The 288,358-nt window shown below is 47.7% G+C and overlaps 1 protein-coding gene across 29 annotated transcripts; it reads right to left on the minus strand.

The window, feature by feature from the left end:
• Nucleotides 1–59,784: 59,784 nt before the first annotated feature.
• Nucleotides 59,785–241,418, minus strand: Tcf7l2 (transcription factor 7 like 2). Of its 29 annotated transcripts, XM_051200057.1 has the most exons (16): nucleotides 240,696–241,415; nucleotides 240,383–240,449; nucleotides 240,028–240,152; nucleotides 228,482–228,550; nucleotides 171,318–171,419; nucleotides 83,782–83,914; nucleotides 81,744–81,846; nucleotides 79,691–79,777; nucleotides 74,446–74,586; nucleotides 73,835–73,994; nucleotides 73,326–73,433; nucleotides 69,300–69,348; nucleotides 68,673–68,723; nucleotides 67,278–67,350; nucleotides 66,568–66,640; nucleotides 61,890–61,995 (listed from the first exon to the last, which is right to left on the minus strand). In XM_051200057.1, the coding sequence occupies exons 1-15, from the start codon at nucleotides 240,882–240,884 to the stop codon at nucleotides 66,598–66,600; spliced, it is 1,500 nt and encodes a 499-aa protein (XP_051056014.1). In that variant the 5' UTR covers nucleotides 240,885–241,415; the 3' UTR covers nucleotides 61,890–61,995; nucleotides 66,568–66,597. The 29 variants fall into 29 exon arrangements, with proteins under 29 accessions (XP_051056000.1, XP_051056002.1, XP_051055999.1 ...); XM_051200043.1 differs by lacking the exon at nucleotides 66,568–66,640 and having other exon boundaries at nucleotides 59,785–61,995; nucleotides 81,756–81,846; nucleotides 240,696–241,418; XM_051200045.1 differs by lacking the exon at nucleotides 66,568–66,640 and having other exon boundaries at nucleotides 59,785–61,995; nucleotides 74,446–74,571; nucleotides 81,756–81,846; nucleotides 240,696–241,417.
• Between the last annotated feature and the right edge of the window lie 46,940 nt (nucleotides 241,419–288,358).

Consider the following 288,358-nt stretch of genomic DNA (forward strand, 5'->3'; position numbering starts at 1 on the left):
CAGTCCTGGGTATGGGCATGATTCATCTGAGGTGGCAACTGTCTTAGTAGGGCCCATGAGCAGCCATAGGTCATGATGAACTGGGTATCTTTAGTAATTTAACATACTATACCTGAACTTTCTGTGTAGGGGGAGTGTGTATAAGTATGGGGTGCTCAGATGTACCAGTGGCATGCATGTATGTGCACATGTGTGTGGAGACCAGAGGTCATCCTCAGATGCCCTTCAGGAGCTCAGGAGCCTTCCACCGCTGGCTGGCCAGCAAGGGCTAAACATCTGCCTCTCTGTGCCTCCCAGGCACTGGACAAGCTCCCACCTTCCCTGGTTTTTTATGCTGTGTTTTGAATTCAGGGCCTCATGCTTGTGGTCCAAGCACTTAACTTACTGAGCTGTTTCCCATCCGGGACTCTGTGTTTTGCTTGAACAAATATTCACTGCTCACTATGAGATACTGACAAATCTTCCCACACCATCAGAGTGTAGGCTTAGAGAGCAGTTGTTCTCAACTCCAGCTCTTGCTAGAATCATCTGAGAAAGTTTAAACATATCAGTGCCTGCGTCCTAACCCAGTCTGGTTTCCCTGATGTGGGGTATAGCCTGAGCACTGGGATTTTTACCGCCATTGCTATTCCCAGGTGATTTTAGCAGTCCCTCAAGATTGAGAAGTCTATTCTAGAAGCATGCTTCCCTATCTTGAGTGTGGTCTGATTTAAAAAAACAAAACAAAACAAACCAGATTCTGCTGAAGGCAGTGTAGGCTAGAGCTCAGGACTCTGCATCTCTGGCACTCTCCCAAATGATGTTGATTCTGCTGGTCTGAAGAGCAGAAAGGCTCTAAACTGGGCTTCCCAACCTCAGGACACTATTGCACAAATGAATGTGCACACATACATGTAGGAATGCGCGCACGCACACACACACACACACATACACACAGAGGCAGGCATACACACATATATACACACACACATTGGTATGGAGGACAGATGTTGAGTCCAGCATCTCAAAGTCCTCTATCTAACAACCTAAAGCACTAACAGACTCCCCTTTTAGCTATCTTCCCACACTTAACTTAGTTACCGATTTGTAAGTGACTTAAAAGATACCATCCCATTCCTTAATGAGCAGTCCCACAAATGCTTAGTGCCAAGCAATAAACATTCCATCCCATTCCTCCCTGCTCAGCCCCAAGGGATGCTTAAACTCAAATATGAGAAGGAAATTAGTGGTAACTGCAGATACACACTCCCTTCAATTTTCAGTCCTTAATACAACCTTTTAGGGTAGGTCATGCACCATAGGACACCTGAGAATAGAGAGATGAAGTCACATGGCCCGAACCACACAGCTAGTAAGCAATAGAAACAAATGCAAAGATTAACAGCATCTCTTTTCAGATCGTTTCCCACTGGAGCTCATGCGCCAGAGGATGTCCATCCTCCTGACTCTCTCAGTATGATGAGCACTGCGCCGACATCTGGGGAAGAAGAACCATACAAAGAGAGTGGTCAGTTCTGCTGGACCAGAAGGAAGGAAGAAAGAGGCCTCCTGAAGCAGGTGGCAGGTGACCTGAGTGTTGACTGAGAAGAGGAATTCATGAAGATCAATTCACTTGTGGATTCCCTACCCCCACTTGACTGAGCTCCTTAGGGGGATAAATAGTCTGTTGTTTCTATTTCTCGACTTAGTTCCTGGCATGGTGCAGGGCACACAGCAGGTGTCTGGTAAATATTTGGTGAATAAACGAACAAGCTGAGCAGAGAACAGCAAGAATAAGAATACGGAGACATGTGAGCATGCTGGAGCATGTGAGTGCTGGAGGAAGGACAGAGGGACATGGGGTGAGCGGGGCAGACGGCTCTCTGCCCTTCTGATCCCTGCACAGAGCAATTGGATCAGCTCCCGTTGTGCTCTGGGGTTTAGATGCTGCAGGGCAAGGTCTTCAAGACCTGCGCTCATCTCTCAAGTTCAAGACTGTTTCAAGATAGGACAAGTTTCTAATGAGTTCGGAAAAGTGAGAGGAAGAAGCTTAGCTCCAATTTGTGTGGGGAGAGACTCATACACATTCTTTTTGCTTTTTAAATGCTCTACTCTCCTAATGCATCACAGATCCAAACCCTGGGGATTACAAGCAGCTAAAACCTCAGAGAGAAAACTCAGGAGCTCTTCCTCTGATGGAAAGGCTGAGCTATCAACTGACAACAGACACTGGGGACAGAGGAACACATTAAACCGTGCAACTGGATATTATCTGCACACTCCTGACTGTGGGACACTGTCTGAGACAAAGGGCTTAGTTTCTTAAATACCTTAGATCATTTTCAAAGGAGAGGGATGGGAGAGCTATGGCTTAAAACACTAGGGAAAGTTCAACCTTTTCAGTATGTATTCTGGAATGGTTAGTGTGATGGTTAGTGTTCACTCCCGATGGAACACAGAACCACCTGGGAGCTAAGCCTCTCTGCATGCTAGAGAAGTTATCTTGAGTACATTGTTTGATGTGGGAAGATACACTATAACTGTGGACAGGACCATTTTCTTGAAGAGATCCTGGACTGTAAAAGGGGAAAGCAGGTAAGCATGGCTCTCCTCTGACTGCAGACACAATGTTACTGGCTGTGGGCTTCTTGTCAATGAACTTGTAACGGTGGCCACGCCTCCTTGGGCGTGGCCTCAGGAAGAGGAAAGAGAGGAGCTTGAGGCATGGTTTTACTTGGAGTATTCTTTCTGGTAGGTCAGCAGATCTGGTAGGAAGGGCAGTGAAAAGCTCCCGCAGTTCTTTGTATTTTTCTGTGTAATTGCCCTCTAATAAACACCCATTTATCGTTTATCTTGAGTCTAGTGATATAATTACAATCCTCGCCTTCAACTGGCTGCTTCAAGCTCTTGCTTCTGTGACTTCCTGCGATGAACCTTCGACTGTGAGCTGAAAACCCTTTCTCCCATAATTTGATTCTGTCAGAATATTTTGCCATAGCAACAAGAAAAGAAACTAAGACATGCACCTAATTTGAATCCTGATTCAAACAACTATAAGCATGTGAGACAGATGACAATGTGGACAATGTATGTTCAGTGACATTGGCAAATGATTGTTACATGGTTAGGTGCATTAATGATCTTCTTTCTCTCTCTAGAGAGTCCTTGCTTTTTCAGAAATTTGTATTAAAATACAGATGGAGTGGTATTGACTGAAGGGAAAGCAGGATAATATGGGGGTGGTCCACACTTGTGAAGCTGTGTGCTTGGAATCCAGGCTTCCCAGAGTTGCCAGGCATTGTACAGCATCCTAACAGTCTTACTGAGGTGAAGTTTGGAACCACACAGCTTGCCCAGTTAAAGTATGCCACTTGGTGACCTTGCTATTTTTGAGAGTTCAGCATCCCTCTTCACAGCCCAGTTTTAACCAACCCTCCCACAGACCCCACGTCTCTTAGCCACGATTCCCCAATTCTACCCTACTCCCTTCCCCAGCACTAAAATTACTAATGTTTTCTGCCTCTGCAGTTCTGGGCATTTCACCTAAGTGGAATTACATAACATGTCTGGCCTCTTTCACTGAGCAACATTTCTTTCAAGGTTCAGCCGGGCTGCAGCATATATCAATACTTGGCCTCTTTTTGTGGTAAAATGTCCTCTTTTGTGGGTATGAATTCATCAGCTGTGGGCATTTAGGTTGTTTCTACTTTGGGGTATTTTGACTGGTGCTGGTATGAGCAGTAGTGAAAGCTTTTGTGTACAACCGCCTAGAAATGACTGAACGGGCAACTCTCTGTTTACACGGTTAAGAAACTAAACTAGCAATCTGCTGTTCCGAAGGAGCTGTTCCATATCCCCACCAGCAACATCCTGTCTGTTTTCAGACATGCGGAATGTTTCATAATAAATCTTTAAAATGTAAACACCTGCCTGCACAGGCTAAAAGCCACCCACGCATGATCACAACACTGGTAACTGTGATTTCTTTTCCGTGTCCCGTTTACTGGCATGGCACTCTGAGATAAGGTCACAGCACACTGTTATTTGATGTCCCTTCCCCTTTGTTGGATTTTAGGTGCATACCTTCTCCATTTCATTTGCGAGGGCAGAACCCTTGAGAAAACCCAAATGAGTCAAGTCAGTAAGTGGTCCCCACCGGTTCCCAGGGCAGAAGGAATGGGAGCTCATTCTGCCCTGCCGCTCAGCTGAATGCTTGTGCAATGACTGTCCATCATAATTACATGAAATGAAAGCCACAAAGGGAATAATTGCTGTGGTAAGAAGGAGGAAGGGGAGAGAGTGTTCAGAGCCCAAGGTTAAATGCTGGGGCGTAAAGAGATGTAAACAAGTGAATTCTTACAGCAGGACAATTTGGGAAGTAATGGCACACAGAGTCACATTCTGCCGGGGGACAGCAAGCACTTGGCCCCATTATTCTGTCCTAGGTCCGCATTTTCTCCTGTCAAGAGGGCTTTGACTGAGGCCACAATTGTCTTCCAGTGAAAGGCTGAAATGCCATGTGGATGACTTGAGTGATGGGCCCTAACATCTTGGCTGCTCAAGAAAAAGCCATGCTAATGGATTTATGCACTGAGTAAGACAAAGGGGAGAGGCCTGGCCCAGCCGGTCCAGCAGCCCAGCAGGGTTGCCTTCTGGGGTATTACTGGAGAACCAAGCCTCTGGCAAAAATAAATTAATAAATACCTGCTCCACTCCCTGTGTGCCTGGTGAGGAGGAACATCCTGGCTTTCTGGCCTGCGCAAGTAGTCTAGGCTGAGCTCTGGTTCTCAAGTTTTTTTTCCTAAGCCCGAACAGATTCGCCTCTAATGATCTCAAGAGAGATGAGTTTCCAGCCAGCCAGCCCTGTCCAGCTACATCCATCTCTCACCTGAATCTCCCCGCAGCCTGCCCTCTCAGATACTCAAAGCATTTGGGAGCTCGCCAAGCCTCCAGATAAACTAGCTCACTAGATACCTGCTAGAGAGCTGGGAACTCACATGTGCCTTGTCAGGCAAGGGGTAGCAGGGCAGAAGGAACCATAGGGTGAGGGACTGGGGACAGCTCCCCCACCCCCCACCCCTGTCTTCCTGATCCTTGACTTGACTCACTCATGTGGCAGTAAGGGCTGAAGATGGTGACATCGCCCCAAAGCTCACACGCTCAGCTGACACAGACTGCAGAGACCTGAGATTTTATGTTTTAGTGTTTTAGGGGATCAGGACCTAGAAATCACAGCTTGGGAGTTTTTTTTTTTGAAAGGTGACAAGAGCCTACAGTATGGGTGAAATTGCTATTGTCTGTGACTGGGCGGTAGGATTGTGGCTCCTGAGGATAACATCCCCATTCCCCCCTTTATACCAATGAGGAAATCAGGGCCCACAAAGGAGATGAGACCTCCTACAGTCAAGAGAGCTAATGTTACTCCCATGACCCAGGCAACAGAAAAGCCTCACGCAGGAGAGTTAAAGGAAATGGAACTGGAATCCTTCCCTTGAATTACGAAACATCATCTCCACCAATCCCCATCCAATTTCTCCCTAATCCATCCTTTGTCATGACCCTACATCCTTGGTCACTACCTCGAGTAGGCTGCCATTCTTAGCTACCATTGCCCCTGCCTTGACCATTCCAAAACTTCAGCTATGGTGATGATTAACTACCTGTTTAAAACCCATCACTAGTTTCTGGGTGGTGGTGGCACACACCTTTAATCCCAGCACCAGGGAGGCAGAGGCTCTGTGAGTTTGAGGACAACCTGGTCTACAACACTAGTTTTCCAGGACAGCCAGAACTACACAAAGAAAACCTCTCAAAAAAAAAAAAAAAAAAAATCAACAACAGCAACAAAAATCAGTAGCCCTAGCCCTAGAACTCTAAATCCCAATATTTGTGAGTCCATCTTTTCGGATATGCTGTATTCTCTCTCTCCTGCTCCTGGACCTCCCCTTTGTGAAAAGGGCTAGGCCCCTCCCACTTCTTTTGCTGGTGCTGTGATTTCTCCTCCAGGGAGAGAGCTGTGACCTGGCACAGGGTGAAGCTCCCGCGGTTCATGCTCTCACGGCCAAGTTTCTTTCCTTGTGAACATCCATCTTGGTTTATAATCATATGCTCATTAGTGGGATGAAGTGAAGACAGTCTACATCCCTAGACAATAAGATGAAGTCTGTTCTGCTTCTCTGTTGCTTCCCAACACCTAGCAAGGTGCCAGATACCAGCTAGCTTGCACTCAGTCATTATGCAGCTGTGTGATGGGACAGTTGTTAAAATATTGAAATGATTCTGCATCCCCCAATGACTAACTCCTGTTGCAAACCTCCCAGGCACCCCCGGGCCACAGTAGCCAACATGTCCACTCCCCTTTCAGACCACTCAGTAATCCGTTAATTGTAGTAATATTTCTACACCACAGGATAACCATAGTTAAATGTTCTTACTGGGGTTCAACCTGCATATAGTAGGCACTTAATAATCAGGAAAAATAGTAGAGCCATGATTTCAAACTAGGACGTTTCTTCCTTTTGGCTTTGTGCCTTTGTCCCATATTGGCATAACCTATTCTCCGGAAGTTCTAGAAGGTGACATGGTCAGGTTCATTCCTGAGTCCTGGGGAGCGCCCTACCCCCACACCTACGTAGGACCACCATGCCCCATGCCTGCTTACCTGAGTCCTAAATGCACACATTATAGCCAGCTCTCAGGCCACGAGCATGTTGGTAAACTTATCTCACCATCAGCCAAACTCTCTAGGGACCCTAACTTCCACTGAAGTCCCTTTGTCCTTTAAAGGGAGGAGACAACTCGTCAACTGTTCCCTACCAGCCCATCTTCCCTAAGAGAAGCAAGAAGATACAAGGCATCCTTCTGAGGATCTTCATGAGATTTGTATACAGAGTGCAGAATAGTACCTGTGGCAGCATCCAGTGTCTTACCGGGATGTGCTCTTAAGGCCAGGAAGGAAGCTTCATGGGATGCAGCATGGTACACTATGATGGCTTGGGCTTGAGTCTGAAGGCTTTGACTTGGATGTCCATCGGCTCAGCCAATGGCTACTTGAGTAAATTCGCTTCTCTAGACTTGATTTTTCACTTGTAATGTTTATATCGGAGTTTAAGTTAAGTGCTATATAGAGAAATTGGTTGACACAGTGCTGGGGACAAAATTGATCACAATCAACAGGTTAGCAATTACTGTCTGGAGTAGATCTCTTGCTCTCGGGCTTCTCTTGATCTGGAAGGCTTACCAGACTGAAGGTGAGGAAGGCAAATGCCTGCTCTTTGTAACTGTGGGGTAGACAGAATTGAACCTTGCCTCTCAGGCATTCAACTGTTCAGTCAGCAAGCACATTTTGAAACATCATCTACACAACCCGGTCAGCAGTGGTCATTTGAATGAGAATGCCACTATAGGTTCATATGTTTGAGTGCTTGGCCCCCAGTTAGGGAGGACTGGGAGGTGTGGCCTTGTTGGAGGCAAGCTTCAGGTTTCAAAGGCCCATTGTCCCCCCCCCACCCCAGTTAGTCTTTCTCTGACTGGTGCTTGTGAATAAAGTTGTGAGCTCTCAATCACTACCCCAGCCCCATGCCTGCCTGCCACGATGGCCATGGGCGCTGGCCCTCTGGATCCGTGAGCCCTAAATTAAATGCTTTCTTTTGTAAGTTGCTTTGGTCATGGTGTAACTTCGGTCATTGTGTGATATATTGTGTATGATTTATTAAAGCCGCTGGAGATCAAAATACCAAAGCAGCCTTACTAGTTAGCTATAGAAGCCAGGCGTTGGTGGCACACACCTTTAATTCCAGAAGTCGGGATTAAGAGGCAGACAGATCTCTGTTAGTTCAAGGCCTTATTGACTACATAAAATCAATCCATTCCTAAAAGAAACAGCTCATACAACGGTGATCTCAGCACCTGGGATCACACCCCTTTAATCCCAGCACTAGGGAGGTGGAGACAGGAATGATATGGCTGGGCAGGGAAAGGAATATAAGGAGAGGAGACAGGAACTGGGAGCTTTTTTGCCTCTGCGGATTTGTGAACACAGGACTGCCATTTCAGCCAGGTAGAGGGAGGATCTACTAGCCCGGCTGCTTTGCTTCTCTGATCTTTCAGCTTGAAGCTTGACCCCAATATCTGTCTCTGGGTATCTTTTTTTTTTTTTTTTTTTTTTTTTTTTTTGTGTGTGTGTGTGTGTGTGTGTGTGTTACAGGTCATGGTAACTAAGACACCAGCAAAAGGGGAGCTATGATAATTATAATTATTGAGTGCCATGTAGCCTTAACCTTCTTTTGACCTTCAGCTGCTCTCTGATGGCTAACTTACTATAATGAGAACTCTGCTTAAACACTGGATCTCTTGTCCAGTAGCTACATAACCTTGCATATGTTTCCTAACCTTTCCGTATTTCCTCACCTATAAGGTGGGCAAACAAACACGCACCTTATAGGGTTGCTACAAAATGACTCTCTTACAGTATGAGACAGGCAATTAGAATTCAACCCTGTTAGTTCCTGTCACCCTCTCTAGGGCACGTGGGGTATTAAGAAGACAGATGTTGCCAATCTGTACAAAACAAGGTAATGTAACAGGACACAGGTGAAGCTAAGTTTCTCAGCAGCACATGCCGGGATAGTGTAGACTCCCAAGACAGCCTAATTTAGTCGCTTATTCCAAGATCACATTAGGACATCTTAGGGACTTTCTCAGTGTTCTAGCTAAACGCCATGACCAATAGCAACTCAGGAAGGAAGGATCTGCTTCGCACACAGATGATGTGGTCCACACGGAGGGAAGCCAAGGCAGGACCTAAAGACAGGAACTGAAGCTGAGATCATGAAGGATGCTGCTCATCGGCTCACTTCAGGATTTCTCAACTAGTTTCTTTTAAAAGCCAAGCCCACCTGCCCAGCGGATGGTACAAACACAGTGTGCTGGACCCTCCCGCGTCAACCGGAAATGAACAAAAATGCCCCCCATGTGCCCAAACTGAAGCAAATTATAACAATATTCAATAAATAAATAAATGGGACAAGTCTAGCCTCCTCTTTGATCTGAATAACAGTACGACGAACACATACCCCAGAAAAGACAACACAAAGCAGACTAAGATTTTAGATGAACTGAGTGCTGGTGTCTCTTCATATCCAAGGACAAGCCAGCTGAGCAGGATGTGCTCCCAGTGTGTTCTAGCTAAACAGAATAAAACGTCTCCCAAGACCAGGATCAGCCTGCACTCTAAACACAGATCATCAGGCTAATAGCTCTGCTCCAGGAGAAGAGATCCACTTTAGTTCCTACCCATGTAATGAGTATAATCAGCCCTCTCCATCTTTGGGTTCCTGATCTTCAGGTTTGGTGGCCTTGGAGTCACTCAGGAAAGCTGCAGAATCTTTCTTGTCCTGTCATTCCCCACGGCCAATCAAGTCTGGCGACTGTTTTCAGTATATTGAGTATTATAAGAAGCCATCTAGCAGTGGTTTGCAGTCTGTAGAAGGGCTTGCATAGATTACATGCAAAGAAAGTTTGTACCATTTTATGTAAGAGATCTGAACAACTGCGAGTTAGAGGACCCTAAAATCGGTGTCTTTCTACCTGTCTCTTTGTCGTCCCACCCCCCCCCCAGTGGGCACCAAGAGTGATGATTACTTAGTGTAAGAATCAGAAATAAAGGAAGCACATGCATTCATCTCTTCAGTCAGCAGATACTTATAGAGACAGCGTCTCTACTGTTACCTGGTCAGCTGTGGTGGCTTGAACGAAAAATACCCCCATGGGTTCATATTTGAAAATTTGATCCCCAGGTGGTGGAACTGTGTGGGCAGGGTTAGAATGTATAGCGTTATTGGAGGATGTATAACAAAGTCTGTCATATTCTGAGCAGTCGGTCTTACTACTGAAGTATCACCCACTGTGTAATTCCGGCAGCTTGTTAGAAGGGCAGGGTCTCAGGCTGGGTTGGGATGGGGGAATGAAATCCGTGTTTCACAAGCCTTCAGGCGGTTATCCTCTAAATCATGCTGATGCTGGTGTTCTACCATAAGTGCACACCATCCCGGGAGTGTGCGGTCTTGTTTGTTTTTAATTAAATGTCTGAGTTCTAACTTTTGAGACACTCGGGCAGTGATTGTGGAATGCTGTTTTAGGGGAACAATGGGAAGGGGAAGCGGGTGGGAAGGGAATGTGGGGAGGGAAGAGGAAGAAGAGGGTCTGCTTCTCCGGGAGAGGATACTGACTTGTGGTCTAGTAGAGACCCCCGCCCAGACCACCACCACACAGACCATTTCCCACTGGAGAAACACCTCCCTGAACTCTCTGTAGTGTTTCATATCTGTGAGGACAGCTTCGACGATATCATGAGTGCCAGTCTCTGTCTACTGAGGGAAGAGCCTGAGCCTCAGATCCAGCCTGCTCCTGCCCCCTTCCTGCATCCCATCTGCCTGTAGCTTGTACATCTGGTTCCGCTCCTTGGAAACGTCTTTCCTTCTCTCTGCTTCTCTTTCCTTGGGGACCACTTTCCTGATTCCTGCCCAGAAGAATGACCTGGGGCCAGCAGGATCTAGCTCGGCATGTCCCCATTGCCTGCTCCCAAGTCCAGACTTCCAGGTGGGACTTTGAAGTGATTACATCAGCCTGTTCATCAGAAATGTTCCAGCCCTCCCAGGAATCTCTCTGGGACAAGCACAAGGTTCTGGCTAATTTTAAATGTAATTAAAAGATTTTCTTCCTCTCTTTCTTGCCAGCCATGCTCCGTTTTCACGCCGCCCCCTCCCCCTGGAGGAACACATTTCCTATTCCCTCTGTGGTCTTCATTCTGTTTTTATTTTTTTTTTTAACATTCCAGACCCCACCCCAAAATCAGAACACTTACAAAAGAGGTAAACCCTTTCCTTATTGAGGGTAGTTTATCAGAAGACAGCATTTTTATAATGCAGAAAGATTTTTAATAGGATGTGGAAAATGTCTTTCTCCCCATAACACTAATGATAAAGAAAAAAAAAGGAATTAAAATAATTTTTCTCTAAATTGCTTTTTATAACCCGTTCAGCAATTTCAGGGACATAATTAAAACATCAAACAGTTTTCCTGCTGGCTATGCAAAATTGTGAAGACTTAAGCAGCCACTATTATTAGATATTAAAATGGACTTGAGTATTTATTTAAAAGATCCACTTAAGGAACCATTCATTTGGGTTTGCTCTGCTTAGTATAAAGATGAGAAAATACCTGTTCCTAATAAAGGCTGTAATTGGTAACAGGAGGATTTTTACAAATATATATAAAATATGTATTTTGTTCACTATTTTTCTAGCTTAATGTGACTAATTTTACCCTTCAACTTTATCCCTAAGGAAAAACCTAGAAAGGAAGGCTATTACCAATACATGAAGCTCAGTAGTCTGCTTCCTTTGGATATAATTGCGATCAAGAAGGCTAGTAGCTGGGCAATTTTGGTTTAAATGAGTACATAGCCTGAAAAGGATAAATTAACCTTTGAAGGACCAAAATTAGATCTCAGTAAGTGACTGTCCTTGCTGAAGGCACACAGGGCTCAGGGCAGGAGAGGCGTGCCCAGCAGGAAGAAAGGGAAGGCCGTTCCGGGAGGAAGGGTGAAGCAGAAACGCTAGAAGCCGTTTGTTACACTTGATTATCGGGCTTTATAAACACCATCTAAGGAGGTTGGGGTTTTTATTTCTTTTTCACAAAGTCCCTGCAGGGTTCTCAGGTAAAGCAGGATCAGGTCAACTTGCTGGGCTCTCTTCTAGCCAGCACCTGACATGGAAACACCAGAGGGACACACGGAGTAGTCACAGAGCAGATCAGATGCGTGGACCCCACGTGGGAGTCGGCCCTGTCTCTAGGGAGCTATCGAAGGGAACAAGACATGTGCGCAAACCTGCATGATGGTGTGGGCCAGGTGTCCTCTGAATGGCACAGGAAACATCGAAAGAACACATTGTTTTCAACTCAGGACATAGCATAAATCTTCTCGAGGTGACAGCACGAAGGCAAAAAATATGTCAGGTTTCAGGGCGTCAGAATCCTACCAGCTACAGAAACCACGGTCCACACATCTCCAGCAATTCCGGCAGCAACGGGCAGGTCAAGATTTGTGGAAGCAATTCATATCTTCAACTCACACCCTTAAGTCCAGCCTTTGCTCTGTGTGGGAGTGCAAGCATGTACATGTTCATGCATGCAAGTAAGCACAGTGTGTGAGTACATATGACTGCAGGGATGGAGGCCAACCTCATGTGCTGTTTCCCCAGGCATCATCTACCCTATTGCTTTGAGAGACAGGGTCTCTCACTGGCCCGGGACTCAGCAGGTAGGCTAAGCTAGATAGATAGCCAGTGAGCTCCAGAGCGCTGCTTATCTCTACCTCCCCTGGGGTTGCAAACAGGTGCCATCACTGGCTCAGGGAGCTGAACTCAGATCTTCAAACTCATCTCCCAGGCCCAGGGCTTTGCTTTCTTTGTGAAATGGAGGAAGAGTGAACAATGAATCTGCAAACATGTTCTCTCCATGCCAAGTACCTGCGTGCAATGGGGCGGGGGTGGGGGGGAGGATGAATGAAGGAGAAGAGGACAAGGAGATGGTAGTGGCGAAGGTAATATCTGCAACCGCAGTCAAACACTGGTTTGTAAATCCCCCCCATGGCCAGCCCCTCCAGCTAAGGCAAACAACTCTAGGAAGAACAAAGTTGCTGATAACTGAATGTTGATGCCGCCGTGGGAAAGGAAGATGGAGTGGCCTGTGAGGAAGGATCCCAGCTGGGAAGCCTGACTTAAGGACTCGCACTTGAAGCTGGTAGCTCTACTGAAAAACCTGCTGTAGGAGAATGCTCACAGAGAGGCGCAGTGGAGACGATGAGGGAAGAGGATGCTTTCCTTGGCAGAGACATTGCTGGCACCTGTAAAGTAGAGAACACAGTTCCAAGAAGCAGTAAGAGGTTCGCCAGAGGGAATAATTCTCTCTACCCTCTCTGCACCTCTGCCCTCTCAAAGAACACCCCAGTCCCTGTCATCATTTGATGAGGCTGGCCGGCCTTACTCTGGGAGATCGATCCTCCTGCCAAATTCTTGAAGAAACCCTTCTCCTCAGCCTGTAGCACCCACCTACACCATAAAGGCTAGCCCTGACCTCTGACGGCAAAGTCAAACCCCTTGTGCCACAGGTCAGGGACACACCCGAGCATGCTCAGCCTCCCAATCAGAGCCTTGATAGATGGTAAACATAGAAGATGTAGAGCTAGGTGGAGCTGGCAACAAACACATCTCTGAAGCCAGGGAATCTTGTTTCATTGGCTTGTGTTGAAGTCAAAACAGTTCCCAGAGTATCCCCTGGAGAACAAGATGCTCTCTCATTACTCGAGGTTCAAAGACACCGAGAGGCAATGGCATAGCTCAAAGTGTCTGTATGTAATAATGCCTTCCCGGTGTTGTTTTGTTTTGGCTTGCCTTTACCTGAATTATCTGAAGACATTGTTTGAGGGTATGAAAAGCATGAATAATATTAGGCCTTGACATCAAAAATCATTTTTAAAACATCTCTGTAGTTGTTAGCTGCCAATATCCCATGCGCAATTCTCAAAGCGAAGGAAGTGTTGCAGAGACCAGATGAGGCCTATTCCTTCTTTTCTTGTTTTTCCCCCCATAACTTATTATTATTTACTTATTTTTATTTCATATTATCATATTTGGGTTTTGATTTTTGAAATTGATGGAAACTATTTGATGTCATAAAACCAATCCATGCCTGGAACCCACCAATTCAAAGTCCGATGAAAAAGAACTGTGTGCACATGTGTAACCACGTGGGCACCCAACAGAATGGATTTCCTGTTGCTTTGCAGGTTGTCCGTGTGTGCTGTGGTAAACCAGTATCCCTGAACAAGGACCCCGCACCAGCTGAGGCCAGGGAGTCGGAGTTTCCCCTTTGAAGACAGACAAATCTTCCGCCTGCCCTCTGAAACAGCAACAAGAGAGGGTTGCCTCTTTATTCTCAATCTGGCCCAGTAGGAGCAAAGTTTGAGGACCTAAATTAGGAGTCCGACTGTTTTGCTTTGCCCCTGAAATCAATTCATGGGCAGTGACAAACCACCGTGTCAGTCAACAGACAGGAGCTTACCTCACGAAGAGCTACCACTCTCCGACAAGGGCCCTGGGACACGCTACGTCTGACTCTAAGATCTAGCGTGTTAGTAGTCTCCTGGTCACGACAGAACATCTGGCTTCTGGCTTGACTTATCCCTCCAGCCAGGTCGCAAACCCAGCCCTGCTTTACCTCATTTTCCCACTCATTCCGGATCCCTCAGCCTCGCCCACCGTGGTCCCTTCTAGCTCCTGAGGTAGAGTCAACCTCCCCTCTCCTTGATTCCAACTTCCTGACTCCACAGCAAGTGCTCATTGACATTGCAGATCCTACCTCACTGGGGTCTTGTTTCAACTCTTACAACAGGCTCCCAAATCCTCTGCAGGCGCCTTGTTTCTTTTCCTTCTATCATTCTACTCAGGATGCTGTCAAACATCTCTCTCTCTCTCTCTCTTACACACACACACACACACACAAACCAACCAACCAAACAAACACAAAACACTTCTCTAGCGTGTCTGTAACCTGTTCGAACCCTGTCAGTCCTATCATCTCCTCATCCTGTTTTCCTCTCAGATAGCAGCCTGTACCCACCTACCTTTCCATCCTCATTGCCCTCAAAATACAGCTTCTGTCCAGCCCAACGGTGCCCCCTAATCATCATGCATGCTTCCTCCACAGGCATGCTCACACAGATGGCTCCTTCTGCAGTGAGTGCCCACTGGCTCTTCCGTCTCAAGCCTTCATTCCATGTGTGCACAGCAAAACCCTTTCCACGTCATAGATGTACAAAACTGTCACCAATCATTATTCTTAATACTGAGAAAACAGAGACAAATAGCTGCACACATCATTGGACAAGCATACAAGGCTTGGAACGTAAGTGTGGAAGGGACTATGGGAAAGACTTGATATTGCCTCATGGACCCAAGTTTGGTGGATCCATGTGGTGGCAGCTGAAACTTTAAAGGATATAATCAAAATCAACGTAGGAAGGCCAGTCCAGATGGGGATGGGGGGTTTCTATCTCAAGTCCATTTCTGATTTTATGTATCTTGAGCGATGCTGGTGTCGCCAAGTTCCATGCTGGCTAATCTCATTGTCGAGGTTTTGGAGTGAGATGCCGGGAGATCAGTGAAGCACACTTCTGGGTGTGTCTGTGAGGTTCCTCCGGGATCATGAGGCTGGATGGAGAGGGCTCTGGTCTAATGATCGGGTCGGCGATGACTCTAAACCAATGGATTCATACTCTGGCAGCATCAGTAAGCCATGGTAGAGCCTGGCTGCATCTTGAGTCCCCTCTGCTTCCCGGTAGAACAGTGCCTGCCATATTCTCACGGTCACAATCCTCAGCCTCACCTAAGGCACATAGCAATGGACCCAGCCATCTTCTAAAACTGTCAGAATAAGTCTTTTTCACTTTTAGGGTGTCTATGTTAGGTTTTTGTCAAGTGCTGAAGAACTATCTCGCAAGCAATGACTTTATAAACCATATCTTTGGTAACTACCTAATGATTTGTGAAACTCCTAGCTAAGTGAGAAGTCCTCTAGAGTAGTTGTTAAATATAAGCCTGCTTTTGTGAGAAACACATGTGAATAGATAGATGTACAAACATTGACAAAAAAAAAACTAAAAAGGAATATATCCAAATGTCTCTCATCATTTGTTTCTGGGCACCATTTTAGTGCCTTCTTTATGCATTGTAATATTTTCCATAGCGAATGTATATTGGTTTTATACTTTTTACAATGTATACATATTATAAATCACCACCACATATAAAGCGATAGACAAATGCTACCGTTGCTCAAAGGTCATTTCAAAGCTTACTCTTTCTTGAAGTCTTTCTTGATGGGGTGCCTATTCTCCTCCACAGATGTCTGTCAATTGGATGTAAATCCTCTTCACTAAGCCTCTGCCATGGAACATGACCAACACGGCTTCGCCCAGCATCCTTGGTCCTGGGTATCAAAGCCAAGGCTGCACATGCTCGGCTAACCCTCGACCACTGAGGTGCATTCAGGTCCTTTTTATTTTGAGAGAGGGTCTCACTAAGTTGCCCAAGCTTCTTACTCTGCAGCCCAAGCAGGACCTGAAGTTGCAATCCTCCTGCCTCAGCTTCCTGATTAGCTGGGATTGCAGGCTTGTGTCACAACAGAGCCTCAGCTTTCTCTTTGTGCTATTGAGCACATCCTCCAGTCTTAATAACGAAAACTCTGAGTCAGATACAGGGGTAAATGCTGAGAGATGAGAGAAGCAGAGCAGCATCCATTAGTTCTCACCTCTACCCTATCCTCAGACCGAATGGGTGACGCTCTCGCTAGGAATAAGAGGACGGGAGCCGCTGAGCTCCTGTCTCTTCCCACCTTATGTTCTCTCTCCTCCCAGCTCATGTCTCCCCCTCCCTAGTGCTGGGGGTTAAAGGTACGCTGGAATCATGAGCTCTGATTCTCTTTGAGACTGCATCAGTTTCGTGTAGCTCAGGGTGGCCTTGAACTCGCAGAGATCCATCAGCCTCTGCCTCCCAAGAGCTGGGATTAAAGTGTGAGCCACTGCCTGGCCTCTATGGCTAACTAGTGGCTACCTCAGCACTCTGATTTGCAGACAAGCTTTATTTGTTACAGCACAGAATATCACCACAGATGGGTTTACAACTTAAAAAGTCCCCAGATACTCTAAAGCATTGCTTTTTTAATCCTTTTCCACCTGCAAATGCTTTTCACCTGGGAAATTTTTACACAACTCAGGGAATGCATATATAATACACATATATACATATATATGTATATATATTTGTGTGTATATATATATATATATTAGGTATACATATCAAACATCTGTGATAACAATCATAAAAGTATTTAAATGATTCTTTGGCATACATATAATCATATTTATTCAAGAAGATTGCTGATTTGCTTACTAATGAGCTGCATATCTTTATATAAAGATTTCAATCCTGGCTAATGTTAGATACTGCAGGACACAGACCATCCTCCCCGCTTTTCATAGCTGAATGATATTTTGGTTTTGCAATCACTGACACTGTGCACACCTTTCATGAACGAACCCTACAAAATGGCAGAAGAATGTTTAGGGTCATTTCAGAACTTGCTGGAAATCCTTTCCTAATCCTAAGTCAAGACTCACGGAGTTTTTAAAATAAAACTTTACTATAAATTCAAGCAGTGATTTTTAAAATTGAATCTCGAAGTACAGCACAGCGCCCAGATGCACTGGTTTAATGCATACTGAGGAGTGACTAGGATGTTAACTCAATTGCTGTATTTCCATACGGGCGGAAATGGTGCCATTCGCAGGGTGCAACCATCTCACAGGTGTCTCGGGCAACGCCTGCTGGTGTGGAATGACGCATGAGCAATGCCCAGTGAGGGCAGTGTGTGCTCAGGACTGAGGCTGCAGCGCTGGCACACTCTGCAGCCTGAGCGAGCGCTGCAGAGAATCTTGGCTTTGCTACACATTTGCCTTGGGATTAGTTTTTAGCGGTTGCACATCTAGAAACCTTTACCACTGCCAAATTTTTCATAACCACCTCTCCTCCCATTCTGCTTTGCAACCTCACATGGATGCCATGATACACTGTTCAGAAAATCATGGTGTCAGGGTTGGAGCAATGGCTCGGTGATGAAGATCTCTTACTTGCCTTTCAGAGGCCCTGTGTTCCATGGCTCACAATCACCTGTAGCTAAAGCTCCAGGGGACCTGACAGCCTCTCCTGGACTCTGAAGGCACTATAGTCACATGCTCATACCCTCCCCCCATATATACAAAAATAAAAAATAACAATAAAACCTGAAACAATAAACTAAGGTCTAAACATCTACGTCAGCTATGCTGGATGTCTTGGTATTTGTCTATTTATTTATTTATTGTTTTAACAGTTTCACAGGAAACCTTCTTGAAAAGAGTACCTCCAAGAAAACTTTTACATACTCATTTCTTAAGGCGTGGTGAAGGAGACGGGCCCAACTCACCTTCAGCTCTCCCTTGTTAGCAACTTCAAGAGACACTTGGCAGCATTGACCCCGAACTACAAAGACTATATTCGGGGTCTCCTTGGGATGCCTGTCCCAAGGAGGAAGGATATCCCAGTCTTCAAAACCCTAAGGAATAGGTTAAAAACCATACACAATCTCCGCCCCATTGAGCGCCTGGCCTAGGACAGGTGCCGCAGACTAAAATCAACATGGTGAGTGGCCCACGGCTGACGTCGCCTTTCTCCTAACAGTTGTCTTAGCTTGGAGCACAGCCCACAGGCTTGGAGTTGAAAAGCTCACACACACACACACACACACACACACACACACACGACGGACGGTTTTTCCTTTTGGCTTCCTGAAGCCTTGCCAATAGGAATGTGTCAGCAGCCCTCATTATTTCTGTGTAAAAGAAATACAGACTGGAGGAGGAGCTGAGAGGAGCCGCCCAGTAGGGAAGTAGCTCAAGCAAATGGGGAGGGGAACATGGCCCCCACTTCTCTGGAGAAACAATATGCAGGTGCAAGAATGGATTAAGAGTTCCCATGAGTCAACCTTTCTGCACCCCACTCCCACCCTCCATGGTTAGCATCGGTTGTCAGCCTGAGAGACAAGCTGCCAGGCATGTCTGTAAGGGAGTCTCGAGCTTGAGTTAATTAAGATGGGAAGACACACCCTACAATGTGGGTGGCATCGTTCCCTGAGTAAGGGTCAGAGACCAAACCCAGAGGCAAAGTGGGCAGAGTGAGCACTAGGGCCTCTCTGCGTCCTCACTGGGGCTGAGATGTCACCAGGTACTTCAGGCTCCTGCTGCCCGACTCCTCTGCCATGACCGACTTCACCCTCCAACTGCGACATAAAATAAACCTCCCGTCTTCAAGGTTTCTTTTCCCAAAGTATTCTTGTTAACACAGCAATGAGAAAGGAAAGGAAGAAACCACACTATTCTTAACCCTGGAGATAACAGCCCACCCTAGGCACTGGGAGATGACCCTGTTGGAGCATCTGGGAGCGAGCATCCTGGCTCTCCCTCCCTGCATCTTCTGGTGAGCATCACTTATGTCTTTGTTTCCGAGGAACCCTACTGCTTTCTTTACATCCTTGCTGGTGACCATCCTGGAAGGGGATAGGGACTCCAAGACAAGAGAGCTTTTGTTCTTCTCAGAGAACCCACCTACCCTGGCCAGTAGACTCAGAGGAGCAGTTACTGACTGCGAAATTTAGAGCTCTGGACCACTTAGCCTCAGCTTACAAAGGACGAGTGTGATTTTCACAAGTTTCCCTAAGCCACACAAGGCTGTGCTAACAGGGTTTTGAAGTGAATACAAAGTTTCAGGTAAGCCGGTGTGGTTTTGTAATTTCATGAAGGGAATACAAAGTTTCAGGTAAGCCAGTGTGGTTTTTATAATCTCATAAAGACATTTGACATCAGAAGCTTCCAACGTCGGGGTCTCTGGCCTGACCCAGCATGAGGCGAGATGCCAAGAGAAGAGGCTCTTGCTTGGAAGCCCTCTGCAGATAATTAGCACCGTTAAGGCACAAACAAATTCCTACCTACTGCTCATCTTCGTGGCTCTTGTGGAGGTCTGGGAGATGGGGACTTTTTCCTCCTCAACCAAGGCACCTGGAGGTGACTGGGTAGAGACGCAGGAAGATGAAACCTGAGACCAAGGTGCACTCTCTGAACTCCTTCTGATTTGCAAATGAAATTTCTCCCACAGACAATGCAGGCAGCATCGGGAGCCCCAATTGAAGACACAACTCGTGGAAGTCTTGAGTCCAAGCTGGGGGAGAAAAAATCGCAGCCACCGAAGGCGGTGCTGGAAATAATGAACCGCATTAGCCAAGAAATCGCAAAAGCCATCTCTATTAGACAGCTGCGCAGGTCAAAAGGAACCAGACAGCAGAGGAAACTCGGGCTCCTCTGGATAATTGCAGCACAATTAATACAGGGTGAGTCACTGCCCCGGAGGAAGTGGCTCCTGCTGTGGCTGCCAGGGAGAGCACCTCAGATCAGTTCCTTCCTTTGCCCACAACCGTTCCCTTCCTTGCCATCTGTGGACCCTAAAGAAGTGTCCTCAGGAAAGAGGTCAATCACACACACACACACACACACACACACACACACACACACACACACACACTCGTGCCAGAATCCACAGGTACCAACACAAAGACAGGCACGGCCTAGAAACCAGGTAAAGTGGCCTCTGCCGGTGCCCGGGGCTCACAGTAAAAGTTAGGCATCAAGAGAAGGCCAGAAAGAAAAGAGAGGGTCACCTGGGTATAAAGTATTGGGCACCTGGGTGTGTGTGTGTGTGTGTGTATGTGTGTGTGGAGGGGGTGTCCAGGTGCTTGGTGTTGGGTGCTGGGTGCTTAGATGGAGGTGCTAGATGCTGTGTACTGGGTTCTAGGACATGCTTTCCTCCCCGAATCCTATGGGCTGAGGGGTAGAAAGTGAGTCTCAGAGATGCAAAGAAAATAAGCCGGCAAGCACCCCCAAAGCAGCAAAAGTAGAAGCTGGGGGAGGGGATGAGAAGGGGGAGCCTATGAACCCCCACATTCTTCTCCCATGGTCCTTGCCCCCCTTTTCCCCGATAAGGCAGAGCTCGCTGAACCATGGGGGATCCCATGAGTGCTGGAGTCATACCTGGGGTGGAGTAGAGCCCGAGCTTACCAGACACACAGCACCAGACCCATGCACAGGAAGAAAGACTCTGGGGCTCATCTGCCACCCAGGAGGATGTGACACATACACAGTCATGACACATGCACACATTCTAGATCAGAAGGTGTCTCTGAAGAGAGAGGGGCCCACAACTCACTGGTAGATCATTTGCCCATCATGTTCAAGGAAGGCCCTGGGTTCTATCTCCAGGGGGAAGGGGGGAGGGAGGGAGGGAGGGAGGGAGGGGGAAGGGACAGAGGGAGGGGCAGACAGATTTTAATTCCCTGCACTAAGTTTGGTTGTTATAATCCCATCTTTGCACTCCACCTTCCTCCCTGTTAGTCTGAGTCTACAGACAGACACGGCCTCCACAGCAGCTGGTAACTGCTAAGGTTCAAAGCCTTTCCATTCCTCGAGAAGTTCACGGTGGAGTTTGGTCCCAGGACAGCAGTGTTGGGAGGTGAGGCCGAGAGACATGTAACCCGTGTGGCTTCTGTCCTCACAAGCTGAGTGCCTTCCTGTGTGAGTTCTCACTCTTCCGGAACAGGAGTGAGCTACTGTAAAGCAAGCTTACGCCTCGGTTTGCTTCTTTCCACCCTCCTTCAGAAAGTCCTTCTGGAAACCAGACAGGTGCTAGCACCAAGCTCCTGGACCTCCAGACTCTAGCTACGAGGAGAAACAAACCTCCTTCCTTTAGTGTTCTTCTGTTGGAGGGACAGTAAATACACAGAGAGCAGTTGCCTGGCCCATATTTACTCAAGGTGTTCAACCTAAGAGAAAAAGATTAAGCCCTTGCTGTATGCACTGGAGACCAAAGCGAAGATTCTGAGCGTCTAGGACTCTGCTCCACCCTGACATAGCCAAGAAGGTAGGGAAGCTCATCTCACCAGCAAGCCAGCAAGGGTTGCACACCCACCCTGAGAGGAGGCAGTAGCCACGGCGCTTGGTGTGAGGGTTTTGGTTTGTTTTTTAACGTGGGGACTGTAACTGCATGGTGAAGTATCTGCCGCATGCGCACAAGGTCCGGAGTCCCATCACCAACATTAGAGGGTTAAACTCCTGGAACTGGAGACTAATAAGTGGCCACCTCCTCTGATTTAGGGGAGCCAGTGGGCAATGAAATGGAAGGTTTTACTCAGCCTGTCAGAGCAGTGGAGAACAGAGGAGGTACAGAAAGTCACTGGGGATCAAGTAATGAAGAAAGCCCACCAAAGCCCACTTGAAAGACTTGGTTATCAAAATAATCACAATAAAATAACAGATGACCCCAGGTAATCCCAGCTGTCGCCCAGGGAGAACTAGGTGAGCATTGCCTGAATGGGAGGACACATGTGGCAAGCACGTTGTGGATGCCCAGAAAATACAGTTCCACAGATCTGAATTTCGCATCCACCTATTTGTCCTCAGATCCCTCACCTACCTCAAAACTAAAGCGACAGTATTAAGAGTCCCCTGCAGGGTTGTTGACTTGGTATGATGTGATCCAGCCTGGGCTCTGGTGCCCGCTTTTTAACGATGACCAGCCCTACTGGGTAGGCACGCCGCTTCCTTGAGGCGCCGTCCTCCTCCCCCAGCTCTGTCTTTTGAATTATCCAAATGCACACTTTCCATCCTCTCATCGGTGCATTAAGCAATAGCCAAGGGAATAAGACAACTATTTTGTCTCCAAAACGAGCCTTCTGTAAATGTGTTTCTCTGGGCACTCTTCAGAGCAGGAGGGTTTGGTTGAAGAGCAGTCGGATGTTAGCAAAATATTTTCCCTCCTGCTGATCTCCTGAAAAATGTGTGTAACTTCCTGAAAGGTTAGAAAATAACCTCCCATGTCCCTCGCTCCAGAAAAGACATTGAAGGGGGTAGACCGCGGTACACAAGATCTTTAGTGTCATGCATAATATCAATGCATGCTACTACTTTTGATATTGCCTCGATGACAGGAGTGGGGGCAGAGGGAAGTTCAAAAAAGAAAAAAAAATCAGAACAGACAGATGGGCAGAGCTTTGTCATTCAAAGAATAATAAATGTTTGCAATGGCCTACTGGGCAGGGCTGTCGAGGTAAAGGCAGTGGACTTGCTCAAGTAGCAATTAGATGCTATCCTGGGGGGAACATGGTATTACGAGAGAAGCATCAATGTGCTAAATTCCATGCTTCCAACACTGCCTATGTTCCTTTTGCGCTCTTAAAGGTCTGCAGTCCCCGCAGAATGAGCATGCACAGAAATTAGGCCCAGCAGTACTCCCTGGGAAACTGGGCCAAGAGAAATAATGCCGCTCAGGCAGAACCACGGTGTGTGACGCTCAGCTGTAACATTCGCTTCATTTCCATTGTTTCTCGGGTCTTGAGAGACACAGATGGTGCCAGCCAGGGAATAGGAGACAATCGCATCCTCCGGGTACCCACGAGCTCCACTCAGCTAGGCCCAATTATGCCTCCTGAAGCCTGCTATATTCCTAGGCTGGGGAATACAATGTTATATACAAAGAGTGTAGTGAAGTTGTCATTGATTCTACGTAAAATGGCCGTTGCTGGGGTTAGAACCTTTCTCCTGGAAGTCCACCCTGTTTTTTGCCCTGTCCTGGAACGACGTGTCTTCGTTCTGTTCTCATTTGCCTGACATAGGTCACAGGCATGGATTTTGGAGACTTTCTACATTTGTTTATGCAGCAGTCCCTCACAGCCTGCTCAAGAGACCTTTAAGTTTTACCCCAAAGACACAATCCAAGTTAGCATCTTCACTAACTCCAACATAAGGCACTGGTGTCCGCCCCCCCCCAACCCCTGTCTTTCTCCCAGTAAATCCCCATTAAAATGGTTATGCACTCACGCAGAGAATCTGAGATGCAGAGGACAATAAATGATCAAGTGTGTGAGAGGTGCCACCAGTGTAACACTGGTTCTAAAACCAAAGTAACCAACGGACACACTCGGGCAGCAGCAGTGATTTTGAAATTAGTACAATTAAGATCAGAAAAAACAAAAGAAGTACAGCAATAAGGATGTTGTCTGGCATGTGTAAGACTCTGAGACAGACACAGAGAGACTGGGAGACAGAGATACAGAGTCAGAGAGGGAAAGGAGAGGGGAGATTTGGGGAAGTGAACATGAGTCGACTGAGGACAAGAACGAAGCAAGCAAGGGACAATTTCACCATTTAGAAAACAGAGATGTGATGGAGGAAACCCTTCTGTATATGTTTCTCTTATTGGTTGATGAATAAAACATTGCTGGCCAATGAGGCAGGGAGAAAGGCGGGACTAACATGAGGAGAATTCTGGGAAAGGTAGTCAGAGAGGGCCTGCCAGAACAGTGGCCATTTAGGCCGCCAAAGGAGTAACAGGTCCAGACCCTTCTCTGGTAAGATGAGACCACATGGAAATACGTAAATTAATAGAAACGGGTTAATAATCAAGACAGAGCTAGCCAATAAGAAACCCAAGCCACCGGCCAACAGTTTATAACTAATATAGCATCTGTGTATTTATTTGGGGCTCAAGGGACCAGCCAGAATAGAAAGCTACAGCAACAGAGATGTTCAAAGAGAATAGGTACAAATCAACAATCTCAAACTGACCCCAAAGCAGGCTGTGGCCGTTATTGATTAACTTGTGGTAGAAGAGAGGAAATAGGTCAGAGGGGATAAAATATTTTAATAAGAGAAAATATATAGAGCTGATTCTCCACTACATCCCTCTTTGATACTATTTAAATACATCATGTAAAGCTGCATAAAATCACTGATAGAGTGAAAAGAAATTTAATTTTTTTCAAGCAGAAAAAAAATACATCCACAAAAGAACAACACAAAATGGGAGCTTGGAGGCACTCTGAGAGAAAAAGGAACACATTCAAACCTAAGGGGAAAGATTTTCATCTACAATCTCATATCCACTCAATTTGTATTCCAGTGTAAAATAAATATTGTATGTATAGTAATTTAAATGAATAATGAGCTAGAAAGATGATTTTTATCTAACGTTTATTGATGTTACCACACTTAAACTCTCTGGAAGACTTCAGCAGAAACAAAATGAATCAAGCAAGGAACAGATGAAGAATTCTAGACACAAGATCTTTTTTTTTTTTTTTTTTTTTTTTTTTTTTTGATGTGCAAGTATTTGGGAAAATATTAAATGCTGTCAATAGCAGAGCATAAGGAGACTGGAAGGGGTAAACACCAAGCTAAGATTCACAGAGCATGAGAGCTTATGCCTGCGTGTGTGTGTGTGTGTGTGTGTGTGTGTGTGTGTGTCTGTGTGTGTGTGTGTGTGTGATTTTAAAGGCGTGTAGGGGAAGGAGCTGAAGAGCTGGCTCAGCTTTAAGAGCCCTTGCTCTTTATTCAGAGGCCTGGGGCTTGCTTCCCAGCACCTACACTGGGGACTCACAATGGAGTCTCAAGTAATTGTCATCATGGCCCATCCTCAGAAGGAGGTGATTCTGCACTTAGTCGTCTATGAACGAGCAGGAAGCACTAAGTCTGGATCTTCTGGAGCTGTAGTGGAGCCTGCTTGTCTGGCAGCTCTCAGTGCATCCTAGGGTTGAAAAGTTTTGGGAAATTTGCTCTGTGAATGAGCCCACATGTGGAAAATGAATGTCGCAAGGCCCAGAACCCACATTACATAAGACTCTGTGACCTGAGCCTCTAAGACGACGCCTTCGAGCAGTGGGTGATACTAGACACTAGACTGCCCTGGAACTCAGCTAATGAGCAACACTGGGGTGTGGTTAGAAAGATAAAACCACTGTTGTACACCAAATAGGCACAGCATCCATCTTTGCTTTTTGCCTACACAGACTTCCAGCTTCTGCAGAATCTAAAACAAGTCTGTCTCACTTTCACAACTTTGATTCTTATTATGAAATGAGGATTGTTGTTTGTGACACAGGCCTTCTGAAGCCCTCTTCTGGCCACCTCAGACACACATATGTACATACCTAAAGAGAAACACACCTATGCACACACACACACACAACAATCTGTCTAGCCTAGCCAGGCAGTGGTGGCACACACTTTTAATCTCAGCACTTGGGAGGTAGACCTCTGTGAGTTCAACCCCAGCCTGGTCAACTGAGTGAGTTCCAGGACAGCCAGGACTGCACAGATAAACCCTGTCTTGAAAAAACAAATCTGTCTAAGAAAAAGGTGCATGGAAATTTTCTGATAATGGCTTTGAGAGTTTATAGCCTTCCTCTACTTTCATTTCTCTGTCTCTCTTCCTACCTCCCTCTCCAAATAATTAAATTAAATATTTTTAAATAAATAGAATAAGATAAAATTCTATTTATTTTAGTCAGGTATTGTAACAAACACCTTTAATCCCACTATTCAGGAGGCAAAGGCAGGCAAGTCTCTGCAATTTCAAAGCTATATTGTTCTATCATGATTTCCATGCTATGCAGGGCTATACAATAAAACCCTGTTTCAAAACAAATAGAATTCTGAAAATAATCAATAAATACAAAATAAAGGCCAAAAAAGGGAATAGAGAAACCAAAAACAGATGAGAAAGGAAAACGATAACATAAAATTCAGTCATGTGATGAACTACAATAAATGTAAATGGACTAAAAACCAATATCTAAAATCAAGAAATGATAGCAAAATGAGACTCATCTATGTACTGTCAGTAAGAGGCTTGTTTCAAACATAAAATATAAATAATTGCTAAAGAAAACATATTTTCATACAAATTACAGTCATAAGAAAACAAGTTACAATTTTGTCTCATACTAAGTAGACTTCAAGAACAAAGAGCTTTATGTGAGAAAGGGAAGAATGTTAAAAGTATGAATTCATCAGGAAGTCATAACAATTGTAAATGTGTGTTTGATAACAATGCTTCAAAGTATATAAGTTGAACAGTTTCTCAGAGAGAAACAGTCTAATTTATAATCATGGTTCATACTGTTCCTGTACTGTTTCATCTATCACACAATAGGAATGCTCTATAAAATATACTGTAAACAAGCACAGCAATCTAACTGAGTTGCTAGAGTTCTGTGCCCGGCAACAAAGGAGGCAGCTAGTGCCAAGGACATAGGACAAATTCACCAACATAGAACATATGCTGCAGTCAAAATATGTGTCAGTACAAATAAAGGATTAAAGTCATACTGAGTATGTTATCTGACCACAATTAAAATACAAATTAAAGAACAACATATCCAGTAAAATTATATATATGTATATAAAATTATATGTATATAACTTTATTATATATTTATATAAGTTAGGAAATTAAATAACTGCTTCCAACATCTTGATGAAACTAGATATGGTGATAAACTTCAAGGTTCCCAGAACCTGGAGGCAGAAGCAGGAGGATTACAAATTTCAGACCATCTTAAACTGCATAACAAACATCTGCTTTGGAAGGAAAGAAAAACAGGAAAGAAGGAGGAAAAGAGGAAGGAAGGAAGGAAGGAAAGAAGGAAGAAAGAAAGGAAAGAAGGAAGGATGGAAACTTGACCTGTGAAAGACACATCCTAAAGACAAAAACATGGTGATCTCATCAGGTCTCAACAGATGCTTAAGACACTTGTCGCTTACTCTTTGGCTAATGAGAGGCCTTCAGGAAAGGGCAGGGCAGCCTGATCAGCATCTGAAGAGGAAAATGGATGGACAAGACGAAAGGGATGAACTCCAAATTGTAATACCTTGCAAAGGGAAGCATTAGAGTTTTTGTTGGTTTTGTTTGATTTTTGTTTTTGTTTTTTGTAATCCATTCTTAAATATTAGTAGAAATTAATGGGGAAAAGACAAACGCAAATAACAGGAAAATCATCCTAAATAGTGAGAGTTTGGGAAACAGAAGTTTCGTTCACTAGTATTTTAAGAAGCTGCTGTGGGAGGAGAAAGCTGACTCCTTTAAGTCATCCTCTGACCTCCAAACATGCACAGAGGAGGCATGCTCATGCATGTGTGAATGTGTGTGCATGCAAGAACATACACACATGCACATGCCCAGTTATAATAATGATGATAACTAAAAATATAAGAACATATGATTTGTTGAAATTAAAACATCATCAGAATATATATGAGATGACACAAGAGAGTTAAATTAGAAAAAAAAAGTCTCTTTTCAGCATTAACCTGTAAAAACATTACTAAAGAGCAGAAGGGGAAACCTGAAGGAAAAAAATGGACAAACTTCCCCCAAATTCAAGTATACAATATTCACACACTATACTGATAGAATGAATTTTAAAAATATACATAATGTCAAATGAGTGCAACATTTCAGAATACCAAAAGTAAAGATCCTTAAGGTAATCTGGGAAAATAAAAGATTGTTTATGTAGGGAGCAGAATCAGATTGCCATCACACTTGTCATCAGTCTTTGTGTCGGTTATTTGGGGACCAAAGGAAAGTGCCTGTACACATACTCAGAATTCTCAGCTTTGTTGAGTCCCTTCTTCGGAAGTTATTTGAAGCCGTGCAGTCAAAAGGGGAGATGACTAATTAGAAAGGGGGCAATAGGGAACCCAGAAAAGAGTGGAATCAATCAGGGGGCAATGAGTGAAGATATCAGACCAACAGTTGCCCTTCCGTCGTAAGAGCAATAGGCTGTCGTTTATAGATCCACTGGGGATTTTTGGAAGGTTAAGTATAAGGAAAATGGGGAAGGAGGAATTTGAAGGTGCTAAGAATGTGACTTTTCAAAGACAACGTAAGAAGAAAAGGGCAATGTCACTAGAAATGCTTGACCAAGGGGTGGGACAGGTGAGGCGGAACGTCTTTTTATAAAGGCGCTCAACTCTACCTGCAAAATGATAGAACTATTGCTGTATCGGTCTCACCCAGCAGTCTGATAAAAGAGCAGATTCCACCGATGCCTATGCGAATGAAGTGGGCACGCCTAGGTCCACCAGCATCTTTTTGAAAAGCCATTTGGCAATAGTCACAAAAGAAATTGCAACTCACATATTTTTTTTGGTTTAGACAGATGCTTCAGGAAGCCTCAGATGAGGCAACCTTGTCTCTATTCCAGGACTACACTTGTAACATGCTCTATAGTGTTAGAAGTAAAGGCTCTCCCAGTGTGGCGAAGACCTGCAAGAGCGTAGTTACTGAGAACAAACGTTCAAGTCATGGCAACACTTAGCTATAAAAAAAAAACGCAATTTACGAGGTTGTGACTTGTGCATGTGTGTATGCTCACATATGGTCCATGTGTACAGGCATACAGAGGCTGGAGGTTGACACTGTGAACTCCTACATTGCTCTCCATCTCTTATTTAAGACAGTATCCCACTGAACCAGAAGTTCATGGATTCCAACAGACTATGCAGTAAGCCCCAGGCGTCCTCCTTCCTCCTCCTTTCTCCACCTCTAACTAGGTTCTGGGTCATCAAACTCAGGTACTACTTTACCAACTGAGCTACCTGTCATCGCCTCCCCCATCCCCCACCCCCATCCCTCAGCACAAAAGACATGATTTTCAAAGGGGGAATAGAGACATGGTTGCTCACTTGAACCTCATGGAATGTATTTTATGTGAAATTGGATCGTTAATTGGAAGATATGAAAATAAAAATTTAAGTTCATCTGGAAAAAATAAAATTTTGTTTTAATATGGGCATATTTAAATGTCTATGTTATTGACTAACAAATTGTTAACAGCTTTGTAACTTAAAATAATACCTATTATTTAGGGGAGACAGACATTCCTATCTATGGCTTTTTCTTTTTTTTAATTGAAAGACCCTTTCTATAAAACAATTTGCAGAGTGTGAGAAAAACCTTGTAAAAGTGAAGGTGGGTTAAAGGAAGGCCGCACATAAGCATCATTTCAGTGTTTGATAGCAGGGCCTCCTAAAAGAGCCTTGCAGGTTGCTGCCACTGACATTAAGGGGAAGTCCCTCTTAAAGGAGTGGAGCCTCTGCTTGCCCGTCTCAAAAAGAGCCCGCCCGAGAAAACGTCGCCACCAAGAAGCCGAGCTCGATTATTTGTGTGTGGGTTTAGAATCTCTTTTTAAGCTCTTGTCAGGTTTTATGTGGAAATTCTTGCCCCAAGTTGGGCACCGCAGGTAACGAGAGACTTTTTCCATCTATCTTGGTCCCACTGGGCCAGTTTCTCTCCACCCACTGCGTCCCGGCAGCCATTTGTGAAATTACCACTCAGAGACTTATTTGTAATTGTTTGGCCATTGACTTAGGCTTCTGACTGGCTAGCTCTCTCTTAATTATCAACCCATTACTATTAATCTATGTATCACTATGTGGCCTTGGCTTACTGGTGGCTACATGGTTTCTTTCTTTTATCTTTTCTCTTTGTTCAGAATTCCTGCCTAGCTAAATCCTGCCTGTCCACTGGCCAAAAGAGCTTTACTCATCAACCAACAAAACTACACATATTTACAGCACCCGGTCATCATGAAACTGCCCATTCTCCTTCAGTGAATGAGGTCAATTCCAGGAATTGATCTCAACAAAATAATTTGAAAATGCACCCAGGATATTTCCACTTTTTTCCAGGATATTTTTTTTTCCAGGATATTTTTCTTTCTTGCCTTAATTCGCATTTTAATTTTTTAATTATATGTTTTGTTTTCTTTTGTGAGGAGGTTACAAGGGTGGAGGGCTGATACAGAGGGACAGGGAGATGAGTAGGCTTAGGGTGTATGATATGAATTCACAAAGAATTGATAAAATGTACCCATGGGTTTAAATAAAAGAATGTTTGTCAGTAATGCTGAAAACACCAGAAACAATTTAAGAGTCCACAAGATATGAACTTCACTACTTTGGAGATTGCAAGGATCTTTGCAAGAATGTAAAGCAGAAAACAGAGTGGAGTGTTCTTGGGGCTCACTAGTGTGTGTGTGTGTGTGTGTGTGTGTGTGTGTGTATACGCGTGTGCGCACGTGCACGTGCGTGTACACACATGCACAGGCATGTTCATTTGAGCATACATGGGTGCGTGTGTATTTAGGTTCACATACACATATGTGTGCCTTCATGTAAAACCAAGAGGTCACCTTGGATGTTTGTCCCTCAGAAGCCATTCGTTTAGTTTTTTGGGGACTGGTCTCTCACTGGTCTGGAACTCAACAAGTAGGCTACCCCAGTGCTGAGTTTCTAAGTGTGCCACCATGCCTGGCTTTTTTGTGTGGTTCTGGAGTCAAGCTCAGGTCATCAGACTGTCATGGCCAGCGCTTTACTGACTAGCCACACCTAGCTGCCGTTGTGTGTTATGAGTAGGTTTTCCCACCAAAAAGAGGAGATGGTGGGAGATATCTTTCTGAAAAAATGTTTCTCTTATTGGTTAATGAATAAAGCACTGTTGGCCAATAGGAAAGCAAGATAGGTGGGAATAGGAGACAAGGAGGAAAGAGGAAGTAGTAGGAAGATCCAAGATGGAGGGCGGAGAGAGAACGCCAGCCCATCGATCCGGTAAGATGAAACCACATGGAAGTACTTAGATTAATAGAAATGGGTTAATATTTAAGACAGAGCTAGCTGATAAGAAACTAGGAACTGGCCAACAGCATTATATTTAATACAGCGCCTCAGTGTGTTATTTGGGGCTGGCGTGGTGGTGGGAAAAACATCTCATAGCCTGTCGCAAAAGAACTGTTTCTTCTGGAGCTGAGAAAGAGAGCTGGGACCTTACACCGGCTAGGTAAGCACTGTATCACTGAGATAAATCCTCAGCTACCCAAAGTAACTTTCAAGTAGTAATTCCTATGTGTTGTCTCCTTCATCCCTAAAAGATGCAAAAAGAAAATAAGAATTTCATCAACAAACCCAGAGGCTCAGTGCGGTCATCTACTGTAACCAGCATTAAACCTCCTAGATCTGCTTTTCTGAGACGGAATCTCTAGCCCAGGCTATCCTCCAACTCATGAAAATCTTTCTGCATGATAGCATTGCAGGCATGAACGGCCACTACCAGCTCCCCAGTAATTTTAAGTACAGATTCCTGGCAGCTGCCCTTAGGTACTGCTCACACCGTTCTCTAACAGAGAAAGTGGAGAGTGGTCAAGGAAGACACTCACTCTCAACCCCAGGCCTCCACAGGCGTGTGCACATAGTGTACCCACTTAAACATGTGTGAACATGGGACGGGCATGCATGCACACCACACACACATAACAGCAAGTTTTGGGTTAAGTCTACGATAAGGTCATGCATCAGTTGGATGTGGTAGAATTGCAGTGAGGCAACCTTGCATGTCCTCAGCTGTCACCTTCAGACACAGTGGACAATAAGCAAGAGGCTAGGTACGTCCGAGCACCAGGACAAGAGGAGGATTCGAACAGCATAGGGTCTGTCTCTGCTCCTCACACTTCCCAAACAAAAGCGTCCTGAACACGAGCATAAACTTTTCTCTATCGTCTTTCCCTTTTCACCCCTTCCCTCCCTCCACTCCTTTCTCCCTCCATTATCCCCCCCCACTTCTTACCTCCTCTCCTTCCTCCTCTCCCTCCTCTCCCTCCTCTCCTTCCTCTTCTCCCTCCTCTCCTTCCTCCTCTCCTCCCTCCTCTCCTCCCTCCTCTCCTCCCTCCTCTCCTTCCTCCTCTCCTTCCTCCTCTCCTCCCTCCTCTCCTCCCTCCTCTCCTTCCTCCTCTCCTCCCTCCTCTCCTCCCTCCTCTCCTTCCTCCTCTCCCTCCCTCCTCTCCTCCCTCCTCTCCTCCCTCCTCTCCTTCCTCCTCTCCCTCCTCTCCTTCCTCCTTTCCTTCCTCCTCTCCTTCCTCCTCTTCCTCCTCTCCTCCCTCCTCTCCTCCCTCCTCTCCTCCCTCCTCTCCTTCCTCCTCTCCTCCCTCCTCTCCTTCCTCCTCTCCTCCCTCCTCTCCTCCCTCCTCTCCTTCCTCCTCTCCCTCCTCTCCTTCCTCCTCTCCCTCCTCTCCTTCCTCCCTCTTCCTCCTCTCCTCCCTCCTCTCCTCCCTCCTCTCCTTCCTCCTCTCCTCCCTCCTCTCCTCCCTCCCTCTCCTCCCTCCTCTCCTTCCTCCTCTCCCTCCTCTCCTTCCTCCTTTCCTTCCTCCTCTCCTTCCTCCTCTTCCTCCTCTCCTCCCTCCTCTCCTCCCTCCTCTCCTCCCTCCTCTCCTTCCTCCTCTCCCTCCTCTCCTTCCTCCTCTCCCTCCTCTCCTCCCTCCTCTCCTCCCTCCTCTCCTCCCTCCTCTCCTCCCTCCTCTCCTTCCTCCTCTCCTCCCTCCTCTCCTTCCTCCTCTCCTCCCTCCTCTCCTTCCTCCTCTCCTCCCTCCTCTCCTTCCTCCTCTCCTTCCCCCTCTCCTCCCTCCTCTCCTCCCTCCTCTCCTTCCTCCTCTCCTTCCTCCTCTCCCTCCTCTCCTTCCTCCTCTCCCTCCTCTCCTTCCTCCTCTCCCTCCTCTCCTTCCTCCTTTCCTTCCTCCTCTCCTTCCTCCTCTTCCTCCTCTCCTCCCTCCTCTCCTTCCTCCTCTCCTCCCTCCTCTCCTCCCTCCTCTCCTTCCTCCTCTCCTTCCTCCTTTCCTTCCTCCTCTCCTTCCTCCTCTCCCTCCTCTCCTTCCTCCTCTCCCTCCTCTCCTTCCTCCTCTCCTCCCTCCTCTCCTCCCTCCCTCTCCTCCCTCCTCTCCTCCCTCCTCTCCTTCCTCCTCTCCTCCCTCCTCTCCTCCCTCCCTCTCCTTCCTCCTCTCCCTCCTCTCCTTCCTCCTCTCCTTCCTCCTCTCCTTCCTCCTCTCCTCCCTCCTCTCCTCCCTCCTCTCCTTCCTCCTCTCCTTCCTCCTCTCCTTCCTCCTCTCCTTCCTCCTCTCCCTCCTCTCCTTCCTCCTTTCCTTCCTCCTCTCCTTCCTCCTCTTCCTCCTCTCCTCCCTCCTCTCCCTCCTCTCCTCCCTCCCTCTCCTCCCTCCTCTCCTCCCTCCTCTCCTCCCTCCTCTCCTCTCCTCCCCCTCTTCCTCACTCCCTTTCCTCTCTTCCACTCTTCTTCCCCTCATCCCCCACATTCCCCTCGCCTTCCTCCCTGCCTTCTATCTCTGCTCGGTGCCTTTAGGCAGTGCTACGTTCCTCCGCACGCTGCCTGCTTTCTCTCTGCCATCTTGGGGTCTTCTGTGGTACTCTCTGGCCCACTCTCGCCATAGTTGCTCATCTTTGAGGTATCAATTAGTTACCCCTTTCTCTAAGCTGAGGGAGTGGTCCCCTGTTGGCTTCTTCTGGTGCCCAATATCCATGGTTGACTGTTTTCCATCTTCTCTGGGGGTAGAGACCACTTCTTAATACCCGGCAGACCTTAGAGTACTCAGAAAATAATCATGGATTGAACAAATAACTAGCAATTTCCAGGGGACATGGAGCTAAAGGACAAGGCCTCAGGTCTCCATTGATGAGTCCAGGATTCTTTCTTCTTTTATTCGCATACCTACTCATATAACAAACGTCTACTGAGAACCTTCAGCAACTCAGGTCCTCTGCCAAGGGCATGCAATGGGGGAAAAGGCAAGTTACATACTTTCATGGAGTTCTACCTCTACAGGAAAAGACAGAAAATGCTACTTGAGGATGATTGACAGGGATGGCGATGGCAGCGATAAGACCATTGGAGACCAGCATCATCAAGCTTGAGCTAGAACTATTGGGCGCCTTAGGTCAGGCAAGGGATGGAAGGTCTCTCTTGGGACAAAACAGAGGGAAAATGGCAAACACTAGAAGAGCTGCCTTTGTGAAGTGTGGCTGACAAGTAGTATTCTAGGAAAGTGACAGCTGGTGACAAAGTCATAAAATGGTGAGATTAGAACAGGAAAAACAATCAGTCTGATAAAATACAGCGGGCCAAGAGCAGCATGTCTTAGACGAGACAGAAAAACGGGGTCCAGATTCTGTAATAGAGCTGTTTGCTATGAAGTATTTTATTATACTGTGTAAAAAAATGCCACTGTGCTTGGTTTAATAAAAAGCTAAATGGCTAATAGCTAGGCAGGACCTCCGCACAGGGAGCTCTGGGAAGAAGAAAGAGGAAGTCGTCAGCCAGAAGCAAAGGAAACAGGCCATGCTGGAGGAGGTAAAAGCCATGAGCCACATGGCAGCATGTAATTAATAGAAACGGGATAACTTAAGTTATAAGAGCTAGTTAGAAACAAGCCTAAGCTAAAACCAAGGTTTCATAATTAATATGAAGTCTCTCTGTCCTTATTTGGGATCTGGCTGGCAGGACAGAGAAAGACTTGATACATATGTCATCCAATGTGGAGGCTCAAATATCTAAATATGGGGCCTGAGAAAGCTAAGAAAAGTTCTGGAAGAGGAGCCAGATGTGGATTCCTAGTCCTGCAGTCTCTCAGGCACACTGGTGCTCAGTAGCATAGAGATGTGGTTCCTGGCTGCTGCCTGTGGGCTGAAGTCAGCCCCCAGCACCATGCATCACCATCATAAGGTAAACTGAGCCACGTAGAGGCTGACATCGCAGATTAAGCTTTGTCTCACACAGTCAGAAAGCACTTGTCTTTACTGGTATCTGGCCCTTTTTTCCCACTGAAAACACACGAACATGTAAAGGTAACACACATGTCTGCATTAACACCATGTGGAATGGGAAGTGTGCACAAGTCAGTTAAAGGTTTTGTTGTTGTTGTTATCTATTTGAACAGGTAAAAAAAGGCATTTATTAACTTTATAAATTTGTTTGTGATTGGTTTAATAAAAAGTTAAATGACCAACAGCTAGACAGGAGGTGTAGGCAGGACTTCTAGACAGAGAGAGAACTCTAGGAAGTGGGAAGGAGGAGTAGCTAGAGGACATGGAGAGGAAATAGGAGGTGCAAGACAGAAAAGAGATAAAAGCCATGAGGCAAATATAAATGTAATTGGGTTAGTTTAGGTTATAAGAACTGATGGGACAAACATAACCTATAGGCTAAGCTTTCATAATTAATAATAACTCTGTGTCATTTTTTTTTTTTTTTTTTTTTTTTTTTTTTTTGTGAGCTGCCAGCTCACAGAAAAATCCATCTATGGGGATTCTGTTTGGGTCAATCAGGAGGGTGTGATAGTTAATGTTGTCAGACTGACAGGGTGTGTGATGGTTAATGTCATACGGACAGGGTGTGTGATGGTTAATGTTGTCGGGCAGACAGGAGGGTGTGATGGTTAATGTCAGGCAGACAGGAAGATTGTGATGGTTAATGTCAGACGGACAGGGAGTGTGATGGTTAATGTTGTCAGGCAGACAGAAAGGAAGGTATGATGGTTAATGTCAGGCTGATGGGGATGTAATGGTTAATGATGTTGTCAAGGATGATGGGGGTGTGATGTGAGAAGTCATTCTGTAAATATGTTTCTCTTATTGGTTAATGAATAAAGCACAGTTGGCCAATAGGAAAGCAAGATAGGCGGGACTAGAAGATGAGGAGGAGAGAGGAAGAAATAAGGGGAGATTCAAGATGGAGGATGGAGAGAGAAGAATGCTGGACCCTCTCTCCAGTAAGATGAGACCATGTGGAAATACTTAGGTCAATAAAAATGGGTCAATATTTAAGACAAAGCTAGCCAATAAGAAGAACTAGAAAGGCTAACAGCTTTATATCTGATTCAGAGTCTCTGTGTGTTATTTGGGGCTGGCACGGCAGTGGGACCAGACAGGCAGGGAAAACTACTCATAACAGGGGTGTGATGGTTAATCTTGTCAGGCTGACAGGATCTGGAATATCCCAGGAGTGAAGCCTCTTGGCACACCTAGGAGGATTGTCCCCAAGAAGGTTAGCCTCTGGGATTATCTGTAAGGGATTGTCTTGCTTGTATTAATTAATGTTGGAGATGCCTCTTAATTATGGATGTAACCATTCCCTAGGTTGGGGATCTTAGGATTTATGCAATGGATAAAGCCTACCATGCATTAGTAAGCATGCATGCATGCATGCATTTCCATTTCTTGACTGCTGATGCAGTATGGAAAACTCCCTCAAGCCCTTGGGGCATTAATTTTCCCAGCATAATGGGATGTCACCTGGAACTGTGAGCCAAAGAGAACCCTCTCTCCATTGCATTGTTTTGGTCAATGTATTTCATCACAGCAACAAGAAAAGAAGAAGCCAAGACAGGGCTATAGGCTGGCAAGGATATGATATGCTTCATGTTCTCATGAGATTAACTATGTAGTATCCCATGTTGAGGGGCAACTGTAGGGTCCAGCTAACCTCTCCAGTTCATAACTGGGAAGTAGAGTGTGGGTTGAAGAAATAAACATACAAGAGTCAGAGATAGAGTTGGGAGGGCATCTAGTGAGTACTAAGATCAGACCCAAGTTTATTTTTCAAAGTTCTTATATACCTCAACCAAAAGGAGGAGAAGGCAAAAGACTTCCTTACCAAGATACAAAGAACAAGCAAGCATAATTAGCTTCTCAATAGCCAAAACATCTGATATCCACATCCTAAACCAAACATCCTATTGTTAAGGCAAGACATCCATTAGTTACACTTTAGGCCATATAACCTGTTGTCAAGGCAAGACAGTCAATAGCCACACCTTAGGTCAAACATTGATGGGAGATGCCATTATGTATATATGTTTCTCATACTGGTTAATGAATAAAGCACTGTTGGCCAATAGGAAAGGAAGATAGGAGGGACTAGGAGACGAGGAGGAAAGAGGAAGTAGGAAGGAGGGTCAAGATGGAGAGACCAGAGAGACCAGACGCCTGCCCCACTCTCCGGTAAGGAAACCATGTGAAAATACATAGAAATGGGTTAATAATTAAGACAGAGCTAAATGATAAGAAACTAGTAACGGGCCAACAGAATTATATCTAATACAGAGTCTCTGTGTGTTAATTGGGGCTGGCGCGGCGGCGGGACAAGACTGGCAACAGGAGGAAAAACCCTAACCCATTACAAATGGCGCCCACGTGGCTAGTAAGAACTTCCACTTAAAATTTAACAAAAGCTTAAAAAGGGTTTTAAAAACAAAAGAACAGAGACAAGCAAGGTTTCTTGGTAGCAGCATTTTTCTCGGTTGGACTCTGCTTTGCGAGAGACAAGCAGATATTTGCGCGGCTCCTTTAAGGAAAGGTTCCTGACTCAGCATAAGCGGCAAAAAAAAAATTGTACGGCTTTTAAATAACTCTGCTAACAATTTATTGGTATGTATGAGAGCTGGCAATGGCAGGGACCACATCTCCAAGCCAGCAGCATGGGGCTTGGATGGCAGCGCAGACCAAGGCAGTAAAAGCACAGCTCTCACTGCTGGCGGTAAAATAGCTGCCACCATCTTGGATAGACCGCGGCTAACACAGCTATGATTTTCATTTCAGCAATGTTGTTGTTTATCAAATAAAAGACTCGTGGCCAAAAAAAAAAAAAAAAAAGATAAAGATTTACAGTAAAGACAGATTCACATTAAGAAAAAGCGCTAAAGGTTTATAGTATGTTCTAAAATATACGTAGGCTTGGGAGAGAAAAGAAATAAAATGGTTTTAAAAAGACAGAGAACAGCTGGGTGTGGTGGCTCATGCCTTTAATCCCAGCACTTGGGAGACAGAGGCAAGCAGATCTCTGTGATTCCAAGTAAACCTGATATGCAGAGTGAATTCCAGGACAGATAAGAATTACACAGTGAACCCTGTCTCAAAAAACGAAAAAAATAGAAGAAACAGAGTAATAATAAAGCCACTTAAAGATGGAAAGCTCTGAGAGAATCTGGATACTGTATGGTATTATATTGTCTTTGTATCTTTTGACTGCTGAGGAAACAATAACTGTTGAAGGAAATGCTGCTGGATTAATTCAATTTATATATTTAAAAAATGCTTTGACTCCAAAATTTAAGTTCAAGGACAAGTTACTGGGGAAAAGGATTTCTATTTTTGTTTCCACAGAAAATAAAATGCTGTGGATTCCTTCCAGACTAATGTGGTTTGATCAAGCCAGAGCCCCTGAAGCAGAGGAACAGGTGATCCTACATTCAAAACAGCTGAACAAAGCAGCCTTGCAGACTACAGCCAGGATTTCTGTGTCTTCTTAGGATCCCCCATAACAGTGCCCCCACCAGCAGGAAGTAATTTGGAAAGAACGACGCCCAAATTCCCAAATACTGTTTATAAATGTTTGTTTTCATTTAAATGGACTTGGTTATAAATGGTTAATGATCACAGCCAATTCTTTTTAAAGGTAAAAAGGGGATTATGGTACAGATAAGAATACTTTGTTTTGGAATGGATTTTCATTTATTGATTACTTTGTTTTGGAATGGATTTTCATTTATTGATACAATTTAAGGTCAATTTTGTGATTAAGTATATTTCTCCTCTTGTTTAGATGCTGTGTTTATATAACTCAGAAATGTAATGTATAATTTAGTACAGATTTTAGATAGCTACCCATAATAGTCAAAACATAGTTAAGTTAGTTAGGATTTCTAGATACACAGACATATATTTAAGATGAATAGGCATTCTTCAAATCTTTCAAAGACCTACAGAATATGGCATTTAAAATGGTTTAGGGTTTTTCTTGACAGTGAGGCACAATTGCTCCTGGCAATACCACCTGCATCAGAAAGGAAGATGAAGTTGAACACTGAAGAAACTCATTATGGAGTTTTCTTCTAATATGGCAAGACTAGCCATTTGGATAAGATACTGCTCTTGTCTGGACTGTTTGACTTTATGCTGTATAAACTGGACATGCAGGACCCTCAGAAAAGCGACTGCTGATTCAAGATGGACATTGCTACAGAGTTCTTGCTTCATGGAAGAGTCTGCCAGACAGTTTGCAGGACACAGAGAAAAGTGACTGACAAACTGCCAATACAAGAATACAGTTTAAAGTTTCCTGCTTTGCTGAAGAGTCTGCTAGACACACTATGGCCTATGGGCTGAAGATGGTAGATTACAGAAGAACTTCAGGTGACTGACAAAGGCAAGATGTCTCTGTCATTTGTAGAGTTTATATACTATCTTTCTGTGGTCTTTGAAGGCTTTGAAGACAGATAGTTATGGTTATACTTTTCCTTAGTTAGGCTTAAAGATAAGTTACATATAGGACTTCAGACTCACAAAGATAGGGTAGATGATGGAATATTGTCTTTAAATCTTACTAAATGTTAATGAACTAAATATTGTTAACTGTGATTCTTATTTGATAACTGTTATGTGATATATTTTGCTATGTTAAGGTTAAAACCCTTCTTTTTATTTAGACAGAAAAGAGGAGATGATGGGAGATGTCATTCTGTATATGCTTCTCATACTGGTTAATGAATAAAGTACTGTTGGCCAATAGGAAAGGAAGACAGGAGGGACTAGGAGACAAGGAGGAAAGAGGAAGTAGGAAGGAGGAGTCAAGATGGAGATACTGGAGAAAATAGAACCGTTGGCCTCCTGCTCTCTGGTAAGACCACGTGGAAATACATAGAAATGGGTTAATAATTAAGACAGAGCTAGCTGATAAGAAACTAGTAACCGGCCAACAGAATTATATCAAATACGGAGTCTCTTTGTTTTAATTGGGGCTGGCGTGGCGGCGGGACCAGACCAGCGGTGGGAGGAAAAACCTTACTCCTTACAAAACATTCTGTTGTTTAACCTTGAAAGAGGAATGATAGGCTTGAAGTCTCTGACCTTACGTCAAGATGAAATGGAGTCACTTCTCCAGGCCCCGGCACGTGTAGAAATGGAACAGAGGGGCAGAAGTAGAAAAGACCAGCTAGGAAGCTAGTCTGCCAGCCAGTCCAAGCAGACAATAATGTTTGTTTAAGCTAAGATAGGCATTGTAATGACATAGAGAAGTGGGTGGACCCAGATTGGAAGGGATAGTTGTTTTGATTTGTTAGTTTTTCAGAGAGTAGAACTAATGGAAAATATTTCTGAGTTAGACATGGAGAGGTGCCTTAGTTAGAGTGTCTATGTTGTGAGAGACACCATGATCACAGCAGCTCTTACAAAGGAAGACATTTCATTGGGGAGGCTCACAGTTAAGAGGTTCAGTCCATTATTGACATAGTGTAACATGGCGGCACGCAGGCAGACATGGCGCTGGAGAAGAAGCTGAAAGAGTCACATCTTGATCTACAGGCAACAGGAAGTGAACTGTCACACTGAGTGAAGCTTGAACGAAGGACACCTCAAAGCCCGCCCCCGCCGCAGTGACACACTCGCTCCAATAAGGCCACACCTACTACAACAAAGCTATACCTCCTAATAGAGCAACTCCCTTTGGGGGCTGTTTTTCTTTCAAACCACCACAGGAGGTATGCGAAGAAAAGGAAATGCAGAAACTGGGTGTCATGGAATGCCCTTTATCCTGAAAGGGGAATGGAGAACAGAAGAGAAATCCTGAGACAGGTCGCCATAATTTACGCCAATTTCTAGGTGCCTGTCTAGGAGCATCAAGTCTGTAAAGGAAATGTCTTGTCAGGGTTGGCCACACCGATTGAGATTCTATGGGAGAGCAAGGTAGGACATATAGATTTGAGGAGCATCTGTCTTAGGAAATATTAACATTATAGATCTAAGTCAGTTTACCCAGGGAGGGAATGTATTGGTAGGATGTTACCAATTGCTAAGTCTTCCTTTCCACTCTCTCCCTCCAAATTCCTATGTTGAAGCCCCGCCCCCTCGGACGAGGGTTTGAAGAGGCCGACTGGAACCTCAAGAACAGGATGGACATGCTCATAAAGGACACAAGACGCTGCTTCCCCTCTCTTCCTGCTGTGTGATGATGTAAGAACACCGACGGCTACAAACCAGGACTGGGCTCTGGCTGCACACCAAATGCTGCCAGGGTTCTGATTGTGGATTTAGTTGTTTAAGACCTCCTCCTACTTATAGTAGGGTGTTACAGCACCCTAAACTAAACAGTGATATTTCATATGGTGGTTCTATGTGAGGATAGCTGGAGAGGGAACCCAGCTAAGTTCCAAAAGCTGATCAAGGGAGGGTCAAGATAATTTCCTTTTATAATTTTATGTCCCTGACACCCTGTCCCCAGATCCTCCCGATTCCACCATGCAAACTGCAAAGTTCCCTTCCTGGCCCCTGGCCCCCGTGCCCTTCAGTGGCACCACACCCACCAGCTAGCCACTGGCAGAGGAGAGCAGTCCCTTTGGTCACCTCAGAACCCTGGCACACAGTACCCAACCAGCTCTTGCCAGAGCTTCGCCCTGCTGGGTTTTCACCTCTTCTGGGAACAAATGAGGATGCTCTAGGTGGCAATCTCTTGTTGGCAGCTCTCCCTGTGCCAACGTGACTTCCAGCTCAGCCTCTCCCTGCCCACAGCAAAAGCTCTTCAACTCCGGCCACTACATGGGTATAGCTCCCAGAGAGCGGCCCATCCTCATGATGAGCAGTGGTGGCCAGTGACAGCAACCCCAGTGACCCACAGCGGGATGCTCAGAGCAGCGTCCGTAGGTGAAAGGGACTGTACAGGTCCAGGATTGGAGGCGAACTGTCCACATTGTCATAACAAGGCACCCGCAGAGCTATGCTTGCCCAGAAAAAGCAATAGCATGAGACATGGTTTAGGCCTGTTTCCCCTATGTCTTGTTCCTGTCAATACGTTTGAACTCACTTCTCATTTCCTTGTGTGCATGTAGTGGGGTTCATGTTCATGTGGGTACCAAAGATCAACCTCAGGCATCCTTCCGCAGGAGCTGTCCACTTTCTTTTTGAGACAGGGCCTTTCGACAGTTTTCCTGGAGCCCATCACTGCAGCCAGGCTGGCCGGCCAGAGCTGCAGGTCCATCTCCTCCCTCCCCTCGGGCACCGGGATTGCAAACCAGCACTCGGTTCTTGTGCACAGGGTTCCTGGGGACTGAACTTGGGTCCTCACACTTGCTCGGTGTGACAAACTAAGCCACCCCTGCAGTCCCCCTGCCTGTTTTTTTTGGGCCTGCTGCCTGACACCTTCGAGCCTGCCACTCATTACCCCCAAGCCTCTCACTTGCATGATTTAGGGATGTGGCCCAGTGGCTCATCCCAACTACCTCCTGATGGCTGTGGGTTCACCCCATACTTTTCTGGCTTTGCATTCTGGATTATTTAAATTGGGTGTGTCATATCGTTGGGTTCTGCTGTCAATCTACCCAAAGCCCAGGAGCTTGGGCTGCTGTTGAATATCAGGCTACTGGGAACATGAACCCCAGAGCCTGCCATCAGGGAGGGGCTGAATGCTCCTATGCCAGACCTCCACTGGTGACCATTGTGACTAGACCAAGGGCTCCTGCTTTGAAAGGGTGTCTGTATGGCTTGTTTCACTCCGTGAGACCAGCAAGGCCACATCCCCCCAAGACAGACCCCTTTGCCCACGGGACTTTTTTTTTCCACTTTCTTTTCGTTAATCCATGTTTAAGGGGGTTTGCTGAGTAAGGGCCCTGTGCCTCCGTGCAGAAGCTCAAAGCTGGCAGGCTGGGCCAGCAAGGAAGCCCAGCAGCAGGGTGGGAACAGGCCAAGAAAAACCAGCTGGGCCTCAGGCTACGCAGAAGGACTCATGCATGCCCATGGCCCACTCACCAAGGCCTGGCCTGAGTTCTCTGGGGCCAGCCTGGATGGCTGCCAGCAGCCACTGCTCAGTTCCCTTTGCGGAGCCAAGGAGACAAAACAGAGCCTGATTTAAAACAGAGACACAAAGCGGTCTCTTCTCTGCACTCGGCCACGATAGGGAGCAACAGAGAATGATGACTGCACACAGGGACGGACGGGGCCTTGGGAGGCAGAGTGTACAATAATCATCACATGCAAGAGAGCCAGGCTGGGACAGGGTAATAAATAAAGCCACTCATGTTTAGCAAACTCTCTTGGGAGCCAGGCACCACGCTAAGTGTTCTGTGCGGGCCTCATCAGCTCGCTGTAGCAGACCGCCGCCAAGACCCAAGAAGGAGCCAAAGTCCATTCACCTATGAGAACAGCTCAGCTGTTTAAAGCAGGCATCAAATGCCAGGAGAACCCGAAGCAACCAGAGAACCCGGAGTGGTGCGGTTGGTGCTGCAAACTGGCACAGCCACCTGGAAAGCAAGACGACACTTCCTTTCCGTGTGTGTGTGTGTGTGTGTGTGTGTGTGTGTGTGTGCACGCGTGTGTGCGTGTGGGGGGGGTGGAGGGTGAGGGGGACGGGCGTTGTTGTAATTTAGCTACACTGTTTTTCCATTTCTTCCCTCCATACCCTCCCTTCAACCCCTCCCCACGCTCCTTCAAATCGATGGCCTCGATTTTTATTAACTGTTATTGCATGCATACATGTGTATACTTATATAGTCCTAAATATAATCTGTCGAGTCCATTTAATGTGACCCGTGTGTATGTTTTCAGGGCTGGATTTGTCACTGGACAAACCAATTGGTGTGCTCTTCCCTGGAGAAGACCAGTTCCTCACTCCCCGCTTTACACCTTGTGTGTGTGTGTGTGTGTGTGTGTGTGTGTGTGTGTGTGTGAGAGAGAGAGAGAGAGAGAGAGAGAGAGGTTGAGGCCTGGTGGCTTTACCCCATTCAGTTTGGCATTCACTGGTGTTGGCCTTGTTCTGCTCAAGTTTGGGTGGCCATGTTGGTGAGACTTTATGGGCATAGCTTCTGATGTTACCAGGAGACACAATCTCACAGCAAACTAGCCCCATCCCTTCTGCGCTCGGCAGTTTCTTACATAGATGTACACTGACCATACAACCCAGGCAGCACTCCTGGACATTTATCCATCAAAATAAAACCTGTCCCAACACAGTCCATGATTACCCCAAACTGGAAATAGCCCAATGTCTCTCTCCTGATCAACAAATAAGCAATATGACCAAATCTCAAATGCATTATGTTAAATGGAAGTTTTTCATAATTAAAAGGCCACACATTGGTAGGAAGCCTTCATGATAAGGAAACCATAGAGAGGTAAAGGGTTGATGGCTTTCAGGGGCTACAGGGTGTGATTGAGCATAGAGCTATATAATTGGGCTTGGGAAGGTTCTACATATGTTTTTGTTGAGGGTGTTATTTCACACTCTATACATTTGCCAAACTTACAGAAGGGAACCCTCCTCAAAGGTTAAATATTACTATGTACAAATTAAGCCTTAATCGTTTTTAAACTGGAAGGAGGAAGAAGAGGAGGAGGAGAAAGAGGAGGAAGAGGAGAAGGAGGAGGAGGAGGTGGAGTAAGAGGGAATGAGTAAGAGGAGGAGGAGAAGCAGCCGCCAAGAGATTCAGAGCCAGCCAGCCAGGAAGTGGCCCAGGCAAGCCCAGCTGTTTTACCACTGAGCTAAACTGGAACTGCTCTGGACACCATCTGCCCAAAGCCTCATTTGCCAAGAGACGCGGCCTTGCCAGGATACTTTGGGAATGGTAGATTATGGAATAGCTCTTTTTTAAATTAACTGAAAGGTCATTGTCTTTCAACCTCCCTTGCTTAAGTATCTGGAGGTTGTCTGAAAATATTGCCATGCCTTACCTCGAGTTATAATACATGTCTGTTATTGTTCCAAGAGTCATATTCCCTGCATGTGTGGAAGGGGACTTAGTCACATTCTTCCAACTGACACCTAGAATATGTCATCTACTCTTTCCCAACCTGCTACTCACACATATAGAGAATCAGCCACTATATGAAGTACTCAAATGAGATTATGGGGGTTGACAAGATGGCTTAGCGGGCAAAGACGCTTGCTGCAAGGCCTCACAACGGGAGTTTAATCCTTGGGACTTGCATGGTGGAAGAAGAAAATTGTCCCCTGACCTCCGTATATATGTCATTCCATGCAAACCACACAGACACTGATACACACACACACACACACACACACACACACACGGAAATAGATTTTTTTTTCCAATGGAACCTACAGCTTTAGCTTCACAGGCTAACTGTCCTCTCTAGTCTTGGGACTGGAGCACAAGCCCAAAGATTGTAGTAACAGCAAAAAGCAATGATCTCAAGTGTTCACCATGAGCTATGCGGTTGAGAGAAACTTCACCTTGCTGTGGAGCTTGCCTGGCGGAACTTCGTGACCCGGCAGAAGGGAGGAGTAAAGCATATGGAAGTTTGCCTCAGTCTCACAACTCAGAGGAGGGGTGTGGGGACTCAAGCAGAGGCTCCCTCTGCTTCCAGAACTTGGGCCCTTCTACTTACCAGTCACCCCTCCAGCCACCTGCTGAGACTGTGCCCTGCCCACTGTCCCCAGGCAAGGGTGTGGAGGACAGAGGTAAGCAGCTGGAGTTGCAGAGGGCCTGGGAAGGCATGAGAGAAGAATCCACTTTTACAGGAGAGAGCAAGTCTCAAGGCTCTTCCTCCCCAGTCCGGAGGCTTCATCCCGCCGCATTGTCCCTCATTATCAGAGCTAACTATGTTCAGGCGAAGGGCGAACATGATCCTAAATTTATGTCTCTGTGTGCAACCACGACAATGTGTGTTTTGTGCTCTTCTCCTGAAAAACTCCTCTTGTGACACGGCGACCCAGCTTGGACTTGGTCTTTCATGTGTGCTACCCACTCCGCCTGGCACCCGCTGGCAGATTTTTCTTAAAGTCTGAAATGAGGGGCTAACCTTCTCTTCTCGGCTTTTTCTTCTCTGCTACCTATAATCTTGATGTGAGTCACACAAAAGCAACTCAGTGGGAAACCCACTCAAGAAGGCTTTGACGAGGAACAATGGACGGGCACCTCTCAGAGGCCGGCCCGCCGCGTCGAGAGGAGGAGAATGGATTAAAGTTTAAAGATGTCATGTATGTTAACCGGTCAGTATTGGTTTTGTGTGTTTTGTCAAACAGCAGCGGTGAGGCTGGGCCCATGAGGGCGATGGGGAGCAAGGAGGGAGAGGCAGCCCCCACACACTTTGGCCAAAAGGCCTCACCAGCAATAACAAGCCCAAGGAGCTGGCGTGTTTGAAGCACAATCACAGCAATCATAAAGAAGAAAGGTCCAAGAGAAGGTTGTCATGGGATTGTATGTATGTCGGCTTTGTCCTCTCCACAATGGGGCAGGCCCGGGAGCCAGGCGGTCATGGGGCAACAGAGTTCTCCTTCAGAAAACAGACGCTGCCCATTCAGCCTGGGTGCCTTTCTTCCAGGATAATGCACCAACCCATCCCTGGGGTGAGCAGAAACCCAGGGGAGTCGTGGGGGACACAGGGAGACAGGCGGCTAAAAGCAACTGGCTCCCTGCAGCTCACATCTCACGTCCAGTCCCAACACAGTGTCCAGGAGCAAGAATGGTCACCAGATTGCATGCGGCTTCGGTTCCAACCTTGCTCCTTCTGGTGCAGGTTACCCACAATGCCCTACTCTTCTGACAAGATGTCAGAGAATACACACACACACACACACACACACACAGACACACACAGACACACACACACACAGACACACACACACAGACACACACACACACAGACACAGACACACACACACACACACACACATACACACAGACACAGACACACACACACACAGACACACACACACACACACACACACACACACACACACACAGACCTTTCCCCAAAAGAAAGTGGAATTCCCCATTCTGGCTTCCACAAACCTCTCAGTACTTTTCCCTTAACAGGAAACTCCCTATATGAAATTTGCTAGAATGTCCTCAAGCAGTAAATACACTTCTTTCTGAAGTTGCCCAGACTTAGGTGGGACAAACACGGGCCTCTTTGGATGACGGCGGACATGGCAAAGAATGCTCATACAGGTTAATCTGTGCCCATTCACACACCGGCAGCCACAGAAGCGCCAGCGCTAGTGACAGGGCATACAGGGCAGAGTCTCTCCCCGGGGAATGCTCCAGAGGCCAGCAAAGGGAAGGCTCCAATTGGGTGGGAGAGTTTGGGTTAATGGTACAGAGATGCTGGTGGTTCTGAGTCATGGTGGATGGTTCAATTTGCAGTCATCACAGGACTCAGAATCAAGCAATTCCTGGTTGAGAAACAAGAGGGAAAACCACCCCAATTCTCCCCCCCTAGAATTTGGATAAAAACAGGTAACAACTGTCAGAGAAGCCGCTGGAGTAGGCCCTTGCTGGGTCATTAAGAATTCACTTACGATGGCCTCCTGGACTCGGCTGAGTCAGAGCCGTCCAGCAGACCAAGCAGATGGAGCTTGAAGTTCTTAACCTCTGGAGATTTTGGCCATGTTTAAATTGGGAATCTAGTTTGCTTTTGATCTGCTCTGCAGGAGAGAACCGGTTGGCTCAGTAATAAATTATGTGGAGCCTCTTGAACAAAAACAAAAATGTTCAGTCATCTCACAATCCAGTTTTAAAAATTAAATAATACAAACTTACCAGCAAACAAATACAGCAAAGGTAAAAAAACAGCCCAAGTTCACTGCTTCCTCCCTATTTATTGTTATTCTAAGACAGTGGTTCTCAACCTATGGGTTGTGACCCCTTTAGGGTCAAATGACCCCTCACAGGGGTCACCTGAGACTATCCAAAAGCATAGATATTTACATTATGATTCATACCAATAGCAAAATTACAGTTATGAACTAGCAACAAAAATAAATTTATGGTTGGGGGGTCACCACAACAGGTGAAACTATATTAGAGGGTCCTGGCATTAGGAAGGCTGAGAACAGGCTTAAGGTCTTGGAGTTAGATCTTCTCATTGTATTTATATGGTGGGAATATTGTATAACGGTATACTTTTTAACAATGTACAGTGATAGCTGGTCACGGGCCACAGTTGAGTAATCCATGTCTTTTCTCCCCAAGTGCTAGGTGTCAGGTATTTACCAGTTCACCATCTAGGGAGTAGTCTGGCCCGGACACTCGGTCACCAAAACCAGGGTCAATCTCTGACAGAAGTCAGAAGAAAGGAAAGAGATGGAACGAGAAGTCATCTTGTAGAAAAACAACATGAAGTTATGAAGCACGAACAACTTCTGAACCCTCCCTACCCATTCACCTTTGATTGTGTTGACTTCACACAGCAGAGGGAGGATTAACCCAAGACTCCTCTGGGATGAAGGCCGCTTACTCAGCCCAGCCCCTCCAAGCATGGGCACAGGGCTCTTTTTAGTTCAGCATTCCACACAATGCCACTTGGTGAGGAGCCGTGGCCTTAGTAGCAGATGAAATCAATTGAACCCTGGAAAGGTGTCAACTTCTGACCCGAGTGCCAAGGGAAAGGAATACTTGAGATTCCTACGAAGGAGCAATGTTCGGTTTGCCATGAAGAATAACAGTAGAGAAGCAAAGAATGCTAGACCTTGCATAATCCATGGGGACATAGGTGGAAGAGGGCCGGGGCCCAGTAAAGCAAATTTCAAAGGGGGCACTTACCCCTGGGAGTAGCAGGGGAGCCACGGAGCACCTGAGGCAGATAGGGTCGCAGAGACCCTCCACGGCAACACAAGGAATGTGTGACCTGAAGAAGAGGAAACCGAGAGAGAAACTAAAGATAGTGCTTCAAGGGTGTGTCTGTGTCTGCTGGGACTATACACAGTTGAAAAGCAACAACACTACTTATCTAAACGTCAACATGGGCACACCTCAAAAATATTCTCAACTACCACGACCTAACCCCTGAGGAGAGAGATATTCTGTCCTGGACACACACACACACACACACACACACACACACACACACACACACACACACGCTTGGACCCTCCAAAGCTCATCCCTACTCAACAGAGCTGTGACCACTTCCTTTAACTTATATGTTTAAGGAGAAGCCAGACTAAAAGTCTCTCCTTGGGAGAGGCATGGATGATAGAGAAGGGTTGAGAAAGAAGCCAGGCCAGAGGCCACACATATGAAGAGGTCTAAGGTGTCAGATGGGCAAAGACGGCAGAGGAGGGACTAGAATGGGCAACAGGAAGTGAGAGAGGTCGCCAGGGTGATGGGGACAGCTGGGCAATTCTGACATCTTCCTAAAATCACAGTCTGTTCTTAAAATAAGTAAGTTTTCTTGTGTCTAAGCAATACCACAATACATGTGTTTATTTGCTTGTTTGTTTCTAAGGAAGAGAGCAGGCCTGTGGATCTGAGAGCTCCAGCTCCGGACCCTCAATCTCATGTTCCAGACAAGTTGATCCAGTCCTTGGAGTCACCATCGATAAGGTGGCCTTTAATCAAACCTTTAGGAGGCGGTAAGGGTCCATATGAGATATAATATTGTTACATCAGAATGTCTGCTACTAGAAACCGGATAAGGAAATGGAGGGGGCTGAAGAGGAGGGGGTAGATCCAGGAGGAATCTGGGAGTGGGAGTGAAGGTTGTGTATGCTCAAGTATGGTGTAGGTGTTTGAAATTCTCAGAGAAATAATTAAAATGTCACAGGAAAAGCGGAGGGTTACTTAGTGATGGAGGCAGCTGGAAAGTCTGAACACAGATCACGGGGTCTGGCGAGGGAGTCTTGACTGCATTACATGGCAGGAAGGTGATTCAGAAATGGAGAAGTTCCCAAGCACATGAGACAGCCTGACTGTTAACAACACACTTCTGAGAGGGCTGACTCATCCCTGAAAGACGTAATAATAAACCAGTGAAGTGAGCATTAATGTTAAGGGTGGCACCTAATGACCTGACGATGACGATCTTCTATGGCCACCTCCTAAGAGTCTACCTCCTCATTTCCAGTCCACGTGGGGGCAGCCTATGGCACATGGACCCTTTGGGACACTTCAGACCTTAACATTTAGAGCTATGTTTTAAAAAGCCCTTAGCACTGGAATGTGAGGGTGTGAGTGTGGATAATGGCCTCAGGACACTCGATCTGAGCAGATATGGATCACCTTTATCTTCAGCCTCGAAGTAAGTTACCATCTCCTTGAGGGGCTGTCTTTAACCCATGGTAGTTGTTACCCAGTGTGTGCATGGCTCTGTGGGCTTGCTAAAATCCCAAGTGCTCTTTGAACTGGCTTGCAGTTTGTCTGCCTCTCCAGTCAGGAGGCAACCTCATCATCTATGCTCATCTTTGCTGTAAGGGTACTCCCCACTGGCACAAAAGGACAGACAAATAACCGTCACTAATGTCATTGTTCAAATAACAAATGAGTTCGGAAATATGAGGTGTTCGTGTACTATACACTTGCAGATAACTGGGGACTTCTTCACCTCAGAAAGGCTTCTGTGTCAGGTGTTCAGAAGCCCCCCCCCCCCAATGCTGGTCCTGGCTGCGGAAGTAGAAGAGAGACTGGAGAAAGCCACATCAAGATTAACAGGTAAGAGCAGCAAGCTGTCAAAGACAGACTCAAAGCCCTTCTTCCCCTGGGCTTCCCAAAATAAACTGAGCATGTTCGAGAATACTTCCCAGTGTGCAAGTGTGAGAGAGAATATTCTATGCAAGGTTTGTGGCCCAACATTTTTGTTTCCAGATTTTCCCTCAGAAGTGTTTTCTCCCTTTAAATAAACTGTCCCTATTCCCAATTCTAACCATGTGTCCCTCATCCTGTGCTTGACCTTCAGGCACAAGCCCCCAAGAACTTGGGTAGATGGCCATGGTCTCAGAGACACACCTCTAGTACCAACCACCCTCCCTCCACTTGGCCTCAAGGGCTGGCTCTCGGTTGTTACAACCAGAACTGGCCTGAGGGGTGGTGTTAACCCACAGGCTACCTTAGGTGGGCTGCTGGTTAAGGCTTCCAGAACCAAAGGCAGAGGCAGAAGTTGCTGGAGTACAGAGAGACAGAGACAGCAGCCCCTGCGAGCAAAGAAAGCTGCAGAGAGACCCAGAGAGGCAAATCCACCCATCCCATCGGCTATCTACCCAGAGCAAGAAGAAGGAAGAAAAGTCCAGAAGGGTGGGGCTGGCCAAGTGAGAGCAGGGCATTCTGGGTAGAATGCCGAGACTATGAGTTACTGGGGTGGGTGTGTCGTGGGTGCACACCTGTGTGACAAGGTGGGGTGGGGTCATCCACTTAGCTCAGTCATCCATCATCGGCAGCGCTCTGCTCTACCACTAAACTACGGACAGGAGTCCTAACCACTCTTAACACAAGGTGCTGGCCAGCCTGGGATCCAGAAACGCATTTCTAATTCTCTGAACACAGTGGCCCTTAAAGAGTAAAATCAAGAAGGGGAGAGGCCAGGGAATGGGCTAATTACACCTACCAAGTGACAAATCACTCGGAAAACATAAATACGTTTTCAAGGACACTCGTCCACTAACGATGCTAAAGTGTTTTTCTTTCAAACCCCAGCAAGAAAATCCAAGGGATGAAACAAACTTCGCTTATTTTAGTTTCTACTCAATTACCTGTTAATGGAAAAAACCTGGCACCAGCCATAATGAGGCCAGCATGATCTCACTGTCGCGGGGTCGGGGCTGTCAGGGAGGGTTGCAACAAGCCCAGCCTTTATCAGCCTCTCTATAACCCTTTTCAAGCTGCTGTCACAGAGCCCACCCGGAGCAGGAGGGAAAGAGGGGACTTGGAGCCCGCTCCAGGCCTCCAAGGCCCTCTGGGAAAAGGAAAATTGTTGTTGGCAAGTCAGCCTGGCTCCAGAAATTGATCCAGCGCCCCTCACTTGTCCATGCAGCAGCAGACAGAGCTAAGAATTTTGTTATAATTAAATAACAGGGTGCTGATTGGTTGCTGGAGGTGGTCTAGAAACTGGTGTTTAAAGAGAGAGAACAAGGGTTGCTATTCATAGGAAAATCCCAGCGTCTTAAAAATCCATCTGTTTCATTCCCAAATTTAGGCCAAAAAAATGCTCACTTGCTGTCTTTAAAAATACCACCTGCTTGGCGATGTTGTATAATGTGCCATTATGTAAGGGGCAAGGGAGACACAGGCTGGACAGGAGGGTGCTGTATGGTTGGGCAAGGTCCCCTTCCTCAGAAAACAGACACAGCCTTGCTCAGGTCCAACCAAAGACTGAGCCCTAGGCACAGAGAGGCCCGCCAGGCCCACCTGGGTGAACTGCAGCCATCAGCCCAGGTAGGTCTCTACAGTGGCCTATCTTGCCCTCATCTGGCCTCATCTGGCCTAAACTCACAGCTACCAGCTATGACAATCTGAATGTAGGCGAGGAAGTAGGCAGCACGTAGGTTGTTTCATTACTTAAGGAGTAACCAACACTAACACTAGAATCCAGAGGGATTCACCCGATGGTTCCATTCCTAGCAGACAGGCCATAATTGGGGAGAAGAGTTTGCCATGCCTGATCCCTGGCAACCCTCACGCTGCAGACCACAGGGCAAACACAGCCCAGCATTCTCCGACTTCTCACTCATCCAAACCACCATGAGCTTTGTAGTGGGGTGGAGCATGGATGATCTAAGAGAAGCAATCTTTGGGCACTGCATGAGAACTCCGCATCAGTTTCCTGTTAACTGTAATTTACTTGTCTACGCTATGGTGGATGGACACTGGCTGGTATCAGTTTGGGGTCATTTATGAATGAAGCTACTATGGTCATGTATTATCGTGAACCATATGCCACTTGGATTGAACCTTTTTGTGAATTACTGAGTCTCAGTTTTGAGGTTTTGCTTTTCTTTCGAGTTTATTTCTGCACTTATGTCCTCTGTGGTGTTCTTTTGCGACAGACACCTGCTACGCTGTGGCATGTCTTTTGTTTCTCTAAATGACTTTGTGATGAATGCCTTTAGCAACTTAACGACACATATCTACAAAAACATACAGCTGCCACAGTATGTGCGGTGTGAAATAGGGGTCATTGTTCCATGAGTTCAGAAGAAAGATGAGAAAGATAGCATTCCCAAGCCTGTTATTCAATGCTGTGCTGGAGACGTACTTGCCAGAACAGCACTTAAATCTAAACCTCAGTTTACTTGTGTATAAAACAGGGACAGTACTTACAGATACCTCAAAGGACTCTCAGAAGGCTTGTCTGAGGTGTGAAAAGTGATTGATTCAATGCTTAGATTATAGCTTTCATGTCAAGTCATCCCTCCTTTATAGAATTATACAGCCATGTCTTGTGCTATTTGACCTTTCTTTCATTCAGGGCAGAATACACTTTGCACCCCGGTGGTGTGTGAGGAACCTTAGGTTTTGACAAAGGAGTATGGTCGGAATGAACAATGTTACCATTTCAACCAGCCTGAAGACTTTAGGGAAATGAGTTGGATAGCCACAACCTTGGATAAACAATACATTGAACACATCCACGTTCAACTCATCCTAGAGCCAAGGTCAGCCATCAGAGCCGCAGCCCACACAGACCACAGCAAGAAAAGGAAATGCTTGTTCTAGTAGACTCCTGATTTGGGGGATAGTGTGCTATGTAGCATTGTTACAGAACTAACAGACAAATACACTTGACACAAACGTGGGACTTGATACATAGTCTCTATTTAATGTAACCCTGTTTCTTCACTGGAGAATGCTACACACTACTTTGACACAGAACTGCTAAGAGGTGAGATGGCTAATAGGCACCTGAAAGGTTATATATGAAGACATATTTCAAGTAATATTAATTTATAAAGAAGTTACCAAGCATTTTCCTTTACAAAAGTATTCTATGGTCAATTATAGTTGGCAGATGTAGGCAAAGTGAAAGAGGAATATAAAGCAGGCACACACACACACACACACACACACACACAGAGAGAGAGAGAGAGAGAGAGAGAGAGAGAGAGAGAGAGAGAGAGAGAGAGAGAGAGGTATATCAGGATGCCAGCTATCTTTCTGTTAAAGAAATCTTCCCCAGGATCCCTTGAGACAGGACCTCCCACTGAACCTAACACCATCTGAATGAGGGTGGCTGGTGTCATCAAGCTCCTGAGATTCACCAAGCTCCACAGTGTTGGAGTTGCAGATGGATGCCCAGACCTTAATATGGGTCCTTGGAATTCAAACCCGATCTTCATGCGTATAGACTGGGAGTTCTTACCCACTAAGCCACCTTCCCAGCCCAGGCATAATTAATTAGCCAACACTATGATGCTTCAAAAGAAAGCATAGTATGAAACAGTTTGACCAAGTAGACTCCATTGTACCAGAGTGCCAAAAACCCATTTGAGAGAATACTGTATAATAAGTTAATAATCTGTCCACCAATGAACTTCTATTAACTGCATTTCCTACACATGGATATTGCGTTTTATATATTAAAACTATTTTTGAATGTATTGCAGCTATTTCTATTGTTCAGACTTGGCTTTTGCACTTTTTTTTTTTACCTCTCACCACAGTAAGGAAGACTTTAGATAATGCAGGAAACACATAAGACAAGAATCTATTTTCTATTTCATTCTCTCTTGCTTTTTATAATGCTAACCTTGATGCATTACACTGATCTCCTGACTTCCAATGGCTTACAACCCCTCATGTGGGGAACACTATATGATGTGAATAGACAATACTGAAAAACACATGTAGGGGCGTACACTTGATTTTTCTCCCAGTCTTTCTAAGATTCTTTACCTTCTAGTGCTGAGTCCACAAGTGGCTCGGTCCATGAAATTGTCAACTGTCATCGTCGTCATCTTCCTCCCTCCTCCACTCCCTCTTCCTCCTTCCTCTTCTTCACTCAAAAACCACAAAAAGGACGAGAAAAGAGAAGATGCTCTTGTGTACACACCGGTGTACATCCCTGCTGGGCTTAGCAAAATCCTCTCTCAAGGGTGTGTGTGGCTCTAGTCAGCCCTTCAGCCTGTCTCCACTCAGTCACTAACTAAGCCGTCTATGCTTTTATCACAAGGAATCCTATGCCGTGTTTAGCTTCTAGGCTCAGGTCAAACTTCAGACTTATTATTTCCACAGAGGCACTTTCGAGCCTAAATGTCACTTTCTGCCTTTATAAAATGAAGTCAGGCAACTGCTCTGCTAGGGAAGATTAAATGAGAAATTCCAGTGGAGATTTTAGACCATCCTCTTGTATCACCAAAGTCTGTGCTGAAAGATGACACAAGAGGAAACTTAGGAAGAAAGAGGAGCAAGCTGTTTTAATTCATACGCATACCATTGCCTAGAGCCACCCTGATGCAGATAAGTGCCCGAGATACAGTCATTGGAGACAGGAAAGCGTGAATGAATGATCAGCACACGCGCAGCGCTGGGAAGTATACTCACAAGAGGCCAGCTCTGAAAAGCCCCAGATGGACACACTAGCCCCACCTGTCAGACACGCACCAACCCGAGTCCAGCCTCTATCGCTATTCTGAGCCTGGAGATGCTCACATAGCCCTTGGATGGGAGATGAAGAGGGTAACCTCAGCTGGGAATGCTTCAGAAATCCAGTCTCTACCCAGTTCCATAGTGATCCTAGCTCTGGTCTGTAGCCCTCGCCTCAGGTGACACCTGCAAGAGTCTTCAGGCTACCCAACAGTCTTTCCAACACCCTTTAATAATGATACTAGTAAAACTCATTTTAGCCAGGCAGTGATGGTGCACACCTTTAATCGCAGCGCTGGGGAGGCAGAGGCAGGCATACCCACATGAGTTTGAGGCCAGCCTGGTCTATAAAGTGAGTTCCACGATAGGTTTCAAAGCTACACAGAGAAACCCTGTCTCCAAAAACAAATAATCAAACAAAAATTCATTTCACACTGCAAAAAGCACACCATCCAGGGATGAGGCCTTCTAAAGAGGGAGTGTTGCTCTTGAAGGCCACTGAGTTTCAGGCTGCATGACTGCTAAGAGTGAGGCTGGTATACCTGGCCACATGCATGCACCTTCCATATCCATGTCTCTGAGGCTCTCTAATTGCTGGGCTCACAGAATCCCAAAAAGGGACAAAGAAGGCACAGAAAGACTGGCTGTTTGGCTTCTGCGATCACAGTACATTGACTTGCCAGCCCTAGCTGACTGTGGAAATGAACGTGGCCGTCAACACTGGGCTGAAGAAACTTGAAAAGAAGGATGGATGAGGGAGTATCTAAAGCCAGGTGCAGGGTGCTGGCTTGGAGTTCAGATTCACTCCTCTGCCTCCTTTCTTGAAGCCCCAACTTTGGAGGAAAGGCCCTCTAATCTACATTGATCTGAGTCTGAGTCATTAGATGCGAAAGTGAACCTTCTAGCATCTGCAATAGGAAAGCATCCACTGCAGCCATCCAAGACTACACTAGCAGAGGCAGGGCATCTACAACCAGAAGTTACCTCAGTATCAGCAAAGCTGGCTGACTGATGGTAGCTCCCAACATATGCCCACATGGCCACCATTGCGGTGCACTTTATAACCTAGTACTGGGGAGGCTGAATAAGGCATGCTACATGGGGCATACTCGAATGGGTGCAGTCACACAGCCAAGGCCTTGTATCAATCAATCCAAACAGCACCAACAACATTCCCCACACACAGACACACATTTTCATACACACATATGCACACACACATGCACAACACACAAGAACACACAACAAAGTTAGAGCTTGTATTATTATACTTTTACACAGCAAATGATATAGTTAGGCATCTAAAGATAGCATATCAAGAACTATCCAAATGGGCCTGGAAATAAAATCATGTGTATCCTTACAAGAGAGATGAGAGGCAACTCTGGGGACAGATACACAACAGAAGGTGACATGATGTTGCAAGTAGAGTCATGGAAATACACTTGAGGTAGGCAGGACTTCAGGTTGCTGCAGTAGGAACTATGGAAGACCAGAACTAGGACCCATATTTGGGAGACGAGACTGCTGATGACCCATAGAGATGCCTGGGAAAGCTCCTAATGCAGCTCAACACAGTAGGGGAAACAAGCAAGTAGCTAGGTGACCCCACTCTGAAATTAATGCGAGATCTGCCTTGGGATGGCTAACAACAAAGAGACTGCCCTTCTCCTGACATCTGTAAGGGACACACACTCCAGTCCAGCACGCCAAGGGCTAAGGTCATCATCAACACTCTGGGCATTGTGAGAGTACAAAACAGAGAAGCATTAATCAGTCTCCAGGACAACCTTTCCTTCCTTCTTTCCTTTATCAAAGAAACATCTCCACCTATTAGGTGCCCAGGACCCTTGTACACAACATTGAACATGAAAGCCATGCTCTTGTCCATTTGGAGGGCTCTTCAGAGAAAAAAATTTCAGTGGAGTGGCTTCAGGCTCAAGGAGGATATTGAGAAATATCTGGAGACAGTTTTGGTTGTCCTGATTGTCAGGGGGCTGGGGTACAGGGCAGGATGGGTACTGTTTCCATCTATGGGGTAGAAGTCAGTATGATAAACTGCTTTTGCAAGAATGAATGCACTACTCCAAAATGTCAGCATTGCCTTACATGGGGAGCACTGTCTATTGCATAGTGTGAAGCAGAATTTGAGTCTAGACAATGTGATTTAGTTCACCCAGTGTAGACTTAAGCCTCTACTGGAGGCTACGGAGCTGAAGTGAGGAAGAGACTGGGCGGGGTTTTACGAGCACAGAGAAAAGGCCATATCATCACAGGATCGGTGTACCTGGAATTTTTCTGTCCCACTGTACCGATATATTTCCCCCTGCCAGTCCCTGCAGCAGTTTATTAAGTAATCATTCTTGGCTTAATATTAATTATAATTGTTTGGCAAATGGCTCAGGAATATCATTTACTAACTCTCACAATGAAATCAACCCATTTTTATTCATCTGTGTATCACCACATGGCTGTGGCTTACCAGTAATGTTCTGGCATCTTACTTCTATGGCAGCTGCATGGCGTCTCTCTTAACTTCACCTTCTTTCTCTCTGTAACTCTGGACTTCCTGACTAGCTATATTCTGCCTGGTCACTGGCCAAAAAAAACTTTATCATCAACCAATAAAAGCAACACATATTCACAGCATAGGGAAGGACCTCCCATATCAATGGGGACCATGAGGAAGTGCTGTCTGCAGATGGGCAGGAGGCTTGAGGGGGAGCCCCCAGCCAGAGCAGCAATGGTTCAGGGAAGCATCACTCTTGTGAGCTGGATTTCCTGAGAGCGAGCAGGTGACTGAGGTAACAGTGAATTCAGGCAAAGCAAGGAAGGCTTGTCCTATTACATTCACCAAGGAGAAGGGACATCTATCTCTAGCATGTGCAGGTTTAACTTGGTGTTGAGAACATGGCTAGAAGCCAGGTCTCCACTTAAGTCCCTCCAGTCCCCCCCCTCTACCAACTGTGGCCTCGGGCTTTGTATTTCTCAAGCCATTGTTAGAATTGAGGCAGAGGCCAGAGGGCGGGGTGGGGGGGAATCTTCCACTGGTGATGGTGGTAGGATTAATGAGAAAATGCTCAGGGACATAGGGACAGCTTGGCACATTGTCACCAGTGGCATGGTGTCCTTATTTATGCTCTCAAAGATCAATCTGGGCCCTGTATACAGAATACAGTAGGGAAGAGTGACCAGAAAGTCCCTTATCAGAGTACAAAGCAGGACAAAACCAAAACACAGAAAATTCCCAGACCCACAGCTGGCTCAAGCAGCATATAGTTAGTTCCTCATAGATCTTGACCCAATATCATGGTGCTGTTAAGTGACAGCTGGCTGCATGAGGGGCTTCTTGGACAGCTGAAATGGCCATTCTAGAGCGCGAACAATAGATATTCCATCCATCTGTCTGCGAAAAGAGGCACCAGTGATCCTCACTTCAATCCTCCTCGGTGACGGGGATGAACTTGAAGTCATTCCGGGAGATAACCCGGTACATGGGTGCCCTGAACAGCAAGACCCTTTCCATGCACAACTGTGGAAATCTCCTCCCCTCCGTGCACAGCTACGTGAATGGGGTGCTGACTTTCTAAGAAGATGCTCGCTCAATAACTGCTAGGTAAACCAGAACCCTGTATCCTTGCCTTCCTCCCTCAGGTAGGGAGGGCTCATTCACTGAGTTCGCCACCCTCAAGTGGTACCCAGTCAGTTCCTTAAGTCTACACTGGGTGAACTAAATCACATCATCTAGAATCAAATTCTGTTTCACACTATGCAATGGACAAGGGTGTGAGTAAATGATGGCCAAACTAGTGTTATTTGTTCCTTTATTGTGACACAATGAGATGAAAAACAACAGCAACAAAAAAAGCCACCCGAAGGTCCCATTGTGTACAGGAGTCTTCGCTGAAAACAAGAAGCAGCTAGCTGGCTGCAGAAAGTACACTGGACATTCACCAAGGGCGGGGGGAGGGAGTAGAGAAGGCCTTTTAAGACCATCTCAGGCACTCAGTCACCACACACTACCACATACTACCTACGGCATCTCAAGCCCTAGCCTGGCCAGTCTCTTCAGAGGGAAGCCCAGTGTCCAAAAGAGAAAACCCGGCGCCGAATCACAGAGTCGAGTGGCCAGCCTTTCTCTGCACATACTACGTCGCTTTATTCATCCAGAACGGCATGCTACAGATACTGTACAGCATGGACATTTATTCATTACAAAAATGGCTTCCAAACCATTCAAAATGAACTTGGGATAAGCATAAAACAGAACAGTAACATCACAACTGTTAGGAAACATTCAGAGTATTCACAGAAAAATGTTATAGTTAGCATTTTAAGAAACCAGAGAAAACCAGAGACAGTTTTACAATCGCCTCATGTCAACTACGATGGCACTGAAGGGACAGATCTCAGCTTTATACAGCATTTTACAACATCAGCATGCCTGGGTTTTCTTGTTTGTAAAGTTCACCGCCTACTTGTATGTAACATGTATACATAAAAGCGGCAGCTGGGTTTTTTTTTTTTTTCTTTTTTCTTTTTTCATTTAAGAGTAATCTAATATACAGAATTTTTGGCCCTTAAGGGTTTAGACCTCTTCGTTTAAAATGCTTTCTGGACGGTCTGCTACCAAACACATTTTGTTATAGGTGACATTAAAACTACACACAAGTCTATCTATGTAACATCACAGCAAAACATGGCGAACAGAAAGTACAGCATCAAAAAAGAGGGAGGAAGCTAAAGCCACTGAGAATTTTGGCACATAAAAGCTTTGCACACGGTCAGTCCATGTTCTAAGAGCACAGGGCAATTGACTAGGAGGTCGGGGAAACAGGGCGGTTCCCAGAGCTGCTCAGACAGCTGCGAAGATTCTCTCACTAATGTTCAAGTCTTGTTTTACATAATGGCTTTTAAAGCAACCCTTGTTAATGCTACTGACCCTTAATGTAACTATTAATGTCCTTTTGGTGGTGTCCGGGTTTTATACAGAAACAAACAAACAAACAAAAGTCAAAAAAAAAAAAAAAAAAAAAAGGAAACAAAAAAAATATATACACATTTTATATATAAACTTAAAAACCTTGTACAAATGAGTTGTTATATATAAGATGCTTATGCTAAGGGGAGGGGGGACTTTATACAGTTTTGAAAGAAAAGGAAAACATATTTAAAAAGGGACGGACGTACAGGTACAACAAGCAACCTCTAAAGCAATAAATACTACTGGTCCAACAGGGTTGATTCCATTCATTGTTGAGTAGCGTCCCCCTCCCCCCCCCAGAAGAACAACACCATGGAACAAGGTATATTAACACATTTTAACCCTCTGTTTCTGTACATTTAAACAATAACAAGTAACGTCACAATAAAAGTTGTTTCACACGGGAAAAAAAAAAAAAAACAAAGAGAAAGAAAGAAAAAGAAAGGAAGAAATGGCACGCATTCATTGTGCCCTCATGGTTGAAAAACCAGGGTGTAGAGTGATTGGTTCGCAAGCTCGTATTTAATACAAATAATACAGAACCAACTCCTTCTTGCAGGATGCTTCAAAACTGCTTCTCTCTCTCTCTCTTCTTTCCTTCTTCATCAGTCTTTTTAAACTAAGCTATCCAAACTACATAACAGTTATGTATATATATATATATTTTTAAACCCTACAAAGACTTTAAACAGCTGTTGATAAAAATTTTGGTAGAATCATGAGGTTTCTCTCATCTACATATTTAAAAGGAGAAGTTGAAATAAGGATGGGTCAAATATTGACCAATGAACTCGATAAACATCAACTCACGTAGCCACAGTGGCACAAAATTAAGGGCACTAACAAACGCTTTCCAAGGGGGTGGGGGGGGGAGAACAAATCAAGAACCGGAAGGGAACACTTCCATCAAGCAGGTGCGATGGTGGACGAGGTGTAGCTACTCTAAAGACTTGGTCACCAGAGACAGAGGTTGGGGCTGGCTCCCAGCCAAAGAGTTGTGGGAATGTAAGGAAGATGTTGACGGCTGTGCGAGAGACGAGGACGGGGCCACGGGTGGCTGCAGGGCGGCAGGTGGCAGGTCCAGGGCCCCATTGGGACAGAGGGTGGAGGCCTTGCCGTGGGCAGCTTCAGCCAACAGGAGTGCAGATGGCGGTGGCATCATGGACAGGTGGGCCAGAGGGTCAGGCTTCAGGGACAGCGAGAGTGGCTGTGTCTGCTCAGTCTGTGACTTGGCGTCTCGGGGAGGGGAGCCTAGCAAATGTGGGGACGGGGGCGGCGACTCTAGTAAGCTTCCGTCTGAAGAGGGTGGGCTGAGGCAGCTGCCTTCACCTTGTATGTAGCGAACGCACTTTTTTTTTCTCCTAGAAACAGGGGAAAGAGTTATCTGTGAATAAAGGGCAAAGACGCCAAGGTAGAGCCTTATCTAATGCTCAGGAGAAGTTGATGTCACCTAGGGGTTGCCCCCTACAGGTCGAGCCACGTGGGCACAGAGCAATTAAAGCCCTGACTTCAGGGGGCTGTGTGGCTCCCAAGTCTAAGTCTGCTCTGGCACAGCAAGTACCCTTCCTCACATCCTACCCTCACCAGACAGCCGGGGCTCTGCTCCTTCCAGAATGGATCTGAGCAGACAAATGGGAGTCACCTGCAGAAGGTGGCACAGATTTATTAGGAAGGGTTTTAGCTGCACGAAGGCTAACTAGCGGGGTTTACTTCTCCTTGGGCTTAGCTTTGCCTTCTCTTTCCCACCACATCTCCTTGCCTGCCTTCCCGGTTCTTTCCCACCCTCTCCATCCCCAGTCTCCGATGATGTCTGAGTGCGTTTAAAAGAGAAAGCAAGCTCCTTCCCCCGTGGCCTCTTATCAATATGAAACTCTCGGAATGCTGACTGTTGAGCCCATGTAGCTGAAGGCAGTGCTGGCAAGGGGCTTAAAGGTTTTAACACACCACCACCGGTTCCCAGAGAGCTTTTGGGCTTGTCTGTTACGAACCACACCAAATCGAGAGGTCAGAATCAGGTGAGAGGGGAGGAGGGTGGGGGGGGAGGAGAACAAAACCAAAACAAAACAAACTAAAAAACAAAACCAACCAAGAAAAGAAAAAAAAAAAAGGAAAAAAAAAGGATAAGAAGAATCACCAAAAAACAGGCAGAAGAGGGTGAACAAAGGCGGGGTAGGAGAGAATAAGAAAAACAGAAAATGATTCAAAAGTACAAGAATAACTGGTTGACATGGCCTGCAGGTTGTGGATAAAATTAAGATTCAAAATTTATTTAATTTTTTTTGTTTGTTTTGTATTTTTTCCCCCTTAAAGACTTGGGACTTCTCCACTCCCTGGTGAGAAGGCTGTAAGGAGTAAGAGCGGTCCACGTGGGCGCCTTGCCCTGGTCATATGCTAAAGTCAGGAAGCCAGTCACTGAGAAGTGACAGGGAAGAAGGTCCAGGAGGGACCTTAGGATCAGGGTCTGAACCAGAAAGACTAAATCTGCCCTGTGCCAGAACCGTCGTCTCCCCTCTCTGCCACCCATCTGTATAGAAAGCAGGGATGAGAACCTGAGAGCGTTTCTGACTTATCAAAGGTTACGGTGGGGAAACCAACTCAAGAAACCAGGCACGTGACTCCAAAGTTTTGTCCGCCATTAATTGCTCAGTGATGGGGACCTACTTAGTAGGAAAAATGACCCTGGGGATTGACCCACTAATGCCATAAAAAACAGTTCAGACTTGGGAATGTGCCCATCCAAAGACTCTTCAATAGAGCATCAGAACCATGGCGTGTGGGTACCACTCCATCCAAAACCAAGTGTGTGAGCACCGGCCAGTAGCCGGTCACTGAAGAACCTCCGAGACACTGCCTATTTGAAGGTAACACCATGGGACAGTGTCTCTGGTGTCTGCAAGGATGGGGCTGCACTATATGAGCTCTTCTTTAGTCTAGGCTGGCAGCATGGGGCACAGGGCATGGACTCTGTAGAGAGGCAGGAGGGGAGGAGAGGGGGTGAGGGAAGAGGACATGCCACTACCCACCCCCCGGCTTCCCAGAGGCTGAGGCTGTCTAGGCCAGAAGGAACTCTAGGGGAGCAAGGACGGTCCCCTCCTTAGCCTGTTAAGCAGGGCTCCTTTTTCTCCCTGGATAGACTAGTACAGACTATGGGTTCTGCTCCCACTCCAGGAATGAAATAAACAATGTAACCTCTCCATTTTAAACCACCTTAGCCTGCAGATCAGAGCATGCTCACACACTAGGATCTCCATGCAGTTTGAAAACAGGAAGAAGAGAAGAAGGTGAGGACGGGGAGGGCGTAAGCAAAACAGAGGAGGCGCCAGGGGAAGAGAGGAGGGGAGGAGGAGGGCGGGCAGCCAGAGGGGAGCATGAAGCGGGGTTCCAGGCTCTGTTAGGCTGGAGCAAGAAGAAGATGGGGAGCAACTTGGTGGGCTCAAAACAGAGTGTGGTTAAAGTGTCCTCAAGTGCCAAATAGAATTAGAAGCTAAGAGTCTTGATTGCTAGGAGCACAGCTGATGTTCCCCTCACCCCTCCCGCCACCCTTCCCGAAATGCCGAAATGCTGTGTGGGGAGCATTTGAACACAGGACAGGGAGACTATGGTGGTGGGCTGATGTTATGTTCCCCATTAGGGCTGGCTGAGCCAAAGGCAGTTGGAACACAGACGTCTGGATGGGTCAGGAAATGCCTCCGTTCACAAGCATATGCGTGCGTGTGTGCATGCATGGGTGTCTTCTGAATGTCCAGCTCAGTGCAGTCATGGCAGTATATAAAGAAAGAGCTGGGGAATGGCTAACTCCTTGTTCAAGCTCCAACCTGTGGCCCACCCCAGTTTAGGGTTATCTATCTCATAAGCACCTATGTGTAGCTTCTCTTGTACACGTTCTAAGGGCACTTCCTGGACCTGTTTTAGAAGGTCCTCTTCAAACAGAAATAAGCTTGATAACACATTTACAGCTCTTTAAAAAAAAAAAAATCCCCCAAAAGCTTAAAAAGAAACATGGCAGCTAGAACTTTCTAGGGGTTGAGGCCAGAAAGAAGGCTGGGGAATGACAGGGGCCTGCTGGACTCCATGCCCTCTGCCCAAGGACATCTCAGCCTCTTTGATAACAGTCAACCCCAACGCGTGTCTGAAGAGACCAAGTGCCTGAAGGACAAAGAGACTACAAAGGTTTCAATCTGGTAAAAGCAATAAAAACCCAGTTAAAAAGTTGGTGGGTGCTGGAGGTGGTGGTAAAACGTATCAAGAAATTTCTGGTTGGAGGAAGATAACCCACCACGGATTTAAGCAAAGATGGGTCATGTCTGAGGTTGGTGGGTCTGGGAGGACCGTGGGGGATGGTCTATCCCCGTTAACCACAGTAATAGCCAAGGGAGAGTTTGTAGCAATTGATCTGAAACCAAAAAGAAGGTTCATAAATCACCATTCAGGGATAAAATTGTGAGGTGAGCACCTGCACCAGCCTCACTGCGGGGCACAGGAAGTGTCTATTGCGACTTGCTATGGTGGGGTACTACGCTATATTACCCTGGGCATTCCTTCCTAATGTGTTAACCAACCGATTACCTACAGACTAAGCAGGTCCCTGACCTACCTGGCTCACCCTAGTTTAATACCTAACACCCTTATGCAGCTTTACCCTGGCCTGCCCGGGCCGCTCTGTCTGCTCATAGTTAGTTGCTCCCTTCTGGGTGCCTGTCGAAGGCCCGATTCCCTTATTCCAGACCACAGAGCCATCTGTAGCTTCCTGTCAGAGGCGATTCCCTGGCCTCTCTCCCTGGGGATCTTATGTGGTCAGCAATCTCTCATACAGAGAACCAGAGACACGGCGGACTCGTGGGCATGCACGTGATGGGATGGACGTCTGATCTAACGTCTACACACGGAGCACGGCGAGGGGAATGGAGAAGAGGGACAAGTGACTGACGCGGGAGGCACTACAAACAGGGGTGCGTGTTTGGGGTGTTGAGATACCTACCATCATAATATTCCAAATTCAAAGACTGCTTGTATCAGAACAAAGAAACAACAAATTTAACCAAAGGTGGTCATTAGAAGGAAAGGAAAGGAGATGAGTACTAGAGCACATCCCTCCACCAAGAAGGAAGTACCTATGCCTTGTCTGCCATCACCCTGAGGTGGGAATCCTGCAGGCAGATCATGGGGCTCAGCTTGGACTCTTCTGATGCATGTGGGGACCCACGCTATGCCTGCATGTGGTCTCACGTGACTGCTCTGCAGGAATGACAATGCTGCAGTGTCTAGCTGCAGCTGCAGTGTCTGGCTGCAGCCCTCACTACCCACAGGCTATTAGCTGGTGCACACCATTCAATGCCACACTTAGTTATCAGCGCTGTAAAACAATGTCAGCTAACGAGCTCCTCCACACAGATACGTGTTTTAAACATAACACAACCAAAGAGGGGGGGGAGGGGGAAAGAGACAGACAGAGAGAGAGAGCGAGAGAGAAATAAAAAAGACTTTTAAAAAAAGTGCCCCAATGCACGTGTATCAGCATCTTTAAGGAAAGTGCATGGGAGAGCTACCACTGCCAAATTCAAGTTCTGACTTGCACACCAGGGAGAGGGGTAGGGGGGACGGCCGGGTGTCCCTCTGCTCGGAACACAGGGCACCGAGTGATTCACCAGGCTGACCACCTGCAAGACAAGCCTCAGTGCCTGTCTTCATGTGTTAGGTCATGGCTGTCAGCCCTTGCCACCAGGGACATGCTCTTCACAAGAACAAGGGGGGAGGCGGGAAGGGGAGGAAACGGTATGGAGTTAGCGAGGAAAATCTGAAGGATGAGAGTTTATTAGTCATTGATGCCAGTGGGGGAAAGTAGATGTGAATGAGGGCAAAATAAATCGACCCACTAAGTAGCGGAAGGACAGAAGGCTCTGATTGTCCCCAAGGCCTCGGAATTGGTCATGTACCTGCAGGGTTTGCACCATAAAGTCATTCGGTCAAGCCCGAACAGTGCCCGACACTTCTTTGGAGTATTTGCATCTGTTAGCATAAGGTAAACACAAGAAAATACAACACAATGGTGGGTCGTGTTCAGTTGGACGTGAGACCTCCACTAATTGTTTTCTGCATCATCTTGGATCTATACTTGACAATCGTCCCTCATGGGTTTGAAAGGAAGGGGCTTCTGTGAGCCAAAACAAATCAAATAAAAACAATAAAACACACACACACACTACACACACACACAAAGGAAAACAACCAGAAACAAACAAACAAAAACAAAAACAAAAAAAAACCAATGAAAAATAAAAGAGAGAGAGAGAGAGAGAGAGAGAGAGAAGAGGGGAGAAGGTGACGTCATTGGCTTCTACCTATGCCAGGGTGAGCACATCCTGGGCTGTCTGTCACAAGGGGTTTGGCAGGCAACATTCCCTGGTCCAGGGCACACTGGAATCTGAGTCTCAGCCCTGAGGAGGCACACACACTGTTTTACAGTGGCATTCTGGCTAGCAGCAGCTGGCAGACAAGCATCCCTCGTGGAGCCCACACACGGTAGTGTCCCCGCTCCCTGGCATTTCCTATGATCCACACACAAAGCTACAAAGCAACAGGCCAGAGGAGGAGGAATGGGAGAGAGCTGCAAACCAGCACAGCGAATCTGGGAGACTATACACACCTGCAGGGGCCGCACCAGTTACTCTGTTGATCAAGGCCAAAGCGCGCTCGGCATTTCTTAGGAGCGCTCAGGTCTGAATGAGTTCAAGAGAGGAGCGAGAGAAGGAGGACGTGGGAAGCAGGGAGAGAGAGAGAGAGAGGGAGAGAGAGAGAGACAGAGAGAGAGAAGGGGAAGGGAGGGGGAGAGAGATACAAACAAAAAAATAAAAATAAAAAAGGGAATAAATCAATGACCGGGTTACTAATAGCAAAATATTGACTTTTCTTTTTTTTAAACTTTCTTTAATTAAAAAAAAAGGTAAAAATCACACTTATTCAACTTGTGAAATTAGCTGTTGCAAATAAAGCTGCAGTATCCCTTATGAAGGACGGTCAGATCTGGTTCCAGTCGCCCAAAGGGCGGCAATAGCCAAGAACTTGCTCTTTCTATGATTTTTTTCCTCTGTTTGTTTAGTTCTGTTTTTTTTTTTTTTTTTGTTTTGTTTTGTTTGTTTTAATTCTCTCAATTTTCTTTTTCTCAAAGAAGAAAATAAAGCAAAGGAAGGAGTTGAGTTTGTAACATGCTTTTTCCTTCTGAGTACTACAGTTTTTAAAAAGAAAGAAACAAACAAACAAAAAATAAAACAATACAAATAAACACAGAACAAAATGAAACGAAACGGAAAGAAATAAAGAAAGAAAAAGGTTGTGGGTATTGGGATATTGCAGCTTTTGGGATGTTCTCTTTTTTAAAAAAAAATATATTTTCATTAATATTAAGAGGGAAGAAAGGTGAACAGGCCATGGGATGAGTTGTTTGTTAAGTGTTAGAAGCTCCTAGCAGCATGGAAGCAGGCATGGAAGCAGGCATGGAAGCAGGCATGGTCAGTAAATGGCTAGCACATTTGCAAATGATAAAAGCAAAAAAGCGAAAGGAAGAGCTAACAAACAAACGAAAAATAAATAAACAAAAAGCAAAGGAAAAAAATAATCATACTGCGATTGCATGCTAGCATGAGAAAATTTAGTGGGGCAACAGAAAAAGCCATTAGATTAAGGAGGTTTTATTACTAATTCTTTTTTCGTTTTTTTTTTTTTTTTTCTTTACCAGTCTCTTTTAAAGAAATACTGCATATTCAATTTGCACAGTTAGTTCAGCTCTAAACCACTGTTGTCATTGCTTAAACAACTGTTATGGGGACAATAAGTAAATGAAACAGAAGTTAAAATAAAAAATAAATAAAACCAACAAAAGCAACTGGAAAAAAAATCTACTGAACATAATGAAACGCGTAGATGATCGCTTTAAAGGATGTTCAAATGTCATACGTGTTCAATGTTAATAAAACTATAAATGGCAAGAAAAATGAAAAACCAGTTCATCAACTATTTTAATGACTCAAAAGGACATTAGCACCTGTGATCGGAGGAAGTGAAAGGCAAGGATTTAGGAAACATTCGCTGTGTTCTGAAAAAAAAGAACAAATTACACAAAGTCTTCAAAATTTTTGTTTGTCTGTAAAAGCCTGGCCTTCTCCAAGGGACCTTGATTGCCTATGCAGTATTTCTAGTTTCTTCTACTGAGTGACAAACCTCCTTAATTTAAAATGGGTGCAATTTACCACTGTAAAGGCATGCATTGGAACATTCAGGAACAGCCAGTTAACCCAACACTCACACAGGCCCCTCCTGGTCCCCTAGGACCCTCCTCATCCCTTCTCACACACACACACACAAAAGCAGGCTGTCCAAAACCCGGCAGAGGCATGCCTACTGCTGGCTCTCTAGTTACAGGCTTGGCAGTTATTTAAAAACACATTCCGCCAGAATTACAACGGGCTTTTCATGCAACAATGGATGTTACTAGCTTTAAAAGGGCAGTCATGAAGCAATTAATTAAAACGCATAAACCCAAAGGGCTCCCTAAGACAGGTTCCCCACAACACTCTGGCCTTGCATTTCTCCTGTCTCCCCAGATAGAAGCCTGACATAAGACTGGCCCTCCAGCTAGTGTCTCCTCCGTCACCCTGACTGCGTCACTCACCATTGGTCTCACCGGGCTGCTTGTCCCTTTTCCTCTTCTTCTTCTTCCCCTATATGAACAGACGAAATACAGGAAATTAGGTGGAGAAATGGACAACCAGCAAGATGTCTAGACTCACATGGCAGGAGAACCAGGACGAACCAGTTTGCTACCTCCACTATTTCTGAGTCTACCCAGTCTGCTGCCCACAAATCTAACCCTTGAACTCTGCCTACTTGGAGGGATACATAGCGAGCGGATATGGAAAGACCTCATGGCTTTCACCCATCTTCAACCTGACCCAGGACACCTGACCCCATAAAAGGGAAGAGAAAGAGGCCAGGAAGATTCAGGAGGGATAGGGAGCCAGAGTGAGAGCCAGATGAACGCATTTCCCAGGGGCCACAGAGAAACCTGGGAGGCTTCGGTGGTTCACAGCCGCCCTACCTGCCCTGTCCTGCACTGAGAGAGAAAACCACCCCAGATTTTCTGTAGTGGTGGTTTCTTTCAGAAACATAGTGTGATCCTTCCTTCTAAAAGACGGAAAGTAAGGAGGGGGTGGAGATACGAGATAACCAAGTTACCTGGGCTTCTTTCAAAATTGCAGGGAGCATCTGCATTGGCAAAGGGAAGTGTTCCCCCATTCTGTTATGTTGGATATAGGTATTCTTCTGATTGCACCCCAGCCAACACATCACTGGTCGCAGAGATCACAATTCACAAACACATGCATTATGGCCATGGACATCCCATGTCTCAGGACATCACAGCTTAGTGTAACTCAAACCATGCCACACCAGGAGCTATCTCTATAGTGCATATTATCATGCTGTTAGAATGGCTAGCTCCTAACCAGTATTAAAATTATGCACTATTATAAGGTTAGTTCCTCGTTATAACAGCCACTCCTAACACTAACAATGACCAGCATTTGTGAACTACACATCAGGATCCAGGCAGGACCCAAACAGCAACTACTCCACATAGCACATAGATCATCATCCTCCAGTGTCGCAAATGAGGACACAGGTTCACATAGGCTAGGCAGGGTTCCTGAGTTGAGTAAAAACCCCTGTGGTCTCGAAGCCCTGCCCTCAGCCACGGGCAGTGCCTTCTGCTGAGTACTCCTGTAACCCTGCAGGGAACACTTCTTGGATACCTCAGGGGCGAGGAGACTGCCTTAAGTCATTGCCATCTACCAGCCTGACCCTACCAAGTGAGAGAGCCAGGCCCCGGCCTGCACGAGGCAGCTGTGGTCCTACAAATCCGTGTGCTTCAAAATGCGTGAATGTTGCCACCCTTGCTTAAAGGTTTTTATGGGACAGTGGCATCAACACTACAAAGGGAAGGACAGGGATGTGTGTGTAGCAACACAAGGCAGTTTCAGGCTTGGACGAGTCCGAGTCTTTCGGAGAGGGCTTCTCTACCGTCTGAGGGTCTGGGGTCTGGGTCACTAGGAACATGTGCTGCAGCCAGTTACGCAGCTACACACCAGATCCTTTTGCTTGTTGGCTAAGAAAAAGGAGGGAATATGCCAGGTGGCTATCTCAGGGTGGGCAGGAGGAGCCAGAAGGAAAACTCAGGTGGTCTAGCCTGAGGCTGCTTGTATGTGCCTCCCCAACACAAACACACACACACACACACACACACACACACACACACACACACACACCCCAGGGCTATCTCACGGTCCCCTACAGAATTCTCTGCTGTGCACTGGAGTTCAAGTCATGTCCATGACTGAGCAGAAGGCTATGCACACTAGCTCCCGGTGGGCAGGGATGGTGTTTTAATGGGAAGAAGAAGACATGAAGACAGGACAGGAGATTACTTCCTTTTTCAATACAAGAAGGAAAGGGAAAAAGCACAAGAAATCAGAGCAGGAGAAAAAAAAAATCAAGTGGACATATAGAGCCTTCAATATAGGAAAGAAGGAATACTTTACTATGATTCCTACTCAACCAGCTGTTACTATGGTACCGAGCTAGTGTCTCCTGGGTCCTAAAGAACAGGCCAAACCTGAGCAGCCAAATGGGGTTTCATTCCAATATACTTCCCTAAGGCAATGACAGAAAGGCTCCAAGCCCCCCTTGGCGGGAAGGGCAAGGAGGGCTGGTTCAGATCACATCTCCCAGGAGAACCTTCTGGGCTTCACAGTAGCCCCAGCTGTCTGCAGAACCTCCAGTTGGTTAAAAAGGGATTGCTCACAAGTTCCCACCATACTCAACCTCACAAAAGCTTCTGGTGTGAAACCCCTGACTCCAGTGTGTTTCTGGAGCAGGGAAGGAAAGAGTAAGCATGTTTTCTCACACGTGTGTGACGGGACATTGAAACAGGAACCTGACCGCCTGTGTCCAAGAGGCTTACGTTCCTGGAGCCCTACATCCAACCCACCTCTAAAGCACGCCCATCACCTGCCCAGTGGCTCTTTGCTGTCCACGCTGCCTTCCAGTGCAGAGTGGGAGGCAGGGTAAGTGGCACGTGGACCTTCTTTAAGAATCTAGAAAGCACATCGCAGAATGCTTGGACTGTGCCTAGCTGACTCCCTGCAAGTCAAACGGAATGGCTCTGAAACTGTCACCCAGTCTGCCCGTGCCTTTGTGTCCATCCTGTGCAACCCCAGAGGGCACCATCTACCCAACTCCCAGTGTAAACAGCACATGGTCCACAAACCCGGCAGTTGTGACGTGAGGGCCCTGTGAAGACACCGATGTCTAGGGTGTCTTGGGATACGGTAGCTGTAGAGAAGCCAAATCCTGCTCTAGGGTACCCTTCCCACTGACTCCAGGATTGGATGTGTAACGAACCAGAGCTGAATTAGAGTCGAACTCTATGAGCTCTGAGAAGTCAGGGGGACAGGAGGGTGCCTGATGCTGAAGTGTCACCTGGGATTGCGTGGGGTACACGTTAAGAGCTCATGATGCTTGTCTGCAAGTGAAACATGCCACTCTCTCAAGAACAGAAGTGCTGATTGGGCAGGGAGGGCTGGAAGCACATGGGCACTGCAGTGAAGCAGGTCCGGTCTCCTTGGCTACATGGGTAGGAGGTAGTGGGTGAGCCAGCTCCAGCCTTTCAGGGCTGAGGAAAATGAGTGAAGGAAATTCGAAGAGCTATGATACCTCTGTCTTCCCCGCTGGCACCACCTGGCAAGCACCTTCCCGGCCCCCATGGCTTTCCCAAGAGGGAAGAGAAAAGGAAGGCTGTGATGGCAGCAAGACAGGCTTGGTTTTGGTGTCCGAGTGGGTGGAGGCGACATCTCGTGAGATCTGACATGATGCAATAAAGAGAGAAAGCAGGAGACATTCCACCCATCCAGAGAGGAAAGGAGCCCAGAACTCAAGGCTGCTGGGTAAAATGCAGGACCAGGACTAACGGTGACAAATGATAGGGGGATCCAGAACTGTGGGTTTGTTCTGTGCCATCAATGACAGAAGTAAAAACAATAGTTCTATTAAGATGATGTTTAAGAAGCAAGACAGGAAATCCAGCCAATCTTGACCTACCAACAGAGCCCGGAAGCGCACACACCACGTGACAGGTATGTCATGTGACCCACACCCTTCTCTACCTCTGTGGAACCCGAGTCATTTCATCTTCCCCTACCCAAAGATGAGTTCTGCTGGCTGCTTTCAGGGATATTCCCATCATGCCTTTCTCAGGATGAAACAGGCTTCCAGCTCCTGTGACAACCTGGCCTGAGATGCTTTTTCGGTTGTCTTCCCGAGGCTACAGGCCCTGCCGGAAAGCCTGTGACAAGTCAAACATGCCCACCCCTCTATCTAGTGCAGTCTCTATAAGCTACACCACTGATGGCAGGTGGGCAAAGAGGCACAGACACCCCAAATCAGTCTCCGGGTTCCATGTGAGAACACGGATGCCAGCATTCCCCCTGCTTCCTGAGGAATGACCATGTGCTAACATACAACAGAGTCACATTGGAAGCCAAGCTCCTTGACTGGGGGTAAGGGACAGAACCCATCCTCTGGGTCCTTGCAGACACACAATATACCCACAAAGAGCGAATTCTCCAGAAAGTGGTGCACGTACATAGTTGTCCCGCGCAGACCAGCCAGGGTACAGCTGCATGTGAAGCTGTCGTTCCTTCCGGGCCAGCTCATAGTACTTGGCCTGCTCTTCCCTGGACAGGGCATGCCACTGCAGAGAACACAGGGCAGGGAGAGAAAGACACGCAGAGACATCACAGACTACACTGTGGCGGTAAAGGAGACGCGATGCTTGGGGTGCATGAGTCTATCCCGACACGGCAGAGTGTGCAGGTACCGGCAGCTCTGCCAGGTCCTGGCCCTAACAATGCTGCCCAGAGAAAACACGTCTGCCCTCTATGCCCTTTTGTCCTTCGCCATGTCCGCAGCAGGGAGGTGAGGGATGTGGCTCTCCTAAATGCTATTCAAAAGCACAATGGTCTGGACCAGTGCAAGCCGTGCAAGGACTCAAAGTGGCAGTGTTGGGGGCAATGCTCTAAGAGGCAAGTGTAAAGAGACACCTGTCACTGCTACTGGCGCACTCTGCGGTTCTCTCCGCGGAGGGCCACCTACCCTGCGGCCAAGGATCTGGTTAATGGCGGCACTCTCCTTCAGGGTGCACTCAGCCACCACCTTCGCTCTCATCTCCTTCATATACAACATGAATGCGTTAAGGGGCTTCTTTATATGAGGCTTTTTCTTTTCCTCTTCCTTTTTGGAGTCCTGATGTTTTCTGGATAGAGACAAAAGGAGAGGGACACACACCATCCAATAAGCAACAATGCAGCCAACGTCCCCCAAAGCAGAGCCCACGTTAGGTCACTCCGGCTTTCACACCCTCCCACCCCGGAGCAGGGGCCAGGGGAGTTGCAGGAGGCGGCTGGGCTCGTGCGAAATTCTGAAACCACTTCCTAGCGATTTGCAAACATACATTTTCCCAGGGCAGAGTAAAAGTACAGGGTGGTGGCCCCCACTTCCGGGAGTTCTGAGCAGCAGTGTGACGATCAGTGGGACTGGCTAGGGAGCATGTCCTCCTTTACATGGAAGCCAGGGGCCATATGGACCGGGTACTCACTAGGGTCAGGCAAGACACGCTGACCTCGGCCAGAAAGCCACCAAGCAGCGGCCACAGTGATAGTGCACCGCACAGGGCCACAAAGCGTGAAGACGACAGTGATACTTACGAGCTATGGAGTGAGCCGACGTCACTCTGGGAGGATTCCTGCTTGACTGTTGGTGTGACGATGGCCGGATGGGGGATGCCGGTCGTGTGGAGAGTATGATGGGGAGGGACCATGTGGGGAGGGAACCTAGAAGACAGAAAGCTGTGTAAATCGTCAGAATCAAAATGAAGGAATGAGGAGGGATGTGCACATACAATTTAAAAACCAAAGAGTGCAGTAACACCCACATGAAAGCAACCAAGGCATATGAAGCCTGTCAGCATTAATTAGTGATAAATTAAACATAATGATTCTCATAATTGTCACTAAAGCCCATCTCCCCCTTCATTATTGCTACCGACGTGAGACATTACGATTTTTAACATCTACAGCAAAAGACAAATTCACAACCAATGTACGTGGGTGGAAAAGTGGGCCTGGACCACCAGCCAGAAATCGCATGTCCACTTGGTTTCTGAGGCATGAGCTGCAGCCTCTCAGAAGACAATTTCCTAAGTCCTGGTCAGCTCTAGGAGGACAGGTGATAGTGTCTGTTGTGTACTGACAGCTAGATAAAATATTAATGTGGTTGAAGCATATACGCATGTTTTGACAATGCTCTGTATGTCTCATTAGACCTCATCTCATTCTAGCAATGGAGAGCAATCAAATCTTCATTTTTTTTTTTTTTTTCTTTTCCCTTTTGTTGCTGTGCCCACCATTGGGGAGTAACAGGAGAGAGAAAAATCCTGATGGCTCCTGAGTGACTCTCATCTCAAATCATGGGCATTTTCAATAAATTTGTATCTCTAGTTTTAGTTTTTAGGAAGATGAGGAAACACACACACACTGAAGTACCGGATTCTGATTTATATGCTCTTTTGCCTCTAAGACTCTTTCTTTGACTTAATACGCTACCTGTGCATCATTCCAAAGCCTTGTCAATGATTAAAAAAAAAAAAAAAATCGCGATCACAGAAAAGACAAAGTTAACAGCATTTGCTTCTGGGAAAGTCTCCAGAACACACTCAAGTTCTTGAAATGGCATTTCCTGACATACAAATTTGCCAGGACAGATGGCTGTCAAATTTCATGTTTTGTTTGTACTGGTGAGAAAGCACCTCCTCAAATGAAGCAACACACAGTGTTTATAAAAACAGGGTAAAGGAGGGAAGGACAGATTGCCAAATGGGGTGAAGAAAAACCAAACTGAAGCAATGGCTGCCCTCCTAATAAAGCCAAACCAGAAAAGGACAGCCGCCACCCAGAGACCAGCACGGAGCAGCATCCTGCTCTTGAGAAAGCTAGTTCTGGGAGGGAGGCATCATCATAGTGATGGTTATTTCAAAGGGATCTTGTATTTATTTAACAAGTTCTTTCCATAAGTTAACAAATGTTAAACTGAAAAGGGATTTTAAAAAATTAGAGAATGGACAGGCTCAGTACATCTTAACAGAGGCAAAACACCCATGAAGAATGTTGACCTTTTCAGGGTTCCCAGAGCCATTGTAGACACCTGCCTTAGAAATTCCAACCACTACTGCAATAGGCTTTGCAAACTTAAGGCAGTACAGGAGACTGGAAGCAATGACATACTTCAATAGTAGTCAGAGAGAGAGAGAGAGAGAGAGAGAGAGAGAGAGAGAGAGTATAGGAGTAACAAGCAACCCACTGCTGCCCCCTGTAAAATCGAGAGAGAGAGAGAGAGAGAGAGAGAGAGAGAGAGAGAGGAAGAAAGAAAGAAAGAAAAGCAGACTTGGAGCTCTGCAGTTACACTCTGCCCCTGCCCCTGCTCTGCCCAATGCTCCCAGGGCACAGAGCAGAAACAAGTTAAGATGTGCTCTTGGAAGCCCTTTGGTGAAGGGCGGGTGGAGTGGCAATTCTTACTATGACTGTCTCAAATATGAATGCTCCTTTTCTGCTGTGTGAGAGGACGTGTACATGCACACAGGAGAGAGAAAGACATAACAGTGTGGGAATGTGTGCTTGCCTGTGTGCAGAGGCACATACCGATACCGGGCGAAGGCACATTTTAGGGACGGGGATCTGGGTGCCACTACGAAGAACACTTTTGAGTCCCCTGACCTCTACATGCGTGGGTACATACAAAAAAAAAAAAAAAAACAACAGCAGAAAGACTGCATGTGAGCGTGTGGCCCATTCAGTACATACACCTTCACCCCTTTCTGCAGACAACTGTTTCATGAAACGCAATAAACACCCTCAAAAAATTCTAAGCAGCTCATTATATACCCCCGTCTGCCTTTATGGCTCCAAGCCAGAATATAATGATGAACCTTAACTTGTTAAGGACAACTAATTTTTGTTTCTGGCTGTCTCTGGGGCCTCCCTCATGCTCATGCTCACTTTGCTTCGCTGCTGACACATTTCTGTTAGCTGCATGTCATCTGCCGGCCTTGATTTTATGCACAAGCGGTAGGATGCATTTTCCCGTGCAACAATCCTGCTTTGAGTTACATTAGGATTGTCATTATTCTCTCATTTTCCCCTTGCACTTGTAACATTTCATCTCTCCCTGCCTTATTTTTCGTGAGCCACGGTGCACCCACATTATGGTTTATACATGATCTCGCTCCCTTTGAAGCCGGCGGATTTCAGGGCCTGCTCTCGTCATGAGAAGAGCCTTGCCCAATTTAGCAGGCTGAGGGCCCGGAGCTCCAACATCTCAATCTAAAGGGGGTCACAGGGTGGCACAAGTGAGTGTCAGCAAGCGCTGTTTAATTGCCAATCTAGGCTTCTCCATGGTGTTTAAAGTATAATGACCCATCACTTAATTCTGAGAAGTCCTGGCCCTGCTGCTGAATAGAATAAATATCAAAGGGTGCTCTGGAGCAGGGCAAGCTGCCTACATTTGCTGTAACTGCCATACATATAATAGACCTATACTTCTGTCGCCCCCATTACCCCAATAATGTATTTAATTTGCTGTATACGCTTTTTCACTAGCTACCTTTCATTTGGCCTACCTGGGGAATTTGCCACCCACCTCCCCCCCCCCCAGTACCACCAGGCCCTAACCTTTCTTCCCACCACCCCCTTCCTTTCCTCCACCCTCTGTGACCTATAAATCATCAGCTAGCCTCCTAATGATAATTCAATCAATAAGCTTAACCCCCAATCCCTATCCTACGATGACTTCGTAGCTTTCAGCCTCCGGATGCACCGAACAAACAAGCGGGAGGAACAATCAGGAGCAGCATGCGAATGCTTGGATGGAATTAGGATCATAAGCAGCCCCTCCCCTCCCCTCCCAGGAGGTTTCCCATTCGCTCCCACGCTGTACAGGGACAGTGATGACATCATCTAATGAGTATAACCTTTCTACTTTCTCCAGCAGAGAAGATGCAGAAAATCATTCTCCTGCCTAGCTCAGAAAGGCATGGATTCTGAGATTTCAGTGATACACCACACGTGGGGAATGGCTCTTTCAAGCTGAGCGTATTCATGGAGTTAACTACAAACTATAGCCACACTCCAGCCTTCTTCTCTCAGGGGTGTGAGTCTCGCTCCATCCGAGACAAAAGTTGCTGTCCTGAAAGCAGGAAAAGAGGCATTCCAGGCAACCTCCAGCCCCTGCCTTCCGTCATTTTGGCTCCCAGTGGTTGGCCACAGAGCATCAGAGGCTGGGAGACAGCATCCTTGCAGTGTACTGCATGCTAATCCAATCCCGTGGCATCATCAGAATAGATTGGTTGCTTCAGCCCATCAGGAAAGTCTAAACCTCCACCGATTTAATTAACTCAACCAAAAATCAGATGAACATAAAATAAAACTATCATTAGAGGCAATTAGTGACTACTTAAGCATACCGCTGCCAACCAGTTTGTAAATAAACTAGCAGTCACTGAAAAATTAGCCGGGATTAATTAGAGAGAGGAAAATGAGTGCTGGGGATACATATGTACAAAGTATATATGCTTAAATCTGAATCTATAGGACTGGGTGCACCCATAATTCCGTTACAGCTGTTGACGATTTGGCAGCATTGTGCGGGTCAGTTGCACGGCCACGAAGCATGTGTCCTTAAGTCCAACTTGAGATGTGCTGTAAAGTGTAAGTGCATGTCACATGGAAAGGCTAAATAAGAGAGAGAGAGGTAGCTGTGGCATGATCACATTGTGTGGGGCCACACAGCATGGCTGGTGAATATAATATAACGTGTCACTGAAAACTATTTCACCACGGGACAGTAGGGGCGACCTTCTTAAGGTGATATCGGCATGAAAAGGGGCGGGGGAGGAAAAGAAAAAATGTAAACATAATGTTACATGTAAAATACAACACGGGTCCCATGAAAGAAATTTCTACTGGACACCGGTACTCTGAGGGGCCAGGATACAGCTTATTACAGACCCGGAACCGGAATCTCTGAACACTAATCATAAAGTTACCACCCAGCAGAGGACAACAGAGAAAGGACAACTTCAGAAGCCCCGCCCACTCCCCCGCTCCCCCCGAAGCCCCGCCCACTGTAACTGCTTTCCCTCCGAAGCCCCGCCCACCCCACCTGCGGTCCCCTCGAAGCCCCCGCCCACCCCACCTGCGGTCCCCTCGAAGCCCCGCCCACTCCAACCGCTTTCCCTTTGAAGCTCCACCCACTCTATAGACTTTGCCTTTGAATCCCCGCCCACTCTAACCGCTTTCCCCTGAAGCTCCGCCCACACCCTCTGCTTTCCCTCTGAAGCCCCACCCACTCCATCTGCTTTTCCCAGAAGCCCCGCCCACTCCCCGAAGCCCCTGCCCACTCCATCTGCTTTCCCTCTGAAGCCCCGCCCCCTCCAGCCACACCCCCCCAAGCACCGCCCATTCCAGCCGCTTTCCCTCTGCCTTGGTAGCTGTCTTTCAGATTTATTTATCTGTGTGTGTGAGTGTGTGCGCCTGCATGTATGGGCACCGCATGCATGTCTGGTGCTAGTGGGGGCCGGAAGAGGGCACAGGAGTTACAGATGGTTGTGAACTGCCACACGATGGTGCTGGGAACCGAACCCAAGCAGCAAATGCTCTTGACCGCCAGCTCCTCCCAGCTCCACTCCCGCGGCCTCTATCTGTGACACTACCTTGTTCCCTGGATGGACTCCTAAACCCTTAGGCAGGCGCTCGCTTACCTGGAAAGGTCAAGGCAACCTTTGGGGGTTTTCTAGGAGGGAAGTCAAATTTACAGTGGTCTATGCTATGATACCCACACTTGTGCACGGCCCTGGCGGCCTGGCGGCACCCGGCTTTCTGAGAAGTGACCGCAACTCACCTAGACATAGAAGCGTTGACGGTCAGGGCTGTGGGGTAGGGGTGTCTGAATCCTCCTGTCGTGATTGGGTACACGGGCTGACCTTGCCTACAAAGAAGGGGCACAAACAGTGAGAGACTGGAATTAAGGCTGGGGTGGGAACAAGGAAAGGAAGAAGAGGGGAGTTCGCTCTGTACAGTAAGCTTTATTCTCATTTGATCAGAACAAAAATCTTGGGGATTGTACAGGCAGGATCAAAGGGAAGAAACACAGAACAATTTGAATGCCATAAATCTGATAGGAATGGCTAATTAAATTTTATAACCTCGGCTTGTGTCAATAGAGACCCTCTCCCCAAGCTGAGACTAGGTGTTTTGTTGTAATAATTAAAGGCGAAGTCTCGCTTGCTTTAATGGAGCCATCACACTAATTGAGGGCTACACATCCAAAGGAAAACAATAATGAATGTAAATTTATACCAAAATAAAGAACAGCGAATCAAAGGACTTCAGTTGCGCTTTGGGCCTCTTTCGGTATTTAGATCTCGGTGAGAAAACATTAAATTAACAGAGCTTAATTTGTAGCCTTTTGTCAAATTAACAAGTGTTGACAAGAGTTACCAGGGGGGGAGAGTCCCCAAGAAGAATTGTGGGTAACCAATAGACAATCACACCTCATTACAATAATTAAAAAATACAGCAACATGCAGAATTGCACCCTCATGAAAGACACACAACTTTTCCTGACGGAGGGTTGTCTGAGTTGGTTATTCCTTTTTATCTAGCCTTCAGTCTCTCCCCATCCAATGGCTGAACCATCAAGGCTCAGCCCCATCCACTGGAGGAGACGAAGATCCAACCCTCCAGTCTGCCTCACCAAACAAAAATAAGACAAACAAACAGGGACAGTACCCACTTAGCATAGCTACTGAGAAACACAACCTGTTGTTTTTAGGTGGACAAACAGCCCAGGATCTGTCCACCTGGAGACAAGAGGTTACATGGGGATACTACTCCAAAATCTTTATTGCTACAAAACTGTCTTCCGAAAGACCCAGACTTGACAGTTTTAGCAGGATGTGCATCTTCCAGCACTCAACATTGCCCTGTTTTCTAAAGCTAGAGGTCGCTGACAAAATGGAGAAAGACATGTATAAACACACACAATCTCAAACATTATATGCACGCTCTCACATGCGCTACACTGTAAGGTTCCTTAAGCACAAAAGGCCTTTCTGCTCTGGTTTCTAAACACACCACCCTTTAAAGTTGTAAGTGGCAGTCAAATTATTTGGGCACTGCCAGAGACTGGGGTCAACATTCACACCGCCCAGCCCCTGGATGCTAATGGGAGGGCTCTACTTGTTCCTCTGGGGCCCCATAGTTGGCTAAAGCATTAGCCATGCACAGGATCTTAGAAGCTAGATAGATGACAAGAGGTCCCTTCCCCTATTGCTATCTGCCTTCACGGTGAAGGTTTGAATGGTAGCTGGGATCCGTGGGCTGAGGGAAAAAACCTTCACTCCCACTCCAAGATCTCACCAGGTCCAACCCGAGCTCCCGCCACTAGCTTGCTCCTGTCCCTTGCTGCCACAAAGGCAATACCTAAAAGAGAGAGGTGAACCCAGCAGCACAAGTCCAGTTCGGGTTGCCACTGGCAGAGTAGCCCAAATCAGCTTCACTGGTCTGGTGCAGTTCCCAGAGCAGAGTCGCTCCAGGACATCTTTGGGGACCCTGAGTTTGGAGTGCCAATTACCACAGACCCTTTTCAACACAGCTCACTGAAATAGTGTAATCTTTCTGCAAATCTACGGGGCACCTCAACAGCACCTTCCCTGTGATATTCTATCAGCTGTCCCTCTGTAAACAGGCACTCATCCATGCTTACACACAAGGGAACACACACAGGTACATAGAGACAGACACGCAGACATACACACGGAGACAGACACACACACTGACACATGTACACACAGAGAGACACGCACAAACACAATAATAACAATAGTAATAATAATAGTAATAAGCATGCTCATGCAAGAAACAAAAAGGGAATTAAAAACTGGAGTGCTTACTGTGGTACTAACCATCCTAGCGGATGGGGGATTTGTCCTACGGTGCCGGGCGACAACGGGTAGTATGGAGAGATATCTGGAGGGTGCGGAGGCCGTGGGATTCCTGAGAGAAAGAGCAGTGTGTTTCAGGTATGAAGGGTGAGTGTACAGACGAGAGGGATTGTGGAGGGAGGGAGGGGGCACGGAGTGAACACAGAAAGAGGCTGTCTCTCTTCAAATCCCAGCTGGAGGTCCTTCCCGACTCTGAGACTGAGGGCTGTCTGAAGCTTTCTTCTCCTTCTCCTACAGCATCAGTTTGCACAGTGAGTTAGCTTCTTCTGGAGGGACTGATGTGATTGAGTGAATGAGACCAAGAAGATGCCATCTTGGCTATTTTTGCTTTGTGTGACTAAAGAGGTTACTTCAACTTAAAAAAAAAAAAAAAAAAAAAAAAAGTCTAAAAAGCTTGGCACACTGAAGGTGAGCAGCCACGGTTATTAACTCCTTTTGCTTTGGAACTTGGTCCATTACCCTTTATTTCCAATGTGGAAGTTATGCTGCTAATTTGTAAGGCTTAATTAACTAATTGATTTCAGTGTTTTGAGACAGGGTCTAACTACACAGCTCACATTGACTTTGAACTCACAGCCTCTTGCCTCAACCTCCTAAGTGCTATGATTATAGGCATGACTTATAATTCATTTTAAGTTATGACTCAGAGAGGTGGGCCTGATTTCTTTCAAAAGACTCAGCTCCTATATCTGGCCAATTCCTCCATGAAGAGAAAGCAGCTGATGTTTCCCCGAGACAGATATGGAGAAGGTGGCCTGGTGTGCTCAACTCTGGACTATGACCCCGAGGGCAGACTCATCAGAGGGCACCAGCCCTAATGCTGACTGGGTATGGATGGATCAGGGACTGCGAGCCTACCCAAGGCCCACAGGAGTGTATGCTGAAAGTGAACACCACGGCTCACTTTCTAACTGCACAGGCTGCACATCTGGTCATCCATCCTCAGGATGTAGAGTCCTGAGAGCAATTTGGCTTCAGAGGAAGCTGGCCCTGCCCAGCTTCCCAGTCCAAGTGGAGGCAACATGTGCAGAATGTACCAGAATCAACCCAGAATTGCAGGGACAGGACAGCAATATTCATGAACAAAAACTATCTCATTTTTCAAGAAATTCATTCAGGAAGCTTTTAATCTGTAAATTAAGTCTCCCTGGGTGACATTTTAACGCAGACATTGCTTTCTCTCCATTACAAAAAGCAAACAGATTAGCCAGGCTTGGACCCTACACTGAGCCATTTGTACACTTGAAAGAATGTTCGCAGAGGAAAAATAAACAGTCCTTAGACGTTAATCATATGGTTTACGATAACCATTTAAAAGCTATTCCCTGGCCTACCATTATTCAAATGAGACGCTGCCTGCTGTAAGTGGAACCTTGTCCTCTGCAGGGCCTGGGGCGGGCTGGTCGCCTCCTCCAGCCAAGCTGCCAGGCTCTGTGTGGCACCCAGGCCTGTCTGTGAGAAGTGGCTCCCTGCAGTACAGAATCTTCCTGTAGGGGGAGCTGTAAGCAGCCCTGACTCCCACCATTTTCCTTTTGGGGAAGCATAAAATAGGGACAGGGGCTGAGGACAGTGTGGCAGCCTCTGCCCAAGAGAGTGCTGGATGAAATGGAGAAAGCTTCCTAGGGTTCAGTTTCTACATCTGCAAAATGGGTTCAACAGAAAACACCCAAGACCCTGGGGTGGAAGAAGAAATTGCAAGGAATCTGCGAGGAATATGGGGCCCTGGGTGACATGGGTACTCCAACAAGTCACTCTTAAGCGACTGGATCCCTTGGAAACCACGCTGTTGATCCTTGGTCTCAGGAGACACTGCCGGCCAGTCGTTACTACTTGGAGTGATTAGGGAAGTCCCCAGTGCCAGGTCCCCCAAGCGGCCCTCTCTAAAAGCCATGGCACAAACTCTACCCCGTAAGTGGATGTCTCCAAAGAGGAGGGAGCAACTGTCCCACGCCCCCTAGAACCCGCCCCCTTGAGGGCCCCATCTTACCTGTTTTGGGGTCCACGTCAGCTGGTAAGTGTGGGGGTGGGTTTCCCGGGGTGAAGTGTTCGTTGCTGTAGGTGATGAGAGGCGTGAGTGGGTGGACATGGTGAGGGTGCTGCACCACCGGCACTTTGTTCGACTGTGGGGGGAGGGAGGCAGAGGAAGACGCGGTGAGCTGGGGGAGGCACAGCCTGTACAACCTCAGAGCAGGGCCCCTGGCCCCTGACACCCTCCCGGCCGGCCTGACTCTGCCCAACCCCACCTCCTTAATCCACTTTAATGTAGGGGAGGGCTAGCTCTCCACACCGGCTGGCCTGCTGCAGGGTTACCTGGGAGCACCCTCTACATCACCACCAGAACCCGAGGGTTTGCACCCTTCCCATCCCATCAGCAAGTGAGGCTTAGCAGGGTAAAGCACATGGTGGGGTGGAGTCTACTACCCCAAGGACCTCCAGGAGGCAAGCTGGCCTCATAGGTTAAGCCAGGAAAAAGGAATCTTCATTTACAAGAATCCCTGTAAGGCTGGAACCCCAGCCTTGCAGCCTCCCTACCCATCACACCCTGGTCCCATAGGCTCTTACACAGCCGGGTCCCACCCTTCACACTCAGCCTGGAGGGCTGAACTTAACCAGAGGCTCTGGCCCGGCCAGCACCTGCATATTTTATGCAGATTACCTCGGCCCTGATTCATTAGGAAGCCATCAGGGACCACTAATAAATTAACTGGATGAAGATGAATTGGGCTAATAAACAGCATGCATTTGAGAAATGGGCAGTTCTAACCAATAAAATACAAGTGTTTGTTGTACTGGGGCAGAGGGGATGGTTAAGAGAAGCAGAAAACAAAGAAAATAAGTGTGTCTCAAACACTCCTCATTGCCTTCTCCCCAGGACTTCTCCAGCAGACCCCTCTCTCCGCCCCTTGCTCTGGCCCCTCCCCCTCCATGTTGGGCTATAACTCAGCCCAGCAAGATCACAAAGGAGAAAAAAAAAATTAAGCTGAAACAAGTGAACTACTGGGCCATTTACTGAGAGTAATCCAATTGCAAAAAACCCTATTCCCAATAGGGGATTTTCACTAAAATCCTACAACAGGGACATTTAACCAGATTAGGTACCAGAGAAGATAAAGAGGCTAGTATTAGATGATGAATGGATTAGAGTCAAGTTTCATTTCAGAATGTGTCTTCATTTCCTTTTATTACTTCTAGGAAGGGCACAAGATGCATTAACATCAAGGAAAAGGAATTGCATTAAAAAAGAAGAAGTCAGGTCCCAGCACTGCCCACCAGCGCCTCTTGAGTTCAGGGACCACTGAGCAGCTTCCTCTCTTTCCCTGTTTCCTCCTGGCTCCCTTTTTAGCTTTTTAAATAGGGAAAGGCATAAAACGCAGGAAGAGTAGCTTCCTACCACAGTTAAGGATGGCAAAGGCATCATCAAGCGTTACTTTCCCGAGGCATGTTAGGGAAGGAAAACATGGTCTTCCTAGATGATCCCAAAAGAGCATCCCCAGTCACCCCGTTTACAGCTTCCTGTAAAATCATACTTCTTCCAGAGAAAAGGGCTGGTCAGTTGCTCAGGCGACCTAGCTACCATTTTGCAAATGAAAATGATTGAGGTAAAAGTTATCAAAGGTTTGAAAGGCGTGGCCCCCACAGTCAGCAACCAGGATGGTGGCCAGGCTGGGTGTATGGAAGCAAAGAGCTGCTGTGCCCAAGCCCACGGCCACACCTCAAGAAAGCACACCCAGGGCCTTCAAGAGAAGACTCCTAGGGAAGTCTTTTGTCAAGAATGGCTGAGGAGGAGTAAGGGATGGGCTGCCGCTGCAGTAGTAGGAAAGGAAGCGTGAGGAAAAGAAACAGATGGACAGGGATGGGATGAGACTACATAAGGGAAAAAATGACTTTGGCTGCCTTCTAGAAGTTTCCAACTTGGTTGGAAAGATAAACCCCTGGTGACATGGCTGTCAAGCCAGGCCACAATCCCACAATCCCACAAAGAGGGATGGATGGCTGTGGTCCAGGAGTCATGGCTGAGCCTGCTTTAGGGCCCACTGTGAGCAGCGGTTAGGTGTGACAGCCACCATGGCGGTAGACAGTGCCAGAAGTGGGCAGGTAAACCGGCAGCTGCCATGTGTGTGGGTTAGGCAGCCCTGTTGGCGCACCTCTCGTCTCAGTAGAAACAGAACCTGGCACGGATGTGGAGTAACAGGAATGGTCCTTCCATTGGCCACAGCTGAGGATACCTAGGCCCGAGAGCCACACGGGCACAGGGAAGCCTAGATGTGAGTTCCACTCTGGAAACCAGCCCTTGTTCTCAGAGAACACACGGGGAAGGCTTGCACGGGCCTAACAGCGCTGTGTGTTTATTAACTGTGGTTCATTACCATTGTCATGATTAGCAAAGGGTTAGCAGGAGACATGGTGGGTCTGTCACCAATCACAATCTATCTCCCAAGCGGGACTAATGGGGACCCTCTTTCTCTCCAGCTACAGTGAAGCATTGGGAACAGTAAGATGGGCGAGGGACTTAATTCTCCGGATAATTTTAACTAAAGTCTGAGCTCAGCGACTGCTGCCGATACTCTTGTGTCATCCTTGAGCCTAGCCAGTTCTCTCTTTCTGCCCAGACTACACTCTGCAGTAGCGTTGTGCAGTGTGGAAAACAAATAGGAGCTTTAGGTGCTCCCCCACTTTAGCAACGGAACGCGGTGACCTTAACCGCAGGTCCCCAGAAACTGCGTGGCCAACTGTCTATCCAGGCTGGCCTGTTCTTAAGTGAGGAGGAACACCGTGGGCAAATTCACGCAGAAGACAGGCGCTACCTGCTGCCCCACACAACCTGCCAATGAATCCCTTACAACCAAGGGTTTTCTTCTAGTAAACACCTGTGTCTCTCTAGCCTTGGACCCCAAGGTCCTTTCTCTCCACATCACATTCTTTCCATCGCTGGCCTGCAGTACGCACCTCTCCTGGTGCACACTATACTTATCCTGAGATACAAGGGCTGTGTCTTCTGGAACTTTGAACCTGCGAGGCCCAGACTGTTACTGCAAGTAGGTACCGTCTGAAGTACCGTGAGAAAGCCACCAAACTGAAGTACATGTGGTAGGACACGACAGAGCCAATCAACCCCAGGACCCCGTTTCTGGAAGGGCTGGGCTCCATCAACGCTGTCCACTCAGCATCAGAGATGCATGCTGGGTGGTCCTCTGCCCAAAGCTCTCGCACACACCATATCAGTCACAATAGTGTCTCTAAGACGGTTTGTTTCTACGCTGGCTTCTCAGAGCCCGAGAGTGGGAACCATGAGTTTCAGGAGGACCGGGATGGAGTGGCCTGGCCCAGGGCTGTCTCCCCTCCCTCCTCCCTCCCTCCCTCCACCTCACCCCCAGCCTCCTTCATGTCTGCCTCCAGGTCAGTACTGTGCCTGCCCTGCTGGGTTATGAGGATTGACGGAGATTGTGCCCCACACGGAGGCAGACACACATGCAATAAATGCTAAGGAACTTGGTAAAATGCAACCTAGACAACATAAATGACGCTTGTTAACCACTAGCTGGGCCAGTAGCTTCCAGTTCAACTCACAGAAGGGAAAATACAGCCTCAGAACGTGCCCTTTGTGCACGGGAAGGAAATCATCACCCAGACATGGGAGTTGGATGGTCTGCCACCACCCCACCCGAGTCACACACCCTTCTTCAAAGCGGTATTTAATAAATGTATCTGAATAGCTCATGGGGGAAAGTCACTTTACTGTGACGATGATAAGACTACCATGGTGGCTGTCATGGTAAAAAAAAAAAAAAACATAAAACAAACAAACAAAACCCTGGAGATAAAGGCATCCTCTAGAATGAGGATGAGGACCTTTAAAGTAGGCTAGCATAAGTGAAAATTCAAATGGCCAGGGCCCACTCCCTTCCCCTTCTTTCTGAGCAGCTATCACTTCTTAAGCATCGTGTTCTCTCTAGACCTTGGGAGAATAGTAACTTCCCTGGGGAGAGTCCTAGTCACACTCCCAGAAATGCATCGTGGGGTCTAAATTAAAGCAACAGTCAGGGCTGAGAGGGAAGGGGTTAAACTGCCCGCTATGTTCCTACCCCCACCCCTTACCTTTCTTTTCATAGACAAGAGTACAAATTCCAAGGCAACCAACTGTAATGTAAAACATGAGGTCTTTATGTAGCCGCTCCCCCACCCAAGGTATATGTGTAAAAGGACCTGGGTTACAAAACATTTGGCAGCTAACTAATGCTTAAGGTCACGGTCAGGAATGAATCAGCGAGAAGTCTATTACGCGTATAACCCCTTCAGAACACGACAAAGCCATGCATGTGTGTGCCACCAAAAACCAGTAACTAGAACCCAAACATCCACAAGATGACGCCTCAGCTGCTCACATGTGCTGCACACTGCTACCAGAAACACACCCGTGCAGAGCAAGAATGGGACCAGCCAACGGCTATGCCAAGGCCTTGTCAGCATGCCCAGAGCAGCGCAGACCTGCCCCTGCTTCTTAGAGCACAGATGTGCACTACTCAGCCACAGTCATATCCATCTGGCGTAGCCACGCAGCACACGTGTGAGTGAGTGGTGAGGCTCCGTGATGTGTTCCACACGGTAGGTGAACAAGTATCTTTTGGTAGAGTGGTTGCTAACCTTTCTGCATCCCCAGTCCCTCTGCCCACTCTAATGCACAGCTACCACACAAATGCCTACAAATCAGAATGCCCCCCCCCCCCGTTGATGGAGTGAGGGGCAGCCTGTGAAATCAGGCTGCGTCAACCTTCCCTACACACAGATGCTCCATGACCGACCGAGAGGAAATCAGTCACCAACTGCATAATCAGGACTGTCTTCAGTCCCCGGATTGGGCCAGGCCCCCGACACTGCCAGCCCCCCCCCAGACTCCGGCAGGACCCCCACCCCACCAGCCCCCCCCCATCCCGACCCTGCCAGGCAAGCTCTTGCACTGGCTTCGTTCAAAGGGGCTTTTCCAGTTGAGGTTGCATAGGGGAGGTGGGAACCAGGGCTTTGAATAGGGCTGTCTCTGCTTCCCAAATACAGCCAGGTCCCAGCAAAGTTTTGGTGACAAATGCTGTGATTCTGAGCTGACAAGAAAACAAAGCAAACAAACAATCCATATGAAACCCTGAAGCCATCAAAGGTGGCAAACTGCATATACAAAGGGGCCACAACTCATGGGGCCCCCAGTTACTGGTGCCTTATGCTTTCTACCTGGACAGACTCACAACCCCCAGGCCAGCCGCCCCCCCTGCATTAGACTCCATGGGTGAGAGCACTGAGTAGTTAAATGATAAAGAAAAGAGTCTTCAATGGCTCTCAGAACACACAAAGCCTTTCCACCCACAGGAGCATTCATCCAGCTGTAGTGGGAGGGGGGTGCTGACCTGGTGGATGACCTTTGACCTCTCAAGAACCCTTAGGTTTAGTGTTCAGGACTTGACCACTGCCAGGCACCCATACACGCTCCAAACCCTGCTCAGAAATTGCAACCTTCTGGGTCCCTCCACCAACCACCCTCTAACCCCAACCCTTCAACTTCCTAGAACTGGGAGTAAGCCTAGAGGGACTGGGAGCTCACCATTGCATCGGGAAGGGAAGAGACAGGGCCTGCTCTTCAATCCTCCCCATCGCCCCCTCTCCTGCAGGAGAAAGATGGGACCAGAAAGCACCTTTAAGGGGCCCAGTACAGCGCAACAAAAGAACACAGGATCATTTGGTGCAGGTTCACAAGCAAATAGGGTTCATTAGTGTAGGTACCCATTTTTTCTGTCTACTGTGGCTGTGTGGAGCCCAGCAGAGACTAGTTAAGCCTTTCTAAGAGCCTCACAGGAAGGAAGAAGCAACCTTGGGCCGGCAAGGGGAGGGGAGGGGAGAGGTGGGGTGAGCAGTTTCTGGTCATCAACAAGTCTTTGGCAGGCTTTCTTCTGCACTAGATCCCGTTTTTCTCAGGCCTTGAACCAGAAGGGGGTAGGGTAGGACAGTCAGCCACTGTGACCCTGCTACCCCAACAACTGGCACCCTGAACACCAAGCAACGCCGTCTGTAAGACATCCTGCTGTAAGAAACTGGGAAATTTGCCTGCTGCCTCAGCCCAGCTCAGCTGGCTAGCATCCTGTATCCTTCTGGGGTGGCCCAGCACTGTGGCCAGGGTCTTTTCACAAGCTCGGTGTTTCTCTTTTTCCGTTGAGGGGCTTTGCTCCTGGAGGATCGTGCTGTATACAAGATGACTGCCAGTGGCTACAACACCGCAGTCAAGAGCAGTAAGTGAAAGAGGGGGAAGGTTTCTCTGAGTTTGAGTTTTCCATGGAAAAGCAAGGCAGAAACAGGTCTGCTTGTCAGATAAAGAAGAGACCTCGCCGCCAGCATGGACCTGGCCTGGTGCTCTGCCAAGAGCATGCCCAGCAGGAGGCCGAGTCTCATGGATCACTGAGAGCCCAGGTGATGGCTGGTGTTGCTTATGTGCTCTGAAAACCATCAACCTCTCTTCTCCTCTCTCACTCTCAAGTCTGTTTAGTCAGCAAGAAGAGAAACCATGAAGGAACACCCTCTCCCCCACTTTATAAAATCCTGCTGACTCATAGTTTCTCTCCTTACAAGGAAATGAGTGGGCAGGAGAGGCAGAGAGAGGACAGAGGTGCAGTCTGCTTCTGTGAAAGGGTCACATAGATGCACATACACAGTGCTAGCTCAAACCATCCTCAGACCCCGCCTTCCTATACCATAACCACCCAACTGCTAACACACCCAACAGGCAGCCAAGCCAGTCTCTGCAGCTCAGAGGCTAGAGAGTCAAATTCAGCAGTCTCTGGTGACCTCTTGGAATGCCTGAAGTGGAGATGGGGAGAAGTAGTGTTGGGGTGCACAGGCAAAGCGGGGCTTCAAACCTAGAAAATGGACCTGTGTACCTACCAGGTGTTTGGCTTTGTGCAAACTGCGGCTGGTCCAGGCGGCAAGGCTGGGCCTTCACAGGCCCTTGAACAATCCCTCCCAATCAAGTTCATTAAAGAGAATTTATTGCCACTCATTCTCACTTATTTTCCAATAAAAAAGAAACTATATCCCTGTGTCTCCCCCAGCCAACCCTTAAAACATTTGCACACTTAAGTTCTAGCCCACTGGTCCAGGTTAGGTTTCCAGGATTTTTTTCCTACTGCCTGCATCTCTGCAGCACCGTAGCTTCTTAACAGGGCCTGTGTGTGGACTGTTCCAATCCTTCACCGGTCTCAGAGCTGAAGGAGCAGCCACTTCACCCCTAAGTAATTTCCCAGGAATTTGCGACCTCCACCCTCCGGCCAAATATTTCTCCACTACTTGGGTATTAAATGATTAGCGTTAGCATAATCAATCTTGCTGGGCGCCTGGGTGTGTGGAGAATGTTTGGGAACTGGGTAAGAGGATACAGCTGTTTCTAGAAGAGCCAGGAATAAATCTAACCTGCTCCAAGTGCAGTCCTCCAAATGCACCAATGTGAAACAACTTTAAAACACAATAACGACTTCCAGGCCACCATCCCCTACCCCACCCCCACAACAATCCAAAGAGCTGGGGTCCCTGAACACAATGGAAAGGAAATCACCCTTTTTGATTGAGAGTAAATTTTAAGTGCATAATGATCATTATATCCTGGAAGTTTAAGGAAAGTAAGGAGCAAATCTGACACCACCTTCTGAGTTTACTCACAAGGGACAGCTGCCTGAAAATGCCTTAGCTTCCTACAGCTCCCACACCAGGGCCTAACAGGGGTTCAGATCTGTGTTTAAAGAAAAACATGCTTGCTCTGTAGAGCTCAAGAAGCAGTCATTTTCCTCAGAAAGAAGTACATTTTCTCCCTGGAAGACAGCAAGAGGTTAAGCCTAGAAGAGGAAGACCTCATCTTGTGGCCCAGCAAACACAGACCCAGACTCACAAGAGTCTGCGCATGCACACAGAGAAAAGGCAAATGGAGGTGTTGGCTGCCCCATTTTGTCCTGCTAATGTTCCGAACTTCAGCATCCTTTCTTTTAAAGGCCATGTGACATGAATAACCATAGGAATGACCCTGAGCCAGTAAGAACCAAGCAGAAACAAAGTGGTGGCTGTTCCCTGTGATTCTAGACTGTTTGGGGGAAGTCTGGGTGGATGAGCAATGTTCAATTTTTTGAGTCCTCCAATGTGGGCACAAGCACGCAACGGGAAAGTATAACAAGATTGCACCACATTCCACAGCATTACAGAAAGGATCCCAGAACACAGCTCAGTTGGGTTCCCCACCAACAGCACCAAAGGGAGGTATCTCTGGGAAGGCAAGGGTACCACCTCGGCTGCTTCCAGAAAATGCCAGTGGAGCAGCCTGCTAAGACCACACAATCGCTACAATGTCTGGATCACTGGAGTTGAAAACGTGCCTCTGAAAAGCAAGCCCCTTCTCTCAGAATGGACGATAACCCTCCCCTGAGCCACAGGACAACAGAGTTCTAAGTCACTTCAGCAAACAAGGGACAGAGGGGTCTGGGTGGGAAATATGAAACTCCTCACACCCCTGTCCCTACAACTCTTGGCAGTTTTCACAAGGCTGAAATGGCAGCAGCAGAAAGAAGGCTTGCACATGGGCTAATGCCTCGAGTTTCACTTCAGGGAACCATCTACCGAGTTGGTCTTTATATGACAATCAGGGATTTTTTTTTTTTTTAAAAAAATTTTAACAGCCATCCTCATAGTCTACATAATGCTTCATTTCTCTCTGGAAAAAAAAAATTTTTTTTTTTTTCTTTCTACCCGACCTGGTGAATCACTCAAACATTTTTATTTGGCCATTCAACAACAAAAGAAATTGGAGTAATTATAAAGAGAATGCAAAAACTGCCTGCAGATTCAAGGAATATCCATGTGCATTGCTTATGGCAATGTACAGCAGAGCTGGAGTGGCTCACAGTGCGTCCTAGCCCCCAGGCACTTCCTGCAGATGATCTAGTTATCATCATCAGTAAGAGCTGTCTTTGGTGCCACCATCAGCTTTCCAAAAACATTTTTTTTCTATTAAATTTGCAAAATACAAACGCCAACAGCAACACCAGGGCCTGGAAAGACCAACATCTAAATTTGGAGAGTGTCAATAAAAACAACCAAAACCAGATTTATCATTATCGTTAAATATGAAACCCAAACAGTCCACATGCAGTAGCTGGGCTCCTGGAAAGGCATGGTCCCTGCAGGGCCCAGGCTGTTCCTTCTCCTCTCTGCTTATGGTAGCAACCCTCTGTGCTGGGTGAAGCTACAGTGCACTGGCTATGAGCTCTTCGAGCTGGGATGAAAGTCAGACTTTCTCTCCTCCCATCTTCTTTTAACCCTTTCTCCTCTCCCCCCAAAAGGATGCTGCAAAATCCCTCACGGACAGGGCACAGCCTGTGCTGACTGTCCATCCTTGTTTGCCCCCCACTGTCTAAGATATTTTGGGTTTTGTTTGTTTGTCTGTTTGAAATCTTTCAAAGAAAAAAGGAAGTACTGGTCTCATGGCCAGGACCATGAGTGTGGACACACACACACACACACACACACACACACACACACACACACACACCACACCACTACTCACCCAGCAATTCAAATTGAGGTGCCAAGCGCCCAACTGCTGCAAGACAGAGACCCCAGGGGCCACGGCTCCTGCCTTCCCACTCAGCTCTCCCATCCCCGCTAACCCCGCATCCCTGGGGTACATAATAGATCTGTCTTGCCCTCTCTCTCCACTCTAAAAAGAAAAGGAAAAAAAAAAAAAAAAACTTTCTCTGTACCTTAGAGATGGGCCTGGACCAGCTTCTCTCTTCCTCCCTCCCAGCTCCCCTCACCTTTCCTCCCAGCGCCCCCTCCCCTTTAGCTCACTTGAAGAGCTAAAAAACTGCATCCGAAAAGCCGGAGAACGCCTCAAGATCTCTGGCTGGACACACTCACTTGTTCTGCATATGATCGCTTTGTGGGTCCTTCCCCCTGAAAAAAAATGCTTAGAAATCTTAAAAGCACTTAGCTATTTAATTCAGCCGGCTGCAACTTCTATTTAATATATATTTTAAGATGTAAACCTGGCTCTACTTCCTAATCTTTACTACTCCAGGGTCCATGAAGGAAGGAGGGAGGCCTGTTCTCCCCAACCAGCTCAGGACACCTAAGAAAAGTCCCCCTCCCTCACCTTGGGTGTTAGGGACAGAGCTAAGAGCAGCAAAGAAATTACGGCCAGCCATGAGGGAAGATGATGGATCAGTGAGTGCAGCAGGCGGGCGGGCACTTTATCTGTAAGATTGTCAAATCCCTCAAAACAAATTTCTTAGGGAGAGGGCTGCAGTGGGAGAGGGAGGGAGAAAGTATATTTTCTTGTCACCGTGACAGGAAACTGACACCTTGTAAGGCCCAGCCTGCCGCTTGTGCACATCCTCTCTTCTTCCCAGAGCACGAGGCTGCCTGATTTTCAGGTGATCTCGTTGCAAGCCACGAAAGTGGACGGCCAGTACCGTGACATTGAAAGCCAGACCTCTGGCTCACACACTGCTTTAGCTCCTGGCTATGTGAGCTTTTTCCCAGGAAGAGGGAAGAGAAAGAGAAGGCAAGCAGTGAAGGAAAGGAATGTGCCTAACTTACTTTCAAAGGATCCAGGGTCAGGTACATCGGTGTGATTTTAACTTGAGTTGAGGCCCTCAAACAGAACAGGCCTAGAATGGTCGGACCCCTCTGCATGGGTGTGTGTGCGTGTGCACACCCGTGCGCCTGTGCCTGCACACACTCGCATGTATACACACACACACACACACACACACACACACACACGTTGGTTGGCCAGGGTGGTGGTGTTAAGTCACACAGCAGATTGTCTAAAGGACTGAATTCCAGTATTGATGCATGCTCTTCAAAAGCAAACACACAGCTCTAGTCAGTAAGCAGGCAGGAACATCCTAGGTGTGTCTTGCTAAAAGCAAGGCTAGTGGGCCAAGATTTGGTTTCCTGGACTCGGGGGCACCTGACTTTAATGAAGGAGATGGTTTCCCTCTATTGTACAGACTGCCCGACTGGCCAGCTGTTTATCTTCAAGGCCACAGAACTGTAGGTCTTTAAGGGATCTGTTAATGCATGGAGCAAGTTAATCCCCTTTTACCCACTCTCCCCCATCCAAAGGGATCAGCCAAAACAAGGGCTGGAAGGGCTTAAGGCTAACAAAAAAGTAGGACTTCTTCATTTTTCTGTTTAATAAAAAAAAACTAAAACAACAACAACAAAAATCCTACTACTCTGTGGCCTCTTTCTGGACTTATCTAGCCTTCTTGTGTAAGTGTGGAGCAGCAATCTTTAAGGCCCTTAATACCAAAACAAAACCCTGCCATTTCCCTTTACATGGCAGTAACAAAAGCAATGAGCTTCCAGTTTGACAAGTAAAAGGCCCCAACCACACAGTCCCCTAATTGCCTCCCCTCCCTCTATTCACCAAGACCACCACACCCCCTGCAGCTGCCTCTGTGGCTCCCGAAATTTCTTAAGTAAACTGAAAGTTCTCTATCTGTGATGGACAGGCCCTGATCACCCCACAACACTCACTTCACAAGTGCTGCAAACATCCGGAAACTTGGGCTAGGAATTTACTTCCAGGATTTCTCAAAGGACAACGGAGAAGGAAACGGGAAAGAGACAACCTGATTCCAGCGGCACTGTCCAGAACTCATCCCCAGAGCACCTAGACTTGTTAGATACACGGCCACGCTTAGCATTCTCCATTAAAAAAAAAAAAATGAAAATGAAAACCCCAGCACCTGCCGTAAAGTTGGGGTGGGTTGGGCGGTGGGATAAAAGAACAAATAAAACTTTCTCAAACCGAAAGCGGAGAGCAGTCCCTTTCAGCATGGTACTTAGGTAAAGCCCTGTGTGTGTGTGTGTGTGTGGGGGGGGGGGGGTGAAGTAGGGCCCTGGGACTGTCCCTTCTCACCCCGCAATCCCGGCTTCAGGCAAAGTTCCTTCTGTTGTTTTGGATAAAGAGGTTTAAGATGCCAGAACAGGGAAATTACAAGGCCAGGAAACCAACTTTTAGAGGATTAGACAGACAGGTCTACATAGTAAACATTTATTTATAGGAACGATGTGTCTGTCTATTACTTTAAAATCTGCATATTCACACAGGAAAGGTGGAAGTGCATGCACTCTATGAGAATACTTACGGCTGGGGGGGGGCTGAGGAGGGCGGAGGCTGTAGCTTTAACTTGGTGAGTGAAGGGAATGAATGCCTTCTAAGTGCAGTTATTTCCAAATTAAACAATAATAATGTGAAACGAAAAGGCCTGCTTCCTTCCTTCCTTTCTTCTTTCCTTCCTTCCTTCCTCCCTCCCTCCCTTCCTTCCTTTCTTCTTTCTTTCCTTCCTTCCTTCCTCCCTCCCTTCCTTCCTTTCTCCCCTCCCCTTTGTTGTTGTTTTAAAGGAGACTAAAACACATCTACTCCATCCACCTGGACCTGACCAGTCAAAGTGAACCAATCTTAAAGTTAGTGCGCAGTGACAGCCGGTATGTCCTGGACTGGGCACAGAGCATGCAGGGCTGGGCACTTGGGGCACATGGCTTACCATCTAGGGGTCGCCGCACTGTCCTTGCCACCACCGGCTCGCGGGCATGCTTCCGCGCGGATGGCCCGGGCCCGCTGGAGGGCAGCACCCGCCCTGCAGCCCGCACAGTGCCCGCAGCTCCCAGGAGCAGCCCGCAGCAGCCGTGTGGCGCGGGCTGCTGAGGCTCAGTTCCATTCACGGAGAAGCGCACAATAACCCTGATCTCCCCCGGTTCCACAACAATCCACCCCCAAAAGAGGGAGGGGGCGTTATTTAAAAAAAAAAAAGGCAGGGCTTTTCAGTCTTCCCTTTCCCCCCCCTCAACCCAGCATTCAATCAAAAGAACAAAGCCTGATATTTTGTTTGCCGACTTGGCAAGCATAAAAGCAATTTCAATAATCCCAGCGAGTTCACCTAAGTTAGTGAAAGTAACGCTCTGTAGATCTCCGGTGAAATTAAGCTTTAATAGCTATCTGATGCCATTCAGAAAAGGAAGGAGAGGAAGTTAGCTGAATTTAGATAAAGTTGGAGTACCACTTTACTCCCCAGGTCTCCCCCCACCACCTGAAAGAATGCCATAAAATTCTTGACAACATTCAGATCTTAATTAACTCACTGAATTCTACTTTTTGTGGGGGAGGGAATACAAAAACCAAATAGATTACTAAAAAACAGTCCCGTGTAAGAGATCTCACATGGATACACTGTATAACAGTTTTTATGACTAACTAACTTTAAAAAAAAAGAAAGAAAAAAAAAACAAAAGAAAAACAACAACAACAACAAAAAAAAAACCACTACTAAAACTTGTGGATGTGTTTCTTTAAAGCAAATGGTCCTAACACATATTAAACCACGGCTGCGCATCTTCTAAGCATAGTAGGAAAAAATGACTATTGATCTTCAAATAGCGATAATTGAAAAGATCAAAAAGATTAAACAAAATCAAGAATGTGCTGACTTACCATGCTATGCTTTTTTTGTTGCAACTTTGTAGAAATTTCACTCAAAGAAACTGCATCAGAGGTGTCAAATTTTTTAGCGGACTGTGATCGTATTATTTCCGCAGCCCTGCCTTCCAATGCTTCAGAACTTTTCCCCTTTCTCTTTTTTGTTTGTGGTACCTAGCTTTTTGCTATAGACTTTAAAAGCCTTCAGCTCAGCAAACCAGCACAAATTATCTTGCCACCTTGCGCAGCTCTGATGCTTTGGCCGCTAACTTTGGAAGGCCCTTTACTACTGCATCAAAATTAGCATTGTCAAAGCAGTTAATGAATATTAATACTGTATTTGTCATTGGAGCCGGTCCGTTGCTGAACTCCAAGTCACCCATCAGGGACAAGATTAAGAACACAATTATTTCTGACTGACAGGGACCAAATCTGCTAGAATTTTTTTTTTAAACAATTCGGGGGGAAAAAACCCACAATATCATCGTCTTAAGGTGTCTCCCAAGAGACCGGGAACCAGATTAATACGCTTTTAATGAAGTAGAGATCATTATGTATGAAGGGGAAAAAAGAGAAAAGATGTACTGTTCAAGCTATTTAGTTATGGTGGAAGCTAAATTTAAAAAAAAAAAAATGCAGACGGCGTATCTTTCTCGACAGCTGTCCAGATTTTATTCATACTGTTCTAAAGAAAAAGAAGACTTCCCCCCCCACCCAAAATCTTTTCCTTTTTTTTTTTTTTAATTTTTTTATTTTTTTTAAAGAACAGAGAATGAGCAGTTCGTCCCATCTGGGATAATTTTCCATGTCTTCACTTTTACTGTGCGGCTCAGGGAAGACAGCACAGTAAATAATTCTACACAAATCTGACAAGAGACACCTTCATCAGTGCGGCTCCTTCGCCCCTTATTCCCCAGGTCCCGAGTCCTGTCTTTCCCACTTTATTCAGGATGAACCATTACATTTATAGAAACTCTGAACCTTCCCTTTCACAGTGACATCTTCCTACCGCCAGCACCCAGGAAACAATCCAAGTCAGAGGAAGTCCCCCGGTACCCACCACACATCCCGAAACGCCTTTAGAGACAGTTCTGTCGGGCACTGCTTAGGAGCTGTGCCTGCCTGATTTGGGGGTACGCTTGCAAGATGGAGATGAAAGTTTTGTCAGGAATAACTAACAGAAAGTTAATGAAGTACACAGTCAGCTCAACAGCAAACGATGCAGGAGACATAAACACACAGCACCTTTCTCTACAAACAGGAGAAAAAGAGCCATTTAAAGGAATTAAGGGCAAAAACTTGTAGCTTACCTGGTATAGCCAATTTATTTGAATTCACCCAAATCATTTCAACATCTACGTCTTTCTGCCATACGGACTGATGGGGCGCACAAAGAAATCATACATATAGGCAGACACATATGTAATAATTTCTTAGTGTGCCTGACTGGTTTGCTCCACATAAATTGTCTTCGAGATGATATTTCCACCCCCCACCCCTTTTCTTTTTTAAATGTGGTAAAAGGGATAAAATGACAGATGTGACGGCTAATCTACCCAGTGAATCACGGGGGTCTAGGTAAAGCCACCCTGGCCACAGAGCTAATCTTCAACACCCACTGACCACCCCACCGGCCTGCTAATGCCATTACCAACCCTTAGATGAACATTCTAAATTAGGGTTTTGTTCGAAAAGGGTGTGAATCTGACCTTAGATGCTGGGAGGCCTGTGCTGAACATCAGATGGCAAAGTTCTTATTGCACAATGTTTTTTTAAAAAAAGGTTTTGCTTTCTTATGATTCACGTCTTTGAACTCTGTGTCTTTATAGCCTTCCCTTTCACCAAAAAAGAAAAAAAAAAAAAAAAAGCACCCTTGCACCCCAACTCCTGCAGTGGCCACCAATGCCATCTCTACCGCATACTCCACAATTGTTTATGCTTATCCCCATTAGAAGGACCCAAGCAAAATCGACAAAAACAAAGAGAACTGTCCAACACACATACAAACATGCCACTTTGCCCCAACTCCTCTCTTCCAATCTACCAGAGCTTTAGCTACTGGTTCTTCATGTCTGACAACTCTTTAGAATGGGTCATCAACATGTACCACCTTCCTAAGTGGGGGGACTGGGACAAATGTGTGTGGGGGTGGGTGGGGGAGTCTCGGTTCTGCAAAGAACCCACAGTTTGAACAAGCATGGAGCCAGGCTATAACGAAGGAGCGGGACTGGAGGTTCCCACTTACTCTGAATAATTTTTTTTTGAGGGGGGGATAAATTTGATCTTGTATCAAATCATGAACAGATGTCTATTATTTACTCAAGAGATATTTCCAATGCTATTTTAAAAAAACAGATAAATATCATTCCTGTGATGCAAGCATACTTTCAAAAACCACAACTAGATTGTCCCTTTTTCTTCTCCGTACTGCCTCATAAAATCTCAGTAAAATGCGGGGCCCAGAAACCCCTACTTAGAAAGGCCTGTGTGTGCATCGCCCACCATCTGTACGAAACGGACACCTTTGCAAACATGTTCACATGAGAATCTTACTACAGATTTTTTTTTTTAACCAGTACAGACTAGCTTTCCAAACAATCTGAGATGTCTAAATTAAGGACCCCTTGCTTTATCAATAGTCAGCCTCCCCATTTGCAAGCCAAGCCTGCCTTTTCACGGGCATGCACATACCCTTAATCTGCATCTTTGTGTGCTCTGTACCGGAGCTGCTAATAGGCAGCCTTCTCTGTCTCTGCCGGTTCCCCCAGCACGACCGCATCAGCACTAGTATCAAATTAACTCTCCGACTTTGAAACTTATTGATCTGCTATTAAGACACCAGTGAACTTGATGAAATGAGTGCTGTAGGTGCAGTCATGACTTCAAAGTGTAGCACAGCCACATAAAGCAAGCGCCTTTGATCCTAACTCCGATCTACTGAGGGTTTAAAACCCAGTTCTCCCTAAGCTGCCCTTCACTCTCATGTCTGGTGTCTCACCAACCAGTGACTTGATAACGTTAATAATGCAAATTTTACAAATGATTTTTTACAATGGCAAAACTAATTATATGAACTGCTGCTTTTTGCAATAGGGCTCTCTGCCACCCCCTCTCCTATAACATAACAACTGGGTGATTATGGTCACCCAGGGAGTCCCAGGCCTGGGTAATTCTAAAGAAGTCACTATGTCCCCTTACCTTTCCTTTCTGCACATGAAACTAATTTACTGAAAATGTCTCTAACAATCCTAGTGACACCTTTTCCTATTGCTGCCATCAACTTGTTAATAACTGCCTTAGAACAGCAGCAGCCTTCTTCTGAATTGGTCGCAGTGTACCTATAATAGTCAATAAAAAAAAAATCTCTTATTTTTATGTAGGATTTTTGATGTGTGTATTGGGGGGAGGGTGTCACAAATCCACAAATTTGTGGGATTTCACATTCTCCAATACTGTTTTCCGATTAGGAATTACTTGACGTGATAACACAGGCAAGACCAGGGATTGCAGCACCAGACTCTGTGAAACGGCTCTTTCAAATACGCCTCCTCGTGCGAGCTGTCTCGACAGCTTTACATCTAAAAGCGATTTGTTTTCCATCGCCAAGGAATATGTACTTAAGCACAGATTGTTTTTGCAAGTTCCTAGCAAATATCTTGAACCACAGAAAACAAAAACAAGGCACACACTCAAAGTTTAGTTAATATTAATCCTGTTTCAATGTGATTTATAAAACATAAAGTAGGTTATTATATTGCCGATTTCAAAAAAAAAAAAAAAGAAAGAAAAGAAAAAATAACCTGATACAGAACCAGGTCAGAAAGTGTAAGCTTCATGATATGAGTAAAGAATCAATACTAAAGAACAAACCTTTACAAGAGAGTCTTTGTGTGCAGACTCTGGACAGAAGAACACGGGTAGTTTCTAGTGAGACAAAACTCTACAACCAGGAGTCATATGTGACCCTTTGATTGATAGCACGTTATATAGCATTTGGGTTCTGGTTGTTCTGAATCTATCAATTATAGGAAGAAAGTAACGGATGTACTTTCCTCAATCAATACGGCAACATAAGCTCCCCATTTTCAAACAGCAGGACTGTCCCCACCCCATGGCAAAGATAATAGGAGTTTAAAAGGGCCATCATCTTAATACTTGCCTTCAGTCATGCGTGCACACATGCACACGCATGTTGGGGGTGTAAATCCAATTAATTGGTTTTGCAATGTAACTCAAATCACAAAATGTTGATGGTGGAAGAGACTGAATCGGTGCCCCCCCCATGTTGATAGTCACTTAATCTACTTGCAATTCTAAAGAAGTCAACACTTGATTGTGACAACGTTCAAAAGACTTTCCTCTGCCACAGCACAGTAAAAAACTTTCACCAATTAGTGCAGGAAAAAAGGAGGGAAAACCACAGCGCTGGTGCTCAAAGACCCAGGCCTTGCGGCAAACCTGTCATGTCGAGAGGATTGATCAACGGGACGGCAATTTCTAATGGCATGTTGTCATGAAAAGTCAGCCACAGGGAGCCACCTGCTTTGCTCCTCACAGACAGCCAGGAGAGGAAGGAAGAAGGGAGGAAGGAAGGAAGGGAGGAAGAGAGGAGAGACACTCTGTCCTGATCCCTGCCAGCTCCCTTTTGCTAACGATTTAGGTAAAGGTATCATGATTTTCGTCCAGTGGAAACCTGTCAGGTCTCCAGAAACGCTACCAGGCCTGGGAGATGACAATGGTCTGGAGGCTCATCCGTTACTTCAGCCCTCCCACCCCACCCCTAGCCTACACACTTTGCAAAGACACGGAGACTCCTTTATTTTACCGCCACCGCCATCGTCAAACAGTACTGCTGAGGCCGGAAGACATCTACGATAGTTTTAAATCAGCGAGGCGGCCCTAACTTTACAAATCCTGATTTGGAAGATTCAGGATGAAAAAGCTACCATGGAAGACATAGTCTATTGTCAATGAACACTACGGTTGGCTCCATAATTCCCAGGGCTTTGTGTAGTACAGAAACATTCCTGAAGCGGGGCCCTGTTAGTAATGGTCTCATCCATCATGTGCCATTAGCATCCTCCAGTGTACATGTGCTGAGTTTGTTGGGTATCTTCAATATCCACAACATCCTCCATATACCCTTGAAAACAGGACATCCTGCCTCTGAGGGGCCTCTAGAAATAGTAGGCTGGTATTCAAGACTGCTTACCAACCACTCCAAAGCAAAGGACATCTCTTCTCAATGTCTCCCTAGTCATTCCAAACGCCATTGTATGTGCTACAAGGTAATTTTTCCAACACCACCCCAAAACGTCAACCTACTGAAGGGGTATAGGGGGACTCAATGCTGGCTTGTGACATTCGTAAAACTTCTTTCTGTTGACTTGATCTTGAAGTTGCTCTGCTTGTTTTCCATGAAATGACACAAAGGCCACCTTCTCTCCCACATTATGGTCCATGGTATGGCTGTGGCCTACGGTCCTGGTAGTTTTCATACTTTCGATACAAATACACTACCCCCTCCATCGACTTTGAACAAAAGAAAAAAAAAGTCCAATAAAAGTTAAAGAACTTCTAAGTTCATGAAACCAAACCCCACTTGGCATGCAAATCACGTACTGTAACCTTTTATTGGCGGAGCCTCTGGTCTCATCAGTCGATGAAATTCTCAGCCCGCGGCAACAGCTTAGCCGAGGGACATAGACCAATGAGAAAATATTCATTGTGTTAGCATTTCAAATGGCGAGAAAGGAGGACGAAGCGCTAACTGATGACTGCCCGTGGAATTAATTGGATATTCCAAGAATAATGTCTCTCACTGAAGATCCTTGGAGGCTGAGCGCTGGTCGAGACCACATTTTGTGCGGCGCCTTCAAAAGGAGACCGCTGGGGGGTACTGGACATATTAGGGTTTTAGCGCATTTCCCCGAAGGCCAGAAGATAATCAGATGCACTGAACCAAACTCAACTAATCCAATCCATAATTATACATACAGCTCCAATAAACTTTGTCACTCTCCAAGAAAAATGAAACTATTATATCGAAACCTCGATAAATAATAATAAAATTAAAAACCTTAAGGGGCACCATGGCCAAAATGCTCCCCCACCGCCCCGGAGCAGAGACACATGTGGCTGAGAACTTTATTCCCTTTCTGCCTTCTGTTATGTTTGAGGACTGATCTTACTACCAACAGGATCTTTTTATTCAGGGGAGGATTTGCGTTTGGGCTTTTCTTACACATAACCCGAGCATCTACAATGACCCTGACCGATATTAGTATATCCTTCCCTAAGACACATCTTAATCTAACCTTTCTAAGACTCCTTTGCTTTCAAACTCAAAACAGCATAAGAAATAAGCATTGTTGGGGGCACCAGGAGCCTGAACTAAGGGCCTGGCGTGGTCAGCAGCGACAGCCCCCTGGAAAAGCAGCTGCTGGAGAAACTAAAAAAAAAAAAAAAAAAAAAAAACCATCGGAGACCAAAAGGTAAGGGGGGAAAAATGAGATTAGGAACTTTCCCAAATGTTCCATCTCTCCTATCGACCACTGGCCTAGCGTGAGGTGTCAATTTGGACTCCAAAGAGAGCACACGAATTCGCAGTGGTCCCATTATGCGGTCTCTGCTCTCATTGTAAATTCTGTCAACGAAGTCAATCTTATTAACTTCCGCACTGGTTCACACATGACATTTTCTTCAATTTTCTTGCTGACATCAAAAACATCAATTAGCAGCCCGAAAATAGGAAGGAACGAATGACAGAACCTGATAACGTCGACTATTTGAAGCCAAGGGTAAATCTATTCTCCAGTTCTGAATGCGTTCATTACAATTGCGTTTTCAAAGAAGACCTCCAAATAGCAAAGAAAATTAAATTTATCATCTAGAAATGCCTAGAAATTGTTTTTTTTTAATCCTGTGTCTATCTCTCCATCCCAGAGCGTAATACAAAGTATCGCAATTGAGTTTTATGATAACATGCCACAACTCTAATAGAAAGTTTATAAAAATATGTAGCCTGGGCCACCCTTAACTGTCAAATAGCAACTACAAGGCTTAGCAACAAACTTCCCCGGCAGAGTGCAATCTCCCCTGGAACAGTTGACCCCTTGTCTCGTCTTGGTCTGTCATTGTGCTTAAAGCAAATGTGTCAATGAACACACACACACCACCCCAGATGACCAACTGATTGAAAAGTTTTTAAAAATTAAAATGGTAACTATTGCCTATAGTCACAAATTCAAGAGAGTTTTTGTGGAATTAACTGGCACTGCATCTTCCGTATAACACTAACGAGGCCCCTCTACCTGCCTGACTATTTCCCTAAGAAACAGATATTCAAATAAAATCTCAACTGTCTTCACTGGTTCAACTTGTAACAAGTCCAAACTGGCCAAGGTAGAGACAAAACATTTTTCATCCCTTACACACAGTCTTCCAAACGATCACCAAGTTCATTACCAGTGACTTCCTCCTTCCAAGATCAAATAAATAAACGTCAGAAGTTCTCCCCTGACCAGAAAAATAAAACACTATTAGTTAATCTCTTAACATGTCTGCTGGGCAGAGCTAAAGACTAAAACATTATAGCAAAAACCAAAACAACTAAGCAAATAAACAAACAAAACCCCATGTTTTGTAGATAGAGACGCAGGAGACAAGCCTATATTTATTTTATTATTTATGGAGAGGTGGGGCAGGTGGTGTGTGAGCCGGCTAATGTGCCCACTTAGTGTGCAGTGTGGCATCTCCCAGGGAGGGAGCTGGCTGGACTTGCTGCCCCGGACACCGCCTCAGACGGGACTTGTGGCAGAAGAAAGATCAGCTACGCCCTGGTAAACAGATCGCATTCCTGCAGCCCGTTGATTTTTTGATCTTTTGACATTTTTTTAGTTGTTTCTATTCCCATCCTTCAGTGTCACAAAAGACAAAAATGCCTGAACAATGGAGGGTATCTATTAGCTGTCACAACGACGTTTTCCCGGCATTGACTAAGCGCGTACCACAAAGAATGCCGAGAGCTGGTAAGACGAAAAATTATATCATTTTTTTCCTGAAATAGGGATAATCATATTCCAATACCCTGGCACTCCTTTAGCCAACCAAAATGTACTATGAGAGAAAGGAGAAAATTTCATTGTATCCATTTCTATAATTTCTGTTACATTAGCTGCATTTGTTGCCAGGACAGAGACTGAGGAGAGAGACTGAGGATGGGGAGATGGGGAGAGAGGAAGACAGAGGGGGAGAGGGAGGGAGAGAATACGAATACCTTCCAGGAATGTGCTAATGTTTTTTCAGGCTATAGCATCTGACATATGAAGTACATCCCCTCAGAGCTGTGCCATAGTGTAAGGACTGAATTAATAAAAGAAAGTAAAAGAAACAATTTGCTTTACTTAGGGATGAAAGATTGCAAAAGAAGGAACTGATGTCCCCCAAGTTCTGTGTTTCACCTTCAAGACAAACATGTCTCCATGTAAAACAGTTACAGTATCCCCGATCTGACCTTCTGTAAAAACTAAAACCTAAGTCATTCCACTAAGCAATGCCCTGACAGGAATGCTTTAGACACCGTCTCAGAGGGGCTGTCTATGCTTCTGGTCGGATTGCATGAACTCCTCACACACCCAGAACTACAGGGTTAAAACTCAAAACACACCCATTCTGCACAATTTCCTTTAAAATTAACAATCAATGATTTGGGGAACAAGAAGGATAAACTGGACCAACTTTGCACTTATGTCTGAGAAGCTCAACACTTTTCTTCTAAATGGTTGGGAGCACTAAGCACCTGTACACAGTTTTGTAGGTAATAAAAACATTTGGCTTAAAAATCTGTTTATCTAGATTTCTAGTTTCTAGGAAACCTATTTTAGGAAATTACTTTTTACCCTTTAATAAAGGTGGGGTGGGACACTGGAATGAATTTTCACTTAGAAAAGAGATGTCTAAAAAGAGTAGACTCGATTTAGATTAACTGACAGCTTCCTAAGGAACCATTTGAAGTCTGCTGTTACTTCCATTTTCCTTACACAGGTACTCACTCAACAGCCAATATTTCATGCTTAGTTTTCTATCATGCTCTGGACCGACCAAACATTTAAGATACCAGAATGCGTGTGCACTCACGTGTATGGGAAATATTAATTATGCAAGAAAGCCTGTCTTGTAATCAAGGGCCACATAGCCCTATGATGCTTTTAGCAGTTATGTGCAGTAGCCCACTGACAGAGAATTAAATAGGCAATTTCCAAACACAGGGATCAAAGTAGCAAACAAGAGGAAATCTGTGAACTCAAAAAAAAAAAAAAAAAAAAAACCAGGGAAGGAATAAGACTTAAAATGCCCATTGAATTGTCAAGATACAGAATGCTGGAGAATATAAACCAACCCATTTTTTCTGCCCCTTTGCCAAAGTGATTTGTGCGTTCATTTCAGTTCCCTTCAGCTACCCTTTCTTGGTGAAGCATGCCACAGCCAAACAGACCCTTTTAAGCATCTCGGTGAGGCAGAGCTGACTCCTATAAACCATTTCACAATTTCAGAAGCCAGTTGACAGCAAGGAGCTGGATAAATATATAGAAGTGACTTTACCACACAAGGTTTTTTTTTTGTTTGTTTGTTTGTTTATAAAATATGACATCTGAACAAACCATTTACGGGGAAAGATACTGGAGGGTTACAAGGCTCACATACACACACACACACACACACACACACACACACACACACACACAAAACTGACCACAGGTTGCAGACTGGATGGCCGGTAGTTGCAGTTTTTAGAAGCGCGCACTGTCCTTGAAACCGAGGCCGCACACAGCTCCATTAGATCCACATCCAGTGTTCTTGATCTATTATTTACAAAGAAAAACCCTCCACTGCTTAAGTACCCCTTCTACTTCAGCCTTCCATTTAAACAGCATCAAACAACTTCGCAGGGGGACACACAAGACAACAACTTGTGTTCATCCTGGCGTTCTGGGCCAGTCAAAATTCTACTTGGATGGAGAAAAAAATGGAGAACAACCTGAATGGAGATGTCGTATAATTGACAGAGATTTTCACTGAAAACCTGATTTGTCAGTTTTTAAGAAGCAGCACAAGGGGCTTTGTTGTTTTGTTTTGTTTTCTAATCCCCTGTAAGAGAAAATTTATGTTTGTGATAAATGGGAGAGATTTTTTTTTTTTAACCTAAAGGATGAGGAAAGGCACATTCTACTCGGAATTCTTTAATTATGGAGTCTGCTCCTTAAGTCAAAATGCATTCGATCTAATTAGTAAGCTTAGATCTCACCTTCGTACTGAACTTTAAACTCGCTGAAGCCAATTAAGAACTATTTAAATGAATATTAAAAGGATTCCTGTGATCATTTCTGACATGAGAGAAAACATGTTTTTCGGCAAAAAAAAAAAAAAAAAAAAAAAAAAAAAAAAGGGTTTACACAGCATGCCTACATCTCACAAAATATTTGAATTGAGCCACGACTCTGCCATCTAGCACAGTTCCTAAAACTCCTCCACCAGTCCCTTGTCCTGTCTGCCGTGAGCACTGTTTAAGCTGCACTCGGAGGTGTCATTCAGTCCTCTCTGATTTTCAATAACCTATTAAGATTTACTAGATGGCACCTACCCTTGCTTCCATTTTGATATATTACTGATTTAAGCCCCTGTAGCTACAAATCCATGCAACCTGGAATTAAGAAGGGGAAATTCTTAGCAATTTCCATCTTGATAAGCCAAAGCAAACTGAGCCAGTTAAATGTGTATTCTTTCTAAGTTAATGCTTTGACATAGGTTTTTTGGTTTTGTTTTGTTGTTGTTGTCGTCGTCATTTTTTGTTTGTTTTTGTTTTTGAGAATTAATAACTTACTCTGTTTGCTTATAAAATCAAATGTCCCCGTGAAATGCTGTTACAATTAACACCCCTAAACGTGTGAGGGTTACACTCAAGAAATTGTCACAGCTTAATCATACCAATGAGTCATTTAACTCACGTTTACTAATTCAATTTATCTTCATTTTGAGCTGTGTGGACTGATGGATTGTCATCATTAGAAATGACAAAACTCAATGCTGGAGAAGAACATGGGCACTAATACTGTGGCTTCTCCCAAGACCACACACCATTTCCCTTCACTGGGAAAGCCTGCAAGACACCAAGTAAAGGACTCCCTGCTCCAAGGACCAGAGTCAAGGCCTCTGGTGCAAAAGAGGTCAAGCAGACAAGCCAGGATCTACAAAGAAACATTTTCTATAGAAATCGCAACACTAAAGACAAGAAACATTTTCTATAGAAATCGCAACACTAAGGACCAGTAAACTAGGCCATTCTACGAGATTGTCCAGATACATTTTGGAAAATATAAAACCAAAGTGTATGCATGTTCTCCAAATGTGCAACTCATTTACATGTGTTTCTGATAAAGATACAGATAGACAGACAGATGATAGATAGATGATAGCAATGTCAGAACAAACATATTAACCAAGAGAACTTAGACAATCACACTGCCAATATATAAGATATTAACAACAGTCATTCCTGACTGTTCATCAGGGGTTCCTTTGCAAACCTTTGCATTGGAGATGGCATTACAAAGATTTTAGCAAGCATAAGACTGCACTCGACCTGTAACAGCTGATAGTCACACTAAACCTACATGATGGGCTCTGAAAAGCTGAATCACGCTTGGAAACTTTAAAGATGAGTGACTGCCTGTGCATGCAAAGTTTAAAGGGACCATTTTTGCATTTGTATCTGACTAGAGGATTTAACTACCTACCTCAGTCTTTACTTAAAAAAAAAAAATTGTGGTCATCTAACAGAAATGCTTGGGTTTAATTATGTTTCTTTAAATGATGGTGGGTAAGAAGAGAAGCCACAGATTTTTCTGAGACCAGGAGGAGCAAAGACTGATAGGAACAAAGGATCACACTTGCTCAAAAGGACAAATGGCTGTCCTCGAAGAACCCCCTTAAGAGACCCCACCCAACAGCAGTGTGCCCCGACAGCCAGCTCTCCTCTCCTAGGTAATAACATATCCACTTGTGAGACTCATCTCTTCATAGCCACTGCCCACTTAATGAAGTACGGGTAGGGGAGAGTTAAATAATGACACCAAGTTGCTTTAATGAGTTAGACATTATGCTTGTAGGGATTTCTGCACAAATTTTGCTTGATCAGAGTAATTTTGTGCATACCGATAGATGCTTAAAACCTTCCATGGCCAGGGCTTGGGTTTTGATTATTAAGCCAAAAGACTTCAGTCATTCATGGGGACCTCCAATTAATACTACCATAGAAACATGACAAAAACTGGAGAATGGGACTTACAGCCAAGTGTCACTTGCCAAGAGAAGCAGGGGTCAAAACTAACAAGTTATTTGGAGGACAGGGCATTGTTAACACCAGCAATGACAGAAACCCATCTGCAATGCTTTACGGTGGAAAGGCTGCATTCTTCTTTTTTTTTTTTTTTTTTTTTTTTTTTGTTAATAAGAAGGGGATCTAAATGTGCAGTCCCAAGACAAATTCACCTCCCTGCATTGACTCAGATGCTGAAAATATAACGCTGCTCATCTCTGTAGAAAGACCACACATCACCATCACAACAGGGGCCAAGGACAGTGGGAAGACATGATGCTATCCTGAAAGTACCCAGTTCTCATTAAGTGGAAAATGACGCCACGCCCCCCACCCCCTGTCTATGAATGCTTGTGTGTCTTATGCAGTTTAGGAAGGCTTCCAAAGTGAGTCCCCAAGTCCAGCATGTTGATTTATACTCTACTTAAGGTTCAGAGCACCTGTGTTATTTGAGAAATTAGGAGCACACCTGCCTAAGCCCAAGCTGTCTCAGGGGAATTCTCACGGCTGAAGGATGGGGACTTATGAAGGCAGGTCCTTCTGAACCTTGCCAGTCCCTAGCTAGAGCGGGAAGTCTCCCCAGCCCCAAAAGGGGTGTGCATGTGCTTGCAAGAACATGTGTGAACTCACCCACCGTACAGTGTCAAAGCAGACAACAGATGTGACAGCCACTGCTTTCCTAAGCCACTTGTAAACACACCCAGAGGGTGACACACAATGGGCACATCCAGTGAATAATAAAGTAAAATTAAATTATGGCATGCCTCCACCATAGCAACAACGCCCATTGGCTCTCACAGGTGAAACCCTGCCAGGGTCCCTGCCAGAGCGTGGAGTTGGGAACACACTCGCATCAGGCCCAGATGGAAAGCATGTTGCAATAGCCTGCCTGAAGCAGACTGGAGAACTGGTTCTGAATGCAACCAAGCATCTTGGAACAGTCTGGACTGTGGGTTGTTTTTTACAAACCCATATTGTTTTTGTCTAGCACATCCCTTCAAGGAAGCTTGGAAGAGACTATTTCTCATACCCAAATAAAGCCACATGACAGCAACCCCATTTCACAGACCCCCCAAAAAAAAACAAAAAACAAAAAACAAACAAACAAACAAAAAAAGCAAACAAGCTCAGAGAATATGGAAGAACTGATCTAAAGAAAGCTGGCTAGCAGTTTTAGTAAATGAAGAAGAGGAAAGGGAGAGGGAAGAGGAGGAGGAAGGAGAGGGAGATGATGAAGGAGAAGAAGTCGGGGGTGGGGTGGGGTGGGGAAGAAGATATGTCTGCTGCTGTTGTAGTTCACAGGCTGCCTCATGCATCTTTCCTTAAGGCATCGGGTTTGTTCATGCATTCAGTAAATATCATCCACCCAGGCTCCCATACTAACGCTAAATCAATAAATCAACTGAGGGCAAGTCCTGGCCTCAGTGGCCTGAGGAGCTCAGAGGTTAGCGATGCCACACAGTCAAGTAATGTCAGACGGAAAACTAATGCCAAACAGACTAGAAGTCAAAGCTGGGTTCTCCTCCATTCTGTTTTCCTGGTAAAACATCAACGAAAAGTTTGCTTTACCTGCACATTGGGTTAGTAACACAGATTTAAATGGCTTTTTAAAAGAAAAAAAGCCTACATGGTACACCATACTCTCAAATTGTCTAACCATGGGCTGCTGTGGAGATTAGAAAACACTACAGACAGGAACTCAGCGTCAACAAGCAGACTGCATCTGTTCTCAAACTCTACCCAGCGCTCAGAGAGCTTTTTTGTTTGGTCCACTCACTTGGCAAAATTAATCTGCAATTGGGACAGAAACATTACGAGCACTTAGGCAGTATTCGTAATTTGTCTCTTTTAAAAATTTATCGTAGATTTTTAAAAACTTTATGTGTATAAGTGTTCTCCGAGCATGTCTGGTACTTGCGGAGGTAAGCTGTGAGCCCCGTGTGGGGCTCTGTAAGAGCAATAGTGCCCATAACCACTGAGCCACCTGCCCAACCTCTTGGACTCTGTCTCTTTGACCCGGGACGTAGACTGGCCCATGTGGCCCTTGGGTCCCAGGCTTTATAAACTACAACAACTTAAATGACTGGCATAGACACACAACCTTTTTAGCTGTTTTCCCAACTATAAATTAGGTAAAATATACACATGTTCAGGGGTCAAGAAACAGCGATTAGAATCTACTCTGCCTTCCCTGTAATTTTGAGGCAGCCAAGCCTGTCAGGAAAAGCACTTGAGAAAACAATGATGTATGTGCGTTCCAAACATGCTTCCGGCCACGGCAAGCATAAATTCACAGAGCCAACTAAACATGGGTTGGATGCCTGATGCGTGCAAGACACAAGAACTGTACCTAAAAACAGCACTACCGAAATACAGGGTCTTAAAAGAAGAAAGGGACGAGGGGAGGGATCGGAGCCGGATGGACAACAAAAAGCAATGCCTCAGAACTGAAATGATAAATTCTTTAAATACAGCTCCTCAAACCCACTTCCTTAAGAGCAATTATTCCAGTGGTGCTGGGCTCGTGGAGAAGGCATGAGAACCTAGAGCAACCGAAAGGCCATTAGTATCTGAAGATGTCTCTACTCGGACACTACAGAGATCCACAAGAATGGATTCTTCTCACAGAAGGGCTTCTTAAACCACAAGAAGAAGCCAAGAATTACCATGCTTGTTAAAGGCAAGGGCAAAGCAAATGTGTTTAGTGTCCCTGACGAGTCTTCACTGGCTTCAGGAGCTGGCCTTTTAAACACAAAGCCAATTTCTATGCAGGTTTATCAACACCTTCAAGCCAGAACCATTTGAAAAGAACCTTCTCTATTACATTCGGTCGGAACCATGGTTTAGTTAGAATGCTAAAATTATCAGTGAATCGGGCAGAACAATACTATGAGTGACCCTGCATTAAGTTTCTTACTTGTGAGATGAATGGGAATTTCAACGTACAGGCCTCTCTCTTCGAGGAAGCCGAATACAGGATTGCCTTTTATAAGCATGTAGCTTAAAGCTTGTGTCATTACCAGGGTGTTAACCCTCCTACTGTTCCTCCTTTACAGAAGGCAAATCCAACATTGCCAAGAATATACCCCCAAGCCTCTAAACTAACACAATAACACTCAGAGTTTGAATTCAAGTACTTCCTGGCTGCTTGCTCTCCCTAACCTCCTGCCTAGCTCCCTGTAATACAGTCAACACTATGTGACAGAGAGTAGAAGTGGGAAATGCCCACATGGCAATTCTAAATCTACAAAATATTCCTACCTCTATTGAACACACCGTGGTAAGCGATGTGAGCACACACGTAAACCGTGGGCGGGGTTTGTAGCGGTTTCCTTTACTAACTGAATGGACAGTTGGTAGGTATGGTGTTGCAATTAATACAGATAAACCATCAATAGCCTGTCCGCCTTTTGATTTTTGAACAAACAAAGGCGGAATGCTGCAGTTAAGATCAGAAGTCCCCCAGAAGGCCATATGGCCAAAGGTAAGCCACGAAAACACCACCAGCAAGAACAGGGACTTCTGTTATTCCTAAGGTGGAAGGGTGATTTTTAACAAATGTTTTTTCCCCCTGATGCCTGAAGAGGATAAGTGATCTCCCTGCAGAAATGATGGCTAGGAATCAAAGGGGGTAAAAAAAAAAAAAAAAAAAAAAAAAAAAAAAGGAGAAGCTAGGACCCACCCAGGATCAGGAGCAGCCTGAGATGCCAATGTCTGTAAGAAATACCACATGAATCCTGTAGGGGGCACCCCGTGGCATGCCCTGTCCAAGAGGACCTTGTCCAGCCTTTCTGATGCTGGGGGATTTTAGGGGACAATTCAAACCGACAAACTCCGCTGTGCAGTCCGCATAGTGGCTGGAACAGCGGCTGGACACACTGATGCCTGGGGGTCCCCAGAGTCCACTCCTTAATACGTGGGAAACAATGACATCTCTATGCCCACAATGGCTTCAGTGTGAGCCCCTCTGCCCACAATGGCCCCATTCAATCCCCCACCATGAGCAATTGCCCCAAGTTTAACAGCCTGTGTTAGGGGGGCACCAGGCACAAAAGGAGGTGTTTCCAGGTTCAGTGAACATTTTACATCCATTCATCAGGGAAGGGACAAAAGCGAGCCCCCACTTCACCTCAGGCAGGGCGTCTACCCCGCCAAAGAGCAACCTTCTCATGGTGGGGGCAGGGAGCGCGCTGTTTAAGGGTGGTGGGTTGTGCAAACATGCTTCTGGATTATTTTTTGCCTCCAACTAAAGACATCTGCATGAAAATGGGGATCTTTTGTCCCATAAGAGGGACCAAGAGGGACCTTTTGGGGGAAGGAGAGAGCAAAAGGGGTAAAAGGCGCCCAAATAAAGGTGGAGGAGGTCGGAGACGGGAGTCTGAATTACATCTGGATCTTTATTAGGAAAGTGGGCCACGTTTTTCTTTACTTTACATTTTTATTGGGGTTCGCTGCGACTTTTATTATGGAATCTGGTGTTGGCTTTGCATACCGGCTTTAATTACTGAGTACCCTGGCAGCCACACTTGACCAGCACAGGCTGCTATAGGAAGAATTTCCCAGGACCCGAGAGCCTGGCTCTCCGATCGCAAGCAGAATACCTTGGTGTCTTGACCCCAGCAGTCAACAGTCAGTGTTGTACTAGTTGATCACTTAACGAGGCCTCAACTTAGTTGGCTACTTACATCACTTCGGGAGCAGCTAAAGTGCAGGCAAAGTGATAATATTTGAAATAGCATAAGTCATCCCTCACTCTCAGAGCGACACCCACCCACCCCTTTACCCCCGCCAAGCTGGATTAGTCATACTAAACATAGTCTGCTCCCAGCTCTTCAAGCTTTGGCAAGCAGGGCCCAGCTGACATTCCCAGCCCAGTTAACATTACATAATCAGGGCTTCACTCTCTTCATGGGCCACAAGTCAAAACAAACTTGCTGAACTCAACCCAGGGCTTCAGCCTGCTTCCTGGTTACAAGACGCAGGGCTCTAACAGCAGGATGGAGCTCTTAGCAAAGCTGTAAACATCTAACTTGGTCTATAGCATCTCTAACCTTGCCAATAGCATCATGGTTGCCCTGTGGACTCTACCCTTCCTCCTGTACATAATGTTTTCGGAGAGTCTTCCCCCCCCCCCCACATTTCTGAGCTGTTAACAAAATCCAAGAAAGCAACCCCCTAAAAAAATTCCCAAGCACCAGTCCTTGGGGAAATAAGGTAGCAAAAACACACAGATATTCATCTCTCGTATAAATGGCTGGGGTATGGTTCGCAGCCTCAACTCACAGCATTGCTCCTGCCTCAGCCTCCTGAATGCTGGGCTTACTGGTGTGACTCACCCTGTGTTATCCACTTTGCTAGGTGTTGCGGATTTCTGTCCTGGGCTCCTATATCACCTGGTAATGTGGCCTCAGAGCCTTATAGCCAGCCACCTTCTGTACCTACGTTTAGAGAGAGGCTTCACAGAGTAGGTGGGGTACTGTTAGTCACCTCAACAATTTCCAGATTCTGCAGCAGACTTCTTGCAACCCACCAATTACTGCAAAACATTAAAATTACTCCAGCTGGGGTTAGCTTCTCAAGAGCCTGTGCTGTGTGCTTTTGTATTTTTAGGTCGCTCTGATAAGTCCATTTCCTTGTCTGAGTTATTTTATTGCCTTTCCCTAGGAGGCCAGGCCCAACAAACCTCGAAGTCCACTTGCACACAAACCTAACCTGTTAGGTAATGTTCAGTTTATCAGCATCTCTCTGACTCGCTGCTATCTGTGTATGTGCAGGACAGGCCCATCATCTCTCTGAACAATCTCTTCTTTTTTAATCCTAGAGAAAATCTTTTTCACCCTAAATCTCAGAGAGGCTCGCCCTCATCTGAACAGGTCCCTTCTTACGTCACTGCAGCTTTCTAAGAGTGTCTTAGGCCAGAATGCTTGGAAGCTCTGGCCACTCACCCACCCACCACCCAGTGGGTCTGCTTCTGACAGGCAGGTACACACCCTGGGTCAATGCGGGCTAAGGGAAGAGGAGCAAAGGCTTGGTGTTAAAGAGGCAAGGATGGAGATGAACTACTAGATGGAGGACGTGGTTCAGCAAGATTTGGGGGGGGGCACAGTAGCTGCAGAAGTGTAGAGTTGGAGAGGCAGAAAAACAGGCCTCACGGTGTCCAGGCGCGGGTCAGAAGCACAGCTCTGAGGACTCCCAAAACTCTGAAGGTGAACTTGCAGCTTTCCCTGACAACTTCACGACACAGGCCTTTTACACTGAGCCCATTCACACTGAGCCTGTTCACACAGGTAGAGCGTCTGATTGCCGACAGAGCTCAGACCCCCTAGAAGCTGACCTTGGGATTCCTTCTGGTGGTAACCTCAGAGAGGAACAGGTCTCAGATTGGGCTGAGGTTCCAGGGAGACGACGAGGAACTAAACTCAGCCCATGACTTCTGACTAGACGCAGAAGGGTCCCTTCTAATCTCAACCCTTGTCTTCAGGGTAGACTGGCACCAGCACTGGAGTACTAGATGACATCCAATGAGTTGGAGTCCAGTCCCCCTGGGGCTGCAATCCTTGTCACATACAATGTGGGCTTTTCACATTTCCAGGTTCATGCCCACACAGGGAAGGTCTAGCCTAGACGAGCAGGATTTGAAGACCCATAGTTGTCACCATGTACCCTGTACCTTCCATGTGTCTTCATTCCTCATCTGCCAAGCTCACACAGTCCTGTTCTGTGTGCCTAAGACTGCTCAGGGGACCAGGCTCCCAGCCAGCCAGAAGGGTAGAACAAAGTCACCCAACGTTACAAACCATATAGGTGGATGGACAAACTTTGGCAGTAGCCAGGAAAGAAGCCAAGTGTTGCCAAGACACTCCAGATCAAGTGTGATGGGGACTTTGGCATGTGTGCTTGTAACCCATCTGAAAGACCATTGGGGCACTATGTCCTTTGACCTACAATTGTGGGGTCAGCATGCAATGCCATGGGACGCGACTCCCTCTGAAGGAGGGGGAATCACTCGTATACAGTGGCCCGAAAGCAAACAGTAAGACATGAAGGTCTGGGAGGTGGACCGAGTGCTAAGACTCCCCACCCCCGCCCCGCCCCGCCCCGCCCCTGTTTCTTGATACCCTCCCTAGTATCCAGATGAAAACTATTAAGTTCAGGCATTGCTCCACAAGGGCTCTTGGCCTCTGGCTATGAGAAGAATAGCATCAAAACATTGCTTGCCAACAAAGCATAAACTTAAACAAGTCAGGATGGCAAGAGGAGGCCACCCCACAGCAGCCGTCACAGATCGGAATCAAAGCAACGTGGCTCAGGGTGCCACAGGGAGCCAGCGCCCTCCTGTGGGATGTCCCTCCACGCCCAGCCGCAAGCCCTCCATCTACCTCCCAGGAGGATGAGGAAGCCCGTCATCCCTCTGCCCATGTGACTACTTAGAGACAAGGAGGAGGCGCGGGCAGTATCCAGCGGGTGGCACATCTGTCTTGCCTGAGAGATTGCACTGAGACTCTGCCACTGTCAGCCCTAAGGAGGGCGGGTAAATAGAGCCACGACATACACAGACCCATGAACAATGGCGGTGAGTGATCATAAACGCACACCCCTAAGGAACCTGCCTCAGTGATTTGGTCCATACAGTGGGACAAGCTGTGGGCTGTGCCAAGACCTCCTCCTCCTGGGCCACCAGCATGGGGACCGAAGCACAGCCCTATAAGGACCACACACTGTGCAAATATGGGCTTTAGGGCCTCAGTGCTCACACCCACACAGAAGACATACCATTAACAAGCACAGAAACATGTGGGTTTCCTCCCAGAGTCATCTTGGGCATTAGGTTCCCTTCCCTCATGAGCAACAACCATGAACCTGAACCAGGCCAAAAAAAAAAAGTAGAGACTGAGGCCCCCAACCCCCACCCAGGCAGTCACATGTCCAATGCCCTCTCTCGGAAATACTTTTGGCCTCAAACCCCGTTTTAATCATTCCACCAAGTGGCCTTATTTTTCCCCCTTCTCTCTTAATTTGTGGGAGCTAAGCAATTTTTTTTTTCTTACCGTGGGTGGTAACAAGAGTTGAACTGTTTCTAATTATTTAAAAAACAAAACCACACACACAAAACAAAACAAAACTCTATGTTGCCAGTTGCTGAGAGACCCGGATGTTCCAGCTGGGCTTGGAGACAGGTCTCTCATTCTCCTGTCCCAACCATCATCAGCCAGAGTCTGGAGAGCATGTGCACCTCTGCTTACAGCTGCCATTTCACAGGAAAGAAGGGATCTGGGCATTGGGGAGGTGGGCACCCTGTCGTGGAAAACCTCTGAAGCCCCAGGCTTTAACTACCCAGGTCCCAATAATTACCCTCAGCAGAACTGGGGACAAATCATTTAAAAAAATAAAATAAAATAAAAAGTGTGTGAGTTTCCTTCTTGTTAAAATAAGCAGTTGCTACTGACTGGGAGGGCTGAATGAGAATTGTACAGAAAGGAACTTCAAAACAAAGCCTGGGATCTAGAATAAGCATGCAGTAAATGTCAGCCATCGCTTTATTTACACTCGAAGTTATAACGGGACATTTGTTTCCTGGGGGAGCTGTGAAGGGAGAGCAGGAATCTGTGTAAAAAGAGCAGAGACTACAGGGCCTCAGTCTGCGGAGTTCCGTGAGGTGGGGTCTCTTGTTGTGTTCCCAAGGCCGGCCTTGAACTCTGAGTTCAAGTGGCCCTTCCAGTCCAAGCCTCCCAGTGACCGGGACTACAGTTACAGGCCACCCATCTCAAGATGGCAGGTGTCCATAGAGAATAGGGAGTATTAATATCAAATAAACCCTGCCAGGCCTACAAGGGATGGGGACCAGCGAAAAGACAGAGAATTATGCCATTTCCACATACATCACCGCTTGCTCTGCTGTCTTGACAAATGAAGATAGGAACGGGAAATCTCTCAGGTTCTGTACACTTGATCACTCTGCCAGTCCCTGGCAAGGTTAACTCAGAGTGCTGACCGGTGCTGGCAATTACCCGCAAACTAGACCACGCCCAGGGACCAACACCGCATGCTCTCTTATCAAGTGTGCCCTTTCACGAAAGCCTGCATGAATTTTAACTTTTGGAGCAGGAGAGGCGCCACACACCTCTGTTCCCGGCGTTCGGGAGCTGAGGCAGGGGGATCTTCAATGTGAAGCTGACTTAACCAGTACGACCTGCATTAAACGCCGGGCCCTTATTATTAAATTCAGGTAACATATGGTTGCCACCGAGAAAACATCCAACTGAAAGAGTTAAAAGGAAGAAACGGGGGAAGAGAGGCTCTCTTACTTGGCTATGGCTGAGCTGGAGCTGGGATTGATTCCACACCCCCCCCCAAAGATCCAGCATCACCCACTGACCAACTCCCACTTGTTACTCTCCGGTCAGCCATGCCCAGAGGGTGGCCCCGGTTTTAACTGCAGCCAACCATCTTTGTTAATGGGATTCGAAGCCCATTCACTGCCTTTCATCTGGGAGGAGGAGAGCATCTTCTGCTATGTTTTCCTGAAGTGAATATTTAGTGCTTTTGTCTTCCCTGGGCCCCATCATGTAATCTGTCACCCAAATTGGGTGGGGGCACTTCTCGTGTGGGTGTTCATAGAAATGACATCACATTTCCAAAACCCTAATGTCAACCGGACAGATGGCAACCTCACTCAGAGCACAGCAGGTCATTTTGTGCATCACGCACTTCCCATAGATAGGTGAGCATCGAGACACAATAGAACACCACGCCTGGTTCCTCAGTGCACACTCCAACCCAGGGCTTGCTAGGCACCCATTCGGTTTTCAGTTCATGATTTATTTTTTTAAGTGCTGCCCATTGTCCCGCCTGAAAGATCGTCCTCCCCCATGGAGACCTGCTGCCTTCCTTCGCTCATCAGCACCCATCCTTCCCTTTAACCAGACTCGTGAGGGCTGTGAGTCCTTCACACTCTCCAAGAGACTGCACACTGGGACGGGAAAGTTGAATGGCGAGTCTGGAAGACTACTGTGCCTTTCCCTGCTTCTAAAAGGATTTTCAGAGACAGAAAAGCTACATCGTGTTCCTGGTGCCCTCCTCCTCCCCTGCAATTTCTGCTTCCTGCCTGGGTCACTGCTCATACTTCTTCTCAGCTGGCTGCAATGGATGGTCTCCAAGTAATTACAAAGACAGGAATTAGATTGCACAAGCATTTACATGTGTGCGATTGCTGTTACCTTCCCTAGCCAAATGCATCATCTTCGATTCACTGAGTGTGACACTCTGAGCCGAGGACTTTTCAGGTCACCTGCCATCATTTCCCAAGAGGACAGGAGCACAGATAAGCTCCACCCCCTTCCTTCCACATCTCCCTTAGAAAGCATAACCTCAAAACAGCTGGGGAAGCAACAGCTAAGTCTCCCCAGGCACTTATCGGCTTGTTGGAGAACCTAGGTAGAGACAGACAAACACTGCAAGCAACTCCAGACCCTCCCGCCTCCCGTCTTGGGCTTGAGACAGCCCAAGAGAACCAGGCTTAGGTCGACAAGTCTACAGATCATGCTCTATCTTCACTTAAGACGCCATGACCAAATCTTGCTCATCTACCCTGGCATTTGCAAAGAAACAGGTAATTCAACATAGAAGGTTCCAAAGACCATTTCATTCCACCCTGCTGCCTCTGTAGATAGTAACAACATGCCACTCTCACCAACAGCATTAGCCTGAATTCTCATAAGCCCATAAGGCTGGCCCAAAGCACCCTGGTGTACAGCCTATGGCATCTCATGAAGAAGAGCAATCAAGGCTGGTGGAGATGCACTGACAACTGAGAAGCCAACCGGCAAAGCAGGGATTCCCTCTGTGTGTCCAAGAAGGGCCTAAGAGATGGGGCAGGGGAAGAAACAGGCATCCGTCCTTAAAAATTAGCTTTAGGAGGGAAAACTACATCAAACCAATACCCCTTCAAAATAAAAGAATGGGGTGGGGGACAGTTCAGCAGGCAAAGCCCGCAAGCATTAAGACCTGAACTTGGTCCCCAGAACCTACATAAAAAGCCAAGCATGGAGATGCACGTTTGTGATCCCAGGGGAGGTAAGCACAGGAGTGTCCCCGGGAATGGCAGTCTCACCTAGTAGTTCCAGAAAGTGACCATGTCTTACAAAGATGATGGGGGGGGGAATAACACCCAATATTATCCTGTGAACTCCACTGGTATAAAAACACATGTACACACATACAGACACACAGACAGACACACACACACAGACACAGACACACACACAGACATACAATCATACACACAGACACACACACACACTCAATCATACACACACACACACACACACACACACATCTCAGGGAAAGGCTTTGCTCTCTTGTGGCAGGGGTCATGGACGATGACAGTGATCACATCCTGTGTAACACCACAGAGGGACAGACAGACATGTGCTCAGACAAGCACACACCCAAGGTTTTTAACAGTTATTAACTTTGCTGTACAAAAGTCACCTTGTTCCTCATTCTCAGCCTGAGCAGAGGTGAGCAACCCTGGGTCCAGACAGGGCAACCAAAACTTGATCCTGACTTCATCAAGAGTCATGTGGCTTCTACCACACGGCCCCCAAACTAGAAACAGAGTGAGGGCATATGGAGAGGTGGTAGAAACGGCTCAGCAAACTGTCTTGAGCCCAGCCTGAGGACTTGAATTCAGAACCTCAGCAGGCATGTAAAAATCCATCACTCCAGGTTCAGGGAGAAACCCTGAAAACCCAGGCAGGCAAGAAGCCGAAAGGGTACCGGTGGATGATTTCTAGCCTCTCCACACACATGTACAGAGTGCCCACGTGTACCGACGGTATACACACCCCTCACACATGCATATACTCCCCCTCCACACACACACACACACACACACACACACACACACACACCTTTTGTTTTTGCTTTTATTCAAACGGGCTTGAAATGGCCTTTCTGGGCAGAGGCAGGAATGTGTGCGTGAAGGACAGAGAATGAACTAACTTCTTTTACAGGCTCTTGCTAAACTAGTGGCTGGGACAATGAATGCCTTTCAAATGAGGTTCACAGGACAAGGGAGGAGGAGGAGTATGAGCTTCACTCTGCTTACACCACAGTGGTGCCCTTAATAGAAAAGAAAGCCTCGTTCGTTCCAGAATAGGGATGCTTCCCCTCTGCGCCCAAGTCCAAAAATCTATACTTCTCTGACATCCTAAAGAGACTGTTAACAGGAGGAGATACAGCACGAGACGGGGGAGGAGAGGGAGAGAGACTGGTAGGTGATGTTAGAGCCCAGATGCTATTTCTATTGGGGGGCTCACAAGAATGGAGGGGCTTGGTGCTGGTTTATACTTTCTCTTGATTCACTCTAGCCCATGAAGAACTAATCTTTCACCTTAAAGAGTTAGCAAGCCCGAGTCTTCTACATTAACACCTGTGTCAGGGATGTGGAGAAGACATGTGACTAACACGGAAGGGAAACAGAGGCAGACACCAAGTTAAGGGGTCTCACAAGGTAGAAGAGCCAGCCATCTTCCACAGGTGAATTCCCGAGGTGACTGTCCCACACAACAGGGACTTCTTATCCCACGTACCAGCTCACAGGGGAGGAGACAAGTGTTCAAAGCAGCGATAATGTCCGTAGTGACACAGCTTTCTCTCGGTCCAAGGAATGATAAACACGGGAGTGAGGACATGGGCTAGTCCCCTTCTTGTAGTCAGCGAGTGGGATGGAACCATGCACCCATTTCGCCTAGAAAACCACAGTGACAAGAATGCACTCTGTCAAAGAGGTGCAGATTGGAGGAGGGGATTGCGTGAATTTTTATACAGAAGGGTTCTATGCTGTACAAGGAAACCACGGTTCAAGCATTTAGGGCATCACAAACTATTTCAGAATCTGCCTCTCCAGTATTTCCAACACACACCCTCTGCCAAGTGCTCTGTAGCAGTGAAAGCTAGGGAAGAGTCGCCCTTTGCTTGGGAGCGGTGGCAAGGGGTTCTCACCTCTCGAAGGGACAGCTTGGAGGAGTTAGAAGCCCTCCCTGTGCGCAAAGGAGAGCATTTCACATTGAAGAGTCACAATACAAGGGGGGAGCATGCATAACACGAGCCCACCTATGACTGCTGAGGCTCATCCAAATTCAGACTTTACCTTTAGGGGGTGCATTTGACGTTGTTGCTTAGGCTGCTAAATACATTTTTATTGAGGGGGGTAGCTGGATGCTTGCTAACATGGAGTTATAACAAAGATTTACAAATCAGGGCATACACACACACACACACACACACACAGAGAGAGAGAGAGAGAGAGAGAGAGAGAGAGAGAGAGAGAGAGGAACATCCCTTCTAATGAATATACTCATTTTCCATATATAGCTGAAAAGTAAAGAACTGGGAACATGAAGTAATATCTTTATCTGTTTTAAGTGACGAATAAGCAAAAATAAAACCAGCTGTGCTACCACGCTTTTCATAAATCAGACACACAAGAAGCCACAGACTTACAGGCTGTGGTCTAATAAACCTAGGGAGAGTTTCATTTCCCCTGTCCAACTGGTCAACCTCCCCATCTCCAACACTGGCTTTGCAGACTGAGCACAACTGCCCTTCCCCCTTACGCTTGTAGGTTTCCAGGCTAAGGAGTGAGGAACATTCCCAGTTCGGCCCTCTCTGAAAACAGACACCTAAAAGTGAAGTCAAAACAGGCTCAATGCTAGCCAGAGGGTAAGTCAACCAAAAATAAAAATAAAAGCTGAGGAGACAGAGTGAGTGTACCATCTTGCTAGTTCCCCAGCCACTGACTGGGGAAAGTTCACAGAGCCCCCAAAGAGGAAGGAAATGGGGAGTGAGAGAAGGTTCCTGACAAAGAACTATTTAAGAAGTTTGTTTGCAAGTATTTCAATGGCAGTGGTGGTGACTAAGCAATTACCGCAAGCCCTCTCTTATCTGCAGGCAGTTATGCTGTGTCACACCCTATTATTGTCACTATTCACAGCCCCAGTGCAGTGAGTTTGTGTGGCCAGCTCTACAATGTACGTGAATAACTAACTAGAAAGAAGTGAGTCACGCCTGTCCAGGTGGGTGTTGACTTTCTTAGTCATATTTACTCAACCAGTCTATCTACTGAATTCCCTAGAGGAAGAGATGGCAAAGGTCAGGGCCTAAGCCCAGTAACAAGGAAGGACAATGGGTGTTACTTGGAGATGATATGGAAGATCCCCTGACTGAGACTCTTAACTCCAGTTCTCAAGAATGCAAGGCGGCCAACAGGATCAAATGCATCCTCTTTCTGGAAAGCAGAGGAAATGCTCATCCACGAATGACAACAGCACGCCTGTCATTAGCGGCGTTTTATGGCAGCCACTCTCTAGCTGTGTGATCTTGAGCTGCTCTATGGCTCTGGCTCAGTCCCCTCTATTTGCAGAATGGGCGTGTGCAGTGCTGACTCTTGAGGCTGCTGTCAGGGTCCAAGGAGTTAATGCGGCAGTACACTCCTTTACAGTAGTGCCCAGACCTCAGGAAGTCTCTGCGAAATGTCAACGGATCTCCCTGGGTACCCAGAGGAGCAAGCCTGGCCGGTATTCCATTACCAGGCTTTTTACACATCCAGGCATCGCATCAAGGAGGAGCGAGAGTCTTGCCAATAGAGGTGACAGACTGGGGACTTGCTGCTTGGAGACTGCCAATCATCTAGCTCCCTAGAGCCATTTCTGGAATGCTCACACCACAGGTTGGGATTTTCACACTCCACCCAAATTCCTGAAGTAGAGAGTACTAACAATGTTAAACGTGATTCTCCACGCAGGATGGAAAGCACAGAAAGAGAGAGTTGCGGCGCAGGCTTGTGGGGCCTCCTGCGTGCGCTTGCTCTGCTGTGCACGCTTGCTCTCTCATACACAGCCTATCTATGGACTAGGGGACCTGAGGCAGAGGGCGGTTTGGGAACTTGCTCTTGCTTGGCACCTTTGTGCCTAGCTGATTCACATTCCGTGAGTTTATCCTGCATCTGGAAACATGGCTCTTTTTTTTTTTTATTTTTATTATTGCCATCCTAAGGACAAGCAGAAGAAATGCTGAAGGCCCCTGGCGCCAGGGTTCTTCTAATCGGCTCCTGCAAATCTTGAGCTACAAGGAAGCTTGTCTTTCTGTTTCCATTTCCTCATATCAAAATAGGCACCTGGTTCTCTTTTATCCATGTCCCAACTCTAGCCAAAGTTTAATGAATTACCCTTTGCCAGACCTAGTGGGCTAGCCTTATCTGCCAGGCCTGGTAGGCTAGTCTTACTCCCAAGAGTCAGAATGAGCTGCTATGCTTAGGAAAAGCTGACCAGGCAGGATCTGCTAAGGAAAGCTTCAATAAGGTCACAGTCACTGCAAAGTGTGGGCCTCGGTGCCCTGCTATGCTGAACCAGCTAAACACTCACATACTTGCACACATGCTGGTACCAGGCAAGGGAGTGTAAGTCCAGTCCAATCGCAGGCATGTCAGAGACAGAGGAGGAGGAGAGGCTCAACGTCCCCAGAACACGTGGATGAAGAGTAATGGTTAGAGCATAGGGATTCCAAGGACACCGATGACAGTCTACCCAACAAATACCATAACAAAGGACAGCATCCCTTGCCCTTACACTGGGTAAGAGAGCACAAAACTGTGTCAGTACGACCGCAACTGCTTCTGAAATTTGTGAACACGAATGACTAAAGACACTCATCAAAAGCTAGATGAGCAACAGCCAGTACAGGGTCTGGGTGTGACATGCCATCTACATGTTTTCCTACATGTGACTGGTTCTTCTAAATGGCTGTTTACTGTTTCTTAAGTAGAACAAGGGTTTTAATGTGATTTTGTCGACGATTTCCCTCTCTAGACGCAAGACATATACGTGCATGCTCCATATCTCTCCAGATGTTTATCCCGCCCAGGAGAGAAGCTCTGTTTTCTAACTCAGTACCCTTCAGCACATAGCATACACTCAGCACCTAGTAGGGACACAATCACCAGTTTTAAAAGGACTCCGCTAATTGGCTTCTGAATATTCATGAAAACCAAAACATCATCTTCTATCTAAATCTAAGAGTTACTTTAATTTTTTTTTTTGAAAGTCTGCATTGATGTTTGCTTTCCTGAAGATAAAAGAATGTTCTGCAAGTTCTTTATTCTTGGGACTACTAATTTGAAGAGAGCTGTCACTCCAGAGCACGGAGTCGTGTGGGGTATTGACATTGCATTGAATTATTTAAAGGAAATTAACAATGCTTCCTGTCCTTGGAGAACAACATCTGTGAGCAGTCATTGGGCTGTGCCTGCCTCTGCTAGCCAGGGATCTTGTGGGGTGGGAGGCATTTCTCAGCACCCTGAATTTGAAAAAAAGAAGAAAAATCTATACTATAGACTGCTAATTGCTAGTAGCAATGGCAACGTTGAGGTGGTCGCTTCCCTTCCAGTGGGAGCCATAAAGAGCCCCAGGAAATTACTTTCTACGTTCAATACTTATGGGATAACATTCATTCTTGCGTGTGACGCTGGGTCATGTGGCCTTTATGAGCCAGCTGGGCATCACGCATGCAGCCTAGAACCACCTCCACCCTCCTCTTGTAAAGTGGTGGTTTTATGGCTATGATTTCCCTATCAGCGGTCAGCATGGCCAGACATCATGGCACCTGAAATGAAAGTGACCCAAGGAGAATCCAGGGAAGGAGGTGGCTGCATGGGTTCTGCCCTCCTGGGAGGTAAACTTTGGATGGGTGGCTTCATTTCGGGGCTGGCTCATCTCATACCGTCCGTCATTCTGCTCCGAGACCTACCTCCAGACACCAGGGCTCCCCAACCTTGTGTAAGGAGTGGCTGCTTTTCATGTCCCTGAAGACTTGCGGGCTGACAGTGAAGTCTGAGAGGGGGTAGAAGTGCTGGCAGGCATGTCCCTGAGTGCAGCAAGGGAGGGGACTCTGCTGCCAGGAAGAAAGGGGAACAGAGTGAGGCTTAGCAGGGAGAGAGGGGGCCGAGTCAGCAAGGCATACAGCCCCCAGCCTGACTCTCCACCTAACCCATGCTTCCCTGGGTGCCCCACAACCAAAGGAGCCCAGAACGCTCCTGGCCTCCCTGCCATGCAGCCGGAAGTCCCTGAGAGACACCTCAGACACAACCTCCTCCTCATGCAGTCTTCCTACTATGTCCCTTCCCACCAGGCCCAGCCCTAAGCACATCATCCCCTAATGCTCACGGTTGCTCCTTCCTCTAAGCAATCAGCCTGGCTATGTCTTCTCTCTCAACTTACCTTACCGAAGCCTCTACTAGGATGCACCTTGTGGGTCTGCTGTTGTATGCACCTTGTAATCATTTGTATGAATACCGAACAGTCATACATACTCAAGTATGACCACATTCACTACTTGAGCTGTTGGGGCTCCTGTCTTAAAACCCCTTTGTTCCCCGGACTACAGAATTCTAAGAGAAGCCACAATAGCACCACAGAGACCCCTGTATGGATCAGGGCTGCACACCCCACGTGTTCTGGAAGTGTGATGAAGGAACGCCTACTCAGTAGGTGTCAGCTCCCAAAAGCTGCCTTCTCCATCCAGGCCCCTAGAGACGGTTGTGCTGACTACTCCATTGTCTCTCACAACCACCGCGTGGGGTAAGAGAGTGCTCTGCCTGTTTCCCTGAGGAGGAAACTGACTCAGAGATGTTAAGGAGCATGCCCAAGGTCACACAGCTAGAGGGACAGGATGGGCTGTGTTTAGTCAACTCCAGCAAATGGCCACTGTGTAGACCCACATGCCTGGTCAGAAATTTGTTACAGCTCCATTTACAAGGTAGAGAGCTGAGAGGTAGAATTTAGGGGTGTGAAGAAGGGCTACTCCAAAATAACAAATGCCATTCCCCATTTTTCAAGTTTGTCTGTTGGTTTTTCTGGTGCTCCCGGGAGTTGAACCCAGGGTCTTGCACATGCTATGCAAGAGCTACATCTCCATCACGGGAGGGAGGGAAGGAAAAGCAGGAAACTATATCTTTTTATGTTCATTGCAAAGTATGTACTAGTAAACTCACCCAGCCCAGATGCCTACAGATGATTCTGGAAGACTAATCAATAGAAGTAAAGATTGGGAGCCACACCCCTGAGGCAGCCTACAAGGCCACCAATCACAACACCACCTTTCCATATGTCCTGGGTTGCTTTGGGGTATTACACCCATCCACGGGCAAACTGAGTTCCCCAGGTGACAAAGGACAACCACGTGCTGGAAGCTGGGGGCCTGTCCAGGGGCAGCAGCTGAGGGTCAGTAAGAGCGCTGGCTTCCTATCATGGAGCTGACTTGTGTCCATCTGGGATACAGGGCCTTCACAGTACTCACTGGTAAATAAGATGAGTCACAAGATGTGTGAGCCCATTGAAAGATCAGCTCAGATTCACAATTGAGGTGACGGCATCTGGCTATGTCTACAGCCCTGGCTCACCTGAGTGCTGCCTTCAAGGGCAGCACAAGGAACTCTCCAGTTGTTTCTGGAAGGAGGCCAGCAAGGTAAAGGCTTAATGCTTATCTCCTTGCTTTGCTGGCTAACAAAGCAACGACCACAAAAGCAAGTCTCCCAGGGGCAAGTGGCTGGAGAAGGGAGCTTGGGAAAGAAATACTAGAGCTATACAATGAGCAAGGGTCGTCTTCAAGTACATTGTCTCTGTCCTTTCATGCTTAGGAGCCAGAGAATCTCAGAGCCACATTTGGTGGTCATATTCCCTCTGTTTGAGGAGCCAACAGTTTTGAATGTGAAGGATTGATTCATCTATCCCCACTTCCGTTTCTAATACTTTCACAGAACAGAACGAGTTATAAAGTCCTTAAAAGTTTAGGGCATAGAAGCCTTAGAAAGCCCCAGACATACACTTGTGTCCAGGGAGGGAAGAGCTGAGGCTGAGGGTCGCAAAGCTCAGGCGGTGTTGGAAGGATGAATCCGCACTTGCTGGGTTTTTGTGCTCCGTGGACTTCCCTAAATTATTTAGGAGACACTAACCTGACCATGCCATGAAGCTATTAGCTCAGGTAGAGTGTGTTGCTCCCCAGCCTGAGGCGTGGACAGGGTTACTCGGGATGCACCCAGCCTGCCCTGACCAAACTGGGAGTGTGGCTCTGGGAGTGGGAATCACACGTCCTTGGCAGTGGCCCCAGCTTGGGGAAACACTGCTTCGATGTGGGTGGGCGTCTGTAGGGGGTGTCCTCCCAAGAAGGAAGGTAAAAAGAAGGGTTACAGCACATGACACACTATCATGGCAGGCTGGGGGGGCACCTAACATGGCGTGTTAGGCAGGTCTGTACTCAGCTGCTGGAAACACCCACAAAGTCCAGCAGTGTTTGCCTATTCCTCTATCATACTTCCTTGTGGCCTTACTGCCTCCTTCCGTAAGATGCCGGTGATAGTCAAAGTCATGTGACAAAATGGAGGCCAGAAAGTTAAAATACACAGACTGCTTTACTGGGAAACACCCACATGCTCACACAGGCAAGCACACACGCACGCACGCACACGCACGCACACACAGAGGAAGTACAGAAATTTTTTTAAAAAAACAAAACAGAACAATAAGCTCTAAAAACACTAAAACATTCATAAACATTTTGCATAAAACAATATCAGAGTGAAATTGGCCAACAGCTGTTCGCTTTTGGAAGAATCTGAATCAATGTACTAGGCTGGCAGAAGAAAAGAAAAAGCATAATCTTTACGTTTGACTCCAGAAAGTCCTAGCCTTCATAACTGTGTAAGTAATTCTTTACACGGGGACTTTTTTATTATATGTACAACATGTACCTTCTGTTGGTTCTGTGTCTTTAATCCATTTTACATGTTTGTTGAACTGGACTGTGCACAGGATGTCCAGATATTTGTTTAAACATTATTCTTGGCTTGGATGTAGCTCAGTGTATGCCTAACGTGTTCCAGGCCCTCAGCTCCATCCCTGATGCAAGAAAAAATAAAAATAAAAAATAAAATGAGGACAGTTGTGGTGCACGCCTTTAATCCCAGCACTCAGGAGGCAGAGGCAGGAGGATCTCTGAGTTTGAGGTCAGCCTGATCCCAGGACAGCCAGAGAAACCCTGTCTTTGGGGACAGAGGCAAGAAAAAATAAATAAAGTAAATAAAATAAAAACAAAAAACCAAATTCTGATGTGCCTTGGATGAGATTAACGTTTGCATGGATGGACTAGGTAAAGCACGGTCTTCCCTGGTAGAGGAAAGGAAGGTCCCTTCCGGCCACAGATGAAGGCCTACAGAAACCAGAAAACGAACCCCTGGACAGGAGAAAGAATTCTGACTGCCTGATTGTCTTTGAGCATGGCTAAGCACTTCTCCCTAAGTATAGAGACATCAGCTTTCGGGAGGACATTGCACCCTCCGCTGCCAGCCCTTGGTTCTTGGACTAAGCTACAATGCTTCCCTTAGTCCCCCTGAGGGTCCTATGTGCCAATCGCAGACACTCAGACCTGTCAGCCTAAGTGTGTGGGCCAGTTCCTGATGCCAAATCACTTTCCCTGTCCCTACACAACGTTCATTTGGTTCTGTCTCTGCATACGGTTGAGTTCGGAGCCAGTTTTCTCCTCCATTGAAGTGTAGAAAGACCACCATGACCGTGGAACGAGCCTTGCAGGCCCTCTGCAGATCCGTTAGGCTGTCCAGGTCCCTCTGCAGATCCATTAGCCTGTCCAGGTCCCTCTGCAGATCCGTTAGCCTGTCCAGGTCCCTCTGCAGATCCATTAGCCTGTCCAGGTCCCTCTGCAGATCCGTTAGCCTGTCCAGGGCCCTCTGCAGATCCGTTAGCCTGTCCAGGGCCCTCTGCAGATCCGTTAGCCTGTCCAGGTCCCTCTGCAGATCCGTTAGCCTGTCCAGGTCCAACAGCTTCAGTGTGGAGGTATGGAAGAGAAACTTAAGCTGAAGCCCAGATTTAAAAACAAACAGTAGTTCAGGGTTCTCTGAGAAAACGTTATGTCTTCATAGGAGTAAAGAATCCGTTGGACAGAGACGCCAACAACAGCAGCCAGTTTACAAAAACAAGTGAAGTGTATAAGTTACTGGGAGGGATCCTCATCTCTCTCTCTCTCTCTCTCTCTCTCTCACACACACACACACACACACACACACACACACACACACACACACACACACGTATCATCAAGGCCGACAGAGGACAATAGCAGCCATACAACCAAGCAAACAACCTACACACACGACCATCTCCTTGGGGAGAAACAAGGTGTTCAGGACATGCTGACCTGACTTTAAGCGCTACCAACAATCCTCACCTCAGAGGGTGAGGTAACTTCCCTGAGAAGTAAAGCAACTGTAATCGGGCCTCCAGAAAGCTACCATTTTTTACCATTAAAAACAAGTCCAGTCCCTCCCCAAACCTAGGTAGTATCATTAACATACAAACGCATGCAACATTTTTCTACCAGTAATTTTCCAAAACTGTGAGTTTGTGTAAGTGGGTACACGTCCACACATGTGCATGACTGTGTATGTGGTCGGGCAGGACAGAGTCTTGGAGAAGGAATTCTCAGAGCCAGGACAGACAAATGCCCAGGCCGTATACATAGCCTCTCCATCCTTAAGTGCACAAGTCCCTGCCACTCAAGCACCCTACCCAGAATTGTCATTACCTGACCATCTCCAAGGACATGGGAACAGTGTCCGCCCGGGACCTTCACATACTCCAACTTACAGAGGAGGCAAGGGTCCAAACGGAACATGTGTACTCCCACGGAAGTGCGGGAGCCCCTGTCTTCACACTTAACAATTCAAGCACTCTGTAACCCTGCAGGCTCACACTGGCACAGACGAGGACCTCCAGGGCTCAGTGCATCCCGCCAATGAGGCTGCCAGCTCACAAGTCCAAACCCCTCTCTCTCCTCCGGTCACTGTCATTACAGAAGAGGTATGTACATGGGGACAGACAGACAGCCATGTTCAGGGAGAAAAGGCAACATGGGATGAAGATCAACTTTGCTACACATATGTTCTATATGGCCATGGAAGAGACAGGAATGTGAACCGATGGCGTCCTCCCAAGGGCCTCTCCTGAAGAAACATCACCTCTAAGCCTGGAGGTCAAAGCCTTCGCGGTATGAAAGGTGGCATGCCGAAGGGGGAGCCATAGCTTCACCCAGACTTGAGAAGGCAGCCAGAACAAGGGACATCAACAAATAAAGTTCTAAGTGGCCCAGGCCCAGCTGGAATACCAGATCTCACACCCCAGGTCCTAGCTGGCACCCACACGATCTTTCTTTCTGCTCTCGGTGATAGTGTGGGGCGCCACAAGACCTCAAGCAGACAAGAAGTGAAGCCTCGATCACTTTCACAGCCCTCGCCCCCATATGGAACCCAGAGCCCTGGTTTTTAGCAATGTCACCTCTCTAGCTAAGCAAATAGTGCCTTGAAGACGATGCTCAAGGAGGGCACACTCAAACCTAAACCCCCTGGCTGAAGTCCTTCCTCAGCAGAGACCCACTGTGGAGGAACTTGAGACGGCAGCTCAGCCCTAAAGAATGACAGGCTGCAGAGAGCTTGGAGAGTGGAGCGATGCTGCAAACACCATTCTCCGTGGGAGCTCTCCCTACCAGGTCAGCTCTGTGGAACAATGCCTACATGTGTCCAAGCTTTTGACATCACAACAGCACTCATCCGAGGCACCCGCGCGGAGAACTGTGCAGTTGGGTTTTTAAAATTGCAGTTTAAGTAGGTTCAGGTTTGTGTTGGGCCACATTAACAGCTATTCTGGGGTGTGTGCTTCCATGAGATGCAAGTTGAATACCTCCAAATAGTCTTGAGAGAGAGTCATGGACCACGGGGCAAGAAGCCCTGCTCGGGATCTGTGCTGTCTGCTGGGAAATCTTCTCTTTAAAAACTAAATTGTTCCTTACAAAAGGAGAGTAATCTGCCTAACGTGGGACTGAGAAGTGGAACACAGAATGGACATACTAGGAATCTCATTTACCACGAGGACATTTAGACGGCCTCGCTAAGTAAGTTGGCATTGGTGAACGACCCCTTTCTCCTCTATCAATAGGAATCAAATGTTTTTAAATGCAAATGGAAGACATCTAGAAGAATCCTGGAGTTCATCCTGGAAATGCTTGAACAGCTCACATACTGTTAGCGGTAGGAACCCCCAAATATGGGTCCTCCTTCCCCATTGCACTAACCAGTTATTAGCATTAGGTAATAATGTACTGCTTTCCGCCAAATGCTTCCCGACTACACCATCCCCAGCGGGTCTTTGTGGCCTAATGACCGAACGGCGGTGAGAACAAGGGCCTATTTCTGAGAGAATGATATTTAAAGTCTCTAGGTGCTTATGAAAACAAACCATGGCGGTTGAGGCACACCACAGACATTAAGTTAATTTCATGAAACACATCAAACTGAAAAACTTTAAAGTTAGCTCAAGAGACTATAAAGGAGGAATTTAACAGGAGAGTCTGAAAAGAGATATATTCAGAAGACAATGATTCCTACCAACAGGATTGATCTTGAATGACAATACCTTGTACAAAAATGGGGACATACAAAAGCCTCGCCAACTCCATTAGTTAGCTTCCCTGGCTACAAAATGGTACCTGCCACCAAAAAAGTACCTTCAGGAAAAAACTGGCAATGGGGGAGGGGAGGGTAGATTGCCATTATTACCCAGGAGCCTGTTCCAGGGGGGTGGGGGCTCCAGAGTGGACCCAGCCAGGATGCTAGTTGTAAGGACTCAGGCATCACGCTGGCCTGCCCCTGTCACCTGGCAGAATACACTCAGGCAGCGCCCTGGTCAGCCCAGGGTTCCATGAGGACCAGTCTGCAGGCAGGTGCAAAGGACCCTTTAAAAGTCAGCCCCGCCCACTCACGATCTCTTTTGCTTTCTCTTTCTCTCTCTCCTGCTTTCAGTTGGCCACCAGCTACCCCCCCCCTTCTTCTCTTCCCTCCTCTCTCCCCCTCTCCCCTTCTGTTCCCGGTGTCTCTATGTCTCTTCCCTTCCCCCTCACTCCCCTTTCTAAATAAACTCCTCATTTAAGCTCTGTCTGCCTGGCGTGTTACTCCCTCCCCCCCCCCCCCGGTCACCTGCTATGCTCTCCCACGTGGTCCCTCACCTTGCGACCCCACTCACTTGGGACCCTCACTCGGGACCACCCTCACCCCTTCTCCAGCTTTTATTCTTAAATGTAACAAAAGAAATGTAGCCAAAAAAGATGTAGCCAAAAGCAGGTGTGTTTGCTTAGGTTAGACCCAGCCTGATTCAGCTGCTTTTTCACATGAGATTTGGGATTCCTGGAGGGAAAGAAAGGAGGGATGAGACCCTGGCATGAAAAGGTCCGGAGACCAAACCCTGGCCTATTTCCTTATAATCAAAGACATATCCTTATTAGTAAAGGAGACTCTGTGTGTGTGCGCGCAAGTGTGTGTGTCTGTGTTTGTGTGTGTGTTTGTGTTCATGCACGCGTGCATGTGTGTGCAAGTGTGGATGTGTGTGCGTGCATATGTGCGTAGAAGGATCAGACAGTGTTCCATATTTATTGTCGTTTTAAGGCAGAGTCTTAAGGATCCCAGGCTCAAACTTACCATAGAGCTGAGGGAGATCTTGCACGCTTGATCTTCCTGTGTCTACCGCCAAATGCTGGGATTACAGGCCTACACTGCCATACCTGGCTCAGGTGGTACCAGGCTCGGCAAGCCCTCTATGATCTTTTGTGTTACTGTTGTTTTACTTTTGAGACAGGTTCTTATTGCTTAGTGCTACTTGGCCTAGAACTTGCTATGTAGATGAGGCTGACATCAAACTCACAGAGCTCCTTCTGCCTCTGCCCATCTCTGCACGCCCATGGCCCTGCTTTGAAAAATGAAGCTGGAGTCAGACGTGTAACGTAAGTAGACAATACATTTGCAGGACATAAATGCCAGGAACACGGAGGGTAGCCACCAGAGCATATGACCCAAGTAGACTCCATCCTGAGCAAGACCCTGCCTTGCTTCAGCCAATCAACCAAAGGGGAGACCCTGCCTTCAGCCAATCAGCCAAAGAGCACAGTTCACAGAGCAGACCTCTTCCACCCGCCTCTCAGAATGCAAACATATAGCCTTGCCTCTTAATCCTTCAGCGGTTTCAGAACAGTATCTGAGACAATAACCAGGAAGGAGACCCCAAGCAGGAGATTCCCCAGGCTGGACACAGCCTCACCTCCTCAGACTGTTGGCTGTCAGCTGACTGATTAGCTTGTCAGCAAGGATTACCAGCAGAAAACACAGAGGCCAGGGAGATGGCTCGATCAGGGACTCACTCCAGTCACTGGAGATAACATCTTAACCGCGTCCAACCCACAAAGAGACTAACCGAAAATGGTTACTGTTCCACTGATTGTGAGCCTTGAGTCTTCATAGACTGAGAGTGTTGAAGTCCCCTTGCTCTGTCCAGCATCTGCCCCTTGATAGCCTCTGCCGAGGCACGAACTTATTGATATACACAGGCCCCTCATAGATTTGGAAATTTTTGTTCCCTAATATTCCTTAACTTTTTATTTTTATTTTTTTATTTATTTGTTTGCTTGTTCGCTGATTTATTTTGAGACAGGGTTTGTCTGTATAGTTCTGTAGACCAGGCTGGCCTCAAACTCACAGAGATCCGCCTACATTTGCTGGGATTAAAGGTGTGCACCACCACTACCTGGCTAATATCCCTTAACTTTAAAAAAGGAAAAAAGTTTTGAAAATTAAACAAACATGAGTTTAGGTGATGGTTTTTAATTTTTAAAGTTTTCACAAATAAAATATGATCTATCTATACAACGAAACATCACTGAGTCGGATAAAGGGTGAAGTACTGATATATTGGAAAGATACATGGATTGTGAAAGATCAACCCAAGTATACACTGGAAGATACATGGGCCATGAAAAGTCAACCCGAGTGGCAGAAGCCAATCACAAAGTTCCCCAGATTGCTCAATTTCCACGGCTATGAAGGCTTAAACCGAGAAACTCTATGTAGAAAGAGAACAGGATGAAGGCTGTCTGGAGATGGGAGTGTTTCGTGGGAAGGTTCTGGTCAGGAGGGAGCAGTGTACAACAGCCCAGCACCACAAGGTGACAACTGAGCTCCATAAAGTCACCAAAACCATTACTCTGCCTTAAGTGGGTGAACCCCAGTGTATGAATAAACTGATCAGTCTTTGACACCAGGGTTTAAATTAACTTAATTGTCCATTATCTTATCTCTGTGTGAATGCTTTCTATTTCACTCTGAGCGCCTTTTACCGGAAATGTGTGTACAGTTCTGGGAATCAGGGGAGACAAAAATTATTCTTCCCATTTTACAGGAAGCACAGGTACACGCATGCACACATGCACACACACAAGCTCACACTTGTGTGCTGCTGGGGGACTTTGTTTGCTTGTCTCTTCCCTGCTGACTGGGATCTGGGGACATTCAGAAGGAGACTGCATTATGGGACATGAGGGGGAGGGCCGTAAGTCTCACAATCCCCCACTTAGGGGAGGGAAGGTCCGCCAGCTCTTCCTGGGTGTCTAGAGATGTTTGAGGTTGGCTTACAGAGACAGTATGGCTAAACAAAAGACATTGAAAAATGGCAGCAGACTCCTTTGAATTCTTCTAAATAGTAAGAAATCCAGATTAAACAATTTAGCTTAAAAAGAAGGGAAGGGGGTGTCACCCCTTTAGTACATATCTTGTGGGGTGAAAATGTACCCAATTAGATGTGCCCATATAATTTTCACATCAAACATCCTGGGCTACCAAAGGTGACTAATGGCACAGCTTGCTTGGATTTTCCCAAGTTTTCAAGCGCTGTGACAGCCCTCTTCAACAGAGCCATTTAACGTAACAGAAGGTTAAGTTTGGAGCCACAAACACTTGCGTTTCTTAATTTACACCTTTCATCTACTCCCCCAGACGTGTCTTGGAAGGGCCAGGAAACTGATGATGTACTGTCTGTCCACAGGCACCCTCTTAAGAAGAGATTACAAAGCAAAAATGCAAATCCCAGAAGATAACATGAAGCTATTCTGTAATTTTGATTTATTGTTTTCGTTTGGGCAGGTGCGCTTCTTTGCACACGAGTGTGGAAGCCAGAGGTCAGCCTTGGGCGTCATTCTTCAGCAGCTGACCTGAACTCACGGTTTAGGCTAGGCTGGCTGGCCAGTGTGCTCCAGAGCCCTGGTCTCCATCCCCCACAGTGTAACACACACACACACACACACACACACACACTCTCTCTCTCTCTCTCTCTCTCTCTCTCTCTCCATACTCTTGCTGATACTAAAGCAAACCACGGCTCAGAAGGAATGGATCTGTGCACCCAGTAAACCAGCTGGGCATGAAGGCACACACCTGGAATCCCTGCCCTCAGGAGGTAGAGGCAGAAAGATCAGGGGTTCAAGGCTACCCTCAAATAATAACGACTTTGCGTTCTGCCTGGGCCGTGAGACCCTGTCTTAAAGTAAAACAAACTAGCAAACAAACACATTAAGGAAATAATAAGAATATTCAGTAAATCACTAAATTTTCTTAAACATGTGAAATAGTTGGGGTGTTAAACACAATTTACACATTTGCAAACTGGTTCCGTTTAAGGCATCTATCTCTCCACATCTTAGTCTATTCTCTGGTTGCCTTATACGGGAGTGGGGCTTCCCAGCTGCCAGGCTGCTGTGCGGAGGACATTTCTCTGTGTTTCGGGACCAGGAGTGGGGAACTGCTTCTATCCACTGGATGACAGCCCAACCTAGGGCTGATGCGTACGCTGCCTGGTAAAGATGTGGGTCATTGCAGCAGCCAGCCGCAAGCCTCCAACCTTCAAGTTCAAATCCAAATAGTCAACGAAGACCAGGAAACCCAAACGCTAAACAGGCCATGCCCCCCCCCAACCTCTCAAGCCTTGCAACTCCAAGTGTCCCTAATACTGTAAATTACATGGTATGAAGCCACAGGATTAGTAATAGCAGGGACAACAAGGCCACAGACGGGAGCAGGCTGAGGCCCTAGGTATGCCAGGGCTTCTTTGAAACCCACAGTTTTCCAGGTCTGCCCATCCATGAAACACACACACACACACACACACACACACACACACACACACACACACACACCTCATTTCTGGAGGGAAGTGAGGCGAGGTTGATGGTAGCAAAGTTGGCAAAAGGTAGTATTTTTTATCTCTGGTCTTCTTGAAGGAAGAATCCAAAGTACAAAACAATAAACCCAAGTCTAACTCATAAATCCAGAATGTTCTAAATAAAGCCAGTCCGAGTGTCTAAAAGGTCCAAGACAGTGTGCATGCCCAGGGAAGGGAAGAGGAGAGCTGGCACCGGCCACCGTAGTGACCTTTGGTGTATGAGTCAGCTGCCACCTCCCTCTCTCCGCCAAGGGTGCACAGCCCTCTGCGGAGCGGAAGACCAGCTGCTGGAAAGGGTCAGGCATAAAAGGGCTGCAGCAACACCAGACGTGGGGTGCACAGGCCCTGAACCGGGGCCACAACTCCAAAACCTCCCCTCCCTCCAAAGGCAATAAACATTCAGACACAGCAGCACCGTTCCTGGGGTGGGGTTTGCTTTCTGGACACTGTGCCAGCCACTGAGGCCGGGAACGGTCCAGGCCACAAGGAAGGGCAGGCATGAGGACCTGGCCGACTGACGCCTGACTCATGTTCAGGCTGGGAAGCGAAGGCAAAGCCAGGGACTAAGCAGTTGCAGCGGGGAGTCAGGAACGGCCTCTGTTCGCTCAGATGCAGTGATCACCATCACTGGAACCCAGACTTTCTGGTTTGATCAGTTACCATGGTAACCCTCCTCTCTGGGACCCAAGGAGAAAGGGACTGTGAACTGTCCCTGTGACCACAACTGAAAACTGGAAAGATGCTTACTTGTAAAACAGAGTCCCAGCCAGGAGATGGTGGTGCACACCCTTAATCCCAGCACTCAGGAGGTCGAGGCAGGCGGAACTCTAGAGCGAGTTCCAGGGCGGCCAGGGCTACAGAGTGAAACCCTGTCTCAAAAAAAGGAAGGAGAAGAGAGGGAGGGAGGGATGGAGACTAGAAACCCACCTGGGTCTGTCTCTCATACCCATGAGTCCTCTGGCCACCAGCGCTCCAGTAGAGGGTTGTTACTCTAACTCAGGGACCAGGTTCATCATACACTAACACCTGAATTTATTAAACTTCACATTTTTACCTAGACACCCTAAAACATCTCATACCCATTACCATAACTGCTATGGTGTATATAGGAAATCAAATTGCTTTATTTTCTTGCCCCCCCTCCTCAGAAGTCAAGCATTCATATCTGCGTGTGCACATGCATGTTCCAGTGTGTGTTGGTCAGCATGTGTGCACCCAGAGGTGGGCCAGAGGATGTTTGACTTCAGGGTACCTTTTCTGACTGTTCTCTATCATCTCATAGACCGAGACAAGGTCTATCGTTGGAATTCAGAGCATTCTGGTTCCGCTAATGCAGCTAGCCAACGTGCTCTAGCGACCCCTTGGCCGAATCTCCTCAGTGCTATGGTTACTGATAGGCTACCATACCTATATGAATGCCAGGGACCTGAACTCTGGTCTCCATGCTTGTGAGGTGAGGATTCTGTCTGGTGAGCCACCACATATCTCACGCAAGTTTTCCAAACATAACCAGGGTGTGCCAGCTCCCTCTATGTTATTGACTGTGAAAACATGCCCACAATCGGAAAAGCGCGTTCACAGCGATTTGTCAGAGACGCAGGATGGGTGTCTCCTTAGGGTTGGTGGTTCAGGCAGTGTAGAGATGTGACTTGTCCTCAAGCAGCCACAGCCAAGACACCCCTGACCTACAGTGATCTGCTCACATTAGAGAGCCACGAACACTCCCCTGGGTCTGGGCTCGCAACACCCGCCTCATGGAAGATGGCACCAGTTCCACTATCAGGGTCCCCTTCCTGCCGGGCTACCCAGGACAAACACTTCCTGAGGACAGGCCGTAGACTGGGTGGCAGCTAGCTCACAGGAAAGCACTCAGCTGTCCCTAGCTCAGCTCAGTTTCAGTCCAGCACCAGCTGAATTTGGGCCGGTGCCTAGTTCCAACACCGATAACATTCCCCGGACAGCTGCAGCTCTGAGAGGAAAGGTAAGATCCCTCTTCCTCCAGAGTGTGAACTGGGGAAGGAAGTGGCAGAGATGAAGGCTGGAACAGGGGGATCCCTGCAAAGCTCCTGGGGTGGCTTCAGCACCGAAGACGCTGCACACGCCACACTATTCTCACCTCACAGAAGCCAGGTGTCCTGTCCCCGGCCCTAGCAGAAGCCCTAACCCTCTAACACTCCAACCGTTCTGACACCCTCTGGGCCCACTCAGAAAATCTGTTCGGGGCTTCCTGTCTTCTGAGGCCAAGAAACATGAAAAGCAAAGGGACAATAGTCTCCAGAAATCGGGCAGAGAGGCGGCTCTGCTTAGGTGTCCATCAAAACCGTCACTTAGCTAAGTGGAAGGAACAGATTTGAGGGCAGGCTGGTCCACAGGATCAGGCTGACTCTGCTGCTGTCACCCATGGCTGAGGTACTGTGGGAAATGGGGAGCACACACTAAGGGGCGGTTGGCTTTCTTCTAAAATTAACTGTTCATGGCGAGCATCACCATCCCAAGTACACCCGGTCCAGAGATTGCCCTCTTTACATTGGTAAACTGCATAGGCCATGAGTTCCATCTCATCAAAGCTGGCAAGACCACATCTGCATTTAGAAAGCCATCCTGGCTTTCATCGGGGGCAATCGAGGCTTGCACCTTCCCTGCCTGAGTCACCTTTAATATTAATCTCCTGGAGACAAAGGCACTTGAGAGCCAGGCGCCTCATATAGTGATAGTACCATCTACTCTCGAGATGTCACACACACAAAGAACTCAGCGTGCGTGGTACCTGGTACATGGCAGGCAACCCAAAGGTTGGGTCTGTGTCAAACACTCTCCCTCAAGGGTTTCCTATAGGAAGCTCAGATGGAAATAGATCATTCTCCCGCCCCTTCAATATGGAGTCTTTGGCAAACTTCTTAAAAGAAAGAAAGAATGAATGAAAGAAAGAAAGAAAGAGAAAAAGAAAAGAGAACTTCACCATTTTATATGCACAGCTTGTTGTAAGCACAAAAATACAAACATTCCTTGATGTCTGTCTTATATTAAATGTCTGCATCTTGTTCCATGATGTTCCCACATTTAACCTGAGAATAAAATGTTCACCAGATGCACATATGTGCACATGCACATGTGTGAGCACACACACACACACACATGCACAGGCACACAAATGCATGCACATATGCATGCACGCGCACACACACACACACACACACATGCGCACACACGTGCACATGCACACACATGCACACATTACAGAAGCTGTAAAAGCGATCTGCATAGTCCAACACCTCAGCATTCTGCAGGGATCTTCTGTTAAACAGCCAGGGGACTCATGTAGCTTACAACAGATTTGACAGAAAGGTCCTCAAAGCTCTTAGCTCACAATACGTACGAGACAGGAGGAGGAAGCTAAGACCAGTACTCGCAGATACCACAGATACAGAATACTGCACTGGGAATGTCACGTTCCCAGTAAATGTGAAACAACCCACTGGTAAGCAAAGTAAACCACCCCTCCCACACCACCTGTCACATGACCCAACAGAAGCCGCACCTTCTCCCATGACCTCCCTCCCCCTCCTGGCCTCAACCATCACTTCAGACAAAAATGGCACCATGCTAAAGGTACCCTGCCCTGGCACTTCTGCTGAGGTGAGCTGAGTGACAACTGAGTCCCACCAACCTCCAGGTCAGAAGGGAATGGCCCCCACCCTCAGCCCTCCACCTCCCTCCGCCTCATGGTCACCCTGCACCAACTCTCATTTCTGTTCAACTTTTTCCAGGTTCCTGACACCTGTGTCACCACATGAGTTTCCAGATTGTAAAGGCACACGCAGTAACTTTCCCTACATCAGACAGAAGAGGGCTATTACAAATCACCGGCCTTCTCCCTAGCCCACAGCTTTGGGTGCTGCACGCTACTAGCTAATACCAACCCACCATTGATGCTAAACCCTCGGCCCTGTAATGGGACTCCAGGGCACTCAGCGAGATCCTTCCTTGGCCAGAAGGTTCCACACTCCCCTCAGAATTCACATGGGTCCTCAAAGGAGCTAACTGCAAACACAGAAGCCCTCAGGCAGCGGCCCCTGGGTGAGTGAGCAGAAACCCTCTGCCTGCCTGTGCGACAATGCACCTGTGTGTCCTCTAGGCCCACGCTTCCCATGCAAAAGGAACAGAGCTTCTCCACCTGAACTTGTCTGTCAAGACCAGAGCAATGCCACACTCATCACACTTCAGAACTTGAACTTGGAGGCTGCGCTGAGAAATCTGCAAACAGAGCTCTCCCATACAGGAAGCAAGGTCACCAGAGCCCCCTCGGTCCCACTGTTCTGGGTATTAGCTCCAGTGAGGGAACCCTGCCAGACGACTAAGTGCAATGTCAATCACCAGAAAGGAAAGTTGCAACCAATGCTTATAGCCAGCCAGCATTTATGTCCACCATGAAGGAGCATCCACGGGCCCTCGACTAACTTCCTAAAGGTCTCCCCAGCCACTTGAATATGGTAGCTCTTTAGACTCTTCTGGAAGACGCCTCTGACTTAAGCAAGCAGTTGCCAAACGGCGCTGTGTCACCAACACACTCCCCCCCAAGCTAGAAATAAACAGGTGTCCATAATGCCCCCTTACCTACTAACCCCTCCTGTTTTTGAAGTCAGCCCCTCTCCGGACCCCTGAGAAACAGCCAGCTCCTATCAAAGCCGAGTGACGGAATCCAGGATAACTGGATGGTGTCCAAGCCTGGACAGTGACTGCTAACACAATCTCACCCAAGCGCCACCACCTCTGTCCAGAATTAAGGACTGTATTCTTGTCTTTTTGTTTGTTTGCTTGTTTGTGGGAGCCCAAGGTGAAGGAACAGCTACAGGGCACGAATAAAGTGCAAACCACCATGGTGGATTATGAGTGCAGACAGGGATCAGCACGGCTGGTGGCCCTCCAGACAGGCTAGGGGCCAGAGCCTGCAGCCCTCAGACCTCCCACAGCCAACACCCAGCAGCAGTTCCAGCAGAATCTGACATTGTTCTGAGAGGTCTCATCCATGGCAGAGGGTCCGCCCTGTCCCCGACTCTTGTGTGGCCTCACAATCACCCCACACACCCCGACTAAGAACCCTTGCTCCTCAGAGAGCCGCCCCCATATCCAGCAGCCTGGATGATGGGAATGGGGCTTCTGTGGGCTAGCCATGATTACTTAACAGCATCCCAGGGTAAGAGCACCTGGGTAGGTATCCACAGGCTCACAGTCGAGAGGCAGAAAGCCCTTTGGGTGCAGAGTGGGTACACTGAAGGAGATTCGCCCAGCTAGGGCGCTTCCACACAAGTCCCTGAGGACCGAGTGTCTGCCAGTTTAACAAGGCATTCAGTGACTTTTTTAAAATTATTTTTTTAATGTTCTTTGAAAAGGACTTCAGGATCTAACTGGTCTATAATATTGTAGCATATGTCACTGAGGAAGAACTGGACCCAATTAACGGGGTTCTTAAGGGTCCCCAGAGACCATGAGAAGAGAAAGCCCTGGCTCTCCCCAGACTCTGAGCCTGCATCCATCATTCTGCCGTCTTCCACTTTGCAGAACACAGTCTAGAAGTGCAGCCTCTAAGAGTCCAGGTTTTAAGAATTTACGTGCAATTAGACAGATAAATACATAGATGGATAAATAAATGGGATATTGGGTAGCCATTCTTCTTCTTTAAAAAAAACAAAAAAAAAAAACCAAAAAACAAAAAACATGTTTTTCCTCGAGGGGAAACACGGCAAGACGCGCCCAAGGTCCTGTGGCAAGTTAGAGGCTGAGCCTGCGCCCCTTCCCTTCTGTCCTGGAATTTAACTTTCAACACACTGAGACAGTCTGTGAGATCCAAACATTTCACCAATTCCTAGCACTGCTTCTTGCGATATCTCACAGAGAAAAAGCATTGCTTCTCAGAGCTTCCCGAGAGTGCCTGGGCCACAGGCACTGGGCCTATGCCTGGGGCCTAGTGTTACTTCCCCAGGGTGCCTGCCTGGGCCTGGCATTTCAAGGGGGGGGGGGCTTCACAGGGAGGTTTCTTGCTAATAAAATCACTTCCAACCCCAACTGACCCACATCTAGAAACCGAGATCCAATTAATCCGACATTAGTCAAATCTGTACTGCAGCCCAAACATTTGAAAATTTACTTTGGGATGACTATAGCCAGAACATTCCCCCGCCAGTGAATGATCTGAAGTTCATTTCTTTGAATGACAACATCCAAGCTCAGGAGGAGCCAGTGCTATAGCCTCTCACCTGGTAGATTTAGTCAGGCCCCCAAAGTATAAACCATTGTCCAGTCCACATAATGTGTTGATAACCAAGGGCTATTATGTGGATTTATTCTAAGTCACTCACAGCAGAAATGCATATTCTTTGGGGGCATTCTTCAACTAGATGTTCAAATGCACCATATTTCTATGAAGGTTAATTAATGTGTGGGGACCGACCACTCTTCCCAACAGAGCGGCGGGGTGTTGGATGCTCTGATATTGTCTCCCAGGGAGACTTGGCAGTCGTCGATTCCATTCCCACTGCAGAACCAGTCCTCCCAGTGGGGAGATGGGCAGAGGGGAGGCTGGAAAGTAGACATGTTTCCAGGGGTGTGCCTATGGAGCAGCCGCAATTTAACCATCAGTACTGACGATCTCTCCAAAGGTCAAAAACAACAGGCACACTTGGAATTGCAGAGCTTTGCTCATAGCCGCCTGCAAAACCCACCGGCAGGCTCTTTCCAACTGGTGACTGACTGCTCCTCAGGACTCACTCCAGATTTGCTGTCTCTCTTTTAATACAGCTTAAGACTGGTCCCTTAGACTCTGCCCCCAACCCCATGGCCAAATGTGTGTTTGGAACTTTCTTACTGTGCATGTCTAAAAGCTAGAGCAGCCTGTTGGTTTCAAAGGCTATTCTCACAGGAGCATGACCAGCTCAGCTCTAACATCTCTTCTGAACTTTTACATTTCGACAGTCAGGGTGCCTAATCATACAAATTTAGCACACTGTTTCTTTTTCTCCTTGAAAATGTATTATTCTGGACATGCCTGACAATTCATGACGTACTAGAATTGAGAAAACATTGTGTTGAAGAGAGTACTACTCATTTCTTGTTTTCAACCATGAAGTAGGCCAGGTTACAATGACATTAGCCATCAGTGTCTGGTCAGTGATGGGGCATGTTTCAGTCCCAGCACTGGGGGGGGGGGGCAGAGGGAGGGGATCTCTATGAGTTCCAGGACAGCCTGATCTACAGAGCGAGTTCCAGGACAGCCAGACCTGTCCCACACAGAGACCCTGTCTGGGAGTGGAGGTGTGTGTGTGGCTCTAATCTGGCATTTGAAGGGAAGACCTGTCACCTGCCACACTCCTGTGAACAGCTCTTTTAACACCCAGTGCCGCAATAAGGGAAAGTGAGTCCATCTCTACCTGAGAAGCCTGACCCTGCACTTACGCTACGGCCCTCAGGGAGGTAATTACCCCATTCCTCACTTCACAAAGAATGCGCTGGACAGTGAGCAACTTCCTGAGCCAACGGTCAAGGGATAGCTAAGTCCAGGAGACTAAACGTGTCCACCTCCAAAGCCAGCGCTTACTACTGCATATCATGGCCCTTTCCCTTCTGTAGTGATGGTTAGCCTGTGCTTTTCAGGCAAAGGAACCAAGGCCCCATATTCATTCAGCTTTTACTATGAGAGCCCACACTGTGTGAGGAGGAGCCCAGACACTGGGAATTAATTACACACTGTGTGAGCTTGGCAAGTTCGGAAGCAAGAAATACTTCCACTACTTGGATAAAAACAAAGTTCTGGGCTGGGGAGGTAGCATACTGGCCAAATACTCCTGTACCATACACATTCCTAACCCCACCCCACCCAACAATACCCCACCACCCTGCAAAGTTATACCGCACAGCCTGTAGGGTGCATTGCACTGAATATAAGGACAAAGTCTCCTCTACAATAGCAAATCTGTGTGTGTCCTATCTCATCCCTTAGCCCTGCCCAAAAGACACCCAAACAGCCTGCCTATTATGTTTCACACATCTAACTAGAAACTGCATTCCCCACATTCAGAACAGGCTTTCCTGACGCTTCCGCTGTTAGCTGCAGGTGGCTGCCTGGCAACAAGCATCCACACAGACGTTACTAGGGACACAGCCTCGGGATCCTAGAAGGAACTGTTTGGTATCAGAGAATCTGCAGCCACTGGAAGTCAGAGCTCTGCTGGGCCTAAGAGTCAGGTCAGGGAGATGGGTTAGACTAGCTGAACTGAACTTTCCTCTCTGTAGGATGGGACGATCTAGCCATCCTTTCCATGAGGCTTCCCGTCATACATGTGGATACAGGAAGGCAGAATGCTACATAAACAGAAGGTTGTTTCGAGTCATACTGCTAATAATCAGGTTTTACTGAACGCCTGGCTAGACACTGGCACACTTGAGCTGAACAACCTATGATTGTTGCCCCAAGAACAGGAGAAATTTTGGAATGACCAAATATTTTCCCAGGCCCTAGGCCGCTTCATTAACGCTTACCTTATTTGGGGAGAAAGAAAACTGGCTGAAACCTCGTGGTGGTTTTATGTGCCACGGACCGGCGATGTTTTGGAACAAAAAAACAAATTTTACACAGGGGTACTTACAGCATCATTATCGAATTTTCCAAACCCAGGACGGTCCCTGCCAGGGTGGAAAGGAGAGCCCTGAGAACTGTGCCGCCTTCACTGCGGACACACTGCAGCAAGGGGCTGCAGAGCAAAGCTCAGGCCACCAGCACATCCGTGGTAAACCAACCCGCACACATGCACGCATGCACGCATGCACCTTATAAAAGTGTTACAGGTACACGTACTTATGTCACTTATTTAATGTTCGCTAACACCCATGCTTACTTAGGTTTCATACCATTTATTAAGTTTTCAGTCTGGCCTGCAGAAAGGGGGGACAGGGGCAGATGTGGCTCTGCTACTCATGGTTAGATGTTCACTAGCCTGCAAGGAGTAGGAGTGGCTGGAAAATGTATCCTGGGCCACAGCTCAACTGGAAGCTTGCCAAGTCCTGGGCCCTCAGGAGGAGGAGGCCTGCGCTGACAAATGCTAGGTTTCTTGCAGCCAGCATGAGCCAAAGAACATAATAGGTAGGTGGATAGATAGATAGATAGATAGATAGATAGATAGATAGATAGATAGATAGACAGACAGATGATAGACAGACAGATGAGAGATAGATCGATAATAACGATATAGATAGATAAGTAAAGATAGATCGATAGATAGGTAGATAGATGATAGTGAATGAGTGAATGAATGAATGAATGAATGAATGAATATCTGACTGGAAACCTGTTACCGGTTCCAAGGAACACAGTCCCCTGCCAAGCGAAAGGAGACTGTCCCAGGCAGCTTCAAGCTGGTAATGATCTTTCCAGGTAGTAATAAACAGCTCACCTTGCTCCCTGGGGTGCTCTGGGTATGTCTACTAGACATCCTAAGGCCTTATAGGAGCTTCCTCCAACATGCCTGGGTGGCAGTGGGCTGCCAGCCCATTCAACAGAGCCCCGCCCACCCCCTCCCATCTTGCCCATTCTTGCCCTCCCATCTGATATTTACCGACTCTCTTAGCATATTTCTCTGTTCTCTGACCATTTCTTGGTTCATTTCTCCCCCCCTTATTTTCCCTCCCCCTGCAGGCCCCTTGGATGAGGCTTAGAATAAGCGAGTGAGGGGAGCTCGAGAAGCCAGCCAGAAGGAGGGGGTGGAGGTGGGGGTGGGAAGTGACAGACTGGGCAGCTTTGGATGCCAGAACAAGAGTCACGTGTCGTCCGGCACGGCTTTCCTATCTCATTCTCCTTCCTGCTTCCCTCACAGCCCCCTCCCAGCGTCACTGAGACCTACTCAGCAGCGCAGACTGCTCTGTAAGACTGTCACCGCTTCGATGTCCAAAACCCAGGGCAGCCCAAGGTTCCGGGTTTAATCCCTGGACCTGGCATGGGGTAAGATGGGAGCTTGTATAGGCAAGCGGTACCCTGTCAGGGCTAAGGATGCGGCGCGCGGAGACCATGACTGTTAGAGTCATGTTATCAGAGTCCAGGTAAAAAGGCTGCCCCTAGACAAACGGTAGGACCACAACCCTACAGCAGAGGCTGCCCTGTCTCCTGGGTGTGCTAGGCCGGCGACAGAACTGAAGTTCAAGTTTGCAGGTACAGTGTTTATTCAGTGCCTGGTTCCACCTTGTACGAAAAGAAATTCAAGGAGTCACCAACCACCGGCTGCAGACGGTACTGACAAATGCACTGTCTGTGTAGACGCCATTCCTGACAAAACTTCAGCCCCGGTTTATGCGTCAGTCATTGGCAGTTAGGAGCTCAAGATGAAACCCCCCCCCCACTTATTCAAAGCCCCTTAAGCATCCCACAGGCTGCAGACCCCAAGGGGATTATAACAAACCACAAAGGCCTGACCTCCAGGTCGTGGTTCAATTCCTTTCCCGGCTTATACAAACACCTAATGGACTCTTAATTGGGTTGAATATCGCCTAAATGTTAAAAACCAAATAATCTGGCCTGGAAAGACTAAACTTTTAAAAACTATTATCTGCTCACCACCCTACCCCCAAAATAGGGGTTAGGATGGAGGTTAATAATGACAAAGAAAAGCACTATGTCTAGAAGAGAAACTTGCCAAGGAAAACAAAGAAGACTGGGTACCAAGAAGGAGTTAATCCCTGCTTCTAGAAGGTTACTATAAGCCAAATTTTTTAGGGAAATGTGTACGTTAGATACAAAAAGATCTCTTTTCTTGTACCCAATGTGGACACGTTTTGTGAATATATGGGAACAGACAGGGTAAGACTTAGCCAGGTTCTAGGTAGTCCATCTACATGGGAGGTCACCAGTTCCAAGACAATGCGGGACATCCAGCCCCGCAGGGCTTGGGCCTTGGAAACGCAACCGACAAACTTTTGAGTTTCTCGGTAGCATCGCTTTCATAGAACTAATTTCCTCCGCTATCACAGAAGCTCTCACCCAAACTGTTTCAGCCACGGCAAAACTTTAAACGTGTCTTCTCCGTTCCTTCCCCCTTCCCTGGCAAAAGTCTAGTAAGCAAACTGTCACCTCTCATTGGCAACAAGAGACAGATGTACACTATGACAGAGACAGCCTCTTTGCTTCTGAAGAGATTCTCTAAGAAACATCTCCTACCTCTTAAGACGGGACTGGAAAGACGGTGACTCTCAAGAGGGGCATACACAGTCAGCTTCTAACTGTGAGCAGCTACTGTGCGTGCATGCCAGCTAACAAACTGGGAATTCCCTTTGTCGAGAAAAAGATCAGAATGTAACTGTACAGTTCCGGGGGAAGATCAATAACCGTCAGAAGGAAAAAGGGAGAGAAAGCAGGCACTTAATTCACCGCCCTTTCATCTCAATGGAAGAGCAAATTTCCTGGGTGACAAGGCCTCCCCTCTCCTCCAAAGTCTTGACCAAGGAGCAAAGTGTGAAATATTTACTACCAGTCTTTCCAGCTAATACCTGCAACACCTGTTACAAATGCACTCATTAGTACCCAGACACCAGTGGGAACCGAGCTCAAGTTAGATGAGTCGTGGTAGGCACGAATCCACTTTATTGGTGGAATACAGTGGGGACACAGGAAATGCAAGACTGGGTCTATCCGATGAGCATTCCCTGGGGCAGGCATCCACACACAGGAGCTATCAGAAGGCCCAGCCAAATGAGAGGGTAGTTCACCAAGTCTGTGAAAGGACCACATGTGATAAGTCTCCAAAGCTGGGGAGATGACTCAGTCAAAAACACCCCTGCCACCCAAGCATGGAAACATGAGTTAAATTCCCCAGAACACACACACACACAAAAATCTGGGTCAGGCCATTATCCTAGTGCTGGGGAATCAGAGGCAGGTTGCTCTCTGGAATTTGCTAACTGGCCAGTCTAGACCAGTTGTCAAGCTCCAGGTTTGGTGAGAGATCTGTGTCAATACAGAAGGGAGAGAGTATTGAAGAAGATGTTGGCCTCTGGCCTTCCTACATCACACGCGCGCACACACACACACTTCAATTATAGCCAGTCTTAGGAAATTGTTCCCCAAAAGTCACCGGACTCTCTCCAGAAAGAAGCCACGAGGTAGTGGGCAGGCAGGCAAAGGCAAAGCAGACTACTGAGAGGGAAGAAAGATCCACCGTGAGGCCTAATAGTGGAGCCCCAGATCTTGACCCTCTGAGGTCGTTACCATTGATCTGCTAACCTTAAGACCCCAGCCTCTTAAATAACCAAGATGAGGTCTCCCTGCACATGAACTTGCATCAGGTCACAGCCCCCTCTCACAGGGGCCAGAGCAGCTACCACTCTGAGCGGTGCCTTGACTGCCGGACACATTCTTCCCAGCAAAGCTCTTCCCTGTGTATTTTGGGCTCTGTGATCACACAATGTACCAATTTACACTTCCGCATCTAGAAACATGGTCTTCTGGGAAAAACACCGCTCTCTTCAGTGTGGCCAGGGAGTTCTGCCATAGCTTGTAATTTTGGCGAAGGAAGTGACTTCCTGTCTGACAGGAAGCAGATGCCAAAGCTCACTTTAGCTGCCTGCAAATTTCTTGCGGAAAAGTTAAACAGAGAGAAAGCCTCAAGTTCCCCCCTCCAGAGAAGCCAGCCCTTCATCAGGCAGCCGCCAACTCTTCCAAGATGGCCAACCTCTCCCCTGACCCCTTTTTATTATAACGAGTTTATCTAACAAACAACCCAAGCGCACTCTGTCCTGAGGAAGCAAGTCTGGGGCTCTGCTTTGGAAACAACAGCTCTTTGAAAGCTTCTGAGGACATAATTACCAGTTGAGTTTTGAACTTTGCCCAGATAAAGGCTGATACAGCGGGCTGTGCTGTTTGCTCCTCTAATCAACGAAGTTCAAGTGTGAATAGAACACTGGCCTCCCTTGGTGCCTCCAGCTCGCTCGCAGACAAAGTTATTTTCTCCCCTTTTTAAGCACTAAGTGTATTTTTATAACGAAGTTCTGAAACTCTAGTTTTGTTTTTCAAAATTTCAACCACTTGATTATGGGGGGGGGGGGGGCACGCTAAGTCCACCGGTGCAGTCAGGGTTCAGGGAGAAAAAAACACTAACAGGATTTGCCAGCTGACATCTAAAATTTAACTTGTTATCACAACTTCCTTTCCTGAACTCCAACTCATATCCACTGGAGCAGCTACCTACAGGCAGCTATCTCTAGAAGCTCAAGTCTGCAAAGCTAATACACAGGTTTAAGAAACAATGCCAGGCTGTCCCTTGGGCTCACACACACCACCCCCAGAGAGTGCTCAGGGCAGAGGCGAATGGCAAATAGCACATAAAGCAATCTGTTGTTTTATCATTTACTGGCATTTTTAATAGTTTTTTTTTTTTTTTAATGCCGATTTCTGCCTCTCCTTTTTCCTCTCTCCAAGCAGTTTCCCAGCCAGTCTCGGGCAGTAAACAGTTAATATTCCACTCTCCCCTGCTGCCTTGAAAAGGAAAGGAACAATTGAGACATTGTCCAGCTAACAAGACTCCCAGGGACGACATTTCTGTTTATGTCCCAGTTCTCACACAGTCGGTTTCCACTGGGCACGGTAAAGCGGGACCCACACCAATGCGCAGCTCCGCCAGCTCAAAGGGCTCTGCTTCGCTTATTTTAAAGCCTCCCGGTCTGTTTTTGATTCAAACCCCAAACTCCCCCTTCCCAGCACCGCCTTTTACCCCAGAAAGTTGCCTCCTAACTCCGAGACTCTGTTGCAATTCTTTCTTGGAATCCTTTGCCAAGAAAAGTAACAAAATATTTTCGAATACCAATGTTTGTATGGTTTGGTCAAAAAGGGTGGGGGTAGGTAGGTGGGTGGGAGGGAGGAGAAGACCCAAGAAGTGACCCAGCCTTGAAAGCCAGGGAGTTTTCACGAGTCTCAGAAACACTCCTCCAAAATGTGTACATGGGAGTGGCTACCAGTGAGGCCCTCACGCTCAAACCCTGGCAGATAGAAAATGTTTCAAAACCCAGATACATCCAAAACACCCAAACTTCAGGTTCAAAGAACAGTATTTTCCTCCCATTCCAGGCCACTGCCTGATGAACTACTGGGCCCACAGCCTGAAGATTCCCCAGCACCATCATTACGGACAGGAAGGAAGGCATGGGTGAGTTGTGTAGGTAGGGCCTGCTCAGACAGTCTCCATCTGTGGAAGCAGAGAGCCTGCTCCCTGTGTGGGGAGTGCAGGGGCATCAGTAGCTTTCACTCAGGCAGCAGCCTAGAGAGGGTGAGGGTGACCCATAGCCGCTGTGAGAAGATGCATAGAGGTGTTCTCACACAGGCACGTACACTGGACACACACAGGCGGATATGTACATATACAGTTGTGCCACAAATAGTGGGCGTGCGCACACAGGTGTCCACACACAGGCACACACGGACGGGGATATAGTGGGCAGGCGCACACAGGTGTCCACACACAGGCACACACGGACGGGGATATAGTGGGCAGGCGCACACAGGTGTCCACACACAGGCACACACGGACGGGGATATAGTGGGCAGGCGCACACAGGTGTCCACATGCATACATGAGAGTGGGGGGGATGGGGAAGAGGGGGAGAGAGGAGGGGGAGGGAGAAGAGGGAGGAGGGGGAGGGAGAAGAGGAGAAGGGAGGGAGAAGAGGAGGAGGGGAAGGGAGGGAGGAGGGGGAGGAGAAGAGGGAGGAGGGGAAGGAGAAGAGGAGGAAAAGGGAGGGAGGAGGGGGAGGGAGGAGGGGGAGGGAGAACTGGGAAGAGGGAGGGAGAAGAGGAGGAGAAGGGAGGGAGGGAGGAGGGGGAGGGAGAAGAGGGGGGAGGGAGAAAGGGGAAGAGGGAGGGAGAAGAGGAGGGAGAGGGAGGGGGAAGGAGGGGAGGGAGAAGGGGAAGGAGGAGAGAGGAGGGGGAGGGAGGAGGGGGAGGGACAAAGACCAAGGATGGGGCTCAGGTAAAGTCCGCATTGCCTTGGTACCTCTGCGCAAACTGTGCACAGCCAGGCTTTCCAGCCTCGCGCACCTTCCCCTCCTCTCTCCCTCTCCAAGCTCTGCATTTGGCTATCTTCCCACTGCACACTTTGTAAGGGACGAGTGTCCACACCCCTTTCTTCCCTGCTGTAACAGGCCTCTCCAGGCCCTTTCAACCCCCGCCCCCAGCTCCTGTCATCAGGGGAAGAGTTTTATGGCATATTTGAATGTAACAAGCCATTCTCTCCCTTTTCTGAGGAGGGGGCCCTGGTAGCAGCCGTAAGTTATCATCACCCAACCCTAGTCACGAAGCAGAATCCCCTGAGCCAAAGGGAAGACAGGAACAGCTACAGCCTCCGCCTTCCCCCAGTTCTGAGGCTCTGACGACCCAGTGAGAGGCAGGATCTCCCTCTGGGCAGGGTCACTAGCACCCTGGGCTCTGTACAGTTCATACCTGTGAGTTTGCTCCTCAGAGAAAGCCCCAGGCCCAGCTCCCTCTTCCCAGGAACTCCAAGCCCTTGGTGGAATCGCCTCACCCAATTCCAGCTGAAAGACAACACAGCAAACAAGACCCGGGCCCCTACCATACTAACACTGCCAAAGTCTCAGCCAACTTCTTCCCCTGGGTGTCGGGTTCACTATCTGTGAGATGGGAGTAACATCTAACAACTGGGATTCACAGTGGAGACGCTATTACACACAGAGTCCGCCCCATGTTATAAGCATACTAATTTATCCGTTTGTTCCATGTTATTTCTTGGGCTGCTGTTTGGGCTCCTGCACCCTCCCATCTCATGTCTGCCTTCAACAGGATGAAAGTACCAGGGCTCTTCTGGTACACTTTCAGATGCAAGTCTCAGGAAGCACCCCTTTAGTGCTGGGGGCCACTTGTTAGGGGGTAGGAAAGGAAAATCCGCAGTGGCTATCTGGCATTTCCCTTTGGACAATGTCTTGCACCCCGATGCCCAGCCTGCTGGTAGCGGACTCCGTCGATGATAGAAGGGGACAGGACAACCCTGTAAGGAATGGCCCCAGGGGCTTAGGGAGCACAGAGACCTTTTCATTCAGATGTCTCCTGGAGGGCAGAGTTAGGGAACCAGCGGGAACCTGAACTCCAGGAAGCAGCTCTAGCCTGCTCACCAGGCATCCCCTCCAGGTGCTGCCGGCCAGCCCGAAGTGACAGTGCTTTTCCAAGTGGCAAATGAATCATGTCAGACCAAAAGCCATTTAAAAAGTACACGTTGTAAAAGACCCATGATCCAGCACTTTCCATTTATTAATTATGCTATGGATTAGGATCAAAGTAGAAGAAATCTTGGTGTACTTGAAATAAATGGCTTTTGTGGTTACCTAAATCCTCTGAGTCCCCTGGAATGTAATTCCTTAGGCAAAAACAGCTTCCCGGACTTCTTGATAACCATGCACACACACACACACACACACACACACACACACACACACACACACACTTGCACACCAGTAATTCAGGGAGGTTATGGCTCTGCATCAGACCTGCATGGTGTAATTATTTGGGATTTTAGTTACATGAAATATGGAACGCTCCCTCTTGAACTTCCCTCCCTGTTCCGGGTTCTCAGTTTGCTGTTGCTGAATCTCAGAGTCCTTCCCCTTACTTCATCTCGCCCTCCAACCTCAGCCCCTCCTTCTTTCCAATTAGATTCAAATTAAAAATAACACTGAAGGCCAGTGGCATGGCTTAGTGGGGGTAGGGGCTTGCCAAGGGACATGGAATCCACATGGTACAAGAGGATAATTGACTCCCAAAGTTTGTTATCCGACCTCCACATGATGTTTTTAATTCATGACTCAGAACACTTGAGGTGCCGTAGGCCTTTAATCCCAGTACCCAGAAGGTAAAGGCAAGCAGATTGCGGTGAGTTCAAGGCTAGCCTGGTCTACATCCACGCCAGCCAGTGTTCCATAGTGACATGATTAAAAAAAAAAAAAAAAAAAAAAAAAAAAAAATTAACAACTTGGAAGGATGTCAGGACTCAAACTCCAAGCTAATCTTTGTGAAGGTGATGTGGCTGGATCCAAACATCTGAGAAAGGCGTGGTCAAGAGACTCAGATTTGGGACACAGCCCAATTCCCAGACACGCTTCTGCATTCCATACTTTTTATTTCTTTGACTACATGATATTCTTTAATACTCTTTAATCATAGTTTAACTCCAACTCCTTGGCTTAGGTGTCTAGAAAAAGCAACTTCCAAAGCAGCAGCTGTGCAGCCAAACCTGAGTTCTGAGGCTGAGGCGATGCCAATCCATAAAGCACAAGGACCTAAGCTCAGTCCCCAGACTCCATATTCAAAAGGCTGGGTGAAGATGCTTAGCATCCCGCCACCGGGGAGAGACAGACGGGAGGGCCCCAGGAACTCAAGGACCAACTGGTCATCGTGGCAAATCCAAGGCCCACAAGAAACCATGTCATTAACAAAACGGAGGGAGGAGGGAGATGGGGAAGGAAGTGGGCGTGGGGAGGTGGATGGCAGCACATAGAAAGTAACACCTGGGACCACACGTATGTACACACACGTGCCATGAACACAGGCACGCACATGGGCATGCATGGGAGCAACAAAATGGAGGTCCTGCAGCACCTGCAGGACCCGGGGCTGCTTATAATGGTACAGAACGACCGCACAGAAGATACTCATGTGTTCAAGTGCACTGGAACTTAAACTTTACGTATTTAAAAAACTGTCTATACAAAGTTCAATAGCAACATGCGTTCAGTAGGGGAAATGTTTCTATCTCTTACAGTCTTGTCTCCAGCTTAAGTACAGAACTGCCAAAAGAATCAACATGGAAATTTACTGGATTCTTTTAAACAAAGAACAGAGTAAATTGAGGGCACCAATAAATATATATATATATACAAGGTGATATTCAAGCTCAGAAGTGAAAAAAGCACAAGCTAGGTAAGATCCCACTGCAAACAGAAGAGCAAACACTAGGAGGAGGGCAGTTTTTACATGGGAAGCAGAGCTATTCACTGGTTGTCAAAACAAATAATAAATAAATAAAATAAAACTAAAAATCTAGCAATACAGATCTAAACCAAAACCCAGAAAAAAGACGCTCTCTTTAGTCCTCTGCATTGACACAAACCTTGAAAAGAGCCTGGCCCATACAGGCTGCCCATACACGGCTGCCCAAGACTGTTACCACAGCATAATTCACAGTCGTACGAGACTGTGAACTCAAGCTGGAGAGGCGGCTCAGGAGACTCAGGGGCCTCTGAACTCTTAGAAGTCAAGAGCACCGGATGCTGTTCCAGAGGACTGGCCTTTAGTTCCCAGCACACACAAGGCAGCTCACACGGTCTGTAACTCCAGCTCCAGGGGATCTGATGCTCTCTTCTGGCTTCCAACGGCTCCAGGCACTAATGTGGGAAACATACTAAGATACTTACACTAACACACAATTCTTTTAAGACCAAATAAACAAAAAAGACTGGAAGTAAGCTAAAGAGCTATCCGTGCAGCCTAAGAAAACTAGGATTGTAGCGTTAACAGTAGAAAGCAAAATAGTAGTGAAATGAGCAAGCTAAATTAAATGTACAGCGTGAGTGAAATTCAAACACAGTGGCTAATTTTTTAAAGGAGTAATCTGCATAACCCATGAAATGTGAAACCACTAACGTTAATTGTGCTAACTTTAAGTGCACACACATGGGCAAGTGTATCGGCTCCCACACTGAACTACCTAGTGTAGTCTGGACCCTGAAGTTTGACAAAGAGATTGCTTGAGAGTGTAGATTGTGGACTTAAGAGAAACATAATTCTGTCTGGTTTTGTTCATTCTTTTTAATGGTGTGTGCATACGTAGCATGTCTGCATATGGGTGTGTGTACGTGAATGCAGGTTTTCATTGTGTGTAGGTCTATATCTGTGCATGTGGGTATTTGCTCCACATGGTTTATGGTCTGAGGAAAACACTCTCAACAAAAACTGTTGTCCGCAGATTCGCCAAACTGTCCACTTGTAACTTGTCCACAAGTCTGCAGGCATTGGCCCCAGGATGAACAGGGGTATATAATTGGGGGAAAGTGAAAGGCTCATAGAAATGTGGTTCCCTGTGCCAGGAGCTCATGCCCTTTCATCCTGGGACTCACAAAGTCTCATTTCCTCAACACATCACAAAGAAACAATCTGTCTCCAACAGGACTCAAGGCCATAAGCAGACAGACAGACAGTGGTAAGATGTCCAGAGATCTGTTCCTGCTTTGTCTACATTCCCTGTGAGAACACAGCTTTGTATTCTAACTCTAAGTTCAAACTCCAGTCAAGGGAGTCTCGGTTTCCTTATGCCTAAGACAGGGATGGCAACGGCTAGTTCCTAAGGGTGTTATGAGAGTTAACCATAACTGAGAGAAAGTGCCTCGATCTAGGCAAACGTCCTGCGGACAGCCAGAATAACCACGACAGGGCATGTGCCTCTCGACACTTCTCCAAAGATCAGTTCAAATGTCAAAATGTGGTCCTGGGCTGGAGAGATGTCTGGATGTGTAAAGGCAGGTGTGGTGGTGCACGCCAATAATCCCAGTGCTGGTAGGCACAAAAAACAGGGATATCCTCAGGGCTCACTGGCTGGCCAGCCTCCTCAGTCAACAAGTGAAGAGACCCTGACTCAAAAAACAAAAAAAAGATGGTATCATCAGAAGGAACCCCCGAGGTTGACCTTTGATCTTTCGTTTCTACACACTCGTGTGTAAACACACAAGATGAGCTTGAGCCCAGGACAGCCATCAACATGTAAGTTCCAGGATTAAGTCTAATCATAAAGCACAGGACTGGGAGGGAGCCTGAGAGGAGACTGTGGCCCTGGAACAAGCATGGCCAAAATTTCGACAAACCTTTCCGTCTGGCTTCTGTTCTGAGCTTTGGTATACGGGCCTGGGCCGGGCAGGATCCAGACTTTGCCAACTGAAAACGGTTGAAGGAAATTTCACGCAGGCATCCAGACAGCAGAGGATGCAGCCAGTCCAAGCCTGCTGGCCTCTCTACATAGCTCAAGATGCCTCCCATTCCAAGCCCACCTCCCCAGGGCCAATGGCTGCCCTGCCTCTCCCTCACAAATGTCTGCCACTCGTTTATTCCACACAGATGTCCAAACGCATGCCAGCTCCCAGGCCAGACTTTAATCCGCGCACTCAAACATCCGAGTATGGTTTCTGGCTCCAGACCTGTGCTTGTGCCTCGCTCGTGATGAATTTACGCGTGGCGAATAAATCAAACCGAGAATCATCACACGAGCACAAATGCCCGGCCTGTTTGCTTCATGTTGCACTGTCTTGTTTTATCGTGGCACGTTTAACCGAAGGGTGGGAGGGAATGAGACTTGTGGCGATTGATTCTTGACCTCAGAACCACAGCCAGCTCCTAACCCTGATCTCACTCCCTAGGCATATCTTCATCGCTGGTTCTGATGAAAAATTGTCCCCTTTCCCGTCTGACCTGGTCATCTTTACCTGGCAGTTTGGCATAGCCCAGGGTCATCTAGGAGGAGATAAACTGAAACATCGCCTAGATCAGATGGGCCTGTGGCTGTGTTGGGGACTGTCCTAAATGTTAATTGAAGAGAGAGAGTAAACCCCATCGCCATAGGCAGGTGGGCCTGACCTCTTAGAAAGCTAGCTGAGCACAGGCTGCCTTCCCTTCCAGTCAGCAAGCAGCATCCCCCATAGTTCCTGCTGTCCTTCTTGACTGTGAAGTGAGGTCCTTGGTTGGAGGCCATGCGGTGTCAAGCAGCAGGCAAACTTGCCTTCAAGCCCCTGTTTTCAGTTAATGCCTTACCTTCTCTCAGTGGTGAACTGTGATCTGGAAATGTAGGGCAAAATAAGTTTCCTTCTCCCCCTAAGTTGATTCTGGTCATAGTGTTTTATCACAGAAATTAAACTAGAGCACAGGCATTTCATCTGCAACCAGCTTTTAGGTGGTGAGTGACTGAGAAGACAACTTACAGGTAGCCGAGTGCGCTGGCACTCAGGAGGCAGAGGCAGGCGGATCTCCGTAAGTTCAAGGCCAGCCTGGTCTACAGAGAGAATGCAGGTCGGCGTGGAGACCCTGTCTCAAAACCACGGAGGTGACCTACCATGACATCGTTGTGGGCATTACGGGTAGGAGCACAGATACAGTGCTGAGGCCTATGCTGACTGTCCTTTGCTCTCCCGATTCACCATGGGTGATCCAAGTCCACCCCCACACCCTGGACCTCAGAGTCCTGACATACTGCGCCCCAGAATCGCTGTGCTTGCTACGGCAGGCAGACAGGACCAGGCCTACAGGGACAGTCAGGCCGTCAGCTCTGGAGCTGGGAACAAGAGTCTGGGTGTTTTACCACTGTGCAACCCTTTGCAGGATGCTTGGTCTTAATGGAAAAGGGAGAAAATGTCCGTAAGATAGAAAAGTGGAATTCTCCCCTGGCCACCAATTATCTGTGATAAGAAAACAATGTTTCTAAAATATGCAAGTATATGTTGCCAAGAAACAAAAGAAAAGAGTTTGCCGGCAATGATGAGTATGTGAATGGGAGCCAGAGAAGAAAAGTCTGAGAATCTAAAAATATAAAATCAGGAATTTCATGAAAATACCTAACATTCGTTTTTAAAATTCCCCATGACCACAGAAACAAATCCCAGAAACGCCTGTATCCACACAAGCCTCCCTTTAGAGGTCGCTCATGGGGATGCAGGGCACAGTGTGTCCCCTCTTACGGGAACCCTCAGACTAGCTCAAACCATCTGTCCTTAGAGGAGCAGGTGTGTTCTGATCCTATGGGTTTCTCTGTGCAATAGTGGCAGACCTGGTTCATTTCATGCCCCAGAACTTTTATTTTGAGAGAAACAAAACTAAAAATTAAAATAATAATAATAATAACATCATAAGCCTAAAGGCTTGAATAATTCCATCAGAACTGTGTTGGCTGAAAAAACAAACAGAAAATCACTAGAGGTTGGCTCCCTGAGATAATCCAGGACCGGAGCCGGCGACATCGAATCCATAGCGTGTTGTCGGGTCACTCCCTTAACTCTGCAAATGACCGTCTTCCACTCCAGAGCTGAGACACGTGCACTCCACAGCTACCTATGCGACTACAGGAAAGTAATTGCGAAGTGTCAAAGACTTAGGCTCTGTGCATAAAAAATGCACAGACTGCATCATCTGCCGGCCCAGCCTGTCCATCTCACAGACCTAGGGCAGGGCAAGGGTAATCCACCACCGTGAAGAGGGAAACAGACCGTGCTGTTGTGAAGGAAGACAAGCGATGTAGAGACACGTGTCCTCGAGACTGAGCCCTATTTCAGGTCCCCGTTCCCAGGCTGGAAGGAGAGCACAGCACACGTGTGTTGTTCACCAACACACTATACCTGCCAAGCATTTTGCAGAAATGGGCCTGTGACAATGCCTTGCAGCTCTCACACCAGCCATCACTGTGCTGTGAACTTTAGGAAAGGGTTGCTATCATGCTGCAAATAAACCATTTTAGGAGGATGAGGATGTAGCTTTAAAGTTTGTCCTCCGGTTCAATCCCCAGCACTACACAAACCAGATATGGCCGTGCACACCTGTAATCTCAGCACTTGGGATTTGCAGGCAGGAGGGCCCGAAGTCTCCCTGGCTACACAAGGAGTTTGAGGCTAACATGAGCTACATGAAACCCTGCCTCAAAACAAAACAAAACACTACTCTTTTTCCTGGATTCCAACAAGGTTTCCCAGGAGACCTCAGCATCTTCTCAGTTCATCACGAGGTATGTTTGCTTATATGTACATTTTATTTTCTGCCCCTGTGCCCACCAAGGGCAGCCTTTCTCTTGAGTAGCAAAAGGGTAGGGACAACACTTCCCTTACAACCTCTCATAACCCTGAGCCAAGCCTAACATCAAAAGCTGCAGAAAGTGAACAAGTCAGATGAGGCCTGAAGGCAGATGGAGATAAGGGAGCAGGATCCACCCAGTCTCTGGAGGGCTGGGATGGACCAGGCCCGAGGCTATGCTGGGCTGTTTTTCTCCTTCTTTCCTAACAGTGCTTAGCCTGTTTTCTCCACCCTCACACTCAGCGGATACAATGGAAGGAGGAAGGGTAACAGGAAGCTTGTGCCCTTGGAGCTGGGAGGGCACGAGGCCTTTACCCTCATTTAGACCCAAGGAGACTCTCACCTCAGTCTTATTAAACAGCCTCAGCAATGCGCTTGATCACTGCCCAGATCCACCCGCCATGCGGGTTTGGCCTGGAAAACAGATTGCATCACACTGTCTGGAGCTGTTTAGCCGCGACTTGAGATTGCAAGAGCCTTGGAGCCTGCAGCTGCATGGCAGAGAAGCTTCTGGATGAGACATGGCTCCCACACACACCATCAGGGATATGTGGCTCCCACTGAGGGTGCTGCAACCAAGACACTGGCCATATTGTCACACAGACTTCTAGTGCCCAGGCAACAAAAAGAATGATGTGTGTCTGGACTTAAGTGGCCTGGGTGCTGTCAACCGTGAGTCCTTGACTCTCTGAACTAACCTCTTAACCAGGTGAAAGAGCCTTTTTCATAACACAAGATTTAGACCAGACTTTCAGAAGTGTATTATAAGGTGATTACAAGGTTTTCAAAGGCCACCATAAGTATAGGATGTTATGATGGGAAGCTACAAATATGGGAGACAATAGGACAGACCTACATTCAAGTGAGACATGAACAAGACTCCACTGTGGTAGTAATGGCAAGGGGTTTTCAGAAACACACACACACACTCCTGTGAACCAGCCCACAGGAGGGGCTGAAAGGATGAAATTCCAGGGAACATGAGAGAAAAAGAAGATTCAGGCTTGGGACATGAGCCACTGATAAAGATCACTGACCTTTAACTTGAGTTCGGGCATGTTAATTTTTGAACTCATGTGGCACCCAAAGGCAGGGTGAACCTGGCAAGCTGGACTCCGACCTGGGGAATGATTGGTCACTCTTGCCTGGATATTCCCAGCCAACCCTTCCAAGTTGACAGGAACTTTCCACTCTTGTGCACAATATGGTTATTCCTACACTTCCTCACAGTGCCAACCCATTCCTCAGTCCTTAGCTCTCATCCTCATCCAATTCTAAACATCCACAATTTTGTTTTTCTGTATTAATGTACTAAAAGAGATGAGTGGGCTGGGAGATCGCTGATCAGTTAAAAGTCACTTGCTGTATATCAAGAGGACCTGAGTTCAAATCCCCCAACATCCGTGTAAAAAGCTGGGTGTGGCCACATGTGCACCTCTAACTCCTAGGAGAGTAAAGACAAGAGGATGGCTGGGGCTTGTTGGCTTCCAGCTCAGCTCCAGATTTAGTGAGAGTCCCTGTCTCAAGGGAATAATGCTTAAGGCAATGAAGCCTGACAAGTAATACCATCCTCCAATGGCATCCCCACACATGCGCACACACACCATATGTAAATGTCTTTGATAAATAAAAAACACAGGGTTAAAGAGGTTGTTCAGTAGGTAAATGTATTTGCCATCGAGCTCAATGATCTATGTTCAAGCTCTCAAACCCACATGGTAGACAGAACTGACCCCTACACATTATTTTATGTAGCAGAAGATGAACATATGACTTGCAAGACATTTACAGCTCAATCACAAAGCAAACCTATGTTCACACCTTCAGCAAAAAGGAGCCATTTCCATCAGTAACCAAGGCCCGGGTTTCCCACCTGAGCACCCCTTTCGTAACCAGAAGGAGACAGCAGCCCCACGCCCTTTGTGGAGCTTTCCTGCGGCCGTGCCCCACGGAAGTGTGGCCACGGCAATTAGACACACTCAGCTGTGCACTGGAGTTTTTAAGTGTGGGTCCTAAAGTTACTGCCAAGCCCTGCTCCATATCACAGCCTTAAATTATGGCTCTTCAAAAACATGCTACCACATCGGGTAGAGAGAGAGAGCAGATGCACTCACAAGCTATGTGCTAACCCAGATACTCTGAGCACTCCGGGCGTGACCAAGTCACGTTGGGTCCAAACCAAATTAGCTCCGTTTCTTTACCAGAGAGCAGTGTTCTGCTTAATTAACAGCAGCAAAGAAAGTCTCATGGGGAGAACCAGACCGTGGGGCTCATTGGCTTCAAGAGACTTACAGTCAGGTGGGAAAACAAGCAGGCCCGAACCCCGAGTAATCAGCAAGGCAAGAAATGACGAGCAGGATGGGTGGGTTGCCGAAAGAACACTTTTGCTTTATTTACTGCAAAGATAAACACAGCCCAAAACATGGGCTGTGCTCTAAGACCCACGCTAATTTAAAACAGGCTCCTGTGTTCAGTAAACAGAGCAGGTGCTGAAACCAAATCAGCTTCGCAAGGAAGGTTCCCTCTAGTCCCTTTATGCTAGGCAGACAGAGAGGCAACCCCTCCTCTACAAAGGGTCCGAAGCCCCCTGCAGAGCCAAGGCCCAGTGAGAGATCCAGAGCTTGCTAAACCTATTTTAAGAGAGAATCTTTTTTTTTTTTTTTTCCCAGTAACCTTATTAAACACTCTGGGAAACAAATGTCAGGAAACACTAGCTAGCTAGCCAGGATCTGCCAGAGACGCTTCCCCAACCACACCAGGACCCAGCTCTGGGAGATGGCAGAGAGCCAAGGGAGGCTGCCAGCCCTCCCCCATTTACTGTGGGTACATCTTTCACACAGGAGCCAGGGGCAGTCTCTGAAAAGTGGGTGTGTCTGCCCAACAGCCTAATCGGAAGTCTGACCAAGCTCACTCAGGCCATCAAATAAATACCCTCTACCCACTAAGATGACTCTAAAAGACAGATTATCACGAAAGTGCACAGCATAGCACACACCTGTAACTCTTGCTCTCTAGAGGTGGAGGCCAGAGGGTTGAAAGTTTGAGGCCAACCTGGGCTGCTTGGTAACATCAACAACGGGGGGGGGGGGGGGGGAGGGAGAATAAAAGATGAAAGAAATAATTAGGTCAGAAACTAATTAACAGAGATCACCAGAACACTCAAGGCCTCTGAAATAGCCCCACAAAAACAGCTACTGGGGGGTGGGGGGGTGGAAAGCAGAACATGCAGATTTCTTGTGTGAGGGTGTGTGTGTGTGTTTTATCTAGCAAGACCAACCGGAATCCAGGGAAACAGTCTCACAGTAGCTGACCATGAAGGCCGTAAAGGCCAAGTCTTGGCTGAACTCTGGAGACAGGGGAGTTAAGGGTTCAGCCTTCCAGGGAAACATAAACCTTTCCTTTTGCTAAATTCCCCCAGAGAATTAAAACCATTCTGACCGTGGAAATCTAACACTAAATCTCCGTAGCTGGGGTGATAGGTATCTAAAGAGCAAGTTTTAAAACTCTGTTCCTTCTTTATCCAAATTTCCCCCCAAATCTATCCCAAAAGGAAAGAGCCAGGGGACCCTGCAGATGCATAAACAGCCGTTGCCATGGGGCACTAAAGAAAGCAGAAACAAAACATGACATAAAGGATGAACAACGTGGCATTGATCTAATAAGTCAGTGCAAAACCATGTTGGGGACATCAACAGCCGAAAGAATTGTAAGAACATGGAGGAGTACTTACTAACTTCAGCAATTTCTGTTTTAAATAGATACAGAGCTAGGAGCTCCAGAATGTTAACAAATATGAACACAGAAGAAAGAAACTTAAAAGGAAATTATTATCTCCAGGAGGTGAGACTATACGGTGGCCTTCTGACTGTCTACAGTAGACACAAGATTTATGAATAAAAAAGCTATACCCACTTTAAAAACCATTTCATATGGTTGGAGCAATGTCTCAGCAGTTAAGAGCACTGGCTGCTCTTCCAGAGGACCTGGCTTCCCAGCGGCTCACAACTGTCTGCAACTCTAGCTCCAAGGGATCCAACATCCCCACACATGCAAGCAAAACACCAAAGCACATGAAATAAAAATAAATGATTTCATTTCCTTTAGAGGTAGAATGGTGAGCGATTCTCGTTCTTAAATAGTCTAAGATTCGCCAGTCAGTGATGATATGAGTAAGATATAAACAGGGAAATTCCAAAGAAAACAGTTGGTCTTGGGGGTCAAAATAACAGCATCTTCCTCATGTGTAGGAACAAGGAGACTGTGCTTCAGGAAGAGATACTCCAGTGCACAGGAAAGATGGAACTCTTGGAAGGATCCATGTGGTTCCCCCTCCCAAAAAAATCAAACCATCTACACCCAGGATGCTTCCTTCCCATTCCTGAAGTCTCTAGGACAACAGTCATCTACTAAACAGCAATGAGGCTACACTAGGGGCAACAGGGGGGACGGGATGGGACTCTATGGCCCTTGGTTCTTCTCTGAAGGAAGGGGGTACCACACAGGTTACACAACCCTTAGTGACACCGATTTTAGCACACAGCAGCCAGCTACCACACCAGAACCCAAACCTGGAGAACTTTGGAGATTTTTCAAGGACCTAAGGATGACTTAGCTGTTTGACCTTAGATTCCATCATGGCCCTAGCCCAGCATAGACTTTGGACACTTTATCACACACTTTCTTCAGAGCTCTGTGGTTCCATTCACAGCTTCTTTCCCCTCCACGAGAAAACTCAGGGACCTAGTTCTCTGTACAAACTCTCCTCATAAAAACGCCAAGGCTGCGCACAATACTGACAGACTTTTTTTTTTTTTTTATAGACAGAACAGGCACAGCCTTGTCTGTGAAATGGGACGGTTCTGACTCAGCTACTATCAGGAAACACGTCTAGAAAGCCTGGACGACTCACGGATAAGTGGATTAAATAACAAATAAGGTACATGTGTACTCAGAGGGAGTGAAGACAGTCCTCAGGAGGGTGGGGGAGAAGCAGAGGGTTGGGAGTACTGGTCTACCCAAGGCGCCATGGCACAAGGAGAATCAATGGAGAGAGCGCCCTCCGTTCCCCCAGGAAGAGATAGATATGGAGGGCAGGCTTCTTCCTTTCTTGCAAGGTGCCAAGGAGTCCTTTATAATAGCTACACTTTCCACAACCAGAAGCCACATCTCAGACACTCTGGAAGCTGGCAGGGTCTCTACCGCCACGCCTTGGCACAGGTGGGGTGGGAGCTCCCACTGGTACGCACGCTGACAAGATGGGAAATTGCATGCACACAGTGCTCTAGAACCAACCAACCTACTCAGCTGCTCTTTAGCTGTCTACTCAGGGCTAGGAAGATGGGGTGCTGGGGCCCAGTGGCTTTGTTCCACAGCCTGACTCCCACCACTGGTGAAGCATGGGTCCTCCTGTGACCAACTCATTCTCTGTAGATGACAGAACATCTAAAATGAACTCAGAGCATCGCCCAGCAAGGCCCTCTGTACCGTTACTGGGATTACTGCTTGGCACTGGTGTCATTTTGCTCGATGTCTGGAAGGCTTTTTTTTTCCACACAGTGAGTAACCATACCAGATCTGCATCGCCAGTGAACGAATCCGTGATTCCGTGATTAAATCAACACAAGCATGATCTCTCAGAAAAAAAAAAAAAAAACAAAACAAAAAACAAAAAACAAACAAACAAACAAAAAAAAAAACGCTATTCTATCACAAACCTGCCTCATCCAAAGAATGGCATTCTCCAGCCACCTACCTCTTCCCTCCAATCTGGTTGTGGTTTCTGCTTCATCTCCATCCGAATCAGTCCAGAACCACCGTCCCCAGGGCTTGCAGGTTAACACAATCACCAAACCCTTCATGATTCCCCTTATAGGTTTGATGTCAAGGCGCCGGGGTCTCTACCTTAGCCAGGGTGTCTCTGCTTCTCTCTGTACCTATTCCTTCCTATAGGACTGACACCCACTTTTCCTTCTGCTTAGCATGATCAATCGTTCAGTTTTTGTGAACTCACAACAAATATACAAATGTATGGCTTATGATGAGATGTTCTAATACATGTACACCAGGCACAGACTTAGATCCAGTACCTTGAAAATTCACTCTCAAACTCGTCCTTCCTTTAATGCACACCCACACAGGCAAGGACATTTAGAATCTTCTAGACTAGCTATCTGGAAACACCCAATCAAACGATGTTAATCGTCGTCATTAGCCTACCATACCACAGAACATGAGAAGTCACCATTCCTATTCCACTGCACACTTTAACCACCTTAAATGTCCAGGGACATAACTCCCAACAACTTCTCAGTCACAAGCATGGTTCTCCGGTCACGCCTGCAGGGGCCCTGTAATCTTTCCAGGCACACACCACAGATTTTTGTCAGCCTTGACATCTTTCTATCACAGAGCCTCCTGGCATTTAGTCAATCCCCATAAACATGGGAACATAAGAACAATAACAACAACAAACAAACAAACAAAAAAAAAACAGAAGCTTTCACGTGTGTTTAACTACAAAGAGAATCTTCTTGAGGTCATTTTTTATTAACAATGAGTAGGTCCTCCTAGATTCTACAGAAACAAAAGCTCCCCGTTCCTTGGGCCCTGCCTCCCTTGGAAATGTGTTCAGTACAGAGGGCAGAGACCCTGTGTGAAGTCCTATTGGCTATGCTACATCTTGTAATATTTCCACTTGCCATCAACATTTAAGCAATTTAAACAACAACAACAAAAGTATATCAGCACTGTCTGGCAGGCTATTTTCGCTGGGATTCAGCCTGCTCTCCCAGCCCACTCCTCCATGCTCATTACACAACAAAACACCCAAGACAGAGAAACAGGAAGAATCCACCCCAAGGTAAAACTGCACACAGACTTCAAAAGGAAACCCCCGAGATAAAACTGTAAAAACTTTTGAAGCCTTTTTACTTGGTTGTAAGACATATGCTATACCAAAATACCACCATTTGGGGTCTAGAATCTTTTTTTTCCTTTTTCCTCCCCCCCCCCTTTTCTGGGTACAAAGGCAGTTAAATGAAGGTCTTTGTTTAGCAAAGACACCAGCAGTGGTGCCCGGGAAGCAAGTCCTAAGGCCACAGCTCAGCAGCAGCTGAAGGCACAGGCCTTGCGTGAGACACCACCACCCAGCAGAGCCCTGCAGACCTCCTTCAGCTTGCGAGAGGAAAAAAAGAAGAATTAGAATATAAAGTTCAGAAACGCCAGAGGAAGAAAAACTCAATAAGAAAATGGAATCGGAGAGAATGGGTTCCTCGGCAATTTTGAGGCTTTGCAAAGTCAGGGTTGGGCAGGAATGATCAGGGTTTGGCCAGCCAAGTCGAGGCATCTTCTGTCCTGCTCCCATAAACTGGGAGTCACCAGGCTATAACTAGCAAGATGCTTTACATTGGTTAAAGGAACTACAGACATGCACAGGGTCTTTTGTGGGAGAGGAGTGCCTTATAGGACTAGGTTTGTGGCCCAGTAGTACAATGTTTGCTTAGCCTGACCAAAGCCTTGGCTATTAACCCCAGCACCAGGAAATGAATGAATGAATAAGTGAATGAATGAATGAACACACATTGTTAGTTTAGGTGTGTATCCTAACATAAACATTTATTCCACACATCGACTTTTTAAAGATTTTTTTATTGTTGTTGATGTTGGTGTGTGTGTGTGTGTGTGTGTGTGTGAGAGAGAGAGAGAGAGAGAGAGAGAGAGAGAGAGAGAGAAAGAAATGTGTGTGTGTGCAGGTGTCCATGGAGGCCAGAAGCATGTATCGGATCTCTTAGAGCTGGCATTTAGGCAGTTAGGAGCTGCCTAGTGTGGACCCTGGAATGCCAGGCTCTGGTACCCCGGAAAACCAGCAATCGAAACTCTTAACTTCCAAGCAATCTCTGCAGCTCCAAATAGCATGGAGACCTTCTACCATGTGGGGGAAAAAAAACTCAACTAGATTAATATTTCCTGGAAAAGTACTTTAAATCCCAGGTGCAGACTGTCTTGCAGGTGGAGGTCCTGGGGAAAGTCATTTTCTGAGCAATCTGTGAGCGTCCTAACTTCCAGTGACTGACAATGAACCCCAACACTTCTCTGTTTTTACAGTGAAACATCGGAAGTAATTTGGAAACAGCTTGGTCCACAAATTACAATGCTCCAAATTTCAGAGAAATTAGGAAACAATCCGTAGAAAGCTCTTTTGAAATACGTCTGGTGATGTGCTAGGATATGTCAACATTTTGTTTAGCAGGGTGAAAACCCAAGCATAAGGAGGAAAGCCAGCCATCCATGACCAAATCTGGACACAACCCCCCCCCCCCGGCCACTGCCAAACTGTACAGAAACCCAAACAATGCATGAGCCATACATGTCAGAAAAGCTCTCTGGGCCGGCTCAGACCCTGTGCTCACTCCAGAGGTGGTTTAGGTTGACACATAGCTCTATGCCCAATGAAGAAATAATTAAGCATTTTCCAAATGTGGTCTCCTTTTGCCTAAACTTACAGCTTTTCCCTTCTCCTCACTGCCAGGGCCCACCTTTCTCCACAAACTTACAACCTCTACCAGACAGCTCGTCCCCAGGTCCCCAAGGGCACAGCAGTCAGTAAACATAATTGTGTGACCACTGACGCCAGCTATGGCTCCTGTGGACAAAGGTGCCCACCTTAAAGTGTCTTCCAGAAAACAGTAGGGAAAATAGGAGCCTCAGTTCCCCCCCCCCTCTGAACCCCTTGCCAAGATCCACGCTGGTTCTGCAAACACTTTCCCACCACTTATAGACAGTCCATCTGTGCAAGCTGTTCTCGTGGCATTTATGCAGGACAAGAGGGGGCAATTGTGACAACTCACACTTGTATAAGGGTCATGCTTAGCGCTGCTGTGGCCCATGACCCTTCAAAACCACAGCTGTGCACATGCTGACCCTTGTTAAGTTTGCAGAGGCAACTACGTTCTCTACAGACAAAATATGGGGAAACTCCAGGTAGAGCTTCCAAGGGGAGAGAAATAAATTTCAAAGTCTGGGCAGATGTTGGGGAATGCATTGGCATAGGAAAACAGGAACCTCACTCCCCTCTCTCTAAGACCCAATAACCGTGTGTTAAGGTTTTTTTTTTTTAAAGTGGCATTTGACTTTCCAGAAAAACACAACTCAGCACCCATACCAGCAATTTCTTCACACCTCACCCGTCACTGTCCCGATGGCTAGCCAGCTCGCAGTAAACAAAAGTGTCAGCCATGATCATTGTTCTCTCTCTCATGGCTCACAGAAAAGGATCTACTAGAAGGTCCCGAAAGGGGCGCAAAGAGCCGGATCAGCCTTTGCTGCAGATGCTGCCTCGGTGTGTGACATTGGGCAACTCACTTAAGGCATCTCTGGATCTCACTCAGTTCCTTTCCCGAAACCAGACTGGGCCTAACCTCCGTCCCTCACCTGGACATCCCAGGAAGGTACGAAATTACAAGCATCCTTTTAATTGTGGGGTTGGAAGAGGGGAGAAACTTCTAGCAGATGTCAGCCTTCTTCCTACATGCCTTATTTATACCATGAGAAGTTAAGACATTTTCACCAATCAAGGTTCCAAATGTGGTTTTACAGAAATAAATTATGTTCTGATATACACACATACAACTGAGGCCTAGCTCAATAAATAATACATAATCAATTATACCAAACTACCAAATCAGGAGGTGGCCTGAAATTTGACAAAATGCATCTTAAGATTTTTCTACTTTAAATTATTTTGCGATTTTTAAAGATTCTGAGTAATGTAGAGGCCAAACAGACTAATGGTTAACATTTTGTGATAGTGTAAATAAAAAATGTATGAATTATCTCCTGCTTTGCATAATTTTACCTGTCATGAATTCATTATAAAAATATGCCTCTCGTTAATTATTTCAAAAGTCTGAAGTCCAGCTCATGATATAAATATATAGAAGGAAATAGATATTCTAATGAGGCTGAGCTACTTTCTCGGGAGGCTAATTTATAGACTTTCAGAGCCCAAGATACGCTAGATGAATGCATTAAAAATATATGTTGACACATGCTTGACGATGTAGCCTCAGTAAAAAACAAATGTTTTCTGTGTGCAACCCATGTGCTTTCAAAGTTGTGGGTACACGGACTGAGTTTAATTTGAGCCTTCCTACATTCACTTCTACTCTACAGTCAGCCAGCTCAGACCAAGTTTGCCAGTCTTCATGTAAACTGTTCTAGTACATCAAGATAAACAGGGTGGACGGGAAATCTCAGAGCAAGTATCCCCTTTTTTCTCATCCTCCTAAAATGCGTTTCCCCCCTAAACAAGTGCTTCAGTACCATCTCTAGTTTCCTTCAGAAGCAGGAAGGATGTGTCCTATTAACAGACGCCTACAAGTCTAGCTTTTAACCCAAAACGCAGAGCAAAGTGGGGAAGGAAGACCCGGGAAACTTCCTCGTGACATTTGCTGTGGTACCGTCACGGGGAGGGAATAGCTTGTCACACAGACCATACCCAAAGCTAGTCTCCCAAGAAATGTTTTAAAGAACTGACAAATATACGTTTTCAACATCAAATGAAAAAAAAAAGGAGAGCAGGAGAGCACCTACTCTCTGCCCCGTCAAGGGGTGAGCGCCACTGAGAGACACTTACAACGATGTGTGCCGGCGACGGTGAGCGGGCATCCTTGAGGGCTTGTCTGCTCTGGAGGCTTCCTGCTTGGACATCGAGCAGTGGCCATTTCATCTGAAGATACTGGAAAAAAGGAAACAATTAATTCAGGGAAGGAGAGGATGCAAGCTATTCACCTCAGAAATGAGCATTGTGTGCTATTTACATCAGAAAGTAAAAAAAGGAAGAGAGGGAGGAAGAAAGGGAAGGAAGGAGGGAGGGAGGGGAGATCTAAAAACATGCAACAAAGGAGAAGGTAAGGGTCCCTGAGAGCCCAAAGTTCAAGGAAATTAACATTACCAGCAGCCACAGTTTTGTCTTTGCAGCATAAGTTAAGGGGGTGGCACTGGTAAAGGAGATTCAATGGCACTACCTCTATCAGAACGCAGTGATGGGGAGAATTGGGGATACAGGGGAGAAAAAGACGGGAAAACGGCAGAAAGCCAACACAGGACCTCAGCTAGAGAGGTCCTAGAAGGCCACCTAGACCAAGCATGCTCCTTCCAGCAGCCTTCCCCTTGAAAACACCAGCACCCTTCACTTCCTAATACAACACGGGGTGCTCAGCTACAACAAACACAGCATTCCTCAACCGGCCCGAAAGCTGGCAAAACTGAAATATTTCATGGCAGCAGACACACACCCAGGGCACAGCACAACCGATACAGTCTTCGCAAGAACAGTGAGAATCCTTAAATGTGGGCAGAATTAGCATGAGAGGAAAATAAAAGAATGAGTTGATACATCCCTCCCTGCCTGCCTTTGTCTGGAGCAGGAGATGCTGCGAAACTTGCTACTTCTGTTTAAAAGGACAGAGCAGCGGTGAGGCATCGATCGACCTAACTCCTCCTTTAGCCTTGCAGACAGGAAAACTGAGGCACAGCAGTGTGCTGGGGACAGAGATGCTCCGAATACCCTAAGGACATGGGACCTTTCTTGGGCAATGACAGTGTCACCGAGGAAGTTGGGCAGGACACTTGTGAGGACATCAGTGACAGCCTTTAAAATTCTAAATGTCATGTGACTAAGCATCGGTAATGCTTAGAGGGCATATAAAGAACAGCCTTCATCATTCCAGAGACTCAAAGCAAAATGATTTTAGTCTTAATATTCATTTTACAGAAACGAATGCTCTTGGTAGGGGGCGTGTCATGTGTTACAGGTGGAGATCAGAGGGGTCCATTCTCTTCCACCAGGAGAGTTCTAGAGATCAAAGTCCTCAGGCTTGGAGGCAAGTACTTTAACCTACTGAGCCCCACAATTTTGTAGTCAGTGAATATTGCCGTGTGTCTGTTCATCTTGCTGACAGTAAGGAGGCACACAGGATGTCTGCCCTTGGGAAGCTCATACTTGTGAGGCAACCAGCACACACACACACATACACACATACACACACGCACACACACACACACACACACACCAGGTCAAAGCAGAAGCTGGGCAGCCATGCCCAGGTAATGCCAAGGAAGATGGCAGCATTTCTGAAAAAAAAAAAAAAAATACCACACCATGTAGATGTAGCTAAGTCTTTAAGATTTCTGTAGAAATAAAAGATAGCAAAGGACCATTCAGGAAAAGGCTCTGCTCAAACTCCACATGGGAACAGAGGGGTCAAAAGCATCTGCAAACAAGTGTGTGTCGCTCAAAGACATGCCTGGGTAGCAAATGCCTATACCTAATGAGAATGCCCAGAACCCATCGGCTGCCTGCACAGGTTCGTCTGCTTCTCCAGATCCGCACACGGTGGGTTCATCTTCTGCAGCCTGAGACTTTCACGGAGAAGCCCCTGTGGTAAGGATTTATCCTGACACAATCTTCCACCAAATCTGTTTCTACCTGTCTCCAGCTGCCATTTATTAATTAGAAGGGAAGCCATGTCTGTGACACAGAATAGGTCTGCCCAAATATTGAAGAACACTAGAATTCCATCGAATTCTAGCAAGACCCTTCCATTCATCCTTACAACCAAACCACTTCCAAACTGGGGCCAAGACAGCCCTAAGTTTAAAACCACCGAAAACAGAATTTCCAAGGTACCCTCAGCCCTGTCCCCGAGCCAGAAGTCTCTGGGAATCTATTTTGCCCTGTCTCGCCCTGACTTCTTCCCATTCACACTTGCCACATAACTACAGGGGCTGCATCGGTCAAAACCACTCAATAGAGTCATTTCCTTGAGGCCAACCAAGAATGAACACTGGCCAACACTGCCTCTCCATCTTCTCCCGAGAAGCCACAGACAAAACTGCAAAAGCCAACAGACACACCCACACCTCCTGCTATGCTCCTTTGGTGAGTGGACAGGTTTCTCCATCTTTGACCATCTGTAAAGCAGATCTGACTGCATCCTGGTGCCAGCTCTATTGAATTAGAACAGTTTAGGCTCGGTTTAAGGTGACAGACTTGCCCTGAGGAACCCACCCAGGAACTGTCGCACTCAGAATGCAGTATCAGCTCAGAGACTTGTAATTCTCAGTGTACATAAAAGCTTCATTGTGTTCCATCTCCATAGGTACCTGCACCACATATTTTTATGAGCCTACTTTCAGCGCTCTGAGCCTACAACACACATAATTTTCAATTATGTCAGGGCAGCCCAGGACCGCTGCCTATATAACATTACTGGTCAGAGGAAATGAGAGTCACCCCTGCTACCCAGAAAGAGCTAACCAAATCCAGATGGTGGAGGACAGCCCCTGGCCCTGCCGACTGGCAGAGACTCCTCAATGACAGCCTCAAATGCCCATTTTGGGTGCAACCTGATTCCACTGTACAGCTAGGCACCCACAAATCCACGCTCACTACCGGAGCCTTAACCAGCATGGTGGACGACAGGGTCCCTCTGGGAAAGCAAGCATTGTGTTGGATTTTTTTTTTTAAAGAAGTTATTAACTACTTCCAAAAGTGATGCTCCCCAGTTCCCTCATCTTCCACCCTTGACCCTAATTAACAGGGAAAAATAAATAAATAAAGGGAAGAAGAAGGAAATTAGGTACAATTACAGCCTAAAGGAAAATCTCTTCCTTCCTGGAGACATTAAGCCGTGAGAAATTCTATTCTGTTGAATCCTAAAGGAAGAGGTGCAGCGGAGTTCCAGACTCACAGAAGGGTTGCCCAACCATCCCACTGCAGCGTTATATATATCCTTTGGGGGGAAAGAAATATCCCCACCATCCTATAAGAAAAACAACGCTGGGTTCCTGCTTGCTTCCTCTCGAGCTGCTCCACATGGAAATTATGAATTGCCTATGAAAACATTAAACTTTTCACTAAAGGGCAGTCAAACGGGACCAAAGGAATTCCTACATTGAGAACTGTTGAAGTGGGTTCTGCTCAGCTTTTGTTTAATCAAAACAACAACAATAACAACAACAACAACAACAATAATAATAATAGTAATAAGGCCATCTTGGCTTAAGCATTTCATCTTTTGTTTAATAATAATGTTCTGACCTTGCCCCATTAGGCCCTCCTCCAAATCGTATTTTACGCCATGGCTCTAGGAGGTGAGGCTAAGCACTGGAGCCGTGGGCCAAGGCTCACAATATATAGATAATGCCAAGGGTTTGAAAGGGATCAGAACTTAAAAGCCTGCTGAATTGTCAACAAAAAGGAAGAGCCCGGGGCATGACTCAGTCAGTAATGTGCTCACCACCCAAGTGTGCAGAACTGAGGTCCAGTCCCATGAACTTCAAAACCAGGGCGCACCTGCAAAATGAGTCCAGGAGAGGAGCCCCACCCTGGCCACGCTGTCTAACCAAATCCTGGAACCCCAAGTGTGGTCTGACAGCCTGCCTCAGAATAGCAACAATGTGCAGAGTGATTGAGGTAGACACCTAAAGTCAACCGGCTACTCTCCAAATGTATACACATGCACAAGCATCCATCCATCCACACACACACACACACACACACACACACACACGCATGCACGCACACGCCTCTCTCATTTCCTTCCTCCACTTTCCCCAATAAAAGGAAAAAGGCAAAAGCAGATAGGGAAGAGCTGCCAGTGCCTCAGCCAACCAGCAGGCCAGATCACAGCATCCTCCAGGACCACACCATCGGAACCTGTTACTTTATAGCTGCTACCGGGGCCTGGGTACATGTTCCTAAACAAACAGAAGGACTCAAAGCACAATGACAATGGTAACAAAGTTTCTGGGAAAATTCACATCCTTAATTAAACATCAGCAAGACTTCCTGGCACCTCCTTTCATTTACCGGCCCCACAGATGGACAGGCAAGTAGGGATTGCCCCCACCCTCTTATTTATTCAGGACAGGGCTTGTCACATAGTAAATATCTCCCTCTCTGTGGCCATGCTTGCCATTGTAACTTGAAAGCAGTCCCAGGTAAAACATGGATATATTGTGTTGTTATGTTATATCATGTTATGTCATGTCATGTCTTGCCATGTTATGGCTGCATGCATTCTAATAAACTGTATTTAAAGGACACTGATTCCCAGATACTTTCTGTATCTGGGAATACTATTCTTCTTGTTTCTTTTTTCTTTTTAGACTTATTTCAGTTTTAATTGTATTCCTATGTGTGAGTCTGTGGGGGATATGTCCATATGATTACAGGCATGGGGGGGTCAGAAGACCTCAGATCACTGGAATCTGAGCCACCTGACATGGATGCCAGTTCCCTAGACGATCTCCCTTGATCTCCTGAAGCATTTAAAGATAATAAAACTCAAAAATGAGAAATTAATTCACTAATTAAAACAGCGTAGCCTTCATTTTCAAGCCATTTGAACACAAATACAAGCCAATAGTGAGCTATGGGTGTAGTCAGTCATCTCTGACTTGGACAGAAAATCTAGAAAGACCACTTCAGTTGTCTCCGAATGGATAGCACTCCTGAATGAGTCTGGACACTCAAACAGAGTCATGTAAGAATGTGTGTTTAGTGGCTCAAAGGCAACATTTTAGATGGAAATATTTTAGATTTGAGGATCATAAAAGAACCTGAGCTGGACATGGTGGCTCACGCCTTTAATCCCAGGTGGACCTCTGGAGTCCAAGACCAGCCTGGTCCACAGAGCACAGAGAAGCTCTCAGAGCTTTGAGAGGAACTGTCTACTTCCTTGCTCCAGAACTTTCCCATTCCAGCATGCTGGAATGAAGCCACCATGGTTGCCTACTCCACCCTCCACCAACAGATCAACAGCTGCCATTAGTCATGGCTTACACAAAAGATAATGTTCAAAGTGGGCAGGTGAGCATCGAGGAAAGCTAAGAGCTGGGGAGGAGGCTCCATTTGGTAGAGTGCCAGCTTTCCAGACACAAGGGACTGGGGTCACTGCCGGGAGCTCGCAAGGCCAGCAAAGCATGGTGGGAAGCACTTACAATTCCAGTGTGAAGAGGAGGCTCACTGGCCAACCAGCCTGGCCTATTTAGTAAGTTCCAGGCCCACTAGAGACCTGTCTTTAAAAAAGATGGGCCCTGCACTGCACACAAACAGGCACACACAGACAGTGGAGGCGTAATCGCCTCTTCCTGGCACAGCAGCAGTCAGCCAAGGCAATCAGGAAAGATCAAGTGACAGCAACATCCCTTCCTTCCAGCTGATTCCGACTAGGAAAGTCTATTCCTCACAAAATCTGAATCTTCTTCTCGGTGGATCCTTGATGGATTCTCACTGACCATATCTCCTAAAGCACTTAGCACAAGGAAGAAAGTACCTCTTCAGGAGGTCAAGTTATAAGGAACAACACACACACAGGCACACACACACGCACACACACACACACACACACACATGCACACGTGCACGCGCGCACGTGCACACACACACACACACACAGCTCAAGAGTTGACTTAGCTGACTCTTTCTGACTCGTCTTCACTTCTTGAAAAATGAGAAGGAAAGAAATCCAGCCCATCTCCTATGAACAAGGCTTTCTTCCTGTTAAGTAAGAAATCTCAATTTATCCACAATGGTAAAAATGTGAAAAGTTGCACTAAAATTAAGTTTGTACAATGTTGTGTATACGGTTCCTAAAAGTTAACATCCATCAACTATACTGAGGCTGAAAATACATGGAATGTTCCTTCAGAGTCTTGAAGGCTGTCACTCTAAGGCCTGTTGGGCCAACGTTTCCCAACAGTTGCAGAAGGTATAGGACCATGGTCCTCAACGTTCCCATGCTGCAACCCTTTAATACAGCTCCTCATTTGTAGTGACCCCCAACCATTAAATTATTTCATTGTTACTTCATAACTGTAATTTTGCTACTGTTGTAAATAGTGATGTAAATATCTGATATGTGGCCCCTGAGCAGCCGCACCCACGGGTTGAGAACCACTGATATGTGCGATTACAGACTCCAGAGCTGGTTCTATTGCAAACAGTCCGCAGTGGTTCTGTGTTTAAAGGTTTATTTGCCTATAAAACATGACAAGATGCAGAGGTCTGCTATTTCCGGTTTGGGACTCGGCACACACTATGTATGAGCACACTAAAGCTGCACCTAGGAGAAGGACCCCCAGACCGAAGGTGAGTGATGGCTAAAGTTAAACAGGGATGGAGCCATGAGACCTGCTGAGATGGCGGGGCTTGCTTGAGCCTCCCCTTTGGCTCTGTTCATGTTTTAATAAAACCCAACACAGAAGGAACTTGTGGGTTTACTCTTAGAAGCACTGTCCCATTCCTCACAGAAAATGAGCAAGAGAAAAAGCTCCACGCAGCTGCCAGGGCCCGAGAGCGTTAGCCTTCGTTTTCATGAGTCATTCATTTTAAAGATGGTAAATGAAATTCTGCGGTTGGCTTCCGTCCCAGCAATAGCACAGAACCCAACTCCACCACTCATCACTGAGATATCTTAGCAGTGATCGCTACATCAAGAATAACCCCAGAAATGCAGGGGAAGGGGACATTTGTACAAGAAGGAAACTCGGGCCAGTCAAATAGGACTGAGCTTGCCACATGTCACAAGGCTGGTCACGTGGCAGACAAGTACACAGGGCTTCAGACCACCAACTTTCTCTACTCCATCTGGGTTCATCTCCTAAAGCCCCCTTTGCCTTCCCTGATTTTCTACCAGGCGTCTGTGCCCACCAAGTCCAACCAGGGGAAAGAGCCATGTATGCTGAGCCAATGTTTTAAGTACCCAAATCCCTGATCCAGGTTAGAGGACATGAGCTCTTCCATGTCATAATCTACAGCCTCCAGCCAGAGCCACACAGGTCATTCCCTGAGCCCCCCCAGCTGGTCATTAACTGACCTCTTTCCTGCAAGTCACTGCAGGAACTTCCCAAGGACGGGCAGACCAGAGACAGGTCACCTTGAGGCAGAAAACATTAACAGTCTCTAGTTTTAAATATCAACCCATTGTAGCCACCACAATTTTTACTGCTTATAAAAAGGCCAAGAACAGTCAACTTAATTGGAATGTCTGACTTTACCACCTGTGTCTCCACAATATGCTAAAGAGGTGCTGGTCATCTGCAGACAGAAATAAGCCGGGGGACACAGAGAAGCCTAGGGAGCAAGCACTGGTCCCACGGGGAGCTAAGCAGAATGTTGGCTAACCCTATAACCAAAAGGCATCACGACTCCTAGGTTTTAGAATAGAAAGCCAGATAACTGACATGTGGTGCATTCACAAACCGGAATGTTATCTAATGATGAGGTCAGACAGCATACTGACACATGCTACTTCCTGGATGGTCCTAGAGGCAGACAAAAAGGTAGGGGACACATATATTATTCCATCTACATAAAACACTCAGGAGCTGAGAATAAAGGGGTGGGAAGCACAGCAAGGGGAGATGGGGTTTCTTTGTGAATGATGAAAATCCCCAGAAATAGAGCGCCAGTGTTTGCATGACCCTGTGAGTATTAAAAAAAAAAAAAAATGAATTGTGCACTTTACTTTTTTTTAACTTTTATTTATATGTCTCTGTGTGCATGTGTACACACATGCACATGTGTGAAGGTATCCACAAAGGCCAGAAGAGGGCACTGATTCCCGCAGCTGGAGTTAGAGACAGCTGTATAGGAATCAAATCGGTCTTCGGGAAGGGGCAGCTGCAGCTCTTACCTGCTTAGCCATCCCGCCAGCCCTGACTGCACATTTTAAGGTATGGGAATGATATCTCAGTTTAAAGTAATTGTTTTAAGAAGGCGCTTGGTTATTTGATGGCTGCCTCATCACCACAGTCGGGGGGAGGGCACGGGGGGGGGGGGGGATGGGGACGGACGACACACCCTCCCTGCTTCATGCCATACCATATCAAAGATGGGACAGGGAAATGGGAAGCTATTTCCATTGGGACGGTGGTCAGCTGGGTTTCTGGGGGGAGAATGACAAAGGAGAGAGTCACAGGGCACAGTGGCCTGGACGAAGGATTGGAGGAGCATGATTGCTTGGTGAAGGGTACATGTCTAAAGGTCTGGAGGGATGGCCAAGTCAACAGAGCCACGGGCCATTCAGATGTGCTCCAGCTCCCTCCCCTGGAGGACGGGCAGGCGGAGGCCCCATGCAGTAGAGGGCTGCTCTGCTACCACGCCTGAGCACTGGGTTTGACCCCAGGGTCCACACAGCAGGGAGACTGACTCCCCTGACCTGTACACACTCCCCATGACAAGTGGGCACCCAATCAGTCAATCCATGTACAAATTACAAAATACAAACAATAAGGGGGGGACTACATAGTAGGGGCAGTTAATACTTAGATTTGCTTTTTCCTTCAACTATCCACGGGATTTAAAACTCCAGACCTCTCACGGGGACAAGTGGCCTGGGAGGCACGGGGGGGGGGGGGGGGGGGGGACGGAGCGGTGCGGTCTTGCTCTTCTGACATTTTAGTTTAATTTTTAAGTCATTCAGTTGCTTCTGGGTTTTCGTGGTTTGTTTTTTGTTTGTTTTTTAATAAAAAAAAAAAACACTTCTTAATTCTTTTCTTGAGGCACTCGAGGCTTAAGCTTTTCCAAGCAGAGTCTCTCCCCCCTCCCCCATGCCAAAACAGAGCCCCAAATTGGCAGGGGGGGAGTGCACCTGGCGACCAGACCCCAGCTTCCAACTCCAGCTGAAATCACAGCCCCTAAATGCATTTCCTTTCGCAGTTTCTTCCCCTGGTCACATCTGAAAGGGGCCAGTGGCTCCAAGGAGGTCTCCCCTTCCAAACTTTTATTGTCGGTGGTCTCTAGCTGTGACAGGCTTGTAGCAGTGAGGATTCCTAACCCTGCACGGGGAAACGTGGGGTCAACAGCGCCTCTGGTTAATTTCGCACTGGGAAGAAAAAGCCCCAGGTCCTGGTAGAGATGTCTGACCTTCGGCAGGCCCCCGACCCCCCTGCCTGCTCATCTCTGCCGCTCAGCCAGAGCCGCCTGTCACTCAAGTATCATCTTGCTGTAACAAATTACTCCTAACCCAGGATTACTGCTCTTTCCAAATCCCTCCTAGAGAGCAAGGAAATAAACATTGTCTCCCAGGACTCTGCCCGGTTGCTCCCTGGATGGTAATCCCCAGCTCTGTTTGCTTCCCTTGCCTGCTTCATCTGGGAGGTCTACCAGGTCAACCAGGCCACCCTGGTCCACTCTGCTCTCAGGCGTAAACTGATGTCTCAATTGTCCAGCAGGCACAGTCAAGGGTGAAGGCAGGCTTTCTGTCCCCAGACGCCACTCACGATGGTTGTCCCTGCCAACACTTCCATCTGCCTACAGACGGAACTGCACTGATTCCAATCACCCCGAAGTCCTTCCTAGCGGTTCAGGAGAATAAGCCCCCACCCAGCTGCTCCGTACAGGCTAACATCCCATGCCTAGAAAGCAGGGCTATGCCCCAGGAGTGACAGAGCATCTGGGGGCAGGCTTAATGGGGTAAAGGGACAGAGGAAGGGACAGGGTTGCAGGCTTCAGTCAGAACTGCCCTTGGGTCCCCGGCCCGTGGCTTCCCTTCATATACCAGCGGGAGATATTTCTAGCACAATAAGCTCATTGGGGATAGGAAATACAATTCTGCTCACTTCCAAGTTGCCTCCGAAACACGGGGAGATTCCGGGCACTTCAGACACGCAGGGTTGTTCAGGATTTTTTAATTGTATACACAGCCAGGCTGTATTTGGTGAGGAGCAAAGGGCAGAACAATGGATCTCACAATCAAAGCAGGCGATACAGAGATAAGGATCGCAGGAGTATGACTTCAAAGAGGGGGCAGCACATGGCTGACAGCAAGCTCCTTGACACATGATCAACAAGGAACACACATCACATGCCTGCTTCCCCCTGAGAAAAAACCCCAGCTGAAGGAGGAGAGCCAGCACTGGGAACATGGTGCACAGTTCCAGCTTCATGTTTTCATGTGTGGTCACTGGCCACTCCTGGGGACAAGCGGCCTCTTTATAGGAACTTTTTCTCTTAGCTGGAGAAAGAGTTCTAATTAACTAACTAACTAACCATCTGAAGTTAACCCTTAGCTGACCAGTGTGCCCTCCAGGCATGCGGGCTCAAGTCCAACAGCACCAAGATGGGTTCTCCTTCCCTCCTGGTCTTCACAAGTTATAGCTTGAGACTTTCCCAGGCTTCGGTTTATTTGTGATCCCAACCAGCCATGACCATGGAATCTGGCCCCACGCACTTCCAGAACTCCTAGGAACCCAGCAGACAGAGAGACTGGGACTTGTCTATTCTTTTAACCACACGGCATGGCTCCTGGGCTCTCTATTCCAGCCCAAACCGCCAACACCCCCAACCCCACACACAACCCATCCTCTCTGTATCATGAAGTTGACTAATACAAGGTTCTAGAAGGAACAGGCTGGATAAAAATATAACTTAGAACTTCTCTAGAGCGGGAGCTACACCACAGTGGTAGAGGGCTTGTTTAGCCTGCATGAGGCCCTAGTTCCAGCCCCTGCACTGTAAGATGGGGGGCAGGGGAACCCCCATAATTCTGCCCTGGGTGACGCAGCAGAATGATGGTGACGCAGCCTCAGAGGTATGGGGTGTGCTCTTCCGAGGCCCCGGACAGATATATGGCTTCACTTCTGCCCACTTCTGGACCCTTGCCTACACCATGGAAATCATAATGGGGTGGGAAATAATAATGGTGTGGTAACAGCCCTCCCTCACACGGTACTACTCGTCAGGGGAGAGCAGCCGAGCCACGAGCTAGGTTTATACATGTGCATTCGTGATTACACACTCTCAACACTGGGGGAGAATATCCGTTTGCTACACACAGAGAGAACGTGGGCAGATGTCAGGCTGCCCGGGTTGTGCACCTGATTATCCAGCTAACTCTCGATCCAACATTCTTGCCCACGTGCAATTGGGCAGGTCAGCAATCATTCCTTCGGGTGACTCAAATAGACCCTACCTTCTCTCTCTCTCTCTGCTCAGATATGGGCTTGGCCTTAAGACCAACTATCTAAAGTCCCCCAGTCAACAGAGCCCCACTCAGTTTAATGAGGTCCCAGCTGTAGAACTGGCAAGCACAGCCTGGTGCCTACTGGGGTCCAAGTGAGTTAGCATCACCCAACCCACGGGGCCTCTAGAGTGACTTCCTGTGGGCCCAGGAGCACAGAGAGTGTCACACCAGCAGCACTTGTTTTTGCTGCCTCAGCAAATCCTCCTGAACGACAATGCCTGCAATGCTTTAACACCTGTGTGCCCAGGAACACCCCAGGAGCCCAGCCCTTGCCACCGCCGAGCCCTCCATACTTTCTGCAACTGGATTAATTGGGCCCACTGTTAGGAGCAGTAACTAAGACACATGAATGAGCCCAGGGACTTGCAAACTCTCAGAGGCAGGTTCAACCCAAGTCTTCCAACTCTATCCACTCAGCAAAAACACAGATTGAGAAGCTAATCTAACACTTGCCAAATGCTGCCATTTGAAAAGGCTAGATTCTTTACAAAAGGACACTGAAGGTGACCATCTAAAGGCAGGTAAGCAGAGATTTCCTTGTCAGTAAAATGAGAACACAAACAAGCAGCCATCTCTTGGGGATCGTGTAAAAATCAAAGGGTTGGCTGGGGCTCTGGTGCCTGGTGAGTGCTTCATAAATGCCAGCTATTATATTATTAGCTCGCCATTATATTTCAATTAATATAATCAGCATCATCTGAAAATCCCTTGAGTCACTGCAAGATGCTAAATCACCTAAGCAGTAAGTACTAGACAGATACAATGCACAGTGCTCCAAGGAACACTTCCCTAGGTTAAAAAAAAAAAAAAAATCAAGTATCAAATACATTGTAGCTACCAGCCTCCATCTCTTCCAGCCCCACAGGAAGGAACCTCTGATGAAGTGGGCTGCATTCTGACTCATGTCCACACGCTTGCACATGGCAGGTACACAGGGAACAAGCAGGCACATGGGGGCACAAGCTGGCTCACAGACTGGGGCTTTGTAATTCATTGGGTTCAACAGAGCAGCAGCTGCTGAAGCCATGCAGAAGCCACGCCAGCTCATCAACCAGGAGAGGTTCTGCACCATGCACAAAGCAAAAACGGGAAAGACAAGAAAGCGTGCAAAGGAAACCTGTCACTCTGCTCCCAGGATGCACCTCAGTTCCTGCTTCTCTCTCCTTCTTCTTTCCTCCAAGATATCTATATGATTTAAAGCCCAAGCTACTAGAAAAAATTGTCTAAAAGAGGGTACACTATTGGGGAAGACAAATTCACCAAACCGCGGGTTACCCTGACTTGACACCTTAAGGCATAAAAACAAGGGTTGACCATTTAAAACTCAGCATATAACAGACTGCCAGCCCCTTCCAATCCAAAGCCTGGCGTGGATTTCTTCTACATGGACCATGGTGGTCAAGCATGGGGAATGCAAAATCCAACCAAGGAACACGGGAGAAAGCCCAGAATGAACCCATGTGGGGATGAAGCTCTAAGTGTGGTTAACAGAGGGAAATCAGAGAATCCGGTGTGACTCTCAGCCACCAGCCAGCAACTTCCTAAAAGAACGCCCAGGCTCCTGAGCCTCGGTTTCCTTTTCTATCATAAGGTAAATTAAAAACTGTCAATCATCACATGGCCAGGGCTCCAGAAACACCAGCTCTCTCAGGACACAGCTGCCATGACTGGGTTGACATTTGCTACATTTGCTGAGTTGAGCAACACTGTCAAGATCTTCTAGTTCCTCTTGCTGTCCAACAGGGCAGTGTGCCATCTGAAATTTATTGCCTGGGGAGCTGGCTGTGGTGACATGTGTTCTATGACCCCAGCACTCAGGAGGCTCTGTGAGCCTGGGTTCACATGGAGACTTTGTCAGAAGAAAGGTAAGAGGAGAAACTGAAGATTAGAGTAGAAAGGGGAAGGGAAGAGAAGGGAGGGAGGGGACAGGTTATGGGGTAGGGAAGAGAAGGAGGGAAGGGTTGGGTTCATTTTCTAAGAGCGTTAGGAAAATGCAAAACCCTGAAGTGGAAGGGTTAGGGCACCTGCAGCGTCATTGTAAAGGGTGCTCTGTGATATACGACCCCCCCAACATTCCAGAAACAGGTGGAAGGCAGCTCAACTCACCCAATGCCAGGGGACTGGCCATGAAGGTCCTAAGGGCAGGTACCTACTCCCCTGGCTGGGACCCTGTGAAGGCATGAGCCATCTCTTTAAGCCCCACTGAATAATGAACAAATGTGTATTCATCCCAGAGCCTGAGGGTCAGGTGACCTGTATGGCCAATCCCAGCTCTTGCTATACGGAGGTGCGCAAATACTCAGTCCCCTTCACCCTCAGTTATCACAAAATATTTCCCCTCACTCAGAGGCAGCTTGTGGCAGGGCCTCGGGATTCATCCAGTGTGGCTTCCCTTCTCTATGCCACATGCCTTCCCCTACCAGAAAACCCTTGGCCACCGCATCTATGAAACAGATCGTGGTCATACAACCTCGAGTGCTGTGGAGAAAACCAGAAGAGCTGAGGCAACAGAAAACAATGTGGACCGCGTAACGCCCTAAAACTCGGACCGTGAGGAGCGCACCTGTCCCCACAGGCAGCTCTGCACTCTGCCGCCATCGCCTTGGTGGCACAGCATGCTCCTTCAGGCAAAGCCAGTCTTGTCCTCCAGCCTGAGGCAGGGACAGGGGCATTGACAAGGGGGACTTGGAAGTGGAGTAGAAGGGGGGGCGCTGAGCTACAGGCACACTTCCGAGCTGGAAGGTAACCCCACGGCCTGGAGTAGAGCCACACACACCCAGTGACGGGCAGGGAGGTTTTCTGTGGCCTCCAAGATGGCACCTATGGACTTCTAGTCAGCCGTGTGCCCCTTAGCAGAAAGGCCACCGCCTCTGCCTCCCATTCTGCCGCAGCCGTCAATCAGAGGTGTTCTTGGGTCTTAATAGCAGGTGACACTGATGCTAAGGTGAACAGCAGGGTGACACATTTGCCCTCGCTGACCTCATTATCTTCAGGCTCCAACGACTCATTAATGAGAACAACACAGCGTACATACCAACTTCTAAAACACCACCCTCGGGCCACAGCTCTCCCAATATTTTAAGAGCCAACCATCTACTCACCAGCTATCATTCCTGTTTTTAAAGAAGGCCAAAGGTGACATTTCTGCACACACCAGCTCAATAAAGAAACTGACAAGGGGCTCTGGCCTGTCTGTAACAAAATGGAAACTGGTCTCCCCCAGGCTCTCCACAGTTAAAACATCAAGTTTATCAGCCCAGGGTTTGCTTTTCGTTACGGAGCAAGTGCCAGACCTGGCTGAAATCCACAGGAAAATTTGTCGGGCTGCCCATGTGACAGCATCCACACCTGAAAATCAATATAGACAAAGTACTTACCTGTTTACCACTTTAGAAACAAAAGTGCCACTATTTGACACTGCACTCTGGGTGGCAGGATTACAGGGGTTCTTGCTTCTTTAATGCTTCTAAGATATTGTGTTGACACCTAACTGTCACAGCCATGGTGGCATACTTGTATTCCCAGCACAGAAGCAGGGCAGTCAGGAACTCAAGGCTAGCCTTGTCTGCTTGAGAAGGGTGTGTGTAATGTTTTAATTTCAGAAAACATATAATTGTAGAGGATATAAGAAGTAACACGGGTTACCAAGAACAATGGTATTAAAATTTGGCCAAAAAGCCCAATGGGTCAATTAAGCTACCTCAGAGGAGTCCTATGCTCAAGAGATAGGAGACTCAGTAGTCACTCAGGACTGCACCTGCTTTCACAAAACACCTCCTATGTGGCAGACACTGGTCAAATGCTGTACGGAGCTCATAGATGACATAAATGTACCTGTCACCTGCACGGCTGGGCAAGACTCTCTGTGACCCAACACTGGGCCAGGTCTGCAGTGGGCACCTCAGAACTATGTGCTGGCTAACTGAGCACACCGGTCTTTGTTAGCAAAGAAACACATTCCGAAAACCACATTTTAAGCTCTCCGGTCCTCAGCTTTAATCATTTCTAAAATAAATATAAACAAAACTCAGTTTTCACCACTTCTGTAAAAAGAACATAAGATCGAATCAAAAGGCCCAGCCATGAGATTCATTAGTAAATAGCATGTTTGCCATTTTACTGAGAAATCTGACCAAGGCAAGAATGCTCGGACATCCCACAAATACATTTCTTCTTTGGAGACCACCTACAAGACACCTGTCCGTCAAGGAGCACATTGAACGTGGAGGAGAAAGACTGCGGAGGAGAACAGCCTTCCCCTTGCTCAACTACAGCGGACCAGCTGGAAGAGAAGCCCCGCCCTGGCCCTGGCAATGTCTCAGCCAGGCCCCAGTCACCGCCGAAGTCCCACAAAGAAGACACCACAGGAGAAACAGGGGACAAGGATGGCCAACCTTGGCTCCGCTGCTGAGCCATTCCTGTTTCCTTCTGGGTGGCATGGGATAATGTCTGTTTATACTGCTTTCAGAGTGCCCAAAGCAGCTCAGGGCCCACACTGGTGGGGCTCACACCTCTCCCAGTGTGGGAGTGTCATAGGCACAAAGCCCAGCGAACCATGGGGATTCACTCAGGGTGCTATCTTGGCTTCATAGCAGACAAGTACTTGAGTGCCACTGACTATTTCCACGTGCAGAAGGGATAAAGAATGGAAGGGTCGTGTGTTGGGTGTGGGATGAGAAAGAACTGCTTCAGAAATCTCTCACCGGGGGCTCTGCAAAGTGAGCTAAAACACTGTTGGCTTCTGAGCCTTGCGGGGAGCAGCGACACACCCCACTCAAAGAGCTAACAGGAAGTACAAGCTGCGGGGTTCGTGCCGGAGCCCCTGTGTAGGAGACAGTGGCATTAGGGTACAACCATCCCATGAGTGTGGTGACTGTGCCTCCCAGCTCCGCCTGAGCTCCAGGGCGCCTGCCTGGGCATGCCACAATCTCACAAAGATCTGGACTATAGACCCATCCCTGATCCCTATACAAACAGAGCAGGAACACTCCGCCCTATCAGAGAAGAACAAGTTATCCCTGCCCTTGGGACCCAGGCACACACTTAATTCCCCAGGAAACAGATTCCTCGGGTATCATTAAATTTATTATCAAGTAAAATAGAAGCAAATGTATAAAGCATGACGTAGCTTGGTAGTGATGTTCATGAATGTGTTCCCATCAGACAAGCAGTGCCCAAGCCCAGCCCATCACCACCTGGTGACACCATGCTCTGTCACAGGCACACGGCTCTCCACAGCTCTCTCACCCTCTTCACTTTGGATTTGTAATAAAGGAAGCTCATCGTGCAGAAAAGACCAGCGGAGCCCAGGGACGGTGCCAGGCCTTGCGCTTGCTCTCCCATCCTGGTTCCGGCTAATAATAAATAATAATACTTTGTGCTCTCCGATGCCTTTCATCTGACGATTTCAAAGTGCTCTGAAAACATTAGCTAATTATTGCTCGCAGCATCCAGAAGAGGGAAAGGAACGACACAGTGAAGTCTGGGGAGGAAGGCAAAAGGAAATAACCCTTGGGATTGCTAGCATCCAGGGATTCCAAGCTCCGCAAGGCCAGGTCTCAAAGGCTGAGGGAGGGACAGACTAGTCACTTAGGGCTGAGGCTTAGAACTGGCATTTCTAGGCTCTGTGGTTGATACCATCCACACACACACACACACACTCACACACTCATACACACTCACACACACACACACACCAAGTGCAGACTTCCATTCTAAAAGCACCTTTGACCTTAAAATTGAAACCTTGCAAAATTACCACCAGACAGCATAAATCTAGTCCCAGGCAAAGAGGCACTCATAATGTAATCCCCTGTGAAGGACACATCCTGGATGAGCCTCTGGCTATACCCAAGCCTGGGGGATTTACAGCCATGGAGCCACACTGCATTGGAAATACACAGTGAGGACAACCCACACTGGACATGAGCACCACCATTTCAGCTGAAATCCAACCCAGAAATGAGTCATACCCTATCTCCCAAACTGCCACCGACAGACCGAGCTCCTCAGGTCCATCCCTTAGGTGCAGCACACATCCGTTCTCACATGCAGAGAGAACTGGTTTTAGCCCCCGAATTTCAGCAGAGCATGGAAACCAGAGTTGGGGGGTGGGGGTGGGGAGGGCACCTGAACACACAGGGAGCTTCTGAATGTACTGCTTCCCACAGATTAGTCCAAAATCATGAATAAGGTGAGATGAAGATCGGTGTTATATGAAAAAAAAAAATAGTTTGGTCCCCGTCAAGCACTTAAGCTAACCCCAAAATACACAAAGCAAATATTCCCTAGGTAGATTCTTAACGAAGTGCAAAAAAAAAAAAAAAACGGAACAGCTAAGCCGGGCAGGTGCCTGTATGTAAATGACAGGGCTTCTGGAAGATCTGGCTACCAGTTAATGGCCCCTCTGCCAGCTCCGCACCCTGCAAGCCCTTTTATCATAGAGAAGAGAGGTTTCAGTTTGGGTCCTGACGAAATTACCTGTAATTCCAAAGCTCATATCTCCTTCCTAAAATGCCTCTGCTCTTAGCTCTATCTAGCCTTTCTTCCTTTCCCACCGCCTTCACACAAGTTCAGACCATCATCCCAGCAGCACACTGTGGGATCCCTGACCCCCCCACCCTCCCCAGACCAGCCCCTGCCCACCACAAGCAACTAGCATAACTAATACTGCTCGACAAATGAAGAAAGTGTGCAATGCTTCCCAAGCCCAGCTACAGTCTGGCTCCCACCTTTATGACCGGACAGTCGGCCATGGTGAAAATTCCACTAGCCAGGCCTATCCCACTCTCTGAAAGCAGTATTTCCCGAAAGTTCCAGCCCGACAGAATCCCCGAGGGACCCCAAATGCTACATCTGCCTGGATCCTCTTCCCTGGAAAGTCTGACTTAATGGGACAAGGTGCAACCCATTTTATTGGGCAGCAAAGTTGGGGACCACTAACAAAACCCTCACAATGATGGCACAATAGAAGTAACTGCATAACGTGTAGGGAAATACACTTTCTCGGGCCGGGGCCAGCGGCCCAGAGCTGGGGAAGCACAGGGTTCAGGCAGTGCGCAGAAGTAAAGACCCGTGAGAGATGCCGGGACGGCCCTGGTACACTCAGAACATTCCTCTGGCCTGGCCCTTCCCAGAGAGAGACAAACCTTTGCCAATGCCTTTCTTCTGCTCAGTCAGAAAGCTACTATTTATCCGCCAAGTGCAGGTATCACATTGTTTCTAGTCTCTCAAGAACAAAGATTCCCACCCTACCCTCCAGGCCCTTAATCACCAAGTATCAGCCAAAGCCGGGTTTCTTCAGGACAGGTAGTGTGAAGGCCTATGGGAAGGAGGGCCATAGGCACAGCTACTTCTACTGCTGACTGACTCCATGACCTTGGTCCGTCCGGGTTCTTAGTTTCAGTCGCATCACTTACAGTCTGGCCTCCACGGGCACCTACACTCATGCACACAGTCACACACGGGCACAGACACAGACACAAGTAAAAGTAATGAAAAAAAAAAATATTCCCCAGGGGCAGGCAAGATCCGCACCATGTAAAGCATAGTACCTGAGTTCGACTCCCGGGAATCACATGATCGAAGGGGAGAACTAAGACACTCAAGCTTTCCTTCGCCCTCCACTTGCATGCCACACAGACACACACACACACACACACACACACACACACACACACACACACACCTACAAAAATAAACAGGGAAAAACCTCTCCAGGTGACTGCAATGTCTGAAAGTTGAGGAAGTCCCGGTTCTAACTCGGGAGGAAAGGCACCATGCGTTAGAGCTACTGCCACAAGGAACTATAAAGACACTGGGCTTTTCACACCTGTCCTTATGGGTGAGGGACCTTGCCTGGCTGCCCTTTCCCAGGCAAATGGCATCAAAGAACAATCACAAAAGGCAGCTCCTATGGAATCTGCCAGAAAGTCCCCCCAACCGCCATTCTCCAAACTCCTATGGTCGGTATCAGCCAGCCAGAAAGAAAACCATGAAAATATAGTCACTGTGGCCTGTGGGTGTGATACACAGGGTAGGTCATAGCCAACTAGCGGAAGGCCCAGCACCCCCAAGCGAAAGGTTAATGGACTCTGCCTCATCTTTTACAGTCTCCTTAATTACCTAAAAGAAGAATAGGCCGTGCTCCAGAGCAGGCTGGAAAACCTTTCATCTCTACCTCAAGGCTCCCCCAGGGAGCCGCAACAGGTTTTCTTAAATGTATGAAAGGGTCCGTCCAGGAATGCTATCTTTAATTTACCATCCTCTAAGGGACATGAACTGAGAAGCAAAACAAACTTGACAATGGCCCTTTACAGCTTTAAACACAGACAAAATGAAGACCCTGCCAGCAAAGTCACGTGGGCACTGGCTGGCCTGGGAGGGCAGCAGAACCTCCCCCAGGAAGCCACTTTCAGGGAGCATTTCCTCACTGCCCAGGATGTGTCCCCAGTGCATAAGAGAATCCCTCCCTAGAGGTTGGCGTCTCTCTCGTGTTTCCTACGAGTGCTGGTCTGCCGATAGCAGGAGGTGTCTTTTCCACGAGGTGACGCATGGATGTGTAGAATTAACACAGCTGGGTCTTCAGGGCCAACAGCATTGCAGGACTTACTTGTGTTAAAGGGGTGGGAGGGATCTGCAGGGCCTTACAGAAGGTAACTCAGAGAAAGCACAGCCTTCCCCAGGCGAGTGGGAAAAGAGGAGGAGGACTGTGCAAACACATGTGTAGAGTCACAGGGAAGAAGGGACAGGACAGAGGCCACTGCACCCGGAGTCAGCTCTCATCGCTGTACACGGAGAAGTCCACACTCCGGGTGGGAGTCTGCATTCAGCACGGCACCTGGCCGGGCAGTCCAGCCTCGGGGCGTAAGGACAAGCAAAGCGATGCCAGGCACATCCAAGTATGTGTCCCCAGAAAGAGGGCAAAGAAAAGAGGTTTCCCCATATGCGGTGCCACCTGCTGTGTTTTTAGACTGGATGCACATTAGGAAAAAAGAAAAGAAAAAAAGAGCTCACCAAACCTGTAGTCTCCCAAAAGGCAAAGGTTACCGACAGGCTGAGCTAAATAAATCAAATGTTTGGATTCATCAAATGCTAACAGTGCAGGTGGCACAGAGTTCCCAAGAGGAGAAATACTAAAGAAATCTAGTGGGAATTCTGGCCCACAGTGATGACGTCATATTGAAGACCCTACAGGAGGAGGCTGCAGGACTTCAGAGAGAGACAGGTGAGTCCAGGAGGGCTAGAGCAAAGGGCAGTGATGGGGACAGTTATCTAAGTGCATCCTGGATACATCCCAGAAAGGTACCCATGGCAGGTGTAACAAGGATGACCATGTCCAGATGTGGCTCGTACACCAAACAGTGTCAGAGAAAAATGTGTTTGAAAACCACTCGAACTTGGCTTTGGAGGAAAATGTAAGGCAAAGATTAATGACCTCGCTAAAGTAAACAAACTCTAGACAAGTGCCATCAAGACTCCCCTGAGACCAGGCCATGGAGTTGGAGGCGTGGCTTTCACTGTTTTAACTCACTTCCTAGTTTTCAGGTCCAAGGCCCCAGCCAGAAGCCAAGCTGCCTGCTCAGCCAGGCTTTGGATCCCACCAGAATTTACAAGTATCCAGTTAAATGGGGACAGGTGATGAGTTGCAGAATCAGAACAGTAGGCAGACAGCAATCCTCAGAGTCAGGCTGGGGATGCTTCAAGGGTGCAGATCACATGGGGAGCCCTCTCCTTACCAGGATCATTCTTTGGGCGCTAAAGACCCCCACTCCCTGTCACGCATGCCCTTCGCCCACGTTTTCACATTTCTGAGGAGAGGAAGGAGGGAAAGTCAGCCCGGATTTGTTGCAGATGTAAATGAAGCCCATTGTGAATGTTAAGTGCACTTCCAGGAAACCAAGGTGGAAGGGCTGTTTACCACAGCCCTGGAGATGCTGTCGCCACGCCACGCACAACCTCCAGTCAAGCTATTAACTTGAACGTTGAACTTCACAGCCTGGCTGCCTTCCTCAGCCTTCCTTTTGATGTTACCTCCAAAGCAAAAGATCAAAGGCTTTGAGTGTGGTGAGGGGAAGTCCCAAGCTCTTAGCCTAGCAGCCTCTGATATATGTTAAAATCCTGGCCAAAGGAAGAGCAGGCAGAAGGAACTAGCTCCTGAGAGGCCTGGGGCGGGCGGGTAGCTCACAGAACAAGGCCAGGGAGGGAATGAGGTCATCCGTGACAGAGGCATCAGGGACATATATTGTGGGTTCTTGGAGCTCACAGTGCCCCCCCAAGAAGGAATCAGTCTTGCCAGATGTCATACGTCCTCACAACACACCCCTACAAAAGCCAAACCCTGCCCCAAAAGGGTCTCAACCTATCACGCAAGAAATCTGAAGGGCCTGGGGAACTGGGTGCCTGCTGGTCCTAAGCGCCCAGGGGAACGCGTGACTGAGAAATCAGGGCAGGTCATACACGGCGACAGAAGAAAAGGTATGGAAGTTTAAGATCACACAGCCCTGGCCTCAAGCTTCGTTGGGGAATAATGGGGTTGGAATGCATGTGGGGTGGGAAGGAAAGGGGCAGGGAAGCCCTAATGTCAGCACTCACAGGGACCCAGCCCAGCAACAGGGAAGTGTGGCCAAGGGTGGGCAGAGGTAGCACAGAGTTTCAGCCATGGGGCAGACTCGGCGCTTCAGACTCTAGGATTCTGTCGATAGACTACAACAGGATTATGCATCAAGAAACATCTCAAACGCCAGCAGCCCACGCTTTGGACGAAGGCTCAGAGAAACCAGGCTGTGGTTATGGGTCTCCCCTAAGAAAGTGCTACATCAGTCCTTCATCCAAACCTGCTCACCCTGGTGTAGACGGAGGTCTGTGCACACTGAAGCCAGCCTGATAAGCAACGGGATGGGGAGATGGATACTCAATCTTTGGCATTTTTTTCCCCGGTGTCTGCTCCCACCATTCAACTGTGCAGAGCAGGCTCCAGAGGAGCCCAAAGTGCTCCACCCCAGGCTCTGCCTGCTGACACCCTGGAGAATGGGCTGGAAACACAAAACCCAAGGTTTCAACTGAGCAAACAAAACAAGGCTATCTCTGGCTGCTTTCCACTTTTGGAAACAGAAATTTGGCTAAAGGGATAAAATGGAGAAATTCTTGTGGGGCGGCTCTCGTTATGGACACAGCGTGCTGTTTCCCCGGGCTGCCTCCCCTCCTGGGTTCCATTTTCTTACAATAAAAGTCTCTCAAAGGAATCAAGCCCTGAGGGCCAAATTTATCCTCATTCTCTGCAAATCTCTTCCTCCAGGACACCAGTAGAACCTGCTTCCTCCCCTCCTGTCCGGGCCCAGCCATATCCTATTTATTGAGCCCTCCTCCTCCTTCAACCTCTGAGGACAGCCTGCACCAGGCTTGGCTATTATTCTTGGACAGCTACATTTGGTATTTGGACAATGATATGAGGCCCACATGCCTGAAGGAAACGAGCTGACCCAAGGAGTCACCAGCCATAGACAAAAGTCCTTTCCAGCTCACCTTGCTCTTTTCCTCTCGTGCTTTCTCTGACGAGGCATCTCTGGGTAACGTGACTAACGCTGAGCCAATGACCTGTTTGCCCTTCCCCAACCCACCAGGAACTCCTGGGCAAGCCTCACTCCTAGGACAAGCATGGCAATTCCATGTCAAGGCCTTATGCAATCCCAGACACAGGGAGAGCAGGAGGGAGAGAGCTTGCACTCACGATCCAGTGCTCTGCTGGGTCACCTGGGGGTGAAAAGTTCCAAAGGACGGAGCGGAGCCCCTGAGGGCCACGCCTGTGATGAACACAGGAGAAAGAAGTAATACAGCCAGTCTGCGCTCCCATCCACTGTGAGAAAACTGAAAAGTGGAGAGACGCCACACCTACCCAGTTGACCTTATGGCTGGGAACAGCAGTAGACTCACCCCTGTCCCACCCTAAGAACCTGCCTTTCTCCCTGACTCACACCATGACAACTGTTAGGATGGAGGAAGGGTCGCACCCCTGGCAACTTCATGAAGTACCACCAGACAAACTGAATTGCGGGGTCAGGCCATAAACAACACCGGCTTAAACACTAAGATCCTCGCCCACCATCTACCTACTCATCTATCCACCCATCCATCCATCTGTTCACCCAGCACCTACCTACCCACTCATCTATACATCTATCTCTATCCACCCACCCACCTGCCTATTCCTCACCCACTCATCCACGCACGGTTGACTCAAAAACTTCCAGGGACCAGGAAGTGTGTCTGAAGAATCAAAGACACCCTCTGCCCACAACCCCCTCTGCTCAACCCTACCCCCACCCCTTCCAACACCTCCTCCCTGGACAACAGAAGCTTTAAACAGAAGACATCTCCTGAGACCTGGACACACCCTAACGGAGCTCCACTTTGCAAAGGCCCACTCCTGACAGTGCACTCCAACTACAGTGTGGTAAGCCCCGAGTCTATAGTCTGTAGACACAGTATGCCGCAGCTGGGAAGGAGGCAGGCCATCCCAGCTCCAGACAGAGAAGCTTTGCTGGAAGAAGAGGGAATTCTTCCAGTGTGGCCGGCTGCTGTCTCTGGCTGATGACCCTTTTAATCTCTTGATCTGAATAAAGACCCAGTGCCTTCAAGCCATCCTTCTGACTGCACATTCTACAGGGATAGGAGCAGCGGAGAGCTAGGCACCCTGGCTTCCACACCACCACCAGCCCATCACAGCCTCCTGAAATAGAAGCAGCTGTGTCCCCTTATCTGTTTTTCCCATTTTCTGAAGTTTCAATGACCACCGATCACCCATGGTCTGAACGTAGTAAACGGGAAATTCCAGAAATAAGTTCTAAGATTTAAATAACGTTTGTTATAGGAGTTTATTGTAATTATTGTAATCATTCTCCACCTGTTTCTGTACCTTAATTTGTAAGTTAATTGTTATCAGTTGTGCATTATAGAGAATGTAGAGTAGGACTTGTGCTTAGCACTGTAGAACTATGCACAGATGCAGGGACACACTGGAGTATACACCCTGCAGACAAGGGGGCAGGTGTGTGGCTCATCTGGAGTCTACAGAGACCCTTCCCTCTTCCTCCCAGAATTCCTCAGCTCCCACCTGACCCAAAGCACCTTGCCAGATTCCTCCTGCTCATTTGGAGTCTCCCGTTCTCTGAGCAGAAGTTCAAGCAAGGTCTCTTCAATAAACTGGTGGGAGTCATCTCATCCATGAAGAACCCAGCATCTTGGGTGAGCTACTTCCCCTTTCCACACAATATTTTAAATTTCCAGCCTGGAAAATCCCAACAGTACCCTTGGCTTGGTCTTTTCAGCCTTGGAAGGTAGTGATAGTTTCCCTGCTCAGACAGAGTAGAGTCATGACCTCTGTCACCAGAGGCATACATCGGCACTTCTCCATACCAGAGGCAAAGCCATCAAAACATGGGATGCACAGCCAGCTCTGTGTCCTTCCAGTCCTGGTGCTGACGCTTGGTACTCAAGGGAGCTTGCTCAAACCCCCTACAGAGGCCCTGCGTTTCCCACTTGTTTGATGGGAACCCCTGTTCTTGACCTCAGAGACACAAGAGACCAGCCACTGCTGTGCTCAGCAGCCCAAACAACATGGGTTATCTTGACAGATGAGCCCCTTTCCCTCCTCTGCTTATCCGCAAAGCATTTGGTGAGTTACGAGAAAGGAGACTTAAAAACAACCCAACAAATGGTCCTGGCTGGAAAGGGGGGGTCAGAGAGGCAAGAGAGGAAGAGGGGTAGGGGCTATCGTCATTCCTGAGCCCAATGGGAACTCAAGGGTTCAAGTGCAGTCATAGACGACCATCCCCATGCTGTGCCGAGGCCAGGGGGAGAGCTCATCACCAAACAGTCCCAATTGGCACCACGTGGGTGGCTGAAAACAAATGTCCTGGCAGCCAAGGGATCTCTAGGGGCAGAGAGGTGAGATCCTACAGAGAAAGGACATCAAAGGAAACCCCAAATGAAGACCTGGTCACACATTGGCCACAACAAATAATGTTTGCTCAAAGGTAGGAGGGAAAGGGGGGGTGGACGGAGACAGGCCCTTATTGGACAAGGCCGGCTGGCACATCCATTGTGGAAGAAAGGCTTGTTCTGTGTGTGTACAATGGAGACATTGTTCACAAGTACTTTGCCCATACATAATCAGGCCTGCCTCTGCATCCCATTACATAAGCCTGCGATGCAGTGAGAATCCAAGAATGAATTTCTTTCGATATCTATGCATAAGAAATGCACACCTCTAGTCTGCATGCACACAGGCACACCAAGAGTTCAGGCTCAGGGTGAGATTTAGAAATTAGGAAAACAGGCTTATCGAATTGTTAAAAATTACCACAACCAAGTGAAAGTAGAATGAAGTCTTGTTTTTTCCTCCAGCACACGCCCTTCGAATAAGTAAAGGAAGTAGGTGGTTTTCAGTGTGTGTGTGTGTGTGTTTGTGTGTGTGTCATGTGTCTGTGGCTATGTACACACGTATGTGCAAGTATGCTTGTCCACACAGGCACATGGAAACCAGAGGTTATAACCAGATGGGATCTGTCACCGAACCTTAGTGAACATTTAAGCTAGGTGACTGGCCAGTGAGTTCCTCAGCTTCCGTGAAGCCCATTGTCTATGTCCCTTCCAGGCCACGCCCCAGCACTGAGACTTCAGATGCATGATGTCATGGCCAGCTTTTTTGTTTAGCGTGGGCACTGAGGATCTTAACTCCAGCCTTCATGCTTGCCCCATGGCAAGCACACTACTGCCAAACCATCTCCCAGCCTCTTGCACTGTGTTGCATTTTTCTAAGACAGTTTCATAAAGTAAAACAGATGGGGTCCTTTTCCCTGAAAAGCCTGAGGTATTCAACAGCTTGCCTGACCCTTTATACTCCCGTCATTTGGTGCCACAGGTGGTGGATCCATGCTGAGTAGCAGCAGCTGTACCCCTAACCTCTGGCCACCGGATGCCAGCAACATGTCCCCAAGACTGGCCATCTAAAGCATCACCAAAAGCTGACAAATTCCCCTGAAGAACAAATCACCCTCACCAAGACGCAACCTCCACCCAGCAACCTCAAGGAACAGCGAGGAAGCGTGTGGCCCCTCTCCCACCCGCCCGCACCAGGTTCCTTGGTGGCCAGCACTTTTACCTCAGGGTAGGCACTGAAGGAGGACTCAGCACAGCTGGAAACATCTGCAGCTGGGCATGGGGCTGCCACCTGGATACTGTCACTGGCCTCATTAGAAGCTAAACACAACCAGTAGTTCCTTCAGTCCCATGGTCTCTTCCTAAACACAGGAGCTGGCCCCACGGAAGCAGGCATCCCAGGAAACCCTCAGCCTGCTCCTGGCAGGCGGATATCACCGTGCCATTTCAGGGGTGCCAGCACCTACCTCCAAACTCCTGAGCCCCTGAGAAGTAAATTCCTTTGCGGGGAGAGGACAAACTAACAGAAATAGCTCAGAATCATTTCTTAGTTCGCACTCACACTCCAAGGACGACGAAAACTTCTCTTAGGGGTAAGTGGTGTCCTATACTGTGACACTGTGACCTTCTCCTCAGCTGAGGATCCCAAACAACCACTTCCTATGCATGGCTCTCCAAGCTTCCTTCTGTGTTGCTGACAGCTGTGGGGTGTGTGTGTGTGTGTGTGTGTACATGTGTGTGATATGTATGTGCATATGTAGTTCATGTGTGTGCACATGTTGATGTCTGTGCACTGGCATGAGGGGGAGCACACGCATTGATGTGCCTGTGAGAGCCAGGTGTTTTCTCTGGCACTCCCCTCTTAGTTTTTAAACAGGGTCTCTCCCTAAACCTAGAGCTCACAGTTTCAGCTAGACTGGTGAGCCAGTGAGCTCCAGGGACCCATCTGTCACCGTTCCCTCCAACAGCCCACAGCACCAGGGGTCACAGGCCAAACGTTACACACCTGACTCTTTGCCAGGGATCCAAACTCAGGTCCTCATGCTTGCAAAGCAAAACTTTTTATTAACTAAGTCATCATTCCAGCCCTTTTAGCTTTATTTGAAGAGAGACTACAGGTCCTTTCTAGAAGCTGCTAACATGCCCAGAGAAAAGTTAAATCATCTTCCCTCCACCAAAGAAGAAGCAGAAGAGAAAACCCTGAATGATTAAAACCTCTCCGATGGGGGAAGCTGTTCCCAACCCCAGCCAGCCAGCCTCTTCTGAGCATGGTGCGGCAGCTAACAGCACCACCAAGCTCCGGGCTGGCTGGCTGGGTTCTACTAACCCTGCAGGCATTTTTCTTCTTTCAAAGTTTCTATTAACTCCCTACTGATGTGCCCTAAAAGAATTTTTAAGGGCTTGGAAACACATAAATAAAATAGTCTTTGTTGGACCAGCACAGACAAATGAAAGCCTTTCACCTGTGTAGCAGTGGTGATAAAAGTTTTAGGCCCAGCTTTCACAGGAGCCATCCGAAGGCTGAGATGAGCCTGCAGATCTCAGACTGTCTGTAGCAGGAGCCCGCTTGCCCTCCAGCGCATGCCAAGGGCAAGTCAGGGAAGGGAGAGCATGCCCACCATGCACACCATGCACACAGGATGCAAGAAACATCTTGTCCCCCAAGTACCTGCACTCGGGGCCAGGCGGGCCGGGGCTCTAGAGGAACCAGAGCCTTCCAAAAACACCCTAGTCATGTCTGCTAAAATTCAACTCACAGGGAGTTAAAGACACCTAGGCACCCTCAGAGACTGGCTGAGGGGTACAACAGAAAGCCGGGTGGGGGCAATTGGAGGCCACACAGCATGAAGCACACCAGATTCCCGGATGTTCACCCCAAGGCTACACGGTAAACCTTCAGCAACGGGCCGCATGGGCAGAGCCCAGGAATCCATGCAGCATGCTGTGTGTTCTGTGCCTTCTAGCAGAATGAGACTTCCAGCCTCCCCTCCGGGCCCAAATGATGGTTTGCCAGCGCCAAGACGGGCAGCAGCACTACCAAGGCCGTCCTAAGCAAACATCGCAGCGCACACCGTCCAGGAAAGCTATCGCCCTCACACCACTTGGCAGCTTACATAGCATTGGCGACTTGCTATGAGCTATTCGTCAACTCTGGGCTGCCGCTTAACTGTGGGCTCTCAGGCATGTCACCCTGCTCCTCTGGGTCTGAAGAGTCCTCACCTCGATGGGGAAGAGACCGGCCAGACTGTGCCAAGCCCTCCCAGTCAGTCAAGGGTAGACAAGTGCTCCTCGACTTACAATGTCAAAAATGCATTTACTACAGAGGCCGCCTTGGCAAGCGTCGCCGCCCTTCCTTGCCGGCCTGCAGTGTGTCAGAACGCTTCCGTTAGCTCACAATTGAGCTGACTTTGCTACAAAGTGTTGTCTACTTGTCTGTCAATCCTCGAGCACTGGCCTGAGTTAAAAACAAAATGGTTGTAAGGGAACGCTTTCACACCACTGGGAAACAAAACTTTTAGTCCAACCATCCCGAGTCCAGAGAGCCTCTACTGCTCTTTGCCGAAGGCCCCAGACCCAATCCATAAGGGTCTTCTTCCTTGTTCTCCAGGGGGCGTTCCCGGCACCCATCAGTAAGAACCATCACCTACAGGTACTGTTCTCACCTAAGTGGGTGACACCCCTCGACTGAAAAGCAGGGGCCTGTGCCCTGTTCGCAGAAGGGAAACGGAAAGGAAGAGGAAGTGAGAGTCACCACAGAGCTGAAAGGCTGTTTCCCATGGGTGTATCAGTCAGTCCCAGAGGGCGGCCATTCATCCTCCAAAGCTGTCCAGACTCACTTTAACTGCAGGACGTCCAAGAGCATCCAGGGTCCCGATGAGCATCCAAACTCTGCAGGGTACCACCCAAGGTTGTTCCTGAAGTTGTGCAGAGAGTGCTCAAGGGTACTTCCTAGGCAGGGCTGACTGCCCAGCCTCTCTGTTTAATGCACAAAGCAGGCCTCAAGAAGGCAAAGCCGGAGGCCAGCAGTAGGCCCCACATCTCCTAACCCGAGCATACCTTCTCTCAAATCCTGCCTATGTGTCTTTCACATGACCCATAATATAGACAAGGGTCTTTGAAGACAAATCAAAAGTGGCCAAATCTATCATGGCTCCCCAGAACCATAGCTCATGTCCATTAGTTAGCAACACATTCTAGAATGTGAGCTACTTTGGCTGAGGCGGTTTCCACACATGCCTTACTTATGTGACAAGTAACTAAATCTCAGGATACTGGATTTTCCATCCACACCAAGAACGCAGCTGTCAGCTACGCATTCGCTTGCACTCAAGCGCCAGGGCAAGGACTTCACCTCACCGGCAACTCCTTCCTTTCCTTCCGCAAAGCTGAGGCAGAATCTGCGCAGTGCGCTTCCAGGAAGAAAGGCGCCCGGCGAAGCCAAGCTACTATCCTATGACAGCAAGGGCTTGGAAGCTCGTCACAAAGACATCAGCTGCATGCAGACTTGTTCAGACCCCAGGCCTAGTGCGCTACAAGGTGCTTCCCTACCTCCCTACAAATCAGGGGATGGGGCTTCCATGCAAGTCAGTAAGTCTGCAAAAGGCTACCCGCCTAACTGTATGGGCACACACAGCTAAGCCATGGGGCCACTGAGTGCATTGTGAAGTCTTGAATAGATGGAGAGCCCCAGCAAGAGCCCCCCCACCTCACCAGAAGGTCACACGTAGAGAAAAGCCTAGCGTCCACTTTGGGGGAATTCCCTTGGGATCAGGTAGAATGACTACAGAGGACCCAACACAGATGATCAGAATAATTAATTAGTGTCCCTCTACGGGGAGACACTGGGGACAGCTATAGAAACTAGCTCTGCCACTGCCCAGCCCCTCAACTTGCTGGAAATGCTAGAGTGCTTAATTTTTTCTAACCAGATTTCTGCCAATATTACCAAACTGAAACTATGTGTCATTCCTGGTCTACAAAGGGAAACCTGAGCACTGATGAGAGGCAGTGCAGCCACTGTCTGAGGGTCTCACACTCAGGCCTCAGCCCCAAGCCCCAGTCGCCCCTCTGAAAAATCAGCATGCCCCCTGCTGTGGCTGGGTCACCTGAGCCTGGGAACTGCTTGGCTGATGGTTGTGCTAAGGCCTCTTCACTTTGGGGAAGGGGACACTTGAGCAGCAGCCTCACCAAACCTGAAGGACGGAGTGGAATTCTTCTGCCTCCCACCCCTCACCCCCATAATCATGGCAAAGTACGCTCCCCCACCCCACCCCGTTTATTCCTCAAGCTGAATTCTAACAGCTCTGAGGGACCCTGTGTTTCCTTGCAGTCTCCCCCACAAGGGCAACAGAGGTGCCAACCCTAGGACCTGGGAAGTCCTCGTTCACCTCCCTCAGTTGCTTCGCTGGAGGGGACAGTGAGGCCACTGGCGCCCGAGCAGGGGCGGCTGATGGGGCCCAGATCACCCGGATGAGAGCCATGTCTCCGTGCCCACTGTTCCTACCCTGCTTATTCACCCCAGAGCTCTGGGGGCAGAGACCCCTCGGGAGGCCCCCCCTCCAAGTCTGCTCACTAAGTCTCTAGAGCTTAACCCACCTGGGAAGGCGGCTGATGGTATGCATGGACCGTGACTAGAGCCCACAGCGGCTCTAAGCAAAGTTCATGGAAAGCATTTAGTCTACCCAATTCAGGAAGAAGGGTTGGGATCGAAAGGACAGGAATCACCAACTCCTGGGGGCCCCTCAGCTACACCATTGGGAACTGAGGGTACAATTCAGTAACTTATTCTCAATAATGTTTCTGGAGTCCCGAGACGGGGAAGAAAAAGCCATGATGTGATTCCCTACCCATATGGGGCAGACATCACAGGGTGGAGAGAGAACCATGTAACGGTTCAATCAGCACTCTAGGAAACCAGAGAGAACCACGTGGAGAAGGGACTGGGGAAGGGGATGTCCCCACAGACTTCGAAGCCCACATGAACCAATACAGGCAGAGGTGGGCTTAGGAGACATATTGCATCCCAGAACAGCCAGATGCAAGGGATCTAGGCGAGCTTCCTGGCACGGGGCGAATCCCATGGGTACCTCACAGGCACCAGCATGCACGAGGGGTCTCTCTACCCCCTTTCCTCCCTTCTCCCTGAGGCACAAGTGCCTGAGGAACTATACAAACTAGGACAGACTCCCATAGCCATAGTGGAAGCAAAAGACAGCAACAAACCACCACCACAAGCCAGGGGCCAAGAACCTCACCACTGCCATGGGCAGCCATGTTCTCCTGGAGAAACAGGAAAAGCAAAGCACAGCTACATTAGACTCTTCTCCATCCCAGCGGAGTCCAGTTTTTCATAAGTTTTTTCCACTTCCCTGAATTCTCACCAACTTATAGACAGCAACCCAGGTTTCCCTATACAACAGTCTTCCATGGCTGTAAATTCTTTTTGGTCTACACGACCAACCCCACCTGTCACCTGTGTCTTTTCTACTCCCCTAGGGGAGGGGGATAAGGCTTTCCTTTTCTAACAGCATCGAGGTAATTATTTTACAGTCAGAATTATAAAATACCGAGAGAAATGAGTGTGTGTGTGTGTGTGTGTGTGTGTGTGTGTGTGTGTGTGTCTGTAGGGGGTCCACTCAGTTAAAACAATAGAAGAGTTTTCCTAATGAGCAATCTTATATTGTTCCTGTCACTTTTTACTGTCTTGCCTAACACAATTGGGGCATCAGAGACTCATTCGAAAAGTTTGGCAGTTGCTTAAAAAGTTAAACATGGTTATCACATGACACAGCAGTTCTGCTCCTAATGATGTACACCAGGGATACAAAATCACATTTGCATAGAAAATGTGTGCATAAATGTTCACGGTGGCATTCATTAGATGAGTGAGTGAGTGAGTGAGTGAATGAGTGAGTGAGTGAATGAGTGAGTAAGTGAGCGAGCAAAGGAAGGAAGGAAGGAACAAATGGATGTGTGAATGAACAAAAGAAATGTATATGGAACAGGTTATTTGGCCCTCAAAAGAAACAGAATACTATTAATGTTGCCACATGGATGAGCCTTGAAAATACAAAGTAAAAGAAACAAAGCATAAAAAACCAGACCACACATCCAACGGTTCTGAATGCTCGGAAGAAATGTCAACAATAGTAAATCCAGGCTGGCACAATGGCTTAGTGGGTAAAGACACTTGATGACAGAAAATGCAAATCTGGCAACCCGAGCTATATTCCTGAGCCTACACTAAGACTATAGGAGAAAACTGGCTGCCCAGCATTGTTCTCTGATGTCCACATGCACACCACGGCACACTCACCTGGATGCACACACAAAGACATACACATACACACACAGAGACACAGACACACACAGAGAGACATACACACACACACAGATACACACACATACAGACACACACAGACAGACACACACAGACAGACATACACACATAGATACACACACATAGATGTATACACACACACAGATACACACACACATAGATACACAGACACACATGCACACACAGACACCAACACAAAGACACATACACGTCATGCGCATTCTCTCTCTCTCTCACACACACACACAGGGACTGCGGGGAAGGGGGGTGTGTTTTGTAGTTAGATGGCTATGCAGTTCTGAATATACTACTCATTTCAAACATGGGGGCCTTTTGGTCTCCCCATATCTTCACAGAGCTGTTACCTCACAAAAGGGAAGACAGAAGACACCGCTGTGATCTGACTTGTCTATTCTCTGGTGGAGTACAAATATGCTAGGGCAACTTCCAGGCACCCATGGGTACAGGTGAGCCTGAGGGGCCCTGCCGTTGGAAGTACAGAGCAACAACTCAGGACACAGCCCATGGCCGGAACATCACACTGTTGACCAAGAATGTCCCGGGGCCCGGCCCCAGAGGTGTGCTTCACTGTACTAGATGGGCCAAGAACACGCACTCAGTCTCAATTAGGAGCATGTAGGAGGAGGAAAGCAAACAGAGAACCCTCAACAGCACAGCCCTGCCCTCCAGGACCGCAGAGCCCTTCGCTCTGAACTCTGGTCTTCTTCAGGGTGCTCCAGGGGCCAGAAGCCCAGCCCCTCCCTCCCTGAGTCTAGCACTGTCTCCTCCCCGGAGCTCCACGCTTTGGCGCAGGAAATGCAACCTTAGCGCCCAGAGGGACTTGATGGGCTGGCCACACTGCTTCTTGTTCCAGAAATGTTCGCCCAGTGTTCAGGCGATTGGCAGACAGCTGGAACTCGAACCCAGGAATCCCAACACCCACAGATTCTCACCTCCAGCTCCAACAAAGCTCCCTTTGTCGGGCTTGGGTGTCTCCCAGAGGGCATATGTCCCTCCCAGAGCTGGGAAGCAGAGGCGAGGGTGGTGTGTGGAATGGCATCTATGCTACTGACATGGGTTCTCTGCTTTCCAGGTTGCCCAACCCCTGTACCTGAGGGAACAGATGGGCAGAGCTTGGCATGGGATGCCCTGCATAGACGCAGGCCCTACACTAATCACACCTCTGCCCCCTCTCCAGACCTCATAGCTCTGAAACCCAGGCCCGAACAACAAGCTGCCTGGAGACAGGATCAGGAGCGAGCAGGACTCTGTTCAGGCATGCCTGTGAGCCTATGAAGGTATCCTCCAGAAAAACGTCCAAGTCCACTCCAAGCATCCTGTCCCCAGGTCCCTGTGCAGGCCATCCCTGTGCAGGGATGCTCCCTGTAGCATCCATACAATGCTACCTCCTCAACGGCACAACTCACATCAGCTCTCAGATTTCCTGGAACTCAGGTCAACCACATAGCCACATTATACGGGACCGAAGGACAGAGCCAACTCTTCTTCCAACATTCTCTTCCCCAGAAAGCTCAGGAAGAGAAAGTGGGCTGTGGTTGGACAAGCTGACAGAGGCCCACACCAAGGACACAGCAGTGTACCCTACCTCTGTCCCCAGAGGTAACCTGGGCGGTGGCTAGATACCACAGAATTCACCAAAACAGGGAAGGTTGTAGGGAGGGAGCAAACGATGACATTATAGACAGGAACCCTTTGTCCAGGGCACATGGAATGGTTCCAGGGCCTATGGCTGAGCACGGACATCCAGCTGGGTCCCAGCTCAAGCCATAAAAGAAAAGAAACTTTTTTATCTGTTCAGGCCTAGCTCTATGATGCCCACCACTAACACCCATCCAACTTCGTTACATTTGACACTCAAAACTACCCACTACAATGAGCATTGAAATATCATCCCCATTCCAAAGGTGAGAAAACAAGCTTGGAGATGGGAAAGACTAAAGAACCAGATTAACTCGATGGTTAACAAAACAGAGACGATATGATTGTGGGTCTAGCGGTGCAGGGGGAAAGTGAAGGTCACGACCTCGGATTGTGTTGGTGAAGGGTTACCATCAAACACGTCCCTTCAAGAAACAGAAATGAACAAGTCTCATCTCAATTGACCTGGGAGTTTGGAGGACAAAATCAGTGTCCCTGTCTCATCACTGTGCACAGTGCATGCGAGGCAAGCCGTTGTCTTGGTATTATTAACAGTGATGCAAACGTCCAACCAAGAAGAATCTCTTCGGCATCATGCCAACCCAAACTTTGGTTTCACTGTAAGAGGTGCAGGGCATCAAAGCCAATGAATTCACAGAAATGCTCAGGGGAAGAAGGAGGAAAGCGAGAAGGAAGCCTGGCCCTCTGCCTACCACCCCAACTACACATCCCATCCATTAGAAAATACATTGCTCAATAAATCATTAGGAAGTCCAATCCGCAAGGACCGCATCATGCTAAGAAAGTCAAATCACCCCCTCCCTAAGACATCATCACAAAAGAACTTAGATCTCCATGTCCTCACCAATTCATCTACCACACCTCAGTCCAAAGAAAATGAAATGCTGTCACACGGCTGTGTTTTAAAGCAGGGTCCGAGAAGGTAGGAAAGGTTACCCATCGCAGGCAAGGACTGCTGCCCTCGCCATAGCAACACGCCTGTTTATAATATGGTCTACGTGCATCAAAGGCTCCAGACTCTCTCAAGGCAAGCCTGGTGCTGCATCCGAGCCCGAAGATGAAGCCCAAAACCCTCACGAGCATGTCAATGAGAGACTTCCCATTACAGGACAGGCCACAGTTATCAGCCCAAGCAAGACTAAAGGGGGGAATGGATTCAGACCGTGTCTAAGGCAGAGTGGAAACCCAGCATATGGCTTTCTAAAGGGTTCTGGCTATTTCTTTTTCTGATGGGCAACCCCCACAGGCAGAGAAGGAGGAGAGGTTCTGAGAGAGCTGGGCCTGAGGCTGAGACTCAAAACAGCCATGTTGAGCTCATGGGGTCTGGTGAGGTACAAGGGAGGCTCCAATCACTCCACGCAGGAGAAATCCAGAAATGGCCAGACACACAGTAGGCTTTATGATATGGGGATGGGGGGGGGCTCTGTTTTAGCCTCCGGAAGACACGGGAACCCACCATTAGGTGGTTTAAAAAATAAATTCAGAATTTAAAAAGGCAAGGTAACACAATTCCCGACTGCAGCCCCCACCCCCACCCCCACCCCCCACTCCCCACCCCCCCACCCCCCCACCCCGCTGTACACTGTAGCCCCAGGCACTCTCAAATAACATCACAGCCACTTGCTAGCCATGTAGACCTCAATGTCCCTCAACTTCAGAACTCAATTTTCTCATGTGTATGTTTCACTTTCTGTTGCTATTATGAAACGCCACGGCCAAATGCAACCCGAGGAGAAAGAGCTCACTTCACCTCATAGCTTGTAATCCATCATGAAGGGACGTCAGGGAGGAATTCTGTTCAATAACTGATGCAGAAACCATGGAGGAGCACTGTGTACTGGCTTGCTCAGTCTATTTCCTCAGAGCCAGGAACACCAGCCCAGGAATGGCACTGCCCACGGTGAGCCAGGCCCTCCCACGTCAATCATTAACCAACACCCCAATAACTTGCCTATGGACCAAAATTAAGGGTGGCATTTCCTACTTAAGATTTCCTCTTCTTCTCCAACAACTCCAGTGTCAAGTTGACCCAGAGGGGAAAAAAAAAAGAAGAAGACCTGTACAATAGAGTTGATGTACAATAGAGTTGGTGTATAACGTTATTGTGAATATCAGGTTGAGAGATGTATAGAGTCATTCAGAAACGGGTTGTGCTAAGCACTCAAATAAAATATCACCTCTTTTCTTTTTTGCTATTATGGTTGAATAAACAAGACCTAAGTTCTTGTGTGAAATAAGAGTCACCAAAGACTCTAGCACTAGGGAGATGGGAAGTAGATAAAGTGTGAGGACCTGCCTGAGTTCAAATGCCAGGAATCCATAAATAAAGCTCAACTGTGTAATGGATGCATATAATGCCAGTGTTCCTATAGTGAGACAGGAGGATGTCCAGGAGCTTTGTGGGCCAACTAGCCTGGTGTGCACATTGTATCGTCTCAAATAAGGTGAAAGGTGAGGTGCAATACCCAAGGTTGTCCTCTGACCTCTACATACACCCCACAGCATAAGCAAACACACACACACACACACACACACACACACACAAGCCAGGTATGGTGGCCCACACCTTCAATCCCAGCCCTTGGCAGGCTGACCTCTGTGAATCTAAAACCACTCTAGTCTACAGAGAAAGTTCCAGGACATCCAGAGCTACACAATGAGATGCCCATCTCAAAACAAAGAAAAACCACAAAAAGAGCGAAAAGACCTCAAACCTGCAAGGCCCTTCCCCTCTTTAATGCACACGCCTGATATAAAACTGGACCCATGAAAAAAATGGTCATTAGTCGATCATGCTCGCCTTCAAAACTGGGGATGGGAGGAGAGCGCTCAGCTGGCCTGTCTCTGAAAGGAGCTGTAAAAGCAGCTGGTGGACAGTGATCTAGGATATCTGGAAGATGGATGGTTCAAAACAAAACACAGAATTTGGAACTCAGGCTCCTCTCATGCTTGGTATTTGGCTCCAACCAACTGTACATTATCCCTAATGGGCACAGCTGACAAGGAACAGGCCTAAACAGATACTTCTCTCTTGCTTCTAATTTTATTCATTTTATGTCGGTGTACCACATGCATGGTGTCAGAAGCAGACAGATGAGGGCATCGGATGCCCTGGGACTGAAGTTGCAGATGGCTGTGAGCTGCCCGTGGGTGCTGGGAATCCATTCAACCAGCAATCTTAACCATGAGCCATGTCTCCAGGCCCAAATATATATTGCTTGCTGATGCAATTGTGCACACACACACACATACACTACACACATATACAGACACACTACAAACACCACATGCACAGATGTACACACACTTCACACTCACAATTGTATATACACACTACACACACCACACACACACACAGATGTACACATACATAAACAGATGCATATGCACACAGATGTGTACACACAAATACACATACATACACACAAGAACACACACAAATGTACTTATATTTGCACCCACATATATACACATACACACACTCACACATGCATACACACAAACACTCAAATGCTCACACATACATATACTTACATGTGCATATACACGAACACACATAAATGCACACATATTCACATGCACGCACACACACTCACACATGCATACACATGAACACACAAATGCACACATACTCGCATGTACATACACACACACTCACACTTTCATACACACAAACACATGTACACATAAATGAATGTAATTTTAGAAAGGACTCAGGTTCCTCAAAGCTGCCTGTAAGTGTCTTTATTCTATTTTTTTTTTAAAAAAGCAAAAATTATAGCCTCATTCATTTGGGCAACAATCACTTAAGAGAGGTCGTTTTATTGTACCTGTTTTCCTGTTTTATAAACAAGGAAACAGAAATTAGGGGTGCAAGCTCAAAGTGAGCGGAAGCCCCAGAGCTGTGCAACCAAGACTGACAGGTTGGTCGGCTTGCAGTCAAGCTCTTGGCCACTCCCTCAGTCTCGGCATGTCTCTGGGGACACCATGTGCATCTAGAACAGTTCTCAGCTCAGTACCTGTCTTTTTCTAACTGCACTACAAAAGGAATGAGTCGGTAGTACCCAAGCTCACTAAGCCAAGATCGACCCCAACAGAAAGCACATCCACCTTAAGCCTTGCCAAGTACAAGAGTAATTCCTCACTGAAGACGCTTTGGAGAAAGAGTTTGATGAGGAGCGTTTTTACCCACCAACCTCTCCAAGCCCGGGAGCAAAACCACAGACATGAGACTAACTGGACTTGTTCACCTGCGGGTACTAAATCACACCCAACTAGAAAGCTACAATCTGGGAGCCAAAGAAAAGGAAGCACGGGGAACTCGGCACAGTTCTCAAAGTGGCACTCTCTCAAACCTCCCAGGGGAGGCATGGAGACCCCAGGGTGGGTGTGGGGGTGGGGGTGGGGGTGGGGGTGGAAAATGCTCTGATTCGTCACCTTAGCCAAAGCATTTTTCCACCAAGTGCGGCAGCACGGTGACTTATAAGTGTGCAGAGCGATTATAGCTTTACTTTCAAAAGAGCTTTGATTGATCTTTTTTGATAGACCTGAAATAAATTAAACTAGATTGACCCACTTGAGAATGGACTCTAATCCCTTAGTCAGATCCCGCAGAACTCAAACCAAACCAGCTGTTAATTTAGGCTTTATAAGATAAAGCATGAGAAATCCAAGTTGATGTACCCCAGAGCAAAGCTGACCTCATCCCTGTGAGCGATTGGTCGGCTCCTTTCAGGAACTAATCAGTTCTTGGGTGAGTGGGTGCCAAGCCAGTGCTCTAAGAACAAACCCAGCTCAGAGAAGAGGAAAAGACAGAGAAGAAGAAGGAAAAAAAAAGGAAAAAAAAAAAACCAAAAACAAAAACAACTCTCTGAAGCCAGTGCAGTGCCAGCCAACACATTTCCACATTTCCACTTGCTTGCTGCAAGTCATCTCTCTCCTGATCCACAACCAACCAAGGGTTTGACCTGAGCCCAAGCACCCGCATAACCACCAAGTAAAAAGAAGCAGTTGTTTCTTAAAGAGGGTGGGGAGGCAGAGTTACCCAGGAAAGTATTCCCTGCTGCTGTCTTAGTCCCTCATCTTTGAAGATCACACTGTCCCCTTCATCTCTGCTTCAGGATGCCTTTGATTTGAATATAGGAATTTCAAGGCTTTCAAGTGGCATCGTGGCAGCTGCCCATGGCACTAATAGACTTAACACACACGCACATACACACACCTGCACGCACGCACACACACACGCATGCACACCACACCCTCCCCACGCATACCTCCTTCAAGCTAAACTCCAGACGGCTTTCTCAACTTTTGCCAGCATTTTTTATGAAGCGATTAAGGCCCCCACCTTGTCTAAAGGTAAGCAGTCACCTCTGAAGGGATTCCCCCACCTACAGACTCAGCCCACGAGGCTCCAACACTCCAAACAGCAAGGCTGGCAGCACCTCGATGCAAAACAACGTTTCATAGAACACTGTTTACTGAACATAAGGGGATCAGGAATTGAAATCCAATTTAAGGAATTACAGTGCCTTCAGACTGTTTTTCCTCAACGATGAAAAAAGACAGGCATGTTGTTCCTGGAATTAAGCCAGAAGAAACTGATCCTTGTAGTAATACAAGAGAAAAAAGAAAGAGATCAATGTATGTGTTTATCCGTGTGCTGGGGGAGGGGGATGGCTCCAACAGGAGTTGCATTCTTAGTAGTAAATGAATTTGCTTCATTTGATGGAATGAGCCCTAAGTTTATTTCAAAGCCCTATTTAGATATCCATTATTTAGGCAGAACACCATTCCCTTCTCATGGCTTCTGAGAAGCAGAAGAAAGGCACCCAGAAAAGATAGAATGAAAAGACACGGGAAAATAAACCACATAGTCTATCTACTTTGCTAGTAGCAAGGAGCCAAATAACCCAAGCTGTGGCAGGGGCCAGGAATACAGTGTTGCTCCTTGCAGACAAAGGTAGCCACTGTTGCTAGGTGCTGGCCACTGTATCCAGGCTGTTTATATGCTGTCTCCTTTAACCCTGAGAGAAACTGTGGCACAGCGTTATGCCTAAACCCACACTCAAAGCAACGCGATAACTGGCCACGGTCCACACGGTGGGTGGGGGACTCTGACTAACGTTCCTCCTTTCCACAGCAAAGTTTTTCACTTTTCATAGTTCTGAGGGTCAAACCCAGGTCCTTCCACGTGTGGGACAGGTGCTAAGCCCAAAGAGCTACACTCCTAACCCCTACAGGACAGCTTTTAACGCCACAAGAGCAATCTGCTGGCTTCTCATTGGCCCATGCTGTTGCCCTATGGAGGCAAAGGTCAGCTGTCCATGGCCAGGTCACCGGTGAGAGGTCCTAGCTTCATCCATTATACACAAAATGACATTCTCCCAGAGCAAAATATCTGGTCTCACCAAGTGCTACCTAGGGAAACAGGTCAGCATTGGCGTGGGGAGGATGGATATGAGATTAAATAAATGAAGATATGTCAGATAGCAAATCTCAGCTCCTGTTGAAAGCCATGCCATCTGCCAGGGTACCTGGCACAACAGGGTAGAATGGAAGTCACTTCCATAGCCTAAGGCCGTTGGCAGCTGGCAAGGTATCGGCCAGTGCAGAAACACATAAAATTAAGTTAAACAAAAGTAATAAATGGGATGCAATTTTAAAAATGAATGAAACACAGCATTGGCAAACAAGTCTGAGTTAGTATTGTTGTTGTTACCTTGGGGAGGAGCAATCACACTCACCTACTGTTTTACACACACATCTAAGACAAAAGGAAGAGGGTGTGGACAGAAAATCCAAAGAGGGGACAGCAAGAGCACTTGCCACCAAGCCTGAGAACTGACTTCAGTCTTTGAGACACGTGATAGAAGAGAACTAATTCCCTCAAGTTTTCCTCTCACCTCTGAGCACACCATGGCATACATGTACTTATAAGCACGCTCACATGCGCACGCGCATGTGCATGCACACACACACATGCACTATAAATCCAATTAACTAGGACTGCCCTCTGGTCCCTCATGTCCCACTCTCTTTTCATGTGAGCTTCTGAAAACCTACGGAAAGCCACCAACACCCAGGGCCCCGGAGGCCCCTGCGCTTTAAAACCAGCCGTCTGCAAACAGGGGGGCCTTAACTGTATAGAACCAGCCAGCGGGGAGAATCGGCGTCATTTCTCTAAGCCCCAGAGGTAGAAATTATCCTGGGCAAACTCCTTTCTGCACCAATGGCACCCAAGTCTAAGTGTGAACGGTCTCGTCGAGTTGCCCTGACACCAATGGATTTCTCACTCAAGAGAAAACCACCACAAGAAAGTTCCAGCAAGCTGGCCTAGGCTCAAGCCCAGCTACAGAGACTTCAGCTCTTCCTCCCATAGGCGTCGGTGCCCAGGGACCCAAAGGTGGGCATCCATTCCAAGTTTCCCAGATCTCTTAGCCTTGCTAACTAAGTAGCATGGGGTATCTTTAAGGCAAATTGGAGGGTGAAGACGGGGGGAGGCTATTAGATGCTCATTAAGACTCAGACAAACAAGAGGCCACCAGACAGACAGAGGAACAGCCTAAAGAAACAAATGGGTTAAGTTCACAAGCCGGGAGCCAGAAGTCTGTCTTCCAAGAACCAGAAGGGAATGGCTTTTAAATTTATATTGTTAATGAAGACTTAAGCAAGAGAACCTATAACCAACTAGAAGGGACACCCCAGCCGGAAGGCCACACATTTCTCTCTGTCACTAATTTCGCGACCATCAGAAATTGAATGATTCCGAGACCAATACCCCAATGGGCATTTTTTTTTTGTGTGTGTGTGCCCTCCATGGGGAGGTAAATCGTGGTGGATGACCTCTGGCACCATAACTCCCTTCTCTTCAGAAGGTAAACTCTACCACCCTCGCTTGAGGAAGAAATAACTCCGAGCCAGGTGCATTGCTCGATGGGGAAGGGGAGCTAGAGGTGGCTAACACAATGCGACACAGGTCCGTTAGCCAGGCAATAGTTCCCATAGCTCAGGGACACTGATTGGCACACCCTTACACACTTCTCATGTGTCAGGTGACAGGTGAGACCCTCTGGCAGAATTTCCCAACAGTCTCCACCACAAGCCAGACCTCTCATTAAATCTATTTCTTTCCGATGAGAAAAGAGCAGCACAGAACGATCCTGCCACCAGCCCAACTTAAAATTTTCAACCTTCTGTTAAACAAAAAAGTCCACTAAGAATTACAGAGTCTAGGGAAGAGAGAGAGAGACGGGGGGGAGGGGGAGGAGAGTGTGTGTGTAGAGAGAGAGTGTGTGTGTGTGTCACAGAGAGAGAGAGAAAGAAAGAGAGAGAGAGAGCCTAGTGGCATATGTCTATAACCTTAGCAGGACTAGGGAGATGAGGCAGGAGGATCAGAAGTTCAAAGTCATCCTTGACTGCATATAGAGTCCCAGGCCAACCCGGACTACATGAGACTTCCAAAACACAAAAACAGAGGCAGAGAGGTGGCTCCCCAGGTGAGTGTGCTTGCTGTCCTAAGATCATCAATTACATCCTTAGAACCCACACACATGTGAAAGGAGAAAAATCAACCAGAAAGCTGTCTTCTGACTTGTACAAGAACACTACACACGCGCACACACACACACACACACGCGCGCGCGCACACACACACACACACGCGCACACACACACGCTCGCACACAGGAGGGGGAGAAGTCCAGTGCATTCGGGGAGGAGGGGTAGGGAGCACAGCACAGCTGGGTACAAGCAGCAGCATAACTACTCGTGTATGAGATTGTCATCATGAAATACATGGCTTTTACACCAACCAAAAAGTGGCAAAGTAGGAAATGACTGATGAAGAAAAAGTCCCTGCTTCGTCAGGAAAACTTGAAATGGAAACTCATTAGTGAGGAAAACATAACCCTGCCAAAAGAGGCAACGGGCAATCGTTCGGGAAACACAGGGCACAGTGCACCCAGAGCAGAGTAGGTGTTTCCCCTGCAGCCCTCAGGGTGAGACCTGAGGAGCGAGCTAGCGCAGGAAGCCGGAGAGGCCTGCCACAGACATGGTGGCTCTGAGACAACCTGCCAGGGACCACACTGGGAACCCCAAGGGCCACCATCCTGCGTAACCTTTCAGACCAGTTTCTTCCGGTCACCCTTGTTCCACAGCTCAGACTCTCGAGCAGTGATGATGACTGGAAACCACAAACCAGAAGTCAAACCAGAAGATAAAAAAAGCGGAGATATCGGAGCCATGAAGCCTGGAATCAAAACCATTGCTTCTTTGCATGCGGCCTGTGGTTTGAGTATGCACTTTTTACACGTCAGATCCTGGGTTTCGGTCGCGTTTAAGCCATTGCCAGGTTCCTTTAACTGCCCAAAATCCCAGATGGGGGGAGGGCAGGAAGACCAGCAACAACTTTATGACTTTGGTAAACAGTGGGGTAGTAGAGACTCCAGCTCCATAGAAGAAGCAAGCTCCTAGATGCCTAAAGGATCCTAAAGTGACAAAAATCGTGCAATGCAACAGTGTTTACTTTCTGAGGAAGGCTGACCAGGGAACAGCGACCCAACCAAAACAGATTTTCCTTTTTTTGTTTCCTTTTTAAACGGGGGTGGGGGGTGGGGGAGTAGGTGGGGGTGGGGAGGGAGCTCCAAGGAAGGACCAATCCCCACCCCACCCTCCCACCCCGTCCTCACCCCCCAAACCCCCACCCCACCCCTCTGTCCTCAACCCCAAACCCCCACAAAGACTCATCCAGACTCAGGGACTCAAGCTGAGCAACAGTCCTTCACAACAAATGGTTTCACAAGCTGGGACTTTTGCAAGTGACATTTGTCATCTGCTTTCACTCACGGCTGTGACAGCAGTGACACGTTTTAAAGAAAACACAAACCAAAATAGTGTGCACCAGAACTACTGGTGGTCGGGCAGACTCGTCCTCCGCTTTGGGGCACTTTCCACCCTTTCTTTAATTTCTTTCTGGAGGAAACAAAACAAAACACATCCCAACACACTGAGCACGTGACTGTGGTTTACTGCTCTGCTTCCTTTTAGGACTTTGTTTCATTATGGAGGAGCTCTCTGCTTCTCCAGGAATTGTGAAGAAATATAAGCTGTTCGGTTCCAGAAGAAAATGCAGCCATTAAAGACCAGGAGGAAGAACCAGGGGAGGTTTTTTGTTTTTTGTTTTTTTTTCTTTTAAGGACAAGAATCGTGTCCAGGACTTGGTGACTCCTAGAAACAATCCTGAATTGTGTCGCATACACACACACCTCCCACAAATCAATAAAGGCCTTGTGTGGGCATCACTCCTAGCTCTTTTTTTTTTTTTTTTTTTTTTTTTTTTTCCTAAAATATATCTATATCTTGGGAGCTAATCAAAAGGACAAAGGTTCCTCTCTGAATGGGGCTGCACGATCTGAGCTTGGCTGTGATTGTCAGAAAGCAGGAAGTTAACGTGGGGGGGGTCAGTTTTCTGACCCCAGAAGGCCTAACTCACTTCCCTGCCCAACTCACATCTCTAGCCCACCTTGAAGAATATAAATCTGCCAATCGCTTTCATAGTCAGGGTAGAGTCCCCAGCTCAGGGAGGGTGGAAGCACGCGGTGGCTTCCAGGGCAGACAGAAATCTCCAAATGGGGGGGGGGTGTCCCCGCACATTTCTGTGTTCTCCAAGTCCTGTTGTCCTGGCTCTGTGCCATTTGGAAGCCTGCCGTGGGACACAGCAGAGGAGGGCTGAATGAACATATTGGGGGCTTTCTGGAGGATTTCTAAGTATCCTACCCACCATCTTCTGGTAACCAAGCTGCTACCGTCACATTCTCAGAGTTCAGCTTTACAATGTTACCACAAGTCTCAATTCTTTTGTTACCGAACTGTGGCTAGCTAGCTCTTCAAATTAGCTGAAACTTGGAGGAAGCTAGAAAGGAAATCTCCAGCAGACATACTTCTGGACAGGAGATTTGTGAGGGACAAGTCAAGTGGCCACCATGTCCCCGATGACAGGGCAAGCCTTTCTTTCTTTCATGCGGCTGGGTTTATGGGGGCAGAAGGTCTCAGGGGAGCATTCCTCACCATCACTGCCCAAGCATCTCCTCCAGTCCTATCTCTTATCACAGCTTGCAAGTCCAATCAAATCCAAAAGGAAAAAAGGAGAAGTAAGGGCCACTTATTAGAGGGTTCCATCTCTCCTCCCAAAACAGGAAAAGGCCGCGGGCTTCCAAGAGCGCCACTGGAAAGCCAACACTACACAGTGACAAAATCCAAAAACCAGGGGGCCGCGCTCAATATACAATCTACACCTATGCGAAAGCAGAATACGTAGGGCTGGCGAGATGGCTGACTCAGCAGGCCGTGGCACCTGCCACCGAGACCACGTCAGTCCAGTCCTATAAGCCACATACTAGAAGGAGGGCATGGACTCTAACAAGTCGTCCCCTGATCTAACGTATATGTGAGTCAATTTTCTCCTCCCACATACATGTTGTAGTGGGTGTGTTCGCACACATGTGCATATCCAAACACACAATAAGTAAAATGTTATTGCAATTATTTAAAAAAAAACCTTAAAAATGGAATTTTAAAATAAACTAAATCAAATCCATCCATTGTTGTACAATTAAACAAATGCCCAAGAATGAAGAATGACAAGCCGGGAGTGAGCAGAGGGCGAAGCAGGCATAAAGGTTTCTTCCTTCCCCCACCCTCCACCCACCCTTGAGACAACTTTCTCTATGTAACAGCCCTGGCTGCCCTGGAACTCACTCTGTAGACCAGGCTGGCCTCGAACTCACAGAGCTCCTCCTGCCTCTGTCTCCTGAGTACTGGGATTAAAGGTGTGCACCACCACCATCCCACAGGGTCCTTATTTCTATGTTCTCATAAGGAGTTCAGGTGTCCATCTGAGAAAGCACCTCCCTCGGGTCAATGCTTTCATTTACATAATTAAAGCACCTGTCATGTGCAAAGTTACACCACCCAACAGTATTTAAAACAGACCACTTTTAAATAAGCAAGACTTGCCATGCGCCTTCCAATAAGCATCGTGTGTATCTCAGAACGCGTCAGAGCCCTCCAGTCCTTTCTGATTTGACTGTCAGTGGCATTCAGAAAAAGCAGACCCCCTTTCTGCTTCGCATACTTTCCATATTGGTTCATTTACACAGCACTGTTCCCCTGAGGCACTGAGTGCATCTTTTTGTCATTCTGTTTTCCCCGCCATTAGTACAGGCCGACACGCAGCTGCCTCTCAAGAGTGGCCACAGCCCGGCACATCACTTTTCCCCCATGGTCACCCCTTTGACGGATGTTCACCAACACTCATATATCATCCCCAAATTGGTCCAAATGAATTAAACACAGCTCTGCTTAACATTACGAGATTTAAATGGATTTTCTCTCTACAGGTCTGCCCCATAATTGGGTTTATCCATCTTGTTGAAGTACAGTTTACACTTGCTAACATCACGCCAATTCAAGCTACATTTTCTGCTCCAGTGACAGGAGCAAGGCAGATTTGTCATCGGATCATAACAGGTAATTCAAACAACAATTAGTTTGATGACCGCCCGTATGTCAATGTCTGCTCCCCGCAGCCTGGCTCACACCCGACGTTCTCTGTGCCTCAAGATGAATTGTCCTGGCGATTCTTCAATTTCAATCATCAGCAATGCCTACTGATCAACCGAGAAACTCCTGGAACAGGGCGGTGTCCACCAAAGCCCTGGAGGGAAGGATCTCCCAGTTTCCCTAGGATGGGGACACCACCACAGACACCCGTGTTCAAGTCCTGAAAACTGCCCAGCTTTCTGACCAAGGCCATTTATTCTGGAGCTTCATCTCAGCTACAAATATTCAGGGAGGCGCCAGGCTTAAGAGCAGAAAGGACCAGCTGCGTTTAAGTGGCTTTGACATCCACATGTAGCAAAGCCCTCTTTAAACATGACTGACAGCTGTCAAAGCCTAAAAGTATGGTATGGCCCCATGGACATCACTGCTTACCACTTAAAAAGAAATAGCCAAGGGAGAGTCTTCATCGGCCAGCTAACCCCCACCTGAGAACCAGAGAGCATTCAAACAGAGGCAAACCTGCTTAGACATGGCTACCTACTAAAGCCACGGCACCCACTAAAGCCACTAAGACAGCACACATTAGCACTAAGGAAGGACAGCTGAAGTCAACCTGCAGGACCCAGGAAAGAGCATCCAGCTGGCAGAGGCATGAATACCCCGCTCAGAGTATTCAGCAGAAGACGAGAAACAAACTGGCATTGACTTTCTATGTTATGAAGGGGCTGTTATCTAAAACCCTGGAGAAGCAGCTCCACTGCCATCTCCAGCACACGCAGCCTGCCCCAAACTCACTGCTGTTGCTTCCTCCCTGCTCAGCTGGATGTGGTTTGGTTCGCTGGTTGATTAATTGGTCTGTCTGTCTGTCTGTGGCAGGATCTTATGGAGCCCATGTTGACCTTGAACTCACTTGGTAGCGGAGGACGGTTTCCACCTTCTGAGTGCAGGGACTGCACCCCATTTATGCACGCAGTTTATACCGTGCTGGGTTTGAACCCACATCCATGCGTGCTAAGCAAACATTCAGACTCTTGTCCACTCTCTACATCTGCAACTACTGGGACATGAATAGGAGCAAAACACGGCACCAACCCTTAACTTAGGAAGAGCCTGCTCGCTGATGAAATGCCGCAGAGTTGAGGCAGAATCTTTAAGTGACATAAGACAAATGCAAACAGCAACTAACAGGAGTCATAAATCTACGTTACCCATCGAAGATAGCCAAGGCTATCAAATCCATCATGTGTGAGGCTCTTGACAGCAAACAAAAAAATATACACCGCACGTCAGGATGAGCCACACTCCAGACCCGCAAACAAGTACCTCCTGGGTGCCGGTGGCCAAGACGGTGGCTCGCATCCAGCAAGCATCCTCCTGTGCACCACTGAACCACCCAGCCCATGCCAAACCCTACCCATTCCATCTCTCAATAGCCTTCGGGAGACTGCCTCAGGTGACACTATTATCCCCACTTCACAAGTCAGGGGTGGGAAGCCTGGAACTCATGAGACTCAAACCCAGCCCGTCTAAGACACCCACCCTCACCGTCCCCACCTACTATTTATTCTTCTGTCCCCTTAAAATCCGAAGGCAGTGGTGTGCGGGTTACACAGAGCCAGGGGAAGAACACTCTAGGGCACTGGTTCCCAGCCAGAGGTGACTTTGACCCCCAGGGAACACTGGGTCATTTCTAGGTGTGCTTTTAGTTAGCATGTCTCTGTTGAGAGCTCTGCCAAGGCCAGACATGGTTAGTTTCCTAGTTCCCTGCACCAAAGAGCCACCCAGGTCAAAATATCATCAGTCCTGAGGCTGAGAGGAACCAAGCTATGCCACCCCATCCCATCTGTCACTCACCATATCCCTAACCTCCAATAGCAAACAACCAATGCAGACAGGACTATTTGCAGCCCAGCCCTCAGCCTGAATGGAAACTGGTATAACCAATGTGTCCCTATAAACATGCCTCAAGACTAAGGGTTCTTGAAAGCCCACACACCTTTGCCTTTAATGATTCTTTCTATAAGAAGATACACAGTACATGTAGCTACTTTGAAACTTTCTTTTCCAATTTGATTAAGCACTAAACTCATTGCCAAGCAATGGTTTGGGTGGGGACGTCTGTGATAAGACGGCTGCCAGCAATAGTAAGCCAGAAAGGTGGGGAGAGGAGGGACAGTCATTTATCTGCTTGATTAGAACTTGATACCAGCTGTCCCAACCAAACTCCAGAAACAAATAACATGTCGGGCCTGATAAGGCTGCAAATACCACCAGCTCTAACCCATTTACAAAGGTCCGTGCTCAGCTATACTGTTCCCATAATTGTCAAGGACTTTATAAACAACATAAAGCAAAAATTTACAAACTAAGAAAAAAAAAAAACTGTAGCCAGCTGACTGCTGCAGAGCAGACCCTCACGTGAACTCACTAGGGCCCATAAGGAGGAGACTCTGACAGCTGCAGGACACTTGTTTTCATTCTGGTCAAAGACTAGAGCTGTGCCTGCACCCTAACCCACCCTCTCACTAAACACACATGCTGCTCCCTGGGTGCCTCATGATGGGGCTGAGTGAACGGTCTCAACAGCTGCAAAAGCCCAGTCACAAACACAGCAAGTAGAAGTTGAAAGTTTGGGGGGAGGGACAGCACAGCAAGGCCAGGCTAGTTCATCGGGCCAGTGGAGGGCAGCTGCTGTGGACTTAGTCAAGACCCCAATTCGTACTTAAAAAGACAGGTGCAGCAGCTAGAGAGGTGGTTGCCCTTGGAGAGGACCCAGGTCTGGTTCCCAGCACCCACACCGTGGCTCACAAGCATCCATATTCCAGTCACAGGGGAGCCAATGCCCCCTTTGAGCTCCACCGGCACCAGGCGCGCACACGGGTGCACATAATGGGGCACCCGGGCAAGACACTCATAAAAATAAAGCTGTATTGGGACCCTGATGGGAGAGGCCATTATGTATAGATGTTTCTCATACTGGTTAATGAATACAGCACTGTTGGCCAATAGGAAAGGAAGATAGGAGGGACTAGGAGACAAGGAGGAGACAGGAAGTAGTAGGGAAGAGTCAGCATGGAGAGTCTGGAGAAGGCAGAACCGCCAGCCGCCTCTCGCTGGTAAGACCACGTGGAAATACATAGAAATGGGTTAATAATTAAGACAGATCTAGCCGATAAGAAACTAGTACCTGGCCAACAGAATTATATCAAATACAGAGTCTCAGTGCATTATTTGGCGCTGGCGCAGTGGCGGGACAAGACCGGCGGCAGGCAGAAAAACCGTACTCCTTACAGGACCCCCAATTCTTGGCTTGCCCCCTTCCCACCAAAGTGTGAGGAGAATGAAGCCTGTCTGCTTCTCTACATCACTCACCTCCCCGACCTATCAAAACAGGCTCTTCCTGCTCTATTCCAAGAGTGGTCCCCGGGAGACAACACCAGCTCCAGCCGGTCTGATATGCACATGGCCAGCTTCGGACCAACAGAACCCAAACCTGTATCTCAGGGTGACCTGCCAATGGCTGCCAAGTGTCTCTGCCCCACGCCTCTCCTCTTCCCACAGGTTCTAGCCCAGGAGACTGCTCACTGCAGCTTCCTTGTTCCTACAGCCTTCTAAAACAGACTCCTACCACTCACTCCGCAGACCCCAGACATCTGCAGAACTCTGAATGCAAACAGCCTCTTTTTTTCCATGCAGGAAGAGTCGAGTTCAAAGAAACAAACCAGCCTCCCCCCCCCCCCGGCCCCACCCCCCAAAGGCCCTCTCACAACTGTCCTCCACCACAAAGACTATATGAACATAGCTCTATCCTGAGAAACTACAAGCACACAGCAGCTGTAGAATCCAGGATGCCAGGGCCGGAGGGAAGCTACTACCAAACAGAGATGCTAGACCGGATGGACACCCAGAGGATGCTAATAGAAGTGTCTAGGTCAGGTGTCTGAGCCCTGTTCTCAATACTTCCCAGGTACCGGTTACGTAGAGCCAGCGTTGGGACCCATAATTCTCCATGGACCCAGACAAGGGCCCTAGCTTTACTCATTAACATGGTAAAACTACAAACACAGGAGCCCATCCCAGACCTACAGAACACGAGCCTGGGACGAGATCCCAGTCTTAAGCTCTCCAAGATGTTCCCAGGAGATAGTGGCTCAAATTCAGGACACACTAACCTAGTCCTACAGAACAGAATCCTCCAAGAAGAGCACCCAGGACGTGCTTGCCACAGGTCCCAAGGGCCATCTGTATAGTCTAGGTAGCTGGATGGTGGCCATGACCTCGCAAACAGGTAGCCTGTCTGCTTAGTCTTTTCAGTGCTGGGGACCCAACTCAAGGCATGAACTCCACCTCTGAACCTTATCCTTAGCCTTGAGCATGGCTCTCAGCAGATGGCATAGGGCCAGCAGCCTTGCTCCAGTCACTCTGGCCTGGGTTGGAAGCCTAGCCGACCATGGGAAAAGTAACATGTCAGGTGTCTCCTTCCTCGTTTGCAAAATGGGGTAATGAGGGTCATAACAGGAACTCTACCACAGAGGCCCCCCTCCGTGCACTGATGAGAAATCAATGAATAACCCATAGAAAGCACTTAACACTTGACCCAGTGCACCAGGAGAACTCAATAAACAAGCTACTGTTATTAACTATTGTCATTGTTGCCCCCAACCCCCACACCAAGCACCCATTGTCCCAGCTACTCTTTGACAGGGGCCGGGGAAGCAAAGGCTCTGAAGCAGCCTGCTGTCACTCATGGAAAACATGGAGGAGCCATGTGCAGCCCTCAGTTTCAGCTGGGCACCTGGGAACGTCACAACGTCCAATAAATAATCAATGCACTCATTTCAGAAAACTCTAAGGCTGCCTTTCTCAACCTTTAGCAGCTGAAAAATATCTGCTTAGAGATGGAACTCCTGGCATGAGTGAGGCCCTGAGTTCAATCCCCCGAACCGCAAGTTACAATGATCATGATGATGACAATAACTCTTGGACTAAGCGTAAAGTGTATCAGTTAGATCAGTGGTTCTCGACCTGTGGGTCGCAACCCAGTGACCCTTTCACAGGGGTCACTGAAGACCACTGGAAAAGACACATATTTACATTACCATGTATAACAGTAGCAAGGAAAATAATTCTATGGCTGGCGTCACCACAGCGTGAGGAACTGTACTAAAGGGTCACAGCATTAGGAAGGTTGAGAACCACTGAGATGTAGCAAGGAATGGCGCTTAGAATCTAGTACCTGGGTCTGGAAAAATGCCCCAGCAAGTAAAGGTATTGTCACTAGCGTGAAATTCCAAGATCCAGCTCCAAAGCTACACATACACCAAAACACACTGCATCAACGGAAAAGACAGAGATTTTTAACAGTGTCTGAAACAGCACAGAAGGTGGAGAAGAGCGAGGGGTTTCTCTCCGTTTTACTCACAAAAAACTCTCCAGTGAATGAAGCTCCTAAATGCGTCAGGGAGCCGGCACCCACCAGCTTCAGTAAACTCTCATATGAATAACGCCTGCCGGCTCACTTCTATGCAAGCACAGTCTCCTCCGTTCTTCATGGAAAGTGCACATGCACTCTTATCTACAGTAGAAAGTGTTTGAAGGCTTGCACGTCTACAGCAAGAGCTCACACCTAGCACTGACTTGCAGGTCAAGCCTGGTGTGTATGCCCTCGGGACATCGGAAGCTCAAGGACAGCTTAGATTAGTAGTGAATTCTAGGCCAGCCTGAGCTGCAGGAGACACTGTCTGAAAATTTAAAGTGATGATAATGTTTTGTTTCGTTTTGTTTTTTTAGCTCAAGCAGACTCGTTTTGGGGGGATTTTTCCACTAAGCCACACCCTGCACATCCATACAATCTGAAATACAGTGGGAAAGAGAACAGATTAAGAACATACTAGAGGCCGGGCAGTGGTGGCGTACGCCTTTAATCCCAGCACTTGGGAGGCAGAGGCAGGCAGATCTTTGTGAGTTCGAAGCCAGCCTGGGCTACAAAGTGAGCTCCAGGACATCTACAGAGAAACACTGGGGGGGGGGGGACCCCCATCAACAGAACCCCAAATTAGGGGGAAACCAGGAGCCCTCATACATGTTGCCACCTTGGTCTTACATTATGAACAAATCTAATACTAATCTCTAGTCATCTCCATCATTCGGGCAGAACGAGGAGTTCCAGCCACAACACCTCACAAGTCTATGGGACAAGACACCCTTTCACAACAGTGTGGGCAAGCTTTCCATCACTGCTTCTGGACTTCAGGAAGCACCCAAGCTCTGGAAGGGATCCTGGGGTCCCCGATAAAACCAAGCACCTTGGAAAGCTCACACGAGACCTTGCAAGGTTAACAAGAGGGAAAGCGAGCTCACTGCGGAGTCTCTGCCACTCAGCTGTGCAAACAAAAAGACCAATTTCTTCTGGAGCTTCTCCTAGCTGTGTTTGGCCGCAAGCATGCACACGTATGTGAGTGCGCATGCACACACAGACACCACTTCAAGTCTCCAAAGGAAAACAACCATGAAAGGTCTACATGGTTTGTTTTTCTTGGGTGTAGTGCTTTTTCCCCTAAATCACATCTGACTTCGTGTTAAAACAGCAAACTTTGGCCAAAACACTCTTAAAACAAAGCTTAATTGGTTTTCAAGTAGCCCTTCAGAGAACCCAGGCAAAGGCTCTTGACTACAGAACTTGTCTTGGAGGCTGCAATAATGACCCCAGGATGAATTTTGGAAAAGGTCCCTCCGGGGAAGCCACAGGGATGCCTGACTGTGATCATATGTAGATCATTTATCACTACCCATCTCCCCCTTCAAGTCTCCTCACGGCTCATTGTCATCTATTTCAAAGGTGACACTCAACATTCCCTGGGCAGGCTTCTACCTACAACACATTGATGCAAAGCAATATCCACACCCCTCAGCACCACCTCAAGGTACCTCTGCTAGTGTAGGGCAATATGCACAGACACCATCACTCCTTCAAAAGACGTCCCAACCACCAGTCCTGTATTTGGGACAGGGTAAATAAACCTGGAACAACCAAGCACCCAACAACACAGAACAATGTATACTGTACGGTTCCCTTTATATGAAGCCAACCAACAACAAAACTAAAAGAATGACCCACTGCTGGGATTTTAGTCTCAGGCTGGGAAGACCGGAAACCACAACACTGTTTCATCAGCCCAGGGTCCAAATCCAGCCAATGCTTGTATTTATAAATAAAGCTTTATCAGGACACAGTCATGCTATTCCCTTAATGCCTATCTCAAGATGCTTTCAATACTTCCTCAAAAGCTTAAAATACACACAAGCCCCCATCTGCACGTTGATGTGGGTGAGGCCTCTTGGACATTCTCACATTTGTAAGTCCATCCTTGTGGGCTGCGCTGTGTTTCAGTGACACTTCTAAAAAGCCAACGATCCGGATGCTGCTCAGGAAACAAGCTCACACTTAGCATCCAGGAGGCTCTGTGCTCTGTCACCAACACACTCGCATGCACACACACAGCAACATAAATAACAATTTATTATCATTGCTAATAATACCCATACAGCGCATACGTATGCCCTTTTAATTTTTAGTCCAATCATACTGTGTTCTCAAACATCCTCACGGCCCTTGTCTTTCTAGAAGCCAGGAGGGCTGGATGGGATCAACCGTGGGTGGGGAAGGTCCCAGCACAGTCACTGATGCCAGGGGCCAAAGTGACGTGTCTATAGTCGTTCGCAGGCCTCTCACACCCATGGTGAGCTTGGCTGAGCGCTGAGATGACAGATGGGGGGGGGGGGACCTCATGTGATGCTGGTGTCATAGTACCAGGTTATTTTAGGATGGGGCTTAGGAGAGAGCAGCAAGTTCAGCTCCTCCCGGAATACAGTATTTGCTCAGGTTCAGCCAGTTACAAGTTTCCAGGGAAGAATGCCTGCCCCAACATCACGCTGGATTTAAGCATGGGATTAGAGAAGGCTAGGTCTGTTTTTCTGTGCTACAGGAGACCCCTCCCCCAGACTGCTATTTCCCACACCCGCGCACGCGCACACACACACACACACATACACACACACACACACACACACACACACACACACACACACACCCAGGCTGCGGCTGAAATGCCCAGGGAATTCAGAGAACAATCTTATTCTGTCTGAGCTTTGCCTCTTTTTTTTTTTTTTCCCTCTGCCTCTTTTGTTTTGTTTTTGCCCATTTATCCTTTGATGATCACGCTAAAACTACAGCTAGCTGCCATTTGGCTTGGCCTTGTGCTGGTCGAGCAGACACTGAGGGAGAATGGACACTTTTGAAAGCATACTGCTAGGGCTCCAATAAAATGTCCCTCTGTTTGCCCACATGGGCATCAGGCCTCAGCAAATAGAAGCTGAGGAGAACAATACTACCTGTTCATGGAGGAACAGGGATGGTTTCAGTCCTTCAAACAATAAGCTCTGTAATTTACTCCATCTTCCTCCTGAGAAAGGGCTTCACATGGCCCGCATCGTGCCAGGTGGTTTGGAGAAAGACGAACTGCGCCTTCAAACAAGGGACACTTCAGCGCAGGGTGTTAAGATTCAGCAGCTGGGCTGGGCTGGGGCTCGTCTCCCAGTGACATGGCCCCAGCCAGCCTTTCCACACCAAGATAAGCATCACTGTCCTATTCAGCCTCAACAATTCCCATACCCGGGGCAACAAGATTTTCCAGCCCTCTTGTGCTGGAGTAGGCCTGAGGATACTGCGCTTATCCATCCACCCATTCACCCAGAGCTCTCTAACCAAGCTCTGAGTCTAAACTGTTTTCTAATAGCAAGACTTGCTGGGCCTTAAAAGGAATCAGCTTCCAACAGGAAGTGTGCCAGGAAACTGGAGCTTCGTGCTGGCCACACAGTTTCGAAAATATCCGGGTGTGGAGGGTAAAAGTCAAGAGATAGATGCTTTTCTCCTGAAGAACACTCAGGGAATCCGTACCTGCCCAAGCACAGACGGAACGCAAATATCTTCAAGCCCGCTATTATAGCCTTGAAACAAATACAAAAAGACTGGGAGCCAATCACATGTTTGAGACATGCTCACTCATGCCTCTCACTGGAGGGTTACTTCTATTCACCTGGGGGGGGAGGGCTATTTCAGAGTAACATGGAGGCTGAAGCAGATTTGAAATGTCATGGTGGTGGGTGGAAGGCAGGAGTTCCATTAGACCACGCAGGTACACACACACACACACGTACATATATGTATTTATGTGTGCCCTCACACACCCATGTGCATGCAAACATGTATACTTGCACACATGGGCATTTACACACATGCACAAACACACTCACACAACAACCTGCAAGGGCTTCCTTCCTTCTAAAGAGACAACAAGGAGGTCATTCACCAAGCCAACATCAACTTAGCAGACCCTAAGCCAGACTTTCCACACTACAGGCAAAGCTCTCAAAGGCCTCCTTGTCAAGGGTTAGGACACTGGAGATGTGGGGTACAGTGGGGACACCATGAGACATCCATCGTAGCAAGGCCAGGCTGCCAAACGAAAGCACATTAGTCTGCCTGACTCCGCCGCTGCTCTGCTGGCTCCTGTTCAGCCCCACGTCTATATTAGTCTGTGATTTGTTTAGCCTTTGGATTTAAAAGAATGGAAGCTCTACATGCGCAGGAAACAAGACACTCATCAGGAGCTGGGATCTGTCGCCTTTCCCTCCCAACACTTCTCCTGTCATTTATCAAGAGGCCCAAGAGGAATCAACATTTCGGGACAGTCAGGTCAAAAGCGGTGCCCTCAGCACCGTTTACCACGACTTGGGGCCGCTGGAAACAACTCTCCCTGGCTGTCTCAAGGCCTCCTCACCAGCTACCTCAATCACTTCTTCCTGTTCACATCTGGCTAATCTGTTTTTCTCCCAACTCAAGGCCCTTCCTTCAGCATGGGGCCTGATCAAGACGGTCTTAAACAACGCAGACTTATCTTTTCATTTCTTTAAATCATTTTAGAGACACCTCCCTCAATGATTCAAACCACCACCACCACCACCACCATCACAGCGACATCATCATCACCATCATCATCACCATCACCATCACGACCACCACCACTACCATCACAGCGACATCATCATCATCATCATTATCATGGCCATCCTCACCATCATCATCATCACCACCATCATCACCATCTGGATAGGGGAGGCAGAGAATAAAAAGACACAAGAGACCTACACATTGGTAATTCAAGCTTCAGAATCTCTCGTGCCTCCTACCTGAATTGCAATCTGGTGTTCAATCGTTTTGTACGCAGAGTAATGAGCACTGCCGGACTGAAATTGGAGCTGTAGGAAGAAACCAAACCAAAGCGTTCTGCTCATGTCACAAGCTACAAGAAAACATCTTAAGCAGTTCATGAATAGCAGACAAACATCCCTAGACTGAACTGCAGCCGTGGCATTCAGTCAAAACCTGTGGGCTTTCATTATTATGGGTAAGACAGCCACACTAATCTTAACTGTTGCTTTTGTTTATTTTTTTTTATTTTTTTTAAGCACCCATTCAATAATCGGAAAGGGGGAGGAGGGGCAGGAATGAGCATCAATCACACAAAAAGCAGAGACTGAATGAGACCCCTGAAGACACGAAGGAAGCCAGTGGGTGCTGAGCAGACGGGGTAGGCGCTGCAAAAGTTAACAGAGTTTGCAACACATAGGCAAGAGTGAAGACAGAGAGGGGGCTGTGAGGAGCCACTAGCCTGCAAGTACAAGCCCCACCCCTGTATCCCTAACAACTGAACCCTGGCTCTCAGACACAAATCTATTTCTGGGAAAACAAATGTCTGCACGGAATTCAGGGGCACCTTATACATTCTTTCGCCGTGACTAAGCCGTTAGATCCTAAGACATCTCCACAACCCGCACTCTACTAATCTACACTTCCCGCAAAGGGAGCCAAGCATTGCCCCGGAGCCCCAGGTTCCAAGCAAAGGACCAACCACCTCTCAGTGAATCTCTGCCTCATTCCTAGGACCACAGATCAACCCAAACTTTCCCTCTGCAGCCATACACATGCCACAGTTGTAGAAGTGAATACCCCTACAAAAGCACCAAGACTCCTCCCCAGACCCACCTCCTCCCAAATGACACACGTTAACGTTAGGATGCTACCCGTTGGGAAAAACAAGGACCATGAGTGGAGACATTTTATAAATGACTCAATATTCACAGAGGGGGTCTCAACAGTTATCTGAATTGCACTACCATACTCAAACAGATGAGGGAACATCAGATGGCCAAGGGGAATGAATCCCTGCCTAACCCCTCCTGCAGCAGACAAGTCAGGGAACCTCTTCCACACTCTTAGATGACATCTCCATCATCATCTTTAGCCCCACAGAATATAACCGTGAGTGCTTCTGGACTAAGTTACCAAACCCTTCTTGCTTCAGGTACCATTGTAGCTGCAGCAGAGTTTTAAGCCCAATCAATCTGTTCCCTTGTACCCTGGGAAGAAAGTCATTCAACAGGGTGGGTCTGTTTGCTCTTTTAAAAAGGAAAAAGGTTCCCATAAACTCTGAACTAAAATGTACCACTGTAGTAATACAGTCCAAACCCACATTACTCAAACTGTAAGCTAGTGAGCACCCATTTTTAGGATACAAGGGACTTGAAGAGGTTCCTAACAGTCCAAAGGAAAACCCCTAAAAATCATGTGTGTTTTATGTAACGAAACATACTAATAAAACTACAAGACAAACTAAAGGTGGGCAAAAATAACAATACTCTATACATTCCTAAGCAGAGCAATAAGCCACTTCTTTCATAGTTACCATGGACAGAAGTCTCCATGCACACAGTTCCCAGTCCCCACACATTCAAGGAACCCATCCAAAGTGATGGGCTGAAATTAAGGTGCAGTTGTATCCTTGCCCCCCCCCAACCTCCACCCCATCACCCATCCCAGTGAAGCTGGGATTTCACTCATTACTGAGACAATTTTTCATCATGTTAAAACAACTTTGTGTGTGGGACAGGTCTCTTTGAGAGTTTGGAATTCCTGGCGAGAGAACAGCCCTTGTCTGAGAGGAGGGTCCTCTCTCCTCAGCAGAGCAGGCAACTGTAACAACTTAGTCCTTCCTTTCAAGGGTTTTATTCTCCTTCTTTCCAATTGCCCAATTCAGAGCTTAATGGAAACTTGTCCAAGCTTCTGTTCCCACAAACCCTGCAGAGCCCCAGGCAATCTGTACTCAGGGTAACCACAGGAATCTTATATTGTCAATTAAAATTGAATGGACACCTGATAACTTCGGATATGCCTTGGAAAATAATTTCATGTAGTCATCCTCTTACGAATAAATTAATGAAACTGTGACTATGCCAAATGCAATTTTCACTTGTCCAGCTCCATTCTTAATCCTTGCATTCATCACCTCTCCATAAAGCACCAAAAAGCCTGGAGTGAATGCAGCAATTAAAATCGTGAAAATACACACACACACACACACACACACACACACACACACACACACAAGTTTCTAAAGACACTAGCAGAGAAACATGCACCAGTATGCCCGCACAGTATGTGCGCATAGGTTCACCTTCACACCACCCGATACCTACAAACAATGTAACTTCCTTAGGGTATCCAGAAACACAGAAAACTTCTTAGCAGCTCACACCCCCAGCCTGTGCAAAAGACTCCCTCAGAATCTAAGATTTCTCCCAGTTACCAACCACTGTGTTCTAGAGAATTAGGAGTCTGGGCTACCTCCAGCAACAGCAAAGAATACCAAATGTTCTTGATTCTCCTTGGGGTTCCTACCCTCTCTTTTCCCAAAAAAAACGCTTTTCTGAAACACAGGCTCCCCACCCCCTTCCCTATAAAACATGAAGAGGTCTTGTTTGTTTACAGCCATGCTTCTTAAAGATAAAATACAGATGCTCCCTAAGAACCTGGCACTCCAAACTGAACTGGTCTCTTGTTTGCTGCCAGCCTCTGCCTCCCACCCCCACAAGAAAGGAGAAAACAAAACATGCTTAGGCCTCTGTGTTTTGAAAGGGTACACAAAGACAGAGGTCCAGGGCAGGATGGTTTATGCCCTATTTGAGATTAAAAAGTAGGTGCCGCATGTTTAACCCACTGTGCACAGGTCACCTGGAAGGCCCCTTCCTCATTCCCTCAGTGTAGCTTCCCTATGTGGGCGTGTCTCAGTCCAGGAAGCCAGCAGACTCTGGGGTCCATTTCTTCCCTCCTAGGAAGCCCCACAAAATGACACCTTCCCTGCCTAGGTCACAGCAGTCAAACATCCCTCCCTAGTAGAGCATCCAGGCAACCAGGCCCCCACCTGTCCAGAAGAGTCAGAAAGAGTTGGCAGATTTAAGCAAATGCTTGCAACACTCCCCGACTAACTGCTTCCCTTATTACCCTATCTTGATTCCTCTGGCTTTATTTCTAATCATTACCACTGACTCTAAATTTGATGCTGCAGATACTGAAGATCAGAGATACCCAGGGATGGAAGAGGAAACAGCCTTTGTCAACCACAGGAATCTCAGGCTCCAAGCCACAAACAAAGCAGCAGTCTTCAGTGGGGAGAAGAGTAACTACTACACAGGATCACATCACTTAAAGGATGAGGTGGAGCGTGGACTTCCTTTTCAGTTTCGAGAATCACCTGGCTTCCTCATAGCTATCTGTTTGCACGAGTGCGCACACACACACACACACACACACACACAGAGACAGACACACACACGTGCACTCACACACATGTGCACACACATACATAGATCAGACCCATTTCCTAAGCAGCTTGGCTTCTCTTGGGCTTTTGTTCTGTTTTCTGTCTTTTTCTCACTTGAACCCTAATTGCCACATCACCCGCGTTAGAAACAAAATGTTTTCTAGTAGTTTAGTCTGAGACTTTGTCTTAGGTCTACATCCTTTTGGGGACACTGAGGCCCCAACAAAAGATCATGTGTGCACCCCACAAACACACCCCACCCCACCACAACCCCAGTCTCGTGTGGACAGCCTTTTTCATTCAATGGGAAGCAGGCTCTTGCCCAGGACTTGGGGTGACTTCCACCACCCCTGACAGTGCCTGCTTAAAAAGTACCAAATTAGCCTCAAACAGGGATGTCTAGTGGATTCAGGCAGGGAATCTTAGCAAGATCCTAAAACCACTGTCTGACAAAGGCATTGCCTCCTCAGTTCTGGTACTCTACCACAGGAAAGCACCACAGAAGGCATGCCCTCAGACAGCAGGGCAAGCTCTCCCAGTCTCCTCCTCCCATCACATGTCTATTTACCCTCATTAATTTCTTTCTCTCCCGCCCTCCCCCACTCTCCCCAACCTGAAACCGTGGGCTATGAGTCAGAGCTGGATCGTTAACTTTTACAGCTTCCACACACATCCACCTACTCACATTTGGGGTAAGAAGTATTGACTTGCAACATTGCCTGAGACCAAAATCCTCTACAAGGAAGACGGGGGAGGGAGCCCATCGCTTCAAGAAAGTTTTCTCTCCGTCTCCACTGGGGGATGTTCCCTTCATTGTTTTTCTACTTGAGCTGCAATCCCTGGCTAAGAAAGGCTGGGGTTGAGCTTGGTGTGGATAGCTGTAGGCTTTTCTGGGCTGGCTTTTTGAGGAGAGATAGATAGCTGGTGTTCTTTAAACATCAAAACATAATTAAAGTTCTTCATCTGGGAGTGAAGCACACAGGGGCACGTGGGCTGAAGTGCTGAGGCATGTTCTTTAACACAGCAGTTTTCATTAACACTTGCTACAGAACATCCTCAGAACGATGCGCCATCGTTACTCCACTTAGCAGTCCCAGAGCTACAACTCATAACGAATTAATTTGCATTAATGCGGATCTCATGTGTCCTTCCATGGGTATGCCATAGCGATTCCCTGGCTCAATAAAACTGACATGACAATAACACAGTGCCTCTTATTCCACTTTCTAAAACAAACAAACCCACCCAAAGACCCACACGGATCCCCTCAATTTTTTAAGCATTTTTACTAATATACTTAGTGCATCATAATTGGCCCAGCACGGGGGAATCTAGTTATCTTCTCAGTAAATATTTATAGCATCACTCTTACCCATTCATTGTGCATTTTCTTAGAGGAAGCTCACTGTAGCCCTACATCTGCAATTCATTGACTTTACAATTTACCACATGTTGGGATGGGAGAGGTCTTAGCTCCATTTGAATCACTACACAAATATGCAAGTGATTTATCGGTTTTAAACTAGAGACTGCAAGAGAGGGACTCCGCTTTCCTGAGTATTACTTCTTCTGGCAGACCATGAACAATTACAGTTCGTACTAATTAAGCTCTGTAAATGTGCCGGGCCCTGCTAATGCCTACCAGGCCCCACATTTATTTTCATGATGCCAAACTTTGGCAGGCCATTGTTAACTCCTTCAGAGCTGATACTACCGATAGCTACGTCTTCCCACTGCAGCCAGAACTACCTAAGGCCACTTCAGGACCAAAAAGAAAAAAGGAAAAGAAAAAGAACACATAACAGATTGAATTACCCACACAAAATCAGATGTGCCTAAGGAAGAAAAACCTATCCTGGGAAAAGCGGAAAAACACCATGCCTGATAACCCCTTCAAAGATCCCACAGCCCAGTCTTTGTAATGAGCTGTTAAGGGATTCACATATCCCTAAGGGCTAGTAAGTTTCTGCATTCCATTGATTAGAAAATAAAACCTTTCAGCCTGGGTCTTTAAGTTTGAGTTGGATTGGAGGGAAAGTATTTGCCTAGAAATAGTAGTTATCCACTGGCCTTGTTGTATCATTCAGCGGTGCCCAGCTACACACACACACACACACACACACACACACACACACACACACACACACCAGCAGCAGCTTTGCCAAATGTTCACCAAAACAATCCACTCTTTAAGACTAAGTTAAAACCTCTCTCACAGCTGGGTCTGGACTTCAGATAACTCTGCAGCCAGGCCTCCACCTCCAGATGTTCAGGGGTGACTGATAGAAAACATATTGATAGAGCACTGTGGGTAATGGCAAGCCCGTCTCTCACTCCAGAGCAAAGCCACGCCGTTTTTAAGGGTCCCTCACACTGTCCTCCTGTCCCACACAAGAAGCCATTCCAGGTAGAAGCCCAGCCTGTCCACCCCCTGCTTTTTAATACTTCTCAGTCAACATTTGCTCTGTCCCTCTGGCTGGATACAGTTTCTACAGATCAGTGTGCCCTCCCAACCCCACCGACACAACATAAACCTGTGGGATTTTTTGTTTTGTTTTGTTTGTTTGTCTATTAAAATCTTTTCATAGACTTTCCTTACTGTACCTCACTTGTTTTTAACCCTTCATGTTAACTACAACACTAGACCATGTGTATATTTCTCCTTCTAGCTCAGTGGGACATTTTAAAAATTAAAGTACATTCTCCCATATCAGGTTCCTTTAAGTATTAAGGGTAATAAGCACAATATAGGCAAAGTGGTCTCTGGGAAAAGGGGAGGGGGGATTAAGAAAGGAAAGAGGGGGAAACCAGAAGCAGAAAGAAGCAACCCCCCAAACAACTTTGAAAACAGCGTGAAGGTGGGGGCCCCTGAAATGCCTTCCCCCCTCGGGCGTTTATGAAAGTGTTTGACAGTAGCTTTCAGTACAGAACAGGTCCGCTGCCAGAAGAGGGACGCCTGTGTCAGTCAGCTGGGACTAAGTGGTATGGGGAGGCTGGAGCAGTGGGGAGGACAGCTTTTGTGATGCACACTCCCCCCCAATCTCATTGCTTATAATTAGTGAGAGAAATCTGAGCCACTGCCAATGTCTGTGGACCTTGAATATCATAAGGGCAACGTGGCGTCAAATATCTTAACATTCATAAGTGTTATGGGCTGCAAATAAAGCCTGTGGATTTATGACTCGGGGAGCTTGCCAGCAAAGGACTGGAGCACATTTCTTTCAGCAGGCCTGTCGAGGTACAAGTTTGCCTTTGGTTGTAAAATTAACCATTTCCTTCACAAATGCACTCAATTATAAATTGGAGTTGAAGATTTATTTACATGGTTGCCAATATCTACTCCTAAAGAAACTTAGGCACCCACCACACACATACACACACACACTCACACACACTCCTACAAAACAAAACCCTGGAGAGTCTTGGTCAGCCCTCCCTTTTAAAATGTTGAAATGAGCCGGCAAAGTTATAAATGTGGTCAGAGATATCATGGATTTCCACTCCCCGAAAGACTAAGAAGCTAGCTAACACCTACCTTCTTGGGAGCTTATTTATTTGGCAACCCTGAGATTATTTTTTTAAAGGAGTAAATCATTCCTTGCCTAGTCTCCCCGCCCTGCCCCCAATACAATGTCATCTACTTCCTGTGCTGGAGAACGAAGCCTCTGCTAAATCCAGGTTGTCCCATACTTAACTGCCAATAAACCAACTTCCACATAACTTCCAGACAGCTGGGGGAAAGGTCCTCGGGAGTTTTTAGTCACGGTCCTAAACACGAGTCCACACAAAAATTTGCAGCTGTCCTTTCTCTACAGTGCATTTTTAATGCGATTCGGGAGCCCCTGTTGTGACATCTGACAAAATCCTCCCTCTCTCCTCTACCCTCTGCATGGGAGGGAGGCCAGGCCAGCACTTCTCAGAGGGGCTCTGCAGAGACTTTTTGTGTGCACCTGTGCACCTCCTGGGGCATGAGAAGGTGCTCAGATCTTGGAAAGACTTAGACCCTAATCTGGAAAAGTACAGCCTCTGGTATAACCATCAAATGCCCTCTCCCTTTCTTAAATGGCGTGCAGAGTTGCATCCATCCTGTGCCACTAACAGAGAAAGCAGCAAGCATTCTACAAGCCACTCCGGGAAACCTTCCTGTAACTTTTTCACAGCTTGCTAAGAACAGAAAGCTAGCCAACAGCCAGTAGCAACTCCAAAGGCAGCCCTCTCAGAAAAAAGAAAATCGGAGTGGAGAACTCCAAGCAAGAACCAGCATGGTTGTTCTGAAGATATTTTCGACATCTCGGGTGAGAAAAGCAATCAAACCTGGAGTCCCCTACACGGTAGCCAAGCTCCCCAGAATGCCTCTCCTAGATGAGCCTTTTAGACTCCCAAGCCCCACGTTTGTTTCTGGGGCTTCAGGAAGCCAAATATGCATTGGCATATTAGATTTACAATCATTAAAATATGCCTTACTGGGTGAATGCTGAGCCCAGACATTAAACCCTAACTTACAAAATTAGCATAGAAGACTCCATGCCCTGAGATTAAAATCTAAACATGTCTGCCATAAATATTTCTGAAGGAGATGAAAACAATTAGCATAAATACGAAAGGAGGCTGAGAGCACCTGTTCTTCTTCAAGGCGATAAGCATTTTATTGTTCTCTATTTAAAATGTAATGACCTGTGTAATTACAGTAATATTACATTGTTATGGAGGGGCTTGGAATGTCACACTTTGAAAAGTGTTGTCAAAACAATCAGGGGTGAAGGTGGGGGGTGGGAACACAACAGGGAAGGTCCTGCGTTAACCCTTCACACTCCAGGGCCTCAATCTTTTCTGTCAGGAAGAATTATGTTGTTTGAGAAAGTCAAAAACATCCATTTTTCGGCAAGCCAGAAAAAAAAAAAAAAAAAAGGAGTTGCCGGGCTAAATAAAACCTCCTCAATGAATAGGCTGACTCTCTATTTCCTTAAAATGCTCCATTCCAAGTTCAAAAATGAATTCAAGATGCTGTTACTTATCTGCTCAACTAGTAGCTAACAGCTCCACTGACAAGCAAATGCTTTGGGTAGATGAGGCCGTGTGCCCTTCAAATGAAATCTCTCGCCTCTCACAGGTCTACCACCGCAGACCTACCTCTTGCAAGCCAGAAGGAAAAACAGAAAAGTAAAACTTCCCCTCCTGATGGACTTTAATCCTGTAACAGTACTCTCTGAACGCTGTTACCTGAATCTTAATATTGGTACTTCAGCCCTTCCCACCTACTTAACTAGACTTCTCCTTACTGTGTTTTTCTATCTGAACGTACCCTCTTCATAAGCCATTTCTATTGCTGTATCAAAGATTAAATTAATGTTCTGAGGAAATCTTTGTTGTTTTAAAGTAAAATCATTACTATCAAGCTCTGCAGCTTCTTTGGCAATTAAAAGATTGTTCTAGAGATGATTTATTATTCATCAAAAGCCGATTTAATGATACTCCTTAATTCTTTACATTCTTAAGCAGAAATCAGGGTCCCAGCGAGTCTATTTTTCAAAGGATTCTGCCCTTTAGCCGGTACTGTTCACAAGTAACAGAAAATGCACCAAAAAGCTCCCCGGCCAAGAGGAAGAGAATGAATAAGCTTATCCCTAATTTGTGTTTACAACTCAGAAGTCAAAACCAGACCCTATGAAACCCTGAGAATTTCAGACCCCAGACCGCTACCGCTGGCTTGCCTGTGGGTTCCACCCGGGGCTGTATCGAATCTGGAATTGACAAGCTGGCCCTAGCGTCCAAAGACTCTAGAGGGCCATACAACCGCCTCTCAGCTCAAAGCTCCGCTCAGCAGCCTAAATAAATAACTTCAATTTTGGAACACTCAAGCTTACCCAGGTAAGGGAAAGGAAAGAAGCAAAGGCGGCGTGCACAAAGATGTCTGATTTCTGGCACGCAAATACTAACAGCCTACTGGGTTCAGAAATGCCTTCTCAGAGTCAATCTGATGTCACAGCACAGGGCCACCCGCTATGTCCACAATTAAAATAACTAGACGCTGTCTATTCCTACAAAGCCCACAAAGGGGGCCGTGGGTTGGGAGCCTTCCTTGTCTCACCGGGAAATCATTTATTTGCCTTTAACAATTTCCCTGTTTCCTAATTACAGCACAACACAACTGTGTGGGTTTGAAGCAATGGTGTGGCAAGATCGCCAGCGGTCACGGACGTGCAGTTTGAAAAGGGTCAAGAAAGCCAACAAGCCTGCCATCCAAGCCCGATATTCAGATGGCCTTTCTGGTGGCTAAGTGGATTTTTAAATAAAAGGAAAGAGGTCTGCGTCCTAAGGAGAAGGGGAGGAGGGGAGGAAATTCCCAGGATAACTTTGGAATGTTGCTGCGTCTAGTTTGCTAACACACCGATTCTTTAAGATCCCGTCAGCTACCAAGAAAAATACCAGGCGCCGCTTCCGAGGCCGCCGAGCAGCCTCCGGAAAGCGCGGGCCCTGCTGGGCGAGGTCAGGCTGTACCTCAGTCCCGGCTTCCAAGGAAGCCAGGGCCCTAGGGGGCTGGGGGTGGTGGTGATTGTTTCTCTTTCTTAGGCATTAAAAAAAAAAAAAAAAAATTACCGGTCTAGCGTGCTCTCGCCATTCCGCCAGAGCCAGGAGGAAAGGGGAAAAAAAAAAAAAAAACAAGTCAAACCTGATAGTTAATATTTTAATGCTTAAAAGCACTTGTAGATTTGGCTGACTGCAATGCCAGCACTGCTCAATAGTGGGAACATTATTTCAGACTGCCACCTTAAATGAGCGAAGAAGGAAAAACAAAACTAATGTGTGTAAACACGAGGTAGCGACTACGGCCAGAGGTGCAAAGTGACAACCCCGGGAATCCCGGCACAAACGTGGCTGGAGAGTCTAGAGCTCCGCAATCCCGGCTTTTTAGGGGGGAGGGGGAGGCAGGGGACAGTGTGAGGGCAGGGGGCAGAGGCCCCGGCTGAGGGGGGTGAGCAGGAACAAATGTCTGCGGAGGGCTCTGGAGGTGCGCCGCAGGAAGCTCCCGGGGAGCGTGGCACCCCGCGCCGCCCTGGGCCTCTCAAAGTTGGGTAGCCGTTCCCCAGGAAGGGAGGCATCCCCAAGCCTCCTGCACCTCCTTGAAAGCGCTCGCCGCGGCCTCTGCCACCTCCCCAGGGGCCCTCAGCGAGGTGGTCAAGGAAAGGAAGGCCTCCTCCACATGCCATCCGAAGGCACCGAATTTCCCTCGACACAAAAGTCCACTCAAAACAGGCCATCCTGACTACACACAAACCCAGGAGCCCTCCAAACGGGCCTTCCCAACACGCACAGCTCGCAGCGAGTAGCGTGGGGCAGCCAAGCCCTGGCGGGTCTGCAGAGAAAAACATGCACAGGGCCCCCGGGCCTGCGAGGGGACCAAGCCTGGCAAACGTGACCTTCCCGTGGAAGAAGGGGCCAGGAGGCCCGCGAGCTTGCGATCGACACTAGAAAGCTACAGAAACGACCGGCTAGGGAAAAGCTCCGGACGCTTCCGCGGGGCCGAGGCTGCGCGCTCAGCACCGAAGCCAAAGGCACCGGGAATCGGCGCTGCACGCCGGGGCCCGGGCCCTGGCCGGCCCGGCCTCGCAGCCAGCAGCCTAAGGGTTAACCTGGGGGAAGCCCAAGACGCACAGAAGAGGGAAGCGAGAGAGGGAGAAGAAAGAACCAGAGTCCTCTTCCCAGGGACGAGAAACGAACACCGCTAGCAAGGGGGTGGGGTGGGGGGAGGGAGGGGGAAATCGGGGCTCAAAAGAAAAAAGGAAGGGAAGGGAAAGGGAGAAAGGGGGAGAAGGAAAAATTAAAAGTTCTGATTGGCATCCCACCGCCCCGGCAGAGCCCTGCCTGGGGAAGAGGAGGCTCCCCGGACCGCGAGGCGAGCACAAGGAAAGCCAGAACATGGCGAAGCGCGGACAAACGCAGTCCACAAAAGGCAGAGAAAAAGTTTGGAGAGTTCGGGCCGCGAGGGGGGAGGGGAGGGGGGAGGGGCGGGGCGGGGGAGGGGCAGGGCATGCGGGGCCGGCGGGCGGGCAGGGCGGGGAGCGCGGTGGCACTTACGGTTCGGGCGGTGGGCGAGAGCGATCCGTTGGGGAGGTAGGGGCTCGTCAGGTCGGGGATCATGATGAAGGGGTAGCCGGGATACGGTGGCCCCTTAAAGAGCCCTCCATCTTGCCTCTTGGCCGCTAACATGGCGGGGCGGCGGAGGGGACGGCGGCGGCCGCGCGGCGCGGGAGAGAGCGGGAGAAACTTTTTAGCAAGTGTCCCCCCGAGGGCCGCGCGCGTCCCCGGGGCCCGGCCGGCGCGGGAACTCGGGGAGGGTGGGCAGGGAGTGGGGCGAGGGCACCCGCCAGGCCGACCCCGGGGAGGGGGCAACGCGGTCGCGCGGCTTTGGGGGCGCGCGGGGCGCACTCACCTTCTTCCAAACTTTCCCGGGATTTGTCTCGGAAACTTTCGGAGCGAGGCGGAGGCCGTCTTTCCGCCTTCCCGGAGGGGCGAAGTGGGGAGGGCGAGGGGCGATGGCCGCGCCGAGGGGGTGCGGGGGAGGGAGGGTCGGCGGGGAAAGGGGTGCAGAAAAACACGGTTACAAGTTTTTGCAGTCGGCAGCCCGGGCCCCCGTCCGTGCCGCCCGCCGCCCCGCAGCCCCGGCCCGCCTCGCCTTCCAGCCCCAGGCTCCGAGCCCGGGAGCCCGCAGGAGCAGCCCCGCCAGCCCGAGGGGCTCTTCCTACCTCGGAATCGGAGGAGCTGTTTTGATTCGTCTCTGATTCATTGACCAGAGACGACTTGACATCGGCTAAATCCCTCTCCGCCGAGGAGTTTTCCGAGTTCTTCTCCTCCTGCTCGCCCTCGTCTTTGAAGGAGATCAGCTCGTCGTTAGCGCCTAGGTCATCTCCTCCACCGCCGTTCAGCTGCGGCATTTTTTTTCACCCACCAGCAGCAATTTTGGAAGAAAAATGAAGGAGGAAGAAAAGCAAAAAAAAAAAAAAAAAAGTTTGCGAGCCCCCCCAAAAAAAATATTGCAAGAAAAACACCAGTCCAAGGTTAACTTTTTTTTCCTGCTTTGGGGTCTTTCTCTCCTGGGGAGGGGAAAAGAGGGAGGAGGGGAGAGGAAGGGGGAGATCTTCTGCACGCGTGAGTTTGGGTTTCTTTTTTCTCTCGTTCCCAAGGATCCGATCAATGTTGCAAAAAAATAATAAATAAAAAAGGGGGGTTAAAAAAAAAACAACAACAACAAGTCAGATATAAGAGCAGAGGGGGGGGAAGCCGAAGACACCGAAGGAGCTCGTGCCGCTCGGATTTGAGTGAGTTGAAGTTAGACTGAGCTTTTCAGTTCAAAGGCGGCGCTGATTGACAGATAGAAAAAGGGGGATCGAAATCCGGAGGAACGGAGTAGTCTGGGAGCGGAGATTATTGACAGGGCGAGAGGAACACACTCGCCTTAATGAGATGCCAGGGGGCGGGGCGAGCCCGGTGACGTTTGCATAAATAAACAGCCGGGGTGGGCGGGGCGGGGGCGGCCAACAATGATCCTTTAGGCGCCGGGAGAGGCAGCGGGGCGGGCCGGGGCCGCGGGAGGCGCGCGGGGTGCGGGGTGCGAGCCGGGCGCCCGGACGGTGCGGGCCTCGCTCCTGGAGGGGGCGGGTTCCGAAGGACAATGCGGACCGGGAGAGGAGGGGAAGGGGGTGGCAACCGAGTCCGGAATCTGAGCCGGGCAAGGCGGAAGGAAAGCCCACTTGGGGGGCGGGGAAGGGGAGAGGCCCAGGAAAAGTGTCGGCCCGAAGTCTTGAGGATGGGGACCAGCGGGGGAGGGCTGTGGGACGTGGGGACGGGGAGCCCGGTGGTTAGCCCCGCAGAGAAGTCGGACGCCCCCGGGGGCGGGATGAGGCACAACTCTGCCCTGGGAAACCCTGTGGAAGCAGTGGGCCTGGGCCGCCCTCAGTCAAGGAGGTTAACCCACAACTGTAATGACAGTGAATCATGTCACTAAATGCGAAGATCTACTCGCTTAAATATGCCAAGAAGGCGTTTTATCCAAAACAACAAATACTTTAGGTTCGACTGGAATACTAAAAATATCCTTAAGGGAAATGTAAAGTTGTTGGGTCTTTTTTTTTTTTTTTTAAACTGACGTTGGAAGTAGGAAGTGATGTCGGATCCAAAGTCCGTTCTGACTTTGGAGGTGAAAAGTTTGGGCGTTAACAGCGCCAGGGAAAATAAAAGTGAAAGTCACAGCAAGCCCTGGGGATGAGTTGGCTGTAGTTGTTCTCTAAGGGGGTCTGAGAGGAAATGCCCAGAGGCTGTAGATGTTGGTGAGACAGTCACCAAAGCTGGCCTAGCCCAGGATTTGAGACAGGTATTTGTTGGTCGTTAGGCTCTGGGAGAGCACATTGATTTGCTATGATATGAGCAAGAGAATTACGTTAAAGGAGGAAGGGTGCTCCTGGATGGTAGAGTCCAACGAGAAGTGAGCCCGGAATTCCAATGGGAAAAGAGACGCCAAAAGAAGAAGAAATCATAGGAACTGGCAAGTTACTATTAGGTTCGATATTATTCTGGGGCCCGCGATGCATTAGATTAGCCCACCGTCCCCTTTAAAAAGCTCATCTGTTGTAGATTACTAAAAGTAACCAATTTACTGTGAAATATTTAAGAGAGTTTGGGGTTTCAACAAAAACTGTTCTCCACGTTCAGGCCTCAGAAAGAAGACAACTGAAAATAATGATACTGAGATTGACAAGGCCAGCGAATTCCCCTGCACTGGAAAGAAAAACTCCCAAGCACATTAGCACACTAAAGCAGAAGGGTTCACACAAAACCAAGATGGGATGGATGGGGGCTGCAAGATTCACTAACCCACAGCTCCCATATTCATCAGGAAATCAGGAGTGCAGGGAGAAGGAGCCTGGAAAAAATAAATAAATAAAAATAAAACAAAACAAATGTGTGCATTTCATCGGATGGATTGCACGGGACACAAAGTGGAGGGCTAATTAGTCTCAGCAGGTAGGGCTAACCTTCAGACTTCATAAATAAATAAGACAGTGCAGTGTCTAGGAGGGAGCGTGGAGACAGAAAGGGGAATATTTCAAGACACCAAGTAGAAACACAAAACACAGGTCTGTCTAGAGTCCGTATAGATGACTGACCCCCTTCCTGGGTCCTTCCACAGAGCGTCTGTAGACTCCACACCTAGCCAAACAGTGCAGCTCTACACACTTGTTAATCACCATCTATGTATAACTAGTACCCAAGATGGTTTCTGTACCGTATCGTATAGACTATGCCAAGTGCTGTTTGGGGCTTCATGATATAAATGGGGACACTTTCCCACAAACTCTGCTCTATGACCAATTCTTTGTCCTGTGGGGATGGGTTTGGGTTCTTTTTGTATTTTCCTCTACCTCTGATCTGAAACAAGTTGAATAATGGGGTCTTCTGTGTCCCTTACAGGATTGATTGTACAATAAAAGGTTATGCGTATACTAAATTGAAATAGTTAAAAAGTGTCATTGTGTTTAACACACTGCATTTTTACCATGTAAATACTGTCTTCGGTGACCAATACCATCATCTAGTTTGGCACAGCCTTATTTTTCTCACTCAAAGGGAACCTTTGCATCATCCCTTAAATCTCCAACTTAACTGATTAAAAAGTTATTCCATAACAGGCCATACGCCACATTTAATTTCATTGTTTCTTGCCGTAAGAAAGGGAAAGAAAGCAACAAGATCTCTATTGACCTCTAGTCCCTGTTGTTGCTTATGGTGGTACCCAGAAGAGCAAGGGGAGAGGGGAGGGCAAGGAATGCCACCTGCAGGAAGCAAAATAAAACATTATTCAAAAATGAAAGGCCAGATTGGCCCACCATGTGGGCCTGCAGCTTACAGATTTGGCAAGAATTCTTTAAATGCCAGTTGGCTTGTGCATGAGCATTGGGGTACCTTCTCTGTAAGCCCTGATGACTTTTGCTTTAAATGACTGAATTCTGACCAAATGGCAAAGATGCTAAAATTTCAAGAAGGCCTCCAGACTGGTTCTAATGCTGGCTTGAGCCTTGGGAGGCGTTTGGACATCCTGGTCTTTCATGTGGGAGTGGGCAGAGTGAATGGACAAACTGTCCTGGTCTCTCATTATTTGGAGCCCCTAGCTGGGCCAGCCCAGGTCCCCAAGCGCCACCCCATCCTCTTTACTTCATGTCTGGTCTTGCCTGCAGCCTTCCTTCCATCGACTTTCTTCTGGTGGGTTTGTGTTTACACTGGCAGCCTGTATATTGCCTTGAAATGTAAGTGAACAGACTAGCCAGATGTGACTCAAGGTCAGGAGGCAGAAGCCTGATGTATAGAGTAAATGACAGAATAGCTACGTTTACATATGAAGGGCCTTACATATGATGTATGTCTACATAAAGAAATGCATCTTAAGAGAATAGGCTGCCTGGGAGAACGGGGTGTGGTTCCTAACCCTGAGTGTGAGAAGGTGGCTGCTGTTCACACCACTCACCCTCTAGGCACAGGGGAGGGGAAGGAGGTGATTACTGAAATATGACAGTGATAGATTGGCCGTAAACCATATTACCTGTGGCCTCTTCGCCCTGCATCACCTTGGGGGTGAGGTATGGATTATTTTCTGGTGTGCTTTTTATATTTGCAAGAGTCCATGAGTCTATAGTTTTCTCCCAGACTTTTGTCATTACCAAAAGTTTCTCTTACTATGGCAAAGACAAACCATAGTAAAAGGCTGGCTTTGTGATACTGGGGATCCAAGGGTGGTTGGCTAACACCATCTAGAAGCAGGGACTCCATGATGGTAGCGACACTCAGCTCCTCCAATCACTAGGCAATAGTCTAATCAAGTACCCTTGACATCAAGCAATGCATGCATGTGGTGTGTGTGTGTGTGTGTATGTGTGTGTGTGTGTGTGTGTGTGTGTGTGTGTGTGTGTGTGTAAAAGGGGAGGGGGTGTTTAGAAGCCAAAGACCTGATTTGTTTGTTTGGTGGTAGAGGTGGTGGGGTGGATGGTTTTTCTTTTTAGCCAACACAGGAACAGATCGTCTGGGCTGGGATATAGCTCAGTTGGTAGAGTTCTTGTCTAGCATGCAGGGGGACCTGGGTTCAACCCCCAGCACTACATCAATCAGGAGTGATGGCACAAGCCTATAATCCTAACATTCAAGAAGGTGGATCAAAGGTTTAAGGTCATTGTCTGCTAAATAATGAGTTTGAAATCAGTTTGAGATATATGAGACCTTACCTAAGATGAGTTGGATGGTAGAGAGATAGACAGACAGATAGATAGATGGTCTAGAATAGATAGATTAGTCAAGCCTGACAACCTGAGTTCAAACTCCAGAACCTATATGGTGGATAGAGAAAACAAATTCCTAGGAGTTATCCATGCCCTCCCTTGAAACCCTGGGGAATGGGCTTGTGTTCTAGCAACCTCCAAAGGACCTGACTTGATCACCTTGTTTCAGCTAACAGCCCATCCAGGTAATGAAGGCACAATGGTGCCCATGACCCAGGGACTAGTGGGGAGCATACAATTGTTAAGGGCTGCGTCACCCACATTCATAAACTGATGGTGACTACTATAGGCACAGGCATCTATGATGTGATGAGAAAAGCTTCCAAAAGACATCGGCACTCCCTAAAGAGACACCTTGTATCGACAAGATGCCTTTTAACCCTAATAGTGATAGAAGAAGGCCAGTTAGTGAAACATTTACTGCATGACTTGCTTTATTTTGAGTGTGATTCCTTTCTTGCCATTGCTAGATGTTTGTGCACTAATTTGCTCCCTAGAAATCTCACTTGCTACAGTTACATGGCCATGATGTTTTATCGCCCGGAGCCAAGTCTGCATAAGAGCTTTCTTAAGATATACTTACCCTAATGCCGGGTTACAGGAGCCAGGCTGCTTTTGTACCAAATTACTTGTGCTTCACTGATATACAGGCCAGAGCCTTCCTTGCAGTCATTGCCATAGGGTAGGTCTAAATGTTTCTGAGCAGGGAAAAAGGTAAAGAAACGGTGAAAGGGTTTCATGTAAGCTGATCTTGCAGAAGTCCTTAGGATAATAATTGCTGTGTGTTTAATATATGAAAATGCCAATGCTTTCATTTTCTTTATATGAGTGGGGTGTGTTTGTGTTCGTGCGGGAGTGTGTGGAGGCCAAAGGTCAGTCTCAAGTGTCATCCCTCAGGTGCCATCCACCTTGTGTTTTTTGAGACAGGGTCTCTCATTGGCTTGCAGTTTGTCAGCTAGGCTGGGCTGGCTTTTGGGCAAACTCTATGGATTGCTGTACCTTCTTCCCTGCTTACCCTGCACTGGGATAATAAGCATTCATCACCATACTGCAATTTGTACGTGGGTGTTGGGAATCCAAGCTAAAACTCAGGTCCTCAGGCTTGTATGGCAAATGATTTCCATGTGAAACCATCATCTCCCTCACCCATAAGTTGTTTTCCTTTCCTCTTTAAAAAAAAAAAAAAATAACGAATGCTTCAATGACCCCACCCTGTATCACAGAAGGAAAAAAAAAGTGTCTTGCAAAAAAAAAAAAAAAAAAAAAAAAAAAGTGTCTTGCAAACCAAAGCAGCTACCGCAAAAAAAGTGGGTGCTTTAAATTGAGGTAAAGACATCATCAGACAGCATTGAGCAATCTCATAAGGTGGTTTACATGGGTTCAAGGGACAGAGCAGGTGAGATTTCAGAAGACAATGCCATTGTTCCCCTGTAATTTATCCAGGTGTGGGCTGACACACCTGCCTTTGGCCAAGAGCATTATGGGATAGATGGGGTATTGGATCTAAAGAGACTCCCAGGCTCACACTGGGAAGGTCCTAGGCTTCAACCCCCTAGGAGTTCATGCACCATTGACCCCTGTGTGTTAAGTTAAGGGAAGGATGAAAACCTTGATGTAATCGCTGGAGTGGGGATTGTCATCAACACCCTTCTGTAACAATCTCGATCATTTCTGTTCATTCGGGGTGTGCGTGGATCATGTTTCCTAATGACACATTCTTCTGGCTGGGGGTGGTGGGGGAGTGAAGTGAGTCCCAGGGTCCAGAGTGACTTTGGATCTCCGTATAGACAGCAGCCTGCAGCACAAGGTTCAGCAATGACAGAGCTTCCAATTGACTGTCATCTAGAGCAAACTCGACTTCTTCATAGCCTGAGGGCATCCTGTAAATACCCAGAGCAGTCGAGAAAGCACTAATCATTATTCCTCAAAGGTGCCCAGATAGCAAGAGACACTGAGTGTATCTAATCAGACTCTCTCTCTCTCTCTCTCTCTCACACACACACTCTCTCTCACACACACACAGACACAAACACACTCATACACACAGACACACACACACACATACACACTCTCACACACATGCACTCTCTCACACACACACACAGACACACAAGGCAATACACACACACTCACACAGACACACACACTCTCACACACGCAGACATACACACACAGATACAAACACACACTCACACATACAGACACACACGGCACACTCTCACACACACAGACACACACGGCACACTCTCACACACACTCACACACACAGACACACAAGGCAATACACACACACTCACACACAGAGACACACATACACTCACACATGCACATACTCACACAGACAGACAGACACACACACACATACACTCACATACAGACAGACACAAACACACAGACACACACGGCACACACATACACTCATACGCGCACACAAACACACACACACACACACACGGCACATACATGGCAAAAGATTCTCTTTTACTCTTTTAATTTAGAAATAAATGATGAAAGAGTCAGTCATAGACTAAAACCTGCCAAGGATGCATGGCTTCTAACCCAAGCTTCACACTATATAACAAAAGAAACAAAGTAACAAACAAGTGTTGACTTCCACCCCAAGCCTCACAGTATATAACAAGAGAAACAAAGTAACAACTAGGTGTTGTAATTCCCCCAGGACTTGTGACTAGATACCTGCACCCTAGCTTCCCAAAGGCAAGAATGGGCTGTCCTAGAAGGGGCCTGTCTTCCCACAAAGCCAACAGAGGTAGAGAAGAAATATATTTTTTCCCATTTTACAGTGAAGGAAACCGGTCCAAGAGACCCAGGCCAAGAGTTGAACTCAAGTTTCTGGGCCCGGATCATAACTCCAGCTCTGATACTGGAACCTGGTCAAGTCAACAACACACTTGCCCTCACGATTTTTCTGATGTCAGAGAGATGGCTTGGTGTTTAAGAACATGGGCTGCTGAGTACCCAGGTTTTGTGTCCAAGATCCACGTGGTAGCTCTCAGTGGTCTGTAACTCCAGTTTCCTTACATCTGATTCCCAGTTCTGGCCTCTGAAGGCACCAGACACAAACATGGTACCCAAACTATTGCATTGAAAACAGGCATACACGCCCAATAGATTTTTATAAATAAATAAATACATAAATACATAAATAGATGTCATCACAACACAAAGAGAAATCAATTCTTTTAAAGCCACCCACCCAGGGATGTGTTTTAAAGTAGTTAACACTGTCTTCAAAGGCATTCGCTCCTTTTATCCATCTTTTGGGGTGCCCAGAGTTCTTTCCACATCATATCCCTGCTTTACCCCAAAACATCATTGTGTGCTAGACACTGAAGTTTTCCTGCCTTGTCAGCCTCGGTGACAGAGAGAGTCACTAGGGGAGTGGGCTGTCATCCTGGGTGCCAGCTGATACTGACTATTATTTGAAATCCCTACCACAGTTGACAGCAGCAACTCCCTTCCTTTGGCATGCAGAGCTGGAGATGTCAAACATTGGGTGGAGCGCTTACCCAACATGCATGAGGCCCTTCGTTGCTATGGTCTATGAGAGATCCTGCCTCAATAAATAAGTAATAATAAACAAACAAACAAAAGTCTTACAGAGGTTGGAGGAGGTGTTTTTCCCTCTGTGAAAAAGCTGCTGCCCTGCCCAGAAACTTCTGGAAGGAAAGTGAGCTCTTTAGCCTCTGTTAATAACCCCCTGCCACACCCCTCCTTTTCCTTTTACTAGTGTTCTTCCAGGCTGGAGGCCTTGGCAGAGACTGGCAATGCCTTTGAGACCCTTGTTGGGTGTGTCTGGTGCCAGGTGAGGCAGTTTGTATATGGATCACAGTCCAGTCAGGCTCTGGTGTAGCCTTAGCTGTGTAGCAAGGGCTGGCCTTGAACCCCCTGAACCCCTTCCCTCTGCCTCCCAGATGGCCACTCCACACCACTGCATACATTGGTTTGCTATCTGGAAGGGACTCACCAACACTACCACCACCACCACCAACCCCCCCCTCGTGGTTGGGGGTAGAGGGCAGTAGCAGAATGGCCTGTGGGGTGGGGGAGTTCAACAAGATGCCCCCACTCATGCTGAGAACCCAAACTTGCCCAAGAGGCCTTGCCAGCAGGGGTGAAATCTTGGCTTCCCCTGTGACCTTGGGCCCATCCATACATAAATCATCTGGCTCCTTCCTTGTCTATAAAGTGAAGGTGGAGTATCTCCATTTGAGTCGTACTGTGAGTCAGGGAATGAGCATGTAAAATTAATAGCCTTGATTACTGGTGATGGCGTTTCCTAGGGCGGTCTCCTTTTCCTTCCTTGCCTCTCCAGAGGGCACGGATTGCTAGGACTACCTAAGCCCTGGATGGCACCTAGGAGGCCTGGGTTCTTACCCTGCTCATGCCCTTCCTGATAACTTCGTTCAAGTGCAGCAACTTCATAACAAAGAAATTCTAGCTCACCGGAGCCAGGCTACTGACCTCCAAAGATAAGCAGCCCCTTTACTGCAGGGTCCTGATAGGATCCCTTTGAATGACAGGACTTAGGAGAGGGGTAGCCCCTCGGAGGGTGTCTCCCTTCGACCTCCCTTCTCAGTCCCTCCAGCTAATTCCTTCCCACCCAGTTAGAGCAGTGTGTAACTTTCCAGAGTCCCCAAGGCTCCCTCTCAATTGTGTAGTAGTCATTGAGTAACACTCAGCCTTTAGCAAGCACCAACAACTCTGGTGAGAAATGCCTGCTAAACTCCCACCCCGGCCTTAGCTTTCAAAGGGAGGCCACCGAGGAGCAGTGACTCTTATGAGCACTAGTTTGCCTCTAGCCTTGTGGAGGAGAAAGGAGGAAGTCTGGGTCAGAAGAGAAGGCGCCAACCCCAGCCCCAGGGCACCATCCAAATGATGGCCCCTGGCTTCTCTGGTCCCAAGGTCTTCAAACCCTGACTCTTGTGACATTGCTATTTTTAGGAAGAGAGCAGGAACCCCTTTGAGATAATAATAATAATAATAATAATAATAATAATAATAATAATAATAATAAATAAAGCAAGGTTTACTCTGCATCAAATCTCCAGATTTTTCTTTAAATCTCCTGTTTTAGGTTGGGTGTGGTAGTATGCACCAGCACTACTTGCTGAATGCAAGTTCAAAGCCCTGAACAACGTAGCAAAACACTGTCTCTGAAACAATAAAACAGAAACAAAAAACAAACTCAGCATATGTGAGAGTTATAATTCTTTAAGGCAAGTTGGGGCTAGACAGGGTCTTGTGTAGACTGGGCTGACTTCAATCTCACTATGTAGCCAACAAGGATAACACTAAACTTCTAATTCTCCTGCCTCCTATTCCCCAATGCCAGTACCACTACATCTAGTTTCATGGGACGAAGGGGATGAACCCAGAACCCAGCTACACCGCATCCTTAGAATAGTTTTTGCTAATGCTTGTCTTATACATACTATTATTATTATTATTATTATTATTGTGTGTGTGTGTGTGTGTGTGTGCATAAGTGCAGATGCCCTAGAAGACCAGAAGAGGGCATCAGATTCCCTGAGCCTGAGTTATAAGACAGTTATGAACGGACAAACATGGATACTGGGAACCAAACTTGAGTCCTCTGCAAGAGCTGTAAGAGCTCTGAACAACTGAGCCGTCTCTTTAGTCTCCCAGTTTCCTTTTAATTTATGTTAATATGTCTTTTCTGTCTTTTTAAGGCAAGGTTTCTCCAAGTAACCTTGACTTTCCTGGAACTTGCTGTGGACCAGGCTGGTCTCAGACTCATGGAGATCTACCTGCCTCTGCTTTCCCTGTGCTGGGATCAAAGATCTGCACCACCACCACCTAGCGTATCTTTTTATTTTAATTTTTATAAACATAATTTTTTAATTGATTCTTTGGGAATTTCACATCATGCAACCCAATGCTTGTCACCCCACCCCATATCAATATCTGCCCTTAACCCTTGCAGTGTCTCCCCTCCCCAAGGAAAACTTAAAAAGAAATACTAAAAATAAAAATTACAATGAATATTAATTAAAAACAAACAAAAGAGAAAAAAACAAAACCAAAAACAGACCCTCTGCCACCCAAAAAAAAAAAAAAAAAAAAACCCAAAACCTCACTTCCCTCACCCATTTCCCCTGCCCTCCATCACCCGTTCATCAGTCTTAGTGGCCTTGGGATCTGCTGTGCATCATGCAGCAGACCCTTTGGTCCACACAGCTTTTCTTGCAAAAGGTCATTGTGTAATGTGTTGTTGGTCTCAGGCTTCAAATGTACATCAATACTGGACCTCCACTGAATCTCCCCTCAGGTACCCTGCTGCTCCAAGTCATGAAGATTCTGTGGTTATGGTTCTGTAGGATCAGTCCCTTCACACACTCCAGCAGATTTACAGGATAGATGTTGGGGTGCAGCTGCTCAAGGCCCTGGATATGTGCCAGCAGCTCAGGTCAGAGGAGACCATGGCCCTGGGTCCCAACTTAGATAATGTATCTTTTTTTTTTTTTTTTTTACTTTTGATTTTAACCTTTTTATGATGTCTTTACTATTATGGGTATTTATGTTTTGTAAGCATTTATAGACAAAACTAGCATTTTAAAAACATAGTCTGATAGTCTCTGCCTTTTAATTTTGATGTTTGATCACTTATATTTAATGTGAGCATCAACTGGTTTGTTTTAAGTCTTCCATCTTGTCATATTTTCTCTTTGTTCCTTTTTCCTTTGCTTTCTTCTTCCTTTTAATTACTTGAGCACGTTTATGTTTTCATGTTGTCATGTTGTTGGCTTGCTAGCTAAAATTCCTTTGTTGTGTCATTCGGTGACTGCTTTAGGGGTTACTTTGCCATTATCAAATGCACTACCCTATCCTTCTATACATGTGAGAACCTCACAGTAACATGTTTCTCCTTCTCGCCCAGTCTTTTGTAACTATTGTGTAACTTGTAAACTTGATATGCTGCCAACTTTATGAGCCCAGTGCATTGTTTGTATTTTTACTTAAAACAGTCAAACCTGGTACAATATTTCTTTGGGTAGTTGTGAATTTACAACTGATATAATTTTTCTTCTGTTTCTGTATTTCTTGCAGCATTGGTTTTTAAAAGTCTTTGCCTCGTTTGTAATCATGAGACCCTCAGTTAGATCCCCCAAACCTATGTCAAACCAAAAAAGTGATAACATGTTCATTCTTGAAGTCCCAGTGTCAGTGAGCGAAAGGCAGGCAGATCCCTGTGTCTCATGAGCCAGCTAACCTAGCCCACTTGGTGAACTCCAGCATAGAAAACAAGGTAGGTGGTGCCTAAGGAACGGCACTCCAGGCTGACTTCTAGCACACACATGGGAACTAACTCACACAGTCTTTGGGGCTAGGGAGGCGGCTCAGTTGGTAAAGTTATCACCAGCACCAGCACCTCTGTAAAAGTATCTGTGACCCCATCATTGGGGAAGGACAGAAGGGGCTTGCTGGATATCCAGAGACAAACCAATTAACTCCAGATTCAGCTTCAGCGAGAGACCCTAACATTGACCCCCCCACACACACACTCATATTTGCACATACATACACACATACTTAATTTTCAAAACAATTATTATTTCATTTAAGCAGAAGGGACAGGCATTTTCTACACACTCTCTCACTCTGTACACATGCGCACACACACACACACACACACACACACACACACACACACACATACACCTACCTTATACCACCGCAATGGTATATTTACTACCACTGAGAAATCTGCATAGGCACCCTGTCCCCACCCAAGCTTACTATCTATAACTTACACAGAAAGGTTCTCCCTTGCCCATTTTACAGATATGGTCTTACTCTGTAACCCATGGTGGCTTCTACTTCATGATCCTCCTGCCTCAGCTTCCCAAGTTGTGGGATCCATTCCATGGCTGATGACAAATGTGTAACGACATGTCTTCATAGACCGTAACGTCACTACTCTGAAAATCTAGATGTCTACTTCTCCCCCCTTTCTTCCAAGCCCCTACGCATTCTTTTACTGTGTCCATCATCTTACTTTTCCTGGGTATCAAACACCTGGAATTGTATAATATGTACCCTTTCCTCAATGGCTTATTTTCACTTAGGAATAGGCACTTTGGCTTCTTCCATGTCTTTTCATGGCCTCCTGGTTCCTTTTAAGATATTTTTTTATGTTATGTGCATGGGTGTATTTATTGCATGTATGTCCGTACACTGCATGTGTACAATGCCTGCAAGGCCAGGAGAAGGTGTCAGATTCCTTGGGACTGGAGTTACAGATGTTTGTGAGCTACCATGTGGGTACTGGGAATCGAACACAGATCCTCTGGAAGAGCAGCCAGTGAGTGCTCTTAACTTCTGAGCTGTCTCTCCAGCCCAGTTATTTCCTTCTTATTCTATCTTTTATGCTCCTTTTTTCTAGTCTGTTGTCTGGAGGCATCATAGTTTGTTTATTCCTTCACCTTCTAAAGGGCATTCTGATTGCTTTCAAGTTTTTGCAAGTATTATCGAAGCTGCTACAAGCATTGTGTATGAGTCTTTTTGTTGTTTGTTTGTTTGTTGTCTAGCTTGGTGCGTAGTACTCCAGGCTGACCTTGAACTCAGGATCTTACCATCTGGGCCCCTTGAGTGCTGGGATTACAGTCATGTGCCACTACACCTGGCTCTGGAGCGATTTGGATAAAGAAGAAAAGAAGGAGAAAGCCCTGGAGTCTGACTGTTCTCCCATTGTGTCCCCTGAAGCCACCCACACTCCTGAGCCCCCTCAAAGGTGGAGATTTGAGAAGGAAGTCTCCTCTGTTCTCCTTAGGGCCAGCCTTAAATAAATCGATTTCCATTCACTAACTTTTGTCTCCCAGGAGCTAGGTGAAGCCTTGAGCAGGACATCCCTCAGATTTCAGCAGTGGAGCTCTCCCAATCCTGCCCTGGAGCTCCCCCCACACCCTGCCCTATCTGAGGTGAGCTCCCGCAACCCTATCCCCAACCCTGCCCTGACTGCTGTGGAGCTCCAGGGATCCAAATACCATTCCTTTAAGGTGTAGATTTCTATGGTTTTTCAAAGTTCATACACATGGCAACACACAACACACACACACACACACACACACACACACACACACACAATCAGTGATTGGGTCTTAGCTAAAAGGAACCCTGTGACCCTCTAGGACTCCCTTTCAGCACATGCCTCTCCTCTTTGGTATTCTGTTTAGCAAATTCCAGCTACCTGGACCTGTCCTTCTTACCAGTTTTATCCCTCACCTCAGGGACTGACAACCATCTTCCTTCGCCCTTCCAGGCAGTAGTGGCAGGTATCATGGTACTGACTGAATTTGTTCCTCATCTCTCTGGGATAGAAGACGTTTTGTAGCCTTTGGTTATCCTGTAAGATGTTTTGTAGATTTGGTTATCCAACTGTCAGGCAGGAAAGTAAGTCTGATGTGTCTCCCTTGATTGTCAGTGGTGAAAGCCTGTGCATTTGATTTAATGCCCTTGAAACGAGATAAGGGTCATGGGGTGTTCGTTCCCTTCAGGAGGTTGCCAGAGCGGACCCTGACACACAAAACAAAGGTTAGAAGTTTTGCTCAACACCTCGCTCTCTGGAATGTAGCAACATTCCCAGGGGCGGAATGTACCTCAGAAGGTGGAGTCCCCGCGCATGGAGGAGTAGCTGTGAGGACCCCCAGGTTGCCTTGGATGTAAACCCAACTCTCCCTTCCCTCCCTTCCGGGTTGCCCTCAGCTGCTTCTGGTGGGAAGGCCCACAGATCGTCTGCCCAAAATGCCTGGGGTTTCAATCTCACCGCAGACCTGCTTATTAACCTTCTTGTTCCTTTCTTGGGTCCTTCCTGGAAACACTTCCCAACCCCGCTGCAGACTCCGCCCTCTTCCCTCTCCATAATTAAAGCTTTCACTTCCTGAAGTGCAATGTCTGCCCGTGCAGGGATCCTGGTATGAAGTCACAACAGGCTGCTGCCTCTGACTCCACCTGAAAGCTATGTGTTGGCCCGGCCAGGCACGTTCGTTCCCTGCTTTCCAAGTCTGCCCAAGCTCCCTTTGAGCAACTGGAGCTGCTAGGGCTGCTGGGCCAGGGCAAACGAAAGGAAGACACCAGTATTACAGTGCCAGGGGCACTAGCCCACAGTCTGTCCACGGCTACTCTGGTGGGAAGTTCAGGGTCACCTCTGTCAGACTGGACACATCCGTGCCACAGCAGACATGGCCATCCACGCATCTCAGTGCCATGTGTGCATGCCTGTGGGGGGGCACATGTGTGTACAGATGTGTGTAGCATATGTGTACTTGTTTATGTATGTACACACATGCACCTAAGTGTGCACACGGAGGCCAAAGAGTCATATCAAGTGTCTTCTTCTATTGACCATCCTCTCTCTTTTGTAAAAATTTATTTTATTTTTAAGTGCGCGTGCACACACACAGATACAGAACCCAAGGACAACAAAAGATGAGCCCCTGAAGCTGGAGTTACAGGTGGCTGTGTCACAGGGACATGGGACTCATGTCCTGTGGGAGGGAATAAGTGTTTTCAACTGCCCAGTCTCTTCCGGTCCCAGGCCTATGCTCTTTTGCGCACGCGTGCACACACACACACACACACACACACAAACACACATATAAACACACACACATATAAACACACAAACACACACACACAACACACATACGTAAACACATGTACACACAATCACACACCCAGTGTTGTCTCTCTTAGACAGTAAGCCTCCTCAGTACAGTGAAGCCTGCTTGGCCCTGCCCAGTACTGCCCTCAGTGCCTCCTTAGGAACTAACACACAGTAGGTCTCACAGGTTGTTGTGTTGAACATACATGGGAGCTGGAGAGATGGCTCAGCCATGAACATCTGGGTTTGATGCGCGTGCGCACGCACACGTGTGTGTGTGTGTGTGTGTGTGTGTGTGTGTGTGTGTGTGTGTGTACAGAACAGCCTAGAAATGGGGCTGCAGAGAACACTAACTGCTTGCAGAGGATCTGGCTTGATTCTGAGCCCTGCATCAGGCGGCAAATGTTGACAGTGACTCCAGCTCCAGGGATCTGACACCCTCTGTTCTTCTCAGTCTCCTGCACACAAACTCACACAAGCACACACACACACACATACACACACACACACAGGTAACTTTTTCAAAAAACCCTTAAAACAAGAGAGCAGAACACATATGCATATATGCACATATCTACAAATATACATATACACAATATATACATATATAATATACATTCATATACATTATACATATTTACATAGATATAGTACACATACATATATACACACATACATACACATATATACACATACTACATATATACACAAGTATGCATATATACACATACACTATATATAAAATATACATATGTATACATATATATACATTCAGCATAAACATACATATATACATGCATATACAATAAAATATACACATGTATATGCACACATACATATCCACATATGCACACACATAACATACAATATACACATATACATATATGTGCAAATATACACTCTACATATATGATAGGCACATGTATATACACATATACATAATACATACAGTATACACATATATAAAACCTACCTCTGAACACTGAGGAAGCTCCATGCCTAGAGCTCAAAGGAGAGAACCGATTCCTACCCATGTCCCCTGATACCCACCTAAGCACCAAGGCATGCACTCACCCCTCCCTCAACAGAGTAAAGAAATGACATGTGAAGAAACAGATGACATACCGCTTTCCATTCCAGCCACCCTTACTGCATATCACTGTCCCTGAACGCTCTGTGCCAGGCTGCTCTGGCTCCCTGAGCCCCGGACGCACCAACGTTCCCCCTCCATGCTCCCAGGAAGTCCTCCTTCAGCCCCCATGCACAATGACAGTTCAGTATTTATTGGTCTTTCTAGTTCACACATTTCACTCATCATGTTCTCTTGTGTGTGGTGCTGGCAATGGCGCCCAGGGCCTTGGGCATGCAAGACGAGGCCTCTCCTGTTGAGTCACACCCCTGGCTCCCACACAATGATGTTCTCTCTGGATGTCTCCGGGTTTTCCCAATCAACACAGATTGACTCTCCATCTTGGCTGCTTTGAGCAAACGCTTGTAGGTGTCACATTGCTGTGACAAGACTCCTGACTGAAATCAGCCTGTGGGGGGCGAGGGGTGTGGCAGCGGGGGGGCTGGTCACATCTGCAGTCAGGAACCCAGAGATGAAGCTGTTGTTTCACGCACGTATCCTCTGCATTTGGTCTGGGACCCTGGTCCACATTCAGCTTGGGCCTTTCTACGTCGGTTCTTTCCTGCTAAAAATGGCCTCACGGACACACTCAGAGGTGTGTTTCCATGGTGACTTCAGGTCCAGTCAACTTGACAACGAAGATGAAGCATCCCAGTGCGTCAGTGGACACGAACTGCCCATCATGGCTGCTTATTGCCAATGGAGCTGGAGCTTCGTCTTCAACACCCTGATTCCTATCCCCTTCTCTCTTTGTGCCAGGAAGTGGGGTTGGCGGATCCCACGATGATCCCACACTGAGTTTCCAAAATGGGCTGTGTCTTTACCTTTTCAAGTCTTTGATCTGGAGGCTTGGTTTTGACCCAGTGTCCAGGACATTTGGGGTGTAAATTTCTAGTCTTTTTGTCTCCTCCTTCACGTGGTTCTGTTCCCATTCCCTGTTCCTGGTGTCTAAGAGAGCAGGCTTTGCTGGACACCAAGAGCATGCCCAGTCCCTGGTCCCTGGCTGGTGCCCTCCGGCACGGTCAGGATACCTAGGATAGAGGGTGACGGACAGACAGGGGCGTGGTCTATGGAGGCCGCTGCTGGCTGTATCCTCCCATCTCCCATGTCCCTGGGTAACCCTGCTTGGTTCACTTGCCTGAGTGATCCCAGCTTTCCAGGACCTGAACTAACTACTCCTCAGTCTCAGAAGCCCGAGGTCTACCTGACCTAATGACAAAGTCACGAGAGGATAGTGTGAGTATATGCAAACGCCATTCTGTGTTGTTCTACTTATTTTTATTGTTTTAAGAAAGCACGTGCTGCACAACCCAGGCGAGCTTCCATGTGCTCTCTGTACCCGTTTGGCCTCCCCGTTTTCTCCCGCGCCTGCACAATTCCAGATTCTTGAGCTGCTACCTGGTTTTCCAGCCCTGCTCGCCCCAGAGGCAAGCCGAAGAGGTGGTGCTGGTGGTGCCAGGCCTCTGCCCAGCCCTCCACCCTGCTGAGCTTCCTTTTGCTTCCTCCTTTTGCTCGTCTGCCCTCTGCCCCATGCCATCCACTCCCTATGTTTACCTGAGATGCATAGCCTACGGCTCTTAAGGGCTGACCAAGGAGCTGGCCTTGGGTAGTCTCAAAACTCTGACCAGCTGGTCCCTTGAGCTTAAAAAAAAACTCCCTTATTCCTTCCCACACTTCTGCAGAGGACTCAGAAAAGCAGGCAAGACACCCCAAACCACTCTCCCACAACCCAGGCTCCATCCCAGCAGAGCCTGAGGCACTAGGTTGGGGGTGGACCTCTGTGGTCTCCTACATGCTCCATTTCAAGGTGATATTGATTATAGCCATAGCTGTGAACTACTTACTGATCAATCTCGCCATGGCAGGCACCTCTGTGCATGCCTACACTTGACACTTTATGTGCAACAGAACCTCAACTGAGAACATGTTGAGTGTGGTTGTAAGAGTTGTTAAACAGTTGGGACAGATGTTGGCTGACAAGGGCACTATGGATCAGGGATCTTGGCCCTTTTAGAAGTCCTCAGACTCTTAGGAACTGTGCCTGGTGTCAGCATGGGATCCTGGATTCTGGTGTCATACTTGTCTTGACTGAGTACCCTGGCCTTCTGGGAATCGATCTAGTGAATTAGCAATGTGTCACGCAGTGGCTCACAGACATCTGGTCATGGAATTTCCAGTGGAAGTGGAGATAAATTCAGTGTGTGGATCTGCAGTTGCTCAGGTGGAGTTCCTGTGTGTGTTTAGAAGTGCTCCTAGAGAATCTAGGTTATCTGCGGCTCATCCATGCTCCCTGCCAATCCTCCCACACAGCAGGCTGGAGGATATCAACATCGTGAAATCGAGGAGCTCGAGACCAGGGATGGACAGATGGATTTCAGAGGTGTCTCTGTTGCTTTGGAGAATAAGATGAGAGTATGAAGCCCTGATCTGGCCTGAGTCATCCCCCTCCCCCACATAAAAAGGGAACAAAATGTGAAATAAAGAAAAGATAGGATCTACTATACAGTTCTCCAGATCTGGCCCTCAGAACTGGCCTTCGGATTACTTGCGATAGTCTGGATTTACTAGTTGGATATTTCTTTCTCTTTTGGGGGGAAGAAGGTTGAAGTAGGATCTGATATTGTAGCCTACGCTAGTTTAGACCTAACTAATCTAGGGTGGCCTCAAACTTTGCAGCAATCCTCCTGCCTCTGACTCCCAAGTACTGGGATTACAGGTGTGAGCCACCATTAGGGGGCTTTGTTTTGCTTGTTTGACTGTTTTTAAATAAAGTCCCATAATTTAGCCCAGGCTAGCCCGAAGCTCCTCCCCTTCAGCTTCCTGAGGCTGAGATGATGTATAACACGATGCCCATGTGTGTTTCTTTTTTAGTCCGCTTTTGAAGCATGTGTTTGTTTTCTCGTGACGGAATGCTATTTCTTTATTTACAGAAGAGAAGGAAGAAGAGAAAGGGGTGGGAGGTGGCAGGAAGGGGGAAACCTCTGAATTTTGTCTCTTTTCCTTTGTCCGAGGACAACTCCTTTATAGTTTCCGTTTTCCTGTCCCTGAATGGTAGTCACGAACAACACCACTTACAATTGTCACTGAAGAATGCTGGGGGTGGGGCGAGGGCATCCCGTGTGCTAGGCAGGTGCTCAGCCACAGGACCCACCCTCCCGCTCTAGTAACTACCCCACCATTGAGAGAGCGTTAACATCATGCCCACCTCACCTTAAAGACGAGAGAGCACTGTGAAAATGCATCTGGAAACTAAATGTATCCATCTTTATCACAACACTCATTTTCCAGATGAAGGATCATGCATTCAGAACTCGCAGCTAATGTTACTCCTGATTAAATGCTATGTAGGCATCATGAATTTTTGATTTTCACTGCCAGGGATGCTGACACCTCTATACACAATGAGCCATTGAGCCCTAAGCATAAATAAGACAACTCGGATATGACCAAGATGCAGACAGTGGTTATGAAACTGCTTGGCACATCCATTGCGACCTGTGTGATTCACATTTACAGCGGCTAGGGCAAAATAAGGGAGGCGACTCAGTAGGTTCCTCCAAGCCTATTATGTCAATCCACAGCCAGGAAGCTGGGCCAGCTACAGTATCTTTGGCAACCAAGGTAAATGTCCACTGTCTCTGACTGCTTGCCTGCTGTGGTTTTATTTTTCCTGTGTCAGGGGGAGGGAAAAAAACAGGCTGTAGAACAAGCCAGTTTGATGCGTTTCTTAACAATCTTTCCTAATATTTTAATCTCTTAGGTCCCCGGGTGACGGTACTTGGAGATGTGAGGACTTAGTCCCAGATCCAGTGGATACGAAAGAGCCCCTCATTTTCTACCTTTGGTAATCCATCTGAGGCCTTCCTTGATGTTCCCAGCGGATAAATGGAGCCCTGTGTTCAGTGGGCTTGCATGCAGCCATTCGTATGTAGGTGCCCGGCATAGCTTCAATACTGTGTCTCTGGCATTCCCGTGCAGGTGCCTGTTCTCCAGGACTAGGACAGATAGTTACGGATGCTGGACTTCTACCAAGCCCCTTCCCGGGCCCTGTAGGAAAAAAAAGGAGGAGCAGCAGGAGAACGGGAAACTATTGTCTGGACTCGCAGGAGACCACACATTCGGCCTGTTTGCCTGTCATTCATTTATTCCATTCACTTGTTCAGCAGCATTTACTGGTAAGCCTCTCAGAGCCAGGTAATGCCACTGTAGTGGGGGGGGGGACCTGCACCCTCATATAGGTAAAGGCCTCTCTGTGTGTTCAGCCCTCATATTTACAAGTTTCCCCATAACTTTGTTTGGGAGAACAAAGGGCTCAGACTACAGTGGGCGGAGGCAATGGGGGAAGAAATCCACTCCCCCACGGCTCCTTCTCAAAGTTTCCGACTCCCATTTGCAGCACACAGGGGACTAGCAGAGCCAGCCCCTAACCACTGGCTGGGAAAGGAAAACCCTGGCATCATGTGACCCAGCTTTCTGGGATCCATTCTCCCAGGAACTAGAAGTCAGAGGGCACCTTCCAGGGCATTAACCGAGGTGGGGCCTGGGACACAGCTCAGCCAGCCGAGTGCATGAGACCCTGGAGTGATGGGGTATAGCTGTGCTCGCCTATGATTCCTATGATCTCTAGGCAGGAGAACCAGAAGTCCAAGGTCTTCCCTGGCAGTATATCAAGACCACAGCTGGTCTTCTCTACATAAGACCAAGTATCAAAACAAACACACCAGCCAAAGTAGTATTGTTATGACTATTGTCATATAACAGGGACATCAGAGGTCTCATGTGTATTCACACCCTAAATTATATTTGCTGCTCATCTTCATTCACTGCCTAACAGAAGCCCCCCATTTGTGAAGTAAGTTCCCTATTCGAAAAGTTCTACACATCTCAATCACACACTCATTTTTGTTATTTCTGTTCCCACCCAATCAATTCAGTCTTAGCCATCCATCCACCCCTCCATCTCTCTGTCCACTCATCAGTCCATCCACAACTGTTTATAGGCCATCTATCTGCTCATCCGTCGGTTCACTCCCAGATGTTTGTTGAGGACACGTCAGGTGCCTAACTAGATGTTGAAGGATGTAAGTCTTATGAGGGACATAGACAAAGAAGTAGACATAAGCTGGGCATTGGTGGCACGAACCTTTAATCCCAGCATTCAGGAAACAGAGGCAGGCGAATCTCTGTGAGTTCGAGGCCCACCTGATTTACAGAGACGTTCCAGTACAGCCAGAGCTACACAGTGAAATCCTGTCTCCAAAAACCAACCAAATGAATGAAGAGACAGACACTGGCCCAGCGCTGCCACCTACTAGTTGTGTGATCAAAGAATATTCTAGATGTCCCTCATACTCTTCTTCCTCTTCCACAGAGCTACTCCTTCTAGCCCACATCTCGGTTTTATGCAATCCTCTTTTCCCTCAAAGGGTTAAATCACCCAGCCAGGCCAGCTCATCCTTTTCCATTTTGAAGAACCTGCTGGAGCAGCCAGTTGCCCCGTGCATCTGAAGGAGAGTGGGCGGAGTATATAATAAAGAGCGTCTGTGTGGTGAGGTCAGAATGACGCTCATTCTCCCTATTGCTCCACAGTGGTTCGTACAAAGAGAGAAAGGTTTTGAAATATGGCAGGTCTTCAAGAGCAACACGGGGAATCTCAGAAAACAAAGCAAGCAATAACATCATAACACGACTAGGCAGGCAGCCTAAGTACCACAAAAGGGCACAGAAAGAGCCTCCCGTGCCAGAAGGGAGCTCCTTGCACCCATTGGTCTCGGTCTAGGATGTGGGTGACTTACACCACGGGGAGCCTCGTGATATGCTGACAGCAAAGATCAGACTAAGAATGTTCCAGACAAGACTGGGGCTGCAGCTTAGGCCGTAGAGTGCGTGCCTAGTGTACACAAAGCCGTGGGTTTGATCCCCAGCGCCGAATAAGCCAGGTGTCGTGGTGCAAGACAGGTAATATCCCAGGGAGGTAGAAGCAGGGTCGGAACTTAAGGTCATCCCTGGCTATGCTTTGAGCTTCGACCAGGCTAGACTGCATGAAACCCTGTCTCAAAGATGAGAAAGAAAAAGTTCCAAGCCTTTTGTGTATTACACATAAACCCCACCTTGGTGTAGTCTTCATCCTTAGCCCCCTGTCCTTCACACAGCATGGTGTCTCATGTGAAATTAAACCCCTTTTGAAGGTCAGAATGAAGACCACCCCAACCACCTGCAAACCAGAGCACTAATTAACACCACATTAAGCCACTTTAAGGTGCTTGCTATTCATGTGACGATATTGTGGGGAACAGGTCCCCTCTGCCTGCAAGGAAGCATCACTGATATTTAAGACCAACAGTACAAGGATATTTGATGGTTGTGTGTCTGTTCAGAATGGCACTTTTGTCTGAGGCCACAAAGTGGCAACTCTCCCGTGTAGAGCTGGGAGTGAGTTGGGCAGGTGGTGTGTGGAGGATCAGGGGAGTTTGGGGAGCTTTGATTATGACCACTGAGCCACAGGAGAGACTAGGAGTCACTTATGTGTCAACAGCTAGGTCTGCATTGCTGGATCCCATAGCAGCCTCCGGGAAAGGCACAGAGGAGGAGGTGAGTGGGAAACACACAGAGGAGGAAGTGAGTGGGAAATACACAGAGGAGGAGGTGAGTGGGAAACGCACAGAGGAGGAAGTGAGTGGGAAATACACAGAGGAGGAGGTGAGTGGGAAATACACAGAGGAGGAAGTGAGTGGGAAACAAAGAGGAGGAGGTGAGTGGGAAATGCACAGAGGAGGAGGTGAGTGGGAAATGCACAGAGGAGGAGGTGAGTGGGAAATGCACAGAGGAGAAGGTAAGTGGGAAACGCACAGAGGAGGAAGTGAGTGGGAAACGCACAGAGGAGGAGGTGAGTGGGAAATGCACAAGAGGAGGAAGTGGTGTGGATCAAGCCCCTTTGGTGGAAGCAAACCGTCTCTGATAGGCATGTGTCACTCAAGTGACCTAACCCGAATAAAGGTCTTCATTGCTGCCAAGTTAAAATTCTGAGCTCCCAAGCGCCGTAGAACTTGGGGGAATTGCACTTCCAAGGTGTTGGAAAGATTCCTATCCACATAAAAATACTCCCTGGATACCGATGCCCACATTTTGGCAGTAACCTCAAACTTATCCCCCATTTTGACAGTTGGAAGGGAGGGAAAGGACAACTATGGCTCCAAGCTGAGGGAATGAACGGTTGAGTCACCATTAACTTAGCCCAGTTTTATTTTTTTAACTAATGCATGGGAGTGTGTGTGTACCCATATGTCTGTGTGAGCATGTGTCTGTATGTGTGTGTGCACACCCGTGTGTGTGTGTGTGTGTGTGTGTGTGTGTATGTGTGTGTATGCATGCACCCATGTGCATGTATGTATGGGGAGTAGAGATTGACACTGGGTATCTTCTCTCTCTCTCTCTTGACATTATTTTCATGAGACACGGTCTCTCACTGAACCCAGAGTCCACCAGTTGGCTAGCCTAGCCTGGCTGACAAGTAAACACCCAAGATCCTCCTGAACAAGAGGGAGGGAAGGAGAGAGGGACAAAACAAAGATATCTTCCAGATTTAAAGCAAACCAACATAGCAGCACATCCCTAAAGAACAGGCATGGAAGAAAGGACCAAAGCAGGCTTAGTGCTGTGAAGCCAGGGGAGGAAGATGTTCCTGGGAGGCCAGAAAACCCCGCCCTGCCCTGCCCCGCCCCGCCCTGCTCCTGTCACCCCACTGAGTCTCCCCTTGAGGGGAACTGGGCAAAGCAAACTCAGTGACCTTTACCAGGTGCCTGTTCCCAGCCCAGAACTTTCCTTGCTTCTCAAGTTGCAGCATTTAATGAGGTAAAACATCAGATTACAGCAATTTTTTTTTTTAAATGAGAATTCAAGGAAGTTTCTGGGCTAGCACAGAAGTATGAAAGTATTTAACCTATGCACAGCACTCTGACCTTTATTAACATCTTCCCTTCTCTGGTTGCTCCATGCTGAACTTTCTCAAGCGAGTTCACCATTTGGCGTTTGGATCTGGTTATAGCCAGACGGTGCGTATCGCCACAATAGCGACAGCGCACAAATCAGTCTGGAGCTTGATTTAAGGACCAGAGTGTCCAAGGCAAATGTCTGTGGGGAGGAAGAGGAAATGTCACTGTTCTAGGAGCAAGAGGGTGGGTACCAGGGCATCAGACCCCCATGTAAAATCTTTTTTTTTTTTTTTTTTGACAGTGTCTCATGCATCCTAGGGTAGCCTCCTGCTCCCTACGTAGTGGAAGGTGACCTTGAACTTTTGGTCTCCCTGCCTTTCCCTGCAGAGTTGCTGAGACTCCAGGAACATGCTGACATGCTCGATGTTGATGCAATGCTGGGTGCGGAAGCCAGAGTTCTGAGCACGTTAGGCAACCATTCTGCCAACTGTGCTGCGTCCCCAACCGGAAGGGCAGGCGGTCTTCAGGAGTAGGGAACACAAAAAGAACTCTGAGGTCCCAAGGCTGATCTAGATCTCAATGGCTGTTTCTGAAACTAAGAAGATGCTGGAAATAGAGGGTATAGTAAGAGAACCTCAGAGAACTTCCAGCATTTATTCAGCCCTGGTCCTCCCTCTGGATGTGCAACATCCACGTGAATCTGGAGCCCCAAATATCCCAAGGCCTTCGAGCTGCATGGAGGGGAGGAGCTTGTGCCCACTGACTGCTCCACCTAGCTCTTTCCACCCCTGAGAGGCAGGACTTGGCACCACATTAATAGTCCACATAGCCAGGCCTTGGAATAGTGAGCACCCTTCGGCTAGCTGTAAGTGGAATACTCTGCCACCACGTTCAGCATGAGATCCCTGAACGACCCTGGAATCTCCATGAGCCAGAGTCTTGTACCAAGTCACGGGGGTGAAGGACAAACCTACCCAGAGGACCAAGGAGTCCCCAATGACTGTTGCCACTGTCTTCCTGCCAGCTGGTCCTGGGTGGCTCCAGCAGCTCTGTGGGGGCGGGCCCCTTCTACAAGACTCCCGACTTTGCAATTAGTAGGGACCTACCTCATGACATACTTCTGCAAGGAACCGGCTGCCAACAGCTACCTCTGTCTCTCAATTCCTACTTGCAAGAACCCGCTGTGCTATTGACTAGTCTGGAAGCATCATCACTTCTGTTTTCCCTGACCCTGAGGTACTTCAGAGCACAAGTTTTCAAGAGGCCAAGTATGAAATCTGGTTTCGCTGTTTGCCTTAATGCCTTTGGGCAAGTGTGTTGCTGACCGCTCTGCTCCTAGGTTTCCTTGGCTGTCTAAATGACCTGTTTATGCCTCCTGCCTCTGGACCTGGTAAGAACCCAGCAGGCACACACCAGTGGTCTGCCCTCAGGGTTGGCCGGAGGTGCTGTGTCCAGCGTGGACAGTGTAGTCTCAGTCTGGCCTGTGCACCCTCCGTGACTGCTCCAGTGACCCGAGGAGAAACAGTGAGCTGACCGCATTCCACACCCTCCAGGGATTTAGCATTCACTCAGGAAGACAGACTATTAAATCATTAGAGATGCACATAGTTTCCTGCAATTAAGCTGTGGAGTGAGTGGGTGGCTTCTAACCTCATGCTGTGGCCTGGGAGGGTCACAGAAGGAGAGAAGGTAAAAGAGGGGATGGTCCAGAGGGCTGGGAGAAGATGAGATCAGCCAGTGGTCCACGCAGAAGCTCTCAGAGTCACCCTCGCCTCCTCATGGTGGCTGTGGGCATGTGGAGGCCAGAGGACAACTCTCAGAATCTAGTCTCTTCTACCATGTGGGTCCCAGGGATCAAACTCAGGTCCTCAGGCTGGATGGCAAGCACCTTTAATCACCAACAAATCTCAGGGGCAGCGTGGTTGGATGGATTGCTGTGAGTTCAAGGCCATCCTGGTCTACATAGAGTTCTAGGCCGGCCGGGGCTACTTAGTGAGACCTGTCTTAAAACCGCCCGTGCGGTAGAGGGAAGATTGGCTTTGTGTGGACTCCTCAGGCACAGCCGACTTTTGTCACTTCTCTCCACAGTGACAATGGGTCTTCTTTCTCTGTATCACTCTGCTGAGCCCTGTGACAGCCTTATGAGGTAGGCACAGGGACCTTCTCACCGGAAGTCCCGTATGGCAGACAGAAAACTAAGCCCGAAGCTGGCAACGAGGATGAACACTGGTGTCTTAGATTTTAGTAAAGTATTTCTGTTAATTCTTTTATGAATTTCGTATAATGTGTTTTGATCATATTCACCCCACTCCTCCCCCAAGTCCTCTGGAATCTACCCCGTACCCTTTACCCCCACCTCTCACCTTCGTGTCATGGTCCTCCCCCTCCCCCTTCTTTCCCCCCTCCCCCTCCTCCCCCTCCCCCCCTTCTTTTCCTCCTCCCCTCCTCCCTCTCCTCCCCCCTCCTCCTCCCTCTCCCCTCCTCTCCTCCCCCCTCCTCCTCCCCCTCCCCTCTCCTCCTCCCTGTCCTCCCCCTCCCCCTCCCCCCTCCTTTCCTCCTCCCCCCTCCTCCCCCCTTCTCTTCCCCCTCTTCCTCCTGCCTCTTTCCCTTCTTCTATTACCTACCAGTCCAATGGATGTGTGTTGGGCATATACTCCCGGGTATGTAGCATCAACTGGAGTATGTAACTGTCACATTTGTGGCTGACCACACTACACTGTGATCAGTTATGTTTCTGTAAGGGATAGACACGTGCACCTCAAGCACTCAGGAGGCCAAAGTGGAAGGGCCCTGCCCGGGTTTGGGTTAGCTGAAGCTATGTAGTGGAGCTTTGTGTGGGGTGGGGTGACGGGGTGGGGTGACGGGGTGGGGTGACGGGGTGGGGTGACGGGGTGGGTAGGAATGCTAGCTGAGCTGCAGAGGAGAAGAGGAACCCGCCCCAGCTCACTCGGTCGGAATTTGACTTTTATTCCTGACTGCAGTCAGGGTCATTTCCTGTGCCATCATCACCCGCTGCAAACGGACCCCCGAGCACAGGGTCTGTCCCTGTGAGGTCTTCTTTCTTATATTGTATTACCTACATTTTAGGCAGCGGTGTGCTAACACTGAAAATAAATGACTCTCAGGGGGGTTGTAGTGTTTGCCAATTTCTGTAGTGTAAATACCCCAACAAGACTGATTTTAACTGAGCACTATGACAAAACCCCTGAAATTTCATAATTGACCATTATAACCCAACAGAAACTGGTTGGCTCACACCACTGTTTTCAGAGTTCCCCAAGAGTGAAACTCAGGGATGTGAATGCAGTGGTAGCATTGCCCCTGCCTCCATCCAAACTCAATCATTTCACTCAAGGGAAGATGGGCTGCCAGGGTGTGGTGTCGCCTGGGCAACTCCCGGAGGTCCAGCCACGCTGGTTTGGGGAGCGTGGTGCTGGTAGGGAGAGAGAGGACAAAGGGGATGTGGGCAGCAAGGACGGAAAGGGTATGGATGGGAGAGAAAACAAGAGACTAAAAGTAAGATGGGAAGTAAGATGGGGAGGGGAGGGGAAGGAGGGGGAGGGAGGGAGGGAGGGAGGAAGAAAGGGAAAGAGAGAGGGGAAGGGAGGGTAGGGAGGGAGGGAAAAACGAGACAGGAAGGGAGGAGGGAAGGTGGAGAATGGCAGAGAAAGAGAGGGAAGAGGGAAGCGAGGTGTGTCCTGGGTAGGGTACGATGGCACCTGCCTTTCATCACAGCACTGGGAGGCAAAGGCAGGAGGCCTGCACAGGCAGGTTCCAGGCCAGTCAAGTCTACACACAAGACTTTGTCCCTGCCCCCCAAAAAACCCCAAAATAAAATGAAAATTGAAAATGGGTACTGGTGGAGAGGGACCGTTCTGGGACTTCTATAGATGGCTCTACTTTCCTATTCAGTAGGTGCTCGGAGCCAGGGAAAGGAGTCATCGGCATTGGTGGTCAGACTCCAGTCCCTCTCTCTCTCTCTCTCTCTCTCTCTCTCCATTGGAACAGGGTCTTTCTGCATAACCCTGGCTGTCCTGACACTAACTAGTCCAGGCTGGCCTTGAACTCACAGTGGTTGACCTGCCTCTGCCTCCTGATGGCTGGGACTAAAGTCATGTGCCACCATACCCAGCTATGGATACTGCGTTTAATGTCACCAGCGTTCTGCAGGGCAGGAAACTGAGGCCCAGCTTCTCCAAGTGAATCCTTCAAACTTGCCTGGCTATTACATGAAGGAGCCAGGATACAAACTCTGTGGTCTCCCATGTCACCTTGGAAAGGATGGGTAAGGTTTCTGAATAGTTAGTCTTCTTACCTAGGCACCTCCGTCTCCCTTATTTCCTATTGGAATAATTGTTTTTGTTTTGTTGTGTTTTACATCTGTCATAGGGGTTAAAATAGAAAGGTAAGTCTGTCCGTACAAACATATAACGTCCACTCTCCAAGCCAGCCTGTGTATATTGAAACTAAATCATAAGGCATCAGTCGTGAGATGCTATGATCATCAGTGAGAGCTCATAATGCCTGCCCCGCCCATTGAGCACAGAGTGGGCACAGGCACCCCATATTTCCCCACTGTGAAGTTTATACAGATAGCGCCACTGCCAGGCCGCTGCCAGGCAACCCTGGCAGGGGCATTTTGCTGCCCCACCCACCACAATGAGGCCTAACGTTTCTTGGGGTTTAATAATCAGCTGTACAGGTTGAGAGTCAAGGACTTGGGGGAGGGCAAAGAGGCAAGGGGGACTTCCGGCCCTGCACAGACACGTGGGCTTAGTTCCTCGGGGGACCAATGGTGAATTATCATCCCAGTATCAGTATGTACCCCCAAAGGACTAAGGGAACTTAGATGTGCATCCACCAGCCACTGACCCTCTTTGAGGGACTTCTCTCTGGCAGCTTAAATCCAGGACACTCTGGTGGCCTGGCTCAAGGACAGGGCAAGCTCCCTTGGCACCAGGGAGAGTCTTCATGTCTTGAAGAGAGCCCCTCGGCGCTGGTGGAGGCAAGTGTCCTCAGATACACAGAACTCTGGGAGAACCTGAAGGTGAACAGACAATATATATATGGACATGCTTGTCCCAGTCAGAAGAGACAGAAGGAGCCTAAGTGGGATTTGAACACATGTGTACTTCATGCCAACACCACTTCTTTCCAGATGAGGGAGATCCGGGTCAAGGGTCAGCACTGAGCCCCTGCCTGCCATGATTAGATTTGGTGTCCGAAGCTCAGCCTTTGTTTCAGAAGGGAAGCGTCCCCAACCATAGCTGGGGTGACGTCACACTTGCAGGTGTAATTTAGCTGTCGAAGGCACCTCCATTCTAGCCACATTCATTTCTTTTTAAAACTCCGGTCTCTTTATTTTAAAGCCCAAATCCAGAAGCCAGAACAATAAAGCAGCAGAAGCAGCAATTCACAAAAGCCACCCGGGAGGGAAATGAACTAAGAATACAGACCTTCCCCAGGCCACCCAAGCCTCTTTTGAAGTGTGCAGAATAACAAAATATTCAAAACAGAACAAAACAAAAAAACACATGCACAAAAACCAACACAAGCCAGAGACCGTATTTCTCAGGGCTCCTTAGCCAATGATGTCGCCGGGCGGTTTAAATGGCACTGTTTGTTTAAGAGCTGAGCAGGTGTTATTCTGCGCCTGCCATTCACAGGGAACAAAGCCCAGCCCAGGCCTAGGCCATGGGGACAGCCATTAGTGAGGGAAGGAGGGAAGGAGTGTGGGCCAACCTTTCAATGCGGAAACGTCTTGTTTTGTTTCCTCCTCCTCTCAAAGTAATTTCTTCTTGGCAGAGCTGCTGGGTTGAAATATGACTAGATTCTGTATCCAAATTTGGGAGGGGGAGGGGAAGGGAGGGAGGGAAGGAGGGGGGAGGACTGAAATCTGGCTTGAAGCAATGAACAGTGAACAGATGTGGCAAGGCCCTTTGGCGCCTTTAACCCCTTTGCCCTGATGACCCCTCCGTCATTGTCCCATGTGCTCTCTCCTGAGATTGTAGGTCGGTCCTTTGAACTCCAGGCTGGGGGAGCCCACCCGGAGGAGACTTCAGACTCCCCTAGTCGTGTTTGAAAGAATAGGTAGCAGCCTACAGAGCTCATGGGGGTGGGGTGGGGTCCTGTAGAGCTCCTAACCCTGGATGGACAGAAACAGGGACTCAAAGACATGGACCTCATACCAGTTTCTAGGTCCAGGATGGCCAATTCTGAATAGTGGATGTAAGTTCCTTTACCAATATGAGCCTCAGTTTCCCCAGTGTGGCCTAGATAGGACCCTGTCTACCTCGCGGGTTGTGAGGGGTTCCAAAAGTCAGACTGCTAAAGCAATGGGGTTTAAAACCTTTTCCATCTCAGGATCCTTTCTGCTTTTATAATTGCAGAGTATACCAAAGACCCGAGAATACTATAGAGTATATCCCATTGGCTACAAGACAGCATAGATCTCATGAAAAATTCTACTTTACACGTAGGGTACAGGTAGAGTGCTTGCCTGGCATGAATAAAGTCATGGGAGAGACGAGAGAGAGAGAGAGAGAGAGAGAGAGAGAGAGAGAGAGAGAGAGAGAGAGAGAGAGAGAGGGAGGGAGAGAGAGAGGGAGGGAGGGAGGGAGGGAGGGAGGGAGGGAGAGGGAGAGAGAGCTGTTATATGAGATGCTGAGAAAATGTTTAACTCTGTAGACATACATACTTCCAGCCCCTGGTCTTTGGGAAACCCTGTACCAGTGCATTTGAAATGATGCACGTGGTAGCTACCAGCTCATCATACCAAAGGCTGGTGTTCAGGGTTCAGAGAGTTGTCTTTCTTTCTTTCTTTCTTTCTTTCTTTCTTTTTTTTTTTTAGAGACATTTAAAATTTTATTTGTGTGTATGTGTTCATGTGTATCTTCTTTTGAATATGCATATACATGTGTGGTGGGCTTCTGAAGACTCCAGCTGCTGGGACCTAAGAGCAGAGATGCTCTTCCCAGTCCTTTGACAAAGGACAACTTTGAGCAACAACAACTTTAACTCCCAAGTGGCTGCGTGGATTGACTGAGCTCTCCCCTTCTTGATGAGAAGGGCAGTATCAGCCAGCATGCTTTAACGAAACGGGTTCCCACTGCTTGCCAAATCCAACAGCTTTGGGAAGCTTTACTGACTCAGTGTACCCAGCACTGAACCCAAGAAGGCAGGAGGGGAGGGTTTTGAGTTTCTCTACTCCTTTCTGGAAGGTGTCTGCTTTGTATGCTTCATCCACAGACAAAGGCTAGCTCCCAGAAGAGCTGTCTGTGGTGCTCGCTGAGGCCACAGACTCTGCTACCATTTACATCTCTGTTTTCTTCTTTCTCAACCTCAGGTTGACATCTGTCAAGTGATTTGGTGGCCACCAAAGCCCACCTAGTTTCTCTTAACCAGGGCAGATACTCCATCCTCAGCAGCAAAGGCAGGGCTGGATGGACCTGAAGTTATCACCAAGGATTAGACTGTAAGAGGAGGCAGGCATCATGAGGGCACTCTTCCAAAAACCAAGGTGAGGGCAAGAGCCCCTGTTATGAGATGAGATGCTTGAACCAGCCCCGGGCTACGTCTCTCCTGGTCTCGGAGGGGCTACGTCTCTCCTGGTCTCGGAGGTCAGCAGTGCCAATTTTTGTGAGGCTTTGCCACCTCAGAGCCTCCACAGGGCAACTCTGCTCCTGCAGCCAGGAAGCACCCAGGGACAGTAGTAAGTCATTCAGTGAGCGGTGTTTCCCAGTCCAACTCAGTACTGCGTTTAAGAAACAGGTGTCAGAAAAATCTGTCCCATGAGCCATAACCCCCCACACCCCTCTAGCCCGCCCAGCAGACACCATCAGGCCACACTTCTGTAAAAGCACTTTCAATTCAGATCAATAATGAAGTCAGCTGTCTCAGGCTGGGTTAGCCACGTGTGGGAGCTTACATAGCATTTACATAGCATAGTGACCAAAACACTGGAGAGAGGAGACCCTGTGTGGATGAACCCTAAAGTAAATGCCGCAGGTCCCAAGCCGCCTCAATGCCTAGACTCGCCACGAGTCTAGAAACACACTTGGTAGATCCAGGAAATCCAGGAGAGCAGCTCATCAGCACCTGGGATGAGGCTTGAGGGTCCCATGTCCCTTCCTGGGACACCCCAGGAAAGTCAGATGCCATCAGCTGCCACCCAGGCTGCATATCTTACCAAAAGGGAGGTGGTCAAAACGAGGGACAGCTCCCACGATGTCAGGGCGAGAAAAGGGGTTTGGCCATCAGCTTCCTGGCGCCCAGTTAAACTTTTGACTTTCCAAATTAGAGAAGTTGAAAGTTCTTCTGGGTCCTTTTTTTTTTTTTTTTTTTTAAAGGGAAACATGTTTTGTTGTTAATTATTTACCAGAATGGCTCTCCTCTCTCCTGCCCCAATCAGGTTATGTTCCCTTCAATCCTAGCTTCACACCATGCGCAGAACTGTCGAGGGGGGGGGTTTCTTCCTCTCAGACCAAGGAGGGGTGGGTGTGACTGGGGACAGGACTGGGGGCAAAGGCTGTCCTACAGACTTGCATTCTCTCAGCTGCCTTGACTCTGATATTTAATTTAACCGCCCAGTTCCTCCCACTCAGTTCCTCTGTTATCTGAGGTGTTTCATGGACTCTCTCACCACAGAAGCTACTTGGGTCGGGGCGGGGATGGAAGATGCCTAATCCCATTGTCATAGAGGTTAAACATTAAATTGAGCTTGTTCCCTCCCTCCCCCACCCTGTCGCCTTTAAATCCCCTTTTGGGCACACCTCCCAGCCAAAGCAGGAGGTGCTAATGGCCTGATTTACACCTGGGTAAAGTCAAGAGCGGCTTTCTGGGACCCAAGGGAGCTGTGGCCACCATTGAGACCTAGCGCAAGCCCCTGGGACATAAGCATCTGACACTACACTACACCCGAAGTTCGCAGGCACAGAGGAGTTAAGACGCCTCCCCACGAAGCTCCCAGGGCACAGGGGCTTAGTCTCACTGATACCATCAACCACATCTATACTCATATCCCCATGCCAGCAACGAGGACACATCCCATCGGAGGCCAGAGCTCAGCATCCTAGGCTAGGTCATTCACCGAGTGTCCCCTCCTGAACACAAAAGGGTCCCCTGTAGGAGCCAGTAGTGGAGGGCAGGCAGCCATGCTGTTCTGGGCACTGACACCCAAGCAGGCTTCCAGCCAGACGGATGGGGATAAAGTTTCTTTTCCATAGTCTCCTGCCTTGCTGTGTGACCTTCCGACAGCCACTCTACCTCTCTCAGCCCCGCTCCCGGCCTTATCCCCTCCCCCACTGTATGTGAGAGAGGGCCGTGACAGGCCCGAATCTTGGGGCGTGTTAGGAAGATTGTGTGAGCTGCTGCATGAAGTACAAAGGTATTTCAGTTCCCTCCGGTAGAGATGCAGCTCAGTGTGCAGAGTTCTTGCCTGGCAATAATCAGAAGTTTGAGAGGGGTGAGCTGGAGGGTGGCTCAGTGGTTAACAGCATTTATTGCTTTTGCTGAGGATCTGGGTTCCATTCCCAGGACCCACAGGATAGCTCACAACCACACATAACTCCCTTTCAGCGGCTCCGAAGCATCTTCTGACCTCTGTGGGAACCAGACACTCACATGGTGTACACACGAACATTCAGGCAAATACTCAGACACATAATTAAGCTTCAGACACAGACGCTCACCCTTGGGTTCATATTGCATTTGATGTCAGCCTGGGCTATGCTAACTCTGTCTTAAAAATTAATTGACTCACTATGGTACACATATATGGGTACAATGTCATATTTTGATACATATATGCAGTGTTTTCCACAGGGTTCTCCAAATATTTCTAAGAGGATGCCCTAAACAGAAATAAAGATGATAAGGTCTCAGGGAGAGGAAAAATAAATTTTCAAAAAAAAAAAAAAAAAAAAAAAAAGTCCACACAGCCTAACAGCAAGTCTAGAAGCCTCACCAGTGATATGGCTTGGGCTAGCCCTTGAACCAAGCTCTCTGTTCTCCGGCCCCTGGCCTGAGGGCTGCAGGCAAGCTTCCTAACAACTGTAGAGTAAGGGAACTTTGGAACTCATAATCTCTTTATGTGAGGGCTTATTTCAGTTGTCAGCACCACAGGGCTAAGAGATGCGGGGTAGCTCTAGGTGTTGGAAGGTGTTTGCAGAGCAACCTGCACATGAGTCAGAGGGTTAGGAATGACTATGGCGTCTTCCGAATTACTGAGGGCCAGAGGTCAGCAGCACAGAGGAAAGCCATACCTATTCCCTGTCCATGCTGTGGAGTCCATTTCCTCCTGTGACTAAGGCAGGATCTGTTGGCTGTCAGGCTTTCAAACTTAGACCAGGACTTACATATTAGCTCTCCAGTTCTAGGGTCTTAAATTTAGAATGCTATGTTAGCCTTCCTGGCTGTCCAGTTTGCAGACGGACGGACAGACAGACAGACGGACGGGATTTCTGGGCCTCTGCAATCACGTGATCCTTCCTATACCCAGCCTCTCCCTGTCCCTTCACTCCTTCCTTTGTCCTGAGCAGACATCACAGTCTACAAATGCACGGGGCTGTTAAGGACATCATGGTAACGTAGACGGCCCCTCTTCCTAATAATGACCATAGTGATATTCACTGTAGAGAGATATCTCCAGGTTGGAGAACTGTATCTCTTGTGTCATCAACTCTTTCCTGAGGTCAGCACAGGTATAGGGCCTGGGAAGTCATTTATATCCACATCAGATCCAGGGTTAGGGTCATAGGCCAGAACCAGCTCTCTACAGCCACGTGGCCCGGCAGAGAAAACTAAGAGCAGACCTGTGGCCCTACCAGAAAGGTCTGTTCTTCCTGGGACTATGTAGTGTCTACTACCTGTGCTGAGGGCCTAGTGCCTTGTGTCTTCTCCATGGGATAGTTGAATGAATGAATGAATGGATGACTATTTGCTGTTACTAATTCAATTCCTCCAGAATTATGTTACCCATTGATGTACTGTTATGCAGCCTTCTTTCTACTACAGAATTTTGTGGGGTTTTGTTTGCCATTGTAATGGTTTTTAAAAGACCACTATTTTGAAACTCCCAGAACAGGATGAGAACAGCAAGGAAGCTTCCTGGCTCCACCCACTTGCTCTCTCCAGCTCCCTCTCAGACTCTGCCCTCTGACCCAGCCCCAGGCTATGGGAAGGGTAGGGCTTCTAGGTTAGACACCTGACTAACTGCAGAGGCATCTTCTCTGTGGAAGTCAGATACACAGCAGGGACTGGAATCTCCTTACAGGGTCTCTCTGTTAAGATAATGACATAGACTTGAAGTAATATAGCCTTGTTGGGTTGGGGGTGGACAAAGTAACTGCCACACTGCTGTCCTTGAGACCATGGGACCTTGAGCAACGTTCTTAGCTTTTCTAAGCCCACAGCAGTGACAGCATCCTATAGGCTCAATTGAAAATTAAAGGTGGTGTGTAGTTGGTTTTTTCTCTTTTCTCTTTGGGGACCCACTACCCAGCTCCCCAAATAAGTCATGCAAAGGCTCATTCTTACTTATGAATGCCCAGCCTTAACCTGGCTTGTTTCCAGCCAGCTTTCCTTAAATTATCCCATCTACCTTTTGCGTCTGGCCTTCCTTTTATCTCTCTATTCTACATGCCTTTCTCCATGGTTTGTTGTGTAGCCGGGTGCCTGGTCCCTGATGTCTCTTTTTCTCGGTCTGATCCTGCTCCCATTTCTCCTCCTACTCACTCTCTCTGCCCAGGATCCATGCCTACCCCTCTCCTGCCTAGCTGTCCGCTGTTCAACTCTTTGTTAGACCAATCAGATGTTACAGACAGGGAAACTAACACAGCCTCACAGAATTAAACAGATGCAGCGTAAAAGAATGCAACACATCTTTGCCTCACTAAACAAATGTCCCACGGCAGAAATAAAATGTGACCCATCTTTAATGTTGCACAGATGTCAAGAACTGGGACATGAGCGGCCATTCAGTGCATGCCATCCACTATGTTCTCTTCTCTTAAGGTGGGTGACAATCCGGCAGTTTCCCAGAGCCCCCAATGGAGAGCTCTTATTTCAGAGGTTTGGGGAATCGTGTTCAGAAGACCTTGGTTTCCCCCAGTAGGAAGTTTGCAGTTTTTTTTTTTTTCTTAACAGAGACTCAGCATAGAAGTTGGGGGCCACAGAATCAGCAGACACCTAGGTGCCAGTTCAAGTTCCGGCCCCCAAACCCCAGCTATTTAGCTCCTCCCTAAAGTCAAATAAGTGCAGCGTGGTCTCCCGGTGCACGTGAGAGCCTTACATCTCAGGACTAACACGACTGAGGAGTTTAGTTCCCAACTGGAGTCTGCAGGAGGTGGCCTTCCATGTGGCTCCACAGTCCTCCAGTATCACCAGCTGGACCCTTCACACTTACAGCCATCACTGGGATGGAAGCATTGCAAGGGAGGTTCTTGTGAGTTTTGCCCGGTCCGGGAGGCCGACGTTAACCCCTTTGTGGTCCACGGGGCAGCAGCCGGTCATATCACATTGTCACACCTGACCGCAAGGGCAGCTGGGAGGCACTCAGTAGGGTGGAGATGAGGCATAGCCATCTGCAGCGTGTCATCGGCTAGACAAAGCACATCTTGGGTCCAACCCAAGGGGCTTCTGGGAGAGTTCAATAGGGCAGTACATTCAGACTGTAGACCCAGCCCCAGGGTCTGTGCTCCAAGCAGCTCCTCTGGTCATTATGACCATATGTGTCTCTACCTTTCTCTATCTACTGTGGAGGCCAACAGAGCATACTAGCACAGTGTAAAGGGCAATTTCCTTGAGCTAGGACTCCCCCAAAGACCCAGACATTGAGTGGGGGCCCTCAGGGGACGAAAATGAACAAGTGAGCCAGATACAATGATCCGAGACAACCACCCAGGTCCCCCGCCCCCAAGAAGCAGAGGCAGAGGATTGCTGAATTTGAGGCCTGCCTCATCTAAGTAGTGAGTTCCCGGCCAACCAGGGTTACATAGTGAGACTCTGTAGGCCGGGTATGCAGCTCAGCTGGTAGAGTGTTCTTGCCTAGCTGGCACAAAGCCTAGGTCCAGTCCCCAGCTCTGGTGTAGGTGGGGTCAGGGGGCCAGAGGCTCAAGGATATTCTCAGCTACAAGTAGCCTGTGATACGAGAGAGAGAGAGAGAGAGAGAGAGAGAGAGAGAGAGAGAGAGAGAGAGAGAGAGAGAAAGAGAGAGAGAGAGAGAGAGACTTGTTCACACCTAGCTTGATTTTTTTTACCATTGGGAGTGGATTAGATTCCACAAAGCTTTTGCTTTAAAGGACCAGAGAAGCCATTTGGAGAATGTGACACCTGGCTTCACTATGATGCTTCCAAAAGGTGAAGCAGCAAGAAAGGACCCTTCCAGGGAAGAAGCCAGCATGAGAGGGCAGGGCAGGGCAGGGACAGATGGGAATGGCAAACGGCTCACGTGGAGCACCGAACGAAGTGGGGTGGAGGGTCCGTGGGGACCAACAAGGGAGACTAAGCCCATGGCTGAGCAAGGCTGGCTTCATTCTGCGGCACTGGGAGCCGGCACTGGCTTAGAGGGTAGCATGACTATGGATACCAGACAAACTTCCTGACACCTGTCGTATCCTGATCACATCCCGCACAGCTGGGCGAGGCGGCTTCTGGGTTTCTGTTTCACAGATGGCAGATGTAAGAGAGGAGAGCTCACAGACAACTGCCTGCCTCTGTCACAGACTAGATAATTCCTTTTGCAAAATCAGCGGCAAGAGCTAGAAGCTCTGTATAGCTTCCTCCAAATCATCCAGCTCGTCTTCAATGTGAGCAAGCGTCTCCTCACAGCCAGGGGCGAGCAACACAGGTGTGGCCTTTTTTCTTTTCCAAGATGGAGCCTCACTCTGTAACTCAGGCTAGTTTGGAGCTTACTATGTAATACAAGTTGGCTTCCAACTCGTGATAATCCTGCCCGGGAAATACAGGTGTGGCGAAGGCTTTGCTGTTACTCGCTTGCCTCAGGGTTACTTACCACTTTCATGACAAATTTTCAGACATGCATGCACCCCTCTCCGCAACCACACACATACTAGTCCAGGAGTATAGTGTAGACTCCTGAACTAACTGAAACAGACACGTTAATTGAGATTATGTATCACCCAAGCCCAATATCTCACCTTGGTCCTAACTGCATCGAGGAGACTTGAGTTCTGCGTCCTGAAACACTCAGCTGCTACTTTCCTTTGGAAATCAAAAAGCAAATTGCCTTCCTTTTATTAATCATCTCTTTCCTTACAAGATCTCACCTCTTGTTTTTCTGCACTTTACAAGGAAAAGGTGTGTTTTTACGCCTCGTGTGGAGTTGGCAGTCAACGGAACCCTTTGATTTTTAAGGAAGGAGGCGAGTCCCTTGTATGTGGAGGAGGCTACAGTAGGCTGGGGACAGTACCTTTAGGTTCAAGCCTTCCCCAAGCGCTTGGATCGGAAGGATTGGACTGAAACTTTAAACATTTTGAGCAATACCTAGAATATGTATAATTTATAAGCCACACACCGTGGGCTGTCAAATCGGCGATTGATCTGACGCGGGTCTTGTTAATTATCTCCCACATTCATTGCTCCTTAACAGATCTTCAGTATACTGCGTATCAATATTAATAAGATTATAAAACACTATTGATAATTAGGAACAGAAAGAGCCCCAGCCTTTGATTCTGGCTGTTACAAATGCCCCCACTCTCCCCAGATTAGAAAGCGGCCACTTTCATTTAGTAATATCAGATCAGAATGTCTGTGTCCTAAAGCAGGTTATTACGAGACAGCTAAGACTCTCACCACGCGAAGAGGCTGCTTGAAAACGAACACTCCCCAGCACTCCTGATGGGGAGAAACTTGCCTCTCTTGTCCGCAGGAGGCCTAATGGGGTGGGTGAGGCTGGGGGGGGCGGGGGACGAGCTCACTTTGATCAGCCAAATTCTTCATTTTCTTTGTCCAGACTAATCAGAGCGGTTTGGTGTTGTGGGATATTCACCAGACTGGCATTTTATCTCGATTTCTTCCATTGGATGAAAGGGGGCCCTGTTGGGAAGCCAGAGAAAGGGGGCTCAATGCAGATCTCGGGCCCAGCCCATCTCGATGGCACTTTATTTTCTATTTTCCCTCTTTGCGAGCTTCCTCTTTTATGTTTTTGTTGGGTTCACAAACTCATTAACATCAAACAGGCAGATCTGCCACTAACTAGGGGAACGCAGCGATCTCACATATAAATAGAGCCCACAGAAGCGGGTGCTAGGGCCAGGCTTCCTGCTTGAGGTCTCACCTGGCTGAGGCAGCACAAGGAAGGCTCTGGGGTGTAAGCAGACCCCAGAGCACCCCATTTGTGCGGGCTCTTTCTACTTTTAACTCGACCCAGACTGTTTATCAAGATCGGCTCTTGCGGCAGTCCAGGAGATAGCCTGACCTCCAATGGCATAAGACGCAGCCCAGACATTCCACCTCCCAGTTCTACCTTCTCTCAGGATGACTTCGCACACGGCAAGATGGCTGCCAAGGCACCCATCAGTGGGAAAACAGAGGCGGCATCTCCTTCAGAAGCATGTGTGGAAGGCAGGAGCTTGTCTCTCCCTGAAGGTTCTGAGCTGGCCATCGTGCCTCTTTGATTCTGAGTTTGTTACTCACCCACCTGAACCTGAACCGGGTTACTAGTGATGGCTAAATGGGGCAAATGAACAACACCGTGAAAGACCCAGAGAGATCTCCCAGGGAGGGCAGGTGATGCGCAAAGGCCGGCAAAGACACATAATGGGGGAGGGGACAGTGGCGTCAACCTGTGGGATCCCTCACTCACCTCCACGTTTGGGGGTGTTCCCTCTGTTTCCACCACTACCCATGGGTCTCTGCCGCGGCTCCTTGTTCCAGGGCACAGGTGTCATCTCAGAAAGAGTGTTCCGGATTTGCTCAGTGCCAACAGCATGGCAATAGATCAGGTGACCAGCTGTAGGCAGGCTGGGAGAAGAGACACACACCTCTAAGCTTTCAGAAGGAGAAAATGTCGAGAGAGAGTTATCGCCTGGGTCTCTCCAGCACCCTCTCTTTGTGAGGGTGTTGACCTGCCCCATGGCTGTCCTTGTAGTTAGTCTTTCTGGGAGTCTGGCTGCTTGCATGATTAGCTCCTGCAGTCTTCCAACAATGCCCCGAGTAAAGCACCTGGGGTCTCGCCTGTCTGTCTGTCTACCTATCATATAACACACTTTCTTTATTGAATCCTTGGGAATTTCACATATGTACCCCAATTCTGCTCACCTCCTAGTCCTTCCATACCCCCTCCCCTCCCCTTCCCTCCCCTCCCCTCCCCTCTCCTCCCCACAGTCGGTCTGATTTCAGACCAAACCAAAACAAGCAAGCAAGCAAACAGAAGCAAAAGAACAAAAACCAAGAGAAAACAATGAAACCTCTTCGTGTCTCCATCTTTCTCCCCTTCCCCGACATCTCTGCATTGGGAACTGCTGTGTGTCCCGTGGGACATGTGTGTCAACTTTTGCCTATCCAGCTCTGCTTGCAAATGCTCATTGCAACGAGTCACTGGTCTGGTTCAAGGCCTCTGGTTGCTGGTACACCGTCATCACTGGATCCTCACCAAAACTCCTCTCGGATATCCTGTGGCCACCCCGAATCACGGAGATCCTGCAGGCATGCACACAGGACTGGTCCCTTCATGAGCTCAAGCAGGTCCTAGATGGGGTCATGTTAGGGTGGGCCAACCCAAGGTCTGGCTGTGGGCCTGGGCGGTAGCTGAGCTGGTCAGTCCAAGTCACTGAGCATCCCCACTCAGGCGAGGGGTCAAGCCAGCTCCCTATGCCCATGCCATCAGGGACAGCTCTCCCTTGCCATGGTGAGGGGCGGGGCCCTCTCTCCTGAGTGCTGGGGCCCAGGTCTCTCCCTGTGGTGTCCAGTGAGGGGCAGAGCCAGCTCTCCCAGGGCCAGTGAAGGGCATGGCCAGCTCAGTATGACATCTGGTTTCATCACAAATGGTTCCTATGCCTCCCTGAGGTGACACACAGGCCACAGACATCAACACAGACCCCAGCTGCTGCAAAACCAGGGATCTCCAGATATGGCCCTCAGCAAAAGCTTGTGCCCAGGCAACATCCTGGCTCCAGGTAGACGCACAGGACACCCAGATCAGGGAGACGCCAGCATCACGCCCATGGGACATCAATAAGAACACAGGTTGTAGCCTCTACCCCAGTGGGACCACAGACCCAGACATGGTTCTCTGCAGCAGCTGGGGCCGTATACCATCATCACCCCAGATGGCAGAGCAGGCCACAAGATCAGCACAGCCCCAGAGGCAGTGTGGCCCTTAGATACCAGTGTGGCCCCAGATCCTGGGCATCCCCATGGTCTTTGATGGCAACGGGAACATCGGATATCAGCACAGACCCTGGCTCTAGTAGGACCAAGGATCCAGACATGGCCCTCAGCTACTGCCCTGGCCGGGACCTCACTATGACATCAGATAACAGTGCAGACCATTCAGAACCCCATGGCCCTGGCCACAGCATGCCCCTCGGCAGCCAATGGACTCAGGTGGCTGAGCCAACCCAAGGCATCCACACAGCCCTTGGTGGCAAGGTGGGCCACAGATTTTAACACAAACTGTGAACCCAGACATGGTCCTTGGTAGCAGCCGGGTCTGAGAGTCACCATGGCTGCAGGTGGCTGCATAGGCCACCCAGCCTGGCGTGTCTCCTGTGGTAGCAAAGCCCTCAGGCACCAACAGCCCCAGGCAGCTGTCCAGACCCTGTGAATCCACATGGCCCTCATCGTAACAGGCCACAGACATCAACACAGACCCTGGCTGTAGTAGGGCCATGGACCTGGGACCCATCTTAAAGATGCATAGGGCATCGTTAAAAATGTCTCCTCCCTGCATATATAGAAATATAAGGCACTTGTCAAGCCACATCCTCTGCTAACTACAGCTGGACACATTCGTTTATTGGCAGTCACGGAGAGAAAGCGTGTATTTCTGAAATTCTGTATGTTTTTGTGAGTTTGACCACTTGGTAAGTTTTGCTGTTTTGTCTGAGACAGTGTCTCCTTATGCAGTCCAGTTTGGCCTGGGATCCATGATGATGCATCTACCTCAGCCTTCTGCACGCTGAGACAAAAGGCGAGGGCCGCGGTGCCTGGTTACAAGGACGGTGCAGGTTGATCTCTTTAAAAACAAAGCCAGCGTGGGAGTAGGAGGGAGCTAGAACACAAGGTCCCAAGGATGCTGAGGGTGCCAGGGTTGCTAAAAGCACTGCTGTTTTAAACTTATTAGCATTGGAATCCCTCGGTCATCGAGAAAGGAGGGACCTGTGTTGAGCTACAGATGTACATTCTCAGAAACGAGTATTATTTATTTAGCAGTACTGGGGACTGAAACTAGGTCCTACTGCAAGGCAGGCGCGCTCTGCCACAGGGCTGAGCTCAGCTTTCTTCACCAAGTTGCTCCAATGAGCTTTGAATTAGCCACCCTCAGGCGTCAGCCCCCAGAATGGCCGGAAAACAATATCGGATAAAGACACAGACGGCCCAAGAATAAACCTGGTCCTCCCCCATCCTTGCCTTGTGACTGTGGTTACCTTCTGTACTACTTTTCAGTCTGTTTTCTCCTCTGAGAAATGGGTTTGGTGTCCAAGGGGCTTACGGCGGCATCAATCAGTAAATACTCAAGTTAAGAGGGAGAAGACACAAGGTCTCCCTTATAGTAGAGTTCTAATTCTTACTCTTGGTGGAGATGTGGAAATAGAGTTAGTATTTAGCAAACACCACATGGCAATTGTAGTCAAGCTCAGTCGATGTTAGAATTAGCACATAAGGGCCGGCAGCCCGCTTCCTCTACACACACGAAGCCATGCCGCGCCGTGCGAGCTGAGTGTGGTGGTACACACCAGCAGTCCCAGCACTTGGAAGGGTCACAGTGGGAGAGTCAGAAGTTCTAGGTCACCATTGCCTACATAAATGAGTGCATGGGTAGCCTGGGCTACATGACACCCTGTCTCACACAGAGAAGTAAAAGCAGAGGTGTGGTGAGCAGCACCTGCTTGCCTGGGCTGGGCGCCTTTTCCTCCCAGTTACTCATCACCTGCTGCAAAGGCTGGGGGAGGGGAGTAGGCATGGCAGGGAAGAGCACTGGCAACCTCCACCGCATCAAATAATCAGAGTTGACATTCCAGGTAATGACATAAATTGACATCGTGTACCATTCAATCTATGTTCTGAAAAGGGCATGGCGATATTCTTGCCCAAAACATGTAACCTGAACCTAATCTTGGGGGAACATCGGACAAATCCAGGTGGAAGCTTATCCTGTAAATGGTGGCCGGTACTCCCTCTTCAAATTGTCTCAAGGAAACTGAAGATAATGTCTAGGCCAAACTCAAGATTCGCCTGCCTCCACCTTCAGAGTGCTGGGTTCACAAATGTGAGCCAGGGTCTTGGCTGGCTTAGCTATTTGTTCTCTAGGTTAACCAAGTACTGCCCCTATGTTAATTAATTCACTAATTAATTTATTTTTGAGACCAGGTCTCATGTATCCCAGACTGGCCTTGAACTCTCTACGGAGTCAAGGATAACCTTGAACTCCTGACCCCACCTCCTCCACCTCCCAAGTGCCAGGGCCACAGCCATGAACTGCCACCTCTTGTTTGCATGGTGTTGGGGCTCAAACCCAGAGTCTTGTGCATGCTAGCCCACACTGTACTGATTGGGCTATGTCTTCAGTCCAATATTTTTGGTTTTGACTACACTGTGATTGTGTAAAATGTTATTGTTTAGGTTGGGGCTGGTTGAAGGATACAAGAGTATTATTTTGCGACGTTACTGAAATCTAACTCTCTTCCAAATGGAAAGTTCACAAACATCTACGTGGCGTAGTAAAAGATGGTACTTCAGAGTGTTACAAAGGAGGCAAGCATAGAGCACTCCAAGCTATATTCACACAGTAGCAGCCTAGATCTTGTTATAATCTATCCTTCTGTGCAGGTGCAATCCCCAGGACAAATGAGTGCTAGCCATACACACCCCCAAAGCCCCGCTAAAGCCAGGGTGGACACTGGTGCTTGGGAGCCAGAGTGGACATTGGTTTCAGTGGCAAGTGAAGCTGATGAATGAGCCATTTCTTGAAGAGGGCATTGGGGCTCCTTTAGTGGGTTGGAATCCTTCATTTACTGAAGGAGACCCCAATTAAGGGAACCTGAATCCACTAGAGCTTATAATAATGGGATGCTCCTGCAGGGCCTACTTAGTCTCCAACATGAAGCCTCCTTCTTACATTCTCCGTCTTAGAGCGCACATCGGGTTTTTGTTTTGTTTTAGTTTATTAGTGTGTCTAGCATCCATGTGGAGGTCAGAGGACAACCTGTGGGAATCAGTTCTCTCTTTCTACCCTGTGCTTCTGGGGATTGAATTAGGGTCTGTTCTTCCTTCCTTTTTTTTTTTTTTTTTTTTTTTTTTTTAAATTGTTTTGATTTTCAAGACAGGGTTTTTCTGTGTAGCTTTGGATCCTGTCCTGGATATAGACCAGGCTGGCCTTAAACTCACAGAGTTCTGCCTGCCTCTGTCTTCTGAGTGCTTGGATTAAAGTCGTCCAGGAATTAGGATCTTTTGTGGCAAGTTCTTTTATCTGTGGAGCCAAGAATGTGTAGGGTTTTGTTTGTCCTCTCGATTGTTTCAGTACCAGGAGGCTGAACTCAGAACCTTGTCTAGCGAGCTATCATCGAGTGCAATACACACTTAGACTCTTGTCCCCAATGGCCATGTGTCCCCCTGGCCCATGTCACATAAGCAGGACTCACTCCAGTAAGCAGTAGTGATTGTCTTAGAGGGCAAACAGCAAAACCTTGATCCAACTGTCAACCCATGATGGAAATTCAGCTTATTCTAACCTACTCCAATTGTTCTCCTACAGTGAAACCTGTGGGCTGGCTGAGAACCACATAGGTAAAGGATTTGCTGTGGGGGTGTTGTGGTGACTAGTGAGAAAATGAGTATTTAGAATCTTAGAGATCCCAGCTCTCCATGAGGGCAGATCTTATAGGGGCTCCTGAAGCAGTCAAGGGTTCTGTAGAAGCAGGTTCTCCCTGTTCCCAGGCCCCTACCACTAAAACCGACTTTGTCTAGGTCTCCAGTAGCCACCGTGTTGTTAAATACAATGACTGCCTCTGATGCTCTTCAGCCTGACTTCTTACACTGCTCTTCTCTGGCATATTGGCCAGACTGATTCATTGGAACAGCACAGAGCTCTGACCCTGGCTGATTTGAACAATGGGGTCCATTGGCTTGTGCTTCAGTCAAAGGCCAGTGGCTGATAATCTTGGCTTCTACAGTTTCTACTTCCTTGGTGGGATTGGCTCTGTCTACAGTCTGGGTTCCCAAATTGGAAAAACAAACAAACAAAAAGCAAACTAGGAAGATGCTATCAACAGCAAATAATGCTTTTTTTTTTTTTAATGGCAGATTGGGGTGGGGAGGGGAGTCTTTTTATTTTATCCCTACCTGAGCCATCCTAAACCAATTTATGCATTCAACTATAAACTCATAGGCTACTAAGTTCCCATCCTAAACCAACTGCTGTGATCAGAGCAAAGCCACAGGCAGACAGATTGTCTTGCAATCACACTCTCTCAGGCAATCAATTAATATGCAGGGAAAAGATGGCCAGGATGCCACACAACCCTCTTCCTCTTTGACTTCTTATCAACCCTTCAACTCATTTTCCTTCCACTGTGTTTGAGTCCCGTGTTTTTCCTCTATCAAATTACTCACCGTGCTTTATTAGAATTTGTCAAACGGTAACTCTCTTCCTCCTTAGTCTAAGGTCCATGAGTGCAAGGTCCACGGGTTTACTGTTCAGCCTGCTCTATGTCAGAAACACTACTGTGTTCAGGATTCAGTAAACAGCCTTGCTGTGTTGACCAATAGCCTACTAAAATGCACAAGAGCTCTTCGCCAGTGCTGCACACAACCCCATATGAACAATGGGAGGGTCAGAGAAGTCAAAACGCTGCATAGGACCAAACCCTGTTTGACCCTCCGTTCTCACTCCAGGAAGTGCGTGCTAGTATTGTGCTGTCCACAGAAAGCAAAAGACGGCAAAGACTAGGCTATGGCTCTGTCCCTGGTGGAGGCTGATTGTAGCCACGGGGACCTGAGGTCTTCATCGCCATGGGAAAGTGCTTCTTTCTGTTCAGGTAATGCTCTCCTAACTTAGTCCCATCTTACAGCGTAAGATGGCACTGTATAGGATGTCAAAGGACCAAGAGTTCTGGAAGTGACGCTGTCACTCTAGAAATGGTAGCACCATGACACCAGCCTTTTCTTTCTTTTCTCTTTCCTCCCTTCCTTCCTCCCTTCCTCCCTCCCTTCCTTCCTCCCTTCCTTCCTCCCTCCCTTCCTCCCTTCCTCCCTCCCTCCCTCCCTTCCTCCCTCCCTCCCTTCCTCCCTCCCTCCCTCCCTCCCTTCCTCCCTCCCTCCCTCCCTTCCTCCCTTCCTCCCTCCCTCCCTTCCTCCCTCCCTTCCTCCCTTCCTCCCTTCCTTCCTCCCTTCCTCCCTTCCTTCCTCCCTTCCTCCCTTCCTCCCTTCCTTCCTCCCTTCCTTCCTCCCTTCCTCCCTTCCTTCCTTCCTCCCTTCCTCCCTTCCTTCCTCCCTTCCTCCCTTCTTTTCGTCTTTCTCCTCCCCCCCCCACCTTCTCGTTTTTCAAGACAGTTTTTCTCTGAGTAGCTCTGACTGCCATGGAACTCTCTGAAATTCAAGAGACCCTCCTGCCTCTGCCTCCCAAATATCAGAATTAAAAGTGTGTGCCACAACTACCAGGAAAATCCTGCCTTTTCTATAGAAAGATTCTGTTCATCCAGTCTGCATGACAACCCAGGAAATAGACAGCACTTTTTCCTTTTGAAGGAGGTGTAAGAAAGACTACTTTGTCCAGGACAGACTTTTTAAACATCAAAATACTCGAATCCAGGCAACCGCAACTTAAGTCCGTGGTCTTGGTCAAGGATTCAGCTGGGAGTGGCCTTGCACACGTGTGATCACGTTACTCAGGAGGATGAGGCAGAAGATTTGGAGGCAAAGGTCAGCTTGGGTTATAAAACATTTCAAAAACAAAAACGAAAGAGAAGAGAAAGGGGAAGTGGCAGCAACAGGCGCCACCGTCACTCAACAGGCCTGGTGTTGCACGGCTATAGGCTTAGCCAGTCAGAACATAGGTTTGGGGTCAGCCGGGACAACCCAGTGAGACTTCATCTCATGATGGAGTTAGATATCTGTGCGTGCAGTGCTACAGTTCTGAGTTAGCATGGGAGCGGTCCTAGTTCACTGCCTAGTTCTTTACCGAGACATGGGAGGTGGC

This window comes from Phodopus roborovskii, unplaced genomic scaffold, assembly GCF_943737965.1.
Source record: "Phodopus roborovskii unplaced genomic scaffold, PHOROB, whole genome shotgun sequence".
NCBI lineage: Eukaryota > Metazoa > Chordata > Mammalia > Rodentia > Cricetidae > Phodopus > Phodopus roborovskii.

Bases quoted from the DNA above. Each gene is read 5' to 3' on its own strand.
- Tcf7l2 (XM_051200042.1), bottom strand. From the start codon at position 240,884: ATGCCGCAGCTGAACGGCGGTGGAGGAGATGACCTAGGCGCTAACGAC. The intron at 73,995-74,445 runs GTAAGTATCACT...GTCTCTATCCAG, and splicing joins GTCGGCTCACTCCATAGCTC to AAAACATCAGGACTCCAAAA. The intron at 73,434-73,834 runs GTAGGTGGCCCT...TGTTCTCTGCAG, and splicing joins ACCAGATCCTTGGCCGCAGG to TGGCATGCCCTGTCCAGGGA.